Source organism: Epinephelus lanceolatus, chromosome 22 (genome assembly GCF_041903045.1).
Source record: "Epinephelus lanceolatus isolate andai-2023 chromosome 22, ASM4190304v1, whole genome shotgun sequence".
NCBI classification, from domain to species: Eukaryota; Metazoa; Chordata; class Actinopteri; order Perciformes; family Serranidae; genus Epinephelus; species Epinephelus lanceolatus.
The window spans coordinates 31,576,918-31,826,307 of NC_135755.1; the positions used below are offsets into that span (position 1 = coordinate 31,576,918).

General features: G+C 42.6%; 8 protein-coding genes, 1 long non-coding RNA gene, 181 other non-coding genes and 4 pseudogenes across 199 annotated transcripts in view; 3 read left to right on the top strand and 191 right to left on the bottom strand.

Annotated features, from left to right (window-relative positions):
- LOC117246476 (interleukin-13 receptor subunit alpha-1-like) overlaps positions 1 to 1,334 on the bottom strand; it is a 14,620-nt gene extending 13,286 nt beyond the window's left edge. The window contains exon 1 of the mRNA XM_033610404.2: positions 1,051 to 1,334. Coding sequence (XP_033466295.1) covers positions 1,051 to 1,123 — 73 coding nt within the window. The 5' untranslated portion in view covers positions 1,124 to 1,334. The remainder of the gene's footprint in view (positions 1 to 1,050) is intronic.
- Positions 1,335 to 3,499: 2,165 nt separating this feature from the next.
- LOC117272750 (interleukin-13 receptor subunit alpha-1-like) lies at positions 3,500 to 16,049 on the bottom strand. The gene is made up of 10 exons (XM_033651795.2): positions 15,554 to 16,049; positions 12,201 to 12,340; positions 10,953 to 11,121; positions 10,536 to 10,626; positions 10,125 to 10,291; positions 9,867 to 9,997; positions 9,616 to 9,757; positions 5,486 to 5,585; positions 4,793 to 4,877; positions 3,500 to 4,707 (listed from the first exon to the last, which is right to left on the bottom strand). The coding sequence occupies exons 1-10, from the start codon at positions 15,624 to 15,626 to the stop codon at positions 4,609 to 4,611; spliced, it is 1,197 nt and encodes a 398-aa protein (XP_033507686.1). The 5' UTR covers positions 15,627 to 16,049; the 3' UTR covers positions 3,500 to 4,608.
- Positions 16,050 to 16,799: 750 nt separating this feature from the next.
- dock11 (dedicator of cytokinesis 11) lies at positions 16,800 to 116,911 on the bottom strand. Of its 2 annotated transcripts, XM_033609299.2 has the most exons (54): positions 116,636 to 116,911; positions 107,597 to 107,713; positions 105,803 to 105,892; positions 104,909 to 104,991; positions 101,516 to 101,582; positions 97,534 to 97,629; positions 96,783 to 96,917; positions 94,795 to 94,978; positions 93,764 to 93,843; positions 92,209 to 92,292; positions 91,818 to 91,958; positions 89,172 to 89,450; positions 83,447 to 83,569; positions 82,444 to 82,526; positions 82,134 to 82,256; positions 81,867 to 81,943; positions 80,891 to 81,075; positions 80,633 to 80,698; positions 75,217 to 75,309; positions 72,347 to 72,470; positions 71,993 to 72,105; positions 71,705 to 71,788; positions 71,492 to 71,581; positions 67,792 to 67,913; positions 67,629 to 67,698; positions 65,877 to 66,002; positions 65,502 to 65,573; positions 64,834 to 64,980; positions 64,393 to 64,476; positions 63,095 to 63,206; positions 62,654 to 62,692; positions 61,430 to 61,611; positions 60,248 to 60,361; positions 58,407 to 58,482; positions 54,442 to 54,530; positions 50,388 to 50,508; positions 50,043 to 50,109; positions 49,138 to 49,185; positions 48,177 to 48,322; positions 43,616 to 43,731; positions 43,223 to 43,360; positions 39,873 to 40,055; positions 39,280 to 39,393; positions 38,174 to 38,389; positions 31,855 to 31,912; positions 30,658 to 30,764; positions 30,344 to 30,466; positions 29,799 to 29,912; positions 26,979 to 27,125; positions 26,333 to 26,543; positions 25,445 to 25,635; positions 23,533 to 23,633; positions 23,232 to 23,370; positions 16,800 to 18,347 (listed from the first exon to the last, which is right to left on the bottom strand). In XM_033609299.2, the coding sequence occupies exons 1-54, from the start codon at positions 116,738 to 116,740 to the stop codon at positions 18,258 to 18,260; spliced, it is 6,285 nt and encodes a 2,094-aa protein (XP_033465190.2). In that variant the 5' UTR covers positions 116,741 to 116,911; the 3' UTR covers positions 16,800 to 18,257. The 2 variants fall into 2 exon arrangements, with proteins under 2 accessions (XP_033465190.2, XP_033465191.2); XM_033609300.2 differs by lacking the exon at positions 62,654 to 62,692 and having other exon boundaries at positions 116,636 to 116,875.
- Positions 116,912 to 119,270: 2,359 nt separating this feature from the next.
- haus4 (HAUS augmin-like complex, subunit 4) lies at positions 119,271 to 123,611 on the bottom strand. The gene is made up of 9 exons (XM_033610104.2): positions 123,429 to 123,611; positions 122,958 to 123,097; positions 121,816 to 121,947; positions 121,456 to 121,596; positions 121,125 to 121,221; positions 120,863 to 121,008; positions 120,544 to 120,674; positions 120,351 to 120,419; positions 119,271 to 120,104 (listed from the first exon to the last, which is right to left on the bottom strand). The coding sequence occupies exons 1-9, from the start codon at positions 123,493 to 123,495 to the stop codon at positions 119,918 to 119,920; spliced, it is 1,110 nt and encodes a 369-aa protein (XP_033465995.2). The 5' UTR covers positions 123,496 to 123,611; the 3' UTR covers positions 119,271 to 119,917.
- A 4,474-nt stretch (positions 123,612 to 128,085) lies between these two features.
- Positions 128,086 to 148,285, top strand: fxr2 (FMR1 autosomal homolog 2). 2 transcript variants are annotated; one of them, XM_033609329.2, is made up of 17 exons: positions 128,086 to 128,797; positions 132,661 to 132,713; positions 133,669 to 133,762; positions 135,347 to 135,418; positions 136,853 to 137,001; positions 137,294 to 137,387; positions 137,740 to 137,856; positions 138,837 to 139,007; positions 139,136 to 139,214; positions 140,854 to 141,011; positions 141,517 to 141,603; positions 144,373 to 144,592; positions 144,730 to 144,909; positions 145,198 to 145,392; positions 145,582 to 145,689; positions 145,789 to 145,877; positions 146,493 to 148,285. In XM_033609329.2, the coding sequence occupies exons 1-17, from the start codon at positions 128,747 to 128,749 to the stop codon at positions 146,601 to 146,603; spliced, it is 2,028 nt and encodes a 675-aa protein (XP_033465220.1). In that variant the 5' UTR covers positions 128,086 to 128,746; the 3' UTR covers positions 146,604 to 148,285. The 2 variants fall into 2 exon arrangements, with proteins under 2 accessions (XP_033465220.1, XP_033465221.1); XM_033609330.2 differs by having other exon boundaries at positions 140,854 to 140,963; positions 146,493 to 147,259.
- A 3,971-nt stretch (positions 148,286 to 152,256) lies between these two features.
- Positions 152,257 to 154,730, bottom strand: LOC144459613 (uncharacterized). Its single transcript, XR_013488459.1, has 3 exons — positions 154,583 to 154,730; positions 154,374 to 154,490; positions 152,257 to 152,798 (listed from the first exon to the last, which is right to left on the bottom strand). It is a non-coding gene; the product is annotated as an uncharacterized LOC144459613 (long non-coding RNA).
- Positions 154,696 to 162,164, top strand: LOC117246038 (RNA-binding protein 4.1-like). Of its 7 annotated transcripts, none has more exons than XR_004500677.2 (6): positions 154,696 to 154,841; positions 155,360 to 155,788; positions 155,902 to 156,533; positions 159,606 to 159,691; positions 159,914 to 160,030; positions 161,755 to 162,164. XR_004500677.2 is itself a non-coding variant. In XM_078163765.1 (4 exons), exons 2-3 carry the CDS (start codon positions 155,380 to 155,382, stop codon positions 156,504 to 156,506), a joined length of 1,014 nt encoding a protein of 337 aa, XP_078019891.1. In that variant the 5' UTR covers positions 154,696 to 154,841; positions 155,360 to 155,379; the 3' UTR covers positions 156,507 to 156,519; positions 159,606 to 162,164. The 7 variants fall into 7 exon arrangements, 3 of the variants coding, with proteins under 3 accessions (XP_078019891.1, XP_033465574.1, XP_033465573.1); XR_004500676.2 differs by having other exon boundaries at positions 155,902 to 156,519; XR_013488458.1 differs by having other exon boundaries at positions 159,606 to 160,030.
- A 2,572-nt stretch (positions 162,165 to 164,736) lies between these two features.
- On the bottom strand, positions 164,737 to 165,957 carry tifa (TRAF interacting protein with forkhead associated domain). Of its 2 annotated transcripts, none has more exons than XM_033609684.2 (2): positions 165,797 to 165,957; positions 164,737 to 165,680 (listed from the first exon to the last, which is right to left on the bottom strand). In XM_033609684.2, the coding sequence occupies exon 2, from the start codon at positions 165,612 to 165,614 to the stop codon at positions 165,024 to 165,026; it is 591 nt and encodes a 196-aa protein (XP_033465575.1). In that variant the 5' UTR covers positions 165,615 to 165,680; positions 165,797 to 165,957; the 3' UTR covers positions 164,737 to 165,023. The 2 variants fall into 2 exon arrangements, with proteins under 2 accessions (XP_033465575.1, XP_033465576.1); XM_033609685.2 differs by having other exon boundaries at positions 164,737 to 165,683; positions 165,797 to 165,954.
- A 3,569-nt stretch (positions 165,958 to 169,526) lies between these two features.
- Positions 169,527 to 173,405, top strand: rbm4.3 (RNA binding motif protein 4.3). Its single transcript, XM_033610178.2, has 4 exons — positions 169,527 to 169,653; positions 170,192 to 170,610; positions 170,713 to 171,365; positions 171,749 to 173,405. Exons 2-3 carry the CDS (start codon positions 170,202 to 170,204, stop codon positions 171,342 to 171,344), a joined length of 1,041 nt encoding a protein of 346 aa, XP_033466069.1. The 5' UTR covers positions 169,527 to 169,653; positions 170,192 to 170,201; the 3' UTR covers positions 171,345 to 171,365; positions 171,749 to 173,405.
- A 3,466-nt stretch (positions 173,406 to 176,871) lies between these two features.
- Positions 176,872 to 176,990, bottom strand: LOC144461063 (5S ribosomal RNA). The gene has a single exon (XR_013489782.1). It is a non-coding gene; the product is annotated as a 5S ribosomal RNA (ribosomal RNA).
- A 278-nt stretch (positions 176,991 to 177,268) lies between these two features.
- Positions 177,269 to 177,387, bottom strand: LOC144461075 (5S ribosomal RNA). Its single transcript, XR_013489794.1, has one exon. It is a non-coding gene; the product is annotated as a 5S ribosomal RNA (ribosomal RNA).
- Positions 177,388 to 177,663: 276 nt separating this feature from the next.
- Positions 177,664 to 177,782, bottom strand: LOC144461086 (5S ribosomal RNA). Its single transcript, XR_013489805.1, has one exon. It is a non-coding gene; the product is annotated as a 5S ribosomal RNA (ribosomal RNA).
- A 277-nt stretch (positions 177,783 to 178,059) lies between these two features.
- Positions 178,060 to 178,178, bottom strand: LOC144460779 (5S ribosomal RNA). The gene has a single exon (XR_013489498.1). It is a non-coding gene; the product is annotated as a 5S ribosomal RNA (ribosomal RNA).
- A 277-nt stretch (positions 178,179 to 178,455) lies between these two features.
- Positions 178,456 to 178,574, bottom strand: LOC144460780 (5S ribosomal RNA). Its single transcript, XR_013489499.1, has one exon. It is a non-coding gene; the product is annotated as a 5S ribosomal RNA (ribosomal RNA).
- A 285-nt stretch (positions 178,575 to 178,859) lies between these two features.
- On the bottom strand, positions 178,860 to 178,978 carry LOC144461097 (5S ribosomal RNA). The gene has a single exon (XR_013489816.1). It is a non-coding gene; the product is annotated as a 5S ribosomal RNA (ribosomal RNA).
- Positions 178,979 to 179,243: 265 nt separating this feature from the next.
- On the bottom strand, positions 179,244 to 179,362 carry LOC144461108 (5S ribosomal RNA). Its single transcript, XR_013489827.1, has one exon. It is a non-coding gene; the product is annotated as a 5S ribosomal RNA (ribosomal RNA).
- A 276-nt stretch (positions 179,363 to 179,638) lies between these two features.
- Positions 179,639 to 179,757, bottom strand: LOC144461601 (5S ribosomal RNA). Its single transcript, XR_013490303.1, has one exon. It is a non-coding gene; the product is annotated as a 5S ribosomal RNA (ribosomal RNA).
- A 265-nt stretch (positions 179,758 to 180,022) lies between these two features.
- Positions 180,023 to 180,141, bottom strand: LOC144461119 (5S ribosomal RNA). Its single transcript, XR_013489838.1, has one exon. It is a non-coding gene; the product is annotated as a 5S ribosomal RNA (ribosomal RNA).
- Positions 180,142 to 180,417: 276 nt separating this feature from the next.
- Positions 180,418 to 180,536, bottom strand: LOC144461613 (5S ribosomal RNA). The gene has a single exon (XR_013490315.1). It is a non-coding gene; the product is annotated as a 5S ribosomal RNA (ribosomal RNA).
- A 265-nt stretch (positions 180,537 to 180,801) lies between these two features.
- Positions 180,802 to 180,920, bottom strand: LOC144461624 (5S ribosomal RNA). Its single transcript, XR_013490326.1, has one exon. It is a non-coding gene; the product is annotated as a 5S ribosomal RNA (ribosomal RNA).
- A 265-nt stretch (positions 180,921 to 181,185) lies between these two features.
- LOC144461131 (5S ribosomal RNA) lies at positions 181,186 to 181,304 on the bottom strand. The gene has a single exon (XR_013489850.1). It is a non-coding gene; the product is annotated as a 5S ribosomal RNA (ribosomal RNA).
- A 265-nt stretch (positions 181,305 to 181,569) lies between these two features.
- Positions 181,570 to 181,688, bottom strand: LOC144461142 (5S ribosomal RNA). The gene has a single exon (XR_013489861.1). It is a non-coding gene; the product is annotated as a 5S ribosomal RNA (ribosomal RNA).
- Positions 181,689 to 181,973: 285 nt separating this feature from the next.
- Positions 181,974 to 182,092, bottom strand: LOC144461153 (5S ribosomal RNA). The gene has a single exon (XR_013489872.1). It is a non-coding gene; the product is annotated as a 5S ribosomal RNA (ribosomal RNA).
- Positions 182,093 to 182,369: 277 nt separating this feature from the next.
- Positions 182,370 to 182,488, bottom strand: LOC144461164 (5S ribosomal RNA). Its single transcript, XR_013489883.1, has one exon. It is a non-coding gene; the product is annotated as a 5S ribosomal RNA (ribosomal RNA).
- Positions 182,489 to 182,773: 285 nt separating this feature from the next.
- Positions 182,774 to 182,882, bottom strand: LOC144461294 (5S ribosomal RNA; annotated as a pseudogene).
- A 277-nt stretch (positions 182,883 to 183,159) lies between these two features.
- On the bottom strand, positions 183,160 to 183,278 carry LOC144460781 (5S ribosomal RNA). Its single transcript, XR_013489500.1, has one exon. It is a non-coding gene; the product is annotated as a 5S ribosomal RNA (ribosomal RNA).
- A 285-nt stretch (positions 183,279 to 183,563) lies between these two features.
- On the bottom strand, positions 183,564 to 183,682 carry LOC144461175 (5S ribosomal RNA). Its single transcript, XR_013489894.1, has one exon. It is a non-coding gene; the product is annotated as a 5S ribosomal RNA (ribosomal RNA).
- Positions 183,683 to 183,947: 265 nt separating this feature from the next.
- Positions 183,948 to 184,066, bottom strand: LOC144461186 (5S ribosomal RNA). The gene has a single exon (XR_013489905.1). It is a non-coding gene; the product is annotated as a 5S ribosomal RNA (ribosomal RNA).
- Positions 184,067 to 184,343: 277 nt separating this feature from the next.
- LOC144461635 (5S ribosomal RNA) lies at positions 184,344 to 184,462 on the bottom strand. Its single transcript, XR_013490337.1, has one exon. It is a non-coding gene; the product is annotated as a 5S ribosomal RNA (ribosomal RNA).
- Positions 184,463 to 184,726: 264 nt separating this feature from the next.
- Positions 184,727 to 184,845, bottom strand: LOC144461197 (5S ribosomal RNA). Its single transcript, XR_013489916.1, has one exon. It is a non-coding gene; the product is annotated as a 5S ribosomal RNA (ribosomal RNA).
- A 276-nt stretch (positions 184,846 to 185,121) lies between these two features.
- LOC144461646 (5S ribosomal RNA) lies at positions 185,122 to 185,240 on the bottom strand. The gene has a single exon (XR_013490348.1). It is a non-coding gene; the product is annotated as a 5S ribosomal RNA (ribosomal RNA).
- Positions 185,241 to 185,505: 265 nt separating this feature from the next.
- On the bottom strand, positions 185,506 to 185,624 carry LOC144461208 (5S ribosomal RNA). Its single transcript, XR_013489927.1, has one exon. It is a non-coding gene; the product is annotated as a 5S ribosomal RNA (ribosomal RNA).
- Positions 185,625 to 185,889: 265 nt separating this feature from the next.
- On the bottom strand, positions 185,890 to 186,008 carry LOC144461219 (5S ribosomal RNA). Its single transcript, XR_013489938.1, has one exon. It is a non-coding gene; the product is annotated as a 5S ribosomal RNA (ribosomal RNA).
- A 265-nt stretch (positions 186,009 to 186,273) lies between these two features.
- On the bottom strand, positions 186,274 to 186,392 carry LOC144461230 (5S ribosomal RNA). The gene has a single exon (XR_013489949.1). It is a non-coding gene; the product is annotated as a 5S ribosomal RNA (ribosomal RNA).
- Positions 186,393 to 186,677: 285 nt separating this feature from the next.
- On the bottom strand, positions 186,678 to 186,796 carry LOC144461242 (5S ribosomal RNA). Its single transcript, XR_013489961.1, has one exon. It is a non-coding gene; the product is annotated as a 5S ribosomal RNA (ribosomal RNA).
- Positions 186,797 to 187,073: 277 nt separating this feature from the next.
- LOC144461253 (5S ribosomal RNA) lies at positions 187,074 to 187,192 on the bottom strand. Its single transcript, XR_013489972.1, has one exon. It is a non-coding gene; the product is annotated as a 5S ribosomal RNA (ribosomal RNA).
- Positions 187,193 to 187,477: 285 nt separating this feature from the next.
- Positions 187,478 to 187,586, bottom strand: LOC144461295 (5S ribosomal RNA; annotated as a pseudogene).
- Positions 187,587 to 187,871: 285 nt separating this feature from the next.
- Positions 187,872 to 187,990, bottom strand: LOC144461264 (5S ribosomal RNA). The gene has a single exon (XR_013489983.1). It is a non-coding gene; the product is annotated as a 5S ribosomal RNA (ribosomal RNA).
- A 285-nt stretch (positions 187,991 to 188,275) lies between these two features.
- Positions 188,276 to 188,394, bottom strand: LOC144461274 (5S ribosomal RNA). Its single transcript, XR_013489993.1, has one exon. It is a non-coding gene; the product is annotated as a 5S ribosomal RNA (ribosomal RNA).
- A 265-nt stretch (positions 188,395 to 188,659) lies between these two features.
- On the bottom strand, positions 188,660 to 188,778 carry LOC144461285 (5S ribosomal RNA). The gene has a single exon (XR_013489997.1). It is a non-coding gene; the product is annotated as a 5S ribosomal RNA (ribosomal RNA).
- Positions 188,779 to 189,055: 277 nt separating this feature from the next.
- On the bottom strand, positions 189,056 to 189,174 carry LOC144461657 (5S ribosomal RNA). The gene has a single exon (XR_013490359.1). It is a non-coding gene; the product is annotated as a 5S ribosomal RNA (ribosomal RNA).
- A 265-nt stretch (positions 189,175 to 189,439) lies between these two features.
- Positions 189,440 to 189,558, bottom strand: LOC144461296 (5S ribosomal RNA). Its single transcript, XR_013489998.1, has one exon. It is a non-coding gene; the product is annotated as a 5S ribosomal RNA (ribosomal RNA).
- Positions 189,559 to 189,843: 285 nt separating this feature from the next.
- Positions 189,844 to 189,962, bottom strand: LOC144461297 (5S ribosomal RNA). Its single transcript, XR_013489999.1, has one exon. It is a non-coding gene; the product is annotated as a 5S ribosomal RNA (ribosomal RNA).
- Positions 189,963 to 190,227: 265 nt separating this feature from the next.
- On the bottom strand, positions 190,228 to 190,346 carry LOC144461299 (5S ribosomal RNA). Its single transcript, XR_013490000.1, has one exon. It is a non-coding gene; the product is annotated as a 5S ribosomal RNA (ribosomal RNA).
- A 285-nt stretch (positions 190,347 to 190,631) lies between these two features.
- Positions 190,632 to 190,750, bottom strand: LOC144461300 (5S ribosomal RNA). Its single transcript, XR_013490001.1, has one exon. It is a non-coding gene; the product is annotated as a 5S ribosomal RNA (ribosomal RNA).
- A 277-nt stretch (positions 190,751 to 191,027) lies between these two features.
- On the bottom strand, positions 191,028 to 191,146 carry LOC144461301 (5S ribosomal RNA). Its single transcript, XR_013490002.1, has one exon. It is a non-coding gene; the product is annotated as a 5S ribosomal RNA (ribosomal RNA).
- A 285-nt stretch (positions 191,147 to 191,431) lies between these two features.
- On the bottom strand, positions 191,432 to 191,540 carry LOC144461289 (5S ribosomal RNA; annotated as a pseudogene).
- A 285-nt stretch (positions 191,541 to 191,825) lies between these two features.
- Positions 191,826 to 191,944, bottom strand: LOC144461303 (5S ribosomal RNA). Its single transcript, XR_013490004.1, has one exon. It is a non-coding gene; the product is annotated as a 5S ribosomal RNA (ribosomal RNA).
- A 285-nt stretch (positions 191,945 to 192,229) lies between these two features.
- LOC144461304 (5S ribosomal RNA) lies at positions 192,230 to 192,348 on the bottom strand. Its single transcript, XR_013490005.1, has one exon. It is a non-coding gene; the product is annotated as a 5S ribosomal RNA (ribosomal RNA).
- Positions 192,349 to 192,633: 285 nt separating this feature from the next.
- On the bottom strand, positions 192,634 to 192,752 carry LOC144461305 (5S ribosomal RNA). The gene has a single exon (XR_013490006.1). It is a non-coding gene; the product is annotated as a 5S ribosomal RNA (ribosomal RNA).
- Positions 192,753 to 193,037: 285 nt separating this feature from the next.
- Positions 193,038 to 193,156, bottom strand: LOC144461306 (5S ribosomal RNA). The gene has a single exon (XR_013490007.1). It is a non-coding gene; the product is annotated as a 5S ribosomal RNA (ribosomal RNA).
- Positions 193,157 to 193,432: 276 nt separating this feature from the next.
- On the bottom strand, positions 193,433 to 193,551 carry LOC144461124 (5S ribosomal RNA). The gene has a single exon (XR_013489843.1). It is a non-coding gene; the product is annotated as a 5S ribosomal RNA (ribosomal RNA).
- A 265-nt stretch (positions 193,552 to 193,816) lies between these two features.
- On the bottom strand, positions 193,817 to 193,935 carry LOC144460726 (5S ribosomal RNA). The gene has a single exon (XR_013489445.1). It is a non-coding gene; the product is annotated as a 5S ribosomal RNA (ribosomal RNA).
- Positions 193,936 to 194,199: 264 nt separating this feature from the next.
- Positions 194,200 to 194,318, bottom strand: LOC144461307 (5S ribosomal RNA). The gene has a single exon (XR_013490008.1). It is a non-coding gene; the product is annotated as a 5S ribosomal RNA (ribosomal RNA).
- Positions 194,319 to 194,595: 277 nt separating this feature from the next.
- Positions 194,596 to 194,714, bottom strand: LOC144459963 (5S ribosomal RNA). Its single transcript, XR_013488679.1, has one exon. It is a non-coding gene; the product is annotated as a 5S ribosomal RNA (ribosomal RNA).
- Positions 194,715 to 194,979: 265 nt separating this feature from the next.
- LOC144461308 (5S ribosomal RNA) lies at positions 194,980 to 195,098 on the bottom strand. The gene has a single exon (XR_013490009.1). It is a non-coding gene; the product is annotated as a 5S ribosomal RNA (ribosomal RNA).
- Positions 195,099 to 195,375: 277 nt separating this feature from the next.
- On the bottom strand, positions 195,376 to 195,494 carry LOC144459974 (5S ribosomal RNA). Its single transcript, XR_013488690.1, has one exon. It is a non-coding gene; the product is annotated as a 5S ribosomal RNA (ribosomal RNA).
- A 265-nt stretch (positions 195,495 to 195,759) lies between these two features.
- On the bottom strand, positions 195,760 to 195,878 carry LOC144461309 (5S ribosomal RNA). Its single transcript, XR_013490010.1, has one exon. It is a non-coding gene; the product is annotated as a 5S ribosomal RNA (ribosomal RNA).
- Positions 195,879 to 196,155: 277 nt separating this feature from the next.
- LOC144461310 (5S ribosomal RNA) lies at positions 196,156 to 196,274 on the bottom strand. The gene has a single exon (XR_013490011.1). It is a non-coding gene; the product is annotated as a 5S ribosomal RNA (ribosomal RNA).
- A 264-nt stretch (positions 196,275 to 196,538) lies between these two features.
- LOC144461311 (5S ribosomal RNA) lies at positions 196,539 to 196,657 on the bottom strand. Its single transcript, XR_013490012.1, has one exon. It is a non-coding gene; the product is annotated as a 5S ribosomal RNA (ribosomal RNA).
- A 285-nt stretch (positions 196,658 to 196,942) lies between these two features.
- Positions 196,943 to 197,061, bottom strand: LOC144461312 (5S ribosomal RNA). Its single transcript, XR_013490013.1, has one exon. It is a non-coding gene; the product is annotated as a 5S ribosomal RNA (ribosomal RNA).
- Positions 197,062 to 197,326: 265 nt separating this feature from the next.
- On the bottom strand, positions 197,327 to 197,445 carry LOC144461314 (5S ribosomal RNA). The gene has a single exon (XR_013490015.1). It is a non-coding gene; the product is annotated as a 5S ribosomal RNA (ribosomal RNA).
- A 265-nt stretch (positions 197,446 to 197,710) lies between these two features.
- Positions 197,711 to 197,829, bottom strand: LOC144461315 (5S ribosomal RNA). The gene has a single exon (XR_013490016.1). It is a non-coding gene; the product is annotated as a 5S ribosomal RNA (ribosomal RNA).
- A 265-nt stretch (positions 197,830 to 198,094) lies between these two features.
- LOC144461316 (5S ribosomal RNA) lies at positions 198,095 to 198,213 on the bottom strand. The gene has a single exon (XR_013490017.1). It is a non-coding gene; the product is annotated as a 5S ribosomal RNA (ribosomal RNA).
- Positions 198,214 to 198,498: 285 nt separating this feature from the next.
- Positions 198,499 to 198,617, bottom strand: LOC144461317 (5S ribosomal RNA). Its single transcript, XR_013490018.1, has one exon. It is a non-coding gene; the product is annotated as a 5S ribosomal RNA (ribosomal RNA).
- A 277-nt stretch (positions 198,618 to 198,894) lies between these two features.
- LOC144461318 (5S ribosomal RNA) lies at positions 198,895 to 199,013 on the bottom strand. The gene has a single exon (XR_013490019.1). It is a non-coding gene; the product is annotated as a 5S ribosomal RNA (ribosomal RNA).
- A 285-nt stretch (positions 199,014 to 199,298) lies between these two features.
- Positions 199,299 to 199,407, bottom strand: LOC144461290 (5S ribosomal RNA; annotated as a pseudogene).
- Positions 199,408 to 199,692: 285 nt separating this feature from the next.
- Positions 199,693 to 199,811, bottom strand: LOC144461319 (5S ribosomal RNA). The gene has a single exon (XR_013490020.1). It is a non-coding gene; the product is annotated as a 5S ribosomal RNA (ribosomal RNA).
- A 285-nt stretch (positions 199,812 to 200,096) lies between these two features.
- LOC144461320 (5S ribosomal RNA) lies at positions 200,097 to 200,215 on the bottom strand. Its single transcript, XR_013490021.1, has one exon. It is a non-coding gene; the product is annotated as a 5S ribosomal RNA (ribosomal RNA).
- Positions 200,216 to 200,492: 277 nt separating this feature from the next.
- Positions 200,493 to 200,611, bottom strand: LOC144461126 (5S ribosomal RNA). Its single transcript, XR_013489845.1, has one exon. It is a non-coding gene; the product is annotated as a 5S ribosomal RNA (ribosomal RNA).
- Positions 200,612 to 200,876: 265 nt separating this feature from the next.
- On the bottom strand, positions 200,877 to 200,995 carry LOC144460727 (5S ribosomal RNA). The gene has a single exon (XR_013489446.1). It is a non-coding gene; the product is annotated as a 5S ribosomal RNA (ribosomal RNA).
- Positions 200,996 to 201,260: 265 nt separating this feature from the next.
- Positions 201,261 to 201,379, bottom strand: LOC144461321 (5S ribosomal RNA). Its single transcript, XR_013490022.1, has one exon. It is a non-coding gene; the product is annotated as a 5S ribosomal RNA (ribosomal RNA).
- Positions 201,380 to 201,656: 277 nt separating this feature from the next.
- On the bottom strand, positions 201,657 to 201,775 carry LOC144459985 (5S ribosomal RNA). Its single transcript, XR_013488701.1, has one exon. It is a non-coding gene; the product is annotated as a 5S ribosomal RNA (ribosomal RNA).
- Positions 201,776 to 202,040: 265 nt separating this feature from the next.
- On the bottom strand, positions 202,041 to 202,159 carry LOC144461322 (5S ribosomal RNA). The gene has a single exon (XR_013490023.1). It is a non-coding gene; the product is annotated as a 5S ribosomal RNA (ribosomal RNA).
- A 277-nt stretch (positions 202,160 to 202,436) lies between these two features.
- LOC144459996 (5S ribosomal RNA) lies at positions 202,437 to 202,555 on the bottom strand. The gene has a single exon (XR_013488712.1). It is a non-coding gene; the product is annotated as a 5S ribosomal RNA (ribosomal RNA).
- A 265-nt stretch (positions 202,556 to 202,820) lies between these two features.
- Positions 202,821 to 202,939, bottom strand: LOC144461323 (5S ribosomal RNA). Its single transcript, XR_013490024.1, has one exon. It is a non-coding gene; the product is annotated as a 5S ribosomal RNA (ribosomal RNA).
- A 277-nt stretch (positions 202,940 to 203,216) lies between these two features.
- On the bottom strand, positions 203,217 to 203,335 carry LOC144461127 (5S ribosomal RNA). The gene has a single exon (XR_013489846.1). It is a non-coding gene; the product is annotated as a 5S ribosomal RNA (ribosomal RNA).
- Positions 203,336 to 203,600: 265 nt separating this feature from the next.
- Positions 203,601 to 203,719, bottom strand: LOC144460728 (5S ribosomal RNA). The gene has a single exon (XR_013489447.1). It is a non-coding gene; the product is annotated as a 5S ribosomal RNA (ribosomal RNA).
- A 265-nt stretch (positions 203,720 to 203,984) lies between these two features.
- LOC144461325 (5S ribosomal RNA) lies at positions 203,985 to 204,103 on the bottom strand. Its single transcript, XR_013490026.1, has one exon. It is a non-coding gene; the product is annotated as a 5S ribosomal RNA (ribosomal RNA).
- A 277-nt stretch (positions 204,104 to 204,380) lies between these two features.
- On the bottom strand, positions 204,381 to 204,499 carry LOC144461104 (5S ribosomal RNA). The gene has a single exon (XR_013489823.1). It is a non-coding gene; the product is annotated as a 5S ribosomal RNA (ribosomal RNA).
- A 265-nt stretch (positions 204,500 to 204,764) lies between these two features.
- On the bottom strand, positions 204,765 to 204,883 carry LOC144461326 (5S ribosomal RNA). The gene has a single exon (XR_013490027.1). It is a non-coding gene; the product is annotated as a 5S ribosomal RNA (ribosomal RNA).
- Positions 204,884 to 205,160: 277 nt separating this feature from the next.
- LOC144460007 (5S ribosomal RNA) lies at positions 205,161 to 205,279 on the bottom strand. The gene has a single exon (XR_013488723.1). It is a non-coding gene; the product is annotated as a 5S ribosomal RNA (ribosomal RNA).
- A 265-nt stretch (positions 205,280 to 205,544) lies between these two features.
- LOC144461327 (5S ribosomal RNA) lies at positions 205,545 to 205,663 on the bottom strand. The gene has a single exon (XR_013490028.1). It is a non-coding gene; the product is annotated as a 5S ribosomal RNA (ribosomal RNA).
- A 265-nt stretch (positions 205,664 to 205,928) lies between these two features.
- LOC144461328 (5S ribosomal RNA) lies at positions 205,929 to 206,047 on the bottom strand. The gene has a single exon (XR_013490029.1). It is a non-coding gene; the product is annotated as a 5S ribosomal RNA (ribosomal RNA).
- Positions 206,048 to 206,332: 285 nt separating this feature from the next.
- On the bottom strand, positions 206,333 to 206,451 carry LOC144461329 (5S ribosomal RNA). The gene has a single exon (XR_013490030.1). It is a non-coding gene; the product is annotated as a 5S ribosomal RNA (ribosomal RNA).
- Positions 206,452 to 206,728: 277 nt separating this feature from the next.
- On the bottom strand, positions 206,729 to 206,847 carry LOC144461128 (5S ribosomal RNA). Its single transcript, XR_013489847.1, has one exon. It is a non-coding gene; the product is annotated as a 5S ribosomal RNA (ribosomal RNA).
- A 265-nt stretch (positions 206,848 to 207,112) lies between these two features.
- LOC144460729 (5S ribosomal RNA) lies at positions 207,113 to 207,231 on the bottom strand. Its single transcript, XR_013489448.1, has one exon. It is a non-coding gene; the product is annotated as a 5S ribosomal RNA (ribosomal RNA).
- Positions 207,232 to 207,496: 265 nt separating this feature from the next.
- On the bottom strand, positions 207,497 to 207,615 carry LOC144461330 (5S ribosomal RNA). Its single transcript, XR_013490031.1, has one exon. It is a non-coding gene; the product is annotated as a 5S ribosomal RNA (ribosomal RNA).
- A 265-nt stretch (positions 207,616 to 207,880) lies between these two features.
- On the bottom strand, positions 207,881 to 207,999 carry LOC144461331 (5S ribosomal RNA). Its single transcript, XR_013490032.1, has one exon. It is a non-coding gene; the product is annotated as a 5S ribosomal RNA (ribosomal RNA).
- A 277-nt stretch (positions 208,000 to 208,276) lies between these two features.
- LOC144460019 (5S ribosomal RNA) lies at positions 208,277 to 208,395 on the bottom strand. The gene has a single exon (XR_013488735.1). It is a non-coding gene; the product is annotated as a 5S ribosomal RNA (ribosomal RNA).
- Positions 208,396 to 208,660: 265 nt separating this feature from the next.
- Positions 208,661 to 208,779, bottom strand: LOC144461332 (5S ribosomal RNA). The gene has a single exon (XR_013490033.1). It is a non-coding gene; the product is annotated as a 5S ribosomal RNA (ribosomal RNA).
- A 277-nt stretch (positions 208,780 to 209,056) lies between these two features.
- Positions 209,057 to 209,175, bottom strand: LOC144461333 (5S ribosomal RNA). The gene has a single exon (XR_013490034.1). It is a non-coding gene; the product is annotated as a 5S ribosomal RNA (ribosomal RNA).
- A 264-nt stretch (positions 209,176 to 209,439) lies between these two features.
- On the bottom strand, positions 209,440 to 209,558 carry LOC144461334 (5S ribosomal RNA). Its single transcript, XR_013490035.1, has one exon. It is a non-coding gene; the product is annotated as a 5S ribosomal RNA (ribosomal RNA).
- A 285-nt stretch (positions 209,559 to 209,843) lies between these two features.
- Positions 209,844 to 209,962, bottom strand: LOC144461336 (5S ribosomal RNA). Its single transcript, XR_013490037.1, has one exon. It is a non-coding gene; the product is annotated as a 5S ribosomal RNA (ribosomal RNA).
- Positions 209,963 to 210,247: 285 nt separating this feature from the next.
- On the bottom strand, positions 210,248 to 210,366 carry LOC144461337 (5S ribosomal RNA). Its single transcript, XR_013490038.1, has one exon. It is a non-coding gene; the product is annotated as a 5S ribosomal RNA (ribosomal RNA).
- A 277-nt stretch (positions 210,367 to 210,643) lies between these two features.
- LOC144461338 (5S ribosomal RNA) lies at positions 210,644 to 210,762 on the bottom strand. The gene has a single exon (XR_013490039.1). It is a non-coding gene; the product is annotated as a 5S ribosomal RNA (ribosomal RNA).
- Positions 210,763 to 211,026: 264 nt separating this feature from the next.
- Positions 211,027 to 211,145, bottom strand: LOC144461125 (5S ribosomal RNA). Its single transcript, XR_013489844.1, has one exon. It is a non-coding gene; the product is annotated as a 5S ribosomal RNA (ribosomal RNA).
- Positions 211,146 to 211,431: 286 nt separating this feature from the next.
- Positions 211,432 to 211,550, bottom strand: LOC144461005 (5S ribosomal RNA). The gene has a single exon (XR_013489724.1). It is a non-coding gene; the product is annotated as a 5S ribosomal RNA (ribosomal RNA).
- Positions 211,551 to 211,827: 277 nt separating this feature from the next.
- LOC144460030 (5S ribosomal RNA) lies at positions 211,828 to 211,946 on the bottom strand. The gene has a single exon (XR_013488746.1). It is a non-coding gene; the product is annotated as a 5S ribosomal RNA (ribosomal RNA).
- A 276-nt stretch (positions 211,947 to 212,222) lies between these two features.
- On the bottom strand, positions 212,223 to 212,341 carry LOC144460041 (5S ribosomal RNA). The gene has a single exon (XR_013488757.1). It is a non-coding gene; the product is annotated as a 5S ribosomal RNA (ribosomal RNA).
- A 265-nt stretch (positions 212,342 to 212,606) lies between these two features.
- Positions 212,607 to 212,725, bottom strand: LOC144461339 (5S ribosomal RNA). The gene has a single exon (XR_013490040.1). It is a non-coding gene; the product is annotated as a 5S ribosomal RNA (ribosomal RNA).
- A 265-nt stretch (positions 212,726 to 212,990) lies between these two features.
- On the bottom strand, positions 212,991 to 213,109 carry LOC144460052 (5S ribosomal RNA). The gene has a single exon (XR_013488768.1). It is a non-coding gene; the product is annotated as a 5S ribosomal RNA (ribosomal RNA).
- Positions 213,110 to 213,374: 265 nt separating this feature from the next.
- On the bottom strand, positions 213,375 to 213,493 carry LOC144461340 (5S ribosomal RNA). The gene has a single exon (XR_013490041.1). It is a non-coding gene; the product is annotated as a 5S ribosomal RNA (ribosomal RNA).
- A 277-nt stretch (positions 213,494 to 213,770) lies between these two features.
- On the bottom strand, positions 213,771 to 213,889 carry LOC144461341 (5S ribosomal RNA). The gene has a single exon (XR_013490042.1). It is a non-coding gene; the product is annotated as a 5S ribosomal RNA (ribosomal RNA).
- A 263-nt stretch (positions 213,890 to 214,152) lies between these two features.
- On the bottom strand, positions 214,153 to 214,271 carry LOC144461342 (5S ribosomal RNA). Its single transcript, XR_013490043.1, has one exon. It is a non-coding gene; the product is annotated as a 5S ribosomal RNA (ribosomal RNA).
- A 285-nt stretch (positions 214,272 to 214,556) lies between these two features.
- LOC144461343 (5S ribosomal RNA) lies at positions 214,557 to 214,675 on the bottom strand. Its single transcript, XR_013490044.1, has one exon. It is a non-coding gene; the product is annotated as a 5S ribosomal RNA (ribosomal RNA).
- Positions 214,676 to 214,960: 285 nt separating this feature from the next.
- On the bottom strand, positions 214,961 to 215,079 carry LOC144461344 (5S ribosomal RNA). Its single transcript, XR_013490045.1, has one exon. It is a non-coding gene; the product is annotated as a 5S ribosomal RNA (ribosomal RNA).
- A 277-nt stretch (positions 215,080 to 215,356) lies between these two features.
- Positions 215,357 to 215,475, bottom strand: LOC144461345 (5S ribosomal RNA). Its single transcript, XR_013490046.1, has one exon. It is a non-coding gene; the product is annotated as a 5S ribosomal RNA (ribosomal RNA).
- Positions 215,476 to 215,739: 264 nt separating this feature from the next.
- On the bottom strand, positions 215,740 to 215,858 carry LOC144461236 (5S ribosomal RNA). Its single transcript, XR_013489955.1, has one exon. It is a non-coding gene; the product is annotated as a 5S ribosomal RNA (ribosomal RNA).
- A 286-nt stretch (positions 215,859 to 216,144) lies between these two features.
- LOC144461006 (5S ribosomal RNA) lies at positions 216,145 to 216,263 on the bottom strand. Its single transcript, XR_013489725.1, has one exon. It is a non-coding gene; the product is annotated as a 5S ribosomal RNA (ribosomal RNA).
- A 277-nt stretch (positions 216,264 to 216,540) lies between these two features.
- LOC144460063 (5S ribosomal RNA) lies at positions 216,541 to 216,659 on the bottom strand. The gene has a single exon (XR_013488779.1). It is a non-coding gene; the product is annotated as a 5S ribosomal RNA (ribosomal RNA).
- A 277-nt stretch (positions 216,660 to 216,936) lies between these two features.
- Positions 216,937 to 217,055, bottom strand: LOC144460074 (5S ribosomal RNA). The gene has a single exon (XR_013488790.1). It is a non-coding gene; the product is annotated as a 5S ribosomal RNA (ribosomal RNA).
- A 265-nt stretch (positions 217,056 to 217,320) lies between these two features.
- On the bottom strand, positions 217,321 to 217,439 carry LOC144461347 (5S ribosomal RNA). Its single transcript, XR_013490048.1, has one exon. It is a non-coding gene; the product is annotated as a 5S ribosomal RNA (ribosomal RNA).
- Positions 217,440 to 217,704: 265 nt separating this feature from the next.
- Positions 217,705 to 217,823, bottom strand: LOC144461348 (5S ribosomal RNA). Its single transcript, XR_013490049.1, has one exon. It is a non-coding gene; the product is annotated as a 5S ribosomal RNA (ribosomal RNA).
- Positions 217,824 to 218,088: 265 nt separating this feature from the next.
- LOC144461349 (5S ribosomal RNA) lies at positions 218,089 to 218,207 on the bottom strand. Its single transcript, XR_013490050.1, has one exon. It is a non-coding gene; the product is annotated as a 5S ribosomal RNA (ribosomal RNA).
- A 277-nt stretch (positions 218,208 to 218,484) lies between these two features.
- On the bottom strand, positions 218,485 to 218,603 carry LOC144461350 (5S ribosomal RNA). Its single transcript, XR_013490051.1, has one exon. It is a non-coding gene; the product is annotated as a 5S ribosomal RNA (ribosomal RNA).
- Positions 218,604 to 218,867: 264 nt separating this feature from the next.
- Positions 218,868 to 218,986, bottom strand: LOC144461351 (5S ribosomal RNA). The gene has a single exon (XR_013490052.1). It is a non-coding gene; the product is annotated as a 5S ribosomal RNA (ribosomal RNA).
- A 285-nt stretch (positions 218,987 to 219,271) lies between these two features.
- Positions 219,272 to 219,390, bottom strand: LOC144461352 (5S ribosomal RNA). The gene has a single exon (XR_013490053.1). It is a non-coding gene; the product is annotated as a 5S ribosomal RNA (ribosomal RNA).
- Positions 219,391 to 219,655: 265 nt separating this feature from the next.
- Positions 219,656 to 219,774, bottom strand: LOC144461353 (5S ribosomal RNA). The gene has a single exon (XR_013490054.1). It is a non-coding gene; the product is annotated as a 5S ribosomal RNA (ribosomal RNA).
- A 285-nt stretch (positions 219,775 to 220,059) lies between these two features.
- On the bottom strand, positions 220,060 to 220,178 carry LOC144461354 (5S ribosomal RNA). Its single transcript, XR_013490055.1, has one exon. It is a non-coding gene; the product is annotated as a 5S ribosomal RNA (ribosomal RNA).
- A 277-nt stretch (positions 220,179 to 220,455) lies between these two features.
- On the bottom strand, positions 220,456 to 220,574 carry LOC144461355 (5S ribosomal RNA). Its single transcript, XR_013490056.1, has one exon. It is a non-coding gene; the product is annotated as a 5S ribosomal RNA (ribosomal RNA).
- A 264-nt stretch (positions 220,575 to 220,838) lies between these two features.
- LOC144460725 (5S ribosomal RNA) lies at positions 220,839 to 220,957 on the bottom strand. Its single transcript, XR_013489444.1, has one exon. It is a non-coding gene; the product is annotated as a 5S ribosomal RNA (ribosomal RNA).
- Positions 220,958 to 221,234: 277 nt separating this feature from the next.
- LOC144460085 (5S ribosomal RNA) lies at positions 221,235 to 221,353 on the bottom strand. Its single transcript, XR_013488801.1, has one exon. It is a non-coding gene; the product is annotated as a 5S ribosomal RNA (ribosomal RNA).
- Positions 221,354 to 221,618: 265 nt separating this feature from the next.
- On the bottom strand, positions 221,619 to 221,737 carry LOC144461356 (5S ribosomal RNA). The gene has a single exon (XR_013490057.1). It is a non-coding gene; the product is annotated as a 5S ribosomal RNA (ribosomal RNA).
- A 265-nt stretch (positions 221,738 to 222,002) lies between these two features.
- LOC144461358 (5S ribosomal RNA) lies at positions 222,003 to 222,121 on the bottom strand. Its single transcript, XR_013490059.1, has one exon. It is a non-coding gene; the product is annotated as a 5S ribosomal RNA (ribosomal RNA).
- Positions 222,122 to 222,406: 285 nt separating this feature from the next.
- Positions 222,407 to 222,525, bottom strand: LOC144461359 (5S ribosomal RNA). The gene has a single exon (XR_013490060.1). It is a non-coding gene; the product is annotated as a 5S ribosomal RNA (ribosomal RNA).
- Positions 222,526 to 222,790: 265 nt separating this feature from the next.
- LOC144461360 (5S ribosomal RNA) lies at positions 222,791 to 222,909 on the bottom strand. The gene has a single exon (XR_013490061.1). It is a non-coding gene; the product is annotated as a 5S ribosomal RNA (ribosomal RNA).
- A 285-nt stretch (positions 222,910 to 223,194) lies between these two features.
- Positions 223,195 to 223,313, bottom strand: LOC144460731 (5S ribosomal RNA). The gene has a single exon (XR_013489450.1). It is a non-coding gene; the product is annotated as a 5S ribosomal RNA (ribosomal RNA).
- Positions 223,314 to 223,578: 265 nt separating this feature from the next.
- Positions 223,579 to 223,697, bottom strand: LOC144460782 (5S ribosomal RNA). Its single transcript, XR_013489501.1, has one exon. It is a non-coding gene; the product is annotated as a 5S ribosomal RNA (ribosomal RNA).
- A 277-nt stretch (positions 223,698 to 223,974) lies between these two features.
- On the bottom strand, positions 223,975 to 224,093 carry LOC144460096 (5S ribosomal RNA). The gene has a single exon (XR_013488812.1). It is a non-coding gene; the product is annotated as a 5S ribosomal RNA (ribosomal RNA).
- A 265-nt stretch (positions 224,094 to 224,358) lies between these two features.
- LOC144461361 (5S ribosomal RNA) lies at positions 224,359 to 224,477 on the bottom strand. The gene has a single exon (XR_013490062.1). It is a non-coding gene; the product is annotated as a 5S ribosomal RNA (ribosomal RNA).
- A 265-nt stretch (positions 224,478 to 224,742) lies between these two features.
- Positions 224,743 to 224,861, bottom strand: LOC144461362 (5S ribosomal RNA). The gene has a single exon (XR_013490063.1). It is a non-coding gene; the product is annotated as a 5S ribosomal RNA (ribosomal RNA).
- Positions 224,862 to 225,146: 285 nt separating this feature from the next.
- On the bottom strand, positions 225,147 to 225,265 carry LOC144461363 (5S ribosomal RNA). Its single transcript, XR_013490064.1, has one exon. It is a non-coding gene; the product is annotated as a 5S ribosomal RNA (ribosomal RNA).
- Positions 225,266 to 225,542: 277 nt separating this feature from the next.
- Positions 225,543 to 225,661, bottom strand: LOC144461364 (5S ribosomal RNA). Its single transcript, XR_013490065.1, has one exon. It is a non-coding gene; the product is annotated as a 5S ribosomal RNA (ribosomal RNA).
- A 285-nt stretch (positions 225,662 to 225,946) lies between these two features.
- Positions 225,947 to 226,065, bottom strand: LOC144460700 (5S ribosomal RNA). Its single transcript, XR_013489419.1, has one exon. It is a non-coding gene; the product is annotated as a 5S ribosomal RNA (ribosomal RNA).
- A 265-nt stretch (positions 226,066 to 226,330) lies between these two features.
- LOC144460783 (5S ribosomal RNA) lies at positions 226,331 to 226,449 on the bottom strand. The gene has a single exon (XR_013489502.1). It is a non-coding gene; the product is annotated as a 5S ribosomal RNA (ribosomal RNA).
- A 277-nt stretch (positions 226,450 to 226,726) lies between these two features.
- On the bottom strand, positions 226,727 to 226,845 carry LOC144460107 (5S ribosomal RNA). Its single transcript, XR_013488823.1, has one exon. It is a non-coding gene; the product is annotated as a 5S ribosomal RNA (ribosomal RNA).
- Positions 226,846 to 227,110: 265 nt separating this feature from the next.
- LOC144461365 (5S ribosomal RNA) lies at positions 227,111 to 227,229 on the bottom strand. Its single transcript, XR_013490066.1, has one exon. It is a non-coding gene; the product is annotated as a 5S ribosomal RNA (ribosomal RNA).
- A 285-nt stretch (positions 227,230 to 227,514) lies between these two features.
- LOC144461366 (5S ribosomal RNA) lies at positions 227,515 to 227,633 on the bottom strand. The gene has a single exon (XR_013490067.1). It is a non-coding gene; the product is annotated as a 5S ribosomal RNA (ribosomal RNA).
- Positions 227,634 to 227,898: 265 nt separating this feature from the next.
- Positions 227,899 to 228,017, bottom strand: LOC144461367 (5S ribosomal RNA). Its single transcript, XR_013490068.1, has one exon. It is a non-coding gene; the product is annotated as a 5S ribosomal RNA (ribosomal RNA).
- A 285-nt stretch (positions 228,018 to 228,302) lies between these two features.
- Positions 228,303 to 228,421, bottom strand: LOC144460732 (5S ribosomal RNA). The gene has a single exon (XR_013489451.1). It is a non-coding gene; the product is annotated as a 5S ribosomal RNA (ribosomal RNA).
- A 265-nt stretch (positions 228,422 to 228,686) lies between these two features.
- On the bottom strand, positions 228,687 to 228,805 carry LOC144460784 (5S ribosomal RNA). The gene has a single exon (XR_013489503.1). It is a non-coding gene; the product is annotated as a 5S ribosomal RNA (ribosomal RNA).
- Positions 228,806 to 229,082: 277 nt separating this feature from the next.
- LOC144460118 (5S ribosomal RNA) lies at positions 229,083 to 229,201 on the bottom strand. Its single transcript, XR_013488834.1, has one exon. It is a non-coding gene; the product is annotated as a 5S ribosomal RNA (ribosomal RNA).
- A 265-nt stretch (positions 229,202 to 229,466) lies between these two features.
- LOC144461369 (5S ribosomal RNA) lies at positions 229,467 to 229,585 on the bottom strand. Its single transcript, XR_013490070.1, has one exon. It is a non-coding gene; the product is annotated as a 5S ribosomal RNA (ribosomal RNA).
- Positions 229,586 to 229,850: 265 nt separating this feature from the next.
- On the bottom strand, positions 229,851 to 229,969 carry LOC144461370 (5S ribosomal RNA). The gene has a single exon (XR_013490071.1). It is a non-coding gene; the product is annotated as a 5S ribosomal RNA (ribosomal RNA).
- Positions 229,970 to 230,254: 285 nt separating this feature from the next.
- On the bottom strand, positions 230,255 to 230,373 carry LOC144461371 (5S ribosomal RNA). Its single transcript, XR_013490072.1, has one exon. It is a non-coding gene; the product is annotated as a 5S ribosomal RNA (ribosomal RNA).
- Positions 230,374 to 230,650: 277 nt separating this feature from the next.
- On the bottom strand, positions 230,651 to 230,769 carry LOC144461372 (5S ribosomal RNA). Its single transcript, XR_013490073.1, has one exon. It is a non-coding gene; the product is annotated as a 5S ribosomal RNA (ribosomal RNA).
- Positions 230,770 to 231,054: 285 nt separating this feature from the next.
- Positions 231,055 to 231,173, bottom strand: LOC144460701 (5S ribosomal RNA). Its single transcript, XR_013489420.1, has one exon. It is a non-coding gene; the product is annotated as a 5S ribosomal RNA (ribosomal RNA).
- A 265-nt stretch (positions 231,174 to 231,438) lies between these two features.
- On the bottom strand, positions 231,439 to 231,557 carry LOC144460786 (5S ribosomal RNA). Its single transcript, XR_013489505.1, has one exon. It is a non-coding gene; the product is annotated as a 5S ribosomal RNA (ribosomal RNA).
- Positions 231,558 to 231,834: 277 nt separating this feature from the next.
- LOC144460130 (5S ribosomal RNA) lies at positions 231,835 to 231,953 on the bottom strand. The gene has a single exon (XR_013488846.1). It is a non-coding gene; the product is annotated as a 5S ribosomal RNA (ribosomal RNA).
- Positions 231,954 to 232,218: 265 nt separating this feature from the next.
- On the bottom strand, positions 232,219 to 232,337 carry LOC144461373 (5S ribosomal RNA). Its single transcript, XR_013490074.1, has one exon. It is a non-coding gene; the product is annotated as a 5S ribosomal RNA (ribosomal RNA).
- A 285-nt stretch (positions 232,338 to 232,622) lies between these two features.
- On the bottom strand, positions 232,623 to 232,741 carry LOC144461374 (5S ribosomal RNA). The gene has a single exon (XR_013490075.1). It is a non-coding gene; the product is annotated as a 5S ribosomal RNA (ribosomal RNA).
- Positions 232,742 to 233,006: 265 nt separating this feature from the next.
- On the bottom strand, positions 233,007 to 233,125 carry LOC144461375 (5S ribosomal RNA). Its single transcript, XR_013490076.1, has one exon. It is a non-coding gene; the product is annotated as a 5S ribosomal RNA (ribosomal RNA).
- Positions 233,126 to 233,410: 285 nt separating this feature from the next.
- On the bottom strand, positions 233,411 to 233,529 carry LOC144460733 (5S ribosomal RNA). The gene has a single exon (XR_013489452.1). It is a non-coding gene; the product is annotated as a 5S ribosomal RNA (ribosomal RNA).
- A 264-nt stretch (positions 233,530 to 233,793) lies between these two features.
- LOC144460787 (5S ribosomal RNA) lies at positions 233,794 to 233,912 on the bottom strand. The gene has a single exon (XR_013489506.1). It is a non-coding gene; the product is annotated as a 5S ribosomal RNA (ribosomal RNA).
- Positions 233,913 to 234,189: 277 nt separating this feature from the next.
- On the bottom strand, positions 234,190 to 234,308 carry LOC144460141 (5S ribosomal RNA). The gene has a single exon (XR_013488857.1). It is a non-coding gene; the product is annotated as a 5S ribosomal RNA (ribosomal RNA).
- A 265-nt stretch (positions 234,309 to 234,573) lies between these two features.
- On the bottom strand, positions 234,574 to 234,692 carry LOC144461376 (5S ribosomal RNA). Its single transcript, XR_013490077.1, has one exon. It is a non-coding gene; the product is annotated as a 5S ribosomal RNA (ribosomal RNA).
- A 265-nt stretch (positions 234,693 to 234,957) lies between these two features.
- LOC144461377 (5S ribosomal RNA) lies at positions 234,958 to 235,076 on the bottom strand. Its single transcript, XR_013490078.1, has one exon. It is a non-coding gene; the product is annotated as a 5S ribosomal RNA (ribosomal RNA).
- Positions 235,077 to 235,361: 285 nt separating this feature from the next.
- LOC144461378 (5S ribosomal RNA) lies at positions 235,362 to 235,480 on the bottom strand. Its single transcript, XR_013490079.1, has one exon. It is a non-coding gene; the product is annotated as a 5S ribosomal RNA (ribosomal RNA).
- Positions 235,481 to 235,757: 277 nt separating this feature from the next.
- Positions 235,758 to 235,876, bottom strand: LOC144461380 (5S ribosomal RNA). The gene has a single exon (XR_013490081.1). It is a non-coding gene; the product is annotated as a 5S ribosomal RNA (ribosomal RNA).
- Positions 235,877 to 236,161: 285 nt separating this feature from the next.
- LOC144460734 (5S ribosomal RNA) lies at positions 236,162 to 236,280 on the bottom strand. Its single transcript, XR_013489453.1, has one exon. It is a non-coding gene; the product is annotated as a 5S ribosomal RNA (ribosomal RNA).
- A 265-nt stretch (positions 236,281 to 236,545) lies between these two features.
- On the bottom strand, positions 236,546 to 236,664 carry LOC144460788 (5S ribosomal RNA). Its single transcript, XR_013489507.1, has one exon. It is a non-coding gene; the product is annotated as a 5S ribosomal RNA (ribosomal RNA).
- Positions 236,665 to 236,941: 277 nt separating this feature from the next.
- On the bottom strand, positions 236,942 to 237,060 carry LOC144460152 (5S ribosomal RNA). The gene has a single exon (XR_013488868.1). It is a non-coding gene; the product is annotated as a 5S ribosomal RNA (ribosomal RNA).
- Positions 237,061 to 237,325: 265 nt separating this feature from the next.
- On the bottom strand, positions 237,326 to 237,444 carry LOC144461381 (5S ribosomal RNA). Its single transcript, XR_013490082.1, has one exon. It is a non-coding gene; the product is annotated as a 5S ribosomal RNA (ribosomal RNA).
- Positions 237,445 to 237,709: 265 nt separating this feature from the next.
- On the bottom strand, positions 237,710 to 237,828 carry LOC144461382 (5S ribosomal RNA). Its single transcript, XR_013490083.1, has one exon. It is a non-coding gene; the product is annotated as a 5S ribosomal RNA (ribosomal RNA).
- Positions 237,829 to 238,114: 286 nt separating this feature from the next.
- On the bottom strand, positions 238,115 to 238,233 carry LOC144461383 (5S ribosomal RNA). Its single transcript, XR_013490084.1, has one exon. It is a non-coding gene; the product is annotated as a 5S ribosomal RNA (ribosomal RNA).
- Positions 238,234 to 238,509: 276 nt separating this feature from the next.
- LOC144460612 (5S ribosomal RNA) lies at positions 238,510 to 238,628 on the bottom strand. Its single transcript, XR_013489330.1, has one exon. It is a non-coding gene; the product is annotated as a 5S ribosomal RNA (ribosomal RNA).
- A 277-nt stretch (positions 238,629 to 238,905) lies between these two features.
- Positions 238,906 to 239,024, bottom strand: LOC144460705 (5S ribosomal RNA). Its single transcript, XR_013489424.1, has one exon. It is a non-coding gene; the product is annotated as a 5S ribosomal RNA (ribosomal RNA).
- Positions 239,025 to 239,289: 265 nt separating this feature from the next.
- LOC144460163 (5S ribosomal RNA) lies at positions 239,290 to 239,408 on the bottom strand. The gene has a single exon (XR_013488879.1). It is a non-coding gene; the product is annotated as a 5S ribosomal RNA (ribosomal RNA).
- Positions 239,409 to 239,693: 285 nt separating this feature from the next.
- Positions 239,694 to 239,812, bottom strand: LOC144461384 (5S ribosomal RNA). The gene has a single exon (XR_013490085.1). It is a non-coding gene; the product is annotated as a 5S ribosomal RNA (ribosomal RNA).
- Positions 239,813 to 240,088: 276 nt separating this feature from the next.
- LOC144461263 (5S ribosomal RNA) lies at positions 240,089 to 240,207 on the bottom strand. The gene has a single exon (XR_013489982.1). It is a non-coding gene; the product is annotated as a 5S ribosomal RNA (ribosomal RNA).
- A 285-nt stretch (positions 240,208 to 240,492) lies between these two features.
- Positions 240,493 to 240,611, bottom strand: LOC144460735 (5S ribosomal RNA). The gene has a single exon (XR_013489454.1). It is a non-coding gene; the product is annotated as a 5S ribosomal RNA (ribosomal RNA).
- Positions 240,612 to 240,876: 265 nt separating this feature from the next.
- On the bottom strand, positions 240,877 to 240,995 carry LOC144461386 (5S ribosomal RNA). The gene has a single exon (XR_013490087.1). It is a non-coding gene; the product is annotated as a 5S ribosomal RNA (ribosomal RNA).
- A 277-nt stretch (positions 240,996 to 241,272) lies between these two features.
- Positions 241,273 to 241,391, bottom strand: LOC144461387 (5S ribosomal RNA). Its single transcript, XR_013490088.1, has one exon. It is a non-coding gene; the product is annotated as a 5S ribosomal RNA (ribosomal RNA).
- Positions 241,392 to 241,657: 266 nt separating this feature from the next.
- On the bottom strand, positions 241,658 to 241,776 carry LOC144461388 (5S ribosomal RNA). The gene has a single exon (XR_013490089.1). It is a non-coding gene; the product is annotated as a 5S ribosomal RNA (ribosomal RNA).
- A 285-nt stretch (positions 241,777 to 242,061) lies between these two features.
- Positions 242,062 to 242,180, bottom strand: LOC144461389 (5S ribosomal RNA). Its single transcript, XR_013490090.1, has one exon. It is a non-coding gene; the product is annotated as a 5S ribosomal RNA (ribosomal RNA).
- Positions 242,181 to 242,445: 265 nt separating this feature from the next.
- On the bottom strand, positions 242,446 to 242,564 carry LOC144461390 (5S ribosomal RNA). The gene has a single exon (XR_013490091.1). It is a non-coding gene; the product is annotated as a 5S ribosomal RNA (ribosomal RNA).
- A 285-nt stretch (positions 242,565 to 242,849) lies between these two features.
- On the bottom strand, positions 242,850 to 242,968 carry LOC144461392 (5S ribosomal RNA). Its single transcript, XR_013490093.1, has one exon. It is a non-coding gene; the product is annotated as a 5S ribosomal RNA (ribosomal RNA).
- A 277-nt stretch (positions 242,969 to 243,245) lies between these two features.
- LOC144461393 (5S ribosomal RNA) lies at positions 243,246 to 243,364 on the bottom strand. The gene has a single exon (XR_013490094.1). It is a non-coding gene; the product is annotated as a 5S ribosomal RNA (ribosomal RNA).
- A 285-nt stretch (positions 243,365 to 243,649) lies between these two features.
- LOC144460736 (5S ribosomal RNA) lies at positions 243,650 to 243,768 on the bottom strand. Its single transcript, XR_013489455.1, has one exon. It is a non-coding gene; the product is annotated as a 5S ribosomal RNA (ribosomal RNA).
- Positions 243,769 to 244,033: 265 nt separating this feature from the next.
- Positions 244,034 to 244,152, bottom strand: LOC144461394 (5S ribosomal RNA). The gene has a single exon (XR_013490095.1). It is a non-coding gene; the product is annotated as a 5S ribosomal RNA (ribosomal RNA).
- Positions 244,153 to 244,437: 285 nt separating this feature from the next.
- LOC144460737 (5S ribosomal RNA) lies at positions 244,438 to 244,556 on the bottom strand. Its single transcript, XR_013489456.1, has one exon. It is a non-coding gene; the product is annotated as a 5S ribosomal RNA (ribosomal RNA).
- Positions 244,557 to 244,821: 265 nt separating this feature from the next.
- On the bottom strand, positions 244,822 to 244,940 carry LOC144460789 (5S ribosomal RNA). Its single transcript, XR_013489508.1, has one exon. It is a non-coding gene; the product is annotated as a 5S ribosomal RNA (ribosomal RNA).
- A 277-nt stretch (positions 244,941 to 245,217) lies between these two features.
- Positions 245,218 to 245,336, bottom strand: LOC144460174 (5S ribosomal RNA). Its single transcript, XR_013488890.1, has one exon. It is a non-coding gene; the product is annotated as a 5S ribosomal RNA (ribosomal RNA).
- A 266-nt stretch (positions 245,337 to 245,602) lies between these two features.
- LOC144461395 (5S ribosomal RNA) lies at positions 245,603 to 245,721 on the bottom strand. The gene has a single exon (XR_013490096.1). It is a non-coding gene; the product is annotated as a 5S ribosomal RNA (ribosomal RNA).
- A 266-nt stretch (positions 245,722 to 245,987) lies between these two features.
- LOC144461396 (5S ribosomal RNA) lies at positions 245,988 to 246,106 on the bottom strand. Its single transcript, XR_013490097.1, has one exon. It is a non-coding gene; the product is annotated as a 5S ribosomal RNA (ribosomal RNA).
- A 285-nt stretch (positions 246,107 to 246,391) lies between these two features.
- Positions 246,392 to 246,510, bottom strand: LOC144461397 (5S ribosomal RNA). Its single transcript, XR_013490098.1, has one exon. It is a non-coding gene; the product is annotated as a 5S ribosomal RNA (ribosomal RNA).
- Positions 246,511 to 246,786: 276 nt separating this feature from the next.
- On the bottom strand, positions 246,787 to 246,905 carry LOC144461398 (5S ribosomal RNA). Its single transcript, XR_013490099.1, has one exon. It is a non-coding gene; the product is annotated as a 5S ribosomal RNA (ribosomal RNA).
- A 266-nt stretch (positions 246,906 to 247,171) lies between these two features.
- LOC144461399 (5S ribosomal RNA) lies at positions 247,172 to 247,290 on the bottom strand. Its single transcript, XR_013490100.1, has one exon. It is a non-coding gene; the product is annotated as a 5S ribosomal RNA (ribosomal RNA).
- Positions 247,291 to 247,574: 284 nt separating this feature from the next.
- Positions 247,575 to 247,693, bottom strand: LOC144461400 (5S ribosomal RNA). The gene has a single exon (XR_013490101.1). It is a non-coding gene; the product is annotated as a 5S ribosomal RNA (ribosomal RNA).
- Positions 247,694 to 247,958: 265 nt separating this feature from the next.
- On the bottom strand, positions 247,959 to 248,077 carry LOC144461401 (5S ribosomal RNA). Its single transcript, XR_013490102.1, has one exon. It is a non-coding gene; the product is annotated as a 5S ribosomal RNA (ribosomal RNA).
- A 277-nt stretch (positions 248,078 to 248,354) lies between these two features.
- On the bottom strand, positions 248,355 to 248,473 carry LOC144461403 (5S ribosomal RNA). The gene has a single exon (XR_013490104.1). It is a non-coding gene; the product is annotated as a 5S ribosomal RNA (ribosomal RNA).
- A 266-nt stretch (positions 248,474 to 248,739) lies between these two features.
- On the bottom strand, positions 248,740 to 248,858 carry LOC144461404 (5S ribosomal RNA). Its single transcript, XR_013490105.1, has one exon. It is a non-coding gene; the product is annotated as a 5S ribosomal RNA (ribosomal RNA).
- A 265-nt stretch (positions 248,859 to 249,123) lies between these two features.
- Positions 249,124 to 249,242, bottom strand: LOC144461405 (5S ribosomal RNA). The gene has a single exon (XR_013490106.1). It is a non-coding gene; the product is annotated as a 5S ribosomal RNA (ribosomal RNA).
- Positions 249,243 to 249,390: the final 148 nt, after the last annotated feature.

Here is a 249,390-nt window from a genome sequence, read left to right on the forward strand (position 1 = left end):
CTTATCCAGAGGGACAGCTCTAGATGAGAAATATTTGCCTTAACTGTCAGGAGACTGCAAACAGTACACACTACTGATGGCAACCATCTGCCCTCGTTGAAAAGAAAAGATCGCTTTCCCACACAGCTCAAGAAATAGCTACATCCATACTTTAATTTTGTGATTATATAAATGTCATGTTATTTTCTTTATCTTCAATGTCAGACACCACAGTGAAGTTTTAACTTGGATATTCAACAGACATTCACTCCAGATCCAGCAGAATGTTCTTGTGCCTGCACTTGCACATGTACTAAAATCAACATCAGATGAGGGGAGGAAGGGTGGGACAGTAAGGTCTGTCCCCAAATAACACTCTTTCTGCCATGTGGCACTGCAAGAAATGATAAAACCTTAGAGAAAAAGGATCAGCACAGCTACCCAGCACTAAAAAAGTCTTCAGTGCCCAGCAAAGGGATGTTTTGACCAGTTACTTAACCAAGGCAGCAGACTTGGATTTTGGACTCACTCCACATGAGGCACTAAGCATCTGACAGGTACAGGTTAACCAGTTAGACCTTGGTAGGAATTGGTTATTATTTATCATTTTTTACGTGTATTTTTTTTTTTTATAATTGTGTTATTTTTAGAACTTGTGTTTGACATCAGTTACTGAGTTGTGTGATATAGTTGGAGAAGTTAGAAACACTGCTATTCATAGGCCTACTAGATTCTGAGAGCTCATTGAAAGTCAGTAAGTTATGGGTGCTGAGACAAAAAGCGTTACAACCAGCCCCGGCCTCCCCTACTATGTTAGATATGATTCATGTATAAAAATCCATTTAGTTCTTTATTGTCACCAAAACATACCTAAGCCTTAAGTTTAGGCTACATGTTTTTTTTTGTGTTGCTCAACCGTCAACCACCAGACGTGACGTCAATTACTGGGAAACACCGTGTCATAGACCGTGGCAAAATTGGAAAATTCGTCAAGGACACAGTTGAAAACACCAAGGCAGTAAAATGTAGGCCAACACAGAACGTTACATACTGTAGAGGCTATTTTCTTACCTTGTTGGGCTTCAGCTGTCACAGAGAGGAAGCTTAAAACGACCAACGCCAAACTTTGAAACTTCCTGGCCATCCCTTTACAGTCTTTTCCCTTAAATGGACTTTTCCACGACCGTCGGTGTGTGGATAAAACGTTTTCCTTTGATTATTCCCGCTCCTTAACACGGCCGTCTACTGTCCGGTCTGCCTGTAACGGGTTGTGTGAGGCGAGTCGACACAGTAAAGTCAAAGTGTCCCTGTACACTTTTGACTTTCGCTTCCAGCTTCTTCTTTAACAAGACATGAAAAGTTTTGGAGGCTGGAGCTGGGCGGAGCGAGCGCTTCCTCTTTTTTCTCCGCGCCAAGGAGACACACGTGAACGCACGCACGCACGCGCCCTCGCCAACACGCGATTGCAACAGTCTTGTGCATTTTAAATGTTGCTGTCCTTATGATTTTTTATTGTTTTTTAGTATAAATGCTAACAAGGTATTAATGGTAGGATTATGTACAAATAATCTGTAGCCCTTTTCCAGGTGCTCAGACATCAAACATTGACGGAAACTTGTAGATGAGCTAAAGAGCTAAAAAAGACAAACCTAAGATGAACGATATGTACCCCTCAGTATTCAGAACATGTGCATTTGTCACGCTTCCCCTCAAGAAAACATGAAAACAGAATTATTTTTGACAAAATGAAAGCCTTCTACACCATAAACTGATGTAGAAAACGCACAAATTGGTACATTAAAATTCACCAGTGTGCAGGAAATACAGGATGAATTCCATTTGCACTTGGAAGTCACACTTTCCGAGTTCGAAGTCCAATGATATGGCTGCTCCATGTATCAACAGCAGTGACTTTTAAGTAACAGTTTATTAGCATTGACTTACTTGTGTCTCAATGAAACAGTCGGTCATACACACACTTCTGTCCGACTTCTACTGTGAACATGCTGCTACGGTGTTTTTTTTAAGCGCAAAATAGAGCGTAATGTGTTATGACTGGTATTGCTAACAGTTGCTAACTTGGCTAGAAGTGGTAGCCTATTGCTAATGGTGCATTCCATTTGCACTGGGAAGTGTAATTCCCTAGTTCCCAGTCAAACATTTCGAATGGAACGCCTCTGAAAGTCGGATTTTTGACTCATGAATTGCGAGGAACATCATTAACCTAACCTCAAAATCCAATATGGCTGCTCCATGCATCAACATTAGTGAAAGCTGTAGTAATACACTGATTGTTAACACTTCTGTCTCATTTGTGTCTCATAAAATCAGTCGTACACACGACATTGTCCATCTTCTATCAGTGGACACTTTGCTACAGTTTGTATGTGCAAACTACAGTGTAATACTGGTATCAAATGGTATTGCTAACAATGGCTGAGCTAGCTAAAACTGGAATTGCTAACATGTTGGTTTTCTGACTTGCACTGGAATGTGGTCAGCTCAGATGTGAAGTCATTCCTGGCTGTTTTTCTGAGTAATTTATTCATGTTTCTGTTTTATTGGTGTCATTTTTTTCTGTTTTTCTAAGTATTTTCCCCTGTTTTTCTGAGTAATATTTTCTGTTTTCCTGAGAATTTTTTTCCGTTTTTTTTTCCTGAACGAGGAGACGAGATACTTCAGAATCTCCCGAGAAGCTCCCACCTGACAACTGAAATCATGCCCATACACGTTTGTCAGCTAACGTTGTTACAACCTGTTACTAACCTAACCTGTTATATTGAGCGATAGCCCTACACTAGAATGATGCAGTCGAAAACATAGCTAGATTATCATACCCTGTGTGTAACTAATTACATGCCTTACCCTTATTGATCCCGTAGTTGAAATTGTCTAGGAGCAGGAGCACGGATGCAAAATACATCCATGAGCAGGACTCACCATGGATGCAGGGGTCACTTGCAGGTGTAAGGTGGGAGCTTCTTGCGAGATTTTGAAGTATTTCGTCTCCTCGTTCAGGAAAAAAAATTACCACAAATAACAGAAAAAAAAATGACTCAGAAAAACAGAAAATATTACTCAGAAAAACAGGGCTTTTTTATTTGTCAAGTGAACGCAATACGCTTCTGTAATAGCTAAAGTGCTTGATGCTGAATTTTTTTTTGTGGAGGACCCCAAACCACCAATTACATGTGTCCCCACCTTTGAAATAAAGTATCATGCAAGAGGAGATGAAAAGCCAGCTAAAAGAATTGTTTAAACCCTGGTTGTCCAAAAGCTAATCCTACTTATGGTTAATTACTGATCTGTAAACTAGAAGTATCCCAACATTAGTATGATTTATTAACATTAAGACCTGAGTTGATATTTTTGTTTTGTTACTTTAGTAGGAATGTTGAAAAAATAACATCTTGGAGCTCCACAAGCAACAAGCTGTGACAAGTCCATTATGAAACTAGGACTACAAAGAAGACTGAAATCAACCACTGATGGGTAACATCAAGAATCACAACCAAGCGACCACTGTTGTCTTTCTTTATTCTCTGTTAAAGCAGTGAAAATGGTCAATAATCACCCAACAAATAGTGTTGGTAAATGTCACAAAGCAACAGGGGGCAAAACACAAAGCTTCCCTCGGTTTCAGGAAGGAAGACTGTGTGACTAATAGTGATGTGGCATTTTTGGAATTAGTGTGTTAGCAAGCAGACAGTGGATTACGCTAAATCAACCCATGACTGCTAAACTGCTGTCAGATGTCTTCACATGCTCTATCATTGTTCTCTTTTCAAAAAAAAGGTGCAAGTTTGTGTGGAAAGGGTGAAAATGCTTAACACCACATGGTCAGATTTTCAAGATACATATTTTAACTACTGTAAGAACTGCTTAGGGATCCCTGGAAGCGTGTGCTTTCCATTTCGTTTACTGCTTCCTGCCCATTGTCTAGCTGCCATGACAGCAGTCATACTTGCATTTGCTTAACATTCCCACGAGCATGACCAATGCAAATGCCCCTTTTTTTTTAATCATTTCCCCTCTTCTAGTTATATTCTCTTAGATCTGCACAGCAGATTCCCAGGGACACCTCCTCTTCCCAGTGGGACAGTTCCTAGTAAATACAGCTCTTGCTGACCTACTTGTAATCTATCCGACCAAACACATGACCCACCCAGTCCTAGTCTTCCTCCTCCAGTGCTCAATGGGAGCATATCAGCACAGTGCAGGCCTGACAAACTTTCTTGTCCTGTTAACATTTCCGGGTCCACAGCCTGGTGGCTTTTTTTTTTCAAGGTAGCTCCAAGGATTCAGTGTATTTCCTTATCCTGTTCGTGACAGGCCTCGGCAGAGTACATCAACACTACCTGAGATAGTGACAGAAAAGCAGCTGAAAATGTTGTGTTTTGCTGCCCTCTAGTGGTCAAAGTTCTTCCCTGGTTGCACTGATACAAAGTCAGTTGAGTAATAGTAAAGGTGACACACAGAGGTGCAGCAGACTTGACACTTTACACCAGAAGAGGTCAGAGGTACAAAGCCTTTCAGCCTGGTGTTAAGTTATTCTGTAAATGTGCCTGATGAATTCACCCACTGTTGAAGTCCACCTAAACTGCAGGCATTGCAGTGTAATTGCACACATCAGGAGTTTTGCTGGAGGATACTGTTTTCAGCGATGAGGGTTATTTTGCAGGATTCAACGGGTTCTGGCATCGGCGTGTACAGACTCTCTTCTGCAGTCTAAAACACAGAACAGTGTAATGAGTGATTGTGGAGATAGAGAGATCAGGTGAGAAGAGCATTCATATTTTTTTCTAAACTTTACCTTAACTTCTTTGTTTCCATTCATCATCATTTCCTTGAATATTGCAGAAGGATCTGGTATGATGGGGCAAATAATGGAGCTGTGCCTACAAGGAGACACAATGACAGAAATTAACAACCAGTGCACAATACCTCCAGCACCAAAGATGTCATATGTCTCGAGTAGATGCATGCTTTCTTTCCGCACGGTGATAGGGTTGGTGGGTATAGTTTGGTAGAAAGCAATGACTTGAATGACTTGAACATTCCTTTCTTATATTTTTCTTTTTATTGTTGCTCAGATTAAACACCTGACTATCTGTGCCTGAGGGTGGAGTCGATTTGTTAAATATTTTCTACCCACACCCACTCTGTGCTCTGATTGAACCCTGAAGCACTCCAGCAGCAGCACTCCAAGAGAGTTAGGTGCAGTTAAAAAGTAACACCAACTTCCTGGAAGCTTTAAAGGTCAGAGTTTGCATACAATTGGCAGTAGAGTTCCACCAGAATGATCAGGTTCCTCCATGTCACAGGACATTCATGCACAACATATTTCCTGATAATCTGGTTCTTGGTTTTTGAGAAACATGTAATGCTGTCCTACAGAGTGGCACTTTACAACATCCACTCATGAAATAGATTGCAAAATTTGCTATAAAGCAATGTGGGTGCCCAGACATGTACTTTGCACTATCATCCTGATTCCAAAACGTACCTCCTGAAACAGTAGCAGGACAGAATGATGCAGGCAGACAGAATAATAGGGACGACGATGGCAACCACGGTCAGAGTCTCATCAGGAGGCTCATTGGTACCTGTGATGAAGAGAGACACCTTTCCTTCAGCTTTCAAGACATTTTCAAGACATTTTTTCTTATGTTACATGTGATAGTTGACAAAATATTGTTGCAGCACATTAGGAAGTGGAGAAACTTCCAAGTCTTAATGCAATAGTTGCAGTCAAAGTCAATGTGTGATTTTCTCATAAAAAGCATTGGTTAATAACTTCTATATGCAGAAAAAACACCAAAGATGACTCTTAATAATACTAATAATACCATAACTTTTAAAAGCTCTTCAACATAATGGGGAACAACTGATGGTGTCCAATACTGGCTAAATGATGGGTTAAAACAGTGGTTCCCAACATTTTTCCTTAAGGGACCCTTTTACTGTCATTGAGTAAACGAACAACGCCTGACTGACATATTTTATAGATATTTCATATTACATTTAATAACTGATAATTAATCCAAGTATGTGGAAAACGAGCAACTTGGATGAATTGTGAGCAGATTACTTCCTGTGAATATTGTACACTGATATTCTTAGGATTTTTTCGATCATATATAATAGGCTTTTTTTAATTTATATACACACACATATATATATATATATATATATATTTTTTTTTTTTTTTCCCAAACGCTTGACAATTGTTCTATTATTTTATTATTGTATTGAGATACAGGCCTACTGTTTATTTTTCTAAAACATCTTCTTACAGCCCATAAAATGCTTCGAAGCTTCAATCATTGCCATGGTAATCAACATCAAAAATAGTATTCAAATGCCCTGTTCATACACATGTAGGGTATCTCATACATGCATTACCTCACAAATCCCATAAACAAGGACATTTAAACTTTGCAATGGTTTTGTGACTCCGACCCGCTCTCGTCTAATGCCAGTCACCTGCAGTCCAGCTCTACTGAAACTGGGACAGTTTGACCACATGTGTCAGGCTTACAGATACGTTAGCAAGATGGAAAAAATGTCAAACGTCAAACTGGTATGACACAAATCTACAACGAGCTCACCTGAAATTGGCTGAAATGCAATTGTCATGTTATTTTAGCTGCATTGACTGTCCTCCCCCTCTCATTTGCTACTATATACTTCTGTACAGAAGTCTTTAAGTTGCTGGAGAAAGTTGGGGAAAATCAGTGCACTATTTTCCAGTGTTTGCTTCATGAGATTTCAGGAATCATGTCATTGTTAAAATGGATTTCACTTCCTTATCAAACTTAAAAAAAAACATACATATGAAAATTATATAAAACTTGTGTCACAATTAACCCCAGAGATAACTAAACACAATCTCTCTGTCTTACTTCTTCATTCAACATGGCAGGAAAGTTGGCGTGAAAAACTGATAGGGGTGTGTTTGCAGATGTACTCTTTCTGCCATGTAACATTAAGCGGATACTGCAAGAGATTACAAAACTTGAGAGAAAGAGGATCAACACAGCTGCCCTGTTTGGTCAGAAAGTCTGCAATGGGCAGCAAGAGGATATCTTGACTGGTTACTTGATTGAGGCAGCAGACTTGTATTTTGGACTCTACATGAGGTACTAGGCATCTGATAGGTACAAGCATAAGTGTAGCAAAGGAATTTTATTTTGACAAAACTAAAGACATTACACCATAAATAGATGCAGAAAACGCACAAATCTGTGCAAAAAAAAAATGTATCAGATTGCAGAAACTCAGTGTTTGAGGCTCATGTGTAATTTTTAATTTGTCATTGTCATTCTTATTGTTACAACTTGTATGGAAGCAATTAAGAGATTATATATATATACATATATATATATATATATATTTATATATACAGTACAGGCCAAAAGTTTGGACACACCTTCTCATTCAATGCGTTTTCTTTATTTTCATGACTATTTACATTGTAGATTCTCACTGAAGGCATCAAAACTATGAATGAACACATGTGGAGTTATGTACTTAACAAAAAAAGGTGAAATAACTGAAAACATGTTTTATATTCTAGTTTCTTCAAAATAGCCACCCTTTGCTCTGATTACTGCTTTGCACACTCTTGGCATTCTCTCCATGAGCTTCAAGAGGTAGTCACCTGAAATGGTTTTCCAACAGTCTTGAAGGAGTTCCCAGAGGTGTTTAGCACTTGTTGGCCCCTTTGCCTTCACTCTGCGGTCCAGCTCACCCCAAACCATCTCGATTGGGTTCAGGTCCGGTGACTGTGGAGGCCAGGTCATCTGCCGCAGCACTCCATCACTCTCCTTCTTGGTCAAATAGCCCTTACACAGCCTGGAGGTGTGTTTGGGGTCATTGTCCTGTTGAAAAATAAATGATCGTCCAACTAAACGCAAACCGGATGGGATGGCATGTCGCTGCAGGATGCTGTGGTAGCCATGCTGGTTCAGTGTGCCTTCAATTTTGAATAAATCCCCAACAGTGTCACCAGCAAAACACCCCCACACCATCACACCTCCTCCTCCATGCTTCACAGTGGGAACCAGGCATGTGGAATCCATCCGTTCACCTTTTCTGCGTCTCACAAAGACACGGCGCTTGGAACCAAAGATCTCAAATTTGGACTCATCAGACCAAAGCACAGATTTCCACTGGTCTAATGTCCATTCCTTGTGTTTCTTGGCCCAAACAAATCTCTTCTGCTTGTTGCCTCTCCTTAGCAGTGGTTTCCTAGCAGCTATTTGACCATGAAGGCCTGATTGGCGCAGTCTCCTCTTAACAGTTGTTCTAGAGATGGGTCTGCTGCTAGAACTCTGTGTGGCATTCATCTGGTCTCTGATCTGAGCTGCTGTTAACTTGCCATTTCTGAGGCTGGTGACTCGGATGAACTTATCCTCAGAAGCAGAGGTGACTCTTGGTCTTCCTTTCCTGGGTCAGTCCTCATGTGTGCCAGTTTCGTTGTAGCGCTTGATGGTTTTTGCGACTCCACCTGGGGACACATTTAAAGTTTTTGCAATTTTCCGGACTGACTGACCTTCATTTCTTAAAGTAATGATGGCCACTCGTTTTTCTTTAGTTAGCTGATTGGTTCTTGCCATAATATGAATTTTAACAGTTGTCCAATAGGGCTGTCGGCTGTGTATTAACCTGACTTCTGCACAACACAACTGATGGTCCCAACCCCATTGATAAAGCAAGAAATTCCACTAATTAACCCTGATAAGGCACACCTGTGAAGTGGAAACCATTTCAGGTGACTACCTCTTGAAGCTCATGGAGAGAATGCCAAGAGTGTGCAAAGCAGTAATCAGAGCAAAGGGTGGCTATTTTGAAGAAACTAGAATATAAAACATGTTTTCAGTTATTTCACCTTTTTTTGTTAAGTACATAACTCCACATGTGTTCATTCTTAGTTTTGATGCCTTCAGTGAGAATCTACAATGTAAATAGTCATGAAAATAAAGAAAACGCATTGAATGAGAAGGTGTGTCCAAACTTTTGGCCTGTACTGTATATATATATATATATATATATATATATATATATATATATATATATATATATATATAATGTGATTGGTCACATTCAGATCTAAAAAAAAAAATTCAACTTAGGCCTGAATTTGTTAATGTTGAAAAAAATTCAGGTCAGATGTGAATTCAGGTCATAAAAAATAATTTTAGATTCATGGTTTCCAAAGTAAAACATTTCAATTCTACGAATTCAGTGCTGTTTAAATTTCAGTATGAAGTAATAATTTCCCTCGGGATAAATAACGTTCTATCTCATCTCTTATTCTATTCAGTGGCTGTTAAAATCCGAATACTTATGTCTCTTATATGCTTCCATAAAGTTGCTGAGTTAGTGGGGCAGGTTGTACCAAAGGAACTCCTTGTATTTGACATCAGGTAATGACACTTTGATGTAGTTGGAGAGGTTAGAAACACTGCTATTTGTAGTAAATAAATAAGGGTTCCTTGCGTCAAAATTCGAGAGCTCTAACACAAAAATTCAGTAGCTAAGTAAAAAAAAAAATGTTACAACTATACTTGGTCTTTGTAAATAAATACACTTTGGGAAATGAGTGTAAAGTATAATTGGTTGAACAATTACCATAGAATACAACGTCACCGAAGTCACTGGATATATTCCCGCAGTAGTTCGTAGTTTTGGCTCTGGATTGGAACTCGTAACGGCACCTTTTATCATAGGTCACCTGCATAGGCTGTGTTTCGTAGTTTAAGGTCCGGCATTCCTAAAAATAGGAAACGCATTAAACCACACTGCTGCATTTTGTCAGGTATAGAAAAACTGTCTGTGTGACTTTAAACTAATAGGATAAACAGTTAAATTCTCCTACTTACTTTAGGCATATTGCATTGCTTGAAGCAGACCTCCAATTCCCAGCACATATCTTTTACGATCTTTGGAAGTGTCCAGCTCAGGTTGAGGCTATTGTTTTCTTCTTTGATGTTCAGTTTTGGTGAATGTATCACTGGAAGACAAAATATATCCAATATTTTTTCACCCAAAGATAAGATTTAATCACTGGTTATAAAACTATTCTAACAGAAAAATGTTTTATATTTATTTTCAAAATGTGTGATGACATTAATACTTACTGCGTGGAGGTTTAAAGGTGCTCTGTCCAGCTTCAGTGGCCACAACCATGCAGATGTCATTGTGGACAGCATCAAATTTCAGGTAACAGCCATTCCTTGTCCTACTGCTGTAAGGCTGATCGCACTCTTTTAACCTCTTCATGACTTCCTCAGTGCGTCCACAAGTCCTGCGGTGATAAAACGGGCAGGTGATCAGAGAAACACGGAGCAAGGAAGGCTTTGGCTGAAACAAGTTCCTGCAATTCCTTCAGTCACCACTAGATGTTCATAGGGTCCACACATTATGATGGTAATAGCCTGATGCACAGTGTATTATATGAAAACAATTACATAGTCCCTGTAGTTAATTCCCACAGCCATCATTAGTTTGGAGACATACGGTATCTCCTTTATTTTGGCTTTGATTCTCACCTATAGGAGATGTTAAAAGGCTGGCCTCCTGAAATCCAGGAACAGTTCGCGTCATTGTTGGAGATGAAACATTTGATGTCCTTCACTTCAGCTGTATAGTACAATAACAGAAATATCACATGCATACATGTAGCAAATAATCAAATATGACTTACAAAGCATCATCTGGGGTTGCTACTCTGTGTGTGACCAAAGACCAAACCATATTTATGTAAATGGATCTTTGGGGAGATACTTTTCATACAACTAAGCATCACCTCAAAATACAAAACCTACCATAATTCAAAAAGGGACTTTTTTTTCGACATCTTATGACCTTAAACTCTGAAAATCTAATTTAAGACTTTTTAAGGCTCTACAAGAACCCTGGAGATTCATCAGGATAATCAGGACAACTTTCAGCTTTTTGCTTCCTACCTCTGGGCTTGGGGGCATGAATGGTAACAGGCACACGTATGCTGTCATTCAAACTTTTGCCACAGTTTTGACTGCCAACAGTCCAAACTTCAAACGTCCAACGATCGGAACCCGTCTCTTCTGTGAGAAGGTTCTCTGTGAAATTTCTCCATTCGCTGCATGCCAATGACTGCAGGAACAACAACACAGGCTTTAGTGACAGTCATGCTGACACATATTGGAACAAGCAGGTAGCATGATAATGCATTTGCAAGAACATTCACAACGTTTCTTTTTGTATATTATTTGTCATCTGGGCTTCATATCTAAACAATGTAAATCATTGTGATTCCACAGTATTCCAAGGTTTGTATATTTATTTGTGTGGTTGTAACAGCTGTATCTATTAGACAAAGGGCTTCATGCAAGAACACTGTTGTATTCTTGTACTAAACCTTAAGGAGTTTCAAGTCTTTTGCTCTAATGCTCTCCGTCCTCTCCACCAGCTCTAGCATGTTATGACTGAGATGATCACTCACTGATGAACACATTAAGATGAACTGCATTGCCAGGGCTAGATCTGGTACCATTACTACAGACTGACCGTAGCAATCGGTGTTTATTTTTGCCTTATGTTAGATTTTTATTTTTATTTTTTCAAAGGCATGCCCCTCTGGGTGGCGCCTCAGGCGGCTGCCTGTGTCATCTATAGGAAGATCCACCACTGCGAAGGTAAGGGGGCCAACTTAGTGGTGGTATCGGAGGACCGAAACAACTGGGAAACATTAACCTGCCAATGGTTTGACATCTTTCTAGGCAAAGCAGTTCGTGTCTAATATGAGAGGCAGTCAGTGGGACAGGACAGTCACAGAGAGATCAGATGGGAGAATATTGTAACCTACAGCAGGTGATATTACACTGTCAGGGGTTACAACAGAGGAGGATATTTCACAAAGACCTGCATAAAGACTGAGGTAGCTGTCAGAGTGAGAGCCTTGCATTAAGCACAGTGAGTGGAAGAGTGGTCCTATGGCCCGGTAATAATCTTATCAACAGTTGACTCATAAATTTGGATACCAGAGATTTCTTGAACCTTGAATGCATGGCTCAATTGTTCCTTCTCAATGAATGAATGAATAAATGGACAAATGAATAATAACATACAAATAAGGTAATTCCCCACTGATGCAACCTGGAGACCACAAGACCCCCCTGACAAACAAGCACACAAACACTAGCAAAGAGATCCAGTTCCGTCATGTTTCTTACATTATCTGTTGCATCCTTCATCCGGTGGTATTTGTATTGCACCTCGCCATCTGCCACACCTCTGGGCTTCTGCCAGGACACGTTGACTGTAAATGGGTCGAGCCACCTATATGACAGCCCTGTTGGAGGAGGAAGGCGATCTGTAGGATGGGAAATGAAAAAAAGAAATGAGTAATTAATCTTTACCGAACAACGGACAATTAACAACATGGTCAGGATAAAATGACCCCAACAAGCTATAATTAGCCTCAATAGTCAGTGAATGCACTTTTTCCATTTATTATTTGAATCACACACGCCACTGATCATATCAGAGTCAAAGTAAAACCTCAACTCCTTTCACAGCTCCTGCTGCTGGTTTGTAGACATTTTCAGGTTTTTCATGAAATTTCACCAGTTGATTACTTTGATTAAGACCATTATTTTTTGTTATACAAGTTTTCTTGAATTTATTTTTAAATATGCAAATGGGGCGCTATCTAATTAAACTGTTTCATTTTGTTGACATATTAGAATCAAAGTTGTTTACAGAGGGAATTTTGGGTATCTGTTTTTAGCACTTCATAAATCAGAAGATACTGTCAACAGCTGTAAAAAAAAAAAAATTCTGCCACGTTTTCAGGAATAAAATATTCTATAAATGAGGCTATCAGTGATATATGAACAACCCCATCTGTAAAAACCTTTAAAATATAGATAGGAATGAAACTGTAAAGTCTGATGATTTAAGTGTGTCTGAAGCTGAGATTTCTGTCTTAAAGTTTGTGAAAAAAAAAACATTATGTGAGAAAATGATAAAGATAAAGATATGTACTGTAAAACTCAATACATTTTTAGATAAAAAATAAGACACTAGAGGTGAATAGGGTATAACATTTTGACTAATAGATATCACAATTTAACTCCCACCAGATGATTACTTACATTAAGACAGTTATTTTCTGTATTACAAGTTTCCTGAATTTTTACGTTTTAATACACAAATGAGGTATCATCTAAATGAATATGCAGTAATTTGCATACATTTCCAAAACAGAAATCTGAACTAAAGCAAAAATGAATATGTATTTTGGATTGAGTGGTCTAGTCAGGAATGCAGGTGGGGTGACTTGTGATTTAACATGGATGTTTTCCTTTCACTAATCTGAAAGAAGACATGTTGCAAAAAAAAAAAAGCCCAAATCTCCAAACTGACTAAAGCATGAAAAAGATACGTTTTCACCTGGAGTGTCCCACCTTAAAAGCAGGCATAAATATATCATAATGTTTTAAATAAAAACACGTTTTCTGAAGATCTCTGTTGTGGTGATGTCTCGTAAGCGACAATTCACTTCCTACTGTATTTGACCAAAGTCTGCAACTGCATGCAAATTTGCAAATTACTCTACCCACCTTACTCTACCTCTGATTGGCTTACCCTGACATTCTTACCCTAACCCTAACCAATCCCACTTCTCTTGCCTAAACCCAACCAATGAAGGCAACGAGTGCTAGCCAACATTAGGAGCAAAGAGCAGGTCATTCCCTTGCTAATTCTAGGATTCACAAATTTGCCAACTGCACAAATGAGCCAAAGTGTGGCAAACTGCACAGCAGCTTATACTTTTGTTATAATTTTGCTCTATTCTACAATCACTGTACCTGATTGGTGTGATCTCAAACACTTTTCGTTAGCAGATTTACTGATACCCCTTCTCCACCAACATGAAACCTGTCCCGTTGTGGTTCCGACACCCAAGTTTGAACCGTTGAGAGCATTTCAACCAAAAATAAATTAGTTCAGAACCTGAAAAGTTGGTTCTCAGCTGGAACCAAAGACCAGCAGGTTTTCCTTGACCGTAAGTGTGAACCATGAAGACATCAGTGGGCATGTCATATTCTACAGGTTTGAAAGAGCGGATGGAGAAGGTCACAATGGAGAAGTCAAGTGAGAAATCGTCAGAGAGCGTGCAGTGGTGCCATTAATAGCTGGTCCATGCTTGTTTTTTGGGGTAAAAACAAGTATCTGTACTAGTAGAACAAAAGTTTGCAGGTGATCAATGTAAACCACGATTTTGTAAGTGTTGTTTACTTCCACTGGGCATTGTGCAATGCCCTCCATTGATAACACCTCCTCAATTACAATGTTTCCACTAAAAACTTAAAAATGGAACCAGTTGAAGAACCAGAGATAATTTAGTGGAAAAGGGGACTGAGTGTCCCAATAAATTCCTATGACATTCCTCTAAGAATGCAATTTTCTGACCAGGTTAAATTTTGTGAAAATCCAGGTGAAATCACATATTAACTCAATGAGCTATAAACGGTTCAGTATGATAAATGAGTTAATGTTTCACATGAGGGATAACTTTGCGTGAGGTCAAATATGAGGAAGTGGTTGTTGTTTTAGTTCTAGTCTTCTCGTTTGTTTGTTTTTTGTTGCTTGTTTTGGCAGTGCAGGTAAATGTGGATAAGGTAGCTACATTCTCAATAGGCTATGCCATGGGGATTTTCAGCTAATCTTTTCAAAAGAGATTAAATGAACGAAATATATGTTCCAAAATAAACGAAAATGTATGATCCAGTGCTTACTGAGTTAACAAGTGGCTCTACTTTCTACAATTTAATCTTTTAAAAAATCTGTCTGTTTAGGCACCATATTTTATTACTTTCAACATATACAATTTCAGGTTTTAATATATTTTAGCTTTGGTTTGTTTCATGTCACCACATTTTTGATTTCGCACTCTGTAATTGCAAAATAGAGGCGCAATCACATCTGAACAAGGGCTAATTACCGTGCGTAAGACAAGGTAGTGAATTCTGTTGTTGAGCAGCAGAACCATTAAGTATCCTATCATCTAAACTATGCACAAAATACTTTAGGGAGTCTGGAGGTGTTTTTTAAGGAGGTGTCTAAATCACCTCAGCCAACGTCTTTGCGGAATAAGTGTCCAAATCATGACGTAGGTGCTCCCTGATGTAGAACCCTCGTAAGTAGGCTACAGGCGGTAATTACACAACAGGTAGCCAACAAACCAGGGCTGAACAGAGTCTCTAAATAAGTTAAGATAAAAATATAGATTAGTTGGCTATAGACCTATAGCTGAAAAAGGTATTAAAAAAATAATAATAATCGATTATTCGTTTATCAGGCAGCTTTTTAAATCTCCTGCCTGAAATGAACAGCCATTGACAAACCCACCATTTTAATGGCAGCCCATTACCAATATGATATTCTGTCAGAAGAGTTAGAAGTGCGTCATTAAAGCTGCCTAATTGGACTTTCATACTTCAGGTTAGTTGTGTAGTCGACTCAAACCTTTACCAAGCTCGTATAAAATCTGAATACCAGGTAGTGAAGGTGTCTTTACCTGCTTTACAGTGGTATACCATTAACATGGCGATGCAGGTTAAAAAGGTGAAAAACTCCCGAGTCACAGTCATGTTCTCCTCGAGCGTCTGAGCGTTTATTCCATGTGAGAACGCGTCAACTCCTCGGATCCTCTTGTGCTCCCAGTCAAAAAAAATCCTTTAACAGTTAATGCTACTGTAAAAAGTAGGCAAATACAGACGACGTGATGTCCAGGATTAGAAAGAAGAAGGAGAAAAAGAAGAAAAAACACTTGGGAAAATGGAAAGTAAGCAGTCACCCACAGCACTTTGATCGTCTCGTTGTCTCCGCAGTGTCAACTCAGTCAGGTCTACCGGGAACAGCGGGGCGGAGTCAGTGTGTGAGTGGGAGGCAAGATGTATGGACAGCACGTAAACCACAGCGACCCAGTGATAATGTAAAACCTCTTCCCAACAGTGTCCAGCACAAAATATCCAACGCGTCCCAACAAAACACTGAGCGGTAAAGAACTAAAAGTTAAGGCACACTGTCTGTGAGGCTCTTAAATGAAGGTAGACAGCGCATGCGTGTGGTCTTGAGTGCCGTAAGTGTCCATCCATTCCTCCAGGAAGTCGTCAGGCTCTAAATGAGTCTGTGAATCAATAAGCTGATTAACTGTATGATAATGGCTTTATGTAGCAGCAAACAGCACAGACTGATGGTGCGGGGTCAGGGAAAACATACAGAGGAAACATACTGCACTATTGATCTCCGCTGTATAGTTTTCTGAAACCCTGCTAGATTCAAAGATGGATCACAAGCTGAATCATTAGTCAACATGTTTTCAGTTACCACAACAAAAATCTATTTTAAGAGTGTCCTGTCTTGGCCAGGAGTAAAGTTCACAGAATTCATTTTTAGCTGACAATACTGCTATATTTTAATCTAAGCCAATAAGGGACAGATTAAAGACAAGCATGGTCAAAATGGAATGGAAACTGTGAAACTGTTACGTCATCTGCTGTCTCCAAGGCAGTGGCACATCTTCATATAAGTGACATAGGCCGCACCCAGAAAAATAAATAACAATAAAAAGAAAACTGTATCCTCTTGTCCATTGTTTATTATTGCTTGTTAGCTAGGTTGTTTATTTGTGTTGATTTCTTGTCAATAATTATCTTTTTTGGCGGGTGTTGGGGGGTGGGGGGCAAGAGGAGCTTCCCTCAGGTGCTGAATGTGCTTGGTCCGGCACTGCGCCAAAATCAAGCAAGAACCATTAGTCTTGATAGTTTTTCCACGTTTTATTGGAAAATGGCTTTACAAAGTAAGTTTGACAAGCAGCTGCACTTCAGTACACAATGCAATAAAAATGAAAAAAAAAAAATCTCTCTGCTAGGACAGATTTGTACTGAACATGAGTCCAAAATGTTACATATATAAATACATACATACAGTACATACAAACATACAGAATTCACTTTACAGCATGGCAACAAATTATGTACAGTTGCTTAAATATTATTCATCTATCTGCTAATTACAGTGTAGCACTTGTGAAATACTGTAAATAACCAGCATGTGATGAAGGTCTTATTACTTGAGATAAGGGAGTCTGTTCAGAAGGCAAAGCACAAGGCACTGGATCTTAACCCAGATGTGAGGAACTCTCTTCATACTGTACTGAAGGAAATATAATCACACAGCTGTGATCAGTGTGTCCTGTTTCTGACTACAAATGTCCACAGGCCATAAAATGAGCCCACAGAGAATACTGATTCAATGATTGTTCAACAGCTCTGATAGAATTTGCTATCATAATCTTTTCTGGTATAACATTATTGATTACCTCTGATACAGTCTAGAAGATGATCACCAAATGATTTTTTAATTTACAATACAACTGAGCTACTTTTACATTAGGCAAAGCCTTTCTAAGAGCAGCTTAATCACACAGCTTTTAATAGAACCCTGAGGTCTGTCTTTGCTTTCACTTTGGAACACATTGAGAAGGCATTTGTCAAGACACAAACAGAGCAGTTACTTTGGCCTGACACTCACTATCAGCTGCTGCTCTTGAGACTGCTGGTTATCTCTTAATCACAAACCGGTAACTTTGCTGGAATGCACTGCTAGCCTATAAACACTTGGCTCATCTTGAATCTCACTGCTTTTACTTTAGGTACCTTATCCAACAGAACCAGTTGAGTTGGGATATATTGCTCACCCTGCTGGTCCGACATGACAGTCAGGCCAAACAAAACACTGCTATTGTCTTCTAAGAATCAACTCAAGTAGTAAAAATGAACTCTGAAAGGAGTGTGGTGTCCTGCATAGATCTGAAGGGCGATGTTGCAGAGAGAGGACGGGAAAATAATTGCTTAAGTACAGTATCTCCATCAAAAGAGACAACAGTCAATCCTGCAGTTCATTGCAAAGGCAGAAAAAAGTGCAACCTAGCAAGACTCAGCATAACACCTAAACCTGACATGCTGACATTTAGTCGGTGTTGCTGTGATACATTCTCTGAAATACTGCTGCTGTGGTTTTAATATTACATCCACCAGCCCGCTGCAATCTCATTCTTGCCCAAAGATAGCCAAATGGCAGCTTCAGCAAGGGGTGTTTTGAGATGCGCAGCTGGGCAGACATGAAACTAAGAGCCGCCCTGTTATTATCAGTTCAGGTCCATGAGGGCGAAGTTGGAGGATATATGTAAGGGCAGGTGGTGGTGGAGGAGGGAGAGGTCAGCCCAGGTTGCTGGACGTCCCGCTGATAGCACGAAACACGTGGAGGGAGTTTTGTATCAGCGAGCGCATCATATCTTCCTGGTAGATCTGGGGTGAAAGCAAAACACAGAGTTCACATACACACTCATAGGAAACTTACATCAGCAGCCCAGACACATGGAACTGCACGGGTTGGTAGGATGTGACATACTATAAGATGTGGTTCAACATACAGAAGCAGAATGTACAATGAGTGAGAGTGAAGTGGAAAATGTGTTTGTACAAAAGAAATACATAAAACACAGCTATTAAAACATCATCAAATCAATCAATCAAAAACAATGCCAGTGCAAAGTCAGTGAGGATCTCTTGTCATGGTGGACACACAAATTAAGTATCAAGAGAAGTCTGCGCAGAGAGGACGTGTAGGCGGCTGGGCGGTGGATGGGTCAAATAAACATGGACTTTTAAGAGACTGTTGTTAGTGTCCTGTGTGAAACGCAGTTATCACCATGTTGCTCCGCCATGTTTCTATAGTAGTCCAGAATGGACAAACCAAACACTAGCTCTAGAAAGGGCCATTCGCATTTAAGTGTTGACCACCATAGTTAGAAGCCCCACACACTTTTCCTTTAACAAAGTATTTTTTTGTTCTTTAAACCTAACAAAGTTCTTTCTTTCCTTAAACCTAACCCAAATGAGACTGTTTCATGTTGATGATGTATTTGAAACTGTGCCAGTTGGTAACAGACTTCATTGGCATTGTGTTTGTGTTACTAGCATGTAATTTAAACATTTCATGCCCACCACCATGTAATGCGTTGTTAGGAGACTGTGTCATGTATTTCTGTGAGACTGTGATGAACATAAAGCATTCACAAATGATTCTTTGTTGCTGTATTTAAACTTGTGCTGCCCATGCAACACATGCTATTTTTTAAGAACTCCTCAGTGTTTCTCGGATGTCTTAGATTCAGAAGTCTGACTCCAAATGTGGCTTGTTGTGTTTATATAACCACTTACTAAACACCAAACAGCTGCTGCTGCAGCAGGAGGCAAAAATGTACACGCAGAAGAATAGAAGAGAGCAGTAAATATCAAGACCTAAAGGGTGATACAGGCTGGATCACATTTGTATATATTATTTCATTGGATTCATTTTGTTGCACTTCTGTAAGAAATAATAACTTTAACTCATCTGGGGCAGGACACTTAGTGATGCCATGCAGGCCACACTTAGAATGCCCAGAGGGGACAATTTGATCTGGCTGATGCCAGCAACTGCAGGCATCAGCCAGCAGGGATCAGCAGGCATATTAACATGATAAAACATGTTTGTAAGTAGGGCTGTAGTGAATAGTCCGAGGCTTCATTCATTGACATTTGAATTCTAAATCAACAACTGAATCTTGCACACCTTTTTTTCATGTCTACTCATTCTGTTTAAACCTGGTATCTCTGCACAGTTACAGATAAAGATTAGGCGACACTAATATTTTTAGTATCATACTGTCTGTAGATTTAGAATTAGGATTGTTTTCAACGCATGTGATCCAAATTTTTCCAATAACTTTTTATCCAATGAAATATTCTGCTTCAATCCATATCTGTTTGCATTTAAAAGTCAAAACTTTCACTGCTATCAAAACTGTTTGTCCTCCTGCTTTCTGCACAGAAAGGGAGGCACACAGCTATATTAGCAGGCAGTCCAGCACCAGTCTAACAGCACCATCAATTATATTTATGCGTTAAACAAAAAAAGAAAGTTGATTCTCTTTATGAAAACTGAGGATTTTGTTTGGCAGACATTCAAAACTTCATTCAAAAACCTCAAGGGCAGCCTCATAAATAAAAAAAAAAAAAGACACTCGGTGCAGCCCTAGTGAGAAGTTAGAAAGTCATTCTTCTTCTGATAAAGGCCACAAGCTGAAATGTATTCATTTTCAATATAGCTTTTCTTTATACGGCTAGGCTAAATGTTGCTGAAGTTTCCGTTTAGACTTGGAAGAAGGAAAGATTAGGCTAGAAATCCTCGCTGTGCTGGTCAACAGTACATGTATTTACTTGAAGTGATATCTGAAATGCAACAACCTGAAAATCACACCATCTCCATGTCTAAGCATACATAAATAAGGCCGCATTCACACTCAATTAGGCGTCACGGCGATCAGCCACAGGGCTGTGTGGGGTTGTGGGATGGTGTGGAGGGAGGAGGCCACTTCAACAGAATTTTTCTTTGGTAAGTTTGTTTATGTTGGCGTTAAAGATCTGCAGTATCCTTTTGATTATCATGACTTTAGTGTCTTCACTGCCACAAAAGACAGGGCAGTACACATGAATTAATACAAAGATTGTTATTTCTTTTACTCACTATGATATTTAACAATTGAAAGAAACTGTATTACTTTTTCCAATGAACTGCGGTTTGATTGCCAGCTGCGTGACTGGCCACTGCAGTGCCAAATCATTTGTGCTTGGTTAGTATAAAGTTATTGGAATCATCGCTATGTGCAGTTTTATCTGGGATATTCTTGAACATATAATTCAACTGGGGGACAGCACGGTGATGCAATGGTTAGCACTGTTGCTGGCATGCCCTGTTTCTTGCCCAGTGTCAGCTGGGAGCCCCACACCCTTTAGAGGAAGCAGTTATAGATGAGAGATTCAACTGTTTCATTTTCAGCTGTTATTCTAGCTTTTTTCTGCTATTTCACCATCCTAGTGTTTTGTCATTTCTGAATCACCCACTTAAGTATAACACCGACCAACAGCAACACCCTGCACTGAATCTGCTGCTGATTTAAACAGATCATTCTTCATCCAATCCGTTCAAAACATTTACTTCTTTCATTTCTTGAGGGCCGAATGCTTCTTCTAGTTTACAACTACACTGCATGACATGACTGATGGCACAAACATCCCGGTTTGTTTAGGAATAAGTGAGGTAGCAGCAGGTCTATTACCAGGATGTAGTTTTTGCATGTGTGGTCATGCAAATGTTCTGAACCTTACTAGGACATGACTGTGCATGTAAATATCATTAAATCCATGGCATGTCATGTGTGTTGTTTTCAACACCATCTGGTGCCAGTGTTCTGCCACATCTACAAAGTAAAGACCTTTTCTTGTCTCGGAGTGATTCGACAAGTTTGTCAAGGGCAGATTTAACAGCTGCTAAATGTTTACCACATCTGCCAAAAACCCTTTCATCTACGTAATGCCTTGCTGAAATCTTTTCATTTTAATGCACTTGATTTTTCATTATATTGCTGCATGATTCTTTCTCATTCATTCTCACTCACTCCATTTCTATAATATCTCCATTTTGATTGCTGTTTCACCGATGACTGTATATAGATAACCTATGCATTCAACCATAAAATGTCTGGAGGGAATTAACTAAAGAGGTGCAAATTCAGAGTTAATGAGTATCAAAAAGGACAAAAAGACAAGCGCAGCTTTAAACACACTTCATGATCACATTACCTGTTTTTCCTTAAAGCTAAGGCCAGCACAATGGAGAGAAAAGGGCAGACCAGTTAGTTTGGTTAATCAGAGAAGCTAAAATAATATCAAATGTCAGCAGGCACATGAGGTGTCTCCTTAAAAAATGATTGCAACATGATATCACAGCATATACAGACAAGCTCCGCAGGTCCTGAACTGGCAGCCCTTCACACACTACTGTAGGGTAGTGTGAGTCACCTACTGTCAAAGATTTTAGGAACAGGGCAGATGAGTGGGTGACACTTAGAATGATTGTTCCAGGAAATGTTCAAAGGGAAATTTAGTTTCAAATTATTCCTGGACATTAAATTAAAGCTTCCTGTTGCAACTCATTATGACTCACTCCAAGTCTGATGACAATTAATGTTAAACATTAATGAAGACGTATAAGTGAGTTCTTCTATTTTTGACAGCCACAAATACATTATGGTGGCTGCTGCGGGGTGTTGAAAACTTCTAGAAACATTAGCCCAATGTCTTTATGAAACAGGGCTTATATTTCTGAAACGTAACCAGCAGGGTTTATGGGGTGGTGATGACTGTCTGTGCCAGTAATTATGCCCACATAAAAATGGATCACTAAGGTTTACAGCTTTATATTGCTCCATTGTAAACTATGCACAAAAATAAAACACAGCGTAAAGAACTTTAACCTTGCTGCTGCTCAAGGAAATTATGGCTACAAGTAAATAATAGTCACTCATTAAGAATTATTACAAAACAGCTTTCTCTGTGTAGTTGTCGGTAGAGTAAACATAGCAGTGGACACCAGAATTTCAAAACAAACTATTATTTGTATGTTTGGGTAGTTTGATTTGGCTCAGTTTCCACTGTTTGTACTTAACAGATACCACACGTGACTCACAGTGGATGATAATCTCATTAGCATGCCTTTATATGGAGCATGACTGGCTACAAGTGCAATAGTAATTGGTTTTGGCTATGCTAGTTGTCTGTTTACATATCTTAAAGGATTGCTCCACCCATTACTAAAAAAAAAACAACAAAAGACAACAACAACACATATTTTAACAACACATATACTTTTGGTTTTAATTTTTTTTGTCCAGATTGTGAGATATCTGATGAGTCCATGGCCTCTAAATCCAGCACAAAAAAGGTTGAAAGAGTTTTATTTGTGATGCCTTTAGCACTGAAAAAAAAATGCCTTTTTATAGTGGTTGACAATCTCTGACCCTTTCAGAAAGGCGCTGGTGATGTCATATTGCTCCTGTAGCTATGCTACTGCCACAACAAAGACAGGAAAGCCTAGAGGGCTGAAAGAGCAGCATGCAGTTCGGAGCTGCAGGTTCAACCCCTGATCGAGAGGAGCAGGGACATTTATGTTGCTGTTGAATTTTCTAAATGTTATTTTGTAATCCTGAACGTGAGAGTGAAAGGGTGTGTGTCTAGGTGTGATTAGGTATGAGGCGTGGTCCCAGCAAAAAAGATTTCACTCCCAACAGAATATTTTAGTAAGATTACCTGCTCGTGGATGATGTCAGATAGCTCCTTTACCATTTCCTTAAAGTTGGCCTTCAGTCCCTCATGGTACTCAAACTGGTCCTCTTTGATCAGACGCTCGTTTATGTCCAGAGCTATACTGCAAGCCTGGACAAAACGCCTGCAATTATCAAAAATAAAATGACAAACTTAATTGCAGACTTAGTTGGTATTTATATAATCACATAAAAACTGCTTCAGAAAATAGATAAAAAGTGATAAAATTGTCATTCAGAAATGAGGAAGACGGAGGAGCTCAACCATTTAATCAGGAAAAGGGTACCTAAAAATGTCCTTCAGTTCTTTGACTTTCTTGTTGCCAGACTGGTTGGATTTACTGTCATCCAAGAATGCTCTGGCATACGCCATGGGACCTGCATTCACCTGCAACAAAACAAACCCAGACGTGTTAAGCATTCTTTTTCTCTGATCAGTGCACAGATAGAGATCAGTATGTACCATTCGTGCTTTCACATGGCACTTAAACTGACAGATGACACAAAATCAAAAATACATATTTTTTTCCTCTTACCTGTAGTGCTATCTATCAAGTATGAGTTGCTGAATGTTGGAGATATCACCCATAGAGAAGTCTGCCCTCTCTCCAATGTACAGTAATGAGACTAGATGGCACTCAGGTTGTGGTGCTCAAGCCACCAAAAAAACCCCAAAACTCAACAGCAATGTCTCTCAAGATAAACCACAGACCTTGTTGTGAGTAACACAACAGCTATTTTCTTGCCACAAACTACACCCAATAACTAGGCCCGTCATGATAACTACATTTGTTGGATATAATGTCCCAGAAATAATTGTGGTAAAGGATATTATTGTAATTTTGAGACCATATTATGCCACTGATATAATGATGGTATAAAAGGATAATCATGCAAAACACCATTTTAAAGAGCATGAACTTTAAATTCACAAGAATATTTAGACATTACAATTGGGATATGAAAAACATATTTACCATATTTTAATGTGGCCAACAAAAAACAAAACCAATTGATGCCTCTTGCTACTAGGAAACAACTTAGCAAAGCTCAAGGAACACCACAGTTACCCCCATAATCCAGTTGCTGTGCTGCAGTCAGCTCCCGTGGATGGACAGCTTGGGAGCTGGGTGGTTTGCTGGTGTTTTACAGAGTGGAGGACGAAATTGCTGAAAGGATCAACTACAAACGATGTACTTTTTGGCACTCTGCTAGAGGTTGGCAAGCTAACAACTATCAGAACTGTGCCTCTTCCACTTCAAAAGTGCAGCTGCAGGCTACTGCTAAGCTACACTGATTCATCTTTTAGGTGGTGATTATTGTTGCGAAAGTAGGCAGGGGTGGCTAAAATGTTGGTGACATTCTCATGTGAACAAACGTGCGTGCAAACACAACAGGCAATATCAAGGTAATGGACATATATCGATAGATAAGTCAATAATGTAATTATCAAGACAGGCCTAGATGAGAGGCTCATGCTTGTGGCAGTGCGAGATGTAAACATTATTGTATTCTTAGCTAGCTCAGTGGTGCTAGGTGAACTAGCAGCAGGAAACATGCATGTTTCCTTAAATGTGTTTATATTATTATTATATCAGTGGCATAAAATGGTCTCAAAATGACAATAATATCATTTATTTCTGGGACAGTACATCATCCAACAAAAGTATTTATGGTGACAGGCCTACTCTCATCTATGAGTAGATGCACACTTCCTTCTCAGTGGTGATACATTTGGTGGATGTAGCTTCTAAGAAAGACAACAGATCCCACATGAAAATGCTCATAAAAAGGTCTGTGGATTATCTTGAGTAACTGGGTCATGATTTCTGGAAAGAGACACTGCGGTTGAGTTTTACATTGGTATTTTTTTGTCCCTTTAAGCACCACAAGCTGAGTGCCATCTAGTTCCGTTATACTAGAGAGAAGGCAAACATCTCTACGGAAGAAATCTCCAACACTCTGCAACTGACACCAAACAATTCAGTTTGATAGACAGCACTACAGGTAAGACGAATACGTAATTTTGATTCTAGGGTCCAGTTTTACACAGCAACAGTAGCTCATGTTTCTTCTTTACACAAATTTAATGTCTTGTCAAATTTGACAAACATAAATAAACAGGAAGAAAGTGACTGATCTGCCATGCAGCAGTTTTTATTTTTCTGAGCTGTGTCTCTCAGTGACTGAAACCTTTACCTGCACAGAGACACAGCCCTGCAGTTTGAGCTGCAGCTGGATCATATCCACCTCCTGGCTGGAGCAGAGTTTGGTCAGCTCTGCTGTTCGCGCCTTCATCTCATCTATGGCCACGTCTACCGGCTTTAGCTCCACCTGCTTCTCCCCCACCACCTCTATGCGCTTCTTCACATAGGGAAAGGTGTTGGCAGCTGGAGATAAGACAGCAGGAAATGCTGGTTGGCTCATTTGTGCAAAAATAACAAACTGCCAGGAAAAATAAACAACATGTACTTCTCTGAAAGGCCATCTATAGGTGCTCCCAGTTGCGTGCAACAAATGAGATGTGACGACAAAAGCACACAGTGTAAGTGTTTTTGCAACTTACTGTAGCAACACTATATTTGTTTTGATGTCACATAAAACAAGCAGCAGAATGACCCAAAGCATCTGTTGTTTTTTTCTGCTCTTTAGTGTGTACAGTTCGGCTGTGTATTCTAACAATTGTATGTTCATAATTACAACTACATGTACTGGGTTGATGAGAAAGCATAACATGGCTTGAGGGTGCTAATCTCACAATAACAGAAGCTGAAGATACTTAATAGGGTGTGGCTGGAGGGATCCTAATATCCAGCTGACCCCTGCTACAGTAACCAGCTGTTTTTATACTGCCATTTAGTGATCAAAGCAAACAATGGGTAGGCAAATATGATTTGTTGCTGCTCCCGTCCACAGCAGTACATTACATAACATCCATGTCAGACTCCAGCCTGCCTCTCCAAACTGGGCCATATAACCCCAATTCAAAATCCCTTTAATGTAGTGTAGTTTATCATATAAGATACTGTGTGCCTTTTTCATGTTACGCATGGTGAATTTTTTTGTGAATGAGTGTGTTTCAAGTACTTGTGAGCACACTCCTCCTCTTGCACTGCTCCTCCACCCCGCCGTGTTTTTTGCCTGACAGCGTGTAGGGTGTCTCGAACACAAAGCGGTTGATGTTGTGGCACTTCTCAAAGTCAGTCTTCTTCTCCGGCGCCTCCTTCTCCTCAAAGTACGGCTTGACGAACGTCACCTGGATGTAGGCGAACTTGGCATCCAGGTCTTTCGGGTTTACCTGTGCGAAAGCAATAAGCTTTAATAAAGTATAATTGCTAACTACTACCTGTAAGAGAGCCAAGTGAAATAATTGAGGGCTGCACTGGATGAGCTTTGTCTTGTTGAAAGATTGCTGAGGAATACTGTCAGCATCATCCAAAAGCAACCTTAACTTTTTTTTTTTTTTAAACTTCCTCTTCTTCTAACACTTGGCTGCTACTACATGTCCCGCCTCATCAACCTCCACTGACTTGCAATAAAAGCAAAGAAATCAGTTTTCAACTTGTCAAATGGGACCTTTTAAATTATATTTTCTAAAGAAACACAAGAGCAGGGCTCCAGTGCCAAAGGACTTATTTTAATTTCTGACTGCCATTACAAGTCAGAAACCACACATTAAGACTATTTCTTCCAAACATCTCAACCTTTTTATTCCTCCATTTATGTACTTCACCTTGTTTGAGTCCTGAATTATTTTGACGTTTTCTGCCCCAAACTTTTCCCCGTAGAGCGTCAGCAGCCGCTGAGAGATTTCGGAGAGGCCAGTGAGTTTGGGCTCTTTGTAAATGTATTCCTTCCCGTCCTCTTCCTCAAAGAAGCCCTGAAGAAAATACACATGTTCATTAAATAAATAAAAGGAGAGACAGTCTGTCTGAAGTGTGCTGGGAGTAATGTGCAAAACAACAAGTTTGGACCAGTATTGAGTATTGAGTAGTGAAAATGTTGTTTTCCTCTGTGTTTCTCAATAAAACTTAACTCTAAGTGCCAACACCATCATAATGATGGCTTGATGTGGCTTCTTTTCTGTTGTTTTTGTCATCTGCACAAGTAAGATGCACAACATGCACCACATCTTGCTTAACTGCCATTTGCTGACTAAGCATATCCTGAATATGTCTGCTTCCTTCTTACATCACTGCAGCTGGTTGCTTTAATTGATTACATCCACAGTGGTCGGCCTGCTTGTTGCCATGTTATCACAACACCGTAAATGTAACCTTTGCACAGTGAGAATAGTTATTGTGTTGCACTTGGTTACATTTTATTTGTGTAGTTAAAGTTTTCACAAACGTGTCCAACACTGCAAAGAATCTTGATGCACACAAATGGATTGAGGAATGTTGGGGCAGCCATTCTTTCTGCGTCACGATGGCTAGGCATTTACTGTGAGATCCAATACACAGCTGGTGCAGATTGCATCACATTACATTTGCTGTTTATTCATTTAAATAATACTGAACATCCTTCTTTGTATTTGTACAGTTGCACCAACATTACTGGAATTTCTGCCTCAGTCTGCCAAAACAAAACAGAGCCACACAATGCCCATTTGTACTTCTAACTGTAGGACCATTTTAAAAGAAGCCCCACACACCAATAATACACTGTCTTGAAATTGTTTTTCTACTTTCTCTTAAAGTGGAAAGCTGAATTCCTCACACACTACACTCCTTTTCATGCGACTCTACTTTTTGCTTAACAGGTTGAAATATAGCCAACAGAGCATGTTCGCACCGTCAGTGTTGTTTTTGCCAATGACAGGTTTGGACTGCTATTTTTAGTGTCTAACATAACTGAAAGGATCCCTACAGAGGTTGACCTTTTTGTTAAAGAGTAAGATCCTTCATGTTTAACCAAAAACAGCCCCAAAATCCCCCAAATCTTAAAATCAATAAGAGCCAGCATTTTCACATCTTTCTGGTTGAATTAAGGGTTTATTTAAACCAGAGCTAGTGATTGTTGGAACAGTTAAAGGCAAACCAAGATGACTTTTTGTGGGTTTCAATCGGATGGTGGGAGGAAGAGAATACCAGAGTTTTGGGGTAGCGATAGAGAAAAGCACTGTCCCTCAAACACTTAGTCCTGGATCTCATGACAGACAGAAGTCTTTGGTCAGACAGTCTTACTCAGACGGTTCTTACTCTTAAACAAAAAGGTCTATTTCTGTTAGGATCCTTTCTATAATCTTGTCAGACACCTAGAATAACAGTCTGAGTCTGTCAGTGGCAAAAACTAGCATTTCTAGTGTATGCAAACTGACGGTGCATATTTACGCAAATACACTACAGCATGTTTCCCAGCAGACTTGCTCAATACTAGACTGATTTCAAAAACTGTTTGTCACATAGACACAACATGGGGAAAATACCTAAGTTACCCTTTAACTTGGTGCAATACATGGGAGGTTCATGCGATCCCCCACTAACCCAGCTCCACTTGTATAGACTTGTGCCCCGACCAACTTATAGGAGTCACCACCACAGCAACAAGAACATGATCTCTCACAGGCTTCCCACTCACAAACAACACCAGAGGTAACTAGAACTGTCAGATGAGAAGCTTTTTCTAATCAGTGAATATAATGTAATGTGTATGGTATTTTGGTAGAAATTAGGTTTTGGATATGCTCTCAGCAAGTCTAAAGGACCAAGATAGTTTTTAGCACAACATCAAGCAGATGATTATTTGGTAATTTTCTGAAAAAAAAACAAAAAAAAAACTGCAGTGTTAATGCTCAGCTATTCAAAACGAAAAAACAAAGGTTTAATACAGTTATAGCAGGGATATCAGGTACAGTACTGAACTAAAAAAAAAAACAGGGGGATTTTTACCAACCACCATCTGTAATCTACAACTGCTTTATTCTGTATGAAAGCCTTCTCCTTCACTTTTGTCACTTTATGTGTGGCATCTTGGGTATGGATATACACACTTCGTAAATACCAAGTTCCATTCTCCTTGCTACTAGATAGCTATCATTTTTCACTACATTTCAAAGCTTTCTGGCAAAGGTGAGAGTTCACTTTTACTTCCTGAAATGCTTTTTATAGTTGCGATATCATGTGATACAGTAAAATAACATATTTAGCATGCAATCCTATAAACGGAGAGGAGAATGAGTCATCACCACACCTATTCGATCTAAATTCCAAGTTGCCCAACCCTACTGCGTGTAGCATAGCACTGTATGCCTCAGGTGTACTGTGTGCTAGTCATTAGTGTGAATATTCACTGAGCATCCAAACCAATTCTTCTGACAGCCTTTTGAGTAATTCCAACTTATGACACCGTTACAGTTTAGCTTCAAGCTTTTCTGGCAATGTATTTCAGCTCTAAGATTCTTTAGGTGATGCAGTTCAGCTACCAATTTTACAATTCAGCTTCCAAGTTATTCAGCAATGCTTTGCAATTTCAGCTGTCAGCATTCACACACATTTTCCTTAGGATTGCATTTTGGAGGATTTTACACCTTGGAGCTGCTTGTCGACCTCACCTGTCCGTAAAAAGCCACTCTGAAGTATGTCCCGAGCAGCCTGCGGCCTGACTGTATCACCTCCATTATCTTATTGTAGGCTCTGTGCAGAGTGTCGTACAGTCGGCTTAGTTTCTGGAGAAATAAAATAGATGATATTAGTTTATTTTCTGATTGTTAATTTAGTGGAGTAACTAAGCAGTGCATGAAGGAACAAGCCAAGAAATCTTGAAAGACATCTCAGTTTCATATGAGATAATTATGTGGCAGGTAGTAAATTGTGTAAGTAAAGTAGCTGCTTTCATGTTCCCTCGGGAAATCTAGCATTTTCACCTGCTGGCAACCAGCATAAAATGAGATGAAGAGACAATAACAGTCGTGCAAGTGTGAGTGTACAAGTCTAAGAAGCCAAGATGCTAACTGACGATTGGAAAATTAATAGGGTAAAGTCCTTACATAGGTGTGAATACTGGACCGTCATACCCATGGGGACGTGGATGAATCACTTTGCTGCATGGTTACGAACTAATGATACCTGTTTGAGTGTAGGGGTGTTGTTACAGTACCTCGTACTCATGACGCTTCTCATAGATGGGGATGATGAGTTTGGCAATGTGCGTGATGAGCTCATATCGTTCGGCTTTCCACAGGGCCTCCACACAGACCTCTAGGTGTTCCACCAGGACTTCCTAAAAAGGGGTCAAAATAAGTAATAAATAAGGAATAAGGAAATAAGGAATAAGAGTTAAAATAAGAGATAAAATAAGAGCCTATGGATGAAAACGTAGAATTTAATGGTAATCAAGCCAGTTGTTGATGTAAAACCAGGACATCTGGATTAACTAAGTTATGTTTTTCACTTCATAAATCTTGGCCACACCTCAGTGTAATAGACGTCCTGCATTCCGGTGTCTTCCCTCATGGCAGCTTCCTCTTCAATATTCAAGGTAATCTTCTTAAAAGCTGCAAGGCCGCTGGGGAACAACTCTAACAAACAAACAGCAAAGATAAGGTAAAAAAAAAACCTGGCACACACACACACATGCACAAAAGATAATACTGTATTTCATGTATGTGAGTTCTGAGGTTGCAACAGGTGCAGCACAGTGGCGCTCCGAATAAGGCAACTGAAAATCTTGGGGTGGCACACCAAAACCAAAAGCTATGACTGAATTACAGAAATCTGCCAGCCTCCAATTATGTGCTCTGAGGTGGGCCAACAATTGTATAAATGTGGCCTCACTGGTGGCCTCACCACTGGTGCAGCATCTCAACAACTGGCTCTAAATACAATAACAACTCTAGAAAATCCACATGGCAGTCAGTGTCATTCATGACAAAATAGGAGGAAGGAGGAAGTGGTGTATAAAGACACACGTCACAGTCAGAAAGATAAAATATTCTTTCATGCCTGGTAGTTCGTGACAACCTGATGTTAAATGACATAATAAAAGCAGACACACAGCATACAAAGTGCTGCTGGTTTAGGCGCCAAACAAATTTTTGAGAGATAAGCGTTCGCTGTCAACTAACTGTTGCACCTCACAAAGTATCTTTGTCCAGTGACCTTCATCAAAGATAAACACCATTTGATGAGTATTTGACAGCAGGTTTTGCATTAGATGAAAATGACCATGACAAAAACAAGAACAGCACTGTGATACTTTGTTTGTCCTGGATGTCACTGGCGTAATAGTATGAGTCTGCAGTGTGTTTGCATGCTGTTTCCAACAACAGTTAGCGAACAAGCTGGCATGTGTTTTATCTCCAGTGCTGACAAATCTTCCTGGAGGAGCAAACTGCTGTATAAAGAGCATGCATGTTTGTTGTTGAAGATCAGGTGCATTGTACAGCTGCATGCGGTCACATTCTCAGAGTGACAGTTAAGACTGTAATTTAATTCCTTATATGTGTGTAACGGTTTGGCATGAGCAAATATTTTTCTTGATGAGTCAATCAATAGGACCTTGAAAACACTGCACACACTGCTTGGTGTTCAATGACAGTGTATGTGTGGGCCATAAATGGAGGTAAAAACATTGTTTGCATGTGTGTGTAGATGTGCAGAGGATCTTACTTTTCCTGTGCAGGTATTCTGCAACCAGCGCAGCCACATGAACATAACACATGGCAGCCTGTGGGGACAACAAACACCAGTAGATTTAGTGAACATTTCTTTAGCAGAGACACAAGACAGAGGGCTCTAGTTTCGCAGACCGGGCGGGGCGGGGGCGGGGGTGCAGCGCACCTGCGCTTCGCCAACTGGGTGTGGCCAGGCGGATTTTGCAAGTTTGGCACACCGTGCGCCCTGGCGCAGCTACTCCTCTTTCCCACCTCCATCCCTCCTACCTGCGCAAGTCGGAAAGAGGGAGGAGAGAAGGTGTGGAGTGGGTTTTACACACATCACACCAATCAAATGAGCCCCTCTCCTCGCCCTTAAATGCGCCACGCGAAGGTGTAATGAGAGTTTACTCAATTCGCCATGGCAGAAGAGAGCAGCAGCGTCAGATGGCCAAACTTCTCCCAGGAGGAAACTGATGTTTTGATCGGAGGTCTGCTCGCAGTTCGGAACTGCGAGCAGACCTCCACGGGCTGATGATGCAAAGGTAGCCTGGGAGGAGGTCACCACAATTGTAAATCAATGTTGCGTTTCTCTCGTGTGCGCGCGCTCTCTCTTTCTCTCTCGAAGTCTCACTCTGTTTCTTTTCTTTTGGCTTTTCTAAGATGACAGATGCTGAATATATACTCCCTATCTGATGCTGTGGCTGTTTGTGGTTGGCTGAGAGGGATGTGAACTCATTAGTTTGCAGCTGTGTTAATCAAATCAGGTTGGGTTTCTATTACGCATGCCAAACGTGCCAAAGGTGCCAATCCCCTTTGATCTGACATCAGATGTGACGGGACAGTCGATATAGAGATACATTTATGTGCTGATTGCAGATAGTTGCATTGAATAGTGTTTTTGTGGCTATTTATTACATTATTAATGTGCCTGACATTCTGGAAAGCTGCCTGTGAGGTTTTGGTGACGTGTGCGCACTGTCCACCGGTCAGCCAAACTTCGGCTTACACCGGCTGCGCTCCGCCTGCACTGACAGTAGACCTGGTTTCAGATGGCGAGCTTTTAGCGCACCTTCGGCGAAGCCTTTTGACACGAAACTGTCACTGCGCCAAGCTGGATCTGTCGACACCTCCCCCTGCTGCGCTGCCACACCCATCTCAGTGCACCTCGGTCTACCAAACTACTAAACTGAGTGCGCCTCGGGTTGCGCTGCTCGAAACTAGCTCTGCGCGGGGTTCGCCACCCTGCGCTGTGCTGGGAAACTAGAGCCCAGAGAGTGGAAACAAGCAGTTCTCTATGAAACTAAAAGGGAAAACTTCACCACAATCACTAAGACAAAGGTGAAAGTCGACAACTCTAATGGCAATATTTCATACTGCAGCCACTGTAATCAAATAGAATTAGGGTGACAGATTTATTTGTTGTAACTTTTATGTATGATCAACTGTGTATAAAATTCGCCACTTTGAGAGTCACGCCTATCAGCCACACCTTGCTTCTAAATTTGCACCTGTAAAACAACATGTGCTCAGGTCCAGTGTGTGTCTTTTATCTAACCAAGGCAAATTTAAAGGTCTAGTGTATGGGATTTAGTGGCATCTTGTGGTAAGGGTTGCGACCAACTGAAATTTTTCCTGTGTACCAAACATGTAGGAGAACTATAGTGGCCAATGGTAAAATGTGAATGCCCCTGTCCAGAGCTATTGTTTAGTTTGTCCATTCTAGGCTACTGTATAAACATGGTGAACTCCCTGGAAAAGGACCCACTCCGTATACAGATACAAATGGCTCATTTTATGGTGACAAACACATAACAATTCTTAATTTCAGGTGATTATACACTAATGAAAACATATCTTTGACTATAATATTCCATTTTGGCCAATATGATCATTTTTTGGGTCCCTTTCAATTTGCTAGGAGGAATTTTACCTTTTTTTGTTTGTTTGTTTGTTTCTGTGTACAAGCATTGTTATGTAAGTGGTTAGGATAAATAAAAACTAAATAAAAAAACTAAATAAAACAAACAAAAGTATATTAAATTAAAATCAGATATACAATAAACAAACATAAAACAATAACAAAAAAAACAATAAAAATGAAAACAAAATAAAATAAAAACCAAAGCTAAACAAAAACAAAATGGATATAAAATACAATTGAAACAAAAGAAAAAATAAATAAAAATATAATAAAACATAAAAAAATAAAATAAAAAAGTGAATAGGAAAAAACCTAAATTAATTTTTTTGGGATAGACTTATTTGAGGACAGGTTTACTATGCTGTCATACTCTTTCCTGTTTATGAACTCCTCTTAGCCTCAGTATCAGTCTCCCTTGTTCACACTGAAATAGGATAAAACAGCCAATGTTTATTTCTTAATAACCAGAAACAAACTTGTTGTTGCAGCTTCACCAGAATAAACAGTCCCTGACTTGACCTCTCAGTTTAATGTTTGATATTGTTAACATAAAAAACAGTCCAGATTGTTATCATAATGTATTGTGATGAGTTGTTAGTGTACCCACTGTAGGTCCTTAGGTAGTAATACAACTGTGTAATTACGCTGCATTTTGTTCTGGAGGGATCAGGAGTGATAGACTGACTTATACTTTCCCGAAACTAATGGGTTTGAAACCTGAGACTGAAGAACTGACTCACTGTGTACTGTACTACTACAATGTAGGCCGGCCACTCTGTAAGATGTTTACTTTGGCGTTGCCACTGAGTGTGGTTAGTCTGTGCGTCAACAAAGTGAAAATTTCTTACACTTTTAAGCCGTCATTGATTACTCTTTTTGTGATGAGTGGCAGGTCGGCATTACAGAGCACTGCATACTAAAACAACTAGAAACAAGATCAGTCGCTTCCAACAGGCCATTATTCTGATGAACACTTCAATCAGTTCAACAGTTCAACATCCGCTTGCTCCTATTATAGACCGTATTTTTACACTTTAAAACTGACCTTTATATATATATACAGTACAGGCCAAAAGTTTGGACACACCTTCTCATTCAATGCGTTTTCTTTATTTTCATGACTGTTTACATTGTAGATTCTCACTGAAGGCATCAAAACTATGAATGAACACATGTGGAGTTATGTACTTAACAAAAAAAGGTGAAATAACTGAAAACATGTTTTATATTCTAGTTTCTTCAAAATAGCCACCCTTTGCTCTGATTACTGCTTTGCACACTCTTGGCATTCTCTCCATGAGCTTCAAGAGGTAGTCACCTGAAATGGTTTTCCAACAGTCTTGAAGGAGCTCCCAGAGGTGTTTAGCACTTGTTGGCCCCTTTGCCTTCACTCTGCGGTCCAGCTCACCCCACCCTCGATTGGGTTCAGGTCCGGTGACTGTGGAGGCCAGGTCATCTGCCGCGGCACTCCATCACTCTCCTTCTTGGTCAAATAGCCCTTACACAGCCTGGAGGTGTGTTTGGGGTCATTGTCCTGTTGAAAAATAAATGATCGTCCAACTAAACGCAAACCGGATGGGTTGGCATGTCGCTGCAGGATGCTGTGGTAGCCATGCTGGTTCAGTGTGCCTTCAATTTTGAATAAATCCCCAACAGTGTCACCAGCAAAACACCCCCACACCATCACACCTCCTCCTCCATGCTTCACAGTGGGAACCAGGCATGTGGAATCCATCCGTTCACCTTTTCTGCGTCTCACAAAGACACGGCGGTTGGAACCAAAGATCTCAAATTTGGACTCATCAGACCAAAGCACAGATTTCCACTGGTCTAATGTCCATTCCTTGTGTTTCTTGGCCCAAACAAATCTCTTCTGCTTGTTGCCTCTCCTTAGCAGTGGTTTCCTAGCAGCTATTTGACCATGAAGGCCTGATTGGCGCAGTCTCCTCTTAACAGTTGTTGTAGAGATGGGTCTGCTGCTAGAACTCTGTGTGGCATTCATCTGGTCTCTGATCTGAGCTGCTGTTAACTTGCCATTTCTGAGGCTGGTGACTTGGATGAACTTATCCTCAGAAGCAGAGGTGACTCTTGGTCTTCCTTTCCTGGGTCGGTCCTCATGTGTGCCAGTTTCGTTGTAGCGCTTGATGGTTTTTGCGACTCCACTTGGGGACACATTTAAAGTTTTTGCAATTTTCCGGACTGACTGACCTTCATTTCTTAAAGTAATGATGGCCACTCGTTTTTCTTTAGTTAGCTGATTGGTTCTTGCCATAATATGAATTTTAACAGTTGTCCAATAGGGCTGTCGGCTGTGTATTAACCTGACTTCTGCACAACACAACTGATGGTCCCAACCCCATTGATAAAGCAAGAAATTCCACTAATTAACCCTGATAAGGTACACCTGTGAAGTGGAAACCATTTCAGGTGACTACCTCTTGAAGCTCATTGAGAGAATGCCAAGAGTGTGCAAAGCAGTAATCAGAGCAAAGGGTGGCTATTTTGAAGAAACTAGAATATAAAACATGTTTTCAGTTATTTCACCTTTTTTTGTTAAGTACATAACTCCACATGTGTTCATTCATAGTTTTGATGCCTTCAGTGAGAATCTACAATGTAAATAGTCATGAAAATAAAGAACACGCATTGAATGAGAAGGTGTGTCCAAACTTTTGGCCTGTACTGTATATATATATTTCACTGTCAATCACTGTAAATATAAATCCTGCACACTCTATACACTATATAGACGTCCATATATGTATATACTGTACGTAATCGTTTAGTCTATGCATATGCATTCAGTATTTATTTCTTTGCAGTCTTTTGTGGTTTACAACTTACAGAAAGACTTGACTTATCTTAATCAATTTATTGGTTCTATGCCAGAAAATGGTGGATTGCTCCCTCTGGGTTGGGAGTGAGTTACCGCCCCGAAGTGAAGGAGCTCAAGCATCTCAGGGTCTTGTTCTCAAGTAAGGGTAAAAGGGAGCATGAGATGGACAGGCGGGTTGGCATGGCATGAGCAGTGATGAGGGCGCTGTGCAAAAATATAAATTAATATATACACTTATTTACAAAATAATCCAGTCTATTGATGACCTTTATTTATCCAGCTTTTCTGTATTTGTTTTTAGCTGTTATCATGAGTAAGGCTCCGGTACTCTTTTTCTCCAAGTACAGAAATAGAGTATTCGCAGTATGCATAAACCAGTTGAAATTCATAAATACATTTTTTTAAAACTGTACCTAAACCCCAAACAACTTTTTTCAATTGAATGAAAACCAATGTAAATGTGTATTAAGTAGTGTTGTTGATGGGTTCAGGTCCAAATTTTGACATTTTAGTGCATTTCTACTTTAAAGTTGCAAGTAGCTGCTGGCAGTAGCCTTTGAGCAGCACAATGAAATAAATTATTTTTTCTTAATCTACAGCTGCTAACTGTCAACTAATCAAGATGAAAAGGCATTTTACAGTTATAGCTGACTAATTTTAATTTTATATACTTTATTAATCCCCCTGGGGGGGAAATTCAATTTTTTCACTCTTTTGTCATCAACACACAGGTCAGAAAGACACACACATGCACAAACAGGACCTATACATGCACAAAGGGGAGAGATGCCAGAGTGCCTTGGTCAGGCGCCCCAAGCGGTTGGGGGGTCCAGTGCCTTGCTCCAGCCACCAGTCCACGCTCTATATTTGGTCCGGACAGGGACTTGAATTGGCGACCCTCCGGTTCCCAACCCAACTGAGCTACATAATAGTGTAATTAGGTTCATTTTGTCTACTCAAAATAGATTAAGTGTAGAAAGTTTCTTTTTTTTCCCAGACAATGAGTTTTTAAGGAAATGTAGTTTACCTTGACATGTTTCGACTGTCACTTCAGTCTTCTTCACTCTTTTTCAGAAGCGTAATGATGCTTCTGAAGAAGACTGAAGTGACAGTCGAAACATGTCAAGGTAAACTACTACACCAACTGAGCTACTGCACCCCCCCCCCCCCCCCATGTATGGAAACTTGCCAACTTAGCCACAGCGGAAACATAGGGCATGTATGTGCGTCCTAAGTAAACTCTGGCACTTAAACAGACAGCACTACGCCCCTGGCTGTTATGTCTATTTCTGTGTAAACACATTAAGAGCAATGGAAAAAAACAGAGTCACGTTCCTTGTATGTGTACCAATACTTGGCCATTAAAGCTGATTGTGACTCTGTCTTGACACATTTTAAGTGATACAGGAGAAGAGGTAAGATTGTACACAAAGATATCTGAAACTGATAAAGTGGTCAAACAGCCAGGTTAAACAGGAGTTGCCTGTTTTTTTGGCGCACATAAAGACAAAAACAATAAGAGACAGATTAACATTTGACACGAAATCAAATTATTCAAAGTCTTCCTGTTGATACCTCAGAGAGATCTCCATTCTTGAGGTGTGCTCGGGCCATGCTGTCCAGCCAGGTCCGTCTCAGTTCAGGGGTGCTGGCATAGGACCGGGCCAGGCTGTACTGGAGGTCCAGCAGCATCTCCGGGTCTTTCTCATGCTCCCTCATCTGGGCCGTGGCCATCAGCACTGTGCGGATCCGCTTAGTCAGACCCTTCACTTCAGAGGGGAATGCGGTGGACTGCATCATGCAGAGAGGAGTTAGATCACACAGACTTGTGAAAACATGATTTAATCTTTTAGAAAAACACTGTAGGGCTCCCGTTCTTCAAATATTTTTGGTTTTGTTTTAATGGTTTTAAGCCTGTTTTTCGCCAACAGAAATGAGCATTTGCATCATCACGGTTAACTGTAGCTGTAAATACAATGTGCTAACCACACTAGCAGCTAGCTTTAGGCTTATCGCCACCAAAGACCGCTGATAAACCAAGATGGCCCACTTTAGATTCATTTCCTGTGTCTGTGTCGAATGGCTTCTTTAGGAGACTAGTGGTGATCCTGAGTCTATTCACTCCAATGGGAAAAATAAACATGAGCACATATTATAATTGTTTCCTTCACCCCATAGTGACTGATGTAAATACTGGATCTATTTTTCACAAGCCCAAATCCTTCTGTTGTATTGTTTTAATCTGACTTCATTCTTCTACACAACATTCTACTCTACATGGTTCCTTGGAGAAGAGTCTGTCATCCATCATCTCCTTCTCTGACATATTTACAGACTAAATGAACCACATCAGTTGTAACACCAGGCTACATAGTTAATCTCACATTGCAACTGTTACTGATGGGATCCAGCGGCTGGTCTACAGAGAGAGTAAACAGACACAGAGTTGGATCACAGATAGGCTTTCAGCAGTTGCTGGGCTGAACGCTCTCATGGCGTGGATAGCACAGCACAGGCTTATATGGAAAGATTTCATGCTCAGAAATGTTCGCAATTGAGAAGCTGTTTTCTTGATTTTATCTTTTTGGTGCTTTCTCAGTTAAATTATATATTAGCTTCAGAGCTGTGATTGGTAAGACATTCTGGTTTTCTCACTCAAGTCTTGTTGACTTCTAATATACCTTCATGGCCTTGTCACTATTTGCAAAGTTGTTGATGATGGAGAGAGACTCCTGGAAGCGCGAACTGCCGGTCAGTGCCACGTCGGAGATCAGCTGGCTTACAGCAATGATGATCTGGACAGGAAAAGGAGTAAGGTGACAGGATGGATAAATAGAAGAAGAATGTGTAGTAAAGGGGGAATTAGAGAGGATGAGGAGAAGAAGAAAATGAAAGGAGGGTTAATACAGATCCGCACCAGATGCTCTAAATGGTATATGTATTGACAGAGTGAGAGCTAATGGAAAGCTGCTACTGTATTGGCAGAAGAACCAGAAACACAGCAGGAAGTGTGTGTTTAAGCTGATAAACAGCCTCTTAACATTCTCCACCTGCCTCACGAAAGCATCTCAAGTACTCGGAGGATTGTGTGGACAAAAGAGCAAAGGTCACCATCAGGGGGAATAAGTACTGAGATCATGAAAGACCTTGTTACAGACCATTATGTTTATTGTTCACAGAGTGTTTAACATGTATGAACAGAGGCCAGGCCTTAAGAGGAATGAGGAACGGTTCATCTGTTTCCTCCTCCACATCAACACTCACTCCACTATACCTGCAGGTGCGTGCGTAGGAATGTCTTTCTCTTGGTGTACTCGTAGTTGTTCCTCATCAGCAGGTAGAGCAGAGCTGACACCTCGGCCCTCAGACACGCCAGCTTGGAGACGCAGCACTTGAGCACCTCGCAGCACAGAGCTTCACACAGCATCACACGGCCTTTAAACAGCACCGACGGGAACTGATGAGACAAGGTGTTAGTGTATTAAAGGGCAGGGATGTGATTAGAAAAGTACTGTAAGTAAGGGGGGGCAGCAGGAAAACAGCAGCGAGACATTCGAAAGGAACAGGAGCTGCATGTCCCAACACACATTCTGAAACCTGAAAAGGTTTGTTTCTATACAGAATATACAGTACAGGCCAAAAGTTTGGACACACCTTCTCATTCAATGCGTTTTTTTTATTTTCATGACTATTTACATTGTAGATTCTCACTGAAGGCATCAAAACTATGAATGAACACATGTGGAGTTATGTACTTAACAAAAAAAGGTGAAATAACTGAAAACATGTTTTATATTCTAGTTTCTTCAAAATAGCCACCCTTTGCTCTGATTACTGCTTTGCACACTCTTGGCATTCTCTCAATGAGCTTCAAGAGGTAGTCACCTGAAATGGTTTCCACTTCACAGGTGTGCCTTATCAGGGTTAATTAGTGGAATTTCTTGCTTTATCAATGGGGTTGGGACCATCAGTTGTGTTGTGCAGAAGTCAGGTTAATACACAGCCGACAGCCCTATTGGACAACTGTTAAAATTCATATTATGGCAAGAACCAATCAGCTAACTAAAGAAAAACGAGTGGCCATCATTACTTTAAGAAATGAAGGTCAGTCAGTCCGGAAAATTGCAAAAACTTTAAATGTGTCCCCAAGTGGAGTCGCAAAAACCATCAAGCGCTACAACGAAACTGGCACACATGAGGACCGACCCAGGAAAGGAAGACCAAGAGTCACCTCTGCTTCTGAGGATAAGTTCATCCAAGTCACCAGCCTCAGAAATGGCAAGTTAACAGCAGCTCAGATCAGAGACCAGATGAATGCCACACAGAGTTCTAGCAGCAGACCCATCTCTAGAACAACTGTTAAGAGGAGACTGCGCCAATCAGGCCTTCATGGTCAAATAGCTGCTAGGAAACCACTGCTAAGGAGAGGCAACAAGCAGAAGAGATTTGTTTGGGCCAAGAAACACAAGGAATGGACATTAGACCAGTGGAAATCTGTGCTTTGGTCTGATGAGTCCAAATTTGAGATCTTTGGTTCCAACCGCCGTGTCTTTGTGAGACGCAGAAAAGGTGAACGGATGGATTCCACATGCCTGGTTCCCACTGTGAAGCATGGAGGAGGAGGTGTGATGGTGTGGGGGTGTTTTGCTGGTGACACTGTTGGGGATTTATTCAAAATTGAAGGCACACTGAACCAGCATGGCTACCACAGCATCCTGCAGCGACATGCCATCCCATCCGGTTTGCGTTTAGTTGGACGATCATTTATTTTTCAACAGGACAATGACCCCAAACACACCTCCAGGCTGTGTAAGGGCTATTTGACCAAGAAGGAGAGTGATGGAGTGCTGCGGCAGATGACCTGGCCTCCACAGTCACCGGACCTGAACCCAGTCGAGGGTGGGGTGAGCTGGACCGCAGAGTGAAGGCAAAGGGGCCAACAAGTGCTAAACACCTCTGGGAGCTCCTTCAAGACTGTTGGAAAACCATTTCAGGTGACTACCTCTTGAAGCTCATGGAGAGAATGCCAAGAGTGTGCAAAGCAGTAATCAGAGCAAAGGGTGGCTATTTTGAAGAAACTAGAATATAAAACATGTTTTCAGTTATTTCACCTTTTTTTGTTAAGTACATAACTCCACATGTGTTCATTCATAGTTTTGATGCCTTCAGTGAGAATCTACAATGTAAACAGTCATGAAAATAAAGAAAACGCATTGAATGAGAAGGTGTGTCCAAACTTTTGGCCTGTACTGTATACATGTATTCACTTTCATCTGAACAAACATGGAGCTTTTGCACTCAAGGTTTTGATGCTGCAATACCCTTTAGATATTTTTATTTTCTGGAAAAAAAAAAAGTTGTCAGTTTTTACAATCTAGTCTTGATTGTAAAAACTGATTTCAGCCCTACTTTTAACAATTGGAATAAAAAACGAACTTGAACCTGAACGAATTTCCTTTTCTTATGGTTTATTTCAAAACCTAACTTTAAAAAATAATTAAAAAAAAAAAAAAAAAAAATAGTATAAGATTTTGTCTTTTACAAGACCCTGTAAATCACAACCTGCTCAGTATGTTTGAGACTTTAAAACATGCAAATGCAATGAATTTCAACAACAGATTAAGGCTTTTCAGGCTAGATGTGAGTAATCATGGACACACTGTGTTATTATAGTATTGTATTTTTCATTAGTTTAGTTTTTAATTCAGTTTAGTTTCACTCAGTTGGCCTGCTTCTTTTTAGTTTAGTTTTTTTTCTTAGTTTTCAGTATTATTTTTTATCTTTTTCCTTATTATAACATGAGGGGTATAAGATTTCAGAAGGTCAGAATAGGTACTACAATACAAACAACACTTTGTGAAGCAATTGATTCACAGTCATGCAGACATCCCAGTCTCAATTAACACATGCACCAGTGCCTCCTCATGCTTGTTTCATGTCATATCCTATCCTATCTGGGACTGTTTTCACTTTTGCCAACAGTCATGTTGATAATCCCACGAAGACATTTACTATCTGTGACTCAGCAGCTCTCCCACTCGTAGTGTAACAGAAAAAAACATGCCACAACAGAGTCTTCCCTGCTCCTCTCCTATGATTCATCACACAAGCAGCCAGCGCTGATACGGCTGATGTTATCTGAGGATGCCGCTATGGAAGTGGGTGGTCCCTTCCCCCGGGAACTACATGACATTTTGCCTCACAGGTCTGAAATCGAGTATCGTTAGAGATTGTCTCATGGGCCCTGAATGCAATGTGTGAATAACAAATCTAAAAATACATAGGATTAAGAGCATTATGGCAACATGTGAACGTGGGAACAAGCAGAGGAAACACCAACAACCACAGGAAACAAGAAATATTTACTCTATATATCCGCACTTTTTTTCAGTGATAAATGACATTTCGTCTGCGCAGTCTGTCCTTGCAAGTTGTTTGTGATGTTATAAATAGTTCAACGAGAGGCTGCAGCAATGACACATAGGCTGGACGAGTGACGACATACACTTCTGTTTCTTTACAAGCAGTGGAAAATGTTGGAGGCAGTGTCCAAACAACAAAAGCACCACAGCATCATATCAAGTCATACTGATTATGGTCAAATGTGTGAGTGTGCCGACATACCTTGTTAATGAAAGCTCTGAGCGCGGCGAACACGTGTCTGAGGGCGGCTTCTGATTGGCCGACTTTAAGGAAGGTCAGGTAGACATCAAACACCTTCTTCATCAGGGGGTTGTGACCGTCGCTGTCCAGCAGTTGGGTCTGGGGGACACCGCATTGACTTACATGAGTCATTAGAGACACTAAATGCCTAACCCCAAAATTAACACTTTGATTGTGACTCTGTCACAACATGAGGAATACATGTAAACACACAAACCACTCTGATATATAAAAACACTTTTATTGACTGAAATGTGACAATCTTCAAACCGGTTAAGTGACATAGACGAAGACAGGTTTGGTTATGTGTGTGTGTGTGTGTGTGTGTGTGTGTGTGTGTGTGTGTGCACTGACCTTGAAACACTGAGTGAAAAGAGAGAGGACATCCAGGACACTCAGGCAGACCTCTGTGGAGATGTTGCCCTCCAGCAGAGCCTGATGGTGGACTTCTGCTTCTGATGGCCCCGTCCCTATAACACACACAAACACAAAAGATTATCAGGACACAGTGTGTGGTGATGGTTCAAACTGCAACTTTAATGTAGTACACAAGGTAAATTATTCATTGGATCTTTGGATTTGATTACACAGATAATAGTACAGTAACTGGTTAAATATCCTCGTAAAGGGGCTCTATGTGAAATTCAGACCCTATGAGTTGTTGGTTCTCAACATGGTACCACTACTCCCATGTAGTATCAAAACGTCTCCAGTCAAACAATATCTGTATTCGATATAGTCGGGTGTCTGATCCCAGACTGTCCCCATTCCCCGCCTGATCAGCAAACTTTCTGTTGCTGTTTCTGGAGAACCACTTCCCTCCCAGCTAACAGTCAGTTCAACTTCTGCCTACTTAGCACAAGCTAGCACAGCAGAAGCAGCTAACATCCAAAAATGAGCTGTTACACGGTCCCAACAAACTCACACGGACAGCAAAATGTTAATAACCATTATGTTAGCCACTGATGCTAACAGTTTGCCCTGTCACTGTGTTTGTGCGGCCGGGCGCACTCTACCAACTGTCCCAGGCAAGGAGCTCAACCCATACTGCCTGTGGCATGTCGAAGTCAGGTGCATTTGATTGAGTTTGTTTGAAATGAAGTACTCTACTGGTATCTGTATCACTTTAACGGTACAAGTGTTGGTACTTGTGTCACAATTTTTTTAACAATACCCAGCCCTAGGTTTCTGCGACAATGCCATCTCAATGTCATTGGTAACTGCCGTATGAGCGCAGCAAAGAGGCGGGGATGAGCTAGACAGTGGGATACACACATGCACAAACAAAATGCTACTCAGAAACATGTTGCACAATTTTTTCAAGTTTGCCATTACCAGCAGCGGGTAGCTTGTCAAATACATTAATGCATGTAAAACTGTAATCTACGGGGGACACAGGAATGATTCAGGTGGTGTCAGAATGAGTCAATATGTAGTTAATCCTGCCCATTCATCTCTGAAATGGACCACACATTTCTCATTAAGTTTCATTGTGGATTATAAACATGGTTGCATTAATCTTGCATGGTCAGATATCCATTAAGCTCACAGAGGCCTTTAAGCCTGACACAGTCAGTAACATAAAATAGGTTAAGGACATATTAGGAAAGCCTGAGGCTTAACTGAGTCTTACTACAAGTGTGTAGAAGAAGTTTCTATTTGCTTATGTCCATTCAGGTACAAACATGGTATTGAGCCTTGGTTAAGGTTTGTTTGTTTTGGCTATGAAAATGGCTTACTGTGCGTGTCTAATAACATTTGGGCTTGATTTTCTCCAGACCTCAGTTAAGCTAAAGTGTGACTATGTGAGATTAACTTTTGAATAACAACTCGCGTGGCTGTCTCCTCACTTCAAATACAACTGTCTTGTGCAAACTTTGTTTGGACTTTAAACTAGGCTTTCAACAATGGGATTTTGTTCAGTCCAGGCATAAGTATTACAACTGTTTACTTGTGGAAAAAGTGGTTTGGAAACTGCTGCTCTGCTGTGAAGCTGCTGTTCTCTAATTGTCTTTTGACCGTACATTTACTAGTCAAAAGTATGAATTAAGCTGATACAAAGGCCTTCCTTAATTCCATTATTGTTCTTATTAAATGGTTGATGCAGCACCAAAGGTTAGTCTGTGACATCGGAGAGGTAGTATACTTAAAGGGCCAGTGTGTAAAATGGGTTGAAAACAGTGACATCAGTGGTCAAATTCTAGATTGCAGGGCTCACTCGCTCACCCCTCCCGTCGGGTAAATGACAGTGGCCTCATAGGGACAAAAAGCCTTGCGCACGAGTTTTTCAGGAGTAGGTCTATCTAGCGACGAGGTGAATATTTATTTAGAAATGTTAAAACCATGTAACCATGTTACGATATTGTAATGAATCCCTCACTAGCAGGAGACCAGAGGAGCGTTCGGGAAAAAGGCCAGTTTATTTGAGCACTCCAAAAACTCCGGTAACACTCCAGGGGGTAAAAGACTCCGTCCCAAACTCTGACTCTTCTAGTGTAACAGACACACTTCATACACACATACTCGTTTACCATGCCGAGTGGGGACCCCCTCCCCTCTCTGCTCCACCAATCTCCAGCCCGCACACTGACTGACAGCGTAGCCGGTAAACAGAGCTCAGCTGTTTATTTAGCCTAGCAATATCTCCGGACTATAGTAGCTGCAATGGATGACTTTGAACGCGATTTTGAAGAGTTTCTTGTAGCGGACACAGACCCAGAGCCATACCTGTTTGAGCCGGAGCATACAGATGAGGAACTCCATGTGTTTGATGCTGAGCGGGCGAGAAGAGAGGCTGAATGCACAGAATGGGATTCGGTGCTACCATCGTTGGGGAGATATACAAGGAGTGTTGCGTCTTCTTTTCCTCGCAGATGACGGTTCAGGTTCATTCTCTCCTGTTGCGTGGTAAGTGTGGTCCATTCGCAAACTTTATAACTAAAAAAACTTTTCACTACTCTCTATCGACGAACTACTAACACTCTCTGCTGTTTCCTCTTCCTTCTTCCTTCTTTCCGCTGTCTTCATTGGTTTATTTATACACACGAAACGCGTTCTCTGGCTGGCTGGACTGTCCGCTCGGTCTGCCGTACATACATGGCGGTGCAAGATGGCGACCTCTCTAAAGCAAGGCCCTTGATATATATATATATATATATATATATATATATATATATATATATATATATATTTATATAAAAGCATAATTATAAGGCTACGAAAACCAAACGAATTTTATTTTATAGCGATTATACACTTATATAAACATATTAATGGGTAGAATATTCAGATTCAGATTCAGATTGACAATAAACCATGCCAAATATTACACACTGGCCCTTTAATATGTACCAAATTATTTATTTCAATTGTTTTTAGAAGGAACCAGGAATTAATTTTGTATTTACATAGTTGTGTAAAGCATTTAACATTCCTGTAAAATGCAACTAAATTCACCTAAAGCGCCTATCCAAAGCATAAAGCTAATCTTGTTCCATTTTCAGTATATGTACATGCATGGTCTCATTTGAGAGGTTTTCTCCCCAATACTCAGAACCACTGCAAGTGCTTTTGTCGTTGAGTTATATATGTTTCAATACACTGAAAAAAAGTTGTTTTAATCGTTGCCTACATTTTTTCTTGAAAAAGGTTGCTGTAGATGACTAGAACTAGAAGGTATTAGCTGGAAAACACAACAGGGCCATAACATGAAGCTTCACAGATTCCAAATTCAAAGTAGATAACAAAATCACAAAAACAAAATCATGTTACACGTGTTTTTCTAGGGTTTCGTCCAGTGGCTTTTCAAAGAGGGTAAAACAATGTAATGAATGTGTGAATATGAGTGGAAAAACAAATCAGCACAAACAAAAATGTCAATTTAGGAGTGTACTGTATATAAGAACACTTCTACAAAACCTAAATGTATAAGAAAGAATGTTTTTCCCCTTAAGACCACAGATGAGCCATCTGTTTATCATTTATGTACACTTTAAACAGTCTATACTGCCAAGAACGAGTTAAAAACTCCCGTGGAGGCTTTGGAGTGTCATTGACTATAGACCTATAAGCCATTAGGCCAATGACTGGCTATTGACTGGCTCTGTAACCCCAGGAAGTGTGGCAGGCCCTTCCTTTCAACACAAGCCCTCATTGGCAATTGTAGACTTAATAGGAGTATGGAAACTCCTATTAGCTTAATTGAGGTGTCAATCAAAAGGTCAGAGTTCAGCCAACATTTTGATATCCAAGGAGTCGACATATTTACATGCAAAGGGAAGATACTGCGTACAGAAAGAAGACAAAAAATTTAGAATGATGCAATGGCAGTTTGTGGATATCTATGGATATAATAATGTATTTGGACTAAGTATTTTGCTGGATTTAGATGGCCTGGACCCATAGGAGTGTGTGAGGACTGTATGAGCAGCATCTTTGTTGGTATATAATCGATCTGTGGACTATGATAACACTTCATAGGTGAGTTATAATTGTTTATTTGATTTTTTTTCTGACAGAAGTGTTATTGAACCTGCTGTGGTGGTTGTATCATGAGATGGTCTGCATCAATCAGACCACGAGCTTTCAAACAATAGGTGCTGAGTGAAACACAGCACATATAGCAGTTCTGTACATATCATAAAAATCAAATATACCTTATGAGGACCTGCGGAAGGGATGTTGAAAAGTTAGGCGGTTTTAAAGCTATGCACATTTTAATTTAATATTGGAAACTTTATTCTCTATATTGTTTCAATTGTATACTCACCTGTTATTTACAATTACACTGAGAAAATTGAAGTCCTATTAATGACCAGGACATTACAATTAAATATCAGTCCCTTTCTTATTAGGAAATTATTTGGAAAAGACCCTGGAGATTCAGTGTAACCTAAAGTTTTGCAGTGGCGGGTACCTATATTGAGAGTGAGGGAGGCTTCCATGGTGCTGAACTGGTGCATCTTAGTCTGCATGAGGCTGGCTCGGTTGCAGCGTATAGCCGGCATCGTCTGAGACTTCCTGTCTGAGGAGAACAGCTTTGACGCACACATCTCCTGACTCCTGTATGAATAATACATCCACAGAGAGAGTGCATTTATTTGTTTGAAAGACAGAGAGAGAAGAGAGGAAGATACAGAATGGAAATGTAACAGCTACAAAAACTTTCTAACTAGGCTGCAGATCTGTAACCTATTTTATTAAAGTGAAAACAGAAAAGTTGTTTGCTTTAACTTTAACTACAACATTATGAAGTAATACAGTAAAATGTAATGTCTGTAGAATAACGACACCGTCGGTGGTTAGATTGGTTTCCTATAAGTCTCGCTTTCACTGTGCAATTCTGTCTGCCGCCAGGTGCAATCTCCTGCGGAAATTAAGGTTCAATTGACGTCACAAAGAAAACAAAATACAAACCAAAACACGGAGAGGAGAGCGCTTTTGTTTCCCCCGGTAGCTATCAGTAGCTATCCCCAGTTACCAAAGAGTTCTTGCAGGTACTATCCCCAATAGCAGAACTGGCTGAACAACTGAAGTAACTGTGGAAACTGTGGCAGTTGCTAATTTCTGAGGAAAAAAGAAAGTGATCCAGTTGTCTTTGCAACAGCTGCACCAAATATAATACTACTTGGAAGTGCCCTGGAGGGGAGAATTGAAAAGTTGTTTGTTTTCACTTTAACGTAACATAAAGTAACCAGACACCCATCAGAAATAATGGGTGATACAATGATAAACCAAACCACATAAACAGTTTTATGAAATCTACCCTGACAACTTGGAATGGTACTTCCTCTAAACTAAAGTAAGTGTAACTGGGTTTTAAATTTCAGGCAGGTTTTACAGGTAAGATTCCAGTGCTGGTGGTTTTCTAGCCTTACCGGCCAATGTTTCTCTTTCCAATGTATCGGAGCTGGCCCACACAGATCCTGCAGGGAGAGAGAACATATTATATTATTATTAGCAGGAGATAGGAAATTGTACAATGGGCATCCTGCTAAATTTACTTTTGTTTTTCAGTTCTGGTATTTTTTCAAAACCTTTTAATCTTTGTTTTATTTGGTTTTGGTCAGTGAGCAATGAGGCAACACTGTAGTGTCTGAGAAATACTATCCAGTTGTGATTTAGCACAAAAGGACTATTATGTTTGCCCGCTACATGCATTTTTTGTGATTTGTGTCTTCATGGTCTTTCCACCAACAGTAAATCAAAGTAAAAAGTAAAGCATTTAGTTCCAGACTGTTGGCAGGAAAAGAACACAGCACGACTACAACAGAAGACTTTAAAGGTACAGTTGGTAATTTTTATTAAATTAACTTTTTGCCATATTCATTAAAAATGTCACAATATCCAGACAGTAGTACATGTGACAGATGATCTGTAATGTTTCTAATGGCATTTGCCAGACTCCAGTGCAACTGACGTAAAACAACCAGTCAGAGCCAATGAGTCCCTAACGCAGCTGTCAGTCACATCAGTCACTGCATGTGAGGCACTGATGAAACAGACAAAGAGACTCCTCAACTCTAATTGGTTGTTTCTTTCAGCTGTGTAGGATTCCTGCAATTGCCATCAGAAGCACTATGAGGAATAGGTATATGAATTTTCACAGATTATCTGTCTCATGTACTACTGTCTGAATAAAGCGACAGTTTAAGAAAATATGACAAAAAAAAACCAATTTCATAAAAGTTACCAACTACAGCTTTAATGATGTTAGACTTAACAAAACACATGGTTTTACAGTAGGCCATTATGGGGTAAATACTTCTTGTCTACTACTCACTCTAGCAAACTGAGAAAGTTCATGATGTCTTGAGGGCCAACTTTGTTCCAGTAAGCCATGAGAGTGTCTGTGGACAAAAAAAACAGTCAAAGCATTAATCTAGGTGTAGTCAGGTTTGAATAAATAGTTCCTGTTGATTTTAGAGGAGTCCTGTGACTAAATCAACAAAACATCCTAGATGGGACATTCCTGTCTGACAACCAGTCACTTAATTTTTTGTGTATCAGCCAAGCCAAGTTTCTGCATGGACTCTATTGCAAAATAGAAGAAGGGACAGTTACGTCATATCCTGTGCATGACAAATAAAGTCCTGACAGTACAATGCAGTTATAGATCGTCACTGACCTTCTGACAAAGTTTTGACGATGTGCAGGAAGGAGAGCAGGAGGCCTTTGATCTCATACTGTCCCAGTCTGCCAATGGGAGGTATTGTGCTGCTGCTCATTGTGGAGCCACGTCTCTGCAGCTGGAGCAACACACACACACAAACACACACTCAGTGGTGAGATATTAAAACTCATGGGATGGAAAAAACAGTCAGCCAAACAAAATTAGTCTTTTGTATTTGGTAAGATTTTCTAGTCAACAACTTAACCTTTGAGACGGAGGTTGCATAGAGTGATGGCGATATAGCACACTTACATTTATTTAGACATTTCAGGCATTATTCTATTTTTTTTTTTTTTTTTACACACACTATGTTTTACACCTATTTTGGGTCTTATGATTAGACATTAGCTATTTTGAATATTTAGTTTCAAGCAAGTGTCTTAAAACTTCCCTCCATCTGTGACACACAGCCCCAATTTCCTACTAAGGTGGTACATCTTTCAGTGGCAGCTCCTGCCAAATTTCTCAGGGGGGGGCAATTGTTGTGATGATCAATGGGTAAATTTGAATTAATTTGGCTCTACAATGACTGTGGTCATCAACAGACTACTTTTCCTCAGTTTGCCCACATAAATACCTTTGAATGTAAACAGAGACCTGTTTTACCATTAATCAAATAAAATTGAGTAAGGTATTCACTGAGTCACTGTCAGTCTTAATCAGAAAACATTTTTATTATAGCTAAGTGGAAATTCATTTTGTGTTCTAATTAAATGCAGGCATACCCTACAACTTAATACAATGCACATCACATAGTATCACTGCTCTTTGACCTGACCTGAACGTTTTGTTGTTGTTGTTTTTCAGTTTCAGTGATATATAGTGGGGGGCATTTTGGGCATTGGGGGGGCACGTGTCCCCCTCAATGTACATGGTGACTACTGCCCAGTCATGCATGCATAATTAGGCTGCAGTTGTCTGGGTGCGCAAAGGTGAAGTGGCTGCTCTTGTCATACAAAGTTTGATGGAGTGTCAACTGGACAATATGGAGATATTTGCATCTTGAAAGCCAGACTACAAATGTGGATAGACAGGGAGAAACACACGCAAGCCTAAGACGTGGTAAGATACAATATTCCTCACTATATGAAGTGACTGATAACAAGATCTGTATAATGGATTATAAAGAAATTCGTCACGTTTTTATTTTGTAGACAATTGATCTGGATTTATAGTGTGATGGGATGACAGCACAATGTGTGTCATCACTGGAAAGCTCCGGTCCTGCGCTGCGGTTCCACTGTTTCATGTTATGTGTGGCTTCTCGCTAATGGTCGCGGAGAATATCCATAGAGAAGAACAGGTGTGAATTTGGACGCACTGTGTGTCGTTACTTTATAACCTATATGGTTAAAAAGCCTCTTGGATCAGCTGGAAACGTTAGCCATGTTGATCTTGGATGTGACCGCTGCGCAGTGGCGCTGCCTCATGTGATGTCGGAATAATCGGAAAAATGAGTTTCCGAACGTAAAGCAATATTTCAGTGGAAACGGTTGACGACGTGTTTTTTTTAAACATTTTGAGTGATAAAATACAACACATCTTCTTTGTAATGTCCATGATGTCTCCACATTACCACCTAAACGCTCATGAACACACAATGAAGTAAGAACGACTTCCCGACATGGGAAATCGGACCATCCGAGGAGCACATGAATGATACTTGGTGGTTTACGTATGACGAAAACACGTTGGGGCAAGTCATCCCGGAACCCATAGAGATTGCATTGGAGTGCCTGCATTTAGAAAAAAAGCATTTTACATGGAAGTCTATGAGAGTGAGTCGGGGCGATTTCCAGCCAGGCTGATATCGCCCCAGAGGGCCAGAACGTGACTTCACACTGCCTCTGATTGGATATTCAGAGGCAGGACGAGCTGTTTCAAGTGAAAATTATCAGAATAATTAATATATTGCGTGTATATAATTGAAACTGCTACTGAAAATATCATTCTAATACTTATCAACACTTATCATGTCAGATACAATACTGTTCTTACCCATCTTATTGTATAGCATGTGGTACGCACCAGGGTTCAGGCCTTGGTCCTATTTTGTTCTCCCTGTATATGCTTCTCCTAGGTTTCTTAATTAGTATTTTTTGTCATTGTTATGCGGACGATACACAGCTATACCTCTCATTTGAAATGAATGATCTTAGTAAACTCTCTACTTTGCAAACCTATCTAATGCTGTCAGGGGTTTGTTGACATACAACTTCCTCCAGCTTAACCGTGACAAAACAAAAGTCCTTAAAACATTTCTGAGAAAACACAGCAGTGTATTGGTCCTGTATGTCTACTCTACATTGGTTACCCTTGGAATGCTGAATTGATTTTAAAACTCTTTCAGTCACCTGTAAAGCACTACATGGGCAGACTCTGCTATATGTTTCTGAATTATTGTTTTCCCTAGCAGTGGGATCACTGAGATCCCTCAGGTCTGCTGACCGTATATCTTGTCTAAAAACTAAAGGTAATCATGTTTTTGAGAACTGTCTTCCCTTAGCTGTACGAAATGCTGAGCCAGTGGATACTTTTAAGAAGCTGTTAATAACTCATTTGTTTCATAAGCACTTTGTTTGATAATGTTTTATATTACTTGCCTTCTGTGCAGTTTTAATTTTTATTTTTTTAATGCCTTTATATTGTTACTCTCTGTTACAGTTTTAATAACTTATCTTCCGTTTCTCGATTCTATTGTTATTTTTCATTAATATTTTTATTGTAAACCACCTTGTAATTCTTGTCCCGAAAGGCACTTCATAAATACAATTTACTTAAGTTTCTCTTGTGATCGGTGCTGATCATGGTTTTCTCAGATTCACATTACATAGGATGATTAACAGGCCAGAGACCCACGGTAATAGAATGGGACCCAACCCGTACCCATTTGACCATCATAAAACATGGACCCAGGGTTTCTACAGCTCAAAGCAAGTTATACTTTGAAGACTTTAATGTCGCTTGAAATGTCGCTTATTTACAATTTTACAATAAAGAAATTGGAAAAAAACAAACAAAAAAACATGAAACATCAGCAATGCAATTATAAAGAAAAACTTGACTTGTTGTGGCAGAGATGAGGGTAGAAATAACCTGGGGAATACCTGGAGGTTGTTGCAGAGTTTTCTTAGCGATTTTGTTTCTCACTCTGCATGTGGGATTTGACTGGTATGCTTCCCATCATGCTGAGTTTGCAAAATATTTTGCATAAAATAAACTAAGCTTCGTCTGCATTGCCGTGTAGTGTTTTTAGCCATACTGTGAATCCTTAGTTAAATATTTACATTGATGGGAGAAGCATTTGGTAAAAAAAAAAAGAAAAAAGAAAAATGCCTTTTAAGACTTATTAAGGATCCGCAGGGAGTGTGGCCAAGAAGGGAGCGTGGCCAAGAAGTGCATCCTTGAAAGCAAATTTTAACCATAAAGCTGTTGTGTTTCAAATTAACAGCTACCACAAACCAAAGATGGTATGCTGAAAAGTACCCAAAGTAAGTATTTACACAGATGATATATAGTCTACTTCAGTCTGTCTTTATTCAACATCTGGCTAAAGAGACGGCAGCTGCACACTCAGCTCTTGCATCAGACCAGGGAACATGAAAAAGATTGTGTTGACATGAAGTCTGTGTGTTTTCCAGTACAAACCAATTAAGATGTCTCCCTCGGTATGAAATGGGGTGTCCAGCAGTCTAGGAGGTCCAGATCAAAAGAACTTCAGATTGGATGTGAAATTTAAAAATAGTCTTTGGCAAGTGTTTGATAAAGATTCTTGCAATACAAGTGTGCTTTCAATCCCATCACATTTAATATGCCACAGTTGCACAGCAGGAAGTGTGAAGGGCTTGTTATGTTGGCCATGTGTTCAGAGAAAGCAGACACCCTACACAGAGAGGACTGTGTAACCTATCTTTTCTACAAGTTATTTGTATGACATGTCAGGCTGTGCTGGGACTACATTAGTAAAGTGTTTAGTAATAAGGGGTCAGGTACTGTGAGAGGAGCTCACCTCAATGCTGTCTGGTGTCCCTGGTTCCATAAACAGAGAGCCTCTGGAGTCCTCTCTCCTCACAACATGGCCATTCTGAGCTGGCAGACCTGGAGCAAACACAGTGCAGTATTTTTAATACTGACTGAAAGCAGCACAATTAGGTATATATGCAATGACTCAATTCGTACAAGCTCCCTAGCAGTGGCATTTGGGAATTTAGGGAAGATACACTTCCAATCACAACAATGAATTTAGGCTGATATTGGATGCAAAAATACATACCACATGCACTGTACTGTGTATTGAGCAGATAAATAGATCCTTTAAGGGGAACTCCACTGTTTTCACGCGGCAGGAGAGGCTTTGTGAAGTCTGAGAACATAACCCTAGTAACCCCCAGGGAAAAGAAGCTACTGAATTGCATTTGGGGAAGTGTGTTGGGGATTCGGAATAGAGAGTAAAAGTCAGCACATCTTCTGCTGCTCTAAATTTTGATTACTGTTTATCTTCAGTCTCTTGTGACTTTATGAAAATTTGCTGAAAAACTATAACATTTTTTTTTTTTAAAGATCATTTTTTGGGGCTTTTTGCCTTTAATGAACAGGACAGAGTGAAATGGGGTGAGAGAAAGAGTGGGGGTTGACATGCAGCAAAGGGTTGCAAGCCGGAGTCAAACCTGCGACTGCTGCAACAAGGCATTGCCTCTGCACATGGGGTGCCAGCACTATCCACTACGCTACCGATGCCTTGGAAAATGCTATAACATTTAAAGGGGCTCTACGTGAAACTAAGAGTGCAAGAGTTGTTGGCACTCGTGGTTCACTATGTAGAAGAACAAGCTTGCAGCCAACGGTGCTAACTGCATAAACAACGCTAAACAATGGCAGGGGGAATCAGAGGGTGGGCACAACACATCTGCAATAATGCCATCCTGATATCAGCTGTAACCACTGTATAAGCAGTACAAAGCGCCATGGATGAGCTGGCCAGAGGGATACGCACATGCACTATATTTTTACATAGTAAATAACGGTTTGCTGCTTTATCATCCTGTTATCCTGGTGAATTTCGGCTGATATTGGATGCAAAAATACATACCACGTGCACTGTACTGTACATTATGCTTTCATTGATACATACTATTTAGCAGATAAATAGATCCTTTAAGGCGAACTCCACTGTTTTCACGCAGCAGGAGAGGCTTTGTGAAGTCTGAGAACATAACCCTAGTAACCCCCAGGGAAAAGAAGCTACTGAATTGAATTTGGGGAAGTGTGTGTTGGGGATTCAGACTAGAGAGTAAAAGTCAGCATATCTTCTGCTGCTCTAAATTTTGACTACTGTTTATCTTCAGTCTCTTGTGACTTTATGAAAATATCATACTGAATTTGCGGGAAAACCCTATAACATTTTCTTTAATTTTTTTTTAAAAGATTATTTTTTGGGGGCTTTTTGCCTTAAATGAACAGGACAGAGTGAAATGGGGTGAGAGAGTGTGGGGGTTGACATGCAGCAAAGGGTTGCAAGCCGCAGTCAAACCTGCAACCGCTGCAACAAGGCATTGCCTCTGCATATGGGGGCGCCTGCACTATCCACTACGCTACCAATGCCTTGGAAAATGCTATAACATTTAAAGGGGCTCTACGTGAAACTAAGAGTGCAAGAGTTGTTGGCACTCGTGGTTCACGATGTAGAAGAACAAGCTCGCAGCTCACGGTGCTAACTGCATAAACGACGCTAAACAATGGCAGGGGGAATCGGAGGGTGGGCACAACACATCTGCAATGATGCCATCCTGATATCAGCTGTAACCACTGTATGAGCAGTACAAAGCGCCATGGATGAGCTGGCCAGAGGGATACGCACATGCACTATATTTTTACATAGTAAATAACGGTTTGCTGCTTTAGCATCCTGTTATCCTGGTGAATTTCGGCTGATATTGGATGCAAAAATACATACCACATGCACTGTACTGTACATTATGCTTTCATTGATACATACTATTTAGCAGATAAATAGATCCTTTAAGGGGAACTCCACTGTTTGGAGGCTTTGTGAAGTCTGAGAACATAACCCTAGTAACCCCCAGGGAAAAGAAGCTACTCAGCTCAGTCTCTTGTGACTTTATGAAAATACCGTACTGAATTTGCTGGAAAACCCTATAACATTTTTTTTTTTTTTTTTTTAAAGATTATTTTTTTGGGGCTTTTTGCATCCAATGAACAGGACAGAGTGAAATGGGTTGAGAGAAAGAGTGGGGCTTGACATGCAACAAAGGGTTGCAAGCCGGAGTCAAACCTACGACCGCTGCAACGAGGTATCGCCTCTGCACATGGTGCGACAGAGTTGTCGGCACTCGTGGTTCACTACGTAGAAGAACAAGCTCGCAGCTCACGGTGCTAACTGCATAAACGACGCTAAACAATGGAAGGGGAATCGGAGGGTGGGCACAACACATCTGCAATGATGCCATCCTGATATCAGCTGTAACCACTGTATGAGCAGTACAAAGCACCACGGATGAGCTGGCCGGAGGGATATGTACATGCACTACATTTTTACATAGTAAATAATGGTTTGCTGCTTTAGCATCCTCTTATCCTAAATTCACCTAAAACGCCTATCCAAAGTAAAATGAAAGCTATCCTTGTTCCATTTTTAGTACATGTGCATGCATGTCTCATTTGAAAGGTCACACTCAGAGGCGTCTTCCCAAACAGTCAGAATCAGTGTAAGTGCTTTTGTCATTCAGGTACATAAGTTTCCTTAGAAACATAACAACAACATAAGAAATCTAAATTCTCTCTGAAGGTCAGCTGTCATTGACTACAAGACCCATAGAAGAAGAAGATATATTTAATTAATCCCCACGGGGAAATTCAATTTTTTTTTCACTCTGTTGTCATATACACACAGGCCTGTAAAATAAATAATAAAAAATAAATAAACACATATGCACAAATAGGCCCTATAGAGGCATTAAATGGAGAGATGTCAGAGCGAGGGGGCTGCCTTGGACGGGCACCCTGGGTGGTTGGGGGTTCGGTGCACATTAGCAGTGCCCAGCGGGTGACCTAGCACCTCTCCAGGTCAAGTCCCTATGGACTGAGCTACTGTAGTCCACAAGCCATCAGGTCAATTGCTGGCTACTGATTGGCTCTGGGGCTTAGAAAGTGAGGGAGGCAGCACCTTCAACACAAGCCCTCGTTACTTTTTGAGCCCCAGACTGTCAGCATGGAAACTCCCATTGGCTCAAGTGAGGTTTCAATCAAAGGCCAGAGTTCAGCCACCATTTTGACAGCAAGAGGATTGCATCTTTACATGTAAACCAGAGAAGAACCAAGAAATTATGGATAATAAGTGGAGAAATAGGAACACCTGAAACGATGCAATAGCCATTTGTGGATACATATTCCACTGGATTTAGGTTGTTTTTTGTTTTTTGTAGGTATAATATCGATCTGTGGATTATAATAATACTTCACAGGTAAGTTATAACTGAACACTGAAGCTGAGCACAGAAATCTGAAAAGATAAATATTCATTAAGTTCAATGTGTGCTGGACTAGTGTTGTCTGTAGCACTGACTGTTTATTTCCTGCTTTTTGTTATTATTGTTGTTGTAACATCCTTCGTCCTTCCGTGGGTGCTACTTTCCTCTTGACATCCACTCAGGTCACAAGCGAATGGCATGCAGCTAAAATGTCTCCATCATCACAGAAGAGCCAACCTTGGGTAAGTGCTGTGATGTATGTGGCGCTCAATTCCAAGAAATAAATCAACAACAATGTACAGAACACTCTGAGTGGCACATGTCTGGCACACGGCTACTGCTTTCAGATAGAGTGCTGCTAATGGACCGAGTTGTGTGTAACATAAATTCTGCCTCTGTGGTGATGATAATGGATGATCTGTAAACAGGAAGAGGTCGAGGCCAGACGACATATGTATCGGAGCAGTGACTGCGGCTCTGAACTCACCGTGGTCTCTCTCGATTGCAGTGCTGATTCTCCTGCTGTCTGTGGTGCCAGTTGATATCAGGTCATCTCTGGAGCCCTGGACAACCACAAAATGGAGGAAGGAAATCTGACTTACTGTCAAAATGTAAACTGTTACATATGTAACACTTGCTTCAGGTTTTAGTTGAGTAAACTGGAGAAATGCTTAAACTGTATGACAGACAACATATGTATGTCTCAATTGTTTGGTGTAAGGTGGTCATAAAACTCAGTCCGAGCTGTCTTAAGTCAGACTTTTTCTCATCTTGACATTCCTGTAAAATCAAACATGTTCAATACTATTATAGGTTTTTAGTCTTGGCTCATGCGAATACTGAAGTTCAATGACATGAACAATGTCAACATCCAATAGCTGCGCTCTCCAGCACCAAACAGGAAGCAGCAAACTGGGTAAATAGTAAACAGAGGGGTCTCACATTGAACACTGACTTTGAACCAGTCTTGGTTCTCTAGTACTGTGGAAAAGTAGGATAATTATGGAGCTACATTAGGGTCAAAAGTTTTGTACTTGAAAAAATAAAATTTGAAACTGAAAATTCTTGTGTTGATCTTGAATTTTGAAAAATACAACAATGTATTCAAAATAAAAATAAGTGTATGAAACATTTTTTCAGGTTAAATATAATTTTGATTCACTTTGGTAATTCTTTTGAATAAATAATTTATTTTTACTTTTCACTTCCATATATATTTTGACATTTGAGGTCTTATATTTTTCAGTTGCATGTTCTATCTTTTCAAATTGTGGCTGTTGAACTGCAAAATCTGGCATAATTTATCGCTCTTATACCGCAATTGGTGCTCAGTACTGTCTAAAACAGATTTCTAAATGGAAGTTTGTCACTGGCATCAATTTTTACACTGCCAGTCACATGAATATGGTGTATAGGCCTCTAAGTGTTGAGTCAGAATTTTTTCAGTTCCTACGTTCCCTGAAGGCACTGTCACTCATGATTCCACACCTCCCTCAGTTGATGCCATGCCCCCCCACGCCACATCAGGGTCAAAAGTCTGAAACTCAAAAAACAGATATGAAACTGAAAAAAAAAAAAGATGTGAAAGTGAAAAAATAAGATTTGAAACTGTAAAAAATAAGATCTGAATCTGAAAAGATAAAACATGCAACTGAAAAAAATAAGACCTCAAATGTCAAAATATATATGGAAGTGAAAAATGAAAATAAATTATTTATTCAAAAGAATTACCAAAGTGAATCAAAATTATATTTAACCTGAAAAAACATTTCATACACTTATTTTTATTTTAAATACATTGTTGTATTTTTCAAAAGAATCAGATCAACACATGAATTTTCAGTTTCAAATTTTATTTTTTCAAGTACAAAACTTTTGACCCTAATGTAGCTCCACAGTTAATGTGGTGAAGTTGTGGAGTGAACAAAAGTCAGTGTTTGATTTGTCGTGTATCTGACCCGGCAACCAGCTTTTGAAACAGTTCGCCTCTCATTCCCACGGTCTCCTCCCAGTGGTAGCCAGTTGAGGCTACAAAATCCAAAATGTAAAGTTTGTACACAAATACTGTTAGTTATGGATTATATTGCTGCCGAATTGACAAGAATACTGTCAACATGTGACGCATGCAGATGATTAAAGGCTCCTCTGTATTTCAATTAAGTCTCCTTTTCACCTGAACAAGGACAATCTTTACAGTACAACAGTTTTCTTAATGTAATTAACAATGCATTAGGGAGCAGACGTATGTGCTGTAAGTGTGCATTAGAAGGCAGTAACAAAGCACTATGTAACCCCACTGTGGAAATCCAGGGTTATGAGGGGACTCACATTGAGGCCGAGCCCAGGGCTGGAGGTGTGTGGCTGGGCAGACAGCTGCTTCAAGTTCTGGTAGAGCAGTTCAAAAAGTGGCAGGTAGAGTAAGCAGATCCTGGCCTGTTGGTTCTGAAACATTAAATATGACTAGATGAGCCTTTTAATGACAAATGTAAATCAAACTGCCAAACATTTAATGATGAGTGACGTTTCATTAAGTTATCGAGGCACACAAAACGACTACACCTGTAATAAGAGAAGACTGTATTGACAAGTTAAATACACATTTGTTGCCTGTCCTTAAACACACAACTCTATCAGCTACTATCAAATGGTTCCTGCACTCTGAACACTGGCTTGTTTGCATAACAGACATCGGTATCTTGTTGGGGGGTTGAAAGTACCGTTTAACTGCAGTTCATTATATGTACACTGCAAAACATTAACTTTTCGCGTGCAAAGAATAGGGATCTGTTTCAACAGGTTGCACTGCAGGAGAGGAGACAATGTGTGCATTTGTCACACATGAGTGGCTTTAAGGATCTTAGATTATTTGCTCAGCTGAGAAATGTATGCAGTGCAGACATTCAAACTAATTTACTCAATTTACAGAATTTATTTTATTTTATTTTGTGAGGTATGTCAGGGAATGTTTTTTTTTCTTTTAAAAAAACGTAAAATTAAAAGTTCCACAAAAAAGTACAGTGACATGTCTGTTTATTGTAATTTATTTTAGTTTATGAGGTCCTATATTAGGATATGTTCTATTCTCTTAAAAATTAAATAAAAAGGGAAAATAAAAATAAAAAGGTTAAGTATAATGTAAAGCAAAATGCCTCTTTATTTTATTTATTCCTATTTATTTATTTATTTATTTATTGAGGTCCCATGTCTGGGAATGTTCTGTTCTGTTAAAAAAACAATAAAGAAAATGTTCCCAAAAAAAAAAAAAAAAGATATGAGTTTTAAGTAAGAGAGAGAAAGTTTTGTTAACTTGTCGTATAGGGGCCAAGAAAATACATTTCAGGTCCAGTATTACAACAACCAAAGCTAGGATTAATTTTCTAGTCATATCACCGTCAGTCTCAAAAACAATTAATCTAAACAGTGACTTTGGCTTTGTTCTGTGATTTTATCCTCTCTTGTATCTACTTGTCTCTTCGTCCTCCTATCGTCGTGCGCCCCGCCCTCCCTCACCTTGAACGCTGTGTAGCGGTCGTCCATGGCGTGTTTAATAAGCAGGTTCTTGAGAACGCTCACGGCCAGCTGTCTGACCTCGGGCCCTTGCTGCAAGGCCTCGGCCACTTCTCTCAGCAACAGGCCCACCAGGAAGTGGTTTCGGCAGTAGTCTTCTGTGAGGCTGAACTCCAGACTCTGCTCTGTTGTTGGGCCAGACAGGAAGTGTCAGTGTATACAGCATGGGCTGAACTGATGCTGATAACAATATGGTTTATTTGGACATACTGTTAGACTTAGACTTAGGTGCTGAATAGGGGAAGTTTCCTAATACTAAAATCTGATAACAAGTCTTGTGTGTTTTTACTGCATCTCTTTGTCACATAGAAGATAGCAAACATTTAGAATAAATCCAAACCAGTGACCAATAATTGCTTTGTTGGTCTTACATGTTTAGTTCAGTATGTCACTTATTACATGGGGTGTAATCAGTACTGTGCAGTAAGTTGTATTATACTGTAATACAGAGGCAAACTGTGGTAAACATCCAATCATTCAAAGTGCAACACTGCAAACCAATATGCAACAGGATCTCAACAACACAACATTCATTCAGACATTAATGTTTGCACACCACACCAAAAAGGAGGAATTAAAAGAATTCATTACTCATTGTTGTCATTATGAAATGTACAAGGTTGTAAATGTTCATTTTGTGCATCAATCATCAGGAATCAGAGAAGCGTGCCACTGGAAATGAGAAGTTGTCGTTTCAACACAAACAATGACGTACAGCTTCACAATAATGCTGTGTTAATATCAAATCAGGCAATGCATCCTGAGAACTGAGAACCCATCTGCAATTATCTTCTCTAATGTCAGAGGCAGACAGGCAGACAGAGAGAAAGAGACACAGAGAGAGAGCAGACACAAACAGCAAGAGAGAGAACCGCAGCTTTGTGAAAGATGTTACTGAAGTCACTTGAACGTTACAAAAAGAGGGTCAGCTGATTCCCATAGCAGCCAAGCTCCTCTCCTCTACAACACACAGGCTCGGGCATGTGAAGGCGTTATCCTAGCATTAGTATTGTGCTGAGTGAGTGGGAGTGACAGGGTGTCCTATGAGAAAAAAAGGGGGGGAGCTGACAGGATGGCAGGTTAGTGCAGGCCAGAACGAGGAGGTTTGCATACGGCGGCAAACATGGTGGCGTTGATGTACGGTATGGTGCGGTGAGCGTCACCTACCTACAGGGCCAAAAAGCTCCGTCGCATACGGAATAAAATCTGACCACAAGCAAAACACAAAAAAAAACAGAGAGGGAGGGAGTAAAAATAAAGAAGTTGGGGGTGAAACTGTTCACAATCCATGCAGCATTTCCACAGCACACAGTTGTTTTGCTATTTTCTTGTGATTGTGTAACAAATGGTGTCAAGTGTTGGAAAACTGGTTAAGCAGGTCTTAATCAGAGTTATGGCAGGTAGGTGTGACTCGTCACCTGCTAACACCTGTGTATGCATGGGCCGAACAATCAGGCAGGTTAATAGAGGGGATCAGTGTGGTGGATGCTGGTCAGAACAAGATCGGTGAGGGGTGGGGGGGTCATGTGAGAGCTTGTCAGTGGTTACATGTGTGGTAGGAAGCATAACACATTTAACTAAAGGTAGACTATGGTATCTGATTCTCACCTTGTACCCGCTGCAGCTTGGTGCGCCCAAAAGCCATGGGCAGGTTAAGAGGGATGAAGTGTTCGTGGTTACACACTGTCATCAGGAAATCAAATTTCATCTCAGTCAGCACCTGTGGCAAACATACAGACATTGGTGTGCGCCCCACAAATTCAAATTTTTATCAACCGCCTCAGTGCATATTGTTCAAATATAATCCTCGACGCTGCTGACAGGGCTCCTGAAACAGAGCCTGCCAGGTACCTGTGTTGCCTTAATTTGTTAGTCAAATGTTCGGCTGATACAAGCAGAGCTACGGGGCAGGAGACACAGCATGTTTGTCTGTTATGAACACGCAACAAGTTGTCCAAAGTAGCTTATCAGCAAAACATTTTTAGTTTACTATTAGGCCTGTCTGTGAAAACATGGGTGCTTCACACACCTTTCCCCAAAGCAGCATAGAAGATCTACACAATCAGCACAGTTTCAAGGTGGACACCTAAGATTAACGTCACCAATTCAGTATCTGACAGAATGTCTCCCCTTCTGTTCCTGAGTTATGAAATTCAATAATGGCTAGATAAGTGTTTTTGCAGAACATTATGATGTCACAGTGAAGTTAACCTTTGGCCTTCTGGATATAAAATGTCATCACTTCATCATTATGCCCTGGCAGATATTTAAATAAAAATGTGTGAGGTCACAGTGACCTTTGACTCCCAAAATCTAACCAGTTCTTTCCTGAGTCCCAGCGGCGTTTGTGCCAAATTGGAAGGAAGTCCCTCAAGGCCTTCTTGAGATATCATGTCCAGAGACGGATGCAAGGTAGGGATGTAAATGACAGAGAATTATGTCAGTCGAATCTAATTCAGACATTTAATACGAATATTTGATGATTCATTTATGTTTGTTTGTTTTTCCATATAAAGTTTGTAGTAAAGTAAAGTTGTTTGAACAGCCACTAGATGTCAAACAAAAGCCAGAGACTGTGTTGTTTTAAGTATCTGAGCTGTAAATTCAATACTTCCAAGCAGAAGAGAGAAGACAATGTTATCTCAGAGCCTTATGATGGAAAGCTTACTCTCTGTGCTGCTGCATCACATCCCCAACTGTCTGTACCAAAGAGTAGCGTGAAAGTCAAGAACCCTCACTCCACAGCAAAATCTGGGGACCAAAACATCCCCAGACTTACACTGCAAAGCACACTGAGCAGCGAAAAACAAAACAAAACCAAAACAAAAAATTGCTCAACTTGAAGCCAACTCAGTTAACTGAGGAGTCTCAGATTGACGATTCGACTCTCCGACATTCACATGTACCTTGGGATCTTTGAGACCGAAATGACACATGTAGTGGTTGACCAGGCCGAAAGCAAAGCCCCTGTTCATGACGGTCAGGCACCTCTGAGGGGAGAAAGCACTGTTAGCAAACATGCTGTGATGGGTGCCATCTCAGACAAAACAAATACATTTTACATTTACATTTTTGAGACAGATTAATACTTTCAAACAGCTGTTGTGTTCTGGAGCAGAATTAAAAATAAAAACAATTGCATAATAACGAGAAACTCAATACACTTTGACTTGTACAGTTTGAGGACAGAAACTATTTCAGGTAGGAAATAGTGAAGAAAAATGATCTTTGATGGTTTGATAGCACAAGTGTGTCATCAGATAGTTTGTTTCTAAATGTGTCCCAATCAAACAGACTTTAGTCAGTTTACATGGTGTGTTTCATGTTTTTGCATGTGGCGTCCAGACCTTGATGAAATTAGCCAGGCTCAGGTTGATGCAGCGAGCTTCCTCCAGGATTTCCATGTGACGGATGGTGATGTGTGGCATAATGGAAAGCACCAGCGACTGGAGTGCCTGGTGGAAACTGTCGGGGAAGCGCTGGGCCCGGGGCATCTAATGAGATGGTCAGGACAAATATGTAACTATACATCACTTGACGGCATCAGAAAAGTTAAAATGTCAGTCAGAAAGCTTATGAAGACAGATAAATGGTATATAAATACACTTAGGGGTATACATGTTCTCTAAAAAGACTGCAGTTTCTCTCTTTCTTAACAGCAACATACAGCTACAGCCATGACTTTGCTTGCTGCTGTACTGTGGGTCACAGCCCAGATGATATGCAGACCCAGGGCACTGGAATGTGGAATATACACGCAGCTTAATGAATCACTTTGTGTCTCATGTTCTTTCTTTGAGTGTGTGTGAGGTTTGGCAAACTGTGCTGACATACTTTGTTACACCACGTGGTATAAAGTAGATCCATGCCAGATGTAGACATTAGAAATTTTTGTAGTGTCACAAGCACAGACTCACATTGTTTTACACACAAAAGTAAAAAACAAAACAAAAAAGTGATAATAAGCTGCTCAATCTTGATTCTGCAAAGGAAAAAGAAATCACACATTACCAACCTTAAAGCGGTTGCCTTCTTGCAGGTACTGGGCCATGGATTTGGCCATGGTTTCAAAAAAAAACCAGGAGTACTAAGGGAAAGGAATAAAATAGTGATGCAGTTAGATTACCGTAGTATTTCCAAATATGCTAATCAGCCTTCCTGGAAAGTACAACAGTGTGGATGTTATCATCAATGATATGATCCTTACTGTCACAGAGATAACGTTACAGTACAAGCAGCTGCCTGTTTATGGACATGTTCTCTAGAGGTGATAACAATAGAATAAACAGAAATGGTTTGATGAGCTATGTTATAGGCAAACATGCTACCTGCTGTTCAATATTGGTACTGCAACAAGACTGACAAAGTGAGGCAAAGGCAGAACACAAACCTTGAGCAGTTTGTTGCTGGTGTTAAAGTCCGCAGTTTGCTTGAGGGTGGCTGTTATGGCAGTGGCCAGCACCTCATGGGTGGTCGCTGAGTTCCCTGATGCAAGGTTGTTGGTCACAAACACATACTAAATAGATATGGCCAAAGAAAAAGAAAAACGTTATGGGATTCTTCTGAATCTATAACCCCTATGGCAGTGCATATGGAAGCCCATTTCCCCCAGTGTGATGAAAAAAAGCATCTTCTAAGTAATTTTAATGATAAACTTTCTATAAATAATGACAGAGTATCTTGAGACAATGACTGGCGACAAGTATCCCAAAAAAAAGATTGAGTATAGAAACATAATGAGAAACCTTCTCAAGATGATGAGTTAGTATCTCAAAATAATTAATAGTAAATCTTTAAAAAGTAAATTGCTTGCCCTGTACCAGCCCCTAGTTAGGCTGACTTAGGCCTAGTCTGCCGGAGGACCCCCCTATAATACACCGGGCACCTTCTCTCCTTCTCTCTCTCTCTCTCGTATTCTATTACTGCATCTTGCTAACTCAGCCATTCTGGATGTCACTAACTCGGCTTCTTCTCCGGAGCCTTTGTGCTCCACTGTCTCTCAGATTAACTCATATCGCAGCGGTGCCTGGACAGCGTGACGTGTGTGGTTGTGCTGCTGCCGTGGTCCTGCCAGATGCCTCCTGCTGCTGCTGCCATCATTAGTCATTAGTCATACTTCTACTGTTATTATACACATATGACTATTGTCACACATGTATGCTGCCAGATATTAATACATACTTTCAACATATTGTACCACAGTAGCCAGAACTATAACTATAATATTATTACTTTCAATAATGTTGTTGTAAGCTACTGTCATTACCTGCATCTCTCTCTCTCTCTCTCTCTCTCTCTCTCTCTCTCTCTGTCTCATTGTGTCATGCGGATTACTGTTAAATTATTATGCTGATCTGTTCTGTACGACATCTATTGCACGTCTGTCCGTCCTGGAAGAGGGATCCCTCCTCAGTTGCTCTTCCTGAGGTTTCTACCGTTTTTTTTCCCCGTTAAAGGGTTGTTTTTGGGGAGTTTTTCCTTATCCGCTGTGAGGGTCATAAGGACAGAGGGATGTCGTATGCTGTAAAGCCCTGTGAGGCAAATTGTGATTTGTGATATTGGGCTTTATAAATAAAATTGATTGATTGATTGATTGAAATATCTCAAAATTATGTAAAACTTTCCTGAAATCTCAAAGCAATTAATAAATACCTCAAAAAATGAGAAACTCTCTCAAAATAATGAGTTTTTATCTCAAAATATTAGTAAATATCTCAAAATTATGAGAAACTTAAAAATATATATAAAAAAAGATTGCATCTCACAATAATAAGTTAATATCTAAATTAGTAAATATCTCAAAATAATATGTTAGCATCTCAAAAAATTAGTATCTTAAAATTATGACTTGGTATCTCAGAAATATTAGTAAATAACTCAAAATCACGAGAAACTTTCTCAAAATAATGAGTCTTTATCTCAAAATAATTAGTAAATATATCAAAATTATAAGAAAATTTCTTAAAATAATGACTTAGCATCCCAAAATAATGAGTAAATATCTCAAAATACTAAATCATTAATTTGAGAAAGCTTCTCATTGTTTTGCAATACTAAATCATTATTAGACTGACTTAAAGGATCTCTTTTCCCATCACACTGGCTGAAATGGGGCTTCCATAAGAGTTTGTTTGTAGATTACCTTAACAAAAGAGCGCAGGTAGTGTTCCAGGCCCTCCTCATGACATCTGGAGACTATATGTATGATCACACTGGAGGCACAGAGCAGGGTTATACTGTGAGCATTTTTATCAGTATTGATTAGTACAATCTGCTGCCACATTTTACACAAGTGAACAACTGACCGCAGAGAGTTAACAGCAATCTCATGGGTTTCTTTGGTTGCTGCTGTGAGCACCCCAAACAGCTGCATCAGCACCGTTGGTAGGAAGTTGATGATTACATGAGTCTCCATGGCATGCAGGCACTAAAGGGAGAAAGAAATACATGGACACACAGGAGTGTCATGTAAAGTTTACTCAACTTGGACTTCAATTAACTTTTACAGAAGATAATGATTCTGCTCATCGGGGTCTTCAAGAAGGTGATTTTAAAGGCAAAACTATGATCAACTTTGGCAGTAAGACTAAAGTTGATATGAAATTCCCTTACCTCTTCATCAAAACAGGGACCAAATTAATTTAATTTAATTGCATGTGATGATCATTAGATGTGAACACTTAGTGAAATCTAGATGTATGTAAATGGAAAAACAACACAGGTACTGAAATTAAACCTTGAGGGACACCACAGGCAGTGAGAGTTGAAGAGATTGAATTGCAGATGCTTTCCTGTAGTGTTGGAGATTGCTGGGGGCAATAAGGAGAAATAACAGCCCAGCCCGAACCCCGTGGGTCAGGTCGGGCCAAATTGGGCTCGGGCAGAGAATCAGAACTCTAGTATAGACTAATACAAAAGTAATCCTTCTCAATCATTACTTATGGCCCATTAGAAATCTGTGGTGGGGTATTTTTCCACTGCCATCTGCCTGGATCTTCTTATTTTGCCATGGTCAGGACATTCCTGGGCACAGCGTGAAGGTGAGGTCGGAACTTAATTAAAATGTAGTGAGACTGTAAGCAACAAAACTTGTGGACACAGCACTGGTAATCACAATAACTTGGCTGGATAGTAGCGTCCCTGACAAGGCTATTGGACTAGCGGGCTGCTCTGTTTATCGAGCTGATGGGACTGCAGACTCTGGTAAGATTGGGGGGAAGGAGTCTGCATTTTTGTAAACAATGACTGGTGTACAGCTACAGACGTAATTGAGAGGCACTGTTTCCCGGACTTGGAATACATAGCAGTAAAATGCAGGCCCTTTTACTTGCCGAGGGAGATTATAGCCATCCTTATCACAGCTGTTTACATTCCACCACAAGTGCTGGCCCAAAACTAGCCCTGGAGGAACTGCATAACCAGTTAAATGATCACCCAGAGGGCGTGGTAATTGTGGCAGGGGATTTTAATCATGCTGAACTCAAGACTGTTTTACCAAAACTCCACAAAAATGTACATTTCCCAACCAGAAAGAAAAACATCCTAAATCAGGTGTATACAAACATCTCGAGGGCATATAAAGCTGCACCATCTCCACAACTTGGCCTGTCTGACCACGTCTCCCTGACACTGATCCCATCCTTTAAACCAGTCATCTGCAGAAACAAACCACCCGTGAAGACAGTGCAGGTATGGAGGGAAGAGGCTGTGGTAGCATTACAGTATGGGAGGTATTCTCGCAGGGGGCTGATTTGGAGGAGTATACTGCCAGCGTCCCTGACTATATTAATTTCTGCACCGACACAGTATTGAGCACCAAAACCATTAGGATTTTTCCTAACCAGAAACCCTGGTTCGATTGCACTGTGAGGTCGCTGCTCAGGATGAAGAACACCACCTTCAGGTCAGGAGACATGGTGGCCTACAAAATTGCCCAGCGGGGTCTAAAAAAAGGCACTAGGGAGGCCAAAGGCAGGTACAGGCGCCGCACAGAGAGTGACTTTGAAAACAAGGATCCTCGGAGTATGTGGAGAGGAATTAAAACCTTAAGTGATTACAAACGTAACACCACCCTGGTTAGTCAGGACGGAGATCTCCCAGACACCCTGAACTGCTTTTTCGTCCGCTTTGACAAGCAGCATAGCAGGGTGATGCCAGATAAAGCACAGCCAGAGGGGGAGCAGACACTCTCCAGCGTCACCAGGTGAGGTCCGCTTTAGGAACAATAAACACCAACAAAGCCTCCAGCCCAGATGGGGTGTCCGGCCAGATACTTAGGTCCTGTGCCGACCAGCCAAACAGGGGTTTTTACAAATATCTTTTATCTTACAAAGCCTCAGTACCCATCTGCCTTAAGTCCACCACCATTGTACCCATACCTAAAAAGTCTGTGGTTACCTGCCTAAATGACTATCGTCCTGTTGCCCTCACTCCAGTAATCATGAAGTGCTTTGAAAGGTTGATATTGTCACACATACAAGCCAGCATCCCTGCAGACCTGGACAGCCATCAATTTGCCTATAAAGGGGATCTATCTACAGGGGATGCCGTCTCTATCGCACTCCATGCAGCCCTATTCCACCTAGAGCACCCAAACACATATGTCAGGATGCTCTTTGTGGACTTCAGCTCTGCATTTAATACCATAATCCCCCATAAACTGGTTCAGAAACTCACCAACCTCGGTCTCCCAACCTCACTCTGCTCATGGATAGTGGACTTTCTAACAAACAGACCACAGAGTGTCAGAGTGGGGAACAGGACATCATCCACCATAATTCTGAACACAGTTGCACCCCAGGGGTGTGTGTTGTGGACTTTAGGAGGTCCAGGAGGACCACATAGTCCTCACTCTCCATCAATGGGGAAGAAGTGGAGAGGGTGGACTCCATAAAATTTCTACGAGTACACATCACCAGGGACCTAACATGGTCACTCAACACCTCTGACCTGGTGAAGAGGGTCCAGCAGAGGCTCTTCTTCCTGAAAAAATTGAAACATGCCGGCCTACCCCCACCACTGCTCATCAACTTCTATAGGAGTACAATAGAAAGTATCTTGTGTCAGAGCTGTATGGTGTGGTACGCAGGCTGCACAGTGCAAGAAAGACCTGCCACGGGTGGCTAGGTCAGCGCAGAGGATTATAGGAGCTGCGCTCCCAGACCTTAACTCGGTGTGTGAGGACCGCCTGAAGAGGAAGGCGACATCAATCAGTACAGACAAAACACACCCAGGGTACCACCTGTTTACCCCTGTACCATCAGGGAAAGGATACCGCAACCTCAAACCACAAGACTGAGGAACAGCTTTTTCCCCAGAGCTGTAGCCTCAATCACCCCAGCCCCGCACCCTGCCATTCCCTTCTGAGAACAGCCTTGTCAGGATGGACTGCAAGTTATAGTTGTGTGGGTGTGTGCGTGCTTGTGTGCGTGTGTGTGTGTGTGTGTGTGTGTGTGTGTGTGTGTGTACGTGCCTGTCTGGGTGGGCGTGCATGTGTGCGTCTGTATGTGAGAATGTGTCATGCCAACCCAATCATTGCACTTTACCTGCATCACTGTTTGTATGGTATGCTGCTATTGTCTCCAGCTGGACTGCATGCACTTTACAGGCTGCTGCCTATATTTATTCACCTGCATTTTTAGTATCTATAATATTTATAATTCTCCTCAACCTTTTTAGCCAACGGCTGTGTTGTGTCTTTGTGCTACATCATTTTTAAATTTCTTTTTAATTGCTGCGATTAGGGTGCCAAATTGAATTTCGTTGTGATCCACAATGACAAATAAAATCCTTGATCCTTGATCCTTGTTTACAAGCAGCAACTGACAATTGTATTGCATAGTATACCTTCAATTACATAATGAAACTGTGAAAACCCAAAATTGCTATAAATCTGCAGGCTTTAGAGAAGATGGAAAGTTTGCTGGTGCCATGCAAAAATGATTTACATACATTAGTAAGCCTGTAAATTGATCCCTGACTGCACACTGCCTCAGAGTATCTCACCTTCAGGTATTTGATAAGTTCTGCTGGGTTGCCCTCTGACGTCGTCCTCATCAGCTGGAAGTGCTGGAAGAATTTGTGTAGATGCAGGTCCTGTGAAGGAAACCATACAACATTACTATCATCCACACACATTCTCTTCATACCAGCTACCTTAATGCATACTGTACATGTATGTGGGTATTCAAAGAATGATTAAGGAATGAGGTGTTGGACCTGAGCATATATTGTTGATGCCACATGGGTCCTCACTTTGAACAGCGTCTTGGCATTTTCCACCCATTTGATATCTGGCTGAGACTGTTGGAGTACACACATATTTTTTATGGACATTGATTAACAAAAGACTGACTCAGATATCTGCAGTATTTTATTGTTTGATGTCAACTCCTCTGTGTATCTATCGCCTTTCATTTTTGCTTGACCATTAGTGGAATCTGGAAAAGAAAGAGGGGACTGTAATGCTCCTCACTGAGAACTGGTTTAAAAAAAACAAGACTGTACCTTTCTTGTGTCCTGACACAAGTATCCAGGAGGCAAGTTGGCTGCCACAGGTAGCTGGAGCTCTACAGACTGCATTCTCCCATCTTTTAGCAAAGGCATCCAAGAGTAGCCCACTGGGAGACATGAGAGTAGCCGTGTTGGGTTCACTGGTCCTCATTTATCAGGATACATCACATAATAAAACAAAGCCAAGCACACTGTAATTCAAATAAATAAGGAAACTACTGGAACCCTCTGAGAACATGAAAACTGTAGCCTGCAATGTGATTTTGGTTACATTTTTTTTTAATAATGTTGCGTTTAAGGAGTCATATAAATACAGTCAAAGGCAGAGACAATTCCACACAGACTCACCCAGTGACTCGACTCCCTCTCTCTTCTTGCTGCTGGCCTTGCTGCTGGACTCACAGCTGATATGGTAAAAGGTGACGAGGATGTGGTGTTTTTCATGAACGTGGACTGGCAGCTCAATCTTCACCTGTACACAGTGGAAGACATCACCTTAAATTTAATTCATAATTGCATTCTTCTCACTGACAGAATAGGAACATACTGATACCAATAATGAATTTCAATTTAGTTGTGATGCAGAGTGCTACTTAAAAAACATTAGAAGTTGTCCCCAATGCTAAGAGATTTATTTGACAAATCAAAAAAATGTTAATTTCATACTTTGTTGATCATACTGAGGAAACTTTATCTCTTATTGTGACGTCACTCTACTTTAGAATACAACTCCAAAATAAATGCCACCCATGTTCCTCATACAGTGCCTTATTTTTAGAAACATGTATCTTCAGCACATTTTGCACTCTCTCAAGAATAGTGGTCATTTCCATTTTTGTGTTGCTTATTTTTTGCCAAACAAAACTGTTACAAAACTAATTGAAAGTGGGGCATCTTGGCCTGTATGTCATTCAACTCTCTTTTGACTTTGAATAAATATTAATTAATCACTTATAAATGTTTGTTTGCATACTGGATTGTAGTGGTGTTAAGCACTTCACACATTGAACACATGATGTGAATCCCTGAAAAAACAAATTATCCACCAGGGGGCAGCACCAGCAAGGAAATGTATTTTCCCTGTCTTGCATGTGCTGATTTTCTCACAGGAAGTGGTGGTAGAAAAAAGTGTGGCACACTCTGGTAGTATGTGCATTGCTTTCATTTTGATGACGTTTCGGCCTTTGGCCCTTCTTTAGGATCAACAAACATTTCTCAGAGGAAGTGACACACACTGAACTGACTCCCAACTAGCACATCTAGTAACCGACATACTGCTGAAGAATGTTATGAATGGATATCACAACTCTCCAGTTTATGACAAGAGTGTGAATAATTCATTCAGCTCAAATAGTCTCTCTTGGGAAAGTCAGAGACTTCCATAAGATTGTGAGAGCCTTTAATGCTGGTGTTCTGAAATGTCAGAATTGTCTGTGCATTAATGATAATGATCATATTAATAATTAGTTATATGACTTGGACTCAAGTCAGACTGGAGTCATACATTTGATGACTAACATAACACCTGACTTGACAAAATCAAAAAGGACTTGCAACTCAACTTGGACATTAACACCAACAACTCGTGACTTTAATTGGACTTGAGCCTTCTGACTTGAAATACTTGATACCTTCCCACAAGCCCAAAGATTAAAGTATGTTATTTTAAAAGTGTGCCATTAATCAATTCATGCCCCTTCATTTCCTGAATTAACTGTCCTAAGGCTTTTCATTCCCAACAAGTTGACACATAATTCCCCAGATGATCCACTTTGTTTATACTAAGGCATCCATTCAAGTTGCAGGAAAGAACCAGGAAGAACTAATGTTACGTTGCTGGGCACCAGCTGGAAAAAAAATATACTAGAGATAATAGAGATAATACAGAAACTACAAGGTGGTCAACAAAAGGCAAACTGCAGAATGCAAAACATATGGGTTGAAAATTACAGACGGAGATGCAACAACTTCTAACAAACTTGTTTTGACAAATAAATATAAATTTTAAAAAGTATACATGATTTTTGAAAAAAAACAAAAACAAAAAAAAACATTATTGCTCTGCTGTTAAAATTACATTTGTTGAAGAGCATATTATTACTTGTTTAGGACTCAAAATTTCAAGTTTAGAACTTAGGACCTGACTCAGGACTTGTCAGTGTTAACTTGGGACTTGGCTCTGGACTTGAGACTTACTTGTGACTTGCAAAACAACAACTTGGTCTCACCATTGTTAGCAAGAATCATTGTTATATAGCATTTTCAGTGTACTCAAAGATGACGCTTTATACTAGTGGTTCTCAACCAGGGGTATGGTGACCCCAGGGTGCTTGAGGGAATTCCAAGGGGTCCTCAGAAAAACGGAATATTTTAATTTCACTATTCAATTCACTATAGAAGTGAGCCCAATGTGAGTAAGAGTCATAAGAGTGACTATTCTAATCATAGGTTTCGCTTCCTCTACTGTTATCTCCTCAACTGTAGCTGACAACTACAGAATTCTGGCCTTAATCATATCTGCCAGCCGAAATCTTCTCAGATGGAGGTGCTCTAAGGAAAACTCATCAAATGGGGGTCTGTGACCTAATGTATATAAACTATGGTGTTCTAGAAACAAAAAGGTTGAGAACCACTGCTTAGAGGATAAAAAGATTGAGGCAAAATATGTTAAAAAGATAAAGATCATTGTTGTCCTGTTTGAGCAGAAATTCTCTGCACTGTGACTGGAAGCTGAAGCATGTGGAGGTAAGTCCCGGTGAGCCTGTCTCTGTGTGTGCGTGCGGGTGTATGTGGGGGCTCTTAAAATCCTAATCCGTTTGATATCAGGGCCATATGGACCCCCTCTGCTCTACCTCTCTAACAGTATCCTGGCCATGCCTCTATAGCTGAGCTCCTGGCTTCGTGTGTGTACGGGGTCTCTGACTGTTTGACCAGTCTAGTGTGAGATCACAGCTCTACCCAGAGACTGATTTATGGGATTATCTCAGTGCTGGCTGAGGAATTTGAGGACAGAAGAGATTGCCTCTAAAAAAAAATCTAAGGCTCTAGGCTGTTTAAGGATAATAATCCAAGTTGTTGTTCTCATTTCCTCATTATCTAATTCAGTGTCAATAACCTAAAGAATGTGTGTTTCCTCAGTTTGTTTCATTTTCTGTTAAACCACTTATCAAAGTGATGTGAAATTTGAGCCGGTCAGGATAATGAGTAAATCATCTCACCTCGTCGTAGAACTCCGGGCTCTGATTATGGTGCAGGACGGCTGCGTAGGTGCTGCTGGTGAAAAGTGAGTCTCCCGGCTTGCCATAGATGCACTGAAAGATAACAAACAAGCACCTCAGTCATCAAACTCTAACCCATTTGATGTCAGGCCCCAGTGGTGAGTAAGTGCTCAAAAATCTGATTACTGACAATATTTAGACAAAAGACGGGGTGAGCGTGCGAGCCCTTCATCGTACGCATCTTTGAAGCACCAACGGATTAAACAAAGAACTGAGAAACCAGTGAAGGGAACCTGAAAATATCAAAAGCATGGCCTGTGACTTGACAAAAGGGGCCTCATCATGAAAAACTATATACATTCTTAGGCCTTACAAAGCACTGTTTACTTTATTTTAATGAGGCAACAGTGCATTGCCTCCTCTGCTGGATGATGATGACAGAAGACCAACAAACTCAAAACAATAACAGCATTTTGACTCCACATGAGATGATCTAAATATTCATTTCTCTTCCCAAATGGCAACTAGAGCCATTAGCAGATGTAAATATGGGATTTTTCTTATGAATGCACCCTCAGACTCCAGGAGAAACACTGCATAACCAAAGCTCTGTTTCATATCAGTGTGAAATATAAAACCGTGTAGCAAGGTCATGCTTGACCAGATCAGGATATTTCTAATGAGGGGTGACAAAAAGGGAAGAAAAAACTTCTGTTCTGATGGCTGGTTTGATGCTGTAATTAGGATGCTAACCGTTGTAGTCATCTCTAATGAACAATAATGAGCAGTGCTGGCCAGAGGAAGGACAGAGTTCTGGAGCAAACTGATTGAAATTAAGACTGATTTGACCCGAAGTCAGAAAAAAAAAGCTGGAGCCTCTGCAGGAGGACTAGATGAGCCTGGAGGATGGGAGAAGACAGGGTTCAAATTCTCAGCTCAGTCTGGAAGGAAGCGGGAGGTCGAGAAAGAAGAGGAGGAAGGGGAGGATTACACAGATTTCAGCAGAGATCTATTGTTGCGGTCACAAGGTACGAGGGGACTGCAGGCTTATGCACGGTGGTGCATGGTTTATGTACCGCCATGGAAGACCAACCCATTCGGAGGCCCTCACAGCAGCAAGTGTAGGGGCTGATGGGAGTCCTGATTAACTTGAACCAGGATGAGGGTCCAGGTGTGGCAGGAGGAACTACCTTGGATCTTATCTGTCAGAGAGTCCTGTTCATACATGTGCTGTGCCACACAGGACCAAAAAGCTAACATTTTCTACTGGCTGCATTCAGCCCAGGCAACAGAGGAAAATGTTAGCACTGTGCGTTTCTGCAAACCATGAATATGTCACATTTGCCTACGTTTCTAAAGTGACACAGCAATTAAGCTGACTTTGTCATCTGGAGGTGGAGAGGATGGTGGATGGTGTGATACCTGGTGAGTCATGCTGTCTTTCCAACTGCTTTTCAGGCACCAAACATTGGTGTTTTGTAGCAACCTGTTGCTGTTGCTCCAGCAGTGACAGTGCCACGAAAAGCAGTTGTTTTTTACCAAAACACTGCAGCTTTCCCAGCAGCAATTGTGCCCCCTAAACTGGATATTTTAAGCCAAAACATGATCTTTTCCTACCATAACCAAGTAGGTTTTGTGCCTAACCCTAACCACACATTGACCACAGCGCTGTCGAACCGTTTCAGTGTATCAGCTACATAATAACGTGCAAATGTAACACATTCATGGTTTGCAGAAACTGGCAGCTGTCGTGATAACCACAATATTGCAATACAGCGCTATTGACAAGCTAACTTCAAAAGATGGCAAGCAGCTGCCACAACTGCTAAGTTTTTTTCTTTTAATTCGTAGGAGCATTGCATATTTACACACTGCAGCCACTCATCCCTGAGTCAGGACAAACACCACAAAGACCAACAGTCAAATTGCTGAACAAGGGGGAAAATTAATACTGAACCCAGACCGTCAGATCCATCTCTCTCCCTACATTCTTCAGCCTTCCCTTCATCCAGAGCAAGTTCTCTAGCTTGTGGCAACATTTTACTTCCGCGGATATTCTGTGTCATGGCAACCAGACATAACCAAAGCATCTCAACTGAAAATATGCTGCAGCCTTATTGCGCCTCCTCTGTGCTCTGCATTTAACAATTACCAAGTATTGAATTTGCTTTAAAACCAGGTCATTTTAAAAAAGAAACAATATACCTAATACTAGTCTGACAATAAAGCTTACTCATAAAGCACTAAAATCAGGATAAATGAAAGAATTTGCAAAACTAAAATGGCAGTAAGATCATATATCACACTTTTCAACCACCCTTACTAATTGTTGGAGAAATTTCTTCCCTAGGACATCCCCATCAGAAATGTACAATGCTAACATTTACTGTAGCGACTGGGTTGCTGCACTGGTAGAGCAAGTCATTTTACAATTATTCAAACTACAATTTCAGGTGTAAATAAATCAAACCTTAGGCTCAAGAGTGTAGGTTTGACTGCTCAGCATCATTATTTATAACAAAGAAAACAGTTTGAACCCGCAGATATTGAATATATTTTCAATCCACAGCCTCTGGGAAATCCCACCTTCTTCAATGTTCACATTCCTGTTCCCCAAAGCTTCTAAAGAATTTCCTCTCAGTCAGATTTGTGTCTCATGTAAAACCTAGAGCCTCCCCGGGCTTCCGCTGCCTCTGATTAAAATCTCCTGAGAGGTGTGCTGCTGGCTCCTGATCACTGTTTGTAAACACGTTTCTGCCTCACTGTACTCTAGCATTGTCTGAGACTAGACTGCACGGTATCTGAGGTATAACACGCATGACTGCATGCTGATCTGCCAGTCTGGACCGACATAATCGAGGGCATCAAGTGTAAATGTTTTGGCGGTTGAAGTCAAAGATTTCGTGTTTTCCTCCCTCCCTCTGGAAAAGTGAAAAGAAAAACAATCCGCAGAGCTTTGATGACTGTTTCCATCCACAGATATTTGACATGTGTGGCCAGAGAGGAATAGTGAGGAAGAGAAGAGAGAAAAAGAGTGACCATTCATTATCTTCTCCTGCCAGCTATAATAACCAACTTCTGGAAGCGTTTCCTTTCTCCTTTGCTGGCCCCTCGGCTGCACTCTGACTTCCACTTCGTGAAAAGCAATAAAATGAAAAGTTTATCATGTTTGAGGTCTCTGCAATTGATTAAATCTCACTTGGGACATTCCACAACTTTTCATGACAGTATTGATGTTTGTGCGACCTTTACACCAGAATCTGATGATAATAAAGTGTGTGCATGTTTCATCCCACAAACCAACAATCCTGTTCTTTCTTCTTTTATCTTCTGCTTCATTTTGCTTTGTTCACTCTAAACTTTATCTGGACTCTATCATCTGCCTTTTTTTCCCTTTCTGCTGTATGTTCTGCATGCATACTGTCCTAAGCATGATATCTAACAGATCCATATGTGTATAATGGAGCATTAGGGCCATTGGTAAGAAAAGAAGCTGCAACATTTTCTGAATTAAGTCTTAATTTTACAAGAAAATGTTGTGATTTTTAATACAATCTAAAATCTATGAAAAAAATCATGATGTTACTACAACAACACTGTACACATAGTACATAAACAGGTGTTATTTTTCCTTGCAAGAGACTCTAAAGTCTGTGCTGTGCTCCAGACACTGCTTCAAATCCAGTGGTGGAAAGTAACTAAGTACATTTACTTTGAATACAAATCAAGGTATTTGAACTTTACTTTAGTATTTCCAATTTATGCTTCATTATACTTCAACTCCACTGCATCTTACGGGAAAATGTTTTACTTACTACAGCTTTAGCTACTTTTCAGGTTATAGTTTTTCATCCCCTACTGTTTAGTGACAACCACAGATTTCCAAATTTGGGTATTTTAAATTTCAATTTTTCCAGTAAACTAAAACTAAAAACTAAAATTATCCCATTTCTTAAGCAAAATAAACTCTTTTAAACCCCTCCTGGATCAGCTGGAAAATGCATCTTCACAAAGCTAAAAACAGCTGTTTTTCTGTAACCATGAAAAGTCGAGAGACACTTGGTTCTCACTATGGGTTGGGCCAATGGACGATGCTATTGTCCCTCACTAATGGCAGTCAGTCATTGACCACTGAGCCCACCACTGCAATTTAAAGGTGTCCTCCCCCATCCATCCTTCCACCACAACACCAGAGCGCAGATTTGCAGTGATGCTACTTGGCACTTATTGGTACCTTTTTAAGCAACGGAATTTGTCGCCACTCTCATTAAGACTTGCCTCGCGTCACTGATCAATATCTGCACACGTCCGCTGGGCTGACTGTGCTTTTTTTTAATTCACTGGTAAAAATTTTGTGGGTTCCAACAGATGGGTCAAAAAGTGACAAAGCAGCATCCCGAGTAAGCTACAGACAACTTACAGACACATTGCACGCTATAGTCCACCTTTTCCTCCCTTCTCTGTCACTCTCCCTTGAACTCACACGTTGTGGCGCTCAGTCTTGTAGTGTTTTCTCTGTCCTTGTCTCAGTCCTCGTCTTAGTCTTGATAATGGTGCCACTATAACACATAAATCTGGCAGTTTGTCGGTCTGGCTCAGGTGGGTTGATTAACACAACCACCCACCGTTGTCTGTTATTTCGGTAGACATCACCCAAACCAATAGTGATACTTCAAATATAAATTGATCTTACAGAATATGATGCATTGTTGAATGTATAAAGGAGTTAAAATGTGCACAGCCTTAAACATCTACTGATAATACTTACATACTTTTACTTAAATTATTTTTACTTAGTACATAGTGGGGTATTTCCACAGTGTGTTATTAGAGCTTTTACTTATCATGTCTGGTTATTGACTCACTGCAAAGTCAGGGCTGCTGCACCTCAGAGTTGATCTCATCTAGTTATTGTCACCAGCTAATGACTTATTACACCTGCCTGTAGGAATTTATCTGTGTCTATATCTGTTCTGTGAAGCATGCCTAAGTATCAGTAGCACTGATGATAGCCAAGGACTGAAATGTTTGCCACTGTTTTTATTCACTCTCTATCTTTTTTCTTTTTTTGTTTTTTTTTTTTGCTTTCACTTTGAACACCTTTTTAAGGTTAAGTACACAGACTATTTTTGCACTGATCGCAGCCTGTGGACCTTTCTGTGGCTTTCTAGCCCAGTTACATTGGTGTGCGGGTATCTTCTCTGCCGTCCTCTCTAGTTATTGACTCATACATCATTTTAACTGTATTCTTAAAACCTCATATCAGCCCTAGTGGCCCTAAAACCAGATGAGAAGATGAGATATGCCTCAAGCAACTAACCTGTGAATACACTTCTACATCAAAAAGTCAAATGTGTGTGTCACCTACATATAAAGCAGCTTACATGTTACAGTTCATACAGTTCACACAACTTACCTTTAAAGGGGCTGCACCTTCTTCATCTGTATCTCGGAATTGGATGCAAGCTGCGATGTTTCTTGCCTGACGTGGAGGAAACATTAGAGTCAATGTAAGCAGCAGAGCAAACAATCAGTGAGAGTGACTGTCGCCCACCAAGTCAAATCAGTAATATGGGCTTCATTCAGGCAGTGACAACACATAAACCAAACCCTCATCTAATCCCACTTTCACCACTGGTAACCTTTTTATCCAGCTTCATTGTGACTTACACACCTTGGTGAAGGTCTTCTGGTTGTCGTATTTGAGCTGCTGAGGGTACACGTACAGTTGGTTCTTGTAGGTGGTGAAGGGGTAGTTGTACTTGGCCTCCTCAGGGAGAAACTCCTCGACCTCCACTGACACCCGCTCGCAGCTGTCCTCGAAGGGCTTGACAGGAACATAAGAGGAAGTGACCGTATCTGTGGGGAACACAGTACACGAGTTAGGGAAGCAAAACTCTACTGCGGTGTTCCCGTTTCTTGCGCATCCCAAAAAGTCAAGTCAGTGTCAATCCATATACTTATGAGCTACACTGCAAATACCCCAAGATCTTGTCAGTGCAAACTCACATACTGATATTGATTATAAAAAAAGGCCATGCATATCAAATGCTCATTGTTTTAAGCTGCACAGAAAGCATGAGTTACATCCTATTTACAACCATCTTAACTCCCTCCTGGCAAATCTTCATAGTGCTTTTTGCAATTGCTGCAATAAATGCAGGATGCTATGGTTTATCCTTATTACCTCCTAAAATTCTAAAATTCGACCTTTAATATGATTACAAGGGCTTTCTTTCTATTCTCTATAGTATAATTTGCATTCTAGGAACAGGAATGATTTGTTTGTGTGTGGTGAGGGAACCACAGGTTTGGTCTTTGCACTTGTTACTATTGTTTGACTGTTATCTCAGCGATAAAGAAACTGAAGCTTATTCCGATTTTTTGGTTTTTACACACCGCAGTCTAGATCAGATCATCAGCAGCAACAGCTGACTACAGCAGGCTCGCAAAGCTGATTGCTGCAAGTATTCATAGTCACTGAATCTAAATATTTTTTTCTAAGCAAAAATTAGGAATGCAGGACAGCTCCTTTGTACTGTATCGACATGGTGCTGTTGTGGTTACTGTGTTTTAAGGACAAGCACTCGACTTCTCTGTTACAGACAAACACGTTATGATAAGGGAAGCATAAAGAAATGACGACATACTTGAGAAGTCAGGTGGGACACACTCAATGGTGACATTCAGCTGTCCAGGGATGGTCTGAAGCTTGCTCTTCTCAGGCCTGACAGGGAAAATAGATACAAAATAAAAACAAGATGCAGTCAAGTCTGAATTAAGAACCTTTCAAAATTTACGAAAAGATATTAATTTACGGGATAAATGCTGAGTTAGCAATTTTATTATGACTTGAAAAGACATAAATGTGCAAGGAAGCACTGGCTAAAATAGCAGAAGAGTGGTGCATGACTCACTTCCTGATGTCGGCCAGCAGCTTGATGATGTCATCAGTGGAGATTTTGCTGCTGTCCTGGCGGTAGAGAGGAGAAAACTTCCCGTCCATGTCCAGGCTGCCCTGAGCGTCTTTGAACACCTGCCTGAAAACACATTAGAGGATGTGTGACATTTATGCATATACATTATAAATGAATGGACTTTAAGGTTCAAACATCAAATGCATTATCTTAATATTAGGATATCTTTAATGCATTCATATTCCAAAGATGATTCCAAACAGATTCATTACTGGGTAGTATTTGGACTCATGGATTATTCCTGTCTTACTTGGCAGCCCAGGCGAATGGCATCCTGTACTGGCCCAAGCGTTGGCATGTCTGCTTGGCAGCTTTGAGCACTTTCTGAGCAGTCTGCGAGACATGAGACAGGACAAACAGAAAACCAAAATCAAAACAGAAGGAAAAAAGTGACAGACAGAGTGTTAAACTGGAAAGCTCGCTGCTGCTTTCTTCAAAGGAATACTTCACCCGCCAAATGGCCATCTGTATAACAGTTTACTCCTTGTGAGTTAAATTGAATTTGTGAAGAAAACTGTTTTTTGTACAAGCTTCCATGGTGAACAAAGATTCAAAAACAGGGGTACATTCCTTATGAATTGTAGTAATCAGAGTCCATGTTTAACAAAAGCAAAACTATTAAAACATCCGTCAATAAACTCTCACGGAACTCCTGTAGTATACTCCGAGTCTGATTTATCCAGTAACAGAAAGTTTGCTCATTTTTCTTAGTTAACTTTGAATTTATGGTTTCATAGGCTAATTAAAGCCTGTTTGTCCAATAAATTAATTTCAAATTGTACTTGTTTTTCGTTGTTGGTCTATTTACATTTCTATTCTTACATTACTTTTTTTTGCAAGTATTCGAGTACTCTTTGAAAATTGAATGCAAGTACTGAAAATATGAAAGCTATCTGAAATGCCCATCTCAAACTTGTAGGCCGATGTGTTTTAAGGTGTAATGTTTTAGTGAAAATGAATGTGTTTGGGAAGTACTGGGCAGCTGACTCAGATTATACTGCACGAGTTGTGTGTGAGTAAACAGATGTTTAGACAGAATTTTGCTGTTGTTAAACGTGGACCCTGATTGCTTTAATTCATGAAGAATGTTTGTCCTTTTTGTATTGTCCGTTCACCATGGAGGCATGCAAGAAAAATTAAAGTTTTCTTCACAAATTTAGTGTAAAACAAAGTGAGTAACTGATATAAAAATGGTCATTTTGTAGGTAAAGTATTCCTTCAAATGAGCTAAAAAGCAAAAGGGTGCAGTGGACCTTGTTGATGTCAGAGGTCTTGATGTAAGGCTCTGCGCAGTGTGTGATGCCGTTCTGTAACACCTTCTCCACACGGGCCACCAGGAAGATATCTGCATGAGGGTTAGTCACTGAGAAGATACCCTAAAGGAGAAAGGGAGAGATGAATTAGGCGGCTAATTAGAGAAGGGACTTAATGATACAGTGTGTGACAAGATGTAGATGTATGTGTAGCAGACTGTGAGCTTCCTTTCTTACAACCCTCCATCCAGAAACCACTTCATCCTAACTGCTGGGTACTCAAATAAATAGTCAATCGTCATCAGTAATTCAAAACTCAGAATGTCTTTTCAGTTTTAAATTCATCCACTGCGTCTCTACAAGGCAAGTGCAGGGGAAGTGGCTGCTGTTAGCTGAAGTTATACAGGAAAACCACATGGGGCTCACAGCTATTTTTGGTCTGGCGTGAAGAGGCTGTCTTTAAGCTTGTAGTGTCAGTTCACACAAACAACCTTGAGGGGACAGAAATTACGTTCAGACACAAACCATGCAGCTGCAATGAAACTGAGTGACACTACTGAGGAAGTGGCTACACCATATTTGCAACAATTAAATCAAAATACATGTAGACATCTGAACATTAGTAATACAAATCTCAGAGGAGACTAACGCAGTGCCAGTCAAACAGACACACTCCCTTGTTACACTCCAAGCCACAGCCCTGTCCATCCTCTCCCATCTGATCTTTAGAATTTTAACACAACCACAGACAGCTGCTTCTGGTTTCAGTCAGGCATTATGATTTGTTGCCATATATTTTGCAAAACATGGTGGAAAAACACTCCTAAATTCAACATTTTGCCATCACGCTTCCTGGAATAGCTTGTAAACAGTGTCACAGCGCCTCTCTGCAAACATGCACCAACTGCTGGTTTGTAGCTGGGAGGAAATCCTTAACATTTGCACTTGGACATATTAGATTTGTGAATTATGTAATGAAGTGGAACAGAGGCTATGGCTTCCCGAGAGCGGCTGATGCGGTGGAGACATATAACAAGTGGAGGCTCTGTCCTTGGACCACGCCCAATGCACCTAAATTAAACTGTGGTGTGCCGAGCTATAATAGCACACTAATCACAGAGGTAGAGCCTACTGTGTTTGTATGCATGTGTTTGTATGTGTGTGTTCTGCTGGTGGAGAACTTTCACAGATGTCGGCTGGCAGAGTGTAACACTGAGTCCATAAATTAGACTTGGAACAGTTCTTTTATTTTATGTCTGCAGCTTTCAAGCTGTGTATATCAGTCTGACCTACTACTGGTTGCTTCACTCTCTATTATAAACACTGTTTATGCTCTGAGTACTTGTTTGACCTTCTAGTATTCATCTTCTCACTAGGCATGAGTGTGAATAGTCAACTAGTTGACTCTGGTGCTAGTTTGGCACCAGAAATACTAGTCAGTTTAAGCTGATATTTATCGATGTACACATTTAAAGCATAACTTCGGCATTTTTTAACCATGACCCTATTTTCCCCTTTTTTTGTGTCAAAACGACTCATGTAAACAACAATTTTTGAAACTGGTCCAATGCTGAAAGAGAGGGCTGCAGCCAGCATCAGCGCAAAGCCTGCAATGTAACCAGATGGGGCAACTGTGCACCCTCCCTGGACGTCAATTAAAAGTGGTCATTTTTGCCACAAGCAGGCTCAGATTATATGTATCTGCAGTGTTGCTTTACCTTTTGCTTGATCCGGTCTGTTTGTTACTGTGTCTAAGTCTTGCTCAAGGAGAAGTCTCATACATTCTTACAAGGTCGCAAGGAAGACAACACTGGAAATGTGAGTGAGAGCTGGAGAGAGTAGTGTTGGGAATGGTTGGTTGTGTTGGAGTACAGAAAACGTAGTGTAGTGTTATCTAAAAGATTAGGAAGAGATAAAAACAATGGTTTGAGCATTCCCAAATTGTGCCAACTAAATGTCGTGGCACACATTTCTGAAGCTTAGATACAACAACAAACAGACCTGATCAAGCCAAAAGAAAAAGCGTCATTTCAGACATTTAGAAAACAACAACAATCTGAGCCTGTCTGTGGAAAAAATTAACTTCTTTAAGTGGATGTACAGTGAGGGTGCACAATTGCCCCATCTGGTTGCAGTCCTCTATCTCTATTCTGGATCAGTTTCAAGAGCTGTTGTTCACATCAGTCAGTTAAACACAAAAACATGGGGAAATGGGGTCCAGGTTGATACAAGCCAAAGGTACCCTATAACATATTGACATAATTTGCACTGCAACATTATTACTTCCTTTTTACATGTAGCAAGTTGTTGTCATTCTTAGTAGGATAATTTGCAAAGTGACACACATTTCACCAGCATTCAAAATAAGATTTGGTTATTAAAAAATGTGACTAATGATTTCAAATGGTTAATGTGGTTAATTTTGACCTCTTCATTTAAATGTTTTCTTACTCTTTGACCAGTCAACTAGTCTAAGTTTAAACTTCTACTTAAATGTCATTAGAAACATCCCTGCTTCTTATTTAAAGGGGACCTATTATGCTTTTTCATATGTTGTGTCTTATATATAATGTCACAATAAAAGATGACAATTTTAAACTTGGCCAAAGTTTTAAATAATGTGTGTAAACGCTTCTAGAAGTAATCCCTGAGAGCCAATCTATCCGGCTACAAACTGACATCATAGTGTGATGTATTTCTTAATATGGTCATCTGTTTCAGGCATGCCACTACAAGTGTTCACATTACGTAGCCTACATTGCTACATGCAAGGAAACATGTCAACTTGGTTGCCAGTGTTGTAAATTTTCCCCCAATTTGGGAGCATATTCTTGCTGGAACATGTCTGGATGTATTTAAGAGCTTTTATTGGTGATTTCACATGACAGAAAGTGCTGCTATACTAAGTAAAATCATTTCCTGCCTGCAATACATTGCTACATGTAGCCACACGCTAATGTCAGGAAAACATGTAAATTTGATTGCCGGTATTATTACTTTCTTCCCCATTTCGGATCAGATTCCTGCTAGACCATGTACAGTTGTGTTTAAATTTAACTGGTGATTTTTCACGGTAGAAAGTGCTGCTATTCTCTGTTATAGTCATCCCCCAGTTGCAATGGTGGATCAAAGACACTGAGATATGGAAGACCCAAAAACACTGACCAATCAGAGCAGACTGAACCAAAAGACAGAGGGTGAATACAGATTTTCTAGCACAGAGAGAATGAGGAAAATTAAGAGTTTTTTGACCACTCAAGCATGTAAACATGTTCAAGTAGAAACCTTAAATACAAGTAGAACCTGCAAAAGAGAATTATAGGTCCTCTTTAAGTTGTTTTTGTTTTCTAACTGCTGCTGTGATAGCCCAGTCAGGTCTCCCACCATGGAAATGGAAAGTGAGTATCTGAGTACGTTTTATAACCTAACTACTGCTAATTTACAACAGGCACAAGTCTTGCTGTGTGACTGAGGGGAGTAACAGGCTGTGTGTGTGTGTGTGTGTGTGTGTGTGTGTGTGTGTGGGTGTGCTGATCTCACAGCACCTGCAGGAGTAGAGAGCCTGAGCCAACAGTAACAGTCACACATGGGCATTATTATTTCCGCAATGAACTCTTGACTAAAAATTCAGCAAAGAGAAGTGACAAGACATAAAGCTTACATCAGCAAACACTGAGCTGATGTCAAACTAGCAAACCAAAGGGATTTTAAAATCACTTGCAAATGTTTGCTGAATGAGCTAAACGGAGGTCTCATGGCTCCATTCAATGTTCTTAAAGGCTGGACGTAGACCAAGCATTGTCTGGAGACACGCTCACCATCTTGAAATACTACAATGGCATGAAAATTGAAAGCACAGCACACGAAAGGGGGAATAGAATAGGAAAAACATTCTTTGTGTATTTGGATAAACAGCTCCATCATCATAATGTCAGTGAAGTCCTCTGACGTAAGAGGAGAACAGGGAATCCATCATCTGGTCACTTATCCCTTGTCCCACCCAGGCCAGCTGCAGTCAGAATGGGAATGCTGAGTGGTGTTACAGAAAGTCAGCAGTCTGTCACTTGGCTGAGCTCTGTACAGACATTCACAAAGCAGGGCAAGACGGCCTCAGACCACAACTTAACGAGGTTTGGAAAATGTAGGGTGTAAATGATGTTGCAATGGTGATTGTGATGTTTGAGTTTCAAACCTTTAGTGTGTTTTGGCTTCAGAAGAGGTACTGAAAGGTCTTCTGAGGACACATCACACAAAGGGGTTTTCTGTAAATATAACCCTTTGAACTACACTACATACAGGTCAGATTGCTTTAGATTAATTGTTTCTCTTTTGTATGTCTACTTTTTTATATGCTTTTATTAAAACAATTTCAACAGACTACAAAAATAACCCCAACGCACTAAGATTAACAGCTAAAGACAAAGTTAGTAACATCTGACTTCTAGCAGTACCTAGTGCTGTAAAGCAGACTAAACAATACAAAGGAAAAGCAAACTACAGTCTGACCTAATGCTCAATTTCAGCAAGTTCTTCATGTGGTCTACTTGCTATGAACACCAGAGAAAAGAGCAGCTACAACAATCATGAATCAGTTTCCCATCAGTGAAACATCTAACCCAATAGGATAACAGGGCTGCCAAAACTCTGTCTAATACAGGATGTTGCGATGGCAACAGTTAACACAAAGTTCACCACTCCGTGTTAATTCTGTGCAGTCCCATGCATAATGCCACCAAACATACTTCCTTTTTTCTAGCTGTTAAGATGCGGAAATGTGCAACACGAATGTCATACATTTGCCGACAAAATTACCGCTAAAGACCGTGCAAGGCATCCCCTGATGTGATGCACTAAAGCAGACGTTTTGCACTGCATGCACCGTTGTGGTGGAACACAAGCAAAAGCCATCGACTGACAAACACTTTTCTACCACAAAACACACTCTGACAATGGCTGAAACGCTTTGACAACACAAGACAAATCACCATGACAGAGGCTGCTGCATCCATACCTATTGCACGTCTTGAAAGCATCGAGCCGAGTTAGTAGTAATGTTAGTGTTTTATGAATCACAGACTTAGAGCAATGCGGTTTTATTCTCATGGGAAAAAGCTGCCTTTGATTTTTTATGAATTACAAATTTATGTATTTATTTTTTTAATAAACTGCAATTATTTTTGCATTTCATTGCAAAAAAACATCTAAAAACATTGCAACATGTATCACAAGGCTGCAATAATCCCAGCCCCCCTCCAAGAAAAAACACAACACTGCAAAATCCTGGAGGGACTAAATAAGCAAGCTACATCTACAGAGTCCATTTGACATTTGCCAGTAATAGAGTGGCATAAACCTTAACAAACAAATCTCAGAAACACAACACAGCAAACATCTAGCTAAATCACTGACATCTTTTCCATCACTTTTATAATCTTGTTTTGATCAACTCTGCCTTTACCCATCAAATTTGCTACCACTTATTATCTTGGTATATTTATATATGTATTTTGTAGTCATATGCTACTAGGACAACATTTTGATAAGATCACACACACACACACACACACACACACACACACACACACGGACTCACAATAATGAAACACTGTGTTATTCACACCTTGATCTCTGATACAACAATGATTCAGGTTTCACACCCACTTCTGATAAGCTGTGCAGTCAGGTGAAGTCATTTCCTCTATCAATCATCTAATCAAGTCCCTACCTGTGTGGGGAAGCGCAGCAGAGCCTCCGACACCCTCTGAAGGACAGGCAGGCCATTCCCTTTCGCTGAGTCTCCGTTCACCATGACTCCACCTCCCCCTCCACCCTCTCTGACTCCTCCTCCCCCACCCTCTGAGTCGGATGAAGGAGAGATCTGGCCCGAGGCGTCAGCCAGCATCTCCCTGACGCAGGGCGGGTTGAGGTCGACGTGGAAGTCGGCCGAGATTTTGCAGCTCTTGGAGACGTCGAAGAGAGCGAGGCTGATGAAGAATGGTTCCACCTGGGGTTCAGCAGAGACATGGTTAAGGAGTTTTCCACACTTGAATACATCAGCCAGGGTTTGTGAATATACCTGGATTCATTTACTGTGTATCACATATCACGCCAGCTTGATAGAAAGAAATACCCATTTCTTCAGAAATTTTAGGATTTTTAGGACTAGACATTGGATGAGTAACATGTAACAGAAAATCAAACCAATAGACAAAACTCAGTGTTTCCCATTCCCAACGTGGCACTTCAGATTAAGAGTCTTATTTGCCATGCTACTCTATCTGTAACAACTCAAATGGTAGATTTTTTCTTTTTTGAGAAACACTTGTCAAACAGTAAATTGAGCCAAAAGACATGAGAATAAATATTATATGAACATAATAAAATTAATGCCTTTCTGCATATCAGACTCCTATTAGTTCATCCCTAGTTTGGGAGCAAATGTTGGCTCTACAGTAGCACCGCCCACACATTTCTAAATGACTGTGCACTTCTGCCAGGATGGATGGTTCCTGCACGATGGACAAGCCTAACTCCATTCAATAAACATTAAATCTAGCTGTGGAAGAAAGGGAGAATAGGAAGAAGGGGAGGGTTAGAGTGCGCATGCTGCTCCCAAACCACAAATATGAGTCAGTTCCATTCTCCTACCAGACCCTCTAATGCACCAACTCAATGTTTTATGACTTCAGTGATCCACTCTGACAGAGGCGGTGCTCACACACGCGCCAAACTGCTGTCTCATGCTGCCAAGAGAAGCTCTCCTTCTTGCATAACCCTAAGTCTTTGATTATTTAGAGTACCAGAGTTTAAAGCTCAGGTGATTCTTGCTAATGTTGGCCTTACACCCAAACTACTTTTCAAGCTCCTCACTGGCACAGACAAATTTCCAGTGTCGGAATAAAATCATGAGAGTTTTACTTTACGTCTAGCATACACTGGAAGACTCAAAGTCTGACACATCTAAAGACAGTGTGAGTTTTCAGTCACACAGTATATAAAGATTTTGCAAAGACCGGGGATCTTGCAGAGTCACTACTTGCAAGACTACAACTATATTCTTTTTGAAATTATTTTCCATCCTGCTCCTGGTGGAAAGTTTTACGCCAAACTCCCTTTACGAAATATGACATATTAACAATTCCTTATGTGTCCACAGAAACATGAAACTCTCAAAACACAAGATAAAAGCCGTCAGATGACAGTATTCTTGTCAAGTCTGCATCAATAAAAAGATCAAATGTATTTGAGTACAAACTTTACATTTTAGATTGTTGTTGCATTAACTTGTTATCAGCCTCTGTTGGTTAGCTGCGCTATTTTAGTGGAAGGAGACTATGGGAATTAGAGGCGAACTGTTTCAAAAACTAAAATTTCTCACCAGCTGCTAATTGGTGGATCAGATACACACCCAATTAAACACCAACTGTTTCCGAGTTTCTCCTCCATTTCTACAGTCTAAGAGAACCAAGACTTGTCCACGTTCTTGCACCCTCCCAGAATCCCCTCCATGTTTACTGTCTACCTGGTTTGCTGCTTCCCGTTTTGTGCTGGAGAGAGTTCAGCTATTGGTTGCTGACAAAGTTCCCATCATTGAACTTCACTATTTGCATGAGTCAAGACTAAAAACTTAAGATAACATAATACATGTTTGATTTTGTCAGAACATCAATATGAGAAAAAGGCTGACTTAAGACAGCTGAGACCAAGTATTATGACCAACTTACAACAAACAATCAAGATCACAGGAGCATGCACCAACTGAGGTAAAACTCTCATGATTTCATTCTGACACTGGAAACTTGTTTGTGACATTGAACCTGCTTGAAAAGTCGTTTGGTCCGAGGTGGCATTAGTTGATGCGCACTCCCATCTTCTCAATCGATTTGTGTAAGGTGGTCATAAAACTCTGCGCTGCTTCAAAATGTAGCTGTGTTGCTTTCTGGCCTGGTTACTTCCATTGCTTCCAGACAGCCCAACATGAATTATGAAGGTGTATTATCTGGGGCAGCGCAGCAGAGGGTGATGATGGTGGAAGTTGTATAGTGTTAAAAGGGGGGCCACGCGCTGTGATTATATATGCTTAAGTGCATACAGAAAAAAATCACTGGAGATTTTTTTATTTTTGTGATAACTTTTAAGGACAGTTAGGTCTTTTAGGTCTGGCGTCAATGTGTCTCTTTCTTTTTAAAATCTTGTTTTAATTGATTCTATGAATGTAAGCGCCTATGGTCATCTATTTCACCATGAAAAGTTAGAGGTTATGTTTATCATTAGTAGTAGTTCCTGGCAAAGCAAAGTAGTAAAGATAGTAGTAGAGTCATACAAGCAGAATATAAAAATCTTTTTTTATAGAAGTAAGGTGATGACATACATTGGTGAGGACGCCATCGCCCTTCTCACTAACGCAGCCCTGGAGACTGAAGGTCAGGTCATGGCAGCTGACCACAATACGACGGCCAAAGCGCTCCTCAAATGGCTTCACGTCTGGCTCGATGCCTGAGAAGTCCAGCCTCTGGATATCAGACAGGAGGGAGGAGAGGGGGGGGAAAGAAAGCATGAAGGCAGGAGATAAAACAACAAGAGAAAGATTGATCCAGCGGAGAGGAGAGAGATAAGCCAGGATGCAGGCAGTGAAATAAGGAAGAAGACAAAGACAAAGGAAACCGTGGAGATGGTAGAAAGGCGAGGTAAGATCAATGTGAATCGATGTGAAATAAATAAATCATAGGATAACCATGTGTTGAAAGAAGCATGTTGTATACCTGTGTCTCAGGATCCAGAGAGAAAAGCTTTTGTCTGCCTTCATTCCTGTTGATCTTATTGAGCTGGTCAGTCTCTCGGGCATACTGCAGACAGACACACAGAGGGAGAATGTAAAGTAAAATGTATCAGATATTTAGAATTTATTTAATCATATTGTTTTATTATATGATGCATTTTAAATATTTATTAGGCTAAAAAAGTAGTATCCCACACAACAACTGGCCTACACAGTAGAATGAGTTGCCTCTTAGTGTTTCTCTGCTAGTAAACCAACACAAATACAGAGACAGAGTCAGACAGAGACAATCAGTCAGCAGACCCAGACAAAAGGAGAGGCAGGGCATCTAATGGAGACAAACATATCAAACCCTCAGGTCACGGTAACAACCCTTATCCATCTCCTTCCCTACTTCTCCTCCCCTTTTTTCTCTGTTCTCACTGTGACCAGCCTGCAGGCAGACAAACTCAAGTGATCTTCTGCGTGGAGAGTGTAGAGAGAGGAAAAAAGCTGTGCTAGCTTAGCCCAGAGCAAACGGCAGTGAAACAGCAGCACAGAGGGCTTTGTTGTCTGCCTGTAGCTCTGGGTTCATAGACATATTAAAACAGCACGGTCTCCGTAGAATACACACTGCTGTGCTCAGGCTGAGAGAACTGACTCTAACACACAGTACAACAAAGAACTGCTCCTCTGTGGCTCTTCCATCATTGTAGACATTTATAAACAAGATTATAAATGTGGTCTGCTACAAAAACTCAGACTAATTTTTGACATGAGATATGTCTTGTCTTGTTGTCATTAAATTCTTAGACAACTATCATATCAAATACCAAAAGAAATACATTTTTAATGTGAAATCTTAAGGGAACACTACACCCACAAAACAACCATTTGCATATTAATTAACTCGCCATGTGTTGAATTTGTTACTTGAATTTGTGAAGAAAACTTTGTTTTTCTCGCATGCCTCCACTGTGAACAAAGAATCCAAAAGATTCTTCCAAATATTCTTCATAAATTTAAGTAAATGCAGTCCATGTTTAACAGCAGCAAAACTATATCAGCACATCCATTTACACACTCTCACACAATATGTGCAGTGTAATCCAGTTCTCATTTATTCAGTAAAGGGATAATTAACTAACCGTTAAACCATTAACCACTCACTGGATACAAATCCTCTTTACTGGTGGAAAGGATCAGCAGATTTTTCTGTTGCTGCCATTACACAGAGCAGTAAGTTTAACATCTGCCTGGTTAGCACGAGCTATCAAAAACAGTACAAAAGACATGCACATCCCAATGTGCAATGGAATGGGTGCTGGACCAAAGAAACGTCTGGCAAAGTACACACAGTTAGCCCATTCACTATGTGTGCACGGGGCAGGTGGACTCTCTACGTCCTTGGCGCAGAGCTCCACCCCCCCTTCCCCCAGCTTATCAATTGATGATTAATGATTGGTTAACAATAATCAGTCCCAAAAAAATTCTAGATTCTAGATAAGCAGATAAGCCTGTCTGAATCAGTTAACTAACCACGCATCCATTCTTCTTACCTTCATGAGTTCAGGGTGTAAACTCCTCCCCAGGCTCTCCAGCAGGCTCTCACCTTTACCTTGGCTGGAAGTGTCGTCATCTGATTGAGAGGGACAGTGACCATGAATAAACATCATCAGAATGCACCCAGTCTGACGACAAATCACACTATTTCTAATCCGGTCCAATAGAGCTCTGCACACTTTCCCTAATGGCTTCCTGTGTGGCTGTCTGCAAGTGTTGTTTCCTTGATGGATAAATTCATATCTTACAGTCTACTAGCCACATAAAAAAGAGGCCATTCACTCTTCTGCTGACTCCCAGGTGACTGATGATGGACTGAGTGAACCCTGAGTGCCGCTCCATCTTTTTGGACGGCCTCCCAGTCCCTCATCAGCATCTCTGATCAAGCTATTGGGTTTCACTGGAACATTCTGCAGAGTATATTATTATATATAAATAAGAGGAGCCCACAGATGCTGGCAAGACATCCGCAAACTGCATAAAATAGTTGGCATTGTTCCATAGCTCGGGACAAGCAACAAGTTCAACTATTCACCATAACTGCCCCCTAAAGAAAGACATGCTCGAGAGAATTTAGGAGTGAAACTAAAGAGTGAAAAGAACAAATGAAGACCTGAAAACTGATTCCTGAGCTTTGATTTACTGGCACAGCTGAATATCTTTTAAAAGAATTTACAGCTGATGTGGAAGCTTATATCTCTCTACTGGCTGCAGCTATAGGTATAATATTAAGCCTATTTAATGCCTCTGTATCACTGTAATATGGAAACCATTAAAATGTCAAAACATAGGGCTCACACTTAAATTCAACAGAGTTTTGGACCCCCTCCGCTGCCAGGGAGAGAGATTACTTTAACCCTGGCTACCACTAACACAGACTCAGAGGTTACGTTCAAAAATGCTGTTATTATCATCATAGCTAAATGGACCGTGACTCTGCAACAGCTTTTCAATGAGACCGTAAATAATAGGTTGACTGAAAGATGATCTGGACGTGTGTATGTTCGTTTCCAGCTGTAGAACTCACCCAGGGCACAGTCCAGTGTCTCTGCACCATTCCTCCTGTCCTGGCTGGCTTCAGTGCTACTCTGCAAAGCCTGTCTCAGTGTGACCACCCACTCCTCCATCTCTGCTTCACTGTCTGCAGCCAGGAAATGGCTGTAGCGTTCTTGCATCTTCAGCTCGAAGCCATTACGTCGCATCTTAGGGCTCTATGGGGAGGGGAGATATTTTTTTATTTGATATACTTTGAATTTTTGTTTAACTTTCTTCCCCAAACAAAACACTGAGAATGATAAAAGTTCAACCTATATTCTGGTAAGGAGGAGTGCTTAAGTTTGGGGCAACAAGACAGAATTTCCCCTGGAGATTAATATAACTTAGACAATGTTTGTACTTTTCTGATCAGTACATTTTGTGAAAGGCACCTCTATAATGAGCATTGTGCTCACACGGTGCTCAAGAAGGATTTAAGCAAAAAAGGTCCTCACAAGCAGCTGGAGAATGAAGCCAATGCAAAATTGACGAAAACTGCAATTCCTCTACTGATGACTTGACCTATAGCTCATTTCAACATTCATGTCTACTGTACAGGGGAGAATTTTTATACAATTTACCTGTTTAAATGTTATTAGGGCTTACAGTTACACAAAATTAAGGGCGTAGCAGATGCTATTACGACTTCAGTGTGTTTCAGTTCATGAAAGTTAATTGTAACATTTTGGTCACTTAAAAAAATGTCTTGCTCAGCGCTGGTTGTAGTGAAAGACCCTGTCAGATGATCAGTTTTTCCGGTAAGTACATATTGTTTAATGGTTGTAAGCCCCTTTATTGCTATTGAAAATTAGCATTAGCATTAGCACAGTTAACCATAGCACTGAATGCACTGTGCTAAGTAAGGTAGCAGCTAGCGTTAGGGTTATCTCCACCCTCTCGTCGACATATGGTCACTTCTCACTCCAAAAATCCAAGATGGCTACAGCCAAAATGCCAAACTCTTGAAGAAAGTTTAACATAGTGGCCAAGCCATGTCACTACAAATTGCAGGTCCATCACATGATGCCATGGGGCCCAAAAAGACTTTTTTACCATAGAAAAAAGAGACATCTCTGAATCAGCGGTTACATTTTTTGAGCATTACAACCCTGCAAAATGACTTCACTGTCAGAATTTAATCCTTTAGGTCTAACAATATTTTAAAAGCCTAGAAGAGTGGCACAATTAAATCATTTTATCACCAATCAAGATGGTGGAGGGCTAAACCAGTGAAAGTCTCTTGAACTTTTTTGGCTTTATGCACTTTCATAGCAATGAACAGGGCCCTGCCTGAAACACTGTATCCAATTCTCTATATACATTCATGCTACAAAATGGGAGTCCACAAACCAATGGTTGACATCACAGTGGCTACATGTATTATTCTATACAGTCTATGGTCCTTGTTGTTTGTTCTTACACCGGGTCATTTCTCCGTGAAAGTAAGGAAAACGCAGCTGTCTTTTGGGTGAAAAACATGATTTACATGTCAAACACATCATACCCCACAAGCCTCCACATTAAACCCATCAGCCAGAATGAGTCTCCCCACTCTTCCCATTCATCTTCTGAATGTGTTCATCAAACTGAAAGCTTCCTGGCAGCCTCTACCTTCAGTGCAGACCTGAATGAGGTACCAGCCTGTGCCATGAGCCAACAGCAGTAGCCCCTTGTAATCCGCTAGAACGGGACTTTTCTGACCAAGTCAATGGAATGCAGTAAATCTGTCCAATCAAAGTGGCTAAAAGCCTCTGGAGCGTGACGAGACAAGGAAACACACTGACTTTCACGAGGAGGGGATTTTGTGCCAAGAACCAAAAACTCATGGTGGGCACACAGAGAGATGCACCAAAAGGAGTTCAGTTAAACAAGCAGCATAGTGGATTGAAAGCTTCAGAGTTGTTGCTGCAACTGTCAGTGCAGTCTTCTCAACTGTGCATTTGATGTTTCTTTGATTTTTTTCCCCCCAACTCCGTATACCTGAATAACATCTATGCAGGAGTCCAGGTAGATGGATCCTTTGGTTTCCTTGCAGTTTTTCTCATCCTTGTAGGAGTTGAGGATGTAGGAGCCATCTGGGAGCTGTGACAAGTAGAAGTACCTCCTTTTGAACACCTGCAATTCACAGGGATGGAGAGCAAGTCAGAGATTCATATTAACAGGTTATAAAGAGCTGAGAACAGAGAAATGCAGTTTAAAGTGTGGCCTCTGTTTTTACTTGTAAATTGCTCAGGAAAGATGCTGCAGATAATCACTGTTATGGATGGTTTTTTTAGACATAATTTTTATGGATTTATCTGTTTTTGTCCAGTCTATTTCTCATTTATCTTAATGCCTCTTTCTTTATTTTATCTTCACAACACTGCTTTAACTAAACGCTAAATGCTTTTTGGTGGTTTTCTTTAACTTCATAAAGCCTTTTGTCACCATTGACAAGCACTGTAGCAGATTTCTGTTACTATAATTTACGGACATAAATGCTAATGTCAGAGCAGCTGTAGACATAGATGTAAGTATTCTTGACTATAATATACAGTACAGTATAATGGGACTGATGCAGAAGATGAGAGAGAACTGTGTAGTTTTATTGGTGTACAACCCACAAAGCAGAACAAAGAGTTGCCACGTCTCCCCAGTTCTACTGTGAACTCTGTGTTTTGCTGCTGTTGTTGTTTCACTTGTTGCTGTTGTGTTGTATGAACAACGGACAGGAGGTGTGGTGGTGACTCACCCTCATGGAGACAGACAGGCTGCTGTTGATGTTGGCTTTCTGAAGCCAGCCCTGCTTCATGATGCCTCCCCTCTGGGAGCACAGCGATGATGAGTCCTGACAGGCACAAACACAAACACAGATGCTGGAAATCAATCAAGACAGACTTTATTGTGCAGGTTCATTCAGGTTAACTGTTCTTATTCTTATTAAGTATCACAGAAGAGTGGTGTGGGGATGGCATTTTTATATTGGCAAACAAATATTTATGATATTTACATGTTTTGTTCAGCTAGATGTTTTTTTTCTCAAATGAACATCACTGTGGAAACGCAATTGCCAGAAGTAAAAAGATTACATTAGTCCAGAAATGGATAGTAACACGATAAGCAATGCACATGAGTACTTTTTTATGAAACAAGTACTTTTCATGTTCCTTTTTAAAAAAAAGGGTACTTCTTCTCTTTACTCGAGTATATTTTTGAGCTAGAAATCTACTTTTACTTTGCTACATTCATCATTTATACCATTGTCACATCTAGTCTGGACAAAATGTGGGGATTGAGTGAAGGTGCAGAGAGCGTCTGAGGAGCACCTGAGTTGTCAGCTAAAAGAAAAAGAAGCACCACCTGTCTTTTGACCAAGATGGGGCAAACCCAAACAAGAGACAGCTTCCAGTGATAATCCCCGACCACACCTGTTAATTTTTCATGTGTAATGTTAATCTTTAATGTAATGATAAGGAAGAGAGGGGTAGAGAGGATGAGATGGAGAGAGTGGAAGATATATCTCAATTATATTGGCTATCATTACTTGTTTTATTAGCCTACCTGCTCTACTTCATTAAAATTCATTACTTTACATTAGCCTATGCAGAAAATAACTTGTACTTTGAGTAAATTATTAACCAGGGACTCTTTTACTTTTACTTCAGTCATTTTTAGGGGAGTTATTGTACTTCAACTTGAGTATAAACTTTCAATACTCTACCCACCACTCTGCTATAAATGACTACACTGCAGTCACATAACTTCAACGTCACCACCACAACAAGGCTGTACAGTCATGTTCGGTGTGATGATGTTCTGTAGTTTCATATAGCCACATGTTAGCAACCACCTTTTTTTAAAACATACGAAAGCTTCAATATTTACCAGTGGGATATTTTCTGATGTATTTTATGTTATAGAACAAACTGTGAAAGTCTCTTAAGTGTGTGTTAACCACAGACCTTATTTTAGGCATCTAAAAAAAAAAAAAAAAAACACACTGACTTCAAGATGAGGGAACCAGAAGTACAAAAATGCTAACTCATTTCCATGTTTAAGCACTAATTTCTGCACCACTTTATGGCCTCAATGGCTAAATGGTTTTGACATGGTTTACAATATTTAGTGCCACATCGGCATGGTACCTTTTTTTTAACAAGTACCTGGTTGCAAGAAAGGTTCACTGATCACAGCTGTAGTATATTAACTATTATACTTATTTTATTTTATTTTATTATCTATATACTATAAATTAGTTGTAGGTGTGAATGATAGTGAATATCGTTTTTATTTCATTTAATTTGTATTTTTGTCATGATTTTATCTTGTCACATTTTTATTCATCACTCAATGACTTCTTTTCTTTGCTTTTGACTCTTAAACTGTTCTGACTAGTTAATTTCCCCAGTGTGGGATTAACCTTTTACCCACAAGGGCTCTTGTTTGTGTCTCTTAAGTTTCATGGTCACAACAATAGGTCATTTACACACTACAATTAAATGGCTACATGGGGACTAACATAAGCACTCAGGAAGGGTCTCATCTTTCCAGTCATACCGAATTTATGCAATTCAAAGACTGTTTAGAGACCCCCTGTACGCAGAAATCTATTCAAATACAATAGGCAAAAATAACACATTTGTACTGCATGCAAAACATGGCATGGTTTATGCCCAAAAGTGCATAGGAGTTGCATGAAGTGGGGCTAACAATTATCTTAATTGCTCATTAATCTCTCTAATACTTCCTTAATTAATCAGTTAGTTGTATGGTATATAAAATGTCAGAAAATGGTGACAAAAAGTTGATCAGTGTTTCCCAAAGCTTAAGATTACATCAAATGTCTTGTTTTGCCTGCAAACCAAAGATATTCAATTTACTGTCATGGAGGAGGAAGAAATCAGAAAATATTGACACTAAGAAGCACGAATCACAGAGTTTTTCAATGTTTTTTTTTTCTTAAAAATGTTATTCAAACCAGTTAATAGGTTATCAAATTAGTTGCCGATTAACTTAATAGTTGAAATCGAATTAATTAATCCAGTAATTGTTGCAGGTCTATCTTGAAGTGGGCATGTTTATAAAGGGGAGACTCTTGGCTACCCATAGTACCCAATTTTATTCAGATGTCTTGAGTCGAGAGGTCAAATGACCCCTGTGAAAATGGCCATGCCAGTTTTTCCCCTGCCAAAATGTAGCCTAACTTTGGAGCATGATTTAACCCCCCGACCAACAAGCTAGCATGACATGGTTGGTACAAATGGATTACTTAGGTCTTCTGGGCCCACTACAGCCTATGAAAGACAGTAATGTTGGCAGAGGACACCAACATCCTAGCAGAGTGGAAGAAGTTTATCTTATTTTATCTTAACATTAGTTCAGTCAGTGAAAAATGCCATTATTTCTAATCCCATGCTGTCCAGCCAAATCAATTTATAGGGACAATTTCTTCGGTTTCCCAAAAAGGCTTCATCATAACTCATCCTCTGTCCCTGCAGCCTTTCCATCTCATACTATCATGGGACTGTTCATCAGCACCACAGAAAACACAAACATTACTCACAAGGGAATGACCTCTCTCTCTCTCTCATATACAAACACACACACACATTCTTGGGAATAATGCATCTGGCTTCTCGGAGGAATGCACAGTGCAAAGGGGGGCTAATTAACTTAATGCAAGATTGGAACATGACACACATATCATAACAATGAGCGAGAAGGATTGACGTGTGTATGTGTGTGCATAGTTGAGATGAGCCTGATCACACTAAAGTGGCATTTTGTCCTCTGCGTGTCACGCCTCCGCCTGTCTCTCCAGCTTTGTCCTGTAATCTAATTGGCTGGCTGTTCTCTTCCTGCAGTCTGTACATGCTTCAGACATACAGCAACTGAGCAGCTGACCACTATGCATACACACCTCGCCACACCCTACCTCCTATCATGGTTGTGTACTTAATATTGTCACCTAATGCCTAGGTCCACTGACTACAGTATCCCTGATTTATTGTTATGGTGTGTGGATGGATATAAAAGGCTATATAAAGGACATAGTAAAGCAAACATTTTTATAAGCAAATACAAAAATAAAGATATGTGATTGTTTGCCTAATGATGCATGTACTATGTGCATTTTCTCTTGTTGCTCTTATACATTCTTGTTACTACGCTGCCAAGACCAACCATCACAGCCAGAGCTGATAATGCAGAGACCATGGCCCGTTTCAAGAAGTAACAGAGCCATCTCCTCTCTGCCCTCCTCGTCCTGCCAGCAGCGACAGCATTTATTTTCCTTCAATTAAACCCGTTCTCTGTCTATCCGCATCCGGCCCGAGGGGAGGGGGAGGTGGATCGATGAGGGCTATTTATAGGACATATACGGCTACTGGTTTCAGCCTGTGAGGGGTCACACTTCTGGATGGACTAAAGGACCGACAGACCATAAGTCACAGGCAATCTTGCAGCACCATTACCAGTTCAATGCACGTCCACATTGAACATGGCTGATCTGTTTGCTCATATTTTCCAGATATGAGCCAAATTTCTGTCTCATCTCTATAATTCAAAAAGATTAAAGGGATCATTTTAATTTTTATTGCACATCACTAAAAGCTGTTCATATATGCGTGGTGCAGGCTGTCCATAAAGGACCCAATGAGTCAATAGCAGACCACTCATCTTCGCTGCAGTGATCAATGTCTGTGATCTAACAGCGCCCAGGTCTCTCCACTCACCTCATCTTTGGCGTCTTCGTCGATCTCGAACACATGAGCTGGCAGCTTGTCTGTCTTCAGGCCTTTGCTTTGAAAAGAAAGTGAGTAAGGGTCAGCAGTCTTCAATAAATCAGCCCCCTCGCCACTGCACTTCCCCTGTGGGGAGGTCTGCATTTTCTCCGTTTCTTCACTCTTTGTGAAGCATGCAACAAATCACTGTTTGCACTGTCTCCTTTGCTGTGTATGTCCTATGTTGGTCAGTAAATTTAGTGCCACCTCAAAGATACAGTTGGTGTCTAGTCATAGTAGGGCATGGTCGGCAAGGGGGAAAACAGTCCATTCGCTAACGTTACACAACACCATTGTTCTATGTTTTAATGATGGGTTACAACATTATCACGCGGAGATTTGTAACTTCAACAGATACCAGTCCTTGGAGGCTCACTACTATTCTTTTACCAGTCGCTAAACAATCTAACATTGTTTGTATAAAGCATTGGAGCATTTTTGTTTAACAATAAACAGCCCGGAAATAGCCAAACACCAAACTCCATTTAAATAAACAGTAATTTAAGCTAGTATGGAGTCAACACATGTCCATATCTAATTGGGTGAATTGGGGGTTTATTTTAGGCTGTTCTAATGCACTGTTCATACTTTACCGTACATATCCCTTGTAATAATGAGCCAGTAATTCGTGCATAACCCACGTATTTTGGAAGGCTCAGTCATGTGACCAGTGTGTGACAGAGTTAAGAAGGAAGCGGTTCCAAGCAGTCCAGTCATAAGACAGGTTGGTGAATGGGTCACAAAACACAGGACTTTCCCCGGGAGACTGGTGTTCGGAACCGTGAACTCTGAGTCATTTACAATACACCCTCACAATGTTTCTTTTCCTAAACCTAACCACAGAAACTTTACTTGCCTAAACCTAATGTTAAGGACATAACATAATTCCACCAATTCAAAGGATATCATACGAACTGTTTTGTGAGAATACATTGTTTATTTCAACCAAACAGTTTATTCAAATATAGTCTGGTGGGTTCGATAATGACAATTTTGGGGCTGTTTCTGGTTAAATAAGAGGATCTTACTCTTTAACATAGAGGTCTATCACTGCTGGGATCCTTTAAATAATCTTGTCAGACACTTACTGTACCAGTTTAAAAATTGTTATTCCCATTAATCACTTAGGCACACAAACATGGGAAAAAAATTCTAAAAAATACTGCACAACTCTGGAATTTTAAGTTTATTTGAGGTGAAGAAAGCCACACAGCAACTGTTAAGCGAAGTAGTGGATGTTTTTCCCCTATATCGTAAAAGGATGTGACATTTGTGAACATTCCCATAAAACCCAACCATATCTATCAATTTCTGCATTGTATTTTTTGTCCTCTGGAATTGTGAGGCTATCTGGAAAATAGGCATATGTACAGTACAGGCCAAAAGTTTGGACACACCTTCTCATTCAATGCGTTTTCTTTATTTTCATGACTATTTACATTGTAGATTCTCACTGAAGGCATCAAAACTAAGAATGAACACATGTGGAGTTATGTACTTAACAAAAAAAGGTGAAATAACTGAAACATGTTTTATATTCTAGTTTCTTCAAAATAGCCACCCTTTGCTCTGATTACTGCTTTGCACACTCTTGGCATTCTCTCCATGAGCTTCAAGAGGTAGTCACCTGAAATGGTTTCCACTTCACAGGTGTGCCTTATCAGGGTTAATTAGTGGAATTTCTTGCTTTATCAATGGGGTTGGGACCATCAGTTGTGTTGTGCAGAAGTCAGGTTAATACACAGCCGACAGCCCTATTGGACAACTGTTAAAATTCATATTATGGCAAGAACCAATCAGCTAACTAAAGAAAAACAAGTGGCCATCATTACTTTAAGAAATGAAGGTCAGTCAGTCCAGAAAATTGCAAAAACTTTAAATGTGTCCCCAAGTGGAGTCGCAAAAACCATCAAGCGCTACAACGAAACTGGCACACATGAGGACCGACCCAAGAAAGGAAGACCAAGAATCACCTCTGCTTCTGAGGATAAGTTCATCCGAGTCACCAGCCTCAGAAATGGCAAGTTAACAGCAGCTCAGATCAGAGACCAGATGAATGCCACACAGAGTTCTAGCAGCAGACCCATCTCTAGAACAACTGTTAAGAGGAGACTGCGCCAATCAGGCCTTCATGGTCAAATAGCTGCTAGGAAACCACTGCTAAGGAGAGGCAACAAGCAGAAGAGATTTGTTTGGGCCAAGAAACACAAGGAATGGACATTAGACCAGTGGAAATCTGTGCTTTGGTCTGATGAGTCCAAATTTGAGATTTTTGGTTCCAACCGCCGTGTCTTTGTGAGACGCAGAAAAGGTGAACGGATGGATTCCACATGCCTGGTTCCCACTGTGAAGCATGGAGGAGGAGGTGTGATGGTGTGGGGGTGTTTTGCTGGTGACACTGTTGGGGATTTATTCAAAATTGAAGGCACACTGAACCAGCATGGCTACCACAGCATCCTGCAGCGACATGCCATCCCATCCGGTTTGCGTTTAGTTGGACGATCATTTATTTTTCAACAGGACAATGACCCCAAACACACCTCCAGGCTGTGTAAGGGCTATTTGACCAAGAAGGAGAGTGATGGAGTGCTGCGGCAGATGACCTGGCCTCCACAGCCACCGGACCTGAACCCAATCGAGATGGTTTGGGGTGAGCTGGACCGCAGAGTGAAGGCAAAGGGGCCAACAAGTGCTAAACACCTCTGGGAACTCCTTCAAGACTGTTGGAAAACCATTTCAGGTGACTACCTCTTGAAGCTCATGGAGAGAATGCCAAGAGTGTGCAAAACAGTAATCAGAGCAAAGGGTGGCTATTTTGAAGAAACTAGAATATAAAACATGTTTTCAGTTATTTCACCTTTTTTTGTTAAGTACATAACTCCACATGTGTTCATTCTTAGTTTTGATGCCTTCAGTGAGAATCTACAATGTAAATAGTCATGAAAATAAAGAACACGCATTGAATGAGAAGGTGTATCCAAACTTTTGGCCTGTACTGTATGTCTCTTCTACTTCAATTTATGGTTCAAGTGCAGGTTGCAGTGATAAAAATAATCTCCTTAGGAAGCTTTACATCAATAAGAATTCAAAACATCTGGGCTGCACCTGCTGCATTGTAGAGGGAAATCTGGCTGAACTCAGATATTTCAATTTGTATGCAGTATTTCCTCTCCTCTGCTGAAGGATCAGAGCTGCATTCATATACACAAACAGTGATTTGTTGCATGTTGTCATCCAGCAGACCCACGTGAGTTGAGTAAATCTCTTTTACATGTTACATATTTGTCAGTAAAGAACTTGGATGTTGTTTTGCAAAATCTCTTAAAAAATGTTTTTCTTCCTTACCTTGGCAACATGCGGAAGTCACCAGAGTAAGCCTCATACTTGTAGTTGATTACATGCCAGTCGGTGTTGTACATCTTGATGCACTGCCAAACAGATCAACACACAGAGCTGGATTAGGGGCAGCTAACACACTGAAACATAAGCATGCCATAGCAGCAAAGTGACCTAACCAAGCATGCAGTTCTTTCCTCCAACTGTGACTCACAGAGGAGGACGGAGACTGTTCCAGCTCCATATCCTTCGTTTATGAACTCAAAGTAGCAGTGTGTGCTGTGACTTCTACTCGGTTTTACTCAAGATGGTTTTCATTGTGCATATTACTTTTTCTTCAGTGTGAAACTGTGAGCAGAAACTCTCACTTAAGTCAGCTGAAAGGATCTTTGTTGGTAGATGCTGAGTAAGCCTGGATGTTTTAACAATCCCTGTGACAGTTGTTTCCATGCTATATCATAGCCATGAGGGCTGGCTGAGGAACACAGATTTAAAGCCTGGCAGAGCAGCAGAGTATATCCACATCATGCCAGAAGAGTCTGTTTTTCAGTGCTAATAAAATATATCATCAGCACAGCAGTGTTTACAACTGGGCTGTGCATTCTGTGTTTCTTTATGAGCATCAAGTGACCACTTTAGAGTAAATGTCACAGAGGCTGTTGTGAAGTCATCAAGAAATCATCCTTCATTTTGCTCGTTGCATTTATGTCTGATTATTACTGAGCAGATTCTAATTAATAAAATGATTAAAAAAGATTAAAATTCAACTATAAATACTGAAGCTTCACTTTTTTCCACTCCAAACCCTTTTTATTTTTAGAAAAGGACTACTGCTTCAAATGTGCTGTTTGAGACCAAGTGAGGCCAAGTCATCCTCATGGGACTACTATTATACTGTAATACCTCTTTGGCAAACAGACTCCTGGCCTCCCGCTCAGCGTTCTGAGGCACTGAGGGAACAACAGTCCTCCTTTGCCGGGAGATCTGGGACTCCTGCATGAACACAAACACACACATACACACACGGTGAGACACACAGGTATGCAGAACTGTATAATTCAAAGCCTTGAAGCTTCCTTCATAATGTTAACATTAGAATTCTAAATCATCATTCAAAGGCTGTACAGCTTCTTGTGTTTTGTTCTTTTTCTTGCATGTCTATTCATTCTGCTCAAACACAGTATTTCTGCAGAGTTGCAGATAAAGATTAGGCTGAACAGATATTATTAGTATTAGGGATGGGCCGACTTATCGCCTGAGCATCGATATCTGCTGATATTTGCCTTGTTGACTGTCACTAGCCTATCAGCAAATAAGATAGCATTTACCGATGCCAGCAGTCGATCTTTTTCTGTTGTGTCACATCAATTTTGCGCAGACTATAAAGCAGGGCTTGGGATTAACAGCATCTTGTTGTCCTAGGATAATAGAAAATGTGTTTGGGATGAACAGAGATCTTCCCAGAGACATTTTCAGGATGACAGGACATAATAAACTCACTTTGGACACTTCAGGGGCAAGCCCCTTTATACAGCCATAGTCAGGGGATGTACCCCATTTTTTTCCTGATAATGCTACAGTGGTAACATCAAATCATTGTTGAAATCAACCAGACCAGAGCTAGTTAACGTTAGCTGTTAACAGCCTGTGGCTCAAACTAACAGCCAACTGAGATGGCATGGAGTTACATGGTGATGTGTTCAAACTCTATTCAGGCAAAGGGCTTGTATTAGGCAAAGATAAATTACATCATGATGTACCACAGTAACAGCCCCCCCAATTCATTGCTCACCAAGTGAGCGTCAGTCACACTTAACTTCTGCACCTGACTGTTCAGATTATAAATAACAAAAAAAACAAAACACTTTAATTCAAAATATTCTGAATTATTTTAAAGTTATTTCTGTCATTGCATAATGTTGCTATGAGGCTATGGGCATGATAATTATGTCATTATTATTTTCTGCGCTTACTGGATCAGCCTGAGACTTATGTTGATTAAAAAAGGTTGATTTAATAAATAAATAAAAAGCATACAATTAATCAAATGAATCACTTCATCACTAAGGACTTTGTTTGAGGGGGCTGTCATAAAATATGATGACAGAAGCTTTGAAATGTATAAAAAAATGACATTCAGTACAGCCCTACACACACAATCAAAAACAAACATGTATACATGACATGATTGTCGTGACAGTTCTTTATCTTCTCATCAAAAAAAGAAGAGAAAGTGGATGAGAGAAAACAGAAGGCACAGATACAAAGGAACAGATGAGTGTCAATAGATGGAAAAAAAAAAAAAGCGAGACATGAAGCAAGACATGCCTCTAAAGAAAACCACATGTGCTTGAAGCAGCACCAATAAATACAGAGCAGAGGTACCTGGCTGGATTGTGTTTGATTGGTCAGGCCTTTTGGACTGACCCGTACAGAATCAAGCCTGCTGTGTTTGGGATAAACAGTGATTAATGATGGGAAACTTCTCTTTAGAAAGTGATATTTTACAGCTCTTTGTTCCCGTTTGACTCAAGCACTTTTGCAAGAAAAAAGCTGATGATTTGGCTGTTTACTGTGGAGATCTCAGCACAGGAGAAGCTTTGAGTATGAGGGTTATAATTTCATCCTTGAGAGCAGGATGACCTGGGTGAGAGCCAGTACGAGGGGGCAGAGCAAGAAAGGACGAGGGGGACTCACCGAGACATCATCAACAGGGCAGAGCAGCAGGTCCCGGTGGGGGTCGCTGTGGATCTGGGCCTTTCTCTGAAACACCACGGCTTCATAGTCCAGCGGTTCGATAATCTTTGGCTGCTCCTGACCATGAAAGATGGACACAACACAAATACATGTCACTGCAAATAAACCTTTGCTTTTTGATCTTGTGTTCTGATAATTTTGTCTTTACTGCAGCTCTGGTGAGCTCCACATGCCCTTGTTGTTTGAAAGCAGTTAACAAGAGCTCACCCCCAGATCTTTTCACCGCCCATGCAAAAGCAGAGCCGCAAGAGATCAGAGACACAACCACAAAGTTCAGAGCACTGTCACGGACCAGTGCAGGGAAACGGCTGCTCGGAGAGTTATGGGTGGATGAAAAAAAGGCAAAAGATGACGAAAGGGAAGCAACTGACAGTGAAAACATAAGAAAGACAGAGAGGTCAAGAAAGGTGAGACAAAGCAGCACTGAAATGGACAAATAAGATATCTGGCTTGATAGTCCTGTGCGGTAATATAAAGCTCATGTGCTTGACAGAGGCATACGTAATAATGAAACACACAAGAAATCACATGGCACTTGGCAGTTCTGGATAAGTATCATAACTTCCTGTTTTGAGTTTCATAGAGAAGTCAAAGGCATGAAATCAGACTGTGCATTATGTCTTAAAGAGGCCTACAGGCTAAAACCTAGCCTTTCACAACTAGGTCAGGCTGTGATCACAAGTAGAAACCTAAACCACTTGGAAAGATTCAGAATTAATTCCCAGAAAGTGCCACTTTAAGCTCAAGCTAAGAAGTGAAGATGGCGATGGACAGCTTAGGCAATAAGCCTTGGCTGAGCGACACCACGCAAAGGAAACCAGACTGTATGGTTCTGATCAGCTTCTGTGGCACAATGCTGAGCCACTGCACCAGAGGCTGCAAGCAATACATGCACGGCAGCTGACATGCTGTTTAAAGAACAAACACAGTGGGGAGAAGGACTCTAAAAACCTTGACAATGTCCTACAGCTGGAAGAGTACGACTGAGACATTTTCCGAGTTGTCATATTTCCATTAAGAGCTGTCCAGGCAGCCAAAATGCAGAGGTTTGTTTTCCTACCACTGTTTGAGTGGGCAGAGTGAGAAAGCCAGTAATAAAGTTATGCAGTAGTTTGGCTACTGCCTTTTTCCCCTCTGCTTGCTGCTCTCCCCCTCCCATCGACTGCCATCCCTCTAAAACTATCACTGGGCATGTTTATATGTGCAGCTACTCAATAGTTCTGGAAACTCTAACATAGGTTAAAGTCTTTTTAAGACATGCAGCTTTAAGTGCTGAGTGAACCTTTTAAAGGGACAGTTAATCCTAAAATCAAAAATACGTATTTTTCCTTTTACTTGTAGTGTTATTTATCAGTCTAGATAGTTTTGCTGTGTGTTTCAGAGTGTTGGAGGTATCAGCCGAAGAGATGTCTGCCTCCTCTCGAAAATAATGGAACTAGAAGGCACTCAGCTTGTGGAGTGCCAAAAAAACACAACAGCAATGTCTCTTTCCAGAAATCATGACCCAGCTTCTCATGATAATCCTCAGACCTTGTTGTGAGCAGTTTCATGTAGGAATAATTTCTTTGTACCAAACTGCACCCACTTAGGGTATCACCACGCAGAAGGACGCATGCATCTACTCATGTGCATGAGTCCTGTACTTGTGATAGGGCGAGATGTACACATTCATGGCGTTCTCCTCAGCTGAGATGTAACAGCTAGCTCAGTAGTGCTAGTTGAGCGAGCAGTAGACGCACACTTCCTTTCGCACAGCAATGTGGCTGGCAGGTGTAGTTTAGTAGAAAGTAGGGTTTGGCACTGTTCATATTTGAACCACTACTGATGCCTTTTATCATCACTGCTTTATTTTCTCTAAATAAATAAACCCAACAGTTAAACTATGGCAGCAGATTGGCACTGAGGCAATACTTTTGGCTCACTGAGAAGCCGACGCAGGGGTCGATGGAGCGGCCAACACCATGGAGCTCTATAGCCAGCTCACCAGTGTGCCCGCCTCCTGTCTGAAGTTAAACCTGGCAGCTCCACAATAGTTCCACCTCTTGTCTAAGCCCAGTGTTCTCCAATATTCCTCCCTGTTCCAACAAAATTAGTGTGTGCATGTTTTTTTTTTTTTTTTAACACGGGAAAACCCATTAAAAATTGGTGATAGGCTGTCTGTGTGTGTGTGTGTGTGTGTGTGTGTGTGTGGGGGGGGGGGGGGGGGGGGGGGCTTTTTTCCTGGTGTGTGACCTTCATTGTCACGGCGGCAGGAAAACAGCTTAGTAAACAGTAGAAAGTAGCATAGAGACCTGTGAAAACTTTACGGTAGTTACTTTTTCTATCTTTGGAACAATATTGGAGTGGTAGCGTGTCACTGCATCTCGCCGGCAAAGTGGCTACGCCCAAAAAAAAATAAAAAAAATAAAAAGCCAGATGTTGGCAGGTGTTAATGGGTTTTTGTGTTGAGGGAAACTCAGAAACTCAAATTTGCCAGTGATTAATTTAACATGAATTTATACTCTATGTAAATCAGTTGGTGCCCTTTAAAGTAGCTATTTTGGTACCAAACACCAGTAGAAAGAAATAAGTTCCTCCATGAAACTGCTCGCAAGAAGGTCTGTGGATTATCTTGAGTAACTGGGTCATGATTTCTGAAAAGAGACGTTGCTGTTGAGTTTTTCAAAAAAAATGTTAGCGCTTTGAGCACCACAAGCTGAGTGCTATCTTGTTCCATTATAGTGGAGAGAAGGCAGACATCTCCACAGCTGATATCTCCGACACTCTGCAACTCACACCAAAGCAATCTAGATTGATTAATAGGACTACAGGTAAAAGGAAAAATATGCATTTTTGATTTTGAGGTGAACTGTCCCTTCAACACAGGTTTGCCCTGTTTCTTTTAAAGGCTCTGACAACATATTTTCTCAATTGCCCTCTCACTATGAGCAAAAGAGACCTACACGAACACACATTTTTCTCTGTGTATTCAGAGGCTTTAGGCGGCTTTAAAGTAGGAAAAACAATTGAATTCCAAACTGTCTGACAGTATCATGTGTATATATTGCACATCAGCTTGTTCCACTCTTCAGTGAAGCCATACAATGTTTACACTGAATGCAATATTCAAACCCAAGACTCTACATTTCCTGGCATGTTTGATTTCTTTGGAAATCCCTCCACTATCTCCACTAGAATTAATAAAATAATGTGGTTTTGGACACTGTCTGGCCAAAAATTAAGGGTTAAAACCTCCTTCTTGAATATCCTGGCATCTGTGCACAAGCCAATAAAGGAAAGAAAGTTCTCCTTTCCAGTGTTCTCTAACCAGTAATTTGGCCCATGGTGAAATAAGCTGGTTACAAGTACATGTTCTCTGCAGATTTTTCCACCAGACCCCGACTTTCTCGGTTGTCTCCATGAAACCACTAATCTAAATAAAAACTTCCCAACCCCAGTGTTACTTGTGAAATGTTAGATTTAGTTTTTGGAGATTTTCTCTGCATTCTGTAGCATCACTGTTGTCTTTTTACAGTGAACAACTAGCAACCTGAGCAACAGTAAAACACAACACCTAGAAGTCTGTTGAAAGCATTACACACGACTGTGCCGCCCCTGCACCCGAAACAGCAGCTCTGCTTCCTGTCATGTGCAACAAGCTGAACCGCAGCACTATAAGTCAGAGGCAACCGGCAGCGCAGTGACTCGACTGCAACACTGATCATGTTACAGAGAAAGAGAGAGAGAGAGGGAGGGAGAGGAAGCAAGTAAAGAGAGAAGGAAAGACAGAGAGAGTGAGTTCTGCTTTTATAGAGGAGGAAAGAAGCAGAAGAATCACAAGCAGCCAGCTGTGAAGCCACAGTCTCACTGATTGAGAAACACACACAGATGCTAAAATGCTAAATGTGACCTAATACTTGGGCGTAACTGTAATGCAGGCAATTTCTCCTCTGAGCTATCATCCAGGCTAGAGAAGACACAAACACCGATCACTGAGTCCACGGCATGACTCCCAATGTGCCTCCAGGGGACCATGATGATGATGATGTTAGCAAGGGTGCACTTCCAGATGTCTGTGTCCCATTACAGTTCAGCAGATGTAATACAGTTGAGACTCCAACACAACCAGGTGGATTTTATCACGTTGGCTGGGGAAGCTCACACTTAAACACAATGGATGAGTGCACACACACTGACATGACATAGAGAATGAAGCAGCTCCTCTGTCCCACAGCTGACCCCACTAAGTGCTCCAGTCTGTGTGTGTATATGAGACACACAGCGGCTCATTCAAGGGAAAAAAAGAGCCGAACCAGCCTCTTTTATCCCTGTATTAATCCCTCTCTATTCCAAACTAGAATTACAGCCTCACAGTTGAACGCCTCCGCCAACAAGGCAGGCTGCAGTTTACATACATGTCTGTGCAGACTCATATGTAGCCATGACAGCAGACAATGCTTCAAATATGGATGGTGCTGCAAGGAAGCTACAAATTCTAAAAAACTGATGCTTCAAACACCTTCAACCCAGCAGCACAGAAAATCTATACAATCAGCACAGTTTTTAAGGTAGACACCCAAGCTGACCAAAGGTCTCCTCTTTTGTTAAGACATTTATTAAGGGATAGAAAAGTGTTTTTGCAGAACATTACGATATAACAATAAAGCTGACCTTTGACCTTTTGGATATGAAATGTCATCATTTCATCATTTTATCTTATTAGACTGTGACAGACATGAAATGTTGTCACAACTAGAGCATGAATTCTGGAGTTGAAATATGTTCTGTGAGGACGCAAGTTTGGTTTCCATCCAACACTGATACAAATGTCAGCTAACTTTTCAAAATAATCGACAAAAGAAAATACATCCACTACTGTTAAGCGAATATTGTGAGTTTGTTCATCGAGATAAGCAGTAGGTGGCACTAAGGGCCAATTCATAGCTTCCACATCGACGCATCTTCAACGGTCCACTTTGGTCCACGTGGCGTGAATGTCATCATCCACCCATGTTCGCCAGGGGTCTGCACCGACCCCTATGTGGATGCCAGCATGCACTCCATTTTTGGCTGTACACATAGCAAGCACACAGACAGAGCATACTCCAAACTCTTGTTCCAAACTCCAGTCCAGTCCAAAATACTGCTTTCAAGTCAGCCATAGCCACTGCACACCCATGAAGCCAGTTTTAAGTAGGATATTTGACAGACATTCCCTCCAGACCCAGTTATCATATAGTTTCACTTTCACCCAATGTCTGCGGTAGGAGGACTCTAAGTTCACCTCCCAGCCCTTCCATGTACTGCTGACACAGACCCTCCACTTGTACTACGAATAGAACTGCATTCGCATCTGCAGCTGTCTGCGGACAGTCAGAGCGGAAAGTATGTCCCGGCCTTTACTCTACAATCAGGTGCCACTGCAAAAGAAGGCGCAACATGATGACATTATAAAAACAGCGCCAGTCAAACCTCACCCTGACCTGTTGAGTCCAGGCACATTACTAGCAGTAATCGCCAAATGAACAGCACCACTAGCTAACGTTAGCTCCTACCCTACCTGGCTAGTGCGCAGTGTAGAGCGGCCAAGGCTAGCTAACCCATGGAGATCAGACATGGGCAATGGGCACTATGTTCTTTCATCATATTAACGCTGCTAGCCTGCTGTCTGTCTCCTACCAGATCCAGGTGGTGCACAGTGCAGCCAACTGATAAGCAGCAGAATTAACCTACAGATCGACATGCTTCAGCTGCCAAGAATATTCTCAGTGGTTAACCAATTAATGGTTAACCTTTGACATCCCTCGCCCAAATTGAAAATGTGCATGAAATGAGGTGAATGGAAAAGCACCAGTGACCTTGACTTTTGACCATGAAAATCAAATTAGTTCATTCTTGAGTCCAGGTGGATGTTTGGGCCAAATTTGAGGAAATTACCTCAAGGCACTCTTGAGATATCACATTGAAGAGAATGGGATGGACGTATGGATGGAAAACCGGAAAACAAAAGGCTTCCTGCCATGACTGTTGCCGCATTTTTGCTGCAGCTTTTTGCTGCATTCACAATAATAATATACAGATAGAAATAGGATTTATACACCAAATTTAAAGCAAGTTATTGGAATTCAAGTTTCTGTCATCCAAAACATCTTGTATACAATATACATGAAAACCATGTATCCCCAAAATGTTTTACAGAAAACAAGAAAAACTTACTTTAAATTTTGTGACAAAGGATTTTTAGCCCAAACCACAGGAGACTTTTAAAGCATACCATATAGTATTTAATCTTTCAGCTGATCTAAAACCAAAAGAATGACCAAATATAGAGATATATGGCTTCACTGCACAGTGATGTGGCAGTGATGCGTGCATAGCAGACAGAAATGTCAACCAGACTCAGTGGAACACTGACAGTGACATTTCTCCTGACTGGAGACAGACACGCAGTCTTTTATGTAGTTGGGTGTGCAATCATATGGAGGCTGATGTTTCTGTGTCCTGTATCCTTGATCACAAAAGTACATTCCTTAGTGGTTCCCAACCTTTTTTTGGTCATTTCCTCATTTGAATTGAAAGTCTAAAAAACTGTCATCCCTCTAACCCTATAAATAGTTTGCATTTTATGTCTCAATAACATTTCTAATGACAGCCATCTTTAGAATCTTTAATAGACAGAATGTAGTCTTGCTGGCATCAGTGCACTCTTGTGTTTTTTTATCTATCCTAAGTTAAATTAACATTGTATAAGATTCATGGGGATTTAGTGGTGGCTTCAGTGTTCATTGTACAGGAGGTTTTTACCAGGAGCAAAATTATCTGCAGAGGTCTCTTCCTCTCCAAAACAAACAGACCAGGTGATTTAAACCAGTAAAAACACTGAATAAAGACATTTTACATTACAAATCAGTGTTTCATCTATGCTGTTTGGCATGTCAGAGATGGGCTGCTAACCCAGCACCACTACCAGAGTAAAAATACTTATTATATTCCATTTATGCCAATATATGCCCCAAAATCCAACACACTGCACATTTAATCGCGTTTACAGACCTTTTTTCACTTTTGTTATTTGAACTTGTCAGAGAAGTAAAAGCACAGGTGGAACTGATAATGTCGACGATGCCTTGGTTCCTCCAATTACTGCAATACAAGGCAGTGATTTCAGTATGTTAGTAGTTACACCTGTGTTTGACAGGTCAAAATGTCTGGTGTGATAAACAACTCTTCAACTTTGGTTTCACTCCACATTTTCCCCTCGCAGTGGGCCCTTTAGAGAGGCCAATCCACCAAAATTGGAAACCATTTAGGGCTGCAACTGCAACTTACAAGTGTTTCCAGTAATCCATTAGGACTATATGGTCTCTTCCAATTACAAGGTTAACATATACATTCCCAAAAACTCTTTGTAAAAGACTAGTAGACATAGACACAGATGTGGATAACAATTTTTTACTGGACTTTCTATGAACTGCAGTAATGAGGTAGCAATGACGCAATGAGGCAACTTAATTGGCCCGAGGGTTGTTGTTTCAGAAAAAGAAAAAGGAGAAACCTTCATGTTCTGCACTCTACTGTTTCCTTTTATGAAGTTCTTGTGTGTTTCCTTGCAAAACTAAGAAAACAGGCATGGAGGGAAGGATTTAGAAACAGGACTGACTTTCTAGAGATGTTCAGAGTGAACACACAAACACAGTCACACAGGAAGCATGGTCACAGCATGCCTGAGGGAATCCCCATACACCATCCACAAAAAGACGTTTGTTCTCGGTTTCCAAGCCAACTGTGTATTCCACAAAATGAGCAGCCAAAACCTGCAACTCTAAAACTCATCGCAAGACATGGGCTACAAACACACACTCTCACCTCTGTTGCAGGAATCAAAACTTTTATCACATGATTATTACGCTTCGTAACCTCTTTGCGTCACAGTGCTGAACATGATCATCATAAGACTAAAGCAGAATAATCCCAAGGGAACAAGAGTTTATCTCTTATACAAACGTCTCCAGCTCAACTCTATACAGCCAGAGATGTAGGACTGCTGTGCTGTGGGATGAAGTTTGTCACATAATGGGAAAGTGGGGGAGTTACCAGATGGTTTCAGTTATGACAAAAAGAAAACAAGTTATCAGCAGACCAGCATCAATCTGCACTGACATCAAGACAGATGTCACACCTCAGACATGGAAATAAATACACACACACACACACACACATTTAGAGGCACGTATGCAAACACAAATGCAGCATCAGCAGGATCCTAAATCTCAAACCACTGCGCCTAATCCCTCATTATTGCAGTCAGTTACAAACCACTATCAGCCAGCAGCACTGCTATCGATTCAAAAGGAGAAAAAATAAACCTTTTGCTTTACACACATGTAATTATACATCAATTAAAAAGCATGCTTTCTTTTTGCACAATGTGGCAATTTCCAGGAGAAATAAACAGGCTCATACACACACAGCTCCAAGGCAAGGACAGTCAAGGAAGCCATGCTGCAGCTGTCCAACTGGCACCGCTCCTCATCCGCCAGCACACAAAAGGAGCCGCACATGACTGAAAACCCATGTGTTCCTCAGGACAATGTCACACTATTTTGTAATGCCGGCAATTTAGAAAATCCAAGCCAACATATGGGAGTTGAATTCGCGGCATATAATCGCTCCATAATGACCTGTCCTCTTTACTGTAGCGCTGCCAGTAACGCTGTAAATTGTTTCAGTGCATTCAGAGACATGCCAGAGCGTCACAGTTAGCTATAGGTTACAGCTGCTGGGACAAGCGCAGTGAATGAAAACTGGCGAGACAGAAATTAAAGAGTTAAAAAGGTGGTGATAAACCAAAATGAACGGCAGCAATACAAAATAACTAATTAAACAAAATTAAAAAGATATAGTCCCCAGAGGGAACAGAGGGGAGGGGAGTTAGCAGGCTAACCGGTTAGTTACGTTATCCGTGTTAGCTAAAATGACCGCCGCCGGTCCTCTGCTCACCACAAGGTCCACGGAGCTCCTCACAGCCTCCGACACGCTCTGCCTGACTTCCGCGGCCGTCCCGGGTTTGCTTAACCTCTTTGTGAATTTTCGCACCTCGGACATTGTGCCCCTCTGCTTAAAATCCACTTCGTATGTCCCGGTGTGAGTGTGAGCATGCCGCGGTACCGGACGGAGCGGCAGCGATGAATGTGACAGCCAGATGTGGGTTGTGTTGGAGGTGAACCAGCTAGCGGTCCGCGTCGCGAGGCGGGGCTGCTGCTGCTGCTGCTGATGAGAGAGCAGAGAGGGGTTAACACGGCGAGATGCTTCACTCCTACCTACTTCCGTTTGTCCTCAGCGGAGCAGACATAACCAAAGATCGTTTATGTGGACAAGACGAAGGAGTGGGCGTTAACCTGACAGCGTCAAGCTTTACTTATGTGGAAATATTAATCGTAATTCCTTAAATTACAGGATAAAGACAATTTTTGTGAATTGAAAGTAATGAGGTGGAAGAAAGATGATTTTTTTTGTACAGTTGTTTATTAAGGGACTGTTAGTTACTCCAGGGGGTGTTGCAAAAAGTAATATAAAAAAATATAAAATGTATAAAATAATTATTAAGCACTGGGGATGGACTTAGGGACTGTTCTTTAGTTATCAGAGGAGCGGGGGGGTGCCTATGGTATGACTTTGTTTATTGTTTTTATCCTTTCCCTCCCCAAAGCTACAAATGACTGACTGGGGTAAAATGCATGATCCTCCTTCCACCATGAATAAACTTTTTTTTTTTTTTACATATATATAAATATATACACACAGGCCCGAAATACACACACATGCACAAACAGGACCTTTTTACATGCATTAAGTGGGGAGATGCTTGTCAATACAATAAATAGTTGTAGTTTGTATTTACTTCACCACTGAAGATAACCTGCTAGGCATGTTTTCTTTAAAAATTGCCAGAACAACATCATTTATCATAGCCAGAAACTTTAAAAACAGAAAGTGTCACTGGATTTTCAAAATAAAGTTTCAAAAAAGTGTGGGGACATTAGGCTACTATAAGTAGTAGTAGTAGTAGTTCTTTAAACTTATCAGAGTTGCTTCTGTTGTGCCATGTGATGGAAGTCAGCTCATCTGACAGCTTGAATAAGACACAAATGTGCAGAAATTTAGAGTGATAAATAACAAATATGTTCTACTGTGTCTCAGGTGCTTCTTTTTGTGCTGTTTTTATGAGAGAGGAGGGGGGTGGTGAGGAAACGGGGGGGGGTACTTCAAATATGCTTTTAAGCACTGGGGATGGAGTATGTTTTTTGATTTGGCTTAGGGGAGGGACATTCAACTTTAAATGGTCATATTTTGTATTCATTTTCATTTACTCTCAGAACCCCAAAACACTCAAGTGGGTTTGAAAGGTATGATTTCTTTAAAAATCTCCAAAATCACCGCAGTTATCATAGCCAGGAACTGTGTTATATGGTTATTTACGATGAAGGGATCATGACATTTATACAAAAGAAAGAAAGAAAAATAAAAGTCAAACCTCACCCAACCCCTTACTTTGATAAGTAAAGAACAGTCCCTTTTTTTTTTTTTTTTTTTTTCAAAAAAGCTGTATGTTGTAAAAGAGTAGTAAAAGATCAGCAAGGCAGAACAAGGTTGTCTGCAAGATGTACAGTATTTCTAATGGGAAATATGACATGACCACCAGTTGTCAACATTTACAGTATACTGCCATCTTGTGGATTAAGATGCGAACTGCTGCTGCAAAATTGCAATGAGCTGAGCATTTTTCCCAGCTTTTTTTCCTCAACAAAAAATCTACAAGACAGCAAGTTTAACGGTCCAGTGTGCGGGTTTTACAGGGAGATATTGGCAAACATTTATTATAGTATTCATAAGTATAATAGTTTATAATAACCTGAAAGTAAAAGTCGTGTTTTCGTTGCCTCCGCAATGCTATTTGTTACTGTATCCCAGAGTAGACAAATTAAACACCAGTGCTGCATCCAAAATCCCACACACTGTACAACATTCCCAATATGTGTAGACCCTGCTGTCGTTCAGCATAGTTTTGTGTAAATAAACAGAGGCACTAAGCTGTAATTACATCACTTCCTGAGAGCCTCCATGCCAGTTGAAGATGTGAAACCATGGTAACCCGTGCCAACTTAAGCTCTACTGGTCATTTTAAAATAATTTTAAAACTGTATTATGCCCAGCAAAGTCAAGTCCTACTATTATGATTCAGAGCTGTCTTAGCTGCTGTCCGTTATGAATGTTATCCTCTACTGCATTGCATTGTGGGATATTTATGCTGGCTTAGTGTATAGTGCTTGCATACTGCATGAGTGCACTGGATATAATATGCAATGGTAAGCTTTCATACCAAGGTTTCCGACACACTCAAAAAATCTCATACTGTTTTAGGGTACTAAATAGCATGTTAGTGTTGAACTTCAGACACAGCCTGACTCTAGATCAGGCTCAACTGCAGCCCATGGCCCCCCGCCGACACCCAAATCTGAAAGAATGCTGCCTTTATGTTTGGACAGTCTTATATATATTATTTCCACTGTGCAGCTGCAGTGAGAACAGATATTATATGAATATAGGACATAATAACTCTTTTTCAGACTCCTAGTAATAATGCATTATTTTAGTTTATTCTGAGGTTTAAATTGCAAGATACATACAAATGGTCACCCAACTTTAGGCACATGCTACTGTGTATTGATACCTGAGGTAAGATGTTAAGTCAACTTCCACAAAATGTACCTTGAAACCTTTATTTCAGGTGAAGTTAGATTGAGTCACCTAACAGATGCAGCTTCTACCAACAAGGAAGCCACTGTTAGAGCAACAATACATTGCATTGTCAGTATGAATATAGTGATTCTCACCTCTTTATACCAATATAGAAAGCAATCAAAGGTGACCATGCAGTCACATGCAAGATAGTTAGAGCTTTGTGTAGAACTGCATCTTAATAAAAGAGTAATAAATACTAAATACCTTGAAAGCAGAAATACTGATCGCCATGGCGATGCACTGAAGATTCTTGACTATTTTAAGAAAACTGAATTTATTTAAGTAATTAAACGACATTGTTAAGTTAGGAGCTGTAACTGAATCCTTAACCCACTTACTGCTGTACATGTTACACAGTTCTTATAAGCCAAGTCCACACAGTTTCTGTGTCAAGCATCCAAAAGCCAGCATTTCAATGTGAGCAATGACACACCATGAAAAGGGAATGGCCGGCTGTTGTCCCAGCAACAGATCTGATCTTCATTTGTCCTTGTACTGGGTGAACTCCTTCAGAGCCCAGTGTTTCATTTCTATCTCCTGCCGTAATCTGCAGTACTCCTCAGCCAAGGCCTCAAACTCTTTACCCAAGATCTCAAAGGAGGCCAGCTTCAACTCTACAGACTGCTTCTCCACCTGACAGGCCTTCAGCTCAGAGTCCAGCTTCTCTCTGAAACACAACAACAAAAGATTATTAGGTTTTTTGGAGAGGTGTTAGCCACACAATGTTCTTTCTTTAATAACTTTTCTGCAAGCTTGATGTCAGAGGCTTAGAGTTCAATTGTGAATGATAGTAAACAGTATGCATTCCCTCAGCTACTATGACTGAGTTAGTGCAGTGGGGCATATGAATCACACATGGGGAATTTCATGATAAATGTAAGAAATAAGTCAGAGAGATGGACAAGCATCTTACCTTATTTTTCTATGAGCAGATATTGAGTCCACTGTGTACGTGTCCAGCTGAATTTCCACCATCTCGGTCCTTTGAGGTAAGAAGAGAAGAAAACTTTTTTAAAAATTTGAAACACACAGGACTTTCTGGATCAGGGCACCAGTAAATCTACACAGTCAAAATGTTTTTAGGCAGGCAAATGAAAACTCCTTACTTGATCTTCTGTAAGACTAATCCACATTTTCCCTCCAAGTAGTCTAACTTCTTCCGGTCCAGATCAGTCTGGATCCTCAGCCTGTGGTCCAAGATGAGAGACTGAAGAAGCTGAATACACTTAATCAGTTCCTGCACACAAGTCAGCAAGAGGGAAAAAAACACTGAAAGCAAAATATTGTTGTTGTTTTTTTTTACAAACTAAACAGAACACATGTATGGCTTGTACACACATAATTTCCTGTGTGTGTACCACTTCAAAACAAAAAAACAGAGGAAATATATTTGCTTGTTTTTGCTAAGTTTGTGTAAGCACTTACGGATAGGTAGAGTTGAGTCTGTCTTTGCAGGAGAACTGTGTTTTCCCGGCAGGTCTCCTTTAGACTCTCTGCTCTTTTCTTCTCTTTGTCCAGCTGAGCTGACAGGTGGGACAACTTGCTGCTCTTCAAACCCTCACTCTCATTCTCTACATGACATTACAAAAAAGCATCCTGGTCATCGTGTCAATGCAGAACAATGACGTGATATAAAGGTCATGAAAGTGAAAGAGAATATTTACTAGTGAAGAAATAAATACTGTACCCCATTCAGGTTGATAGTAAGAGAGGAGGCCCATGCACTTTTTCTTTAGATGTTTCTCCAGTTCTCTGGGAAGACCCTGTTTCATCCTTTGAACATTCTGGTAAATACAGTATAATGGGTGAACAAGCTGCATTTGTTACTGAAGAATCTCTCTATTAATGGTCAGCTTTCTTTTCCGAAAAGAAAAAAGTCTGCTTTTGTATTTTTTGCTCTGATGTCATCCATCTATCAATCATTTTATTAATGCTTTACAAATTCACACTTAACACCATATCACCAACATGAATCACTGTGCTTTAAGTATGAAGGCAAATTAATTTTAATGACTCACCTTCTCTAATGGCATGAGCTCCATCACATGTTGGGGGTTCAGACCCAGAACTGAGGGCTGCTCTTGGTTGGTAGTGCTACTGGGATCCAGTTGTCTGATACACTGAGCCACCAGCAGTGACTTCTCCATTGTCTCATAGAACTACACACACACAGTCAGTGATGTCACGTTGGTAAACACAAATGTGCTAATATAATATCACACAGTAGATTCCTGAAAACTGTGACCTTTAGCTTCAATTTGTAAATGCAAGGGGCAAAATGCTAAGTGGAGCTTTACTTTACAAAAAACATATGTTGTCCATGATTCGCTAACAACTGTTTGGGCATTTGTGAACTATACAAATAAGTATAAATGTACCATGTTCTGGTCTGGAGGTAGAGTGGCATGGTGCTTCCTGATACAATGCTCCTGGATCATCTCCTGCAGCCCTTTGTGGAGGCTCTCAGAGCGCAGCCAGTGACGCCTCTGGCTCTGCAGCTTCTGCTCAGCCTGGAATAAAGAATCTGTAAGTGCTCACAGACAAGTAAAACTTCATACAAACTCAGACCTGTGCACAATTCGCTCACTCAATTTTAATTTTTTGCAAACAGCTTGCATTCAAAACTTTTAGTTTACTAAAATACAGTGACAGAAAAGTTTTGAGGACACCAGACACAGAATAAATGTGCCACATGACCCTTGTCTGACAGGAATTTTATGTCAGTTTTACATAACTTTTTTTGCTGTTTAAGCATTTAATTCTATGTCATATGAACAGAAAACATTGAGTGCACATTTTACAACATTTTTCTTTAATTTCATTGAACTATACAAAATATATTGTGAAAAGCTTAGGTTTCTCAATTGCAAGAATAAACCAAAGAGATGAATTCTGAATCAGGAATTCACCTCAGGGCAACCTTATATTAGACAATCTAACATCCACACAGGTGGGAAGTCACTAACTGTGTATTCAACCTAACATGGCACAAAATATCTTTTACTTCAGCATTAACTGTAACCCATTAGAACAATTGTGAAATACATAAACATCAATCACTGCGTAATGGGTAATGTGAGTGATTTAGAACACATTTAAACACAGTTTTCTTCAGCCTATGGCCTTAAACACACAGCATGGTGGAAAACTCCACCCACTGAATTAAACTTATTAGGCGAAATCAGCTTTATAAATTTTAGTCAAATTAACTCAAAACTTAGAAATTGTTGACTTAACATAAAAAAAACTATGTCAAGCTCACATGGGATGAGTTTTTGTGTCAAGTGAACATTAAGTTTTTATGTCATTTTGACAATCCGGGGCATTTTTTGTGTGAACTTTATATTAAACATTTGTGTCATGAATGGATTTGGGTTCACAGTGCAGCATGAGACAGGGTCCATCTCTGTGATTGCAATTCTCACTGGTTACCTGTAGAGGTCGGTAAGTCATAGACTATTTACTGTGAAATAAAACATGAATAACTTCTCTTCATAAAGTGACAAATGCCTGCTGATACCTTTTCCAGCTCTGTTTTTAGAGGAACAGTGAGTCCACTTTGATCCACATGTTGTGCCAGGGTGACCAGGAGTTTACAGAACTGAGGGTTCTGGGTCAGGTCCTCCTCTGTAATGTCACACAGAGGGAAGGAGGCGAGAACTGGGGGAAGAGCAGGGAATACAAAACTTATTATCAATGGCCAAACAAAATCACTGTCAGAAGATTCTCAGCAGTAACGTTACAGCATTCAAACGTCAACGAAGTTATAACTTCTAAAGCTTCTCTCACATTCAACCTAGGTAGATTACTTTCACCTTTAACTGCTAAAAAAACTCGTCTTACTTTGGTTACATGAATTAGTAATATGGACGCGCGGCGTCAATTCAAACTTTAGAATAAATTAGGTGTCAAGCCACAACATTTGCATTTTATCAGAGTGAGTTAACGGTTTAAGGAGCAGCTAACGTAAGTTGACTGAGTATTTTCTTACCCTGTTGATGCAAACTGTCACCATTCCCAAGCGACGATACATGTGTAGACTCAGGACCAGCGGACATTTTCAGCTGAATTGTATGCCTTGTTAACCAAATAACTGATCAATTTTTGGACTTTTGTAAAGTTTACTCGATAACTCGAGCACAACATAAAAATGAAATGCGTACTTCCTGAATCAAGTTGCGCGCGCCTGAAAGAAGCGTTCCTATTGGCTGGCTGGCCCATGTGGCCATGCTGCGTGAACTGCATGCCACTCGCGAGAGCGCGCACTGCGAAAGAGACAATTACATTTTAATTATTTGTAGGAAAAACTGCCGTGTAGCAACAATATAACCTTAATTGGCATTAATGGTTATAAATGATGTGTAGTCTAGATTTGAATTACATAAAAATACTGCCTGCATAATAAGTTAAGGGCTCTACACTAAACATTTACATACACAGAAAAAATGGCATTATATGGTACTAAATAAGTTCATCATTAGAATGCATCTTCAGTGTATTTTTTCATGTTAAAATCAGTTTAACAACCAGTGTTGGTGAAGCTTTACTTTCAATGCATATTGCTTCCCCAGGCTACCATTTCACACTGGAAGAAGCTGAACTATAGCAAAGCGAAATTATAACAAAATATAATACAAAAAAGTCACAGGCCAGCAAAAACTGGGGTTCAGGTGGAGGTATTGCACCAAGTAGGATTACTCAGCCAGGCAACTTCTAAATTAGCATGCAACAACTTCTATAAACATTTGTTGGGCTAATAAATAGCAGTGATGAATATATCTGACTAATTGACACTGCCAGGCATTCACCCCCAAATCAAAAATACAAGTTTTTCCTCTTACCTGTAGTGCTATTTATCAATCTAGAAAGAATATAGTTCCTACATGAAACTGCTGACAACCAGGTCTGTGGATTATCTTGAGTAACCAGGTCATGATTTCTGAAAATAGACATTGTTGTTGAGTTTTTCAAATGCATTTATTTGGCACTTTGAGCACCACAAGCTGGGTGTTATCTAGTTGCGCTGTACTGAAGAGAAGGCAGACATCTATATGGCCGATATCTCCAAAATTCAGCAGCTAACACCAAAACAATCTAGACTGATATATAGCACTACAGGTAAGTGGATGTGCTTTTGATTTCAAAGTGAAATGTCCCTTTAAGACTGAGTGATATTTACACGCAGGCCTGGATCAGAAAAATTGACAAAGAAAAGTTTCACAGCAGTTCAGTATGGATGGTAAAGATAATTTCCATGCTGTGCTATAGTCTGTCTTTTACGATGTTCAGCTCCCTGCCTCTCTCAGTTTGGATCTGTGGCTAAAACTCTGCTCTAAGTCCTTCCACCAGATGGACTACTATAACAGCTCTTTCTCTGCCAGAGAGGGCGTCATCTCAGCCATCTAGAATGCACTCATGCACTCCTGTTACGCCATGCCTCAAACATATTCTTCAGGGTGTGAATGAATTTCATTGATAAACCAAATGCCATTTCTTTAGTTATGCAAGTGCTGGGATGGAGAAGTGATAAGAACAGCACAGTGTTTGTGACAATTGAAATCTTTACGACTGGCGAGGCTAGCTTCTGATGGTGAGCATTTACTATGTTGTTCCCATCTAGATTATGAAAATTCAGTCTACTCTGTCACCCAAACATAAACTTTAAGAATTTTCTCAACCCAAACCCTACAGCCAAATGTAGGCCCTGATGTGTAGCTAATTACTGAAGAATTTACAAAAGGAGCATCAATGTTGGGCTAAGCTTTGTGATAAAGGGACCCTGGGAAAAAAACATGCTCCCTGAATCTCACCCTCAGTCTGTTATGTTGTTTGCTTCAGGAAGAGTGTGTCATGTTTTGGTGCTGGTAATAATTCTCCTCGTCCGCGTCATAATTTTAGATCTGATATTTTCTTGCCCTTTGCTCTGACCATCAGCTGGCACCAGCATGGCCAGTTGTTGCTGCTGGTGTTGGCAGTGAAATAACTTGCTTTAATAGAACTTGTTGAACTTTCAGGCAGGGGTGATATTGCAAGAAGAGGTCTTTTTTTGATTAAGGTCAATAAAGTTTTATATCCCTCGTGCTAGATTTGTTTCACTATTTGATGCAATTGCTACAGGGGTAAAGAAAATTAATTCAAGATCAATTGGCAATATCCCTCTACCAGTCACTTGACTGGCAGACATAGGTGATCCTAGACTGTGGAGGGCCCCAAGCAAAGAAGCACACTGAGTTGCCTCCTGTGTTTTTGCATTGACACCAAATCCCCTGTCATCATCTTATCAGTCCACTGTCCTTACTTTTGTTCCATGATGCAGCAGAGACTTTCAGTATGTAATTATAGCGCCTGCGATCCAACTAAGTATTGATAAAAAACGTAAAGCAATTGTGAAGGCAGTGGGCAAGTAATTTTATCAGTGTATTCCCGAACATCATATAACACCAGTAACACCAACTCCTGTGCAAAGCCTAGTTTATCATTATCATTACAAAATGTGCCAATATTGTGCCACCAGGGCCCCTTTTCCCAAAATTTGCGTGGTTTGCTGTTCCTGGCAGTGTGCCCTTGCTAGCAGGGGATAAGTAGAGGGATGACTTAGGCTCACAATTAATATAATCATTCACTACATTTATCAAATAATTTCTTAATATAAGTGCTTGAGAGTTAATTAGAAGAAATTACACAATGCCTCGTCATTTGTTGGGTCTCTGGCTGGTGAGTCTAAAGACACCCCCTGTCTTGCTATTGTCAATAATACCTATTCCAGACTTTTATTCTTCTAAATTCTTTGTTAGGCACAATTTCACAAGACTTTCTGCAAGACTATTAATCATATAATGATTAATTGAACAGGCCCCTCACATTCTCTATCTGTATTGAATCTGGGGTTCCACAACTGTGGGTATTTCCCTGTAGATCTACAGTATGGCTTTCCTCCATGACCTCTGGCCTCTCTCGTGTGCTTCTCACAGCTGTTTCCTTGCAGCAGTCCTTGCCCATATCTGGTCGTCATGGTGCAGCATTCCTGGTGCTTTGGAACTATACTCTTACCCAGGGGCATCGCAGTGGGGGGAGAGTGGGACTGATTACTGGGGGCACCAATGGGAAGGGGGGCCCTAGAAAAGCTTGGAATGACAATTTTGGGTTTGTTTACAGTTTTTGTATTTATAAGTATATAATGCCATAACTAAATTAAAACTGGTTGTATAAATCACTTGGAAGAATGAAATCTCTATGAAAATATAGTAGAGGCTCTCCAAGGCCCCTTTCACCCAGGCCCCCAGGAAGCCATTTTGCGATAGAGAAGGCATGACCTGCCCTAATCTCCCTCTGATTGGCTAAGAATTACCTTTGTTGGTTGGACTGGTTAAGTTTAGGCAAGAAGAGTGGGATTGGTTAGCCTCAGGCTAAGAATGTCAAGGTAAGCTAATCAGATGCCGAGTATGTCAGAGAAGGGCAAAACCCCCACAAAATGACAAGTTTCACTATTGGGATTTGATCCATTTAGCCTGATAACATTTCAAAAGTGTAGGAGAGCCATACGATTAAATCACTTTATCCCCATTCAAGTAACAGAGCGCTAAATCATTAGTTAGCCATTTGACCAGTTGAAGTTATCCACTTGGTTGTACTCGGCTGTGCTTGGCTGCTGTAAGTCTCTAGTGTGTCTGGCTATGGGCCACATGGTGCAGAAGTAGTGCCAATCATCCCTGGATCATCCGGATAATTTTAAACACGGCACTTGAACCATTTTGGCTTCATACGCCACTGAGCAACTCTAATAACAATGAACAGGGCCCCACGTTTAACGCTGTATCCAGTCCTCTTATTACAACCATGCTCTCACTCCTAAAGGCACAAAATGGTTTAGTCCACCCTTACACTTGATTGCCTTTAAATGAAGCTAGAGCAAAGTGACTGACTGCTTATGCTGCTGGAGCACTGACATACACTATGATGTCTTCCCCAAAAAATGGTAAACCAAGGTTCCAAAAAAGAAAAGAAAGAGAAAAAAAAGGGAAAGAAGCAAACTGACTTTGTAAAAAAAAAATCAAAAGTTGCGAGAAAGACATTGATCAAGAAAGGATGGGTAGGGGGGCCCACAGAGACTTCTTATGCATACGGCCCACAATTTGGTGCCAAGCCTCTGCTCTTACCTAACTTTGCCCCAATACAGTGCAGCCACTCAAAGTTTTGCGGGTCTAGACAAGATGACGAGATGTGCCAATACGGATATGAAAAAGTAATAATTCAGTGTGTTTGTTCCCCTTTTCAGTCTGAATATGGCTGTTTGGGGCATATAATGTAACTTTTGCTTGATTTACGATATGTATAGTAACTTCACTGTGGTGCTGTTTACACAATGGCTGGTGGTCCTCACTCATCAATGAGTGGGCAAAATTAGATATGGAGCCAGTCAATTTGAATACAATTATAAATGACATGGAGTAAAACCAATGGTTTGTGTCAGGATGCAACTCTCTAGATTTTATTGGTCACGTTTACGGACCAACCCTTATTTGCTAAACCAATTAAAGAAAGCTAGTGTTGATTGCCGAGGTCTTTGGCCAATCATAATGCTGGGTTCCCTAATGGGCGGGTTTTTGTCATAGAGGGGTGGGGTGTGCGAGGTCATTCAGCCCCTCTCTGATTCACTCTATCGGCGTGTGTTTGTGGGGACGGGTAGTTGGAGTAAGGAGTCGCCGGGCGGCAGTGCATCTCAAACGCTTTTTGGGGAAAGAAACGCCGCTGAAAAATTGCACCGCAAACTGAAGAAACGACCCCCGGTGACGGCTTCTGTGAAATAACTGAACGCAACGACTGCGCCACACGCACAACCAACAAACGCAGCCAGGCTATCACATGCTAGCCAGCTAGCATCCCTCAAAACTGACGGGATCAAGGTGTTGATAGCTAGCCTCCCAGCTAATTATCCAGCAGCTAGCATCCTCCTGCCGTAGCATCATTAGCTTGCTTTTCCTCCTCGCGCAGACTTCACCGTTGCTCGTGGCGGTGCCTTTTCAGCTCGCGAGCACCAAACCCCACAATCAAACAAAAACAGAAAACGGAGCTTCCTAACTAGCTGCTGCTGGAAACGGCGTCTGCGTTGCATTAGTTAGTTGACACCATCACACCCATCTCCCCAACCCCTTCACCTCTGCCCCTCTGCCTCCACCCGAAACACTGGAAATCCACAAGCGGCCGGAGAGCGGCGAAGGGCCGGCGAAGCTGGGGGTGGTAACGTTACAGGACTCGCCGGGAGTCGTAACGGCTACAGACAAGCTCAGCCGTGGGGACCTACCGACAAGTATGGACGGGCTGGCCGTGGAAGTTCGCGGCTCGAATGGGGCCTTCTACAAGGTAACCTGGTTACAGTCGTAGCTTCTAGTTGTCCCAGTTAAAAGTTTTGTTTCAGGAAGAGCTGTTGGGTTTTGTTCTCCCGAGCCCAGCCCTAGCTAGCCATTATCTACTCGACTCATGTTAGCATAGGTCCACTTCAGAGAAACAGGGATGGTTTTGCGTTCCATTAGGGTTGGCCATTGTGGGGTGGGTAGCTAGCTCCAGCTAGCTGTTAAGCTAGGCACACTTGTCATCACTATGTATGGCCTATATTTGGTCGTTTTTGAGAATTGTCAATACGAATACAGGCCATTCCTCTGGAGCCAGATTCCCATTGTTTTGATGTGGCTTACAGTATTTCTCATAGCATATTACTTTGTCTTGCACTGTGGGTTACAAAGCATTTAAAACCAAAGCGAGCTGCTAATCAGACAGCTGTTGTGCAGTTTCTGCGTACAAGTATGATGAGAGGCTACATCAAAGCTCACATACTTTATATTTGTTTTGTCCCCTAACCCACGTTCCTGCTACACTACTGAACCTTTAGTCCTATGTTTATTTCTCCGGCAAGGAAGAACGAGAGTCAGAGTTTCTGTTTCATTTCTGCCTAATTATCAGAAGAAAGTGTAGTTTCAGATCCAGACACACGACTTCAATCATTGTTGCTGCTGTGTCACAGCTTGTTTTCAAACATCACAACAAGATGGCAACGCCATGACTCATTTGATTATTAGACAGCTTAAATATCAATGTTTTTGTTGGTCACACATAGAGATTTTAGTCTTGGTGAACGTTGTAGGTTCTGACATAATTTGAGATTTCATTGGATTTTAGTTAACAACCTGATTTAGGAAATTCTATCCTGTGGAGACACCCTAATGTTTGGGGAGAGGCAAACAACCCCACTCCTGCTCCTCCTGCTTTCTAGTCTTAACCTTTTGTGACATCTCATATTTTCATTGCTCTCAGTTGAATTTATTTCTCCATGTGCTCGTCTTCTTCCCTTCTCTCTCCTTGGGTGTTCAGATGGTCAACCGACCACATGGTGCTTTCGAGATGAGCCTATATTTACTCTCCTCATGTCGCTTCACCTGTCGTTCTGTTTTACAGGGTGACAGTTTGGCTCTGGCATGAATGAACACTTCCACGCCTCTCTATTACGTCCATTATCTCACAGCTCTCATTTTGTGGATGAGATGGACTCTTTACAGTGGTAGTGAGTGACGTTCTAAATGTCATATTCCAGTAGATATGTTGTCTTTGATGGGAGAGAGTGTGGGCAAAAAACTTTATTACTTTTTTCCCTGTTGTGATTGACACATGAAGTAAAATGATTTTGCTTCTTGGGCGCACTTCATTCACCTTGGTGTCAGTGTGAGTCAGTTAGGTTTTTTTCTTTTTAACTATGAATCAGGATCACATTTATGAACCTGTCAGGGCAATACAGCACCTGTCAGGAAACTGGCACTTTGTCTTTTGTATAGGCTGCATCTTTTGCAGCAGCAAGCACATACCAGGCAAGCTGATAAAAGCCTAAATGAGGATTCAAACAGTTTTGTATTCTGTTAAAAGGTCCAGTGTGTAGGACTTAGGGGGACCTATTGACAGAAATGGTATATAATATTCATAATTATGTTTTCATTAGCGCATAATCACCTCAAATAAGAATTGTTGCATTTTCGTTACCTTAGGATGAGCTGTTTATGTCTACATACAGAGCGGGTCCTCTTACATGGAGTCTGCCATGTTTCTACAGTAGCTCAGAACGGACAAACTGAACAGACGCTCTAGATAGAGCTATTTGTGTTTTTGCGTCAGTCACTGTGTTATCCTACACACGTGGCACACAGGAGAAGTTTCATTTCTGCAACCTCACTGCTAGATGCCACAACAACCTAAGCACTAGACCTTTAATTGTGAGTAACGTTCCACATTAGTTATTTCTTTTTTGGCTGGATACATCAATAATGATCTCAGTTTTGACATTTAAATTTTAACATAAGCAGGTTGAACAAATAGAGTAGTGCAGGAATGAGTCCTAAAACCTGGAAATGAGCTAGCTTTTTAGCACTCCTTGTTCCCTCGTCTCAAAGTCGATGTTTTTTTTTTTTTAAATTGGTTTTTGGTTAGATGCCTGAAATAAGGTCTGTGATTAACACACATTTAAGAGACTTTAACATTTTGTTCGATGTTATAAAATACGTCATGAATTTGAAGTTTTAAGCTTTTACTTGTCTTTAAAAAAGACAACTAACTAACACTGCTAAAATGTGGCGAAATAAGACTACAGAACATCATCACGCCGAACACAGCTTTACAGCCTCACTGTGGTGAAGATGTTTAATCATGTGACCATGGTGTAGTAGTGATTGCATTTCCACTTCAAATACCATAAAAGGGGTGTTCATTTGTGAAGATTATTTTGCTGAACAAAACATGCAAGTATCATAAGCTCTTGTTTGCCATAGAGCTTATTTTCTGCAATAATCCAAAATCCAATGGAAAAATCCCATAGGCTTTTTGTTGAGGGAACCAGGGAGGCGCTAACTTCCACGCTGTCCTACAGAAAAACTTCATCCCTGCACCACTATGGGTATATCTAAACGTAGTGACTTCGCGAAATATACAACTATCCCATGTAATCCATTTTAAGGTCGCAAATCTGTCTCTTCTGGTCCATGAGGTTTCGCTCACCACATGGACCTGCATATGGCTGCTGGATGTCATAAGGAAGCTGCCTGTAACCCCTCTCTGCCCCCACCTTCCCACCAGTCATGTTAGAAAGAGGGCATGCCTGCCCCTTGACCTGGTAGTACTTGATGGCAGCAATCCTCTGACATAACATGCAGCTGTCTCCTAACGTGACCTCTGGAAATTGGAGGATGAGCACCTTTTCATCCAGACCTGTTGTCATTGCTGGCTTCTTCCCATGAAGCTAGCCAGCTCTCGTGCCACTAGGATCCTGCAGTGTGAGAGGCAGATGCTAACCATTCATGTAGATGCAGATGTTTTGACTTGTAACTAGGACCATCTCAGAACAGCAGTAGGTGGAGATTGATAGTCAGAGTTGTAGTCAAAGTGGACTACTTTGAGGGTATAAAAATTTGTGTGCCCACACATACATTGCCCCATGATCCAGGCTGAAAGCCTTGCCAGCTTTTGCACTGTAAAGGAAGCACCTTCCCAGCAGGTGAATCCACACCCCCAGTCCGCCCCCCCAGGCATGCTCGCAAGACACTGCCTGACCTCTCTGTCCCATATATGGTAGTGTCAGACTGAGACACGCCACACACCCACCACTTTCCTCTCATCTTGTCATTGCTTGGCACTGGGGGTGTTGCTCAAAGCATATGGCATCCTGCGACAGATTTGTGGATGTTCATGATGGACAAGTCACATGTTTAAGTGATCTCTCTCTTGTAGTAGTAGTAGTAGTAGTAGTCTCCAAGCTATAGCAATAATGCATCCATATGGGCTAGGCTAAACAAGTGCCTGCCTTCCCCATACATGTGCCCTCATGAACATGCTTGTAAACCCACAGTGTTTAACTTGCACACAAAGAAGAAGTGTGTGTATTTTAATTCTGTTTGTTTGTGAGTGTGTGGGAGAAATTTCCAGGCTGTGTCTGTGCTGTCAGGAGGAGTCAGCGTTCATCGTCACTTTATCCAGCACAGAATTCACAGCCAGAGAATTGTGTCAGTGATGTGATGTCTTGGCTTCCCAAAGCCCTAGATGCTCTTTTTTCAGCAGCAGTCACAGTGTTGGTCTAGCACGGCTTACGAGTCAGCTGCCTGTGTTGTTTACATGCAAAAAAAGTCCCCACCCCTCATCACTGTCTGTCTTGTGCATTCATGGGAATAAATTTCTGTCTGTTTTTCTTCTAGGGTTACATCAAAGATGTCCACGAAGACTCACTCACAATTGTTTTTGAAAACAAGTAAGTTTGCTCTTTCTGTTAATCTCACCGTTGTGCCTGCTTTATGACAAATAGTCCATTTATGGGGAAATGAAGCTTGAACTTAATTGAGAGTTGCAACGACAGCTCCATGCTGGTGCTTTACCCAGGCATTCAAAAGTCTCCTCTTCAGCACCTGTGCTTTGCACGCAGCTGTCCATACACGTCTCTAACATTTTTTTTACCTCCTGCTCTGATCCCTCCTGCCCCTGCCATCCCAATAGCATGCTTTCCTATACTCCTAGCTCCACCTACTGTCCCTTTCCACCATCCACCCCCCCCGGTCCCTCTTTATCTACTTGGCTCAGAGTGCAGAGCAGGGTGCCCCTAAAAATAGTGACCCAAGGTATGCAGGGTGGGAGGGGTGGCAGTGTGGTGGCCTCTGTCGTTTTTTTGGATAGCTCCCACCCCCCCACTCCTTCTCCTTTTACTTTCTCTGAGCACATGGAGGTGTTGGAGTAGCTGGTTGTATAAGACATTTAATAAATACACATTATAACACATTATTTGGTCTCGAATGATCGTAATAAGGCATGAAGATTATTTTTAAGATTCAAAATGAGCTTTTTTAGATATCAGTACTGAATGAAGATAGACATTAGCAGGTCATTTACTGAACTTTATGGCACTCCTTATGAGCTATTTTCAAGTTCTTATTTAAAGCAAAAGGACATCATTTCATGAACATAGTCACTCATTGTCCAGACACAGTTCCTTTAACTTCCTCATTAAACTTAACGACCCGTTTTAATTTTTATTTTCATTATGTCTGATAATGTGCTGCACAGCAGTGAGTGGGTAATACGCCCAAGTCTTTGCAATCCTAATATGAGAGGAGGAGAAACAGAGCTGGAGCTGGACTGATTGAACTATGTAACACTATTTGTTACCTGTGGTTGTTGATAAGCTGACAGGCATTTGTGTCTTCTTGCAATAGCTGGCAGCCAGAGAGACAGTTGCCCTTCAGCGACGTGCGGTTGCCTCCTCCAGCCGACTACCACAAGGATATTGGCGAAGGAGAGGAGGTGGAGGTAAGGCATGCCGCTGTGCTTCTCCTCTGATTCAGCTCATCCACCTGGGATTTCACTAACCTCATGTCTCAAGGCCTCTGTGTTTTTGCACTTCAGCAGAAGGATCATTTCTTTGGCTAGTACTGACTTAGTCTGCAACTAATAATTATTTTCATTGTCAATTAATCTGTTGATTACTTTCTTGATTGATCGATTAGTTGTTCAGATCAGTGTTTCTCAAAGCCCAAGACAGTGTCCTCAAATGTCTTGTTTTGCCCAGAACTCCCGAGATATTCAGTTTACTGTCATGGAGGAGTGAAGAAGCTAGAGAATACCCACATATAAGAAGACGGAATCGGAGAATTGCGACTTTTTTTCTTTCTTTTTTTTTAAACATGACTCAAACCGATTAATTGATTATCAAATTAGTTGACACCTAATTGATTAATCATTGCAGCACTGGTATTAACTTTTGACTGACATTTCCAGGACTTTTATATGGCCTGTAAATTATGTAAAAATCTAAAATGAAACTATCTACAGTTATACTTTGTTAAGAGAATGTTTGCTCACGGCTTCTTAAAAGCTCTTTAAAATCTGGATTTATATTTACTTTTTGGTACTTTTGGGCCACAGATTAGAATATGATCAATTATTTTTATATGCATACTGAAAATAAAGAAGTTAAATACATTATTGCAGTTTTGTACAATCAGTTCTTAATTGTAACTATAAAAGTTGCACACTCAAGTCTTTGTTTTACAACATCTCATACTGTCTTTGTTATGTCCAACAATTTTACCTCATTAAGCATGTTTTCTCCATATCATATAATGCAGTTAGTTGTACAGTTGGCATCCTGCGTTGAGCCAAGGCCTTGTTCACTGTTGTCATATCTTCCTTTTGACGACAAACCATTCCCAGCCGTAGTAGAATGTATAAATGAACTATTTTAAACTTCCCTCCATCTGGCCAGCATGCAGATCTCCATGCTCATTCTCCAGCAAAAATGGACCAGCTCCTGAGCTGAACTACAGATTTTGCTTCCACATTAGGACACAAAAATTCTAGAAGCGGATTGAGAGAGCTGCTGAAATGTTTTTAGAAACATATTTTAGTGAACTGTTTCTTGTCTTGTGAAAATGGAGACTGAAAAAACTGAGCTCAAATGTTAAAACTAAGCAGTGCTGATCAAGAATGAACCAAGATTATGTTACTGCAGTGCCCATTTCTTGCACTAAATGATTTAAGAAAAAAACATTTTAGCTTTCCGTTTAATTGTAATTCGAGATCATTTTTACCAGCCGGCTGCCATATTGTTTCCTGAGTCAAAATGGACAAGCTTGCATCATGTCACCAAACTCGCATCATGTCACCAAGCTTGCATCAAGTCACCAAGCTCGCATCACGTCACCCACCAGTGGGAGTGTTTATTGGTCCATGTAGCACCAATTTCAAAAGTATTTGCATCTTTCTTCTGCATAGACAGTCGCGTTATGAAAAAAGACCATATTTCCAGCAGTGAAATACTTCTTCAGTTTGTGTTATAGCTGTTGTCTTTTTTGTCTTTGACTTGGCTATCATTTACTTTGCATCTCCTTACAGGTTTACTCAAGGGCAAACGAACAGGAGCCTTGTGGCTGGTGGCTGGCCCGGGTCAGAATGATGAAGGGAGAGGTAAGTGGGTCCAAGAACCAAGGAACATTATCTTAAAAAAAAGATAAAAAAGTGGGTAACAGGTAGAAAGAAACAACACTTTATTTCGAAATGATTTCATCATCGGTACTAAAGCAAAAGAGGAAAAACACACTGAGCAAATCCTCTCTACTTTGGAGATGTGTGTTTTGTCTTTATGGTGTTTTTAAATCCCTTTTCCACCCCTGCATGTCTCCATTAATGCAAACCAGACAACAGTAAATAACAAAGAACAACATGGTGCTGTTTTGTTGTCTTGTCATAAACCATGCAGTTGTTGTTTTTTAATCCGGTCTAATTTGCCTAATCTTCACAGTGCCTTGAATACAGTAAAACACCAATGCACTGCAGGAATTATTAGATCCTGTATTTTAGTTCCTGAGGCTTGAAAATTCCTGCAGCTGTTTAGTCAAAAAGGACGAATATTATAAAGAACACGATGCTTTGTAGTGTTGAGAAGATCTAGCGAGGCTAGCTTCCTCTGTATTTAATAATCAGTAATAGAGGTTAGGCTATTATCTTTCACTTTGCCATCAGTGTTTTGTTGCATTGCCAGTAACTGTTTATTGAGCTCTGAGTATGCTGTATGTAGAGTGAATACAGGCCTGTAGTGAGATAAGCACTGCTGGGTAATGAGCTCAAAGAGCCAGTATGTCCTGATGTGGTCTGACATTGTACCTTCATATTATATTTCCCATACACCCTGTGCTTTTTCTTCACACTGACTTCTTGTGACAAAATGGATTTTCACCACTGTCAGTCTAGCAGGCACAGTTGGCTTATTTTGACGTATTTTTTGATAATAATCAAGAACCAGAGCTGGCTCTTAGTCACCAGCCTGAGCTGCAGGTTGAATAGTGGGTCAGTGGGATATGGAAAGGACAGCATTGTAGTGGTACTGTGCCAGGGGAGTTGCTGCTGCTGTAGTGCTGTTATTTGGAGCAGTCTGATAAGAGCCTGCAGGAATGTCTAGCACTGACTGATGGCTTTAATTCTGTCCTTCTGAGCATGGAGTGTGCAATGTTCATCTCACTGTCTCATGGTTCCCTTTTTCCTTCTCCCCATTTTTCCATCTTTCTCTGCATCTCACTTTGCTACACTTTTGTTTCATCTTGTGTTTTACAGTGGGAGAGGAGTATATTCTTTCTTCATTAAATAAATGAATGAAGTTATAGAATGAATGCATTTTTGATGTGACTTATAATTTCTTAATTTCAGAGCGGACATCAATGAATTTTTCATTTGAGAGCAGACATAAATAAATTTTTAATTTGACAGCTGATTCAGAATTTTTGCAGTTCTGCTCTTTATATATCTTGGGTTTTTTTTTTTAAATTTACATTGAGCTGTCAAACTTGTGTCTGATATTTCTGGCCACATTATTAAAAAGAACCTCTCATCTTCTGTTGTTTTCAGTTCTATGTGATTGAATACGCGGCATGCGACGCCACATACAACGAGATTGTCACAGCAGAACGCATCAGGCCCCTCAACCCCAACAGCCCATCTTCTCGAAACTCCTTCCACAAGGTCCCTATCCCTGTCCCCGAAGACCTGAGGGACATGTGAGTGTCTTTTCTTTGTCAAATTTACCTTCTGAAGATAGATTTATTTCAGTTAACACCAGTAATACAGCAAGTTCAGGATCTGGGCAATGCCAGAGAAATTGCATTAAAAAAAGTAAACAAATTGAGATTTTCTTGGATGTATGGATACATGATTTTACATGTTGAAACACCTTTTTTGAATGTTAAGTTCCTCTCAAGTTGTCTCAGTGAGCAGTGATGTTATAATGGCCCACTGCTGGCAGATGAATAACAAGGCTGACTCTCTCGTGGATTGTTTTCTTATCAACAGCTGTGAAAATGACAACATTCACAAAGACTTCAGGAAAGCTATCGGAGCCAACTGCATCTTCTACAGTGCCCAATCACACGAACTCATTGTACTGGTAAGTACCCAGACTGCTGGTTTCCACCTTGTGAACAAGTTAATTGGCCTTATTTTATAGTCACAAATGAGGAAATGATATAAAGGAACTGACTCTTACATTAAAATCATGAAGTAGTTTTCTGGGTTTTCTTTAGGTATTGTTTAAATTTGAATCCAAATAATGCTGCATATTGTATATCATAGCTTCCTCTTTCTACCATGTGTAGGTGTTATGGCAAAATTTTTAATCCACATTTTTGACAACTTTGTCAGTTCTTATTAAAGACTCCTCTTCTGTGCTCATATTCACAAACAGTGACTAAACAATAATTCAGTGAATTGTAACTTATTTCCTTTTTTGTTTTCTTCAGTCTACAAATGAAACCACAGTAAAGCGTGCAACTCTCCTGAGTGACATGCATTTCCGCAGCATCCGTACCAAGCTTATGCTAATGTCCCGCAACGAAGAAGCCACCAAACATCTGGAGGTAATCAGACTATTTTTACATGCGCATGCACACATCCTGTCAAATACACTTTAAGGGATAGTTTGGATCTTTTGAAGTGGGGTTGAATGGGGTACTCATCCATACCTGGTCATTGTATTACAGTAGAGGCCTGTCAGTGCCGACACGGAAGCTAAGTACTGCTGTACTGCTGTGGACAGGGACAGCAGCAAAATGTAGTTAGCCACCTAATGAAATCTGTAACAGTTTAAGTATACGCTATATTGAGAGTCTTTTTACCATTTAACCTGCTGTCATACATACATCCCCTTCCAAAGGGGAAGCCATTAACTGTTTCAGTTCCACATCCATGCTCTTGTCAAAGCCACCAAACTCCATTTACAAAGACCGCCATTTTGGCTCGCTGAACACAGGAGCTGCTGGTCTATCTCTGCGTTGGTCAGTTAGTTAGTGTTATTGTGTGACTTGATTTCAAGCTAACCTTTTTAAATGCCAAAGTCAAAAACAAACACAAACAAAACAACTGACCAAAGCAGCGATAGACCCGCGTTTAGGGATGTGAAATGTTTTTCTCTATGGAATCTGGCATTGAAGAAAGCGATATATCAGCTTCAGTTGCCTTTCAGAAATGGCTGTCTGACAGCAAGGTAATGTGGTGAAAATATTCTTAATATGGCACTTTAACTGACAATGACGTTTTCTTTTTTGGTGGCTAAAATATGTGTTTTTGCCGATCCCTCCAAAGCAGTACATTGCTTTGCTTCTGTGTCGGTGTTTCTTTCCGCTTCTCCAAACTAGGGGCGTGCTGACTGCTATCTACTGTAGTTAATACACTTACTATGTGTAAGTACCTCATACACCTCACTTCAGGAAATCCAAACTATTCCTTTATTTTGCCTGTACACGTGTATATTTATCATTGAAAAATTACAGGCCCTAGCCAGCCATTTTTCTGAGTTTACACATTTGCATACAAACCACTTATGTGTTTCCCCTCTCAGACAAGTAAGCAGTTAGCATCTGCGTACCAGGAGGAGGTGAGGGTCAGGGAGGACCTGATGGGCCTCGCCATCGGCTCCCATGGTGCCAACATCCAGCAGGCAAGGAAGGTACCTGGTGTCACAGCTATCGAGCTGGAGGAGGAAAGCTGCACATTCAGGATCTACGGAGAGGTATGCTGCTTAATGAGCCTATGTGCCATTAAATGTCCTGGGTATATCAGTTCTTACCCAGTATATGGAAAGATATGCTGAAGATATGCTGCAGTGTAATTTGGTCTAATGTTTGTGTTGTGTTGCAGACTCCAGAGGCAGTAAAGCAGGCTAGAGAGTATCTTGAGTTCAAAGAAGACTACTTTCAGGTACCCAGGAACCTTGTAGGTGAGTGAGCTACATTCTTGAGGGAGTTCATTTTGTTGGTGACGGCAACATACCACTTCACATACTCCTGTTAGGGATACACCGTTGTATAGGCCGCACAACATTATCAGTTTATATTTGCCTTGTTGACTGCCATTGGCATATTGGCAAACAAGAAGACTTTTTTCTGTTGTGTCACTTCAATTTTGCACAGGCTAAGACGCAGGGCTCAAGACTAACGACGTACGATCATTTTGGGGACAATAGAAAAGGTGTTTGTGTCAAACAGACTTTTTCCGCGGGACTCCTTCGGAATGAAAGGGCGCAGTAAACTCACTACCGTCAGGTCTGGGGACGTGCCGCTTGTTTCCATACATTGTGAACAACAAATCCATGTTGCATAAGCAGTAGGGTTTGGCTGGTGGCAACAATTTTCAAACCAGTTTGATATTAAGAGCCAGACTGAACTGGTATACAGAATTTTACCATGAGGTGTCACACTTGACTCAACAGCTGCGTCCAAGTGGAACATAATGACACTGTGACCATCGGAATATCATGTTGCATCAGGTAACATTGGCGCTTTCTGTCCACAATGAATCTATTAAATATGCACTTATGTTACGTCACATAAACAAACCACATAGCCATAAGTTTTGCATTCAAAGTCACACCGGAGACATAACCACTTAAAAGATGGGTGAGTAGCCTACCTGCTATTTGCCTTTGCTTGTACTTTTTCAACCAAAAAGACATTTCACAGCACAACTTTCTTGTAAGCAAACAAAATGTGCGCCACTTTTCCCACCTTCCACCTCTACTAAAATTTGATCTCCTTCATGTTGCCATGCTCAGTTCCCAGCCTAGCAGACACCAGTGGCCCCGTTAGTCCGTTCATAAAAATAAACATGTCTATCAGGTTGTCATATTGCTTATTACTAATGCAATGCCGGTTAGATATAGCGACGTGATGCCGGTTCAGCAGGTTTACATTAAAACAAACCGGTTTAAGCTCGTGCACTGGACAGGACTGGTAAAATGAATATCGACCCAACTCTAATCAGCAGGAGGAGAAGTACTTAACGTTGACTGGTAATAGCTGGTGGCCGCAACTAACAGTTTAAGGAGGTTGCTTTGAGTTACATTATGAGGCATTCAAGTACTGTTCAGTGAAAACTAATATTGGGCAAAGGTAAATTATTACCTCATCAAGATGGGTTCAAACGTAATCTTGTAAAATTTAGTTTTACCAACAAAGTTGAATGTTTTTACAGCAGTATAAAATATTATATTGAATATATATTACAGAGGGAACTATGATTATGTATAGTAAAAGGGCTTTTGAAATAGCTAATTTTTGTTTGTTTTTTCTAAGATGTTTTTCATTTAAAGAAAGATTATATTCAAGATAATTTCATAAATGTGCATGATTGAGTTTTGTGCTCATTCAAAAATAGTGTAATGAAGGGCTGAGTGACTTTAACATAGTTCACATTGGTCTTGGCTATTAGCCAAATTGTTATTTTAAACATAGGTATCAGCCCAGAATTTCACAATCGGTACATCCCTAACTCCCATCACTACACATATACACTCTGATATTATCATCATGTTCTTTAAACTTTTTTTTTTTTTTTGGTCTTCTTTCTCTTTTGCACAGGCAAAGTCATTGGCAAGAACGGCAAAGTCATCCAGGAGATTGTGGACAAGTCGGGCGTGGTCCGTGTCAGGATTGAGGGAGACAACGACAAAAAGCTTCCCCGGGAGGAGGTAGGCAGGCAGGGGGCAGGCAGGGACGACACTGCCAGCAGCAAAGAGGTGAATTGACCGTTCGGCTGGCCTCCCAGTCCCCTATAAACTCCCCCCCGCCACACCCCACACCCCACACCCACCCCCTCCGCTCTCCAAAAAGCAAAGCTTATTAACTGCAGCAGAGTGTAGAAGTCCCTTGTGCTGACTGCTGCTTTGACACTGTTCCATTCTACCGCTTTGTCTCTTTGTTTTGTCACTAGCACTTATGTTTTCATTGCTTTCAATACACACTGCCCACTGCGCAGCATATGTCAGTTATGTTGGCCGTGTGTGGGAACTTAGCTGTCTGTCGTCTCTGCTGGGTTGATATGTTTCTGTTGCTTTTAATCGTTCCAGAGTTGGTCTGTAATTCACCACATAATATGATATTTCTGAGTTAGGTCTAAACTGTTTCCTAGTCAGTAATATCTCCCCAGTAATGGGGCTCAGTATTTGAAGTCATGATTATCTGTTTTTTTTTTTTTTTTTTTAAACACTCTACTCTTCATCTCCCCCTTCTGTATTTTACCAGGGCATGGTTCCCTTTGTGTTCGTGGGAACTAAAGAGAACATCAGCAATGCCCAGGCTCTGTTGGAGTACCACGTGTCCTATCTCCAGGTAAGTTGATCCTCCCATGTTCACCAGTAGATGGCGGCACTAGCCTTTTCTCTGTTCCTGTCACTCAAAACACATCAGATAAAAGTGAACTGCATGCTTGCAGCCATTTTTACCTTGACTCCATAAATGTGTTTCTGCTCTGGCTACTTAGTCAAGGAAACATGTTTCTTAGAAGCACAAGTCTTTTAGGTGACATGTTGGGTAAGGACAGGACAGGGTGCTGTTGGGAAATATGGGCGTATGTGCAGGGTCATTTCATATCTGTCACCTGTTTCCCTCCCGCCAGCGCCACAAGAGGAAAGCTGCTGATCCCACCTCGTTTTGCCCTTACCTCATGTGCTTTTATAAATAGCTCCTCTCTCTGGGATGGGGTGAAGGGTACGCAGGAGTTTAGATTACCAGCTATCTGGACCCTCAGCTTCCAAAAATAACACCAATCCCCCCATCCCCACCTGCCCTGCCTCACTTCCTTCACGTCTCCCTTGAGGGTTCAGCTGTCGTTGGTGGAGGCAGCTGTCACACTGTGAAGTGAGACCCCCAACTCCAAATCAGCCACCACTAAACCACCACTGAAACTGCTGTCATTAGATGCCATTGCCCACCCCTCTCATATGGCTTTGCTGAAAAATTTCCAAATTCTGATACTGCCAAAAGATAATCGTAGTATTTAAAAGATGTTAAGTATCAGCAAACATGATACACTTTTACCTTTAACTTTATCCTAGTTATGACTTTGTTTGTTAGAGCAGTGTAATTGAGAGCATTGGTTGTCACATGGGTGGAATTGAGGTCCAGGGGATCCACAGCAAAATGATATTATGTAGCTTGAAACCTGTGATAATGACTGTTCATTGTTTGTGTCCCTTGCCAACAACTTCTTTTCCCATCTTTAGGGTTCCTGAGATAAATCTTAGCAACCACGTGGGCTAATCTGTCTACTCAGTTTTTGCATCTGTGAATCAAAGGGGCTGAAAACATCTGAGCCAGCAAACACTCTGTGAAGCTCTTTCAGCTTTCCTTATACTACACAATGTGGTGCTCATTTTGTTTCTGTCCAAAGAGATTTAAAAAGTGAGGGGGCAGTTTCCATCTACACAGTGTGCTTTCACATCAAATATGTCATTTAAGGCACATTTAGAAAATTTTAGCTGTTCTCTGCCAATTAGAAAATACTGTCTTCTCCTAACCTGAATCCCTACAGGCTAATGCTTTCACTCAATTATTCAACCATAAAACAAAAATTTGTAGGTGTTTCAGCAGAAGTGGATGTTCTGTCAAAGTGGTTATGTTCAGGGTTTTTGGGGGGAGGTTGAATTTGCCCACAGTCTTCTCTTGTTGGAACACTGAACTTTACGCATTACTGCCACTTAGTGGTCGAGTGATAGACTTAATAACAAGCACAAGGCCCACAGCAGATGTTTTAAGACCATGGCTTGGTCCCAGCTCAATACAACAGAATTTGTGTGCAGTGTTTTATAGGCAGAACAAAGATGTCTGGTCATCGTCAACCAAATAGAAATTTGGCAACAAAATCTGTTATTGCTGTGAGTAGAAAACACTGTAATACTGCAGCTGACTTTTTGTAAATTTAATTGTAATTCTTTCAACCATGCTTAATAATCTGAAATCTACAATTTTTTTTTTATTATTATCCTTGTTTGATTGCATTACGTCATTGCAATCCTGTTTTGTCCCCACATGTGAATCACCAGATTTAAATTGCAGCATGCGTGCTTTGTTTCTAGTTAAACCTGATAATGCCTGTTGGCCAGATGATCTGCATACAATGGTAGCTCTCTTTGGGCACGCTGCATTATTTGGACAAATGAGGCCCAAGTCACCTTGTCATGTCTCTGTGCCGGAGAAGATACAATATATCCTACGTGGTAATAACAGAAATTTGTGGTGGGTGATATATCAGTTATACTCGCTGCTTACAATACATGAGACATTTACTATACAATGGCAACTTGTTCTATGTAGGATGTTTAAAATGACTATATTGCAAACATTGAGTACCAATTGTCATGTCATTTTTTAAAGACACCAGCATGAGGCTTAATTTGGCATTTTGTTGCATAGTGTGTGAGCTGGCGAGGTGTGTGGTTTTTTTTTTTTTATCTGCAGGGCTCCAGACCAGGACTATTAAGTCACATTTTGCAACCATGAAGCAACAGTGGGAATTGGAATTGGAGTTGGAAATATTACAAGTATATGAACTGGAGAGCTGTTAGTTTGTTTCCCACTCACAGTGATTAAATCATCATGTTTTAACGGCAACGGTGTAACCATTTAACTTTCTGCTAACTGTGAACATCTAACTGTTGATCGGGAGCTTCAAGTTCACGACACTTTAATTTAACAGTACTTTATTTAACTTTATTATAACAATAGTTTATTTAGTAGTTCAGTATTTTAGTAGTCTACAATAGTTTAAAGGAGATTTCAAAATATCAAAATATATATCATGAATTGTGATATATACAAAAAATATTGCAATATTATTCATATATCGGCCCTAGCAGAAATTTAACAAGGTATTGGTGCCATAAATGACTCACTTTGATAACTATTACATTTTTAAGACGGTTTATATAGTTGAAAGTGTTCGTCTGCACTATTATTTCCCACCCAAGGTCAAGGTGTACGGTCGAATAGGCTGCAGGGAAGGAGAAGGATTTCATTGAAACATTTTAATAAACCTTGTGCTGTCGAACAGACTATGAAGCACATACTTAAAAAAATTGTTTTATTGTCCCTGTCCTTTAGGAAGTGGAACAGCTGCGCCTCGAGCGTCTCCAGATTGACGAGCAGCTCCGTCAGATCGGGGTGGGGTACCGCGCACCTCCTAGCCGAACTGGGGGCCCCGGTGTTGAACGGGAGAAAGGGTACTTGACAGATGAGAGCAGCAACTCACTCCACACCTCTCGCACCTATGGAGGCCGCGGCAGAGGGCGTCGGGCCTCCAACAGCCAGTACTCTGGATATGGTGAGAATGAAGGATCTGAGAAATGATTTCAGTTGAACATGTTTGAGAGTAATATAGAGAATAGAAAACAGTCCTGTCATTTAAAAAGTTGTGAACTTATGTTTGATTTTTCCATTGTTTGTTTCTGCTCAATCCAGGCACAAACTCTGAATTGTCTAATGCTTCTGAGTCAGAGGACGTTGCTGAACGAGACCAGCGGCCCCGTGGCATAGGCGGCGACGAGAGAGGTTCCCGACGGGGTGGCAGGGGCCGAGGCTCTAACTCGGGCAGAGGCCGTGGAGGGCCTGGTTCCAAGCCTTCCAACTCCATCAGTTCAGGTAGTTAAAGCCCATGTTCAGGTTACCAACAAATGAGGGCCATACATTTCAACATTGAGTCTCATCTGATCGTACAATAATAAGATGAGAAATAGGGCCTAGACTATAGGTTTGTGAAATAGGACCTAGACTATGGGTTCTCCTAGGTGGGTCTTGAAGTCTCAATTGTCTTTACAGTTAAAGTTGGCCATTGAAGGGTATTCACAGCATGATTTTTTATAAAGCAATCTTGATTAAATGAAAATGGGAGAGTGTAGATGCTATGCTAATTTTCGGTTCTATATCTAGTGCTGAGGGACCCAGACAGTAACCCATACTCGCTGCTGGAGGGCGAAGGAGAGCTGGCTGATGCAGACATCAGTGAAGGCATGGGAGGAGATCGGCGCAGACGTTCCCGACGTCGCCGCAACGACCAGGAGCCCAGCGTGATGGACGCCGCTGCAGAGTCAGACGGCCAGGCCGGCCCCAGTGAGAACGGACTGGGTGAGAACTTAAGTCTCGTATCTCATCTGTGTTGCCTTATCATCTAAGAAATTAGAAATGTTTTCCAGGGCCAAAGACGGAATTGTTAATCTCTGAAATGAAAACCATCATGCTTGCTGATATAAGCAGAAATTATTATCTGTGACATTATCAGAAGTATTTACCTGTATATTCTTAATTAATTGTTAGACGAAGAAGCACGACCTCAGCGCCGCAACCGAAGCCGCCGCCGCCGTAACCGTGGCAACCGCCCAGAGGGAGGTTCAGCCAGCCGTGACAGACAGCAAGGTGACAGTGGTGAGTCACCATGTTTTACTAGTTAACATTTTCCTCCTTAGATGAACAGGATATTCTATATCAGTAACTGTTCTAGCTAACAGATTAAAATGTTTCCAGTGACTGTTGCTGACTACATATCCCGTGCTGAGTCCCAGAGCAGACAGAACCTGCCCCAGAAGGAAAACCATGCTGGCCCTGAGCCCAAGGTACAGGCAGAAACACACACATTGAGCCAAAAAAAGCGTTTCAACCCAAAGTTAGACCTTTAGTCCCAGGAACAACTTTTCAAGGAACTAAAGGGTGTTATCAGACCAAGTTTATCTGTGTTTCCACCACAGTCGAAACACTCGTGAAAATTAGGCAAATTAGTCTGTTGACATGATAGGACAAGGGCTGCTGGAGGTCGCAGGGGTGAACACATTGCAGCCTGTAGCTCAGTATGCCTGCATCTGAATACATTTTGAAATAACACATGAAAAATTGGATTTACTTGTTATGTTTCCTTGTTTTATGAATGAAGCGATACACGAGTTGAAGCAGCAGCGATGTGTGTGTTTAATCGATTAGCAAAGGTGTCTCTGTAAACCCCACCACAAAAGTTACTCTACTTGTAGGAAGTACTACCCACCGACGGACTTTTTGGGGGGTAAAAAATGTCCCCAGAATTTAATTTAGACCCTGGTCCCTGTGGTTGAAATGTAATTAGTTCCTTAAAAGGTTCCTAGTTCCTGGGGAAATTTTCTGTGGTTGAAAAGGGGCTGTAGTATTGTAAATCAGTTTATTGGTCCATTCTCACTTTTTCCCACCTTTCGTCCCCACAGGAGAACGGGACCAGCGCCACGAAGGATGAGCGAACACCCTCCAAGGGTTCCCCCAACAAAGGCATGAGCTCGGCCAGCGAGACCCTGACCTTGGTCAACGGGGTCTCGTAAAGAGACGGCCTTGCCCCTCGCGAACCCAAGTCTAGAGCAAGACTCCATGGCAAACTCTGTCCCTGCTTGCATTAACTTAAACCTTAAACAGATGAGTGAAAAGTACCTGACAAAATACCTGAATTCATACTATGAGAGTGAAAAAGTACAAAAAAACGACAAACGCATCTACTTAAAAACACACGTTAACGGTGTATGCTATCCTATCTATCAGTACTTAGTGCTTATTTAAAAAAAACAACTAGCTTGCCAAAAAAGAGCTGGTGGATATGACTTGATTTTTAAAAATACTGAAATACAAGAAACAGGACGAGACTTTTTTTGTTTTGTTTTTGAAACGGTTGTCTTTATTTGTGTCTTTTTTTTTTTTTTTTTTTGGTTCTGTTAATTTTGTTCATTGTTTATCACTGGTTTGGACTTGGCGGTCGCTCTCTCAACCAAAACAGACGCGTCTCTTCACAGTGTTAAAGTACAGACTAGAGAGATGTAAGCTGTAGGGAGTGGCGTACGAGCAGACAGTCCAATAGCTTATGTGACGCGATGTTCGCACACTGAACCTGGGAGCGGAGACAGACAGATTGGAATATTGATAGACATTGTGCCTTGAATTTGAAAAAAAAAATATATAATAAAAAAAACTTCAGTTTTTCCATTAAGTTTGTTTTTGTTTCCCAAGAGGAAAAAAAGAGGGAGATGTGTTCTTCCAGGGTTTTTTTTTTTTTGGTTCCAAGAAGAGAAAAGACCTGTGAGGGAGTGATGAGTGAAAAGAGGATACAGAAAAGGAGGGAGTGGCTGGCCAACGCGAGGAAAAACAAGTCTGGTGCCAAACACGAAATTCAAGGCGCTTGTCCTCATTCCGAGTAGAATGGACAGCGTTGGGGTCAGTGCGTGCGTGTACGTACGTGTGTGTTTGTGTGTGCACAGTTGAGATATTTGGCAACCACAAAACTAAACTGGGAGGGGTGATGTAAGGAAACGTATGCAGCCCTGGGCGGGTCACACGGTGAGGCATCTCTATTTATCAACAGGCCTGAGGGGCGTCTTCCTCCTCTTACCTGTTTTGGGTCTTTTGAGGGTCCAGGGTGGCTCCCACACAGCCTTCTAAACAGGACAGGCTGAGACCAGACAGACGGCAGACTTGAACTCTAGATTTAGACTTAAAGAGAACTATACCGTGCCTCTTTTCTCTGTGTCGGAGGGGGTGGCGGTGCTAGCTTCCAGCCACACTAGTGTCTTGACAAAAAAAAAACCACTGCAGCGCACAGCTCCGGATGCACACGAGGGTGACCACCTTTCTGGGACAGGTGCTGCTAGTGGGGGAGGGGGCCCGGAAACTGCGGACTTGTGGGATTGGGACAGCTTCAAATGACATGAGAGCCACATGACACACAGGCCCACACTTACAGGATACATACAACAGGCATACACACCAGGTGCGTGTAAGTCGTGGTCGCCCGCACAGCGCGAAGCAGGACTGCAACAGAAAACTGAACAAAACAAGCGAGGTGTCAGTCTTGTACCTGGCAGTTTGGGTTGGCATATGGAGTAAGAGAGGGACTCGAAAAACCTCAGTGGCTCTCTGCTCATGTTGTTACTGTTGTCTTGGTTACCGCTCTCAAGTTTTTTTTGTTGCTATTTCCACATCTTAGAAAATATGAAATAAAAAATTGAAGTGAAATCAACCTCTTCTCTGGAGACGAACTTTGATTTCTCTGTCTTGTGAGTTTGCAGTCTATTTTTCTAACTTGCATGGCATTTAGTTAACGAGTAATTAGGTGGTGCCTGTCCTGTGCATGAGGAAAGGGTGTTATTAATCTGACTTACAAAGCCATTGTTTCATTCACTAGAATTGCTGCTAATGTACACATTGAATGTCCAACTAACTGTAGAAACTCGACCTTGAAGAGAAAGAAACTATTTGTGACTTCAAAAAACATTACCCCCTCCCCTTCCCCCTCCCGCTCATCTGCCCAAGTTTCTATTGGTGGATACAAGTCAGGAAGGGACCCATTCAAGATTCAGAGTCTCACAAAAGTATTCAATTTACCAGGGCAACATTGTGCATGACAAGCAAGCGTCCACATGACCAAAGGTTTTGAGAGACAGATGAATGGGAGCGCGGTTGAGATGACCCAGATGCTGCTGTCATACATTTCTGCTCACCTGTATGTTGTGTTTTTAAAAGAATGAACGAGCACTTGAGTATTTGTACCTTGGTTTCAGTTGCATGTGTGCGAGTGGAGGACGAAGCCCTATCTGGTATGTTTGTGTTTACCTTTATACCTCATTGTGTGAGTACTGTATATCCTCATGTATCTGTAGCCCTCACGTCCTGTTGAAAGACTGCTGGCTGCTCTGTGTGTGTGTGTGTGTGTGTGGGGGTGTGTGTGTGTGTGTGTGTGTGTGTATGTTTGTGTGTGTCTGTGTGGATGCCGGTTGTACAGACGACTCCTCACTCTGTCAGATTTTGTCTCTGGTTTTCTCACTCATGTTCTGATGGCAATAAAGGACTTTTCATTGTTTGGTATACATCTTTTCTGAACAGTTTGTTCTTTTACTATAGGCCCAAACTTGACATAGCAGGGTTAATATAACTGATGGACTCACAAATATATATTATACTGTACTGACTTAAAGGGACAGTTCGCCCCCAAACCAAAAAAGCACATTTTTCCTGTTCCCTGTAGTGCTATTTATTAATGTGGATTTTTATGGTGTGAGTTGCTGAATGTTGGAGATATCCACCATAGAGATGTCTGCCTTCTCTCCAATATAATGGAACTAGATGGCACTCGGCTTGTGGTGCTCAAAGCACCAAAAAAAAAAAAAACCCACACATTTTAAAAACTCAACAGCAATGTCTCCAGAAATCATGATCTAGTTACACAAGATAATTCACAGGCCTTGTTGTAAGTTTTTAGGAACTATTGTCTTTCTGCTGAACCACACACGGCAACTGTATCACCGTGCAGAAGAAAGCATGTGTCTAGTGCTAGCTCACCTAGCTCCACTGAGCTAGCTAACGTTACAGCTCAGCTGAGAAGGCAACATGTTCTTACTTCCAATTTGCCAGATATCACTACTTCGTCAGTGGACTTTAATGTCTTCATATGATGCACAAGATATCCTGGATGCGTCTGTTGCAATCGTTCAGAGACGCCATGTCAATGCACGACTGTTGCATTGCATGCATTGTGTCTTTTCAAAGTACACTCCTGTTTTCACAAGAAATATGCAGTTTCTGCCCGTTCGATGGATACAGCCTTTTCAAAATAAACTTGCAATGTCAGTAAAACACCTCGTATTCTTATTTTATTACTTGTGCAACAAAAGCATGTGGTTAGGTTAAAAAAAAAAATCATGGTCTGGCTATACATTTTGGACCTGGCTGACTTTCCAGTTCCTTAAATTCTGTTGTTGTATGGCAGTGTTTCAAATTGATGCCATCTCAAGGCGTATCATAATGCTGCGAAAGGGTGTCTTTTTTGTCTGCATCTGATGCTAAAATCACTGACCAAGTGCCTGTATTTGACGACTTCCGAATGAGAATGGGTTGGATGCCATTAATGTTTACATGTCGTGCTGTCATGAGCATGAGTTGTACATCAATAGCTGGACCACTATCTTAGAAAATGGATGATTGTGATGTTTTACGGAGGCGTCTGGAATATATTTCATTGGAAGAAAAAGATATGGGTGAAAATTAACAATTCTGCAATTACTGAAAAGGTCCTAATAAAAGACCATAAACAAATGCTTTTTATATGAAAATGCTCAATTTATTGTATTAAGGCTACCATCCATTCGAGCATACTCAAAAAGTTGTGTTGAGCCAAGCGCACCCAAGGAGGCTAAAAAGGTTGAACCCAAAGGACACCTGAGCATATGTATTCCTTTATTCCCTAGCATTCTCTTCTGTAGCCTTTCAACATTGCAGCTTTATTTACATTGAGCATTTGTCTTACCCCATAGCTCCTCTGTGGTCAAAGACCATGTCCTGGCCTTCACTTAACAGCCTTGATATTACCTAGCTTCTTAGTGCTCAATGAGCTAGCAGTAGATGCATGCTTCATTCAGCGTGGTGATGTGGTTGATGGATATATATTTTGGTAGAAAGAAAATAGTTCCTACATGTAACTGCTCACAACAAGGTCTGTGAATTATCTTGAGTAATCGGGTCGTGATTGCTGGAAAGAGACGTGCCGTAGGGTTTTCCAAATATATGTTTTGGTGCTTTGAGCACCATAAGCCGAGTGTTACTGTATGTAGTTCCATTATATTAGAGAGAAAGCAGACATCTCTCCAGCTGATATCTCCAAAACTTGGCAACTCACACCAGAACCATCTAGATCAATAAGTAGCACCACAGGTAAGAGCAAAGTTTAGCTACTGTAAACACAATGTAGTCTTGTATAGTGACTGAGCAGGTATTTACAGAATCATGGTTTTTGTTTGACTGTTTCTGGACCCCACTGAAACACTGCATGTGGTGTATCTTCCCCTCTTTAGTAGATGTATCAGAGGTTTGGACTTGACTCACATGACAAATTCAAAATAGACTTGCAACTCGACTTGGCCTTTAACATCAGTGACTTATGACTTCACTTGAACTTGAGCTTTTTGACTAGAAAAAACAACTATAAAAATGTGTGCCAAGAATCAATTCATTTCCAAATTCAACATTAAGGCTATTTATTCCCAGCAAGTCATCACTAAATTCCCCAGATGATCCACTTTCCTTGAACCAGTCAGACAGCATCCAGTCAAGTTACAGGAGAGAACCATAAGAACTAATGTTACGTCACATGTGCCAGTTGGAAGAAATGATACCAAAAATAAAGTTTGTTTCTTACAAAAACTATGCAGTGGTCGACAAAAAAATAAAAAGAAAAAAATTGCAGTATGCACAATATGCAGGTCAACTACCAACAAACTTGTTTTAACAAATAAACACATTTTAAACTGACTTAGGACTTGAAACTCTCAAGTTACAGACTTAGGACTTGACTCGGGACTTGCCAGTCTTGACTTAGGACCTTAGTCCCACCTCTGAAATGTATCAACCTGTAAATGATAATCAGGAGTAAAGCACATGTAGTCTACAGTACCTGTCAGAAGTATCTGCTCCCTTTCAGACTTTGTTTGATTGTTTTTTTACAAAATGTAATTATATTTTTGACACTCAATAACAGAAAAAACTTAAATGCCAGAGAAAAATATTAACTTCTTTGTAAACCAAAACCAATAAAGAAAAATCCGTAATAAATCTGTGGTAAAATAAACCTATCAGGAGCATGATATTAGAATGCAATAGGAGAAGAGCCGTAGTAAGAGAGTCCAAAAAGAGGACTGCGAGAACTGATAACTCACCAGCAGCTTAATGGCAGCATGGCATGCTAATTGTCACTGTTAAATAAAAGCCACAAAACATCTGGTGGGAGTCGGACAACAGCTGGAATATTTCGCAGCATGGTGAAACTTTAAGAAACCTTATTTAAAATAATCATACACTATTCGCCCTTACTTTTTTGGTAGAAAATTCCTGTGGAGCTGGATATGAACTTGTTTGCTTGGACTCACAAAGGGATGTAGCCTCTTTCTGGCATACTTTTTAATTTAGCTTTTTAGAGAATACATTGATCACATCCCTGACTGTTTATATGTAACCGATGTCTACATGAATCTGGTTCGCTTAATTCTGTCTCATGTCCAAGACGCAGAACAATTAAGAAGTCACCAGGTGAGATGATTTTAAGCATTATTTATTTACTTAATGTACCTGTATTTTATTCACTCTTAGAATATCATCAGTCATTAATTTCTGATACAACTTTATGTGTTTGTCACTTCCCATCTTATTAATCTTGATGAACTGTCTAGTCTGTATGACAGTGTCATACAGACTAGGTTTCCATGAGTGTGTGTGAGTTTACCTTGACCGATTATAGTACTTTTCTAGTCTGTCCTCTATAGAAATACTTAACCATTTCTAGGCTTTTTTTGGAAAAGATTGACCCAATGTCTACTACAAGGGACATGTTATAAAACATAAATAAATGATTAAAGAGAGCATTGTATTATGTGACTTACCTACCAATGACTTAAATTGTGTAGTAAAACATTAAAACTTTTTTTTTCTGGGTCTCAGGAGGAACAGTGGATGAAGATTGTTTGCCTGAAGTGGAGTTCTGCCCCCTAAAGTGGCCAAACAAACAAAAACTGATTAATACCACTTTAAATATGAATGAAGTTTCACTCACTATAACAAAGAACACCACAGATTAAGGTGTTAGGGTGAAACTGGGAGGAGTCTCACCTTAGTCAGTCTTATCCATGTTAACAGAACATACCCTTAACCACAATTCCAGCAGATAATGCAACAGCAACATTCAATAAAGGTAACGTTACAAAATTTGGCTCCATTACAACTCACAAGTTTCACACACAAAACAACTGTCTCACACTAAACACGTTTTCCAAACAAATACAACATGCTAGTGTTATTAGCACAAGCCTGTGGTATTTTACATTGTATAAATTAACCTAGCGACAAGCAGAGATTTCCTCTGCTCATATGAAGGCAGGATAAATCCCACACAAGACTTAAAATGCTACTTGTGGGGGCTTTATTGTCTTCACAACTTATTGTTTCTTATCAGTGAAATAAAAGTAAATAAAAGGGAAATGCTTTTCAGCTTAAAAAATAGCACGGAGGTCTGCATTGTAGCGACTTGTAATTACATTTCTGGGGAGGTGTACATCAGACTAATGTGGAATTTATACTTTGCGTTGAATCGATGCTGAAGCTACGGCGCAGCTTGACGTGCACCTCCCCAGAAATGTAACTGCACGTCCCTGTGACGCAGACCCCCTGTCTATTTTTGTAAGCTGAAACCATTTCCTCAGTGTAAGCAAAGCTTTTATTTACTTATATTTCACAGATAAGAAACAATAAATAGTGAAGGCAATAAAGCCTCCACAAAATAGCATTTAAAGTCTTGTGTGTAATTTATCCTTCAGGGATTTATACTTAGGGATTTATCCGGACTTCTTATGAGCAGAGGAATTCTCCACTCATCTGCTTATTTACATAATGTAAAATGCCATGGGTTTGTGCTGATAACATTAGCATGTTATATTTGTTTGGAAAATGTGTTTAGTATCAAACAGTTGTTTTATCAGTGAACCTTGTGTTGAGTTGTAACGGAGCCAAACTATGTGCCGTTACCTTTGTTAAATGCTGCTGTTGTCTCTTTCTTCGTTTTATATGAGAAGAGGAAAAGCATGCTAACTGCTAGGCTAATTTATACAATGTAAAATGCCACAGGCTTGTGCTAATAACATTGGGATGTTGTATTTGTGGGGAAAATGTGTCTGGATAAAGACAAGCGTTTGTCTGTGAGTGCTGCAAGTTTCAGTGAAGCCAAATTGGGTACTTGTTTTTGAAACTGTCTCTATGAAGCCATGTTTAATGTGTTTTTAATCAACTAAACTTTACAGCACTTCACAGAAACATCTGCCGCTGACTGGTGTTTTGGAGGTGTAACTGCAGAGTGACACAGACACACCACTGCACAAGTATAAATGCTCACAAAGGCGTAGGTGACGCGCTTAGGGTTAGCCGCAAAACTATAAATCCCGCTAAAGGCATAGGGTACAGCATTGATTCGACACAGAAGTATAAATCCCACTTAAGAGACCCAAAGGACTACAAAAAGACACGAGAGACACAAAACCACAATGTTATGACTGCAAAGAGACGTAAACTACCACAACAAAGGTGTGTCTTGCTCCTATGCAGGAGAGGTGGTGGGGCTCTTTGCATATCTGTGCCCAGGGGTCCATTGTCTCATGATCCGTCCATGCAAGTAGCGTATGTAACCACATCTGACAAAAGACAAATATTCAAGAAAATAGATACACAGCTGATGTAAGAGCAGAAGGAAGCTACTAAAATAAAAAGATGATAAATAACCTACACAAAAATGTAGTCATTCGATTTAAGAGTTTGAAAATGTGAAAGCTAACTTTATAGAAAACAGACCGAGCCGTATCATAATGAAAAGCCTTTTGCGCATAAGACCCTCCTTCGTGCCTTCATCCATTCACAGACCGTACTTTTTGAGCGACACATCTATCCACCAATCACATTCCATCTTGTGAGCTTATCGCTAGCCGGATATCCACTGAGTCATTATCCGAGGAGTTTCGACTTCGTTGTGGCGCCGATCGAAAGCTGTGAGTACTTCGTCTTTTTTGTGTTTTTCTCTGTTTCTTTCTGTTGATTTTATCGTCACTGTAGTTTTACACGTCTTCGGACATAACTGCATTCAATTAAATGCTTGAACTGATTTGTATTTGGTCCGGTCACACGAGACAAAATGGCTAACACCTGAAAGCTAGCTTGCTAACAGCAGCCATTCAAATTAAACGAGTCTGGCCACCGACTGCCTGACCAGGAAGTGAAAACGCAAAAACTTCTTTGACTTTTTTTTTCTTTTTAAATTCAGCTGTATATGAAGTCGTGCAGTTTTAGTTGTATTAAAAGTTAAAGGTTAGTAAGGACGAAGCTAAACATGGCACCTTTTGACAGATTAGGTTATTGTTTGCTCTGGTGGCGTTAAGCCTACAGCCGTCTCGATTACAGTCTTTCTATTTACTGAGGATGACGCCATGGATTCACCATTTGCTCCCTCACTGGTTACTTTCTGTTACTAACGACACATGGCGGCCTGTGTTGTCTCTACCCCTTTCAGAGAAGTACACTGGAGCAACAATGGTGAAGATTTTTATTGGGAACCTGTCTGAGCACACTGAGAAGGACGACGTTGAAGCTCTGTTTACTAAATATGGCAAAGTGACAGAATGTGCCAAGTTCAAAAATTATGCCTTTGTCCATATGGAGGACCGCAAGATGGCCAACAAAGCCATCCGTGAACTCCACCTCCATAAGCTGAACGGTAGGCCCATCAATGTGGAGCCCAGCAGAGGGAAGAACCAGGGCCCAGTGAAGCTCCACATAGCCAATGTAGAACAGGGCTTTGATGATGAGCTTCGTGCCCTCTTTGAAGAATATGGTACAGTCAGAGAGTGCGCCATTGTCAAGAACTTTGCCTTTGTCCACATGGACAATGCTGATGAAGCCATGGATGCCATAAAAGGCCTGGACAACTCAGACTTTCAAGGTAAGTAAATTTGATATTCTACTCTATGAATGAAAGGGAGTTTTTGGTGTTTCCATACTTTTCATTTTATGCCCTTTTTAGATTTGAAGGATAATGATTTTTCTCTCTCCCAGGAAAGCGCATACATGTTCAGATATCAAAAAGCAGACCCAGAGGGGCACCCGAGGAGGAGGACTATCCACCTCCGCCAGGCAGAGGCTATTATCCCCCTCGCTACCCAGGGGAGAGGCCCGAGCCTCCCTACAGAGGCCGCATGTCTGCTTACGGTCCTCCTCCTCCTCCACCTCCCCCTCCACCTCCCCCAAGACGAGCAGCTTATCCTGACCGTGGCTATGGCGAGCGAGACCCCTATCGGATGGTCGATTACTATGAGAAATACAGAGCCCGTCCTTACAGCATGCCACCCTACGATGACAGACGTTCTGGCGCCATCCCCCCTCCTCCGCCTCCTCCCCCGGCACTGGTTAGAGAACGTCTCACAATGGGGGGCCCTGACCCATACGAGCGGCGTGTGCTTCCACCTCCTCCTCCGTCCTACATGGCCAGGGATAGAAGCCCCATCAGACGAGCCCCCCCTCCGCCTGCTCCACCAGCTGGTAACGGGTATTCCTACGAGCGCTCCCGGCTCTCCCCGGTGTCCAGGGCTCCAATGTATGCACCTCCCCACCCCAGGGACTCCTTCTCCGAGAGACCACCACCACGATATGCAGGCTATTAGAGTGTAATTCAAGGTGAGAACAGAGAGGTGAGATGGTTCATTACATGATAACTCACATTGATAGAAGTAGGCATATATAGATATAGAGAATCTTGAATATGTACCGACATAAGGGCTGAATCCGTAAATTGAGGTAGAATCATGCTTTAAATCATCACCATCAGCCAAAGCTCTTAATTCCTGCAGATCTAGTCCAGCCAAGAGATCAATATACAACTAAACATTGCTCATAGAATCCTAAAATATTGCTGCTTTTAAGATCAAACATCAGTCTTGCGCGAATCCTGAGTAAAACGCGCTCCTTGACATGTGTGGTGTGCTCTCTTTCCAGGTTTAGAATATGACAAGATCGGCGTCGTCTGCTGATGTACGTGGCGCTATACATCCCCCTCGTCTATGGCGGATTGCGTTGCGTTCGCCTGAGACTTACTGGAAGATACTGTTTTGCAGACCGCCCCGTATTAAAACCATATGATTCCATGTCTACAGTTCACGTATACTTCTGAGCTGTTTATGCCTTTTCTGTTCCTCTGCTTGTTTTACTGTTCAAATCCTTCAAATGTTTTGCAGAATAGGATGCTGGCTTAGGTGCTAAGTCTATATCAGTGTGCCGCAGTACTGTTAAATGGCCAAAATCACCCTGCTCCTCAGTCTTTTTAAATGGATATGGCCTCTGGGAAACTGACATCATTTCATAACAAGGGAAGTCATTTAATGATGATATATCTAGTCTTTGTAAACAAAATTACTGTGTTCAGATTAATGTTATTGGTTGATTATAAAATGCTCATCAAAATAAGTTACAAAAAATTCAGTTTCGAGGGGCTTTAATATGATACGTGCTGTGGCAGGTTGTACCGTAATCTGTTCAGATTTGCGACACATGTCAGCATGGCTAGTCAAAAGTTCCAGTGTGGTTTTGTTCTTTTTACTTTTTGTGTTATCTTTTCTTGCGAAACTAGAACATATAGCACCAATATGTATGATTTTATTTACTTTACAATTTTCTTTTCATTTGAAGGCTTTTTAATAAACAAATCAAACCAAACCGGCGTTTTAACTGTCAAATTCTTCCTCGTAGGACAGGCCTAATGTTCACCAGGCCGGACACAGTTAGTGCTACTCAGGCGTTAAGCTCTTTACACGTTTTAGTTTGATTCTTCACAGCCTTAAGAGGTATCAGCTTGACACATGGTAGGTGATGTTTTCTTAGCCCTGAAAATGCTGGAAACGTGAGACATTAGGTCATTGTTTGCGAAGCACCTTCCAATCTGCTTTACATTGAAATCTTGTGATGATGCATGGTCACCTGAGCAACCAAGTCTGCGACGTGAAGTGAGACATTGAGAAATGTTTGCGCAGCTGTTCCCTGACTGGCGACCTGATGATGCTATAGATGATTACTAACTTTGTAAAATGCTTCTTTGCAAACTTAAATATATACTATGCAGGATTTCCCCTCCCCAAAAAAAGTTTTGACTCAGACAGAAGTAATGCATCTCAGTTATCACTTTGACCCACTAGAAGTGAGGTTCTTTTGCATCCTTGAAAAGGAAAAAGGGGCATTGAATTATAATATATAATAATATATTAAGAATAAGGCTTAAATTTGTATTATATAAATAAAAAAATAAATGTCTTTAAATCATTCTTTCAAAAGTCTTTTAAAATGATAAGACATGGGAACTAGGATTTTATGAATTGTTTTCTGATGTATATTTAAAGGGAAAGATTCACACATCCAGCTGTCACAGGTGTGTTGGAAAGAATCATTTGAGCCTTGAAAAGAACATCCTGCACACTGCTCTTGCTTAGCATCAAAATGTATTGATTGTACTAACGTTTAGGTCCCTCTGGACCTTCTTGACGAAGGTCAAGAATATTAATGAAGGTCCAGAGGGACTGAAATGTGAGTATAATCAATAATTTGTGATGCTGACCAAGCAAAGTGTGCGGGATTGTCTTTTTAGGTCTGACATTGCATTGTAAAATCTCAAAATAAATGGTAACATTGTTTTCATTAACATTAACCAGATCAGGATAGTGGAACCAACAACACCATGTATTTTATGCAAAAAGTTCATCAAGTTCAAATCAAGCCAGTGTAATCTCACATATGGAGTGAGAACCACAAAACTGTAAAGACAACCTGCTAATAAATGCCAAGTATCTCCCATTTAAGTTCTGCCCTCGTCTTGACCACAGTATTGAAAAGTCATGTTTTATGATTACAATTAACATTTTGGCAAAATTGTACCTAACCCTAATTAACTGATGTCAGTTCATTTTTTTTTTTTTTCTTTAACTTTGATTATTGTAAAATTGGTATTAAATTTAGTTCCAAGTGGCATTAAAAATATTAAAAAGGCTTAAATCTAACTTGTCTAAAGCTGAAGAAACCCTGTAAAGTGAGTGAAAAGTGTGTGGTGGTGTATTTCTTTCACAGAGACTCCGCTCTATTCGGGATGTTTATGGGTGTGCATCCCCACAGCGCTCAGGTGAGGTCTGGACTTAAAATAAGGTTGTGTCCAGTTGGTGGACTGTAAGCAGCAGACATCCTACAGTGCTGAAAAAAACTGAATTATAGCGAGGCAAAACACCAAGTGAGAGAGAATCTGAGTTTGGCTTTCACTTTCGCTGTCATTATGAACAATCCTGTGTAGTAAACCTTTAAACAATATCATTCCCTTCTAAGACTCCAAATTAATATAGCTAATGGAAGCTTTAGCTGTCCACAAACCCAGGAGTGATGATAAAAAGGGCAAACAGATTAACTGTCACCTGCTGCTCTGTATTGTCCCTGGCACACACAGAGCTGCATCTCCTAGTAACCGGTGTCCATTGCCTACCTTGTGTCAAGCCAATTCATGGTTTTCCCACAAGTAAAACAATGATCATCTGAGCTTTGCGATGGCCCATGTTTTTGTCATCATGCGACAATTGTTCTTAAGTCTTAAATTACATTCTTCATTTCTCTGTCATTGAGTTCAAATTACATATTAGTTACACTCTACCTTACCCTCAACATTTCTAACTTTATATATTTGTACCATAAATTGCATGCAGTCTTGGTATTCTTAGTATTTGTGCTCTTTGTAGGTTGTTAGACTCTATGCAGGACATGCCAACTCATGGTAAGTCATCTTCGGAAGATGTGCAGCAATGCAGCATCCAGTAGAGAAGAGGTAGGTGTTGTTCAAACTTCTCTGCAAAACACCTCTTACTAATGCTACAAATAGTCTCCTGCCTCCCTCTTGTGTTTTTGTATTTAAACTGCAGTGCTCCTTCATTCTAGATAAAGTCACAACTCTAAAATTGTATTTTCTGGATGCCTCAGCGTTTTTTGTTTTTTATTGTGTTGTGATCAGTGATGAGTGTGATCACTGATGCTGTCTCTTTGTCTGCAGGCCTGTCTCTGCTCTGGCAGCTGTAGTGGGTCTTGGAGTGAATTCACAGGAGTTTGTTGTCTCTAAACATTCCAAGCTGGGAAAAGATGGGATCATCAGACAGTCCTGAAGATAACGGTAAAGCATAATGATTACACTATGAAGTCCATAACAAGGATGTCTGCAGGTCCTTAAAAAGTCTCAATGTGCTAAATTCAGTTACATAAATGTAAGTCCTTGAATTTGAATTTGTGAGGTATTTGCGTCAAACATTTGATTGATTGAAGTTAATCTTTTACTGACTGTCAGAATGAGTCAAGCTCCCCTGCATCCACATTTGTGATGTTACAAATCTTTAAACTTACCACTTGACTGAAGACTGTCTTTCTACTTTGTAGTTCCACTTACCTGAAGGCAAAAAAATGGATCAATCTAAATCACTTTAACCCTGTGGGCCCGAACGATGCAAAGTGCGTCCAAATTCACACCTGTTCTTCTCTATGGGTTTTCTCCACCAATGTTCGTCATAGTGAGAAGCTACTCATACCACGTGAAACAGCGGAACCACAACTTTCCGACAAGACCGGGCACTTGTTGGTAGTCCAGTGTTTTCACAAGGAAAATAAATTATAATGTTACACTAAAATTATGTATAACGAAGCTTTCATACAGCTTTGCACACACATTACTCTTGGATGGATTACTTGCGAATGCAGGGTCTTACAGAAATGCCACGCACATCACATGAAAGCGCAGTACCGGAGCTTTCCGATGATACCACACACAAAATTGTGCTGTCATTTCAGCACACGTCCATGTCACGTGTATTTCAGCTGTTCGAATATCTGAGCCTGTCAGTGGCAAAAACAAGCACTTTTAATGGATGAGATTACATTGCAGCTTGCTTTGCTGCTGCAGCACTCTCTCAATACTGCACCAACTTCAAAAACTGTTGTCTCCATTACTCATGTTTGAAACATGGGAAAATGTTCAAAACTACCAATGTTGCCCTTCAAATTTAGGGGAAAAAATCCACAAGAAAACCTCACACTACCCAATGCGTTAAAGAAAAATGGGAAAGAGAAGATACTGGAAGAGACATGGATATGTGTAAATTTCAGTGGAAATGCAATAACTAATGTGCGGTGTGAGTTTGGGTGGGAATGTTTAAACCGTTTTTTTTTTTTTTTTGTTACACAGAAGAAGAAAGCACATTTTGCTGGAGCAATGCCAAATGTTGGAGACATTGTAGGTTTTAGGATGCCATTCACTGGCATGTATTCTGGGAGTGTCCAGTGATTAGGCCTTTTGGGACAGAACATACTTGCAAGAAAGTCCTCACAAGGTGCTGGCTGCCTCCTGAACCCCCCCAGTAAAGGAGTGGAAAGATAGTGTGAATGATATTCATGTTATGGAAAAGACTACTTTTTCCTCTTCATCTTCAGAAAAATGTATTTCAAATGTCATTAAATTCTGGGCCAAGTAGGTGAAATATGTAAGAACCTTACAGCCTGATTTTGTGGAGGACTCAGACAAAAGACTCTGATCTTTATACTAGCAAACCTCAGTGACGGTTTTTTTTTGTCTTTGGTCTTCCCCTGACATATATTTCATGGCGCTTGTATGTACACTTAATTTCTCCCAAAATGTACAAAGTTGTTAAATTTTGAAAAAATATCTGAACAATACGGGAAATTACTCTGTGTGTACCGTGACTTATTGTTAGATAAGCTGCTGTTGAGAAAAAAAAAAAAGTAAAAAAAAAAAGGTTTTGTGCATCAAATTTAAATGAAGATACCCTAATAACAGACTTGTCTGTCTTATGAGTTTTGAGTGAAGTGTCAACTGTTTGTCTTTTACAGGAAGTGGATTGGGTTCCTTAGTGAGAGTTTGGTCCATTGGCTGGTGAGCTGGTGCGGATGTCCAGTCCTCGGAAAACCTCCGTTGTTGAATCTGTGTTCTCTGCAGTTGATGGCCAAAACTGTATAGTGTTACAATCACTGGATATTGGCCTGAAAAATTGACTTGAAACCTTATCATGACCTTTTACACACAACTGTGACCCTTGTTTTTCTGTTATCTTTAAATTCATGCCTTTGAACTTTTTATGAACCTCATACTTAAGTATATAAGCACTTGAATACAAATGTTTGTAGCAAATGTGTTTATAAATCATCCTTGATTTTTAATATTAATGATGATATAGACTATTAACATTGTGTTTTCAGTATGAAAAGTTAAAATGGTAAATAAACACATTTTTCTCAAAGTGAGAACTAATGTCGTAGTCGTCATGTCTTATTCAAACAACTTTGCTATTCTCTTGTAAATAACATGAAATAATAAGGCTACAGAATCCACGTTTTACTCAATTCAGCTGTGTTGTTACAACCTAAGAAAACTGACAATTTTTTGTGGTTTAAAAAAACCTTTTTTACAATGTCCTCTTTCCTGATTAAATTAATATATGTTGAGCAACATGATGCTGTTTTTGTGACAAAAGGATGTTTAAAAAAAGGCTACAAGACTTAAAATAGATCACTACAGCTGAAAAAATAGCCCCAAACTAAATTTTATCTTTGAAAAATATGCTTTCTGTATTTGCTTAAGTGGTTCCAGCATGCACTGGGTGAGAGGCAGGGTACATCCTGGACAAGTAACCAGCCATATAAGGATAGATAGGCGCCTAGTTGCTCTTAGAAAGAAAACAACGAAGCAATGACACAAAGTAAAACTGAAAGGAGATCCTCCCAGGTCTTCCACAGAACGAGAAGTGTCATTTTCTCCGTTCCCTTTTTCCAAAGTTTGGTCACACACTGACATGAGTTCAGTTCAGATGAAGTGTTTCTTTAAGCACACTCCCATCTTGCTGGATTCAAGTTCTGAGAAATCATGCGTGGTGTTTAGGGTGTTGTGTTGCGTGAAAGCAGTTTTATCACCTGCAAGGTCACATTCCAAGCTTTTATGACGTTTGCCCATCATTTTTGTAGTGCTGCCGTTGTTAACAATAACGCTGTTGCTCTGCTTCAGTGAGTAGGCCTAGTAAAGATCTCACGTCCCTTCTCCTGCTTGTAAATTCAATAAAATTAGATTAGGATTTTACAACCAGACTGGACTTTGTTCTAAAACTATTAAAATGTAACACCAATTTCTGGATGTGATCCAAACATGATTCCCGATACTGACACACTCACCTTTGCATCTGTATAGTTATTTATCTGATCATGTCAAGCTGAGTAGAGAATCTGATAAATATGCCTTCATAGTTGACATCTTAAGTACAATGTTAAGTATTTCAGTCTAATTTAGCTTTCATTCCATTCCGTTTATTTGAAAGCTACAGTTACATATGGCCAGTAAGAATATTAAAATACTGCTTACATGTTAATGTGTTAATAATAACCAGAGGTGGGATCAAGTCATTGTTTTGCAAGTCACAAGAAAGTCTCAAGTCTTTGCACCCAAGTCCTAAATCAAAACAGGGAAATCCAAGTCAAGTCTCAAGTCCCATATTTTGAGTTAAGTGTTAAATAAGTCATAATGAGCTCTTTCCCAAATGTAATGCCATTTAAACAAATAAGTAATAATACCATAAAATTTCAATTAAAAGCCTAGTCCCTTTACTAGCCTGATGTGGTGACGCATTTTGACAAATAAACGCCTGTCTTAATTAGACGCCTAGTCTGATTGCCAAGCAGTTCATTATTGTGGAAGTTCATTAGGCGTATAGAACCGTGTTGTCAGCTTCCTCAAATCATATATCAATTCCTCAATTACCCTGTAAGTTATTCATATTCTTTTAGTCCATAAAGGTCCTCAGATCAAAAAGATCAAAAGGGTTTTTCAAAAAAATGAATCCAAGTTTTGAGTATTGTATTAACAGGATAAAGTGGTGTGTGTCAGTGTGCCAGGTGCTGTAATCCTGTAGTGTCGTAACTCACTGTGCTGTCTGTCGGAGCGAGGTCAAATAAATGATTCATAATTGATATGTTATCTGAGGCCTTATTTTTAAACAAGTATTAGTCATACTGGTTTAAATAAACAATTTGATAGTATTTCCTCATTTTTGCTGAGCAACAGTTTTGTGTGAAAGGAAGTAAAAGCCTATCCCATGTAGACACCTGTCCCAAATATAGGCCTGTTGATTTCAGTGATTTAAGTTTGTCAAAACAAGTGTGACTCAGCTCAATCACAGAAACACAGTAGTGCTGACACTGTACTTTCATATCATATAGAAAATGTCTAACTCTTACTTCCTAAATTGGCTTGAGGGAAAGTATCACATATTTTTTCGACGAAAGTTTAAAGTTCAGGTGAGCTCACAAGTCATTGGTGTTTAAGGCCATGTTGAGTTGTCTTGTTTTGATTTTGCTGTGTCTAATTTGTGACTCGAGTCCAAGTCATGTGACTGATGCCCACACCTCTGGTATTAATTCTTGGTTTTATATTATATAATAATATCACATGTACTGTGTCTCTTGATATTTTTATAGTATCAATCTGATAATACTTTTGTTTGTAAGTGGAGTTTGGAATGTAGATTTTTTATTTGGAATTAAGTAATAAATTGTTGTATGGATACTTTTACTTGCTAAATTAAAGAAATGCTGTAAACAGAAAGTGCACATTTCCCAGAATTTGATCCCAAGAGCAGAAGTGTAGATGATTTTCTTTTGTCTGCATCAACTTATCGGTGTAACCTGAGCTCAAGCAAATTTGGACAAACTGGTTTCCATAATGTCACAAAGTAAGTGCTCTGTATTTAGAGTGTTGTGTATAAATGATTGCCATTGTTTACCTGATTAGTTGTCAAATTTATGGCTGATACACAATATTAAACAGCATTCACAAAAAAGACAATTTAATGTGCTCAAGTTAAAAATGTACAAACAATTAGCTTTAATACTTTATAGCATTTACACGTTAAAAGTAGCTGAATAATGTTAAAGTTTTAAGATCACAGCTTTTTAATCTACAAACATGAAGTAACAGATACAGGGTACAAAATACTACTATGATTTCACATTGCAAAGAGGGTTCCAATCCAAGCCTGTTTTGACTCTAATGTAACAACTACACAGTAATTTGTGTTGCCTTCAAATGCAAGTCAGTAGAAAAGTAAAAAGTCACATCATGAATGACACATGATGGTCTCATCTGTCTCAAGGGGTCCAATTATTCTGGGGTCACCTGGGGAACTGTTGATCACATATGAGCCTGTGTCCATGACAGGCGTCATACTAGGCATGCACATGCATGTCTCTCTGGACGGAGGCACTGTCAGCACCTCAAATTCCACCTCAAAGCTCCCCTTGGCCTCGCCAGACTCACGGATGATCAGCATCTCATACTCTCCGAATCGGATCAGGGCCTTGTCTGGGAGATCCATCCTTTCCAGGTAGCCCAGAACTGAGCCGTTCACTGACAGCCGTCCCTTTTGGCTCAAGTTCTGGATGGTGAACAGCATGCCCGGGCTCTGGGGGGTGCGGTAAGCGTGGATGCCCAGCTGTTTGCGGGACACCCGGGCATCAACCAGGGCGTAGGTGCAGGCCTGGCCGTCACGTCCCAGCCTGAGGGGATCATCTGCTGAGTGTTTGCTCCTGTTCCCCAGAGGAAGCAGCCCGTACAGGCCCTTACAATTCTGCTGAGGGTTGTAAAGCTTGATGTGGAGACAAGTCAGGAGATCCTCCTCTGTCTCCATTGTCTGGGACACACTCATCATGAAATAAAGTTCCTGATGCAATCAGTAGAGGGTGTATTGTACCTATTGACCTTCAGTGATGAAAGGCTGCTGGGACAGAACACAAACAAACCTATTAGGAATCCAGTGAGATGAGGCTGTTTACCACTCAAAAGAAAAGTAAAGTAATACATTAACTGCTGCTTAAGAGGTCACTGTCTTACCTGAATGTTGAAGATAGTTTTCCTGAGTCTACAGAAAAGCTGGATCACATTGATCCTACAGAAAACACTCAGAGGGAACTAACGGTACTGCTGCTGCGGCTGCTGCTGAGAAACAAACAGGAAGACTCTCCCTGCCTGCTCTTCGCAAGCTTTTGTCCTCCCCACTCTTGAGTTTCGTCACTCTCACAAGACCCAGTGCAATGCTGCTTTCAAGTGCAAACTCGGAAAAACACTGTAAGCAGTGGATGAGGTAATGCAGTGGTAACCAGATAGGAAAAGTCTGGATTTTCTTTTCATTTTTGTTAACATGAGATAAACACGGAAGTTAGATAGATAGACAGATAAAACTTCATTCATCTCCGAAGGGTAATTCACCTGTTCAGTAGTACCATACCAACAAAAAACACACTTCCCCTCATCAACAATAAAACAGAGATATAAAAATAGACATAAAATAAGTTAAAATGAGTGCATTCATAGAAATTAAAAATTACATTACACAAAAAAATAAATTAAATTGGCCATTCCACAGTCCAGATGTTCAACAACTGGGAAACAATAAGTATGTTACCCAATGTGACAGTCAAGCAACAGAATCTGCCACTTCAACAAAAACTAACACACAAAATAAATGTTCAGTGGACCACCAGCTAAAATTACAAATGTTTTTACCAAAGAGTAATTTAAATCAGTTTTCATGCCAAGTCATTGGCTTCACTTTAGAAGCAACACAAACAATAAATTTGTTAGCGGATTAACAGAGAATTAATCTACAATTTTGATTATTGTTGAATCTTCATTTGTCAGGCTAAATGCCAACATTTACTGGTTCATGCTTCTCAAAGATGAGCTTTTGCTGCTTTCTCTGTTTTGTAATGTTCTGAATGGGTTTCAGACACAAGAGACAGAATAATAGTAAAATAAAGAGGTCATCTTGAGTATAAAATGAGATTGATAAAACTATACTCACTGCTAACTTTGTGGCACTGTTTACTTTTTACTTTTATCATCGAATAGTTCATGAATGGATTGCTGTTCCCTAACATACGATTTTAAGATGAGCACCTGAACGTAGCATTGCAGCACCGAAAATTCCCCGATGATGCAACTTGAAACCGAAAGGAAGGAAGTCACCACAAGACTTTATATTTATTACTGACCATGCCCACCAACCATAGCGGGAAACTAAGCCCTGCTATAAAATGAAGTTGTTACACGTTAACGCGTGGCCGTTGATTTCGAGAAGTGGTTATTAACTTGAATTCCTTTTGCATTTCTAAGCAGTGAGAAGTGATGATATTGATTATTAAACTCTTACCAAACTTGGACAGGAATGGAAGGGGAGTGGAAGGGGATTTCGGATAAGACAGGGCTAAACATGCCGTGCCGTTAACTTTCTAATGCTTAAGGTGAAGTCAAGTAGGCCTAATTTGAGATACTGGTACCTAAAAAAACCCACCTACAATTCTGAAGTGTTACTTTTATATTTTGTTATGGATCTCATTTATATTTCTATAAAGGGATTAAATTGCCAAATAAAACATTAAGGAATCTTTGGATATTCCACACATCAAGAACCCCTCACTCCGATGACATATTTGGGTAAAGTGGGACAGTCAAGTCCATTTGTTAGTTCAGTCATTAATTCATAAAATCATTAACTTACCTAACTAGTCAATAAGAAAAAGATTGTCCAGCTTTTCTGCCGTTCTTTCCCTTTTTCTTTTGCTGCCTGTTTCCTTGGTGCAGTATCGTCTACAATGAAATCAATCAATTAATCAATCAATCAATCAATCAGTCAATTTTATTTATAAAGCCAAATATCACAAATCACAATTTGCCTCACAGGGCTTTACAGCATACAACATCCCTCTGTCTTTGGACCCTCACAGCGGATAAGGAACCCCCCCCCCCCCTATAAAACCCTTTAACAGGGAAAAAAAATCTAGAAACCTCAGGAAGAGCAGCTGAGGAGGGATCCCTCTCCCAGGACAGACAGACGTGCAATAGATGTCATACAGAACAGACCATATTAACGAATTTGCAGTAGTAATCCGTATGACAAAATGATTCATAAAGAGAGACAGAGACAGAGAGAGATGCAGGACAGACAGTAATGACAGTAGCTTACAACAACATTAATGAAAGTAGTAATATTATAATGATAATTGTGGCTATTGTGGTACAATATGTTGTAAGTATATATTAATATATGGTAGTATATGTATGTGACAATACATGTGTGCATGTGTGTGCTTGCACGGGGCTGACATGAACTCACTGCAGCACCTTTAATAGTTTTTAAATGACAAAAATACTTAAAATGTCTGTCATATCAAAGGGTGGCACATAAAAGTATAAATTATGATTTTATGGCACCTGGTAGCCATAAACATCTGGTTTCACTGTAGAAAATTGTCCCATTTTAGCAGAATTTTATGTACCATTTTACATGAATGCATTTAGTACTCATTCAAAACCCTTTCCCATATAAATTAGTGTATTGTGTGGCAGGTGGCACAAAAATGGAGGTGCACCAGGCAGTGATGCCTTTAATATATGGTTACCTGCAGGGGGAAGGGAGGCTGGTGCGATGAGACAGGTGCACATCTCATCCCATGCTGGTGTGTTGGGACGACTGGGACAGTGAAATGCAGAAAAACTGGCCTGCTTCCCTGCTTTGTTGAAGGTGCCTGGTAGACGGTAGGAAAGTAGATCGATGTACCAGAACATCAGTGGTGCATTAGCTGCTCTTGCCATGGGACCGTTATGCTATTTGGTTTTCTTTGTTTTTTTTCTACGTCTAGTCTGCCCTGGCAAATGAGCTGGTAATGGGCAAGAAGATGGGGGGTGTTGCCCTTGGGGCGGACTAGTTTTCTTTCTTTAATTGTTGGTTTTTGTTCACTTTATCTGCCTGCTCCCTACTTTAAACCCAGTCAGATGGTTATGGAAAGCTTAAGGTGTGCTGTGTGTGTTAGCACTTCAAGTGCAAGACATATTGATTGCAGTGTGCACTGGTGTGACAGTGGAACTTAAACCCTGCCCTGTAAGGTAGGGTAAACCCCGAGGAGGGTAAGGTGGGAGAATATAGATTGTAAAGTCAAGCTTCTGTAATAAAAAGACTGTTTCTCCCTTACTTCATTTCTTGTCATTTCTTATGCCAGAGACCTGTAGTGGGTGCAACAATTTAAGAAAAATATTTTCATTATCAGTCATTTTTTTCTTTAAATGCAACTTCCTATAACTACGTATTTGTTGTTATACCCTCATTGTGTTAGCTACAGTGCTTTTATTACCAAAAAGAGGAAATCAACATGCCACATGGCTTCTCTTACATGTTCTACTCCCAGTAATTTTTTGACTTTTTTTGGGCAGAACGCCCATCCTAGTAATCTCAGACCAATCAAAAATGATTGTAACATATAAGGACACTTGTAACAATGCAATAGCATGTTTGGTGATTGGCAACTGATATTTAAAGAGCCCAAGATGTAAAACCTTATTTGTCCCATTTTACCTGATGTCCCACTTTACCTGACTTTACCCTACAGAACTGGACATAAGTATATGACACACAGTCATTCAGTTAGCACGGGTTAGAAAATGTGTCGAATAATCATTTATGTAGGCAAAAACAAGGTGGGTACGGTCGCTAAACGTTTGTTGTCATTAACCATAAAACCCAAACCAAAACGAATACTATACCCTCCTGGACAGTGAGTGGCGGTGTGGTGATTCAGAAAAAAGACACATGAAGAAGAAGGGGAAAAGGGCAGACAAAAAGCAGACGGAAGTCACTCGGCAAAGTCAAGCTCCTGAGAGGGGTGAATTCTCTGTAGAGGCCGGCCGGCAAAAAGGTAACCTAAAATGTATACATCCGTGTCTTTATATTTTACATTTCACTGCATTTAAAATGGCGAATTATCAGCTTACTTCTGAATATAATATTCACCAGCTTTCCGCTTTCCGTTTGTACTAATATGGAGACCGGTGCTTTGTAGCGTAGCTTGAACAGCAAGCTAACCGTAGCTAGCAGCTAGCACTTGCAGATTTGCTAAACGGAAACCAGGAATTGCGTTTAGGAAATCGACACTGTATCGTTGTAGCAATAAAATTATCGGGAACGTTTTAATGTTGAAAGGTTATGCGTAGCGTTTGTTAAAATTATTAACTTAAGGCTTGTTGCGTTATTGCGTAAAATTGATGTCCGCCATTTTGCAACGAGCGGCCCCGTTTAATTCAAAGCTGCGACTATCATGCGAGAGAAAAGGATATAAGCACAGGGTTACTTCATGTAATAACGTCAGTAAACACCGAATGAGTAAAATATATTAAATATTTTGTTCTCTCTTTCCATTCCTCTTTGTTCCCTTTTCTCTCATTGCTCTGAATCAGATCTTTAACAATGGTGAAAATCTTTGTGGGAAACCTGCCCCGAGAGGCAGACCAGGAGGAAATCAAGGCCCTCTTCACTCAATACGGCACAGTCACAGAATGTGCTATCATCAAAAACTATGCCTTTGTTCACATGGATGACCGCAAGGCTGCCACTAAAGCCATTAAGAATCTGCACCTGTACAAGCTTCACGGCACACCAATCAACGTAGAGGCCAGCCACGGGAAGAACCAGGGCTCTGTCAAACTGCATGTAGCCAATGTAGAAAAGGGAGCTGATGATGAGCTCCGTGCACTCTTTGAGGAGTACGGTACAGTCACAGAGTGTGCTGTTGTTAAGAATTTTGCGTTTGTACATATGTCTAACTCTGACGAGGCCATGGATGCCATCAAGGGACTGGACAATACTGAATTTCAAGGTAAGAAAAGGCCAAAATGTGCAACAGTGAAAAGTGTAGTTGTGTCATGTTTTGATTTATTCCTAATAATTTAATTTGTTTTTCTGTATTCTTTGTATTTAGGCAAACGCATCCATGTCCAGATTTCTAAGAGTCGGCCTAGACACGATGAACGGGATGACTACCCCCCTCCTCCCCCAGACAGGGGTGGATATTGGCCCCCTCGCTATCCAGGAGAGAGGCATGAGCCTCCCCCACCCAGCTATATGAGAGGCCGTCTCAGCCATATCCCCCCAGGTTACCCTGCCCCTCCTCTGCCACCTCCTCCCCCTAGAAGAGCAGTTTATCCTGAACGTCCCTATGAGGGTGAGAGGGACAGGTACAGCGTGGTAGATTACTATGAGAAGTACAGAGCCCGTCCGTATGGCATCCCCTCCTATGAGGACCAACGTCCCGGCGCCCCTCCTCCTCCCCCTCCCCCTTCAGCCGTCGTCCGAGACCGTCTTATGACCTCGTCTCTTGACCCGTATGAGCGTCGTCCCCTCCCACCTCCTCCGTCCTCATACTATGCCCGAGATCGCAGTCCTCTCAGGAGAGCGCCAAGCGCGCCAATGCCACCCGCCAGTAATGGCTACTCCTATGAGCGCTCCCGACTCTCTCCGGTTTCCCGGGTACCTGCATACGGAGTTCCACGTGCCAGGGACCCCTACGCAGAACGGCTGCCGCCGCCACCCCCTGCACGCTACGCTTATTAAGCGAGGCCCTGACATGTGAAGGTGAGAATAGGTCTGAGGTAGACTGGTGTTCATATCTTTTCTAAAATTGCCATTCGTCCCTGTAAAGGCAGAGAGGCAGCTTATGACTTGTCCTGCACGCCACAGATCTTGAGGGGAAAACAGTTTGAAAGAGCATGCGTACGAAGTGCTATTCAACAAGTTGTAAACTCGTTGGTAATGCACATCTGTGCACTAACTTGGATTTCAGCTAATATCAGTATTAAATGTGTAGCATACTCCAACGAAGGCAGACTGTTCAGTCTGGAATCTGTGACTGATGAACGGGACTCGAGCTACAGAGGTCCACATGTAATAAGATGGAACAACGTGCTTTGTATCTACAGTTGCAGACAGTTCATTTGTGTCATTTGCTCTTTTTCCAGGATCGTCGTCCAACTGCGTCGCCGCTCGCCGCCTCCTGATGCACGTGACACTATCCTCTTCTGTCTGTGGCTGAGCGCGTTACGTTCCCCTGCGATGCTCACAGGAGGAACTGAATTGCCGACGTCCACGTCTGATTTTGTTTTTATTATTTTGGAAAAGTTTTTACTCGTTTTTTTTCCCCCTGATTGTTTTAGTTTGTCATTGTGCTGTAGTATTTTTTTATGCCAGACGTCTGAATTAGGCGTTTTTTTTTTTTTTTTTTAATTTGTACTTTTACGTTTGGAAAAATTAGTGTTCTGATGTTGTGTGTGTGACCATAGAAAGCTGAATAATTTCAGCTGAAGTCTCTAGGCGAAACTTGTGACTGTAGATTTAACTGAACTGAATTATGTTTGGTATTAAATCTAATCTCCACGTTGGTTCCTTCATGTTACGCTTTCCCATCGAAAATCAAACCTCCATGTGACGTTGCTGTGAAAATTTAAACTGGTAAGACGTAGGTTTGACAAATGTAGAAAGTAACTGTTAGTAGGACAGTTACCGCAAATCGTTCACATGTACCTGTATGTTGTCGAACTTGTTTTTAATAAACGGATTTGTGCAGTTAATGTTGTTCACAGATGTGCCCCAAATCATGCCCAGCGCTAAAACACCATTAGTGTAACCGCTTGAATTGATTCGCCTACTCTTTTAGGATCTTTCGAAAAAATAAACCTTTAATTAATGATTATTCGTTCATTAATGATGAACACACGCATAGCAAACTTGTTAAAGTCGTCACGCTGATTAAAGAAATATCACTCTTGTCTGGAATGCTAAAGCTTTTGTCATTGATCAGCGTGCCTTTTTACATTGTCTTCTTTACTTCCAAAATTGAAACTTGTTCATATAAAAGCCCAAGTAAAGAAGGGCGTAACACACTCCAGCCATTCTCCACCAGGTGAGATTTCATAGCTGAGGCTAGTTTACCTTGAATCTGGGGGGAGATGACATCAAAGGCTGCTGAAGACCTTCAGAGTCAAAAGGTAAGTCAAGGGCTTTAAGGACTCCTGGAGTAGAAACTACTGCAGACAGCACATGCTCACATTTAACTTTTCTAGGTAAATACTAGTTTATTACAGAGGTTTGTAACAGTGGAAATACATTTTTAGCATTTTACAGGTCCTAGATTGTTTGCTAGTAAAGTGTTTTTCACTCATTGCCTGTACACAACTACCCAATCAGTTCTAAGTCTACAATTTATTGACAGTGTTAGCTGGAGAAAACTATAGGCTACATGTATAGTTGATAGGCAAAGCACATCCGGGAAATTGGATACAGATTAAGATGTTAAAATCCAGTACTGTTTAAAGACCATGTTTGGCTTCTGGGACAGAAATGTTTTTGAAATTGGAAATTTAGAGAAGCATCCAGGATACATAGGTTTTGTTAAGCTGGGCAAGACTTAAGAGTTTGAATTGATCAGTAAAGTTTATGCTAGATCTTGCAGACAAGCATTTTAAACCTTGTAAAACATGATCTCAAGTGACACAATGAAATTGCTATATTAACTGATTTTACACAAGCAGTTTGATGGACATGAAAAGTTTACAGTACTTCTCATTGTATTGCTGTTTTGGAAGCTGATCCGCATGAATAAAATATTTACAACAGTAACATGGTGTCCCTGTTACCTAAAGTAATGCCATTAAAACTAAGTGTAATTGTTTACCCAAATGGCATTAAAAGAATAATTCATCACCAAAACGAGAATTTGTGCACCAATTACTGGTGCAGATGACCAGGATGGTGGTGTATTCAGTATTGTAAAAGTCATTCTGGGATTCAAAATATTGTCGTGAAAACATTTTCATTGTCAGTTATTCACAAAGTACAGGCCATGTAGACCTATGTTAATTCAGCATAAATACTTTAAGCAGGCTAGCAGATGTGCAGAGTGGATGACACTGAATAAGGTGGAAAAAATCTGACGCATGTTTCTGCAAACCACGGATGCGTAACATTTACTCGTTTTCGCTGAAAATACCCAGTTTTGGGGGCACTATCCTGGCAGGAAGAGCAGTGAGAGCTCAGTCAAAAAACAACTGCTTTTCATGCACCCAAAGAGCTGCAATGACATGCTACATCACAACTAGTTGAACTTTGAACTTGAACAGTGGTCTGCAGCTTGGTAGGCATTTTGCCGAGCAGTAACGCCATCCACCATCACCTCTTCCTACATTATGTAACTTAAGAACCACTGATATGCATGACACGTACAGATGTATTCATAGTTTGCAGAAACACACAATGCCAACATTTTCCTCTGGTGACTGGGCTACGCAAAATTAGGTTTTCCCATTTTTAGCCCAGGTTACAGATGAACAAGGAGCAGTCATGGAACTAATTGCAGTAAGAAGTAAGAATGGGTTTTAAAAAAAAATCTGAATTAATACATAGGTGACATGTAAAATTTTAGTGCCACAACAAGAACATTCCTTCTTTTGACACATCACTTTGAGTTATGTAAACATGTTTCCTGCAAACTAGGAATATGAATTTTTATATAAATATTACTTCAGATGTAATATTGATTCCTTCAGATTTCAGTGTCCTGGGTGTAGTTTTGTCTCCATTTAAGAGATTTTAAATACAGTGAACATGATCACAACACTAAACTTTCTTGTAGCTTTATAAAAGAATTTAATCTTGCATTATTAAGCGTACCACAGAAGTCTATCAAGCAGCCCACGTGCTGGATTACATGAAGTTTAAAAAGTGCTGATTAAGAGTTGTGTGGTTTGGTCGCCATATGCTGTAGGAAACATGCCACTGTGTAGAGTATGAAGTACTTTAAAAGAATGAATATACAATATATTTTTGTGGTTATAAGATGCAAAGAGCTTATGGATTCTGTAATTGAAACTTCCAATTTAGCTGTTACTATCACCACAGTGGAAAATAAAAAGCAGAGCACCAATACATAGGCATGCTCACTTCTGCATGCAAGCATGTCAGTTGTGCTGTGACCACACTGCTTCCTGTCAGAGAATGTTGATTTCACCCTTCCACTGCTGCAGGCCTCCATCTAAAACTCAGCCTAAGGGAATCAGAACATTCATCAACAGACAGAAGGATACAAACAGATACACATTAAAACTCAGCACAACCAAAAGATTGCAAATTTGGCATCAATTTTGTATCTTGATAACAAAATTTGAATTTTGAACAAAGTGGTGGCAACAGATATAATAATTAGGCCTAACTCCTCCAACATACCAGTTAGAAACACCCATTCCTGAGAATATGAATAACCATCTTATCTGCTCAGAGCTGCAGTTCCAGGTTTCCCGAGTCTATCTGGTGGCAGCATACATGATATTTGTGTCGAGCTCTCTCTCTGATGTAGGTCTGCGGGTTCTGTTTGTGTATGGGTGAAAACGGAGTGCTGAATAGGTCATCATCATAGCCTACATTGTGGTTTTGTGGATTGTGTTCTTCATTTTGACATACATATAAGACAGAGACAAATGTCAGTTCAATAATTCAATATCAGTGTCTATAAACTAAAGTCTGGGATTATCCTATTGCACTGGCTTAAATAGGAAGTTGTGTAAAAAATGGATGTGAAAATAGAATAAAACAAAGTACAATTACCTTTATGAAACTTTATGATTTTAACAGCCAGACATGAGGAAAACAATCAAACCGCCCAGGACACACTTGTCAGCTTTATTATTCCATCAAACACACAAGAAAGCATTTTACCAAAAGTTGTTGAGATCTGATTAATATTTAAATGGACAAAAATCTACTGCATGGACCTAAAATCTATACTTAGGTCCACATAATGAATTTCCTCAAAATTAAATGTTACATTGAAAGTATTCCATCAAAAAGCCAAATCAATTAAAAGACAGACCAAATGTTACAACAGTCTTACCTTGAACCTCTAAATATGTTGCATTGATAATAACTGTGTTTTTGCTTATGTAATATCCACAGAAATACAGCCCAGGGTCAGATGAATTTGCTTCGTTTTTTTTTTTCAGAAAAACTGTGAAGATGTTGCAGCTCATTTTTTCCATTTTGAAATCCATCACAGAATTTATGCTCAAAAGGCTTGAACATGAAAGAGACACAGTGGGACTGGGATCTCCTCCTGACCACTCTGAACCAGATAATCTGGAGAACTGGAAAAAGTTTGAGCACAGCAGTGTGACTTCTTCACCAGACTGAACCTCCACAGTCTGACACTCAGAAACTGAGACACAGATCCAGCCTGAACCTAACACATAAGTATTTGCTTTCAATGAAAGAAATGGCACAAGTGAATAGTATGAATTCTGGTGGGTTTAAATTACCAGCGTTACATGCAGTTAAGGGTAATTCGATGCCAGGACTCACTAAAAGTGCAGAGACTTAAAGCTGTTATCAAGATTAAGTTCTTTATGGGGCGTATGACTAAAGCTCTGCAATGTAAGCAACTGAACTGTGCCCCAATAAGGATACTTTAAATGTAAGATGGTGGGGTGTTTTCTTAATTTGCCTTTGCTGTTGATCAAAATGATGAGGAAATAAATGCTTTGATGCAGAATGTTTGCTATTACCTTGTTGTTCTTCTGACAATTTTAATTGAAAACACATTTGCAATTGCAACAGAAGTTGCTCTTATTTACAAATGATGTGAAGACCTTTATTTCGAATCCCATCTCCTCTTTCAAAATAAAAGATAGACCATTTAAGTATTTTGGAGGTGCTGATTATGCACCTATGCTTTCTGTTCTCTTTAAAAAAATGTCAAATTCCAGCTGCCCAGATTTCGATTTTGTCTTCTTGTTCTGTATAAAAAGCATGGTAAATGCCACGGCTGAAAATGGTAAAACATAAAGCACAATCACAATGCAGAGCCCCACAGTCACACCGACAAAGAAAAAGCATGGACAACAACAAGCGCCATGACAAGACCCACACGCCATTTAGTTTTGAGTTAATGCACATATACTCATTGAGAAATTAAAAAAAACAAAAAAGGAAAAAAAAGGGAAAAAAAGGAGAGTTTGTCCACTGGTGCTGTTTTCCAAGGAGCTGGCTCCAGTAAAGGAGGAGCAGCGCCCTCTGCTGATGAAAGGTGAGAATAAAAAGCTTACAGCACCGGGTATTCCCAGGCGGTCTCCCATCCAAGTACTGACCCGGCCCGACCCTGCTTAGCTTCCGAGATCGGACGAGATCGGGCGTATTCAGGGTGGTATGGCCGTAAGCCATGGAAAAGCATGCACGCACGCCATTTATAGATGGTAAAACATCAGCAAGGGTGGATGGCAAATGGTAATCTGTCATTTTCCTGCACTCAACAAGCACCATGACAAGACCCACACGCCATTTATTTTTCAGTTAATGCACATATACTCACTGACAAATTAAAAAAAAAAAAAAAAGAAAAAAAAAAAAGAGAGTTTGTCCACTGGTGCTGTTTTCCAAGGAGCTGGCTCCAGTAAAGGAGGAGCAGCGCCCTCTGCTGATGAAAGGTGAGAATAAAAAGCTTACAGCACCGGGTATTCCCAGGCGGTCTCCCATCCAAGTACTGACCCGGCCCGACCCTGCTTAGCTTCCGAGATCGGACGAGATCGGGCGTATTCAGGGTGGTATGGCCGTAAGCCATGGAAGAGCATGCACGCACGCCATTTATAGATGGTAAAACATCAGCAAGGGTGGATGGCAAATGTCAATCTGTCATTTTCCTGCACTCAACAAGCGCCATGACAAGACCCACACGCCATTTATTTTTCAGTTAATGCACATATACTCACTGACAAATTAAAAAAGAAAAAAAAGAAAAAAAAAAAGAGAGTTTGTCCACTGGTGCTGTTTTCCAAGGAGCTGGCTCCAGTAAAGGAGGAGCAGCGCCCTCTGCTGATGAAAGGTGAGAATAAAAAGCTTACAGCACCGGGTATTCCCAGGCGGTCTCCCATCCAAGTACTGACCCGGCCCGACCCTGCTTAGCTTCCGAGATCGGACGAGATCGGGCGTATTCAGGGTGGTATGGCCGTAAGCCATGGAAGAGCATGCACGCACGCCATTTATAGATGGTAAAACATCAGCAAGGGTGGATGGCAAATGGTAATCTGTCATTTTCCTGCACTCAACAAGCGCCATGACAAGACCCACACGCCATTTATTTTTCAGTTAATGCACATATACTCACTGACAAATTAAAAAAAAAAAAAAAAGAAAAAAAAAAAGAGAGTTTGTCCACTGGTGCTGTTTTCCAAGGAGCTGGCTCCAGTAAAGGAGGAGCAGCGCCCTCTGCTGATGAAAGGTGAGAATAAAAAGCTTACAGCACCGGGTATTCCCAGGCGGTCTCCCATGCAAGTACTGACCCGGCCCGACCCTGCTTAGCTTCCGAGATCGGACGAGATCGGGCGTATTCAGGGTGGTATGGCCGTAAGCCATGGAAGAGCATGCACGCACGCCATTTATAGATGGTAAAACATCAGCAAGGGTGGATGGCAAATGGTAATCTGTCATTTTCCTGCACTCAACAAGCACCATGACAAGACCCACATGCCATTTAGTTTTGAGTTAATGCACATATACTCACTGACAAATTAAAAAAAAAAAAAAAAAGGGAAAAAAAGGAGAGTTTGTCCACTGGTGCTGTTTTCCAAGGAGCTGGCTCCAGTAAAGGAGGAGCAGCGCCCTCTGCTGATGAAAGGTGAGAATAAAAAGCTTACAGCACCGGGTATTCCCAGGCGGTCTCCCATGCAAGTACTGACCCGGCCCGACCCTGCTTAGCTTCCGAGATCGGACGAGATCGGGCGTATTCAGGGTGGTATGGCCGTAAGCCATGGAAGAGCATGCACGCACGCCATTTATAGATGGTAAAACATCAGCAAGGGTGGATGGCAAATGGTAATCTGTCATTTTCCTGCACTCAACAAGCACCATGACAAGACCCACACGCCATTTAGTTTTGAGTTAATGCACATATACTCATTGAGAAATTAAAAAAAACAAAAAAGGAAAAAAAAGGGAAAAAAAGGAGAGTTTGTCCACTGGTGCTGTTTTCCAAGGAGCTGGCTCCAGTAAAGGAGGAGCAGCGCCCTCTGCTGATGAAAGGTGAGAATAAAAAGCTTACAGCACCGGGTATTCCCAGGCGGTCTCCCATCCAAGTACTGACCCGGCCCGACCCTGCTTAGCTTCCGAGATCGGACGAGATCGGGCGTATTCAGGGTGGTATGGCCGTAAGCCATGGAAGAGCATGCACGCACGCCATTTATAGATGGTAAAACATCAGCAAGGGTGGATGGCAAATGGTAATCTGTCATTTTCCTGCACTCAACAAGCACCATGACAAGACCCACACGCCATTTACTTTTCAGTTAATGCACATATACTCACTGACAAATTAAAAAAAAAAAAAAAAGAGAGTTTGTCCACTGGTGCTGTTTTCCAAGGAGCTGGCTCCAGTAAAGGAGGAGCAGCGCCCTCTGCTGATGAAAGGTGAGAATAAAAAGCTTACAGCACCGGGTATTCCCAGGCGGTCTCCCATCCAAGTACTGACCCGGCCCGACCCTGCTTAGCTTCCGAGATCGGACGAGATCGGGCGTATTCAGGGTGGTATGGCCGTAAGCCATGGAAGAGCATGCACGCACGCCATTTATAGATGGTAAAACATCAGCAAGGGTGGATGGCAAATGGTAATCTGTCATTTTCCTGCACTCAACAAGCGCCATGACAAGACCCACACGCCATTTAGTTTTGAGTTAATGCACATATACTCACTGACAAATTAAAAAAAAAAAAAAAAGGGAAAAAAAGGAGAGTTTGTCCACTGGTGCTGTTTTCCAAGGAGCTGGCTCCAGTAAAGGAGGAGCAGCGCCCTCTGCTGATGAAAGGTGAGAATAAAAAGCTTACAGCACCAGGTATTCCCAGGCGGTCTCCCATCCAAGTACTGACCCGGCCCGACCCTGCTTAGCTTCCGAGATCGGACGAGATCGGGCGTATTCAGGGTGGTATGGCCGTAAGCCATGGAAGAGCATGCACGCACGCCATTTATAGATGGTAAAACATCAGCAAGGGTGGATGGCAAATGGTAATCTGTCATTTTCCTGCACTCAACAAGCGCCATGACAAGACCCACACGCCATTTACTTTTCAGTTAATGCACATATACTCACTGACAAATTAAAAAAAAAAAAAAAAGAGAGTTTGTCCACTGGTGCTGTTTTCCAAGGAGCTGGCTCCAGTAAAGGAGGAGCAGCGCCCTCTGCTGATGAAAGGTGAGAATAAAAAGCTTACAGCACCGGGTATTCCCAGGCGGTCTCCCATCCAAGTACTGACCCGGCCCGACCCTGCTTAGCTTCCGAGATCGGACGAGATCGGGCGTATTCAGGGTGGTATGGCCGTAAGCCATGGAAGAGCATGCACGCACGCCATTTATAGATGGTAAAACATCAGCAAGGGTGGATGGCAAATGGTAATCTGTCATTTTCCTGCACTCAACAAGCGCCATGACAAGACCCACACGCCATTTAGTTTTGAGTTAATGCACATATACTCACTGACAAATTAAAAAAAAAAAAAAAAGGGAAAAAAAGGAGAGTTTGTCCACTGGTGCTGTTTTCCAAGGAGCTGGCTCCAGTAAAGGAGGAGCAGCGCCCTCTGCTGATGAAAGGTGAGAATAAAAAGCTTACAGCACCAGGTATTCCCAGGCGGTCTCCCATCCAAGTACTGACCCGGCCCGACCCTGCTTAGCTTCCGAGATCGGACGAGATCGGGCGTATTCAGGGTGGTATGGCCGTAAGCCATGGAAGAGCATGCACGCACGCCATTTATAGATGGTAAAACATCAGCAAGGGTGGATGGCAAATGGTAATCTGTCATTTTCCTGCACTCAACAAGCGCCATGACAAGACCCACACGCCATTTACTTTTCAGTTAATGCACATATACTCACTGACAAATTAAAAAAAAAAAAAAAAGAGAGTTTGTCCACTGGTGCTGTTTTCCAAGGAGCTGGCTCCAGTAAAGGAGGAGCAGCGCCCTCTGCTGATGAAAGGTGAGAATAAAAAGCTTACAGCACCAGGTATTCCCAGGCGGTCTCCCATCCAAGTACTGACCCGGCCCGACCCTGCTTAGCTTCCGAGATCGGACGAGATCGGGCGTATTCAGGGTGGTATGGCCGTAAGCCATGGAAGAGCATGCACGCACGCCATTTATAGATGGTAAAACATCAGCAAGGGTGGATGGCAAATGGTAATCTGTCATTTTCCTGCACTCAACAAGCGCCATGACAAGACCCACACGCCATTTAGTTTTGAGTTAATGCACATATACTCACTGACAAATTAAAAAAAAAAAAAAAAGAGAGTTTGTCCACTGGTGCTGTTTTCCAAGGAGCTGGCTCCAGTAAAGGAGGAGCAGCGCCCTCTGCTGATGAAAGGTGAGAATAAAAAGCTTACAGCACCGGGTATTCCCAGGCGGTCTCCCATCCAAGTACTGACCCGGCCCGACCCTGCTTAGCTTCCGAGATCGGACGAGATCGGGCGTATTCAGGGTGGTATGGCCGTAAGCCATGGAAGAGCATGCACGCACGCCATTTATAGATGGTAAAACATCAGCAAGGGTGGATGGCAAATGGTAATCTGTCATTTTACTGCACTCAACAAGCGCCATGACAAGACCCACACGCCATTTAGTTTTCAGTTAATGCACATATACTCACTGACAAATTAAAACAAAAAAAAAAAGAGAGTTTGTCCACTGGTGCTGTTTTCCAAGGAGCTGGCTCCAGTAAAGGAGGAGCAGCGCCCTCTGCTGATGAAAGGTGAGAATAAAAAGCTTACAGCACCGGGTATTCCCAGGCGGTCTCCCATCCAAGTACTGACCCGGCCCGACCCTGCTTAGCTTCCGAGATCGGACGAGATCGGGCGTATTCAGGGTGGTATGGCCGTAAGCCATGGAAGAGCATGCACGCACGCCATTTATAGATGGTAAAACATCAGCAAGGGTGGATGGCAAATGGTAATCTGTCATTTTCCTGCACTCAACAAGCACCATGACAAGACCCACACGCCATTTAGTTTTGAGTTAATGCACATATACTCATTGAGAAATTAAAAAAAACAAAAAAGGAAAAAAAAGGGAAAAAAAGGAGAGTTTGTCCACTGGTGCTGTTTTCCAAGGAGCTGGCTCCAGTAAAGGAGGAGCAGCGCCCTCTGCTGATGAAAGGTGAGAATAAAAAGCTTACAGCACCGGGTATTCCCAGGCGGTCTCCCATCCAAGTACTGACCCGGCCCGACCCTGCTTAGCTTCCGAGATCGGACGAGATCGGGCGTATTCAGGGTGGTATGGCCGTAAGCCATGGAAGAGCATGCACGCACGCCATTTATAGATGGTAAAACATCAGCAAGGGTGGATGGCAAATGGTAATCTGTCATTTTCCTGCACTCAACAAGCACCATGACAAGACCCACACGCCATTTATTTTTCAGTTAATGCACATATACTCACTGACAAATTAAAAAAAAAAAAAAAAGAAAAAAAAAAAGAGAGTTTGTCCACTGGTGCTGTTTTCCAAGGAGCTGGCTCCAGTAAAGGAGGAGCAGCGCCCTCTGCTGATGAAAGGTGAGAATAAAAAGCTTACAGCACCGGGTATTCCCAGGCGGTCTCCCATCCAAGTACTGACCCGGCCCGACCCTGCTTAGCTTCCGAGATCGGACGAGATCGGGCGTATTCAGGGTGGTATGGCCGTAAGCCATGGAAGAGCATGCACGCACGCCATTTATAGATGGTAAAACATCAGCAAGGGTGGATGGCAAATGGTAATCTGTCATTTTCCTGCACTCAACAAGCGCCATGACAAGACCCACACGCCATTTAGTTTTGAGTTAATGCACATATACTCATTGAGAAATTAAAAAAAACAAAAAAGGAAAAAAAAGGGAAAAAAAGGAGAGTTTGTCCACTGGTGCTGTTTTCCAAGGAGCTGGCTCCAGTAAAGGAGGAGCAGCGCCCTCTGCTGATGAAAGGTGAGAATAAAAAGCTTACAGCACCGGGTATTCCCAGGCGGTCTCCCATGCAAGTACTGACCCGGCCCGACCCTGCTTAGCTTCCGAGATTGGACGTATTCAGGGTGGTATGGCCGTAAGCCATGGAAGAGCATGCACGCACGCCATTTATAGATGGTAAAACATCAGCAAGGGTGGATGGCAAATGGTAATCTGTCATTTTCCTGCACTCAACAAGCACCATGACAAGACCCACATGCCATTTAGTTTTGAGTTAATGCACATATACTCACTGACAAATTAAAAAAAAAAAAAAAAAGGGAAAAAAAGGAGAGTTTGTCCACTGGTGCTGTTTTCCAAGGAGCTGGCTCCAGTAAAGGAGGAGCAGCGCCCTCTGCTGATGAAAGGTGAGAATAAAAAGCTTACAGCACCGGGTATTCCCAGGCGGTCTCCCATGCAAGTACTGACCCGGCCCGACCCTGCTTAGCTTCCGAGATCGGACGAGATCGGGCGTATTCAGGGTGGTATGGCCGTAAGCCATGGAAGAGCATGCACGCACGCCATTTATAGATGGTAAAACATCAGCAAGGGTGGATGGCAAATGGTAATCTGTCATTTTCCTGCACTCAACAAGCACCATGACAAGACCCACACGCCATTTAGTTTTGAGTTAATGCACATATACTCATTGAGAAATTAAAAAAAACAAAAAAGGAAAAAAAAGGGAAAAAAAGGAGAGTTTGTCCACTGGTGCTGTTTTCCAAGGAGCTGGCTCCAGTAAAGGAGGAGCAGCGCCCTCTGCTGATGAAAGGTGAGAATAAAAAGCTTACAGCACCGGGTATTCCCAGGCGGTCTCCCATCCAAGTACTGACCCGGCCCGACCCTGCTTAGCTTCCGAGATCGGACGAGATCGGGCGTATTCAGGGTGGTATGGCCGTAAGCCATGGAAGAGCATGCACGCACGCCATTTATAGATGGTAAAACATCAGCAAGGGTGGATGGCAAATGGTAATCTGTCATTTTCCTGCACTCAACAAGCACCATGACAAGACCCACACGCCATTTACTTTTCAGTTAATGCACATATACTCACTGACAAATTAAAAAAAAAAAAAAAAGAGAGTTTGTCCACTGGTGCTGTTTTCCAAGGAGCTGGCTCCAGTAAAGGAGGAGCAGCGCCCTCTGCTGATGAAAGGTGAGAATAAAAAGCTTACAGCACCGGGTATTCCCAGGCGGTCTCCCATCCAAGTACTGACCCGGCCCGACCCTGCTTAGCTTCCGAGATCGGACGAGATCGGGCGTATTCAGGGTGGTATGGCCGTAAGCCATGGAAGAGCATGCACGCACGCCATTTATAGATGGTAAAACATCAGCAAGGGTGGATGGCAAATGGTAATCTGTCATTTTCCTGCACTCAACAAGCGCCATGACAAGACCCACACGCCATTTAGTTTTGAGTTAATGCACATATACTCACTGACAAATTAAAAAAAAAAAAAAAAAGGGAAAAAAAGGAGAGTTTGTCCACTGGTGCTGTTTTCCAAGGAGCTGGCTCCAGTAAAGGAGGAGCAGCGCCCTCTGCTGATGAAAGGTGAGAATAAAAAGCTTACAGCACCAGGTATTCCCAGGCGGTCTCCCATCCAAGTACTGACCCGGCCCGACCCTGCTTAGCTTCCGAGATCGGACGAGATCGGGCGTATTCAGGGTGGTATGGCCGTAAGCCATGGAAGAGCATGCACGCACGCCATTTATAGATGGTAAAACATCAGCAAGGGTGGATGGCAAATGGTAATCTGTCATTTTCCTGCACTCAACAAGCGCCATGACAAGACCCACACGCCATTTACTTTTCAGTTAATGCACATATACTCACTGACAAATTAAAAAAAAAAAAAAAGAGAGTTTGTCCACTGGTGCTGTTTTCCAAGGAGCTGGCTCCAGTAAAGGAGGAGCAGCGCCCTCTGCTGATGAAAGGTGAGAATAAAAAGCTTACAGCACCGGGTATTCCCAGGCGGTCTCCCATCCAAGTACTGACCCGGCCCGACCCTGCTTAGCTTCCGAGATCGGACGAGATCGGGCGTATTCAGGGTGGTATGGCCGTAAGCCATGGAAGAGCATGCACGCACGCCATTTATAGATGGTAAAACATCAGCAAGGGTGGATGGCAAATGGTAATCTGTCATTTTCCTGCACTCAACAAGCGCCATGACAAGACCCACACGCCATTTAGTTTTGAGTTAATGCACATATACTCACTGACAAATTAAAAAAAAAAAAAAAAGGGAAAAAAAGGAGAGTTTGTCCACTGGTGCTGTTTTCCAAGGAGCTGGCTCCAGTAAAGGAGGAGCAGCGCCCTCTGCTGATGAAAGGTGAGAATAAAAAGCTTACAGCACCAGGTATTCCCAGGCGGTCTCCCATCCAAGTACTGACCCGGCCCGACCCTGCTTAGCTTCCGAGATCGGACGAGATCGGGCGTATTCAGGGTGGTATGGCCGTAAGCCATGGAAGAGCATGCACGCACGCCATTTATAGATGGTAAAACATCAGCAAGGGTGGATGGCAAATGGTAATCTGTCATTTTCCTGCACTCAACAAGCGCCATGACAAGACCCACACGCCATTTACTTTTCAGTTAATGCACATATACTCACTGACAAATTAAAAAAAAAAAAAAAAGAGAGTTTGTCCACTGGTGCTGTTTTCCAAGGAGCTGGCTCCAGTAAAGGAGGAGCAGCGCCCTCTGCTGATGAAAGGTGAGAATAAAAAGCTTACAGCACCGGGTATTCCCAGGCGGTCTCCCATCCAAGTACTGACCCGGCCCGACCCTGCTTAGCTTCCGAGATCGGACGAGATCGGGCGTATTCAGGGTGGTATGGCCGTAAGCCATGGAAGAGCATGCACGCACGCCATTTATAGATGGTAAAACATCAGCAAGGGTGGATGGCAAATGGTAATCTGTCATTTTCCTGCACTCAACAAGCGCCATGACAAGACCCACACGCCATTTAGTTTTGAGTTAATGCACATATACTCACTGACAAATTAAAAAAAAAAAAAAAAGAGAGTTTGTCCACTGGTGCTGTTTTCCAAGGAGCTGGCTCCAGTAAAGGAGGAGCAGCGCCCTCTGCTGATGAAAGGTGAGAATAAAAAGCTTACAGCACCGGGTATTCCCAGGCGGTCTCCCATCCAAGTACTGACCCGGCCCGACCCTGCTTAGCTTCCGAGATCGGACGAGATCGGGCGTATTCAGGGTGGTATGGCCGTAAGCCATGGAAGAGCATGCACGCACGCCATTTATAGATGGTAAAACATCAGCAAGGGTGGATGGCAAATGGTAATCTGTCATTTTACTGCACTCAACAAGCGCCATGACAAGACCCACACGCCATTTAGTTTTCAGTTAATGCACATATACTCACTGACAAATTAAAACAAAAAAAAAAAGAGAGTTTGTCCACTGGTGCTGTTTTCCAAGGAGCTGGCTCCAGTAAAGGAGGAGCAGCGCCCTCTGCTGATGAAAGGTGAGAATAAAAAGCTTACAGCACCGGGTATTCCCAGGCGGTCTCCCATCCAAGTACTGACCCGGCCCGACCCTGCTTAGCTTCCGAGATCGGACGAGATCGGGCGTATTCAGGGTGGTATGGCCGTAAGCCATGGAAGAGCATGCACGCACGCCATTTATAGATGGTAAAACATCAGCAAGGGTGGATGGCAAATGGTAATCTGTCATTTTCCTGCACTCAACAAGCACCATGACAAGACCCACACGCCATTTAGTTTTGAGTTAATGCACATATACTCATTGAGAAATTAAAAAAAACAAAAAAGGAAAAAAAAGGGAAAAAAAGGAGAGTTTGTCCACTGGTGCTGTTTTCCAAGGAGCTGGCTCCAGTAAAGGAGGAGCAGCGCCCTCTGCTGATGAAAGGTGAGAATAAAAAGCTTACAGCACCGGGTATTCCCAGGCGGTCTCCCATCCAAGTACTGACCCGGCCCGACCCTGCTTAGCTTCCGAGATCGGACGAGATCGGGCGTATTCAGGGTGGTATGGCCGTAAGCCATGGAAGAGCATGCACGCACGCCATTTATAGATGGTAAAACATCAGCAAGGGTGGATGGCAAATGGTAATCTGTCATTTTCCTGCACTCAACAAGCACCATGACAAGACCCACACGCCATTTATTTTTCAGTTAATGCACATATACTCACTGACAAATTAAAAAAAAAAAAAAAAGAAAAAAAAAAAGAGAGTTTGTCCACTGGTGCTGTTTTCCAAGGAGCTGGCTCCAGTAAAGGAGGAGCAGCGCCCTCTGCTGATGAAAGGTGAGAATAAAAAGCTTACAGCACCGGGTATTCCCAGGCGGTCTCCCATCCAAGTACTGACCCGGCCCGACCCTGCTTAGCTTCCGAGATCGGACGAGATCGGGCGTATTCAGGGTGGTATGGCCGTAAGCCATGGAAGAGCATGCACGCACGCCATTTATAGATGGTAAAACATCAGCAAGGGTGGATGGCAAATGGTAATCTGTCATTTTCCTGCACTCAACAAGCGCCATGACAAGACCCACACGCCATTTAGTTTTGAGTTAATGCACATATACTCATTGAGAAATTAAAAAAAACAAAAAAGGAAAAAAAAGGGAAAAAAAGGAGAGTTTGTCCACTGGTGCTGTTTTCCAAGGAGCTGGCTCCAGTAAAGGAGGAGCAGCGCCCTCTGCTGATGAAAGGTGAGAATAAAAAGCTTACAGCACCGGGTATTCCCAGGCGGTCTCCCATGCAAGTACTGACCCGGCCCGACCCTGCTTAGCTTCCGAGATTGGACGTATTCAGGGTGGTATGGCCGTAAGCAATGGAAGAGCATGCACGCACGCCATTTATAGATGGTAAAACATCAGCAAGGGTGGATGGCAAATGGTAATCTGTCATTTTCCTGCACTCAACAAGCACCATGACAAGACCCACACGCCATTTAGTTTTGAGTTAATGCACATATACTCATTGAGAAATTAAAAAAAACAAAAAAGGAAAAAAAAGGGAAAAAAAGGAGAGTTTGTCCACTGGTGCTGTTTTCCAAGGAGCTGGCTCCAGTAAAGGAGGAGCAGCGCCCTCTGCTGATGAAAGGTGAGAATAAAAAGCTTACAGCACCGGGTATTCCCAGGCGGTCTCCCATCCAAGTACTGACCCGGCCCGACCCTGCTTAGCTTCCGAGATCGGACGAGATCGGGCGTATTCAGGGTGGTATGGCCGTAAGCCATGGAAGAGCATGCACGCACGCCATTTATAGATGGTAAAACATCAGCAAGGGTGGATGGCAAATGGTAATCTGTCATTTTCCTGCACTCAACAAGCGCCATGACAAGACCCACACGCCATTTAGTTTTGAGTTAATGCACATATACTCATTGAGAAATTAAAAAAAACAAAAAAGGAAAAAAAAGGGAAAAAAAGGAGAGTTTGTCCACTGGTGCTGTTTTCCAAGGAGCTGGCTCCAGTAAAGGAGGAGCAGCGCCCTCTGCTGATGAAAGGTGAGAATAAAAAGCTTACAGCACCGGGTATTCCCAGGCGGTCTCCCATCCAAGTACTGACCCGGCCCGACCCTGCTTAGCTTCCGAGATCGGACGAGATCGGGCGTATTCAGGGTGGTATGGCCGTAAGCCATGGAAGAGCATGCACGCACGCCATTTATAGATGGTAAAACATCAGCAAGGGTGGATGGCAAATGGTAATCTGTCATTTTCCTGCACTCAACAAGCACCATGACAAGACCCACACGCCATTTACTTTTCAGTTAATGCACATATACTCACTGACAAATTAAAAAAAAAAAAAAAAGAGAGTTTGTCCACTGGTGCTGTTTTCCAAGGAGCTGGCTCCAGTAAAGGAGGAGCAGCGCCCTCTGCTGATGAAAGGTGAGAATAAAAAGCTTACAGCACCGGGTATTCCCAGGCGGTCTCCCATCCAAGTACTGACCCGGCCCGACCCTGCTTAGCTTCCGAGATCGGACGAGATCGGGCGTATTCAGGGTGGTATGGCCGTAAGCCATGGAAGAGCATGCACGCACGCCATTTATAGATGGTAAAACATCAGCAAGGGTGGATGGCAAATGGTAATCTGTCATTTTCCTGCACTCAACAAGCGCCATGACAAGACCCACACGCCATTTAGTTTTGAGTTAATGCACATATACTCACTGACAAATTAAAAAAAAAAAAAAAAAGGGAAAAAAAGGAGAGTTTGTCCACTGGTGCTGTTTTCCAAGGAGCTGGCTCCAGTAAAGGAGGAGCAGCGCCCTCTGCTGATGAAAGGTGAGAATAAAAAGCTTACAGCACCAGGTATTCCCAGGCGGTCTCCCATCCAAGTACTGACCCGGCCCGACCCTGCTTAGCTTCCGAGATCGGACGAGATCGGGCGTATTCAGGGTGGTATGGCCGTAAGCCATGGAAGAGCATGCACGCACGCCATTTATAGATGGTAAAACATCAGCAAGGGTGGATGGCAAATGGTAATCTGTCATTTTCCTGCACTCAACAAGCGCCATGACAAGACCCACACGCCATTTACTTTTCAGTTAATGCACATATACTCACTGACAAATTAAAAAAAAAAAAAAAAGAGAGTTTGTCCACTGGTGCTGTTTTCCAAGGAGCTGGCTCCAGTAAAGGAGGAGCAGCGCCCTCTGCTGATGAAAGGTGAGAATAAAAAGCTTACAGCACCGGGTATTCCCAGGCGGTCTCCCATCCAAGTACTGACCCGGCCCGACCCTGCTTAGCTTCCGAGATCGGACGAGATCGGGCGTATTCAGGGTGGTATGGCCGTAAGCCATGGAAGAGCATGCACGCACGCCATTTATAGATGGTAAAACATCAGCAAGGGTGGATGGCAAATGGTAATCTGTCATTTTCCTGCACTCAACAAGCACCATGACAAGACCCACACGCCATTTAGTTTTGAGTTAATGCACATATACTCATTGAGAAATTAAAAAAAACAAAAAAGGAAAAAAAAGGGAAAAAAAGGAGAGTTTGTCCACTGGTGCTGTTTTCCAAGGAGCTGGCTCCAGTAAAGGAGGAGCAGCGCCCTCTGCTGATGAAAGGTGAGAATAAAAAGCTTACAGCACCGGGTATTCCCAGGCGGTCTCCCATCCAAGTACTGACCCGGCCCGACCCTGCTTAGCTTCCGAGATCGGACGAGATCGGGCGTATTCAGGGTGGTATGGCCGTAAGCCATGGAAGAGCATGCACGCACGCCATTTATAGATGGTAAAACATCAGCAAGGGTGGATGGCAAATGGTAATCTGTCATTTTACTGCACTCAACAAGCGCCATGACAAGACCCACACGCCATTTAGTTTTCAGTTAATGCACATATACTCACTGACAAATTAAAACAAAAAAAAAAAGAGAGTTTGTCCACTGGTGCTGTTTTCCAAGGAGCTGGCTCCAGTAAAGGAGGAGCAGCGCCCTCTGCTGATGAAAGGTGAGAATAAAAAGCTTACAGCACCGGGTATTCCCAGGCGGTCTCCCATCCAAGTACTGACCCGGCCCGACCCTGCTTAGCTTCCGAGATCGGACGAGATCGGGCGTATTCAGGGTGGTATGGCCGTAAGCCATGGAAGAGCATGCACGCACGCCATTTATAGATGGTAAAACATCAGCAAGGGTGGATGGCAAATGGTAATCTGTCATTTTCCTGCACTCAACAAGCACCATGACAAGACCCACACGCCATTTAGTTTTGAGTTAATGCACATATACTCATTGAGAAATTAAAAAAAACAAAAAAGGAAAAAAAAGGGAAAAAAAGGAGAGTTTGTCCACTGGTGCTGTTTTCCAAGGAGCTGGCTCCAGTAAAGGAGGAGCAGCGCCCTCTGCTGATGAAAGGTGAGAATAAAAAGCTTACAGCACCGGGTATTCCCAGGCGGTCTCCCATCCAAGTACTGACCCGGCCCGACCCTGCTTAGCTTCCGAGATCGGACGAGATCGGGCGTATTCAGGGTGGTATGGCCGTAAGCCATGGAAGAGCATGCACGCACGCCATTTATAGATGGTAAAACATCAGCAAGGGTGGATGGCAAATGGTAATCTGTCATTTTCCTGCACTCAACAAGCACCATGACAAGACCCACACGCCATTTATTTTTCAGTTAATGCACATATACTCACTGACAAATTAAAAAAAAAAAAAAAAGAAAAAAAAAAAGAGAGTTTGTCCACTGGTGCTGTTTTCCAAGGAGCTGGCTCCAGTAAAGGAGGAGCAGCGCCCTCTGCTGATGAAAGGTGAGAATAAAAAGCTTACAGCACCGGGTATTCCCAGGCGGTCTCCCATCCAAGTACTGACCCGGCCCGACCCTGCTTAGCTTCCGAGATCGGACGAGATCGGGCGTATTCAGGGTGGTATGGCCGTAAGCCATGGAAGAGCATGCACGCACGCCATTTATAGATGGTAAAACATCAGCAAGGGTGGATGGCAAATGGTAATCTGTCATTTTCCTGCACTCAACAAGCGCCATGACAAGACCCACACGCCATTTAGTTTTGAGTTAATGCACATATACTCATTGAGAAATTAAAAAAAACAAAAAAGGAAAAAAAAGGGAAAAAAAGGAGAGTTTGTCCACTGGTGCTGTTTTCCAAGGAGCTGGCTCCAGTAAAGGAGGAGCAGCGCCCTCTGCTGATGAAAGGTGAGAATAAAAAGCTTACAGCACCGGGTATTCCCAGGCGGTCTCCCATGCAAGTACTGACCCGGCCCGACCCTGCTTAGCTTCCGAGATCGGACGTATTCAGGGTGGTATGGCCGTAAGCAATGGAAGAGCATGCACGCACGCCATTTATAGATGGTAAAACATCAGCAAGGGTGGATGGCAAATGGTAATCTGTCATTTTCCTGCACTCAACAAGCACCATGACAAGACCCACACGCCATTTAGTTTTGAGTTAATGCACATATACTCATTGAGAAATTAAAAAAAACAAAAAAGGAAAAAAAAGGGAAAAAAAGGAGAGTTTGTCCACTGGTGCTGTTTTCCAAGGAGCTGGCTCCAGTAAAGGAGGAGCAGCGCCCTCTGCTGATGAAAGGTGAGAATAAAAAGCTTACAGCACCGGGTATTCCCAGGCGGTCTCCCATCCAAGTACTGACCCGGCCCGACCCTGCTTAGCTTCCGAGATCGGACGAGATCGGGCGTATTCAGGGTGGTATGGCCGTAAGCCATGGAAGAGCATGCACGCACGCCATTTATAGATGGTAAAACATCAGCAAGGGTGGATGGCAAATGGTAATCTGTCATTTTCCTGCACTCAACAAGCACCATGACAAGACCCACACGCCATTTAGTTTTGAGTTAATGCACATATACTCATTGAGAAATTAAAAAAAACAAAAAAGGAAAAAAAAGGGAAAAAAAGGAGAGTTTGTCCACTGGTGCTGTTTTCCAAGGAGCTGGCTCCAGTAAAGGAGGAGCAGCGCCCTCTGCTGATGAAAGGTGAGAATAAAAAGCTTACAGCACCGGGTATTCCCAGGCGGTCTCCCATCCAAGTACTGACCCGGCCCGACCCTGCTTAGCTTCCGAGATCGGACGAGATCGGGCGTATTCAGGGTGGTATGGCCGTAAGCCATGGAAGAGCATGCACGCACGCCATTTATAGATGGTAAAACATCAGCAAGGGTGGATGGCAAATGGTAATCTGTCATTTTCCTGCACTCAACAAGCACCATGACAAGACCCACACGCCATTTAGTTTTGAGTTAATGCACATATACTCATTGAGAAATTAAAAAAAACAAAAAAGGAAAAAAAAGGGAAAAAAAGGAGAGTTTGTCCACTGGTGCTGTTTTCCAAGGAGCTGGCTCCAGTAAAGGAGGAGCAGCGCCCTCTGCTGATGAAAGGTGAGAATAAAAAGCTTACAGCACCGGGTATTCCCAGGCGGTCTCCCATCCAAGTACTGACCCGGCCCGACCCTGCTTAGCTTCCGAGATCGGACGAGATCGGGCGTATTCAGGGTGGTATGGCCGTAAGCCATGGAAGAGCATGCACGCACGCCATTTATAGATGGTAAAACATCAGCAAGGGTGGATGGCAAATGGTAATCTGTCATTTTCCTGCACTCAACAAGCACCATGACAAGACCCACACGCCATTTAGTTTTGAGTTAATGCACATATACTCATTGAGAAATTAAAAAAAACAAAAAAGGAAAAAAAAGGGAAAAAAAGGAGAGTTTGTCCACTGGTGCTGTTTTCCAAGGAGCTGGCTCCAGTAAAGGAGGAGCAGCGCCCTCTGCTGATGAAAGGTGAGAATAAAAAGCTTACAGCACCGGGTATTCCCAGGCGGTCTCCCATCCAAGTACTGACCCGGCCCGACCCTGCTTAGCTTCCGAGATCGGACGAGATCGGGCGTATTCAGGGTGGTATGGCCGTAAGCCATGGAAGAGCATGCACGCACGCCATTTATAGATGGTAAAACATCAGCAAGGGTGGATGGCAAATGGTAATCTGTCATTTTCCTGCACTCAACAAGCACCATGACAAGACCCACACGCCATTTATTTTTCAGTTAATGCACATATACTCACTGACAAATTAAAAAAAAAAAAAAAAGAAAAAAAAAAGAGAGTTTGTCCACTGGTGCTGTTTTCCAAGGAGCTGGCTCCAGTAAAGGAGGAGCAGCGCCCTCTGCTGATGAAAGGTGAGAATAAAAAGCTTACAGCACCGGGTATTCCCAGGCGGTCTCCCATCCAAGTACTGACCCGGCCCGACCCTGCTTAGCTTCCGAGATTGGACGAGATCGGGCGTATTCAGGGTGGTATGGCCGTAAGCCATGGAAGAGCATGCACGCACGCCATTTATAGATGGTAAAACATCAGCAAGGGTGGATGGCAAATGGTAATCTGTCATTTTACTGCACTCAACAAGCGCCATGACAAGACCCACACGCCATTTAGTTTTCAGTTAATGCACATATACTCACTGACAAATTAAAACAAAAAAAAAAAGAGAGTTTGTCCACTGGTGCTGTTTTCCAAGGAGCTGGCTCCAGTAAAGGAGGAGCAGCGCCCTCTGCTGATGAAAGGTGAGAATAAAAAGCTTACAGCACCGGGTATTCCCAGGCGGTCTCCCATCCAAGTACTGACCCGGCCCGACCCTGCTTAGCTTCCGAGATCGGACGAGATCGGGCATATTCAGGGTGGTATGGCCGTAAGCCATGGAAGAGCATGCACGCACGCCATTTATAGATGGTAAAACATCAGCAAGGGTGGATGGCAAATGGTAATCTGTCATTTTCCTGCACTCAACAAGCACCATGACAAGACCCACACGCCATTTACTTTTCAGTTAATGCACATATACTCACTGACAAATTAAAAAAAAAAAAAAAGAGAGTTTGTCCACTGGTGCTGTTTTCCAAGGAGCTGGCTCCAGTAAAGGAGGAGCAGCGCCCTCTGCTGATGAAAGGTGAGAATAAAAAGCTTACAGCACCGGGTATTCCCAGGCGGTCTCCCATCCAAGTACTGACCCGGCCCGACCCTGCTTAGCTTCCGAGATCGGACGAGATCGGGCGTATTCAGGGTGGTATGGCCGTAAGCCATGGAAGAGCATGCACGCACGCCATTTATAGATGGTAAAACATCAGCAAGGGTGGATGGCAAATGGTAATCTGTCATTTTCCTGCACTCAACAAGCGCCATGACAAGACCCACACGCCATTTAGTTTTGAGTTAATGCACATATACTCACTGACAAATTAAAAAAAAAAAAAAAAAGGGAAAAAAAGGAGAGTTTGTCCACTGGTGCTGTTTTCCAAGGAGCTGGCTCCAGTAAAGGAGGAGCAGCGCCCTCTGCTGATGAAAGGTGAGAATAAAAAGCTTACAGCACCAGGTATTCCCAGGCGGTCTCCCATCCAAGTACTGACCCGGCCCGACCCTGCTTAGCTTCCGAGATCGGACGAGATCGGGCGTATTCAGGGTGGTATGGCCGTAAGCCATGGAAGAGCATGCACGCACGCCATTTATAGATGGTAAAACATCAGCAAGGGTGGATGGCAAATGGTAATCTGTCATTTTCCTGCACTCAACAAGCGCCATGACAAGACCCACACGCCATTTACTTTTCAGTTAATGCACATATACTCACTGACAAATTAAAAAAAAAAAAAAAAGAGAGTTTGTCCACTGGTGCTGTTTTCCAAGGAGCTGGCTCCAGTAAAGGAGGAGCAGCGCCCTCTGCTGATGAAAGGTGAGAATAAAAAGCTTACAGCACCGGGTATTCCCAGGCGGTCTCCCATCCAAGTACTGACCCGGCCCGACCCTGCTTAGCTTCCGAGATCGGACGAGATCGGGCGTATTCAGGGTGGTATGGCCGTAAGCCATGGAAGAGCATGCACGCACGCCATTTATAGATGGTAAAACATCAGCAAGGGTGGATGGCAAATGGTAATCTGTCATTTTCCTGCACTCAACAAGCGCCATGACAAGACCCACACGCCATTTAGTTTTGAGTTAATGCACATATACTCACTGACAAATTAAAAAAAAAAAAAAAAAGGGAAAAAAAGGAGAGTTTGTCCACTGGTGCTGTTTTCCAAGGAGTTGGCTCCAGTAAAGGAGGAGCAGCGCCCTCTGCTGATGAAAGGTGAGAATAAAAAGCTTACAGCACCAGGTATTCCCAGGCGGTCTCCCATCCAAGTACTGACCCGGCCCGACCCTGCTTAGCTTCCGAGATCGGACGAGATCGGGCGTATTCAGGGTGGTATGGCCGTAAGCCATGGAAGAGCATGCACGCACGCCATTTATAGATGGTAAAACATCAGCAAGGGTGGATGGCAAATGGTAATCTGTCATTTTCCTGCACTCAACAAGCGCCATGACAAGACCCACACGCCATTTACTTTTCAGTTAATGCACATATACTCACTGACAAATTAAAAAAAAAAAAAAAAGAGAGTTTGTCCACTGGTGCTGTTTTCCAAGGAGCTGGCTCCAGTAAAGGAGGAGCAGCGCCCTCTGCTGATGAAAGGTGAGAATAAAAAGCTTACAGCACCGGGTATTCCCAGGCGGTCTCCCATCCAAGTACTGACCCGGCCCGACCCTGCTTAGCTTCCGAGATCGGACGAGATCGGGCGTATTCAGGGTGGTATGGCCGTAAGCCATGGAAGAGCATGCACGCACGCCATTTATAGATGGTAAAACATCAGCAAGGGTGGATGGCAAATGGTAATCTGTCATTTTCCTGCACTCAACAAGCGCCATGACAAGACCCACACGCCATTTAGTTTTCAGTTAATGCACATATACTCACTGACAAATTAAAAAAAAAAAAAAAAAGGGAAAAAAAGGAGAGTTTGTCCACTGGTGCTGTTTTCCAAGGAGCTGGCTCCAGTAAAGGAGGAGCAGCGCCCTCTGCTGATGAAAGGTGAGAATAAAAAGCTTACAGCACCGGGTATTCCCAGGCGGTCTCCCATCCAAGTACTGACCCGGCCCGACCCTGCTTAGCTTCCGAGATCGGACGAGATCGGGCGTATTCAGGGTGGTATGGCCGTAAGCCATGGAAGAGCATGCACGCACGCCATTTATAGATGGTAAAACATCAGCAAGGGTGGATGGCAAATGGTAATCTGTTATTTTCCTGCACTCAACAAGCGCCATGACAAGACCCACACGCCATTTAGTTTTCAGTTAATGCACATATACTCACTGACAAATTAAAAAAAAAAAAAAAGAGAGTTTGTCCACTGGTGCTGTTTTCCAAGGAGCTGGCTCCAGTAAAGGAGGAGCAGCGCCCTCTGCTGATGAAAGGTGAGAATAAAAAGCTTACAGCACCGGGTATTCCCAGGCGGTCTCCCATCCAAGTACTGACCCGGCCCGACCCTGCTTAGCTTCCGAGATCGGACGAGATCGGGCGTATTCAGGGTGGTATGGCCGTAAGCCATGGAAGAGCATGCACGCACGCCATTTATAGATGGTAAAACATCAACAAGGGTGGATGGCAAATGGTAATCTGTCATTTTCCTGCACTCAACAAGCACCATGACAAGACCCACACGCCATTTAGTTTTGAGTTAATGCACATATACTCATTGAGAAATTAAAAAAAACAAAAAAGGAAAAAAAAGGGAAAAAAAGGAGAGTTTGTCCACTGGTGCTGTTTTCCAAGGAGCTGGCTCCAGTAAAGGAGGAGCAGCGCCCTCTGCTGATGAAAGGTGAGAATAAAAAGCTTACAGCACCGGGTATTCCCAGGCGGTCTCCCATCCAAGTACTGACCCGGCCCGACCCTGCTTAGCTTCCGAGATCGGACGAGATCGGGCGTATTCAGGGTGGTATGGCCGTAAGCCATGGAAGAGCATGCACGCACGCCATTTATAGATGGTAAAACATCAGCAAGGGTGGATGGCAAATGGTAATCTGTCATTTTCCTGCACTCAACAAGCGCCATGACAAGACCCACACGCCATTTAGTTTTCAGTTAATGCACATATACTCACTGACAAATTAAAAAAAAAAAAAAAAGAGAGTTTGTCCACTGGTGCTGTTTTCCAAGGAGCTGGCTCCAGTAAAGGAGGAGCAGCGCCCTCTGCTGATGAAAGGTGAGAATAAAAAGCTTACAGCACCGGGTATTCCCAGGCGGTCTCCCATCCAAGTACTGACCCGGCCCGACCCTGCTTAGCTTCCGAGATCGGACGAGATCGGGCGTATTCAGGGTGGTATGGCCGTAAGCCATGGAAGAGCATGCACGCACGCCATTTATAGATGGTAAAACATCAGCAAGGGTGGATGGCAAATGGTAATCTGTCATTTTCCTGCACTCAACAAGCGCCATGACAAGACCCACACGCCATTTAGTTTTCAGTTAATGCACATATACTCACTGACAAATTAAAAAAAAAAAAAAAAGAGAGTTTGTCCACTGGTGCTGTTTTCCAAGGAGCTGGCTCCAGTAAAGGAGGAGCAGCGCCCTCTGCTGATGAAAGGTGAGAATAAAAAGCTTACAGCACCGGGTATTCCCAGGCGGTCTCCCATCCAAGTACTGACCCGGCCCGACCCTGCTTAGCTTCCGAGATCGGACGAGATCGGGCGTATTCAGGGTGGTATGGCCGTAAGCCATGGAAGAGCATGCACGCACGCCATTTATAGATGGTAAAACATCAGCAAGGGTGGATGGCAAATGGTAATCTGTCATTTTACTGCACTCAACAAGCGCCATGACAAGACCCACACGCCATTTAGTTTTCAGTTAATGCACATATACTCACTGACAAATTAAAACAAAAAAAAAAAGAGAGTTTGTCCACTGGTGCTGTTTTCCAAGGAGCTGGCTCCAGTAAAGGAGGAGCAGCGCCCTCTGCTGATGAAAGGTGAGAATAAAAAGCTTACAGCACCGGGTATTCCCAGGCGGTCTCCCATCCAAGTACTGACCCGGCCCGACCCTGCTTAGCTTCCGAGATCGGACGAGATCGGGCGTATTCAGGGTGGTATGGCCGTAAGCCATGGAAGAGCATGCACGCACGCCATTTATAGATGGTAAAACATCAGCAAGGGTGGATGGCAAATGGTAATCTGTCATTTTCCTGCACTCAACAAGCACCATGACAAGACCCACACGCCATTTAGTTTTGAGTTAATGCACATATACTCATTGAGAAATTAAAAAAAACAAAAAAGGAAAAAAAAGGGAAAAAAAGGAGAGTTTGTCCACTGGTGCTGTTTTCCAAGGAGCTGGCTCCAGTAAAGGAGGAGCAGCGCCCTCTGCTGATGAAAGGTGAGAATAAAAAGCTTACAGCACCGGGTATTCCCAGGCGGTCTCCCATCCAAGTACTGACCCGGCCCGACCCTGCTTAGCTTCCGAGATCGGACGAGATCGGGCGTATTCAGGGTGGTATGGCCGTAAGCCATGGAAGAGCATGCACGCACGCCATTTATAGATGGTAAAACATCAGCAAGGGTGGATGGCAAATGGTAATCTGTCATTTTCCTGCACTCAACAAGCACCATGACAAGACCCACACGCCATTTATTTTTCAGTTAATGCACATATACTCACTGACAAATTAAAAAAAAAAAAAAAAGAAAAAAAAAAAGAGAGTTTGTCCACTGGTGCTGTTTTCCAAGGAGCTGGCTCCAGTAAAGGAGGAGCAGCGCCCTCTGCTGATGAAAGGTGAGAATAAAAAGCTTACAGCACCGGGTATTCCCAGGCGGTCTCCCATCCAAGTACTGACCCGGCCCGACCCTGCTTAGCTTCCGAGATCGGACGAGATCGGGCGTATTCAGGGTGGTATGGCCGTAAGCCATGGAAGAGCATGCACGCACGCCATTTATAGATGGTAAAACATCAGCAAGGGTGGATGGCAAATGGTAATCTGTCATTTTCCTGCACTCAACAAGCGCCATGACAAGACCCACACGCCATTTAGTTTTGAGTTAATGCACATATACTCATTGAGAAATTAAAAAAAACAAAAAAGGAAAAAAAAGGGAAAAAAAGGAGAGTTTGTCCACTGGTGCTGTTTTCCAAGGAGCTGGCTCCAGTAAAGGAGGAGCAGCGCCCTCTGCTGATGAAAGGTGAGAATAAAAAGCTTACAGCACCGGGTATTCCCAGGCGGTCTCCCATGCAAGTACTGACCCGGCCCGACCCTGCTTAGCTTCCGAGATCGGACGTATTCAGGGTGGTATGGCCGTAAGCAATGGAAGAGCATGCACGCACGCCATTTATAGATGGTAAAACATCAGCAAGGGTGGATGGCAAATGGTAATCTGTCATTTTCCTGCACTCAACAAGCACCATGACAAGACCCACACGCCATTTAGTTTTGAGTTAATGCACATATACTCATTGAGAAATTAAAAAAAACAAAAAAGGAAAAAAAAGGGAAAAAAAGGAGAGTTTGTCCACTGGTGCTGTTTTCCAAGGAGCTGGCTCCAGTAAAGGAGGAGCAGCGCCCTCTGCTGATGAAAGGTGAGAATAAAAAGCTTACAGCACCGGGTATTCCCAGGCGGTCTCCCATCCAAGTACTGACCCGGCCCGACCCTGCTTAGCTTCCGAGATCGGACGAGATCGGGCGTATTCAGGGTGGTATGGCCGTAAGCCATGGAAGAGCATGCACGCACGCCATTTATAGATGGTAAAACATCAGCAAGGGTGGATGGCAAATGGTAATCTGTCATTTTCCTGCACTCAACAAGCACCATGACAAGACCCACACGCCATTTAGTTTTGAGTTAATGCACATATACTCATTGAGAAATTAAAAAAAACAAAAAAGGAAAAAAAAGGGAAAAAAAGGAGAGTTTGTCCACTGGTGCTGTTTTCCAAGGAGCTGGCTCCAGTAAAGGAGGAGCAGCGCCCTCTGCTGATGAAAGGTGAGAATAAAAAGCTTACAGCACCGGGTATTCCCAGGCGGTCTCCCATCCAAGTACTGACCCGGCCCGACCCTGCTTAGCTTCCGAGATCGGACGAGATCGGGCGTATTCAGGGTGGTATGGCCGTAAGCCATGGAAGAGCATGCACGCACGCCATTTATAGATGGTAAAACATCAGCAAGGGTGGATGGCAAATGGTAATCTGTCATTTTCCTGCACTCAACAAGCACCATGACAAGACCCACACGCCATTTATTTTTCAGTTAATGCACATATACTCACTGACAAATTAAAAAAAAAAAAAAAAGAAAAAAAAAAAGAGAGTTTGTCCACTGGTGCTGTTTTCCAAGGAGCTGGCTCCAGTAAAGGAGGAGCAGCGCCCTCTGCTGATGAAAGGTGAGAATAAAAAGCTTACAGCACCGGGTATTCCCAGGCGGTCTCCCATCCAAGTACTGACCCGGCCCGACCCTGCTTAGCTTCCGAGATTGGACGAGATCGGGCGTATTCAGGGTGGTATGGCCGTAAGCCATGGAAGAGCATGCACGCACGCCATTTATAGATGGTAAAACATCAGCAAGGGTGGATGGCAAATGGTAATCTGTCATTTTACTGCACTCAACAAGCGCCATGACAAGACCCACACGCCATTTAGTTTTCAGTTAATGCACATATACTCACTGACAAATTAAAACAAAAAAAAAAAGAGAGTTTGTCCACTGGTGCTGTTTTCCAAGGAGCTGGCTCCAGTAAAGGAGGAGCAGCGCCCTCTGCTGATGAAAGGTGAGAATAAAAAGCTTACAGCACCGGGTATTCCCAGGCGGTCTCCCATCCAAGTACTGACCCGGCCCGACCCTGCTTAGCTTCCGAGATCGGACGAGATCGGGCATATTCAGGGTGGTATGGCCGTAAGCCATGGAAGAGCATGCACGCACGCCATTTATAGATGGTAAAACATCAGCAAGGGTGGATGGCAAATGGTAATCTGTCATTTTCCTGCACTCAACAAGCACCATGACAAGACCCACACGCCATTTACTTTTCAGTTAATGCACATATACTCACTGACAAATTAAAAAAAAAAAAAAAAGAGAGTTTGTCCACTGGTGCTGTTTTCCAAGGAGCTGGCTCCAGTAAAGGAGGAGCAGCGCCCTCTGCTGATGAAAGGTGAGAATAAAAAGCTTACAGCACCGGGTATTCCCAGGCGGTCTCCCATCCAAGTACTGACCCGGCCCGACCCTGCTTAGCTTCCGAGATCGGACGAGATCGGGCGTATTCAGGGTGGTATGGCCGTAAGCCATGGAAGAGCATGCACGCACGCCATTTATAGATGGTAAAACATCAGCAAGGGTGGATGGCAAATGGTAATCTGTCATTTTCCTGCACTCAACAAGCGCCATGACAAGACCCACACGCCATTTAGTTTTGAGTTAATGCACATATACTCACTGACAAATTAAAAAAAAAAAAAAAAAGGGAAAAAAAGGAGAGTTTGTCCACTGGTGCTGTTTTCCAAGGAGCTGGCTCCAGTAAAGGAGGAGCAGCGCCCTCTGCTGATGAAAGGTGAGAATAAAAAGCTTACAGCACCAGGTATTCCCAGGCGGTCTCCCATCCAAGTACTGACCCGGCCCGACCCTGCTTAGCTTCCGAGATCGGACGAGATCGGGCGTATTCAGGGTGGTATGGCCGTAAGCCATGGAAGAGCATGCACGCACGCCATTTATAGATGGTAAAACATCAGCAAGGGTGGATGGCAAATGGTAATCTGTCATTTTCCTGCACTCAACAAGCGCCATGACAAGACCCACACGCCATTTACTTTTCAGTTAATGCACATATACTCACTGACAAATTAAAAAAAAAAAAAAAAGAGAGTTTGTCCACTGGTGCTGTTTTCCAAGGAGCTGGCTCCAGTAAAGGAGGAGCAGCGCCCTCTGCTGATGAAAGGTGAGAATAAAAAGCTTACAGCACCGGGTATTCCCAGGCGGTCTCCCATCCAAGTACTGACCCGGCCCGACCCTGCTTAGCTTCCGAGATCGGACGAGATCGGGCGTATTCAGGGTGGTATGGCCGTAAGCCATGGAAGAGCATGCACGCACGCCATTTATAGATGGTAAAACATCAGCAAGGGTGGATGGCAAATGGTAATCTGTCATTTTCCTGCACTCAACAAGCGCCATGACAAGACCCACACGCCATTTAGTTTTGAGTTAATGCACATATACTCACTGACAAATTAAAAAAAAAAAAAAAAAGGGAAAAAAAGGAGAGTTTGTCCACTGGTGCTGTTTTCCAAGGAGTTGGCTCCAGTAAAGGAGGAGCAGCGCCCTCTGCTGATGAAAGGTGAGAATAAAAAGCTTACAGCACCAGGTATTCCCAGGCGGTCTCCCATCCAAGTACTGACCCGGCCCGACCCTGCTTAGCTTCCGAGATCGGACGAGATCGGGCGTATTCAGGGTGGTATGGCCGTAAGCCATGGAAGAGCATGCACGCACGCCATTTATAGATGGTAAAACATCAGCAAGGGTGGATGGCAAATGGTAATCTGTCATTTTCCTGCACTCAACAAGCGCCATGACAAGACCCACACGCCATTTACTTTTCAGTTAATGCACATATACTCACTGACAAATTAAAAAAAAAAAAAAAAGAGAGTTTGTCCACTGGTGCTGTTTTCCAAGGAGCTGGCTCCAGTAAAGGAGGAGCAGCGCCCTCTGCTGATGAAAGGTGAGAATAAAAAGCTTACAGCACCGGGTATTCCCAGGCGGTCTCCCATCCAAGTACTGACCCGGCCCGACCCTGCTTAGCTTCCGAGATCGGACGAGATCGGGCGTATTCAGGGTGGTATGGCCGTAAGCCATGGAAGAGCATGCACGCACGCCATTTATAGATGGTAAAACATCAGCAAGGGTGGATGGCAAATGGTAATCTGTCATTTTCCTGCACTCAACAAGCACCATGACAAGACCCACACGCCATTTATTTTTCAGTTAATGCACATATACTCACTGACAAATTAAAAAAAAAAAAAAAAGAAAAAAAAAAAGAGAGTTTGTCCACTGGTGCTGTTTTCCAAGGAGCTGGCTCCAGTAAAGGAGGAGCAGCGCCCTCTGCTGATGAAAGGTGAGAATAAAAAGCTTACAGCACCGGGTATTCCCAGGCGGTCTCCCATCCAAGTACTGACCCGGCCCGACCCTGCTTAGCTTCCGAGATTGGACGAGATCGGGCGTATTCAGGGTGGTATGGCCGTAAGCCATGGAAGAGCATGCACGCACGCCATTTATAGATGGTAAAACATCAGCAAGGGTGGATGGCAAATGGTAATCTGTCATTTTACTGCACTCAACAAGCGCCATGACAAGACCCACACGCCATTTAGTTTTCAGTTAATGCACATATACTCACTGACAAATTAAAACAAAAAAAAAAAGAGAGTTTGTCCACTGGTGCTGTTTTCCAAGGAGCTGGCTCCAGTAAAGGAGGAGCAGCGCCCTCTGCTGATGAAAGGTGAGAATAAAAAGCTTACAGCACCGGGTATTCCCAGGCGGTCTCCCATCCAAGTACTGACCCGGCCCGACCCTGCTTAGCTTCCGAGATCGGACGAGATCGGGCATATTCAGGGTGGTATGGCCGTAAGCCATGGAAGAGCATGCACGCACGCCATTTATAGATGGTAAAACATCAGCAAGGGTGGATGGCAAATGGTAATCTGTCATTTTCCTGCACTCAACAAGCACCATGACAAGACCCACACGCCATTTACTTTTCAGTTAATGCACATATACTCACTGACAAATTAAAAAAAAAAAAAAAAGAGAGTTTGTCCACTGGTGCTGTTTTCCAAGGAGCTGGCTCCAGTAAAGGAGGAGCAGCGCCCTCTGCTGATGAAAGGTGAGAATAAAAAGCTTACAGCACCGGGTATTCCCAGGCGGTCTCCCATCCAAGTACTGACCCGGCCCGACCCTGCTTAGCTTCCGAGATCGGACGAGATCGGGCGTATTCAGGGTGGTATGGCCGTAAGCCATGGAAGAGCATGCACGCACGCCATTTATAGATGGTAAAACATCAGCAAGGGTGGATGGCAAATGGTAATCTGTCATTTTCCTGCACTCAACAAGCACCATGACAAGACCCACACGCCATTTAGTTTTGAGTTAATGCACATATACTCACTGACAAATTAAAAAAAAAAAAAAAAAGGGAAAAAAAGGAGAGTTTGTCCACTGGTGCTGTTTTCCAAGGAGCTGGCTCCAGTAAAGGAGGAGCAGCGCCCTCTGCTGATGAAAGGTGAGAATAAAAAGCTTACAGCAACAGGTATTCCCAGGCGGTCTCCCATCCAAGTACTGACCCGGCCCGACCCTGCTTAGCTTCCGAGATCGGACGAGATCGGGCGTATTCAGGGTGGTATGGCCGTAAGCCATGGAAGAGCATGCACGCACGCCATTTATAGATGGTAAAACATCAGCAAGGGTGGATGGCAAATGGTAATCTGTCATTTTCCTGCACTCAACAAGCGCCATGACAAGACCCACACGCCATTTACTTTTCAGTTAATGCACATATACTCACTGACAAATTAAAAAAAAAAAAAAAAGAGAGTTTGTCCACTGGTGCTGTTTTCCAAGGAGCTGGCTCCAGTAAAGGAGGAGCAGCGCCCTCTGCTGATGAAAGGTGAGAATAAAAAGCTTACAGCACCGGGTATTCCCAGGCGGTCTCCCATCCAAGTACTGACCCGGCCCGACCCTGCTTAGCTTCCGAGATCGGACGAGATCGGGCGTATTCAGGGTGGTATGGCCGTAAGCCATGGAAGAGCATGCACGCACGCCATTTATAGATGGTAAAACATCAGCAAGGGTGGATGGCAAATGGTAATCTGTCATTTTCCTGCACTCAACAAGCGCCATGACAAGACCCACACGCCATTTAGTTTTGAGTTAATGCACATATACTCACTGACAAATTAAAAAAAAAAAAAAAAAGGGAAAAAAAGGAGAGTTTGTCCACTGGTGCTGTTTTCCAAGGAGCTGGCTCCAGTAAAGGAGGAGCAGCGCCCTCTGCTGATGAAAGGTGAGAATAAAAAGCTTACAGCACCAGGTATTCCCAGGCGGTCTCCCATCCAAGTACTGACCCGGCCCGACCCTGCTTAGCTTCCGAGATCGGACGAGATCGGGCGTATTCAGGGTGGTATGGCCGTAAGCCATGGAAGAGCATGCACGCACGCCATTTATAGATGGTAAAACATCAGCAAGGGTGGATGGCAAATGGTAATCTGTCATTTTCCTGCACTCAACAAGCGCCATGACAAGACCCACACGCCATTTACTTTTCAGTTAATGCACATATACTCACTGACAAATTAAAACAAAAAAAAAAAGAGAGTTTGTCCACTGGTGCTGTTTTCCAAGGAGCTGGCTCCAGTAAAGGAGGAGCAGCGCCCTCTGCTGATGAAAGGTGAGAATAAAAAGCTTACAGCACCGGGTATTCCCAGGCGGTCTCCCATCCAAGTACTGACCCGGCCCGACCCTGCTTAGCTTCCGAGATCGGACGAGATCGGGCGTATTCAGGGTGGTATGGCCGTAAGCCATGGAAGAGCATGCACGCACGCCATTTATAGATGGTAAAACATCAGCAAGGGTGGATGGCAAATGGTAATCTGTCATTTTCCTGCACTCAACAAGCGCCATGACAAGACCCACACGCCATTTAGTTTTCAGTTAATGCACATATACTCACTGACAAATTAAAAAAAAAAAAAAAAGAGAGTTTGTCCACTGGTGCTGTTTTCCAAGGAGCTGGCTCCAGTAAAGGAGGAGCAGCGCCCTCTGCTGATGAAAGGTGAGAATAAAAAGCTTACAGCACCGGGTATTCCCAGGCGGTCTCCCATCCAAGTACTGACCCGGCCCGACCCTGCTTAGCTTCCGAGATCGGACGAGATCGGGCGTATTCAGGGTGGTATGGCCGTAAGCCATGGAAGAGCATGCACGCACGCCATTTATAGATGGTAAAACATCAGCAAGGGTGGATGGCAAATGGTAATCTGTCATTTTCCTGCACTCAACAAGCACCATGACAAGACCCACACGCCATTTAGTTTTGAGTTAATGCACATATACTCATTGAGAAATTAAAAAAAACAAAAAAGGAAAAAAAAGGGAAAAAAAGGAGAGTTTGTCCACTGGTGCTGTTTTCCAAGGAGCTGGCTCCAGTAAAGGAGGAGCAGCGCCCTCTGCTGATGAAAGGTGAGAATAAAAAGCTTACAGCACCGGGTATTCCCAGGCGGTCTCCCATCCAAGTACTGACCCGGCCCGACCCTGCTTAGCTTCCGAGATCGGACGAGATCGGGCGTATTCAGGGTGGTATGGCCGTAAGCCATGGAAGAGCATGCACGCACGCCATTTATAGATGGTAAAACATCAGCAAGGGTGGATGGCAAATGGTAATCTGTCATTTTCCTGCACTCAACAAGCACCATGACAAGACCCACACGCCATTTATTTTTCAGTTAATGCACATATACTCACTGACAAATTAAAAAAAAAAAAAAAAGAAAAAAAAAAAGAGAGTTTGTCCACTGGTGCTGTTTTCCAAGGAGCTGGCTCCAGTAAAGGAGGAGCAGCGCCCTCTGCTGATGAAAGGTGAGAATAAAAAGCTTACAGCACCGGGTATTCCCAGGCGGTCTCCCATCCAAGTACTGACCCGGCCCGACCCTGCTTAGCTTCCGAGATTGGACGAGATCGGGCGTATTCAGGGTGGTATGGCCGTAAGCCATGGAAGAGCATGCACGCACGCCATTTATAGATGGTAAAACATCAGCAAGGGTGGATGGCAAATGGTAATCTGTCATTTTACTGCACTCAACAAGCGCCATGACAAGACCCACACGCCATTTAGTTTTGAGTTAATGCACATATACTCACTGACAAATTAAAACAAAAAAAAAAAGAGAGTTTGTCCACTGGTGCTGTTTTCCAAGGAGCTGGCTCCAGTAAAGGAGGAGCAGCGCCCTCTGCTGATGAAAGGTGAGAATAAAAAGCTTACAGCACCGGGTATTCCCAGGCGGTCTCCCATCCAAGTACTGACCCGGCCCGACCCTGCTTAGCTTCCGAGATCGGACGAGATCGGGCATATTCAGGGTGGTATGGCCGTAAGCCATGGAAGAGCATGCACGCACGCCATTTATAGATGGTAAAACATCAGCAAGGGTGGATGGCAAATGGTAATCTGTCATTTTCCTGCACTCAACAAGCACCATGACAAGACCCACACGCCATTTACTTTTCAGTTAATGCACATATACTCACTGACAAATTAAAAAAAAAAAAAAAAGAGAGTTTGTCCACTGGTGCTGTTTTCCAAGGAGCTGGCTCCAGTAAAGGAGGAGCAGCGCCCTCTGCTGATGAAAGGTGAGAATAAAAAGCTTACAGCACCGGGTATTCCCAGGCGGTCTCCCATCCAAGTACTGACCCGGCCCGACCCTGCTTAGCTTCCGAGATCGGACGAGATCGGGCGTATTCAGGGTGGTATGGCCGTAAGCCATGGAAGAGCATGCACGCACGCCATTTATAGATGGTAAAACATCAGCAAGGGTGGATGGCAAATGGTAATCTGTCATTTTCCTGCACTCAACAAGCGCCATGACAAGACCCACACGCCATTTACTTTTCAGTTAATGCACATATACTCACTGACAAATTAAAAAAAAAAAAAAAAGAGAGTTTGTCCACTGGTGCTGTTTTCCAAGGAGCTGGCTCCAGTAAAGGAGGAGCAGCGCCCTCTGCTGATGAAAGGTGAGAATAAAAAGCTTACAGCACCGGGTATTCCCAGGCGGTCTCCCATCCAAGTACTGACCCGGCCCGACCCTGCTTAGCTTCCGAGATCGGACGAGATCGGGCGTATTCAGGGTGGTATGGCCGTAAGCCATGGAAGAGCATGCACGCACGCCATTTATAGATGGTAAAACATCAGCAAGGGTGGATGGCAAATGGTAATCTGTCATTTTCCTGCACTCAACAAGCGCCATGACAAGACCCACACGCCATTTAGTTTTGAGTTAATGCACATATACTCACTGACAAATTAAAAAAAAAAAAAAAAAGGGAAAAAAAGGAGAGTTTGTCCACTGGTGCTGTTTTCCAAGGAGCTGGCTCCAGTAAAGGAGGAGCAGCGCCCTCTGCTGATGAAAGGTGAGAATAAAAAGCTTACAGCACCAGGTATTCCCAGGCGGTCTCCCATCCAAGTACTGACCCGGCCCGACCCTGCTTAGCTTCCGAGATCGGACGAGATCGGGCGTATTCAGGGTGGTATGGCCGTAAGCCATGGAAGAGCATGCACGCACGCCATTTATAGATGGTAAAACATCAGCAAGGGTGGATGGCAAATGGTAATCTGTCATTTTCCTGCACTCAACAAGCGCCATGACAAGACCCACACGCCATTTACTTTTCAGTTAATGCACATATACTCACTGACAAATTAAAAAAAAAAAAAAAAGAGAGTTTGTCCACTGGTGCTGTTTTCCAAGGAGCTGGCTCCAGTAAAGGAGGAGCAGCGCCCTCTGCTGATGAAAGGTGAGAATAAAAAGCTTACAGCACCGGGTATTCCCAGGCGGTCTCCCATCCAAGTACTGACCCGGCCCGACCCTGCTTAGCTTCCGAGATCGGACGAGATCGGGCGTATTCAGGGTGGTATGGCCGTAAGCCATGGAAGAGCATGCACGCACGCCATTTATAGATGGTAAAACATCAGCAAGGGTGGATGGCAAATGGTAATCTGTCATTTTCCTGCACTCAACAAGCGCCATGACAAGACCCACACGCCATTTAGTTTTCAGTTAATGCACATATACTCACTGACAAATTAAAAAAAAAAAAAAAAAGGGAAAAAAAGGAGAGTTTGTCCACTGGTGCTGTTTTCCAAGGAGCTGGCTCCAGTAAAGGAGGAGCAGCGCCCTCTGCTGATGAAAGGTGAGAATAAAAAGCTTACAGCACCGGGTATTCCCAGGCGGTCTCCCATCCAAGTACTGACCCGGCCCGACCCTGCTTAGCTTCCGAGATCGGACGAGATCGGGCGTATTCAGGGTGGTATGGCCGTAAGCCATGGAAGAGCATGCACGCACGCCATTTATAGATGGTAAAACATCAGCAAGGGTGGATGGCAAATGGTAATCTGTTATTTTCCTGCACTCAACAAGCGCCATGACAAGACCCACACGCCATTTAGTTTTCAGTTAATGCACATATACTCACTGACAAATTAAAAAAAAAAAAAAAGAGAGTTTGTCCACTGGTGCTGTTTTCCAAGGAGCTGGCTCCAGTAAAGGAGGAGCAGCGCCCTCTGCTGATGAAAGGTGAGAATAAAAAGCTTACAGCACCGGGTATTCCCAGGCGGTCTCCCATCCAAGTACTGACCCGGCCCGACCCTGCTTAGCTTCCGAGATCGGACGAGATCGGGCGTATTCAGGGTGGTATGGCCGTAAGCCATGGAAGAGCATGCACGCACGCCATTTATAGATGGTAAAACATCAGCAAGGGTGGATGGCAAATGGTAATCTGTCATTTTCCTGCACTCAACAAGCACCATGACAAGACCCACACGCCATTTAGTTTTGAGTTAATGCACATATACTCATTGAGAAATTAAAAAAAACAAAAAAGGAAAAAAAAGGGAAAAAAAGGAGAGTTTGTCCACTGGTGCTGTTTTCCAAGGAGCTGGCTCCAGTAAAGGAGGAGCAGCGCCCTCTGCTGATGAAAGGTGAGAATAAAAAGCTTACAGCACCGGGTATTCCCAGGCGGTCTCCCATCCAAGTACTGACCCGGCCCGACCCTGCTTAGCTTCCGAGATCGGACGAGATCGGGCGTATTCAGGGTGGTATGGCCGTAAGCCATGGAAGAGCATGCACGCACGCCATTTATAGATGGTAAAACATCAGCAAGGGTGGATGGCAAATGGTAATCTGTCATTTTCCTGCACTCAACAAGCACCATGACAAGACCCACACGCCATTTAGTTTTGAGTTAATGCACACATACTCATTGAGAAATTAAAAAAAACAAAAAAGGAAAAAAAAGGGAAAAACAGGAGAGTTTGTCCACTGGTACTGTTTTCCAAGGAGCTGGCTCCAGTAAAGGAGGAGCAGCGCCCTCTGCTGATGAAAGGTGAGAATAAAAAGCTTACAGCACCGGGTATTCCCAGGCGGTCTCCCATCCAAGTACTGACCCGGCCCGACCCTGCTTAGCTTCCGAGATCGGACGAGATCGGGCGTATTCAGGGTGGTATGGCCGTAAGCCATGGAAGAGCATGCACGCACGCCATTTATAGATGGTAAAACATCAGCAAGGGTGGATGGCAAATGGTAATCTGTCATTTTCCTGCACTCAACAAGCACCATGACAAGACCCACATGCCATTTAGTTTTGAGTTAATGCACATATACTCACTGACAAATTAAAAAAAAAAAAAAAAAGGGAAAAAAAGGAGAGTTTGTCCACTGGTGCTGTTTTCCAAGGAGCTGGCTCCAGTAAAGGAGGAGCAGCGCCCTCTGCTGATGAAAGGTGAGAATAAAAAGCTTACAGCACCGGGTATTCCCAGGCGGTCTCCCATCCAAGTACTGACCCGGCCCGACCCTGCTTAGCTTCCGAGATCGGACGAGATCGGGCGTATTCAGGGTGGTATGGCCGTAAGCCATGGAAGAGCATGCACGCACGCCATTTATAGATGGTAAAACATCAGCAAGGGTGGATGGCAAATGGTAATCTGTTATTTTCCTGCACTCAACAAGCGCCATGACAAGACCCACACGCCATTTAGTTTTGAGTTAATGCACATATACTCACTGACAAATTAAAAAAAAAAAAAAAGAGAGTTTGTCCACTGGTGCTGTTTTCCAAGGAGCTGGCTCCAGTAAAGGAGGAGCAGCGCCCTTTGCTGATGAAAGGTGAGAATAAAAAGCTTACAGCACCGGGTATTCCCAGGCGGTCTCCCATCCAAGTACTGACCCGGCCCAACCCTGCTTAGCTTCCGAGATCGGACGAGATCGGGCGTATTCAGGGTGGTATGGCCGTAAGCAATGGAAGAGCATGCACGTACGCCTATTATAGATGGTAAAACAGCAGCAAGGGTGGATGGCAAATGGTAATCTGTCATTTTCCTGCACTCAACAAGCACCATGACAAGACCCACATGCCATTTAGTTTTGAGTTAATGCACATATACTCATTGAGAAATTAAAAAAAAACAAAAAAGGAAAAAAAAGGGAAAAAAAGGAGAGTTTGTCCACTGGTGCTGTTTTCCAAGGAGTTGGCTCCAGTAAAGGAGGAGCAGCGCCCTCTGCTGATGAAAGGTGAGAATAAAAAGCTTACAGCACCGGGTATTCCCAGGCGGTCTCCCATCCAAGTACTGACCCGGCCCGACCCTGCTTAGCTTCCGAGATCGGACGAGATCGGACGTATTCAGGGTGGTATGGCCGTAAGCCATGGAAGAGCATGCACGCACGCCATTTATAGATGGTAAAACATCAGCAAGGGTGGATGGCAAATGGTAATCTGTCATTTTCCTGCACTCAACAAGCGCCATGACAAGACCCACACGCCATTTAGTTTTGAGTTAATGCACATATACTCACTGACAAATTAAAAAAAAAAAAAAAAAGGGAAAAAAAGGAGAGTTTGTCCACTGGTGCTGTTTTCCAAGGAGCTGGCTCCAGTAAAGGAGGAGCAGCGCCCTCTGCTGATGAAAGGTGAGAATAAAAAGCTTACAGCACCAGGTATTCCCAGGCGGTCTCCCATCCAAGTACTGACCCGGCCCGACCCTGCTTAGCTTCCGAGATCGGACGAGATCGGGCGTATTCAGGGTGGTATGGCCGTAAGCCATGGAAGAGCATGCACGCACGCCATTTATAGATGGTAAAACATCAGCAAGGGTGGATGGCAAATGGTAATCTGTCATTTTCCTGCACTCAACAAGCGCCATGACAAGACCCACACGCCATTTAGTTTTGAGTTAATGCAGATATACTCACTGACAAATTAAAAAAAAAAAAAAAAGGGAAAAAAAGGAGAGTTTGTCCACTGGTGCTGTTTTCCAAGGAGCTGGCTCCAGTAAAGGAGGAGCAGCGCCCTCTGCTGATGAAAGGTGAGAATAAAAAGCTTACAGCACCAGGTATTCCCAGGCGGTCTCCCATCCAAGTACTGACCCGGCCCGACCCTGCTTAGCTTCCGAGATCGGACGAGATCGGGCGTATTCAGGGTGGTATGGCCGTAAGCCATGGAAGAGCATGCACGCACGCCATTTATAGATGGTAAAACATCAGCAAGGGTGGATGGCAAATGGTAATCTGTCATTTTCCTGCACTCAACAAGCGCCATGACAAGACCCACACGCCATTTAGTTTTCAGTTAATGCACATATACTCACTGACAAATTAAAAAAAAAAAAAAAAGAGAGTTTGTCCACTGGTGCTGTTTTCCAAGGAGCTGGCTCCAGTAAAGGAGGAGCAGCGCCCTCTGCTGATGAAAGGTGAGAATAAAAAGCTTACAGCACCGGGTATTCCCAGGCGGTCTCCCATCCAAGTACTGACCCGGCCCGACCCTGCTTAGCTTCCGAGATCGGACGAGATCGGGCGTATTCAGGGTGGTATGGCCGTAAGCCATGGAAGAGCATGCACGCACGCCATTTATAGATGGTAAAACATCAGCAAGGGTGGATGGCAAATGGTAATCTGTCATTTTCCTGCACTCAACAAGCGCCATGACAAGACCCACACGCCATTTAGTTTTCAGTTAATGCACATATACTCACTGACAAATTAAAAAAAAAAAAAAAAGAGAGTTTGTCCACTGGTGCTGTTTTCCAAGGAGCTGGCTCCAGTAAAGGAGGAGCAGCGCCCTCTGCTGATGAAAGGTGAGAATAAAAAGCTTACAGCACCAGGTATTCCCAGGCGGTCTCCCATCCAAGTACTGACCCGGCCCGACCCTGCTTAGCTTCCGAGATCGGACGAGATCGGGCGTATTCAGGGTGGTATGGCCGTAAGCCATGGAAGAGCATGCACGCACGCCATTTATAGATGGTAAAACATCAGCAAGGGTGGATGGCAAATGGTAATCTGTCATTTTCCTGCACTCAACAAGCGCCATGACAAGACCCACACGCCATTTACTTTTCAGTTAATGCACATATACTCACTGACAAATTAAAAAAAAAAAAAAAAGAGAGTTTGTCCACTGGTGCTGTTTTCCAAGGAGCTGGCTCCAGTAAAGGAGGAGCAGCGCCCTCTGCTGATGAAAGGTGAGAATAAAAAGCTTACAGCACCGGGTATTCCCAGGCGGTCTCCCATCCAAGTACTGACCCGGCCCGACCCTGCTTAGCTTCCGAGATCGGACGAGATCGGGCGTATTCAGGGTGGTATGGCCGTAAGCCATGGAAGAGCATGCACGCACGCCATTTATAGATGGTAAAACATCAGCAAGGGTGGATGGCAAATGGTAATCTGTCATTTTCCTGCACTCAACAAGCGCCATGACAAGACCCACACGCCATTTAGTTTTCAGTTAATGCACATATACTCACTGACAAATTAAAAAAAAAAAAAAAAAGGGAAAAAAAGGAGAGTTTGTCCACTGGTGCTGTTTTCCAAGGAGCTGGCTCCAGTAAAGGAGGAGCAGCGCCCTCTGCTGATGAAAGGTGAGAATAAAAAGCTTACAGCACCGGGTATTCCCAGGCGGTCTCCCATCCAAGTACTGACCCGGCCCGACCCTGCTTAGCTTCCGAGATCGGACGAGATCGGGCGTATTCAGGGTGGTATGGCCGTAAGCCATGGAAGAGCATGCACGCACGCCATTTATAGATGGTAAAACATCAGCAAGGGTGGATGGCAAATGGTAATCTGTTATTTTCCTGCACTCAACAAGCGCCATGACAAGACCCACACGCCATTTAGTTTTCAGTTAATGCACATATACTCACTGACAAATTAAAAAAAAAAAAAAGAGAGTTTGTCCACTGGTGCTGTTTTCCAAGGAGCTGGCTCCAGTAAAGGAGGAGCAGCGCCCTCTGCTGATGAAAGGTGAGAATAAAAAGCTTACAGCACCGGGTATTCCCAGGCGGTCTCCCATCCAAGTACTGACCCGGCCCGACCCTGCTTAGCTTCCGAGATCGGACGAGATCGGGCGTATTCAGGGTGGTATGGCCGTAAGCCATGGAAGAGCATGCACGCACGCCATTTATAGATGGTAAAACATCAGCAAGGGTGGATGGCAAATGGTAATCTGTCATTTTCCTGCACTCAACAAGCACCATGACAAGACCCACACGCCATTTAGTTTTGAGTTAATGCACATATACTCATTGAGAAATTAAAAAAAACAAAAAAGGAAAAAAAAGGGAAAAAAAGGAGAGTTTGTCCACTGGTGCTGTTTTCCAAGGAGCTGGCTCCAGTAAAGGAGGAGCAGCGCCCTCTGCTGATGAAAGGTGAGAATAAAAAGCTTACAGCACCGGGTATTCCCAGGCGGTCTCCCATCCAAGTACTGACCCGGCCCGACCCTGCTTAGCTTCCGAGATCGGACGAGATCGGGCGTATTCAGGGTGGTATGGCCGTAAGCCATGGAAGAGCATGCACGCACGCCATTTATAGATGGTAAAACATCAGCAAGGGTGGATGGCAAATGGTAATCTGTCATTTTCCTGCACTCAACAAGCACCATGACAAGACCCACACGCCATTTAGTTTTGAGTTAATGCACACATACTCATTGAGAAATTAAAAAAAACAAAAAAGGAAAAAAAAGGGAAAAACAGGAGAGTTTGTCCACTGGTACTGTTTTCCAAGGAGCTGGCTCCAGTAAAGGAGGAGCAGCGCCCTCTGCTGATGAAAGGTGAGAATAAAAAGCTTACAGCACCGGGTATTCCCAGGCGGTCTCCCATCCAAGTACTGACCCGGCCCGACCCTGCTTAGCTTCCGAGATCGGACGAGATCGGGCGTATTCAGGGTGGTATGGCCGTAAGCCATGGAAGAGCATGCACGCACGCCATTTATAGATGGTAAAACATCAGCAAGGGTGGATGGCAAATGGTAATCTGTCATTTTCCTGCACTCAACAAGCACCATGACAAGACCCACATGCCATTTAGTTTTGAGTTAATGCACATATACTCACTGACAAATTAAAAAAAAAAAAAAAAAGGGAAAAAAAGGAGAGTTTGTCCACTGGTGCTGTTTTCCAAGGAGCTGGCTCCAGTAAAGGAGGAGCAGCGCCCTCTGCTGATGAAAGGTGAGAATAAAAAGCTTACAGCACCGGGTATTCCCAGGCGGTCTCCCATCCAAGTACTGACCCGGCCCGACCCTGCTTAGCTTCCGAGATCGGACGAGATCGGGCGTATTCAGGGTGGTATGGCCGTAAGCCATGGAAGAGCATGCACGCACGCCATTTATAGATGGTAAAACATCAGCAAGGGTGGATGGCAAATGGTAATCTGTTATTTTCCTGCACTCAACAAGCGCCATGACAAGACCCACACGCCATTTAGTTTTGAGTTAATGCACATATACTCACTGACAAATTAAAAAAAAAAAAAAAGAGAGTTTGTCCACTGGTGCTGTTTTCCAAGGAGCTGGCTCCAGTAAAGGAGGAGCAGCGCCCTTTGCTGATGAAAGGTGAGAATAAAAAGCTTACAGCACCGGGTATTCCCAGGCGGTCTCCCATCCAAGTACTGACCCGGCCCAACCCTGCTTAGCTTCCGAGATCGGACGAGATCGGGCGTATTCAGGGTGGTATGGCCGTAAGCAATGGAAGAGCATGCACGTACGCCTATTATAGATGGTAAAACAGCAGCAAGGGTGGATGGCAAATGGTAATCTGTCATTTTCCTGCACTCAACAAGCACCATGACAAGACCCACATGCCATTTAGTTTTGAGTTAATGCACATATACTCATTGAGAAATTAAAAAAAAACAAAAAAGGAAAAAAAAGGGAAAAAAAGGAGAGTTTGTCCACTGGTGCTGTTTTCCAAGGAGTTGGCTCCAGTAAAGGAGGAGCAGCGCCCTCTGCTGATGAAAGGTGAGAATAAAAAGCTTACAGCACCGGGTATTCCCAGGCGGTCTCCCATCCAAGTACTGACCCGGCCCGACCCTGCTTAGCTTCCGAGATCGGACGAGATCGGACGTATTCAGGGTGGTATGGCCGTAAGCCATGGAAGAGCATGCACGCACGCCATTTATAGATGGTAAAACATCAGCAAGGGTGGATGGCAAATGGTAATCTGTCATTTTCCTGCACTCAACAAGCGCCATGACAAGACCCACACGCCATTTAGTTTTGAGTTAATGCACATATACTCACTGACAAATTAAAAAAAAAAAAAAAAAGGGAAAAAAAGGAGAGTTTGTCCACTGGTGCTGTTTTCCAAGGAGCTGGCTCCAGTAAAGGAGGAGCAGCGCCCTCTGCTGATGAAAGGTGAGAATAAAAAGCTTACAGCACCAGGTATTCCCAGGCGGTCTCCCATCCAAGTACTGACCCGGCCCGACCCTGCTTAGCTTCCGAGATCGGACGAGATCGGGCGTATTCAGGGTGGTATGGCCGTAAGCCATGGAAGAGCATGCACGCACGCCATTTATAGATGGTAAAACATCAGCAAGGGTGGATGGCAAATGGTAATCTGTCATTTTCCTGCACTCAACAAGCGCCATGACAAGACCCACACGCCATTTAGTTTTGAGTTAATGCACATATACTCACTGACAAATTAAAAAAAAAAAAAAAAAGGGAAAAAAAGGAGAGTTTGTCCACTGGTGCTGTTTTCCAAGGAGCTGGCTCCAGTAAAGGAGGAGCAGCGCCCTCTGCTGATGAAAGGTGAGAATAAAAAGCTTACAGCACCAGGTATTCCCAGGCGGTCTCCCATCCAAGTACTGACCCGGCCCGACCCTGCTTAGCTTCCGAGATCGGACGAGATCGGGCGTATTCAGGGTGGTATGGCCGTAAGCCATGGAAGAGCATGCACGCACGCCATTTATAGATGGTAAAACATCAGCAAGGGTGGATGGCAAATGGTAATCTGTCATTTTCCTGCACTCAACAAGCGCCATGACAAGACCCACACGCCATTTAGTTTTCAGTTAATGCACATATACTCACTGACAAATTAAAAAAAAAAAAAAAAGAGAGTTTGTCCACTGGTGCTGTTTTCCAAGGAGCTGGCTCCAGTAAAGGAGGAGCAGCGCCCTCTGCTGATGAAAGGTGAGAATAAAAAGCTTACAGCACCGGGTATTCCCAGGCGGTCTCCCATCCAAGTACTGACCCGGCCCGACCCTGCTTAGCTTCCGAGATCGGACGAGATCGGGCGTATTCAGGGTGGTATGGCCGTAAGCCATGGAAGAGCATGCACGCACGCCATTTATAGATGGTAAAACATCAGCAAGGGTGGATGGCAAATGGTAATCTGTCATTTTCCTGCACTCAACAAGCGCCATGACAAGACCCACACGCCATTTAGTTTTCAGTTAATGCACATATACTCACTGACAAATTAAAAAAAAAAAAAAAAGAGAGTTTGTCCACTGGTGCTGTTTTCCAAGGAGCTGGCTCCAGTAAAGGAGGAGCAGCGCCCTCTGCTGATGAAAGGTGAGAATAAAAAGCTTACAGCACCGGGTATTCCCAGGCGGTCTCCCATCCAAGTACTGACCCGGCCCGACCCTGCTTAGCTTCCGAGATCGGACGAGATCGGGCGTATTCAGGGTGGTATGGCCGTAAGCCATGGAAGAGCATGCACGCACGCCATTTATAGATGGTAAAACATCAGCAAGGGTGGATGGCAAATGGTAATCTGTCATTTTACTGCACTCAACAAGCGCCATGACAAGACCCACACGCCATTTAGTTTTCAGTTAATGCACATATACTCACTGACAAATTAAAACAAAAAAAAAAAGAGAGTTTGTCCACTGGTGCTGTTTTCCAAGGAGCTGGCTCCAGTAAAGGAGGAGCAGCGCCCTCTGCTGATGAAAGGTGAGAATAAAAAGCTTACAGCACCGGGTATTCCCAGGCGGTCTCCCATCCAAGTACTGACCCGGCCCGACCCTGCTTAGCTTCCGAGATCGGACGAGATCGGGCGTATTCAGGGTGGTATGGCCGTAAGCCATGGAAGAGCATGCACGCACGCCATTTATAGATGGTAAAACATCAGCAAGGGTGGATGGCAAATGGTAATCTGTCATTTTCCTGCACTCAACAAGCACCATGACAAGACCCACACGCCATTTAGTTTTGAGTTAATGCACATATACTCACTGACAAATTAAAAAAAAAAAAAAAAAGGGAAAAAAAGGAGAGTTTGTCCACTGGTGCTGTTTTCCAAGGAGCTGGCTCCAGTAAAGGAGGAGCAGCGCCCTCTGCTGATGAAAGGTGAGAATAAAAAGCTTACAGCACCGGGTATTCCCAGGCGGTCTCCCATCCAAGTACTGACCCGGCCCGACCCTGCTTAGCTTCCGAGATCGGACGAGATCGGGCGTATTCAGGGTGGTATGGCCGTAAGCCATGGAAGAGCATGCACGCACGCCATTTATAGATGGTAAAACATCAGCAAGGGTGGATGGCAAATGGTAATCTGTTATTTTCCTGCACTCAACAAGCGCCATGACAAGACCCACACGCCATTTAGTTTTCAGTTAATGCACATATACTCACTGACAAATTAAAAAAAAAAAAAAAGAGAGTTTGTCCACTGGTGCTGTTTTCCAAGGAGCTGGCTCCAGTAAAGGAGGAGCAGCGCCCTCTGCTGATGAAAGGTGAGAATAAAAAGCTTACAGCACCGGGTATTCCCAGGCGGTCTCCCATCCAAGTACTGACCCGGCCCGACCCTGCTTAGCTTCCGAGATCGGACGAGATCGGGCGTATTCAGGGTGGTATGGCCGTAAGCCATGGAAGAGCATGCACGCACGCCATTTATAGATGGTAAAACATCAGCAAGGGTGGATGGCAAATGGTAATCTGTCATTTTCCTGCACTCAACAAGCACCATGACAAGACCCACACGCCATTTAGTTTTGAGTTAATGCACATATACTCATTGAGAAATTAAAAAAAACAAAAAAGGAAAAAAAAGGGAAAAAAAGGAGAGTTTGTCCACTGGTGCTGTTTTCCAAGGAGCTGGCTCCAGTAAAGGAGGAGCAGCGCCCTCTGCTGATGAAAGGTGAGAATAAAAAGCTTACAGCACCGGGTATTCCCAGGCGGTCTCCCATCCAAGTACTGACCCGGCCCGACCCTGCTTAGCTTCCGAGATCGGACGAGATCGGGCGTATTCAGGGTGGTATGGCCGTAAGCCATGGAAGAGCATGCACGCACGCCATTTATAGATGGTAAAACATCAGCAAGGGTGGATGGCAAATGGTAATCTGTCATTTTCCTGCACTCAACAAGCGCCATGACAAGACCCACACGCCATTTAGTTTTCAGTTAATGCACATATACTCACTGACAAATTAAAAAAAAAAAAAAAAGAGAGTTTGTCCACTGGTGCTGTTTTCCAAGGAGCTGGCTCCAGTAAAGGAGGAGCAGCGCCCTCTGCTGATGAAAGGTGAGAATAAAAAGCTTACAGCACCGGGTATTCCCAGGCGGTCTCCCATCCAAGTACTGACCCGGCCCGACCCTGCTTAGCTTCCGAGATCGGACGAGATCGGGCGTATTCAGGGTGGTATGGCCGTAAGCCATGGAAGAGCATGCACGCACGCCATTTATAGATGGTAAAACATCAGCAAGGGTGGATGGCAAATGGTAATCTGTCATTTTACTGCACTCAACAAGCACCATGACAAGACCCACACGCCATTTAGTTTTGAGTTAATGCACACATACTCATTGAGAAATTAAAAAAAACAAAAAAGGAAAAAAAAGGGAAAAACAGGAGAGTTTGTCCACTGGTACTGTTTTCCAAGGAGCTGGCTCCAGTAAAGGAGGAGCAGCGCCCTCTGCTGATGAAAGGTGAGAATAAAAAGCTTACAGCACCGGGTATTCCCAGGCGGTCTCCCATCCAAGTACTGACCCGGCCCGACCCTGCTTAGCTTCCGAGATCGGACGAGATCGGGCGTATTCAGGGTGGTATGGCCGTAAGCCACGGAAGAGCATGCACGCACGCCATTTATAGATGGTAAAACATCAGCAAGGGTGGATGGCAAATGGTAATCTGTCATTTTCCTGCACTCAACAAGCACCATGACAAGACCCACATGCCATTTAGTTTTGAGTTAATGCACATATACTCACTGACAAATTAAAAAAAAAAAAAAAAAGGGAAAAAAAGGAGAGTTTGTCCACTGGTGCTGTTTTCCAAGGAGCTGGCTCCAGTAAAGGAGGAGCAGCGCCCTCTGCTGATGAAAGGTGAGAATAAAAAGCTTACAGCACCGGGTATTCCCAGGCGGTCTCCCATCCAAGTACTGACCCGGCCCGACCCTGCTTAGCTTCCGAGATCGGACGAGATCGGGCGTATTCAGGGTGGTATGGCCGTAAGCCATGGAAGAGCATGCACGCACGCCATTTATAGATGGTAAAACATCAGCAAGGGTGGATGGCAAATGGTAATCTGTTATTTTCCTGCACTCAACAAGCGCCATGACAAGACCCACACGCCATTTAGTTTTCAGTTAATGCACATATACTCACTGACAAATTAAAAAAAAAAAAAAAGAGAGTTTGTCCACTGGTGCTGTTTTCCAAGGAGCTGGCTCCAGTAAAGGAGGAGCAGCGCCCTTTGCTGATGAAAGGTGAGAATAAAAAGCTTACAGCACCGGGTATTCCCAGGCAGTCTCCCATCCAAGTACTGACCCGGCCCAACCCTGCTTAGCTTCCGAGATCGGACGAGATCGGGCGTATTCAGGGTGGTATGGCCGTAAGCCATGGAAGAGCATGCACGCACGCCATTTATAGATGGTAAAACATCAGCAAGGGTGGATGGCAAATGGTAATCTGTCATTTTCCTGCACTCAACAAGCGCCATGACAAGACCCACACGCCATTTAGTTTTGAGTTAATGCACATATACTCACTGACAAATTAAAAAAAAAAAAAAAAAGGGAAAAAAAGGAGAGTTTGTCCACTGGTGCTGTTTTCCAAGGAGCTGGCTCCAGTAAAGGAGGAGCAGCGCCCTCTGCTGATGAAAGGTGAGAATAAAAAGCTTACAGCACCAGGTATTCCCAGGCGGTCTCCCATCCAAGTACTGACCCGGCCCGACCCTGCTTAGCTTCCGAGATCGGACGAGATCGGGCGTATTCAGGGTGGTATGGCCGTAAGCCATGGAAGAGCATGCACGCACGCCATTTATAGATGGTAAAACATCAGCAAGGGTGGATGGCAAATGGTAATCTGTCATTTTCCTGCACTCAACAAGCGCCATGACAAGACCCACACGCCATTTACTTTTCAGTTAATGCACATATACTCACTGACAAATTAAAAAAAAAAAAAAAAGAGAGTTTGTCCACTGGTGCTGTTTTCCAAGGAGCTGGCTCCAGTAAAGGAGGAGCAGCGCCCTCTGCTGATGAAAGGTGAGAATAAAAAGCTTACAGCACCGGGTATTCCCAGGCGGTCTCCCATCCAAGTACTGACCCGGCCCGACCCTGCTTAGCTTCCGAGATCGGACGAGATCGGGCGTATTCAGGGTGGTATGGCCGTAAGCCATGGAAGAGCATGCACGCACGCCATTTATAGATGGTAAAACATCAGCAAGGGTGGATGGCAAATGGTAATCTGTCATTTTACTGCACTCAACAAGCGCCATGACAAGACCCACACGCCATTTAGTTTTCAGTTAATGCACATATACTCACTGACAAATTAAAACAAAAAAAAAAAGAGAGTTTGTCCACTGGTGCTGTTTTCCAAGGAGCTGGCTCCAGTAAAGGAGGAGCAGCGCCCTCTGCTGATGAAAGGTGAGAATAAAAAGCTTACAGCACCGGGTATTCCCAGGCGGTCTCCCATCCAAGTACTGACCCGGCCCGACCCTGCTTAGCTTCCGAGATCGGACGAGATCGGGCGTATTCAGGGTGGTATGGCCGTAAGCCATGGAAGAGCATGCACGCACGCCATTTATAGATGGTAAAACATCAGCAAGGGTGGATGGCAAATGGTAATCTGTCATTTTCCTGCACTCAACAAGCACCATGACAAGACCCACACGCCATTTAGTTTTGAGTTAATGCACATATACTCATTGAGAAATTAAAAAAAACAAAAAAGGAAAAAAAAGGGAAAAAAAGGAGAGTTTGTCCACTGGTGCTGTTTTCCAAGGAGCTGGCTCCAGTAAAGGAGGAGCAGCGCCCTCTGCTGATGAAAGGTGAGAATAAAAAGCTTACAGCACCGGGTATTCCCAGGCGGTCTCCCATCCAAGTACTGACCCGGCCCGACCCTGCTTAGCTTCCGAGATCGGACGAGATCGGGCGTATTCAGGGTGGTATGGCCGTAAGCCATGGAAGAGCATGCACGCACGCCATTTATAGATGGTAAAACATCAGCAAGGGTGGATGGCAAATGGTAATCTGTCATTTTACTGCACTCAACAAGCGCCATGACAAGACCCACACGCCATTTAGTTTTCAGTTAATGCACATATACTCACTGACAAATTAAAACAAAAAAAAAAAGAGAGTTTGTCCACTGGTGCTGTTTTCCAAGGAGCTGGCTCCAGTAAAGGAGGAGCAGCGCCCTCTGCTGATGAAAGGTGAGAATAAAAAGCTTACAGCACCGGGTATTCCCAGGCGGTCTCCCATCCAAGTACTGACCCGGCCCGACCCTGCTTAGCTTCCGAGATCGGACGAGATCGGGCGTATTCAGGGTGGTATGGCCGTAAGCCATGGAAGAGCATGCACGCACGCCATTTATAGATGGTAAAACATCAGCAAGGGTGGATGGCAAATGGTAATCTGTCATTTTCCTGCACTCAACAAGCACCATGACAAGACCCACACGCCATTTAGTTTTGAGTTAATGCACACATACTCATTGAGAAATTAAAAAAAACAAAAAAGGAAAAAAAAGGGAAAAAAAGGAGAGTTTGTCCACTGGTACTGTTTTCCAAGGAGCTGGCTCCAGTAAAGGAGGAGCAGCGCCCTCTGCTGATGAAAGGTGAGAATAAAAAGCTTACAGCACCGGGTATTCCCAGGCGGTCTCCCATCCAAGTACTGACCCGGCCCGACCCTGCTTAGCTTCCGAGATCGGACGAGATCGGGCATATTCAGGGTGGTATGGCCGTAAGCCATGGAAGAGCATGCACGCACGCCATTTATAGATGGTAAAACATCAGCAAGGGTGGATGGCAAATGGTAATCTGTCATTTTCCTGCACTCAACAAGCACCATGACAAGACCCACACGCCATTTACTTTTCAGTTAATGTACATATACTCACTGACAAATTAAAAAAAAAAAAAAAAGAGAGTTTGTCCACTGGTGCTGTTTTCCAAGGAGCTGGCTCCAGTAAAGGAGGAGCAGCGCCCTCTGCTGATGAAAGGTGAGAATAAAAAGCTTACAGCACCGGGTATTCCCAGGCGGTCTCCCATGCAAGTACTGACCCGGCCCGACCCTGCTTAGCTTCCGAGATCGGACGAGATCGGGCGTATTCAGGGTGGTATGGCCGTAAGCCATGGAAGAGCATGCACGCACGCCATTTATAGATGGTAAAACATCAGCAAGGGTGGATGGCAAATGGTAATCTGTCATTTTCCTGCACTCAACAAGCGCCATGACAAGACCCACACGCCATTTAGTTTTGAGTTAATGCACATATACTCACTGACAAATTAAAAAAAAAAAAAAAAAGGGAAAAAAAGGAGAGTTTGTCCACTGGTGCTGTTTTCCAAGGAGCTGGCTCCAGTAAAGGAGGAGCAGCGCCCTCTGCTGATGAAAGGTGAGAATAAAAAGCTTACAGCACCAGGTATTCCCAGGCGGTCTCCCATCCAAGTACTGACCCGGCCCGACCCTGCTTAGCTTCCGAGATCGGACGAGATCGGGCGTATTCAGGGTGGTATGGCCGTAAGCCATGGAAGAGCATGCACGCACGCCATTTATAGATGGTAAAACATCAGCAAGGGTGGATGGCAAATGGTAATCTGTCATTTTCCTGCACTCAACAAGCGCCATGACAAGACCCACACGCCATTTATTTTTCAGTTAATGCACATATACTCACTGACAAATTAAAAAAAAAAAAAAAAGAGAGTTTGTCCACTGGTGCTGTTTTCCAAGGAGCTGGCTCCAGTAAAGGAGGAGCAGCGCCCTCTGCTGATGAAAGGTGAGAATAAAAAGCTTACAGCACCGGGTATTCCCAGGCGGTCTCCCATCCAAGTACTGACCCGGCCCGACCCTGCTTAGCTTCCGAGATCGGACGAGATCGGGCGTATTCAGGGTGGTATGGCCGTAAGCCATGGAAGAGCATGCACGCACGCCATTTATAGATGGTAAAACATCAGCAAGGGTGGATGGCAAATGGTAATCTGTCATTTTACTGCACTCAACAAGCGCCATGACAAGACCCACACGCCATTTAGTTTTCAGTTAATGCACATATACTCACTGACAAATTAAAACAAAAAAAAAAAGAGAGTTTGTCCACTGGTGCTGTTTTCCAAGGAGCTGGCTCCAGTAAAGGAGGAGCAGCGCCCTCTGCTGATGAAAGGTGAGAATAAAAAGCTTACAGCACCGGGTATTCCCAGGCGGTCTCCCATCCAAGTACTGACCCGGCCCGACCCTGCTTAGCTTCCGAGATCGGACGAGATCGGGCGTATTCAGGGTGGTATGGCCGTAAGCCATGGAAGAGCATGCACGCACGCCATTTATAGATGGTAAAACATCAGCAAGGGTGGATGGCAAATGGTAATCTGTCATTTTCCTGCACTCAACAAGCACCATGACAAGACCCACACGCCATTTAGTTTTGAGTTAATGCACATATACTCATTGAGAAATTAAAAAAAACAAAAAAGGAAAAAAAAGGGAAAAAAAGGAGAGTTTGTCCACTGGTGCTGTTTTCCAAGGAGCTGGCTCCAGTAAAGGAGGAGCAGCGCCCTCTGCTGATGAAAGGTGAGAATAAAAAGCTTACAGCACCGGGTATTCCCAGGCGGTCTCCCATCCAAGTACTGACCCGGCCCGACCCTGCTTAGCTTCCGAGATCGGACGAGATCGGGCGTATTCAGGGTGGTATGGCCGTAAGCCATGGAAGAGCATGCACGCACGCCATTTATAGATGGTAAAACATCAGCAAGGGTGGATGGCAAATGGTAATCTGTCATTTTCCTGCACTCAACAAGCACCATGACAAGACCCACACGCCATTTATTTTTCAGTTAATGCACATATACTCACTGACAAATTAAAAAAAAAAAAAACAGAAAAAAAAAAAGAGAGTTTGTCCACTGGTGCTGTTTTCCAAGGAGCTGGCTCCAGTAAAGGAGGAGCAGCGCCCTCTGCTGATGAAAGGTGAGAATAAAAAGCTTACAGCACCGGGTATTCCCAGGCGGTCTCCCATCCAAGTACTGACCCGGCCCGACCCTGCTTAGCTTCCGAGATCGGACGAGATCGGGCGTATTCAGGGTGGTATGGCCGTAAGCCATGGAAGAGCATGCACGCACGCCATTTATAGATGGTAAAACATCAGCAAGGGTGGATGGCAAATGGTAATCTGTCATTTTCCTGCACTCAACAAGCACCATGACAAGACCCACACGCCATTTAGTTTTGAGTTAATGCACACATACTCATTGAGAAATTAAAAAAAACAAAAAAGGAAAAAAAAGGGAAAAAAAGGAGAGTTTGTCCACTGGTACTGTTTTCCAAGGAGCTGGCTCCAGTAAAGGAGGAGCAGCGCCCTCTGCTGATGAAAGGTGAGAATAAAAAGCTTACAGCACCAGGTATTCCCAGGCGGTCTCCCATCCAAGTACTGACCCGGCCCGACCCTGCTTAGCTTCCGAGATCGGACGAGATCGGGCATATTCAGGGTGGTATGGCCGTAAGCCATGGAAGAGCATGCACGCACGCCATTTATAGATGGTAAAACATCAGCAAGGGTGGATGGCAAATGGTAATCTGTCATTTTCCTGCACTCAACAAGCACCATGACAAGACCCACACGCCATTTACTTTTCAGTTAATGCACATATACTCACTGACAAATTAAAAAAAAAAAAAAAAGAGAGTTTGTCCACTGGTGCTGTTTTCCAAGGAGCTGGCTCCAGTAAAGGAGGAGCAGTGCCCTCTGCTGATGAAAGGTGAGAATAAAAAGCTTACAGCACCGGGTATTCCCAGGCGGTCTCCCATGCAAGTACTGACCCGGCCCGACCCTGCTTAGCTTCCGAGATCGGACGAGATCGGGCGTATTCAGGGTGGTATGGCCGTAAGCCATGGAAGAGCATGCACGCACGCCATTTATAGATGGTAAAACATCAGCAAGGGTGGATGGCAAATGGTAATCTGTCATTTTCCTGCACTCAACAAGCGCCATGACAAGACCCACACGCCATTTAGTTTTGAGTTAATGCACATATACTCACTGACAAATTAAAAAAAAAAAAAAAAAGGGAAAAAAAGGAGAGTTTGTCCACTGGTGCTGTTTTCCAAGGAGCTGGCTCCAGTAAAGGAGGAGCAGCGCCCTCTGCTGATGAAAGGTGAGAATAAAAAGCTTACAGCACCAGGTATTCCCAGGCGGTCTCCCATCCAAGTACTGACCCGGCCCGACCCTGCTTAGCTTCCGAGATCGGACGAGATCGGGCGTATTCAGGGTGGTATGGCCGTAAGCCATGGAAGAGCATGCACGCACGCCATTTATAGATGGTAAAACATCAGCAAGGGTGGATGGCAAATGGTAATCTGTCATTTTCCTGCACTCAACAAGCGCCATGACAAGACCCACACGCCATTTAGTTTTCAGTTAATGCACATATACTCACTGACAAATTAAAAAAAAAAAAAAAAGAGAGTTTGTCCACTGGTGCTGTTTTCCAAGGAGCTGGCTCCAGTAAAGGAGGAGCAGCGCCCTCTGCTGATGAAAGGTGAGAATAAAAAGCTTACAGCACCGGGTATTCCCAGGCGGTCTCCCATCCAAGTACTGACCCGGCCCGACCCTGCTTAGCTTCCGAGATCGGACGAGATCGGGCGTATTCAGGGTGGTATGGCCGTAAGCCATGGAAGAGCATGCACGCACGCCATTTATAGATGGTAAAACATCAGCAAGGGTGGATGGCAAATGGTAATCTGTCATTTTCCTGCACTCAACAAGCACCATGACAAGACCCACACGCCATTTAGTTTTGAGTTAATGCACATATACTCATTGAGAAATTAAAAAAAACAAAAAAGGAAAAAAAAGGGAAAAAAAGGAGAGTTTGTCCACTGGTGCTGTTTTCCAAGGAGCTGGCTCCAGTAAAGGAGGAGCAGCGCCCTCTGCTGATGAAAGGTGAGAATAAAAAGCTTACAGCACCGGGTATTCCCAGGCGGTCTCCCATCCAAGTACTGACCCGGCCCGACCCTGCTTAGCTTCCGAGATCGGACGAGATCGGGCGTATTCAGGGTGGTATGGCCGTAAGCCATGGAAGAGCATGCACGCACGCCATTTATAGATGGTAAAACATCAGCAAGGGTGGATGGCAAATGGTAATCTGTCATTTTACTGCACTCAACAAGCGCCATGACAAGACCCACACGCCATTTAGTTTTCAGTTAATGCACATATACTCACTGACAAATTAAAACAAAAAAAAAAAGAGAGTTTGTCCACTGGTGCTGTTTTCCAAGGAGCTGGCTCCAGTAAAGGAGGAGCAGCGCCCTCTGCTGATGAAAGGTGAGAATAAAAAGCTTACAGCACCGGGTATTCCCAGGCGGTCTCCCATCCAAGTACTGACCCGGCCCGACCCTGCTTAGCTTCCGAGATCGGACGAGATCGGGCGTATTCAGGGTGGTATGGCCGTAAGCCATGGAAGAGCATGCACGCACGCCATTTATAGATGGTAAAACATCAGCAAGGGTGGATGGCAAATGGTAATCTGTCATTTTCCTGCACTCAACAAGCACCATGACAAGACCCACACGCCATTTAGTTTTGAGTTAATGCACACATACTCATTGAGAAATTAAAAAAAACAAAAAAGGAAAAAAAAGGGAAAAAAAGGAGAGTTTGTCCACTGGTACTGTTTTCCAAGGAGCTGGCTCCAGTAAAGGAGGAGCAGCGCCCTCTGCTGATGAAAGGTGAGAATAAAAAGCTTACAGCACCGGGTATTCCCAGGCGGTCTCCCATCCAAGTACTGACCCGGCCCGACCCTGCTTAGCTTCCGAGATCGGACGAGATCGGGCATATTCAGGGTGGTATGGCCGTAAGCCATGGAAGAGCATGCACGCACGCCATTTATAGATGGTAAAACATCAGCAAGGGTGGATGGCAAATGGTAATCTGTCATTTTCCTGCACTCAACAAGCACCATGACAAGACCCACACGCCATTTACTTTTCAGTTAATGTACATATACTCACTGACAAATTAAAAAAAAAAAAAAAAGAGAGTTTGTCCACTGGTGCTGTTTTCCAAGGAGCTGGCTCCAGTAAAGGAGGAGCAGCGCCCTCTGCTGATGAAAGGTGAGAATAAAAAGCTTACAGCACCGGGTATTCCCAGGCGGTCTCCCATGCAAGTACTGACCCGGCCCGACCCTGCTTAGCTTCCGAGATCGGACGAGATCGGGCGTATTCAGGGTGGTATGGCCGTAAGCCATGGAAGAGCATGCACGCACGCCATTTATAGATGGTAAAACATCAGCAAGGGTGGATGGCAAATGGTAATCTGTCATTTTCCTGCACTCAACAAGCGCCATGACAAGACCCACACGCCATTTAGTTTTGAGTTAATGCACATATACTCACTGACAAATTAAAAAAAAAAAAAAAAAGGGAAAAAAAGGAGAGTTTGTCCACTGGTGCTGTTTTCCAAGGAGCTGGCTCCAGTAAAGGAGGAGCAGCGCCCTCTGCTGATGAAAGGTGAGAATAAAAAGCTTACAGCACCAGGTATTCCCAGGCGGTCTCCCATCCAAGTACTGACCCGGCCCGACCCTGCTTAGCTTCCGAGATCGGACGAGATCGGGCGTATTCAGGGTGGTATGGCCGTAAGCCATGGAAGAGCATGCACGCACGCCATTTATAGATGGTAAAACATCAGCAAGGGTGGATGGCAAATGGTAATCTGTCATTTTCCTGCACTCAACAAGCGCCATGACAAGACCCACACGCCATTTATTTTTCAGTTAATGCACATATACTCACTGACAAATTAAAAAAAAAAAAAAAAGAGAGTTTGTCAACTGGTGCTGTTTTCCAAGGAGCTGGCTCCAGTAAAGGAGGAGCAGCGCCCTCTGCTGATGAAAGGTGAGAATAAAAAGCTTACAGCACCGGGTATTCCCAGGCGGTCTCCCATCCAAGTACTGACCCGGCCCGACCCTGCTTAGCTTCCGAGATCGGACGAGATCGGGCGTATTCAGGGTGGTATGGCCGTAAGCCATGGAAGAGCATGCACGCACGCCATTTATAGATGGTAAAACATCAGCAAGGGTGGATGGCAAATGGTAATCTGTCATTTTACTGCACTCAACAAGCGCCATGACAAGACCCACACGCCATTTAGTTTTCAGTTAATGCACATATACTCACTGACAAATTAAAACAAAAAAAAAAAGAGAGTTTGTCCACTGGTGCTGTTTTCCAAGGAGCTGGCTCCAGTAAAGGAGGAGCAGCGCCCTCTGCTGATGAAAGGTGAGAATAAAAAGCTTACAGCACCGGGTATTCCCAGGCGGTCTCCCATCCAAGTACTGACCCGGCCCGACCCTGCTTAGCTTCCGAGATCGGACGAGATCGGGCGTATTCAGGGTGGTATGGCCGTAAGCCATGGAAGAGCATGCACGCACGCCATTTATAGATGGTAAAACATCAGCAAGGGTGGATGGCAAATGGTAATCTGTCATTTTCCTGCACTCAACAAGCACCATGACAAGACCCACACGCCATTTAGTTTTGAGTTAATGCACATATACTCATTGAGAAATTAAAAAAAACAAAAAAGGAAAAAAAAGGGAAAAAAAGGAGAGTTTGTCCACTGGTGCTGTTTTCCAAGGAGCTGGCTCCAGTAAAGGAGGAGCAGCGCCCTCTGCTGATGAAAGGTGAGAATAAAAAGCTTACAGCACCGGGTATTCCCAGGCGGTCTCCCATCCAAGTACTGACCCGGCCCGACCCTGCTTAGCTTCCGAGATCGGACGAGATCGGGCGTATTCAGGGTGGTATGGCCGTAAGCCATGGAAGAGCATGCACGCACGCCATTTATAGATGGTAAAACATCAGCAAGGGTGGATGGCAAATGGTAATCTGTCATTTTCCTGCACTCAACAAGCACCATGACAAGACCCACACGCCATTTATTTTTCAGTTAATGCACATATACTCACTGACAAATTAAAAAAAAAAAAAACAGAAAAAAAAAAAGAGAGTTTGTCCACTGGTGCTGTTTTCCAAGGAGCTGGCTCCAGTAAAGGAGGAGCAGCGCCCTCTGCTGATGAAAGGTGAGAATAAAAAGCTTACAGCACCGGGTATTCCCAGGCGGTCTCCCATCCAAGTACTGACCCGGCCCGACCCTGCTTAGCTTCCGAGATCGGACGAGATCGGGCGTATTCAGGGTGGTATGGCCGTAAGCCATGGAAGAGCATGCACGCACGCCATTTATAGATGGTAAAACATCAGCAAGGGTGGATGGCAAATGGTAATCTGTCATTTTCCTGCACTCAACAAGCACCATGACAAGACCCACACGCCATTTAGTTTTGAGTTAATGCACACATACTCATTGAGAAATTAAAAAAAACAAAAAAGGAAAAAAAAGGGAAAAAAAGGAGAGTTTGTCCACTGGTACTGTTTTCCAAGGAGCTGGCTCCAGTAAAGGAGGAGCAGCGCCCTCTGCTGATGAAAGGTGAGAATAAAAAGCTTACAGCACCAGGTATTCCCAGGCGGTCTCCCATCCAAGTACTGACCCGGCCCGACCCTGCTTAGCTTCCGAGATCGGACGAGATCGGGCATATTCAGGGTGGTATGGCCGTAAGCCATGGAAGAGCATGCACGCACGCCATTTATAGATGGTAAAACATCAGCAAGGGTGGATGGCAAATGGTAATCTGTCATTTTCCTGCACTCAACAAGCACCATGACAAGACCCACACGCCATTTACTTTTCAGTTAATGCACATATACTCACTGACAAATTAAAAAAAAAAAAAAAAGAGAGTTTGTCCACTGGTGCTGTTTTCCAAGGAGCTGGCTCCAGTAAAGGAGGAGCAGTGCCCTCTGCTGATGAAAGGTGAGAATAAAAAGCTTACAGCACCGGGTATTCCCAGGCGGTCTCCCATGCAAGTACTGACCCGGCCCGACCCTGCTTAGCTTCCGAGATCGGACGAGATCGGGCGTATTCAGGGTGGTATGGCCGTAAGCCATGGAAGAGCATGCACGCACGCCATTTATAGATGGTAAAACATCAGCAAGGGTGGATGGCAAATGGTAATCTGTCATTTTCCTGCACTCAACAAGCGCCATGACAAGACCCACACGCCATTTAGTTTTGAGTTAATGCACATATACTCACTGACAAATTAAAAAAAAAAAAAAAAAGGGAAAAAAAGGAGAGTTTGTCCACTGGTGCTGTTTTCCAAGGAGCTGGCTCCAGTAAAGGAGGAGCAGCGCCCTCTGCTGATGAAAGGTGAGAATAAAAAGCTTACAGCACCAGGTATTCCCAGGCGGTCTCCCATCCAAGTACTGACCCGGCCCGACCCTGCTTAGCTTCCGAGATCGGACGAGATCGGGCGTATTCAGGGTGGTATGGCCGTAAGCCATGGAAGAGCATGCACGCACGCCATTTATAGATGGTAAAACATCAGCAAGGGTGGATGGCAAATGGTAATCTGTCATTTTCCTGCACTCAACAAGCGCCATGACAAGACCCACACGCCATTTACTTTTCAGTTAATGCACATATACTCACTGACAAATTAAAAAAAAAAAAAAAAGAGAGTTTGTCCACTGGTGCTGTTTTCCAAGGAGCTGGCTCCAGTAAAGGAGGAGCAGCGCCCTCTGCTGATGAAAGGTGAGAATAAAAAGCTTACAGCACCGGGTATTCCCAGGCGGTCTCCCATCCAAGTACTGACCCGGCCCGACCCTGCTTAGCTTCCGAGATCGGACGAGATCGGGCGTATTCAGGGTGGTATGGCCGTAAGCCATGGAAGAGCATGCACGCACGCCATTTATAGATGGTAAAACATCAGCAAGGGTGGATGGCAAATGGTAATCTGTCATTTTCCTGCACTCAACAAGCACCATGACAAGACCCACACGCCATTTAGTTTTGAGTTAATGCACATATACTCATTGAGAAATTAAAAAAAACAAAAAAGGAAAAAAAAGGGAAAAAAAGGAGAGTTTGTCCACTGGTGCTGTTTTCCAAGGAGCTGGCTCCAGTAAAGGAGGAGCAGCGCCCTCTGCTGATGAAAGGTGAGAATAAAAAGCTTACAGCACCGGGTATTCCCAGGCGGTCTCCCATCCAAGTACTGACCCGGCCCGACCCTGCTTAGCTTCCGAGATCGGACGAGATCGGGCGTATTCAGGGTGGTATGGCCGTAAGCCATGGAAGAGCATGCACGCACGCCATTTATAGATGGTAAAACATCAGCAAGGGTGGATGGCAAATGGTAATCTGTCATTTTACTGCACTCAACAAGCGCCATGACAAGACCCACACGCCATTTAGTTTTCAGTTAATGCACATATACTCACTGACAAATTAAAACAAAAAAAAAAAGAGAGTTTGTCCACTGGTGCTGTTTTCCAAGGAGCTGGCTCCAGTAAAGGAGGAGCAGCGCCCTCTGCTGATGAAAGGTGAGAATAAAAAGCTTACAGCACCGGGTATTCCCAGGCGGTCTCCCATCCAAGTACTGACCCGGCCCGACCCTGCTTAGCTTCCGAGATCGGACGAGATCGGGCGTATTCAGGGTGGTATGGCCGTAAGCCATGGAAGAGCATGCACGCACGCCATTTATAGATGGTAAAACATCAGCAAGGGTGGATGGCAAATGGTAATCTGTCATTTTCCTGCACTCAACAAGCACCATGACAAGACCCACACGCCATTTAGTTTTGAGTTAATGCACACATACTCATTGAGAAATTAAAAAAAACAAAAAAGGAAAAAAAAGGGAAAAAAAGGAGAGTTTGTCCACTGGTACTGTTTTCCAAGGAGCTGGCTCCAGTAAAGGAGGAGCAGCGCCCTCTGCTGATGAAAGGTGAGAATAAAAAGCTTACAGCACCGGGTATTCCCAGGCGGTCTCCCATCCAAGTACTGACCCGGCCCGACCCTGCTTAGCTTCCGAGATCGGACGAGATCGGGCATATTCAGGGTGGTATGGCCGTAAGCCATGGAAGAGCATGCACGCACGCCATTTATAGATGGTAAAACATCAGCAAGGGTGGATGGCAAATGGTAATCTGTCATTTTCCTGCACTCAACAAGCACCATGACAAGACCCACACGCCATTTACTTTTCAGTTAATGTACATATACTCACTGACAAATTAAAAAAAAAAAAAAAGAGAGTTTGTCCACTGGTGCTGTTTTCCAAGGAGCTGGCTCCAGTAAAGGAGGAGCAGCGCCCTCTGCTGATGAAAGGTGAGAATAAAAAGCTTACAGCACCGGGTATTCCCAGGCGGTCTCCCATGCAAGTACTGACCCGGCCCGACCCTGCTTAGCTTCCGAGATCGGACGAGATCGGGCGTATTCAGGGTGGTATGGCCGTAAGCCATGGAAGAGCATGCACGCACGCCATTTATAGATGGTAAAACATCAGCAAGGGTGGATGGCAAATGGTAATCTGTCATTTTCCTGCACTCAACAAGCGCCATGACAAGACCCACACGCCATTTAGTTTTGAGTTAATGCACATATACTCACTGACAAATTAAAAAAAAAAAAAAAAAGGGAAAAAAAGGAGAGTTTGTCCACTGGTGCTGTTTTCCAAGGAGCTGGCTCCAGTAAAGGAGGAGCAGCGCCCTCTGCTGATGAAAGGTGAGAATAAAAAGCTTACAGCACCAGGTATTCCCAGGCGGTCTCCCATCCAAGTACTGACCCGGCCCGACCCTGCTTAGCTTCCGAGATCGGACGAGATCGGGCGTATTCAGGGTGGTATGGCCGTAAGCCATGGAAGAGCATGCACGCACGCCATTTATAGATGGTAAAACATCAGCAAGGGTGGATGGCAAATGGTAATCTGTCATTTTCCTGCACTCAACAAGCGCCATGACAAGACCCACACGCCATTTATTTTTCAGTTAATGCACATATACTCACTGACAAATTAAAAAAAAAAAAAAAAGAGAGTTTGTCAACTGGTGCTGTTTTCCAAGGAGCTGGCTCCAGTAAAGGAGGAGCAGCGCCCTCTGCTGATGAAAGGTGAGAATAAAAAGCTTACAGCACCGGGTATTCCCAGGCGGTCTCCCATCCAAGTACTGACCCGGCCCGACCCTGCTTAGCTTCCGAGATCGGACGAGATCGGGCGTATTCAGGGTGGTATGGCCGTAAGCCATGGAAGAGCATGCACGCACGCCATTTATAGATGGTAAAACATCAGCAAGGGTGGATGGCAAATGGTAATCTGTCATTTTACTGCACTCAACAAGCGCCATGACAAGACCCACACGCCATTTAGTTTTCAGTTAATGCACATATACTCACTGACAAATTAAAACAAAAAAAAAAAGAGAGTTTGTCCACTGGTGCTGTTTTCCAAGGAGCTGGCTCCAGTAAAGGAGGAGCAGCGCCCTCTGCTGATGAAAGGTGAGAATAAAAAGCTTACAGCACCGGGTATTCCCAGGCGGTCTCCCATCCAAGTACTGACCCGGCCCGACCCTGCTTAGCTTCCGAGATCGGACGAGATCGGGCGTATTCAGGGTGGTATGGCCGTAAGCCATGGAAGAGCATGCACGCACGCCATTTATAGATGGTAAAACATCAGCAAGGGTGGATGGCAAATGGTAATCTGTCATTTTCCTGCACTCAACAAGCACCATGACAAGACCCACACGCCATTTAGTTTTGAGTTAATGCACATATACTCATTGAGAAATTAAAAAAAACAAAAAAGGAAAAAAAAGGGAAAAAAAGGAGAGTTTGTCCACTGGTGCTGTTTTCCAAGGAGCTGGCTCCAGTAAAGGAGGAGCAGCGCCCTCTGCTGATGAAAGGTGAGAATAAAAAGCTTACAGCACCGGGTATTCCCAGGCGGTCTCCCATCCAAGTACTGACCCGGCCCGACCCTGCTTAGCTTCCGAGATCGGACGAGATCGGGCGTATTCAGGGTGGTATGGCCGTAAGCCATGGAAGAGCATGCACGCACGCCATTTATAGATGGTAAAACATCAGCAAGGGTGGATGGCAAATGGTAATCTGTCATTTTCCTGCACTCAACAAGCACCATGACAAGACCCACACGCCATTTATTTTTCAGTTAATGCACATATACTCACTGACAAATTAAAAAAAAAAAAAACAGAAAAAAAAAAAGAGAGTTTGTCCACTGGTGCTGTTTTCCAAGGAGCTGGCTCCAGTAAAGGAGGAGCAGCGCCCTCTGCTGATGAAAGGTGAGAATAAAAAGCTTACAGCACCGGGTATTCCCAGGCGGTCTCCCATCCAAGTACTGACCCGGCCCGACCCTGCTTAGCTTCCGAGATCGGACGAGATCGGGCGTATTCAGGGTGGTATGGCCGTAAGCCATGGAAGAGCATGCACGCACGCCATTTATAGATGGTAAAACATCAGCAAGGGTGGATGGCAAATGGTAATCTGTCATTTTCCTGCACTCAACAAGCACCATGACAAGACCCACACGCCATTTAGTTTTGAGTTAATGCACACATACTCATTGAGAAATTAAAAAAAACAAAAAAGGAAAAAAAAGGGAAAAAAAGGAGAGTTTGTCCACTGGTACTGTTTTCCAAGGAGCTGGCTCCAGTAAAGGAGGAGCAGCGCCCTCTGCTGATGAAAGGTGAGAATAAAAAGCTTACAGCACCGGGTATTCCCAGGCGGTCTCCCATCCAAGTACTGACCCGGCCCGACCCTGCTTAGCTTCCGAGATCGGACGAGATCGGGCATATTCAGGGTGGTATGGCCGTAAGCCATGGAAGAGCATGCACGCACGCCATTTATAGATGGTAAAACATCAGCAAGGGTGGATGGCAAATGGTAATCTGTCATTTTCCTGCACTCAACAAGCACCATGACAAGACCCACACGCCATTTACTTTTCAGTTAATGCACATATACTCACTGACAAATTAAAAAAAAAAAAAAAAGAGAGTTTGTCCACTGGTGCTGTTTTCCAAGGAGCTGGCTCCAGTAAAGGAGGAGCAGCGCCCTCTGCTGATGAAAGGTGAGAATAAAAAGCTTACAGCACCGGGTATTCCCAGGCGGTCTCCCATGCAAGTACTGACCCGGCCCGACCCTGCTTAGCTTCCGAGATCGGACGAGATCGGGCGTATTCAGGGTGGTATGGCCGTAAGCCATGGAAGAGCATGCACGCACGCCATTTATAGATGGTAAAACATCAGCAAGGGTGGATGGCAAATGGTAATCTGTCATTTTCCTGCACTCAACAAGCGCCATGACAAGACCCACACGCCATTTAGTTTTGAGTTAATGCACATATACTCACTGACAAATTAAAAAAAAAAAAAAAAAGGGAAAAAAAGGAGAGTTTGTCCACTGGTGCTGTTTTCCAAGGAGCTGGCTCCAGTAAAGGAGGAGCAGCGCCCTCTGCTGATGAAAGGTGAGAATAAAAAGCTTACAGCACCAGGTATTCCCAGGCGGTCTCCCATCCAAGTACTGACCCGGCCCGACCCTGCTTAGCTTCCGAGATCGGACGAGATCGGGCGTATTCAGGGTGGTATGGCCGTAAGCCATGGAAGAGCATGCACGCACGCCATTTATAGATGGTAAAACATCAGCAAGGGTGGATGGCAAATGGTAATCTGTCATTTTCCTGCACTCAACAAGCGCCATGACAAGACCCACACGCCATTTACTTTTCAGTTAATGCACATATACTCACTGACAAATTAAAAAAAAAAAAAAAAGAGAGTTTGTCCACTGGTGCTGTTTTCCAAGGAGCTTGCTCCAGTAAAGGAGGAGCAGCGCCCTCTGCTGATGAAAGGTGAGAATAAAAAGCTTACAGCACCGGGTATTCCCAGGCGGTCTCCCATCCAAGTACTGACCCGGCCCGACCCTGCTTAGCTTCCGAGATCGGACGAGATCGGGCGTATTCAGGGTGGTATGGCCGTAAGCCATGGAAGAGCATGCACGCACGCCATTTATAGATGGTAAAACATCAGCAAGGGTGGATGGCAAATGGTAATCTGTCATTTTACTGCACTCAACAAGCGCCATGACAAGACCCACACGCCATTTAGTTTTCAGTTAATGCACATATACTCACTGACAAATTAAAACAAAAAAAAAAAGAGAGTTTGTCCACTGGTGCTGTTTTCCAAGGAGCTGGCTCCAGTAAAGGAGGAGCAGCGCCCTCTGCTGATGAAAGGTGAGAATAAAAAGCTTACAGCACCGGGTATTCCCAGGCGGTCTCCCATCCAAGTACTGACCCGGCCCGACCCTGCTTAGCTTCCGAGATCGGACGAGATCGGGCGTATTCAGGGTGGTATGGCCGTAAGCCATGGAAGAGCATGCACGCACGCCATTTATAGATGGTAAAACATCAGCAAGGGTGGATGGCAAATGGTAATGTGTCATTTTCCTGCACTCAACAAGCACCATGACAAGACCCACACGCCATTTAGTTTTGAGTTAATGCACATATACTCATTGAGAAATTAAAAAAAAACAAAAAAGGAAAAAAAAGGGAAAAAAAGGAGAGTTTGTCCACTGGTGCTGTTTTCCAAGGAGCTGGCTCCAGTAAAGGAGGAGCAGCGCCCTCTGCTGATGAAAGGTGAGAATAAAAAGCTTACAGCACCGGGTATTCCCAGGCGGTCTCCCATCCAAGTACTGACCCGGCCCGACCCTGCTTAGCTTCCGAGATCGGACGAGATCGGGCGTATTCAGGGTGGTATGGCCGTAAGCCATGGAAGAGCATGCACGCACGCCATTTATAGATGGTAAAACATCAGCAAGGGTGGATGGCAAATGGTAATCTGTCATTTTCCTGCACTCAACAAGCACCATGACAAGACCCACACGCCATTTATTTTTCAGTTAATGCACATATACTCACTGACAAATTAAAAAAAAAAAAAAAGAAAAAAAAAAAGAGAGTTTGTCCACTGGTGCTGTTTTCCAAGGAGCTGGCTCCAGTAAAGGAGGAGCAGCGCCCTCTGCTGATGAAAGGTGAGAATAAAAAGCTTACAGCACCGGGTATTCCCAGGCGGTCTCCCATCCAAGTACTGACCCGGCCCGACCCTGCTTAGCTTCCGAGATCAGACGAGATCGGGCGTATTCAGGGTGGTATGGCCGTAAGCCATGGAAGAGCATGCACGCACGCCATTTATAGATGGTAAAACATCAGCAAGGGTGGATGGCAAATGGTAATCTGTCATTTTCCTGCACTCAACAAGCGCCATGACAAGACCCACACGCCATTTAGTTTTGAGTTAATGCACATATACTCACTGACAAATTAAAAAAAAAAAAAAAAAGGGAAAAAAAGGAGAGTTTGTCCACTGGTGCTGTTTTCCAAGGAGCTGGCTCCAGTAAAGGAGGAGCAGCGCCCTCTGCTGATGAAAGGTGAGAATAAAAAGCTTACAGCACCAGGTATTCCCAGGCGGTCTCCCATCCAAGTACTGACCCGGCCCGACCCTGCTTAGCTTCCGAGATCGGACGAGATCGGGCGTATTCAGGATGGTATGGCCGTAAGCCATGGAAGAGCATGCACGCACGCCATTTATAGATGGTAAAACATCAGCAAGGGTGGATGGCAAATGGTAATCTGTCATTTTCCTGCACTCAACAAGCGCCATGACAAGACCCACACGCCATTTACTTTTCAGTTAATGCACATATACTCACTGACAAATTAAAAAAAAAAAAAAAAGAGAGTTTGTCCACTGGTGCTGTTTTCCAAGGAGCTTGCTCCAGTAAAGGAGGAGCAGCGCCCTCTGCTGATGAAAGGTGAGAATAAAAAGCTTACAGCACCAGGTATTCCCAGGCGGTCTCCCATCCAAGTACTGACCCGGCCCGACCCTGCTTAGCTTCCGAGATCGGACGAGATCGGGCGTATTCAGGGTGGTATGGCCGTAAGCCATGGAAGAGCATGCACGCACGCCATTTATAGATGGTAAAACATCAGCAAGGGTGGATGGCAAATGGTAATCTGTCATTTTCCTGCACTCAACAAGCACCATGACAAGACCCACACGCCATTTAGTTTTGAGTTAATGCACATATACTCATTGAGAAATTAAAAAAAACAAAAAAGGAAAAAAAAGGGAAAAAAAGGAGAGTTTGTCCACTGGTGCTGTTTTCCAAGGAGCTGGCTCCAGTAAAGGAGGAGCAGCGCCCTCTGCTGATGAAAGGTGAGAATAAAAAGCTTACAGCACCGGGTATTCCCAGGCGGTCTCCCATCCAAGTACTGACCCGGCCCGACCCTGCTTAGCTTCCGAGATCGGACGAGATCGGGCGTATTCAGGGTGGTATGGCCGTAAGCCATGGAAGAGCATGCACGCACGCCATTTATAGATGGTAAAACATCAGCAAGGGTGGATGGCAAATGGTAATCTGTCATTTTCCTGCACTCAACAAGCACCATGACAAGACCCACACGCCATTTATTTTTCAGTTAATGCACATATACTCACTGACAAATTAAAAAAAAAAAAAAAGAAAAAAAAAAAGAGAGTTTGTCCACTGGTGCTGTTTTCCAAGGAGCTGGCTCCAGTAAAGGAGGAGCAGCGCCCTCTGCTGATGAAAGGTGAGAATAAAAAGCTTACAGCACCGGGTATTCCCAGGCGGTCTCCCATCCAAGTACTGACCCGGCCCGACCCTGCTTAGTTTCCGAGATTGGACGAGATCGGGCGTATTCAGGGTGGTATGGCCGTAAGCCATGGAAGAGCATGCACGCACGCCATTTATAGATGGTAAAACATCAGCAAGGGTGGATGGCAAATGGTAATCTGTCATTTTCCTGCACTCAACAAGCACCATGACAAGACCCACACGCCATTTAGTTTTGAGTTAATGCACACATACTCATTGAGAAATTAAAAAAAACAAAAAAGGAAAAAAAAGGGAAAAACAGGAGAGTTTGTCCACTGGTACTGTTTTCCAAGGAGCTGGCTCCAGTAAAGGAGGAGCAGCGCCCTCTGCTGATGAAAGGTGAGAATAAAAAGCTTACAGCACCGGGTATTCCCAGGCGGTCTCCCATCCAAGTACTGACCCGGCCCGACCCTGCTTAGCTTCCGAGATCGGACGAGATCGGGCATATTCAGGGTGGTATGGCCGTAAGCCATGGAAGAGCATGCACGCACGCCATTTATAGATGGTAAAACATCAGCAAGGGTGGATGGCAAATGGTAATCTGTCATTTTCCTGCACTCAACAAGCACCATGACAAGACCCACACGCCATTTACTTTTCAGTTAATGCACATATACTCACTGACAAATTGAAAAAAAAAAAAAAAGAGAGTTTGTCCACTGGTGCTGTTTTCCAAGGAGCTGGCTCCAGTAAAGGAGGAGCAGCGCCCTCTGCTGATGAAAGGTGAGAATAAAAAGCTTACAGCACCGGGTATTCCCAGGCGGTCTCCCATCCAAGTACTGACCCGGCCCGACCCTGCTTAGCTTCCGAGATCGGACGAGATCGGGCGTATTCAGGGTGGTATGGCCGTAAGCCATGGAAGAGCATGCACGCACGCCATTTATAGATGGTAAAACATCAGCAAGGGTGGATGGCAAATGGTAATCTGTCATTTTCCTGCACTCAACAAGCACCATGACAAGACCCACACGCCATTTATTTTTCAGTTAATGCACATATACTCACTGACAAATTAAAAAAAAAAAAAAAAGAAAAAAAAAAAGAGAGTTTGTCCACTGGTGCTGTTTTCCAAGGAGCTGGCTCCAGTAAAGGAGGAGCAGCGCCCTCTGCTGATGAAAGGTGAGAATAAAAAGCTTACAGCACCGGGTATTCCCAGGCGGTCTCCCATCCAAGTACTGACCCGGCCCGACCCTGCTTAGCTTCCGAGATCGGACGAGATCGGGCGTATTCAGGGTGGTATGGCCGTAAGCCATGGAAGAGCATGCACGCACGCCATTTATAGATGGTAAAACATCAGCAAGGGTGGATGGCAAATGGTAATCTGTCATTTTACTGCACTCAACAAGCGCCATGACAAGACCCACACGCCATTTAGTTTTCAGTTAATGCACATATACTCACTGACAAATTAAAACAAAAAAAAGAAAGAGAGTTTGTCCACTGGTGCTGTTTTCCAAGGAGCTGGCTCCAGTAAAGGAGGAGCAGCGCCCTCTGCTGATGAAAGGTGAGAATAAAAAGCTTACAGCACCGGGTATTCCCAGGCGGTCTCCCATCCAAGTACTGACCCGGCCCGACCCTGCTTAGCTTCCGAGATCGGACGAGATCGGGCGTATTCAGGGTGGTATGGCCGTAAGCCATGGAAGAGCATGCACGCACGCCATTTATAGATGGTAAAACATCAGCAAGGGTGGATGGCAAATGGTAATCTGTCATTTTCCTGCACTCAACAAGCACCATGACAAGACCCACACGCCATTTAGTTTTGAGTTAATGCACATATACTCATTGAGAAATTAAAAAAAACAAAAAAGGAAAAAAAAGGGAAAAAAAGGAGAGTTTGTCCACTGGTGCTGTTTTCCAAGGAGCTGGCTCCAGTAAAGGAGGAGCAGCGCCCTCTGCTGATGAAAGGTGAGAATAAAAAGCTTACAGCACCGGGTATTCCCAGGCGGTCTCCCATCCAAGTACTGACCCGGCCCGACCCTGCTTAGCTTCCGAGATCGGACGAGATCGGGCGTATTCAGGGTGGTATGGCCGTAAGCCATGGAAGAGCATGCACGCACGCCATTTATAGATGGTAAAACATCAGCAAGGGTGGATGGCAAATGGTAATCTGTCATTTTACTGCACTCAACAAGCGCCATGACAAGACCCACACGCCATTTAGTTTTCAGTTAATGCACATATACTCACTGACAAATTAAAACAAAAAAAAAAAGAGAGTTTGTCCACTGGTGCTGTTTTCCAAGGAGCTGGCTCCAGTAAAGGAGGAGCAGCGCCCTCTGCTGATGAAAGGTGAGAATAAAAAGCTTACAGCACCGGGTATTCCCAGGCGGTCTCCCATCCAAGTACTGACCCGGCCCGACCCTGCTTAGCTTCCGAGATCGGACGAGATCGGGCGTATTCAGGGTGGTATGGCCGTAAGCCATGGAAGAGCATGCACGCACGCCATTTATAGATGGTAAAACATCAGCAAGGGTGGATGGCAAATGGTAATCTGTCATTTTCCTGCACTCAACAAGCACCATGACAAGACCCACACGCCATTTAGTTTTGAGTTAATGCACATATACTCATTGAGAAATTAAAAAAAACAAAAAAGGAAAAAAAAGGGAAAAAAAGGAGAGTTTGTCCACTGGTGCTGTTTTCCAAGGAGCTGGCTCCAGTAAAGGAGGAGCAGCGCCCTCTGCTGATGAAAGGTGAGAATAAAAAGCTTACAGCACCGGGTATTCCCAGGCGGTCTCCCATCCAAGTACTGACCCGGCCCGACCCTGCTTAGCTTCCGAGATCGGACGAGATCGGGCGTATTCAGGGTGGTATGGCCGTAAGCCATGGAAGAGCATGCACGCACGCCATTTATAGATGGTAAAACATCAGCAAGGGTGGATGGCAAATGGTAATCTGTCATTTTCCTGCACTCAACAAGCACCATGACAAGACCCACACGCCATTTATTTTTCAGTTAATGCACATATACTCACTGACAAATTAAAAAAAAAAAAAACAGAAAAAAAAAAAGAGAGTTTGTCCACTGGTGCTGTTTTCCAAGGAGCTGGCTCCAGTAAAGGAGGAGCAGCGCCCTCTGCTGATGAAAGGTGAGAATAAAAAGCTTACAGCACCGGGTATTCCCAGGCGGTCTCCCATCCAAGTACTGACCCGGCCCGACCCTGCTTAGCTTCCGAGATCGGACGAGATCGGGCGTATTCAGGGTGGTATGGCCGTAAGCCATGGAAGAGCATGCACGCACGCCATTTATAGATGGTAAAACATCAGCAAGGGTGGATGGCAAATGGTAATCTGTCATTTTCCTGCACTCAACAAGCACCATGACAAGACCCACACGCCATTTAGTTTTCAGTTAATGCACACATACTCATTGAGAAATTAAAAAAAACAAAAAAGGAAAAAAAAGGGAAAAAAAGGAGAGTTTGTCCACTGGTACTGTTTTCCAAGGAGCTGGCTCCAGTAAAGGAGGAGCAGCGCCCTCTGCTGATGAAAGGTGAGAATAAAAAGCTTACAGCACCGGGTATTCCCAGGCGGTCTCCCATCCAAGTACTGACCCGGCCCGACCCTGCTTAGCTTCCGAGATCGGACGAGATCGGGCATATTCAGGGTGGTATGGCCGTAAGCCATGGAAGAGCATGCACGCACGCCATTTATAGATGGTAAAACATCAGCAAGGGTGGATGGCAAATGGTAATCTGTCATTTTCCTGCACTCAACAAGCACCATGACAAGACCCACACGCCATTTACTTTTCAGTTAATGCACATATACTCACTGACAAATTAAAAAAAAAAAAAAAAGAGAGTTTGTCCACTGGTGCTGTTTTCCAAGGAGCTGGCTCCAGTAAAGGAGGAGCAGCGCCCTCTGCTGATGAAAGGTGAGAATAAAAAGCTTACAGCACCGGGTATTCCCAGGCGGTCTCCCATCCAAGTACTGACCCGGCCCGACCCTGCTTAGCTTCCGAGATCGGACGAGATCGGGCGTATTCAGGGTGGTATGGCCGTAAGCCATGGAAGAGCATGCACGCACGCCATTTATAGATGGTAAAACATCAGCAAGGGTGGATGGCAAATGGTAATCTGTCATTTTCCTGCACTCAACAAGCACCATGACAAGACCCACACGCCATTTAGTTTTCAGTTAATGCACACATACTCATTGAGAAATTAAAAAAAACAAAAAAGGAAAAAAAAGGGAAAAAAAGGAGAGTTTGTCCACTGGTACTGTTTTCCAAGGAGCTGGCTCCAGTAAAGGAGGAGCAGCGCCCTCTGCTGATGAAAGGTGAGAATAAAAAGCTTACAGCACCGGGTATTCCCAGGCGGTCTCCCATCCAAGTACTGACCCGGCCCGACCCTGCTTAGCTTCCGAGATCGGACGAGATCGGGCATATTCAGGGTGGTATGGCCGTAAGCCATGGAAGAGCATGCACGCACGCCATTTATAGATGGTAAAACATCAGCAAGGGTGGATGGCAAATGGTAATCTGTCATTTTCCTGCACTCAACAAGCACCATGACAAGACCCACACGCCATTTACTTTTCAGTTAATGCACATATACTCACTGACAAATTAAAAAAAAAAAAAAAAGAGAGTTTGTCCACTGGTGCTGTTTTCCAAGGAGCTGGCTCCAGTAAAGGAGGAGCAGCGCCCTCTGCTGATGAAAGGTGAGAATAAAAAGCTTACAGCACCGGGTATTCCCAGGCGGTCTCCCATGCAAGTACTGACCCGGCCCGACCCTGCTTAGCTTCCGAGATCGGACGAGATCGGGCGTATTCAGGGTGGTATGGCCGTAAGCCATGGAAGAGCATGCACGCACGCCATTTATAGATGGTAAAACATCAGCAAGGGTGGATGGCAAATGGTAATCTGTCATTTTCCTGCACTCAACAAGCGCCATGACAAGACCCACACGCCATTTAGTTTTGAGTTAATGCACATATACTCACTGACAAATTAAAAAAAAAAAAAAAAAGGGAAAAAAAGGAGAGTTTGTCCACTGGTGCTGTTTTCCAAGGAGCTGGCTCCAGTAAAGGAGGAGCAGCGCCCTCTGCTGATGAAAGGTGAGAATAAAAAGCTTACAGCACCAGGTATTCCCAGGCGGTCTCCCATCCAAGTACTGACCCGGCCCGACCCTGCTTAGCTTCCGAGATCGGACGAGATCGGGCGTATTCAGGGTGGTATGGCCGTAAGCCATGGAAGAGCATGCACGCACGCCATTTATAGATGGTAAAACATCAGCAAGGGTGGATGGCAAATGGTAATCTGTCATTTTCCTGCACTCAACAAGCGCCATGACAAGACCCACACGCCATTTACTTTTCAGTTAATGCACATATACTCACTGACAAATTAAAAAAAAAAAAAAAAAGAGAGTTTGTCCACTGGTGCTGTTTTCCAAGGAGCTGGCTCCAGTAAAGGAGGAGCAGCGCCCTCTGCTGATGAAAGGTGAGAATAAAAAGCTTACAGCACCGGGTATTCCCAGGCGGTCTCCCATCCAAGTACTGACCCGGCCCGACCCTGCTTAGCTTCCGAGATCGGACGAGATCGGGCGTATTCAGGGTGGTATGGCCGTAAGCCATGGAAGAGCATGCACGCACGCCATTTATAGATGGTAAAACATCAGCAAGGGTGGATGGCAAATGGTAATCTGTCATTTTCCTGCACTCAACAAGCGCCATGACAAGACCCACACGCCATTTAGTTTTCAGTTAATGCACATATACTCACTGACAAATTAAAACAAAAAAAAAAAAGAGAGTTTGTCCACTGGTGCTGTTTTCCAAGGAGCTGGCTCCAGTAAAGGAGGAGCAGCGCCCTCTGCTGATGAAAGGTGAGAATAAAAAGCTTACAGCACCGGGTATTCCCAGGCGGTCTCCCATCCAAGTACTGACCCGGCCCGACCCTGCTTAGCTTCCGAGATCGGACGAGATCGGGCGTATTCAGGGTGGTATGGCCGTAAGCCATGGAAGAGCATGCACGCACGCCATTTATAGATGGTAAAACATCAGCAAGGGTGGATGGCAAATGGTAATCTGTCATTTTCCTGCACTCAACAAGCACCATGACAAGACCCACACGCCATTTAGTTTTGAGTTAATGCACATATACTCATTGAGAAATTAAAAAAAACAAAAAAGGAAAAAAAAGGGAAAAAAAGGAGAGTTTGTCCACTGGTGCTGTTTTCCAAGGAGCTGGCTCCAGTAAAGGAGGAGCAGCGCCCTCTGCTGATGAAAGGTGAGAATAAAAAGCTTACAGCACCGGGTATTCCCAGGCGGTCTCCCATCCAAGTACTGACCCGGCCCGACCCTGCTTAGCTTCCGAGATCGGACGAGATCGGGCGTATTCAGGGTGGTATGGCCGTAAGCCATGGAAGAGCATGCACGCACGCCATTTATAGATGGTAAAACATCAGCAAGGGTGGATGGCAAATGGTAATCTGTCATTTTCCTGCACTCAACAAGCACCATGACAAGACCCACACGCCATTTATTTTTCAGTTAATGCACATATACTCACTGACAAATTAAAAAAAAAAAAAAAGAAAAAAAAAAAGAGAGTTTGTCCACTGGTGCTGTTTTCCAAGGAGCTGGCTCCAGTAAAGGAGGAGCAGCGCCCTCTGCTGATGAAAGGTGAGAATAAAAAGCTTACAGCACCGGGTATTCCCAGGCGGTCTCCCATCCAAGTACTGACCCGGCCCGACCCTGCTTAGCTTCCGAGATCGGACGAGATCGGGCGTATTCAGGGTGGTATGGCCGTAAGCCATGGAAGAGCATGCACGCACGCCATTTATAGATGGTAAAACATCAGCAAGGGTGGATGGCAAATGGTAATCTGTCATTTTACTGCACTCAACAAGCGCCATGACAAGACCCACACGCCATTTAGTTTTCAGTTAATGCACATATACTCACTGACAAATTAAAACAAAAAAAAGAAAGAGAGTTTGTCCACTGGTGCTGTTTTCCAAGGAGCTGGCTCCAGTAAAGGAGGAGCAGCGCCCTCTGCTGATGAAAGGTGAGAATAAAAAGCTTACAGCACCGGGTATTCCCAGGCGGTCTCCCATCCAAGTACTGACCCGGCCCGACCCTGCTTAGCTTCCGAGATCGGACGAGATCGGGCGTATTCAGGGTGGTATGGCCGTAAGCCATGGAAGAGCATGCACGCACGCCATTTATAGATGGTAAAACATCAGCAAGGGTGGATGGCAAATGGTAATCTGTCATTTTCCTGCACTCAACAAGCACCATGACAAGACCCACACGCCATTTAGTTTTGAGTTAATGCACATATACTCATTGAGAAATTAAAAAAAAAAAAAAGGAAAAAAAAGGGAAAAAAAGGAGAGTTTGTCCACTGGTGCTGTTTTCCAAGGAGCTGGCTCCAGTAAAGGAGGAGCAGCGCCCTCTGCTGATGAAAGGTGAGAATAAAAAGCTTACAGCACCGGGTATTCCCAGGCGGTCTCCCATCCAAGTACTGACCCGGCCCGACCCTGCTTAGCTTCCGAGATCGGACGAGATCGGGCGTATTCAGGGTGGTATGGCCGTAAGCCATGGAAGAGCATGCACGCACGCCATTTATAGATGGTAAAACATCAGCAAGGGTGGATGGCAAATGGTAATCTGTCATTTTACTGCACTCAACAAGCGCCATGACAAGACCCACACGCCATTTAGTTTTCAGTTAATGCACATATAATCACTGACAAATTAAAACAAAAAAAAAAAGAGAGTTTGTCCACTGGTGCTGTTTTCCAAGGAGCTGGCTCCAGTAAAGGAGGAGCAGCGCCCTCTGCTGATGAAAGGTGAGAATAAAAAGCTTACAGCACCGGGTATTCCCAGGCGGTCTCCCATCCAAGTACTGACCCGGCCCGACCCTGCTTAGCTTCCGAGATCGGACGAGATCGGGCGTATTCAGGGTGGTATGGCCGTAAGCCATGGAAGAGCATGCACGCACGCCATTTATAGATGGTAAAACATCAGCAAGGGTGGATGGCAAATGGTAATCTGTCATTTTCCTGCACTCAACAAGCACCATGACAAGACCCACACGCCATTTATTTTTCAGTTAATGCACATATACTCACTGACAAATTAAAAAAAAAAAAAAAAGAAAAAAAAAAAGAGAGTTTGTCCACTGGTGCTGTTTTCCAAGGAGCTGGCTCCAGTAAAGGAGGAGCAGCGCCCTCTGCTGATGAAAGGTGAGAATAAAAAGCTTACAGCACCGGGTATTCCCAGGCGGTCTCCCATCCAAGTACTGACCCGGCCCGACCCTGCTTAGCTTCCGAGATCGGACGAGATCGGGCGTATTCAGGGTGGTATGGCCGTAAGCCATGGAAGAGCATGCACGCACGCCATTTATAGATGGTAAAACATCAGCAAGGGTGGATGGCAAATGGTAATCTGTCATTTTACTGCACTCAACAAGCACCATGACAAGACCCACACGCCATTTAGTTTTCAGTTAATGCACATATACTCACTGACAAATTAAAAAAAAAAAAAGAAAGAGAGTTTGTCCACTGGTGCTGTTTTCCAAGGAGCTGGCTCCAGTAAAGGAGGAGCAGCGCCCTCTGCTGATGAAAGGTGAGAATAAAAAGCTTACAGCACCGGGTATTCCCAGGCGGTCTCCCATCCAAGTACTGACCCGGCCCGACCCTGCTTAGCTTCCGAGATCGGACGAGATCGGGCGTATTCAGGGTGGTATGGCCGTAAGCCATGGAAGAGCATGCACGCACGCCATTTATAGATGGTAAAACATCAGCAAGGGTGGATGGCAAATGGTAATCTGTCATTTTCCTGCACTCAACAAGCGCCATGACAAGACCCACACGCCATTTAGTTTTCAGTTAATGCACATATACTCACTGACAAATTAAAACAAAAAAAAAAAGAGAGTTTGTCCACTGGTGCTGTTTTCCAAGGAGCTGGCTCCAGTAAAGGAGGAGCAGCGCCCTCTGCTGATGAAAGGTGAGAATAAAAAGCTTACAGCACCGGGTATTCCCAGGCGGTCTCCCATCCAAGTACTGACCCGGCCCGACCCTGCTTAGCTTCCGAGATCGGACGAGATCGGGCGTATTCAGGGTGGTATGGCCGTAAGCCATGGAAGAGCATGCACGCACGCCATTTATAGATGGTAAAACATCAGCAAGGGTGGATGGCAAATGGTAATCTGTCATTTTCCTGCACTCAACAAGCACCATGACAAGACCCACACGCCATTTAGTTTTGAGTTAATGCACATATACT

What these genes read in the sequence shown, in the direction of transcription:
- LOC117272750 (XM_033651795.2), bottom strand. Translation starts at nt 15,626, where the DNA reads ATGACTGTGACTCGGGAGTTTTTCACCTTTTTAACCTGCATCGCCATG. An exon ending in TCATGCCCCCAAGCCCAGAG is followed by an intron (nt 10,627 to 10,952) that starts GTAGGAAGCAAA and finishes TGTACTATACAG; the next exon opens with CTGAAGTGAAGGACATCAAA. An exon ending in CCTTTTAACATCTCCTATAG is followed by an intron (nt 10,292 to 10,535) that starts GTGAGAATCAAA and finishes TTATCACCGCAG; the next exon opens with GACTTGTGGACGCACTGAGG.
- dock11 (XM_033609299.2), bottom strand. Translation starts at nt 116,740, where the DNA reads ATGTCCGAGGTGCGAAAATTCACAAAGAGGTTAAGCAAACCCGGGACG. An exon ending in GGAGCTCCGTGGACCTTGTG is followed by an intron (nt 107,714 to 116,635) that starts GTGAGCAGAGGA and finishes TTTCATGGTCAG; the next exon opens with GAGCAGCCAAAGATTATCGA. An exon ending in AAGAAGGCAACCGCTTTAAG is followed by an intron (nt 64,981 to 65,501) that starts GTTGGTAATGTG and finishes CCATCTCATTAG; the next exon opens with ATGCCCCGGGCCCAGCGCTT.
- haus4 (XM_033610104.2), bottom strand. Translation starts at nt 123,495, where the DNA reads ATGTCCGCTGGTCCTGAGTCTACACATGTATCGTCGCTTGGGAATGGT. An exon ending in TACCTCCAGACCAGAACATG is followed by an intron (nt 121,597 to 121,815) that starts GTACATTTATAC and finishes GTGTGTGTGTAG; the next exon opens with TTCTATGAGACAATGGAGAA. An exon ending in TCTGCTCATAGAAAAATAAG is followed by an intron (nt 120,105 to 120,350) that starts GTAAGATGCTTG and finishes GTTGTGTTTCAG; the next exon opens with AGAGAAGCTGGACTCTGAGC.
- fxr2 (XM_033609329.2), top strand. Translation starts at nt 128,747, where the DNA reads ATGGACGGGCTGGCCGTGGAAGTTCGCGGCTCGAATGGGGCCTTCTAC. An exon ending in CGAATGGGGCCTTCTACAAG is followed by an intron (nt 128,798 to 132,660) that starts GTAACCTGGTTA and finishes TTTTTCTTCTAG; the next exon opens with GGTTACATCAAAGATGTCCA. An exon ending in ATGCTGGCCCTGAGCCCAAG is followed by an intron (nt 145,878 to 146,492) that starts GTACAGGCAGAA and finishes TCGTCCCCACAG; the next exon opens with GAGAACGGGACCAGCGCCAC.
- LOC117246038 (XM_078163765.1), top strand. Translation starts at nt 155,380, where the DNA reads ATGGTGAAGATTTTTATTGGGAACCTGTCTGAGCACACTGAGAAGGAC. An exon ending in GGACAACTCAGACTTTCAAG is followed by an intron (nt 155,789 to 155,901) that starts GTAAGTAAATTT and finishes TCTCTCTCCCAG; the next exon opens with GAAAGCGCATACATGTTCAG.
- tifa (XM_033609684.2), bottom strand. Translation starts at nt 165,614, where the DNA reads ATGATGAGTGTGTCCCAGACAATGGAGACAGAGGAGGATCTCCTGACT.
- rbm4.3 (XM_033610178.2), top strand. Translation starts at nt 170,202, where the DNA reads ATGGTGAAAATCTTTGTGGGAAACCTGCCCCGAGAGGCAGACCAGGAG. An exon ending in GGACAATACTGAATTTCAAG is followed by an intron (nt 170,611 to 170,712) that starts GTAAGAAAAGGC and finishes CTTTGTATTTAG; the next exon opens with GCAAACGCATCCATGTCCAG.